The following is a 288,358-nucleotide window of genomic DNA, read 5'->3' on the forward strand; positions in this document are numbered from 1 at the left end:
GCATTTTGATGGTACATTATGATGTTGAATTAACTTATGAATATACATTTGTCTACATTGCTAGTATGATGCTATGTACTCTTAATAATATGATACATGAAGTTGGGCATTTCTTATGGTTTATGATAGGTATATTTGCTGAGTAAGGTTATGAGGATTTGCTTAGTAATTGCAGAAGTGGACATAATTAGGGTTCATGAGTAATTGTCTTACTTTTGTTATGTTGTGATGAACTCTTATTCATGCTTGTTGATGTTGTAACTTGAGGATAGAATTGTGTTGATTATTTGTTCAAGTATGTAGGCATGTATGACTGACTTGGATAGATTAAGTATTGTTTGTCTTTCTATGAACATGATCTTGACTTGATGATTATGCATTAATGAATTGTATTTGTTCTTGAATGTGCATAAGGCTTTCTAAATGTAAAATAGCATGTTGTAATAAAATGTCCCTTTATAACATGGTTTGAAATTATTTATGCATAGGGTCTCACACTTAGTACATGTGATGTGCTAACCGCATTTTCTCTGTTTCCCCCGCATTTTAGCTTCTGGTCGTTGAAGGTCTTTTGAACGACTTTGAAGGAAGAAAGAATTCTCACTCAACCAAGTTGGGGAGGTCCTCTCTTTTGTAGGGCAATGACACTATCAAGATAATGAATATTTTTCTAGTTAGAAGACTTCTAGTTCTTTACTTTTCATTTAAGTAATAAATATTTTATATAGCCTATATGTAGCTATATTACATTGATGTAAGCTAAGAGTCTAGTCTTAGTCTTCTACGTGGACGACGACACTGGTTATGTCTAAGGGGTGCTTCCGAGATAAGGCATGTGCATAGACATCATTTTACAACTTTGATTTACAGTCCGTCGTTCTAGGAATGGACCATCTTAGCACTACGTCATTTTGTTTAGAGAGTGCTCAAATGGAGACATTTCTCAATAATTCTAAGTGTATACTCATGAAGTCCATTTACGGGGTGTGACTCCATAGACGGGGCTTCGTTTGCACTCACCAAGTGCTTGCCATTTTTTCCATCTTTTGGGTCCTCCTTGAGGGCCTTTAGGATGGTTCTTTTTGGTGTCGTACCCAGATGTTTTGACCCTAAACATTCACTATGGTTTATTCTAAGCTTTTTTAAAACACTTAACCTTCATACAACTATTCAAACCTCTTCCATGACCTAAAGGCACACTAGTTCACTTTCATTACTGTATGAAAGTCATGGTCATTTCATGATCAAGTTAATTACATATTTTTAGGCCTGGAAAACCATTTTTAACATTATTAATTAGGTGAGGTTCTATCCTTGGTCTTTGGATTACTGAGTTATAAGAAATATCCCCCCTTGGGGAACATTAGTCCTCGAATTAAACATTAAGCATCGGAAAAAATGACTCAAGACTAGTATCCATACAAACACATCATACATAGGAATAATTCGATAATATAGTACAAAAAATTCACTACATTTTCGACACTACAAAGAGTAATTTATGAGATAGAAACTATGTAATCTACCAATTATGCACATATTTCATTATTTAACATTTTACAAGGTGGAATCTCCTTCTCCTTCTCATATAGCTCAACTTGTTCAACAATGAGAAATACATCATTTCATTACTTCAGGCTTGAACAATATCACAACAACTATCACACAACTAAACTATGCAAAGTAAGAAGAACATATAATAAAATATACATGTGAAAATGGATTTTCAGAAGAATATGCATTATAAAGGGAAATCATTGAAGTTCAAGCAAACTTATGACCCTTCATAAAGTTATACTAGAAGAAGTTAGTAAACTTAATCTTTACTACAAGAGGAGGAAAGAGATGAGGATATGGAGACATGATATCTGTCTCAGCCTCCTAAGTAGTATTTTCCATTAGATTATCCTTCTTAATAACTTTTACGGAAGCTACTTCCTTATTCCCTAACTTCTTCACTTGCCGGTCTAAAATCTCAACAGTGAACACTTTATAGGAAAGGTTAGAATCAACTTATAAATCTTCCAGAGAGAGTATAGAGACCGGATCGCCTAAGCACTTTTTGATCATTGACACATGCAACAGCGGATGTACTGGAGCGAACTCATTGCTTAATTTCAACTCCGAGGCTACACTCGAGATGCATTTCACAACCTCATATGGACCCAATACTAGGGACTAAGTTTCCAATTTTACCAAACCTCATCACCCGTTTTATGGGCGATATCTTCAAATACACTAAGTAACCTACCATAAACTCAATGTCCCTCTTTTTATTGTCGACATAAGATTTTTATCAACTTTGGGCCATCTTCAATCTATTCCTTATGAGTCATAATTTCTCCGTTATTACATAGATTGTTTTGGTACGTATTAGAGAGAACTTACCTGCCTCAAATAACTCAATCGGAGATCTACAACTCATCCCATAAAGGGACTCAATGGTTGCCATGAATATACTCGAATCATAACTCTTATTTTAGGAAATTCAATAAGTGGTAAATGGTCATCCCAATTACCCTTAAAGTCAATGACGCATGTCCTCCAAGGTTTGTATGGTTCGTTCACCCACACCATTAGTTTGTTGATGAAATTTATTTTCGAATGATTTTGAAAAGTGAGAAGTAAATTGAGTACCTCTATTCGTAATGATACACAAAGGAACTCCGTGCATTCTCGAAATCTCTTTGATATACAACTTCGCATATTACTGAGCCAAATAAGTTGTCTTGACGGGAAAAAATTGAGCTGACTCAGTCAACCTTTCAACAATAACCCCAATCGAATCATATTGCATTGCTGTACAAGGAAAACCACAACGATATCCATATTGACATGTTCCTATTTTAACGAAAGGATAACAACATCTTGAGTCAATTCTCCCTGTTTTTGATGTTTGACCTTGACTTGTTTACTATTGGGATATTTGGTCACAAAATCTGCTATATACTTCTTCAAACCATTCAACCAATAGATCTATTGTAGATTAACTAACATTATGGTTTCATGCAACAGATTGATTATCAGAGAACCATTAGCCTCATCAAAAATTTATCTTCTTAGGTAAGCCACATCTAGCACACACAACCTTCCTTGGTACCTAAGTACCCCATCCCCTCATGAGAGAATGATTAATTGGGATCCCTATGAACCAATTCCACCTACCCTATAAAAACATAATAAATATGTTGCTTAGATTTTACCTCAATAATCAAAGATTGTTCAGAGCTATGATGAAACATAAAGCCCCCTTTTGGAGGATATTTAAGTTGAACACCCTAACCGGCCCAATCTATGCACATCGCTCATTACCTCTTTCTTACCATTTGCAACATGGTCTACACTACCTGTAGACAATTGACTCAAAGCATCCGCAACTACTAAAGGATGCACATATCATAATCTTTTAAATCCTCAAACTATGTTCTTTGTTGATATTTAACTCTTTTTTACTCAACACATACTGGAGATTTTTATGATCGATAAACATATCTACATTCAATCCATATAGAAAGTGTCTCCATATAATCATTGTAAATACTATGACCATTGATTAAAAATCATGTGTTGGATAGTTCTTCTCATTTACCTTGAGTTGCTTAGAGAAATATGCTATCACATAATAATTTGAATGAGGACACAACCCAAACCTACTCGAGAAGCATCAAAATAAATCACAAACCCTTTTAACAAGCTTTAGTCCATTCAAACATGACTTTCTTCTGTGGTAAAGTAATTAATGAAGAAGTGATAAATGTAAATCCATCAAAAATCCTCCTATAATACCTGGCTAAACCCAATAAACTTCAAATATTTGTGGGAGCCAATGGTCTAGGCAAATTCTTAATCGCATCAATTTTTCAGATCCACTTTATATTCTCACTCGAAATAATGCGACCACGAAAATCTACCAAACTTAGCCAAACTTGCAATTACTATATGTAGAATATAGTTGATGTTCCTTGAGGACTTGCAATACTATCCGTAAATGACCCATTTGTTCATCCTTATTGTTTGAATATACCAATGTATCATCAAGAAGAAAAATTAAAAATTAGTATGGATAATTGATATACCATGGTTTCACAGTATTATTAATACTTATTCCTTAAGTTTAGTGTGTTCGAAAGCCTTTTTGTGCTAATTTTTATATAAATTTCTATTTGTTTTGCATGAAATCTGTCCAAAACTGAATGCGGAGATTTTGAGCGAAGAAATGCATAAGAGACCACGTACGGAGCTTATGACGGTCCGTCGTGCTTGTGACGGTCCGTAGGTGGTAGCATAGTGCAGCTGCTGAAGGAAGATGGGAAGTCTGACCAAGTGTGGGATTACGAAGCTTATGACGGTGTGTCATGTCTCTAACGGTCCGTCCTGCAAGTTCGTCGTGAAGTCCAGAGAAGTGATCCCAATACCTAGATTCCAAGATTTGAAGTGTTTTATAATGAAGACCCTCGACGGACCGTTGTGCCTATGACAGTCCGTCATACTTGCTGTCGAGGGGAATGAAGAGAGCAGCAGAAGAAAATGCACAAGTATGGGACGACAGAGTCCATGACGGTCCGTTGTGACCACGACGGTCCTTCGCGAGGTCCGTCAACCCAGCCGCGTTTTGGAAGTTTTCCAGCAATTAGAATCCTTGTTTAATTAGGTTTTTGTTTTTTTATAACTAGTTTGAAAAACCTCGTTTTTGAGGTTAGACACCAGATAGTTAGACATCGTATTATTAAACATCATGTATTAGTGTTAGTTTTTGAGATTCTTGCTAGTGATTTTTGGAGATGAATCAAGCAAACTTTGGATTTTATTCTTTCTCATTGGAATAAGTACTGAATTTGTATTTAATATATTTGAATATTGTGTTTATGGCTATGAGTAACGAAACTGCATAACTAGGTTTGTGGGAACCATAGGCAAATAATGAGATAAACCCTAATTAAAATAACAATTCTATATTAGTGTCTTGCATGAAATAATAATTCTTTCGCTTAAAAGTCTTTTTAACGGATGGACAACGTTAGAACTAGCCTTAATGCTACTTGCCGGACCAAGGAGGTAGATAATAGGAAAAGAATTATTAACATATATTTAGTGTATACTATCTAATATGCTAGTATTGATTGGTACGAGGTAATAAATTAGTCAAATATCGAATACGATGCTTAATATGAGGTAAGGATAAGGGTTAGGATTGTAACACACATAGCCGGACCAAGGTGGAGAGTGAGATTTTTTAGATGCCGGACCAAGGATTTAGAAATACATAACTTATCACTTTGCATTCAAGATACTAGGAAAGAATTGTTATAGTTAGAGTTATCAAGTTATGAACCTATAGGAAACACGTAAGCCCTAGTTACTTTGATTAATTGATTAAAACCCAACATTCTAAGCTTTTAAGTGTCTCTTTCAAGTTTGTTAATTATTTTCACTTATTTAGAGATACAAACCCCCCTTTTTACGTTTTTACTTCCCAAGAAAGTCATTAACCAAACAATAGTAATAATAGGTTGAAGTTAAGTCTGGACTTTTTTCCTCGTGGGAACGATCCCAACCTCACTAGTTGGGTTAGTTACTTTACACAACCGCTTTACTTCTTATTTGAGAAGTAAGTTTGAGCGAATCGAATTTTGGCGCCGTTGCCGAGGAATTTAGCTTTTAGATTCCCTTGAACTTATTACTATAGTTTAGTTGATATTTTCTTGATTTTACTTTGTTTTATTGTTTTTGATTTCTTTTAAGAACTATCCTCCTTGTATGCCAAATACACGGAGAGGAAGAGAACTCTTGTTTCCCTACGATCACGAGCTAGAGTGTACACTGCGCAATATGAATCAAAACGTGCGAATAAATGATGATGATCCGAACCAGAACATCCCAGCTTCGGTGGATGTTCATGGTAAGATTTTACCCGACGCTCCGGGTGAACATAAACAGAGGGGACAAAATCCCGTTCCACGGCCCCAAGCACACTATAGAGGGTACAATAACATAGCAGCCTCAGATGGGCTATTTGTCTTGCCCCCTCTACCCTCAGGCCACACTTTTGTGGTAACTAGTAGCATGATGCAAATGCTCACTGCTAGAGGTTTGTTTTCAGGGCTACCTTCTAAGGATCCACATGCTCATATAGCTAAGGTAAGGGCTGTGTGTAAAAGTTGTGTGGGGAGGGCGGATTTGGATCTAGATGTAATAGGTCTTAGAGTGTTTCCTCTCTCACTTACACGAGAGGCTGCTATATGGTTCACTTAGCTCCCATACAACTCAATCATCACTTCAAACCAATTAACAAATGTACTCTTAGCAAGCTAATATCCAGTCTCCAAGAAACTAAACCGCAAAGACAGAGTGAACAACTTTGTGGCACTACCAGGAGAGTCAGTTAGTAGTTCATAGGTTAGATTCACCTCATTCTTGAGAAGTGTTCAAAATAACCGTATACATGATAGGTAACTGAATGAATACTTCTATCGGGGACGGGATGATAACAACAAAGAGTTGTTGGACACTATAGCAAGTGGATCTTATGGAGAATGCCCTTATGCTCAGATTGCTAAAAAAATTAGAGAAAGTCTCCCGAAATAACAAAGCTTGGAGTACTAGGAAGTCTGATACAGGAAGAAACACCTTCGTAGTGAAAACCACTCACAACCCAGCCACAGATGAGATTCGTGAAGAAATAGCTCAGAGGAGAGCTGAGCATGGGTTGGTACTAAAAAATGTCACTAGGGTTCAGAAAAGATAAATGCAGTCAACTACTTGGCTAAACCACCACATCCAAACGATGAGTGTTATTATAAAGATGATTCCTATGCAGTAAATGAACAGATGGGGGGTTTCCGACCAAGTGCCCAAGGCTCTAATAAGGAGAATTGGCGCCAAGGTCAAGGGAACCAAGGTCAAAACTATGGTAACTACAATCGTGGGGGTCATTATGTCCGAGATGGAAACTATAATCGTGACACCAACTTCAACAGGGGTAGCTATGGTAATAGAAACGACACGAATGGACCCTATGTTCCTCCTCAAAATCGTGAATTTACTCCTAACAATGGTAGAGGTAATACGTCGCGAGTTTTGGATATGTTGCATAAAATGATGAGAAGGTTCGATGCTAGTGATGAGCACAATAAAAAGTTGAGGAATGATTTAGCGTGTAGTGGGCAAAAAGTTGATACACATGCAATATCGATTAAGCAACTTGAATTACAATTTGCCCAATTATCTGCAACTGTGAACACACGACAACCTGGCACTCTTCCTAGAAACATTGTCCAAAATCTGAAAAATGATGGTCATTGTATGGCAATTACTACTCGTGGTGGCAAGAAAACCATTGACCCACCTATGCAATCTAATGAGAAAAAGGTGACAAAGAGATACTGATAAAGTGGATGATGTTGATGCTGAATTAGAGGAGAACACTAAGAAAGATGTTGAACTGCCTAGAAAGGTAATTCCTATGCCTAGGCCACCACCCCCATTTCCTCAAAAATTATTGAAAAAAACTGAGGATGGAAAATAAAAGATCTTGTCACAAATAAAAGATCGTTCACTTTTGAGCATGATGATATAATCCAGCATTGTAGTGCTATTGCTACAAGATATTTGGTCCAAAAGAAAGAAGATCCGGGTGCATTCACTATTCCTTGTACAATTGGGCTATTACATTTTGCGAAAGCATTATGTTATAGGAGTCATCTATATTTCCAGCAGATTTTATTATTCTTGATTGCGAAGTCGATTTTGAAGTGCCCATTATTCTTGGGAGGCCATTCCTTGCTATGGGAAGAGACTTAGTAGACATGGAAAAGGGTCAGATGAAATTTTGGTTGAACAATGAAGAAGCGACCTTCAACATTTGTAGGACCATGAGGCAGAGTGGTGAGCTCCAACCGGTATCTGCCATATCCCACAAAGAAAAGATGAAGAATGAGACTGAATAGAAAAATGCAAAACAAGATTTTATGGTTGGGGATTTGGTTCTTGTAGACAGTTCTGGGGTGCCTTGTCTTCCGGGCAGCCTCAAGTCCTAATGGACTGGCCCTTACCTGATTACAAAGGTATTCCCTCATGGAGAAGTTGAGTTAAAAGACAAGGAGGGAATGCGGTTTCAGAGGAATAGAGATAGAATAAAACTCTATTTTAAGCATAAAGCATCGGGGAATGAAGTAATATATGCATACCATCTTGATGAAGTCTGAGAAATCAAGGGTCCCCAGTCGTGCCGCGACATTAAATAAGGCGCTTGTTGGGAGGCAACTTAATACTTATGATCTTTTTAGTAATGGTAGCATTATTCTACTAATTATATTTAAATTTGCAGCAATATCACCAGGAAATTCTGCAGAAAATTACTCTACAACAGTCACAGACGGACACATTGACGAACTATTGCGCGTGCAACGGACCGTCGTATGCATCTTTCATACCAAGTACGTTTTTCTGTTATTATGAAACTAGGGCACACGCGATGGAACAAATGACAGGTCGTCACAACTGCGATGGACCCTCGTCGGGGAACCATCATGTGATTAATGAGGTATACCCAACCCGAAAAAGCTGGACCCTTTTTCCAAATCAGAACATTTAAACTCCCCAACCCCTCATTTAACCCCCACTACTTCATTATTTCTCCTATTACTTTTCCCTTCTCAACTTCCACAATCTATTCCTCTATAAACCACCGATCATTACCCTCTCACAAATCTCCAAATGTCTAAAGTGTTATTTACTAGTGGAAACTGCTACTGTGAGTGTCTACCTTGCCACTGAGTACTTGTGCATTTGTTTTTCTCCATGTCTAGCGTATGTGTCTCTAAATTTATACTCATTTATCTTGCCTTTTTGTTTACTTGTTAGTATTATGCTTAGTTCCTCTTCGTATGTTGTTTACTTTAGATGATTCTCTCTAACCTAGGTTACAAATGTTCGAAATTGCCATGTGTACTACCCTAGACATAGGTGCTTTTGCATTGCTAGTTTCCTAGTTAGTTGGGTTAGTCACATGTAGATCCAAAACACTACAAGGTTGATGTGGGTTCATCGGGGATGCTTAGGGTACCCTTAGTTCTGTCACTGTCATTCAGAATGAGACCCCGATAACGGACCGTCATCCCCACGACGGATTGTCGTACGGTCCATTGCAAAAGCACTAGCACCCCTGTCCCAACAGACACATGTGACGGATCGGAGTACTCACGACGGTCCGTCCTGCACAACCGTCATGCTAGACAGAGACCCTGTTTCTAAGGGTCTCTCATTTTTTCCCCAAGTGTTCCCCAACGGACACATGTGACGGACCGTCGTCTTCACAACAGTCCGTCCTGCACAACCGTTCTGGTTGTCAAAGACCCTGTTTCTAAGGATCTCTAATTTTTTTTCCAATTGTCCTTCAATGGACACGTGAAGGACCGTCCTGGGTACGACGGTCCATCCGGCATGACCATCATGACGGTCAGAGACCCCTCTCCTAAGGGTCTCCATTTTTTTTCTCAAGTGTCCTACGACGGCCATCTACAATGGACTGTCGTACCTGTGACGGTCCGTTCTGCACATACCATCATGCTAGTCAGAGACTCTCCTTCATGGTTCTCTATATATACATTGTCTATGTAAAACACGACGGAACTCACGACGGCCATCATAGTCATGAAGAGCCGTCAACAGGCCCGTCGTGCGTCACTGCTTCTACAACAATGACCTACTATTTTTAATGTTTTATTTCGTATGGTTTCGCTTCTCTTGTTTGCCACTACTCGTACTAATATTGATCCTTTGCAGGTACTATCTACTATGGCCCCTAAGCAAGACCGAATCTACGCACGCGGGCGATCAAAGTCTGTCTCCCCGTCTGCACGCATCATCATTGGCTCTGATGATGAGCGGGACCCTGAGTATGTGCCCCCAGGCACTTCCGCACCTTCACGCGCTGCAGGTGCTCCCAGATCCACACCCAAAAAGGTGGCGTCCGGCGTAGTCACTGCCTCCTAGTATGATGAGCAGCGCACACTGACCGGCACACCCTCTAGGTCAGCCACAATTTAATATGGATAATTCGGGAACATCCTATTCATATGGTCCATAAAGCTGTCGGGGGATTACAAAGACCAATGGATATGACTTGGAACTCATAATGACCATATCCTGTCAGGAAAGCAATTTTCGGAATATCATCACCACTCACTCTAATTTGATGGTAACCCGATCTCATGTATATTTGTTGAAAAGTAACTCGCACCTTAGAGTTGATAAAAAAATTATCAATTGTAGGGATAGGAAAGATATTTTTTATAGTGACCTTCTTCGTTGTCTGCAGTCAATACACATCCTAAGAGACCTATCATTATTTTTAACAAACAATGCCGAAGCTCCCCATGGAGATATGTTTGGTTGTATAAATGACTTTAATAATTTCTATTGAGTCGGAGCCATCCGTTAAGGAGGAATTGATATGAGTTAAGTATCTACATCAAATTTATGCAAAAATCTATTTCCCATTTGGAAGGAATTTCGGGTAAATAATCTTAGAATACTTCTTGAAAGTCCTTTTCAATGGGGAATACTCTAAAAAGTATGCTCGGGTTAAAGGTCCTTGATCCTCACAATGTGATAGTTACATCCCTTTGAAATTATCTTAAAAGCTTTTAGACATGAAATAATTTGATCTCTAGGGATTGAGTTTCACAATTTATATTCTAAAAAGATTAGGAAATTGAAATAACTACCCTTGTTCTACACTCAATTTAAGCAAAACAAGCATGAAACTATCCCTAATATGACATCAAATTACAACATATTATGTTTTACCAAATGAACTAACTATCACGGACCGAGTGTACCCCCTAAAAGTGAGGGCATACTCGAATTGAAACACGGCGTACTCGAGCTCTCGAACGTCTTGTACAACTCTTTCGTACCATTCATTGCATACATGTATGAAAAGTAGGGCGGAATTATAACATTTGTCACAAATAATAACACTTAAAATATATCTTTTATAGGAAAATATAATGAAAGACTAATTATCAAAGTCACCATCTTAGGCATACGAATATATTGGGAGACAACCCATACTTCATAATATAGAAAGTACCTTAGTCTATTAAAATACATTCAAGATGTCCTCAAGTCTAGTGAGGACATACAAACTCTTTGCTTGAATTAAAACTAATCCAAGCTTCCGCTTCGAGACTCCTCTAAAATGTCACCTACACTTTTAGAGATAGGAAAAATATATGGAATTAGTACAAACACTTGTACAAAGTATGGCATAATGCATAAAATCATGATATATGGAATTTTTTTTTAAAAAATTGCTCTTTTCGATTAAATATGATAGTATGGGTATAAGAACAACATTTAACAACTTAGAAACAAATAAGAAATAACATAAACATTTTATCAAATGTTGAAGAATTTTACAATAAACTATGTCACTTTACAGTGAACTAAGTTCAACTTCACAGTGAACTCTTTTAACTTGCAACCCTCTAACCAAAAGTTATCCTTAGACTCACATAAATGAGACGAAGAGAGTTTGCCCATACACCTTCTCTAAGCATACATAAATGATCCTTAATACTAACTAAGATAACATCATTCTTACATTATTTGTTAAACTCCCTTCCTAGAGTTACTCTAAGACTCACCTAAGTAAGACATGGAGAGAACGCCTATACACCCTCTTCAAGCCTACCTAAGCAATCCTCAAAGCTACTCTTGATAAGTACTTTTTCATTAACATTCCTTTACAAAAGTCATTATGTTCATTATCGAATTTAGAAAACATTCATTTCTATTGGACATGCACATAATGGCCTTTAAGAAAACCTAGGGCACTCATACACTAAAAAATTCAAATCCCCATCGTGCAATGTGTAGATAGTATCCAATTTCACTACCTAAACATAATAGTACTTATGTAATACTAACATATATACCACATAATGAGAATCGGCAATAACCGACATAGACTATACTAGCTAGGCAAGGAATCAAGAGTCATAAACCTACTCTAATAGATGGTGTTCTACTTTCACAAGGTAGAACTAGGAAACATACAAAGTAGGCACATGGTTAAGGAATATAATGGTCTTTTATTTACTATAGTCTCCTTCTCAAGTAGAGATACATTTTACTCTAGTCTGCTTCTTAAGTAGAGCTATAACCCATAACATATTTCGTAGGTGCTAGCCTTTGTTCTCATAGACTAAGTTAAATGAAAAGGGGCATATGAAAATGTACCAATTCTTATACCAATTCTTAGTCATTACCTAGTCATAACTCATCTACCAAATATAAATCAACTAGGGCTGCCACTTAATGGTCCATAAGGATAGTTCATTCTTAACCTTCTTTCTATATAGAAGGTTCCATATATTAGTCATGCTTAGAAGGATACAATCTTAGCTCTATGGATCATATACTTTCATTTAACATTCATCTTCATATCACATACTCAATAGTATTCAAGTATCAAATAGGATAATCAAGTCAAACTATCATGATACAGTAGTAAAAAAACTAGAGACATCACCCTAATCTATCATGATAACATAGAGTCAATTAGGAGAGTTCAATCTATCACATACACATATATCCCATATTTCATTACATTGCTCATATTCAAGAATAATCCCCCCCCCCCCCCCACAAAAAAAAATCTCATTTATATGTAAGATGGTGTTGCTTATGAGAGTGTTAAGACTCTCACACGTTGTGGCTTATATGTTGTACTAGAAGTTTGTCATCATTGAATCATGCAACGTAGGATTATTCCATTTAAACGATTGTCCAACTTCGTACCATAACAATATAAACCTGAATAATCGTACATTGTTTGGTTCTTATCTATGTGTAAAATACCTACCCGTTTAGTACTTTCTAAGATCTCAAAATGATGACTCATTGCCTAGTTCTTTTTCTCATTTTCCCTTCATACTTCATAAAACAGGTCTCATACCAGAATCCAAACTTGGTACACTATAGGGTTCAACAAAGCGCTCTTCTATTTCCATGTTCACAATTTCATTCTTCCTTTTGTTACTTGATTATTCCTTCCCTTGCATCTTTTATACAATCACTCATTGTGCTCGAGCCTTCCCAATTTTTACTTCTAGGTTTGTTTATCCTTTGACACTTTTTTAAATTTTATTTGAAAAGAAAAAATATTATCTTTTGACTCAATTTTACTTTCTTCCTTATCTTTTGGATATTTATCTATATCAACATCAAGGATTTGTTCCTCCTCAATCAATGAATGTATCCCTTTTTCCCTATTTTCTATTTTTTAAGCGTTACGAGACATCATTGAATTACTTAACATTTTCTTTGTAGTACCCCTTGTTTGAAAGGGTTATGGCTTCACACACTTATAATCAGTTATATCCTTTTCTTTTCCTCTTAAAGTCACTAAATGTCTTCTTTGCATTCCCCAAACAAGAGGTTGATTATATTCATTCTCATACTCATTAAAAGGAATAGAATTCATGCAAATTCCAAGGTTTGGGGCAAATATTAGTGAAGATTCTTAAATAAGGGAGTGAAGGTACTAGGTTTCTTCTCTTACAAATGGAGTTCTTACATCGTCTTTTATCTCAATAAGGGTTTCCATAACCCTCTCTCTGTTGGCAGCAAAAATATTGGAGTTAGTGTTTTTGGTCTCTAGTAGATCCACATTAAAATTCGAAATAAAAAAGGTAGAAGGGAAAAAATTAAATAGGGACAGATAAATTTTAGGAGTCTTTCTCACCAATTGAACCTCAAAGTGTGTAGAACATTTAGAGGTAGCAGTTTCTGTAGAGTTTTTTTGTTTAACTATAACCTCAATGTCAGGAGTTCTCATTCAGTCAACCAAAGGTATTGTTTATATCAGAGTACAAAGAACTTCAATAAGAAGCATTTCTATTTCTTTAGTAGAAGGAGTGGTTGAAGTGAGGGTTGAAGGGGATGGATTATTAGTCTAATTAACATATAAAGATGGGTAGATTTCATCCAGAACATTCAATAGTTCCTCAGTTTGAAGAATAGGCTGAGCCACTTTGATTTTTTTAGAGAGGAAACCGAAGAGCGTTTTGAATTTTTTTGTTTGAAAGAAATTTTTAAAATTATGAGAGATTGCATGAAAGGTGGAGTATATAAAGTTATGAAGATTTGTATGATGTCCCATAAAAATAAAGTTCCTTAGTATTCAAATTATGAAAAAATGGTCTGACCATGGAAATTACAATGACTCTCACAAGTAATTATGATTTAGTGTTAAGAAAGCTTAATTTCAAGACATGACTTGGTCCATCTTTGCAGTTCCAATGTAAATTGGAACGATCTATTTTAACCTCTTATTCATTCGACACATCCACCATCTGTGTATTCCTACAAAAGGTAAAATACTGCATCTACCAAAAAATAAAGTACCAAAAACAAGGGTACATGCTCCCTAGGCATAGTCAATACATGGTAGATTGTTTCAGGTCAGCTCATTTAAGTTTCAACATCACTAATTTCAATATGTCCTCCTCTAGCATGCCCCTACTTTGAGACTTCATAAATATATGAATGATTTGATCTTAAGGGACTTTAAAAATTTCGTACTCATGCTACCTTTTTAAACATTATCCATTAAAAAGTATGCCTCATATCAATATGCTTAGTTTTTTTATGTTCAACTAGATTCATAGACATAATCGCACAAGCAGGGGATAATGACAGTAAATGCTCCTATGTCTTCAGGTTTTTTCTTAAACAACAATATTTAGGCACAAGAAGATACAACTGCGACATATTCTTCCCCGACTATTGAAATAGCAATACTGTATTGATTTTTGTTCCCGAGGAAATAAGAAATAATCCTATGAATGATCTTAACATGAGGTTTTATTTTTGTCAATTTGATACCCTACATAAGCTACGTCATCATATCCCACCAATCCAAAAGAATTTCCTAGTAGTCAAAATAGAACCATATCCTAGTGTTCATTAGGTATCTCAGAATACACTTAGAAACTTTCAAATGTGATTCCTTAGGAAATACATGAAATATTAAACATATTCCAACATGGAAAACAATGGCTGGACTTCAAGTAGTTAGATATAGGAGAGAGACAATAATCCCCTTAAGCATAGTCTCATTCATATCAGGCAAGGTAATCTATATCAAACATAGAGTTTGTTCCCATAAAAGTATCAATCAATTTGGCATACATATTTTGGAATTGTTTCAGAAACTCTTTGTTATATTTTTCTTGATATAATGAGGTACCTTTTGGAGTTCTCTTGATCTGCATCCCCAAAGATTAACATAATTCTCCAATCATTCTCATATAAAATTCACTTCCTATTAGTTCAGAAATTCTTCACACATAGACTCGGAAGTTGCTCCATAGATAATTTCATTAACATACAGTTAAATGATCAATAATTTTGTTCCTTTTAAATTTGAGAAAAGTGTGTTGTCGAATTTTCCTGATTTGATTTTTTTTTTGAAGAAGGAACTTGAAAATAATTTTTCATACAAAGCTCAATGAGACTCTTTCAATCCATAAAGAGATTTTTGTAATTTTATCACATGATTTGGATGATCAAAATTTTTAAAACCTATTGCTTGTTTAACTTATACTTCCTTCTTCAGATAACCATTTAGAAAATCACTCTTCACATCAATTGATAAAATTTGAAACGTAGGAAGGTTGCAAAATTAATACATATTCTAATGGACTCCATCGTTTTTGTAGGAGCTCATCATAGTCAATGCATCCTCTTGCGACATGTTCAACAAGCTCATACATGTATACCCATATAGTCTTTATGATAGTGTTATCCGCTAATCGTGGAACCAAGTGGCGTGCCTTGCCTCTTTCAAATTAATGTATCCCTTCTTGAAATAACATTCCCAAGTAAGAATGCTTCAAGGATTTCTTTATAATTCCGGGATCCATTTATGATATTTATTATGATAATGCAACTACATTTTTTGTTTTGGACTTAGTATGCAAGCAAAAATCCAAAGGGTAAATGAAACTATCTAGTGAGATGACATATGGTTCAATCATGGATTATTCACCAACTACTAATCTTGATTATCATTATTTTCAGACAGAGCAACATCATCTTCCTCCATATTGCCACGATCCAAAGTATATTGTACGTGTAACATGGTGTATAGACCACCGACAGTCCCTACACAATCCACATAGTATAGATCATTAAAAATAGTAGAAATAAGGAACTCAAAACGAATTTCTTTCATATTTCAACGAATTTTACAAAGAGGAAGTCTACCATAAATCTCAATAATACATATAATACATCATAAGGAAAGTTATTGGGATGTAATCCATACATCACACACAAAGTCTTAAAATGAAAATGACTTAAGCTATAAAAGTAGTGTAATACTCCGAAGTCTATGACACATTTTAGAGCCTAACATACGTGTTAAAAGTACTAGACACTTTTTAAGGCAAAAATTAATAAATATAATTCATTTAGGAAATTTAGGAATCAAAATGTGAAGGAATGTCCATGACGTCTGCAAACTAGTTCAATGATGTGCTAGCGTGCATTAGCCTATTTGACTATGTTTTACGGGTCAAAAATGATAAATTTGATTGAACGGTGTCTAACATGTGTTGGAAGTTGGATTTAACATATGTGATCATGTCTGATTAGAAATACATTATAATGATCTACTTGAAGAGATTAAGATCTAATGGTTTATAAAGCACAATAGACAAACATTAGCTTGAGGATGGGTATGATGGTAATATCATGGGTAGTAAACTTGGTGGCACAAAATCAACAGTATGGTAGCTTCAAATTCAAATCAGGTGATCGTTTGAGATATTAATATCTGAAGGGGATTTGGAGATTGTAAATCTTAAGCTATCTTAAGTTAAAATATTCATGGTATCTTGAGATTTTAATAACTCATGGAAGCTTGGGTTTGATTACTCATGGTAGCTTGAGTTGTTCAATTTTGTGATAGCTAGACTTGGTTTGGGCGAAACCATTTCCTTGTAGGTTTAGTAGAAAAGACTATACACTCCTAAAGGAAGCTTAATTAACATGTAACGTGTACTTCATGGAATATGTTTATATTATTTTCTCATGTTAGCTTAGTGTTGAGGATTCATGCACCACTATGGTTAGCTGGCATCTACATGATTGTTTGTATGGTGGTTAGGATGGTTGTAATCTTCCTCTAGTATCTTGGTTAGTATATTGAGATTTTTCCCACGGTAGTAGAATTATATGGTAGTATGTTGAACTTAATAGACAATGTTAAAAGAGAAGTTAGCTTCGATTTGGTTAGTCTAGAAAAATTATTTAATATGAATTGTAGTATTGAATTTAATTTATCCATTGCACAAGTCTGATTTTAAGGTACCTATAAATGACCCTTACATGATGTATGCTTATCTTTGATGGTGTCTATATTTGCATTCCATGACATGGTTGAGTTAATATGATTGTTTCTTGATAAGCTGAAGTAGGCCTAGTGAGACTCCTAGACAACGTGAAATAAGATAGGGTGACTTTATGATATGTTTAGTGTATGAAGTAGTATGGGATGCTTCACATGTATTGCATAAGTTTGTTTTGAAGTGGCCTAGGGGTATAGTTGTCATAAGTTATGATGAACTTAGGTCTTAATTATGATAGTGGATTATGATCAAGAATGAAAAAAGAGAGTTACTTAGCTTTGGTAGTATTATGGGATGCTAGCTTAGCCTTGTAAAAGTATACTTGGAAGGTGCTTCTGGTGTAGTTCACTTGAGTAATAGGACAAGTAAGTAAGTATGAACTATGACATGATTTGTGATGCTTTATTGTGTTACGATATTCATGTTATGCTTATGTGTTATCTCTTATGATTATATCTATTGTAGACTAACTTTTTGAGATAACTGAAGTTCGTGTGGTAGTTTCCATTCTTAGTACATATTGTACTAACACATATTGCCTATATGTTTTTCATGTAGGGTCATGAGAAGATTGAGTTGTTTGAAGGGTAGAGTTTCAAGGTTTCAAAAAAGAGAAGAAATAGTCAGTTCTCATAGCTTTGAGGATGATCCTTTATGTTTCTTTATGTTTTCGTTATGTTTTGATTTTGTGGGTTGCATCCCAGGATATTGGTAATCATGTTGTCATAAATGGTCTTTGAGACATATGTTAGACATTCTAAGAAAAACATTCGCTTTATGTTTTCAGGAAAAAGTTTTAAATTATGAGCTAATTTTTGTATATATGGAGTGAACGATGTTAATGACACTTGTACAGGACCTCCGAGAGGTCAAGTACACCATGTTGCGAGTCAAGAGTGCTCTAACTTTTAAGGTGTACTTGTGGGTAATGACAAAGATTCTATCCGTAGCAACCTCTCTTCTATTCCTCCCATAGGTTGCTCCGGATAATCTTATGGGAGGACTTAGTGCTACTAGACTAAGGGTGTTTTCGAGAATGAATCAACCATAGTTCTATGGATCCAATGTTAATGAAGATCTTAATGGGTTTATTGATGAGGTGTATAAGGTTCTTGCAATCATGGGAATGTCATCCACTGAAAAAGTGGAGATGGCTTTCTATTGTCATGACCCGCAAGTACACCCTCTAAGTTAGAGAATCCTTGTGTCCTAACGCGGCAACTTAGACTTAAAAAGTCTCATATAAGCCTCTCGTATTATTCAGTGCATAACAAACATACTAGATAGGTAAGAATATAAAACTTTCTACACACACGAAGAACTCTTTGATAAACATTAAACAAGCAGAAGACTTTTAATTTAAAAACTAAACCTCGACAACAATCTACTTGAACCGTATAAACTTTAAAGTATACAACACTTGGGACTAAGACCATACAAGAAATAAAATTAAAGACTTAAGACATAAAGAAACATGTGGATATTGTCCTCGGATAGATGAGGACTCACCAATACATCATCTTCAACCCTTAAGAAACTATCCATCATTCATGGAACATTAAAATTCCATTTCCCTACACTTTAGTCAAAAAGTGAAAGAATGGGTTATCTCATTAGATGTATTAAGCATGGAAGCCATGCAAAAACTATGAAAATGGGTCATTTAGTATAAAACATTTTTCCATAAATTTCGATTAAAAACATAATACTATAATCATAAGAACAACTTTTAACAACTTACAAATGACATAAGAAATCATTTAACAAAGAGTCACAGTTTTAACAAACATTACAGTGAAGTCACTTCACTGTACAGTGAACTCAATTCACTGTTATATTTAAGTTCCTTCACTTGACTTTAAACACCCTTTAGCATGAAATATTCTCACTCAAAGCTATCAAAAGATTCACTTAAGTCACAAAAAGAGAGACTGCCCATACAACCTCTATATATGTGATTAAACGACCCTCAAGATTACTTATAATGAGTAATATACACACTTGAGAGATATCAAGATAAGAACATGAGATTTTCCTCCTAAGGTGACTCTAAGGTTCACTTCAATGAGTTGTGAAGTGACATCCCATACAATACCTTAAACACACACTTAAGCGATCCTATAGACTCCCTAAGATACAATCATTCTCATTTAAACTTTATCATATGAGTGATATGACATTCTCATTCCAAAGGCTATCAAAAGACTTACATTAGTACATCAAGAATATAACATCCATATTGACCTCTTCAAGATTACCTAAATAATCCTAATGATTACCTAAGGCTTAGATCATGTCCACAAAATGAACAAACTTCCTTAACTAGAGTTATTCTTAAGACTTATCTAGGTCAAAAAAGAAGTGAACTTTCCTATGCCCTCTTAACACCTTAACTAGACAACCCTTAATTACTCTAGAAAAGTACTACATAATTGAAACATACTTCCTTAAATTAAGTCATTAAATCCACTAGTTCATTGAGAGACATTCAACAAATAAAGGATATTCAAGTAGTGGTCTTGAACAAGACCTAGGGGCTCTCACTAACACCTTCAAAGCCTACTGTGCAATGATAACATCCCATACCACCACCTAAACTTCATAGTACCTCTCTAATGATAGTATGTATCCCATATGATGAGAATACACAATAACCGACATAGACCATTGTAGCAACTCATGGAATCCTGAGTTCTAACCTACACCAATGAGGGTGTTCTACTTGCCAAGGGTAGAACTAGGACACATCCATGTAGGCACATGGTTAAGAAATATGAAGGGAATGCTTTGTAATCTAGTCGCATACTAAACTAGAACTACTTCCCCTTGCCATACTCACTCGGTGCTAGACTTCGTTCTCATAGTGTAATTCAGATTAAAGGTTCACATAAGAGGGTTCCATAACAAGTTCAGAAAATCACATTTACCCTATTAAAGAGGACCTCTTAGGTCTACCATCCAACGGCAATGAGAAGCTCATTATGACTTCCCTAAGGTTTGATATGATGTCGTTCCAGCCCATCAACCTTAAGTCCATCATTCCATTACTTGAAGGATACCATTACAACATTCTAGTTCAACATATATAACCTTACCACTAGGTTTAAGGTTTCATAAAAGACCCTATTAACATCATTTATGGTCATATGACACTCATATATTCAAGACTAAGAGACTTAAGCATCGTAAGTCAAGACATCACATACTCATCTATAAGCTTTAAGTCGACATCAATTCAAATAGCTTAGAATGCAATAGATATAATATTATTAATTACTTAATTTATCAAATTGAAAAAGCCTATACACCATACATACATAATCTATACATGAATCAAAAGCCTACAAATCTACACACAAATTCATTAATATCATAGTATAATCAATTCACCCATATTTTAGTGAAATTTAGAAATTTGAGAAGATCAAGGGTTCATGGATAATTTCATTGGAAAGTATCAATTTTACATAGAAGCAGATACCATAGTCTACATGATTTGCTAACATACATAGAAAGAACACGTACTTTCAAATTACTTCCCAAATATATATATATATATATATATATATATATATATATATATATATATATATATATATAAAAAAAATACTTCACATAAAACAACTATACTTAAAGTAGTGCCGACAAGGCCTTGATCATCCTATTGCATAAAGTATCGTCGACAAGGCTACATCAATTCACATAGCACCACCACCATCAGTGGACCATACAAATCACAATAGAATTTAAGTCTAATTTACATAAAGTAAATGAAATTAGGTCAGCATATCCCCACTCAATGTTACCACTTCGATTCCAAATCTAAATCATGAAATTCGATACCATAAGGCCCTTACCCATGGCCATGGACATCAATTCAATTCATAAACTGTAATACTCAATGAAATATATGTCACTTAAATATAGTTTTATTAATCTAAAAACAATTAGATATTAATTGAATACAATTCTTACATCATTAGAAAGCCCATAGAAATATAAAATAGAATCTATAAGCGTTAAGTCGATATAAATTCAATGAGCTTAACATTCAATACATATAAAGTTACTAATTACTCAAATAATAAAATTGAAACAGCCTATACACATACATAGATAATCTATACATGAATCAAAAGCCCATACGAATCTAAAGTTGAATTCATGAATAATAAAGCATAATCAATTCAACCATATTTTAGTGAAATTTAGAGATTTGAGAAGGTCAAGGGTTCATGGATAATTTAATTTGAGAGTATCAATTATACATCAATTTCAACATACATAAAGGTTTTGAAACCATTTATTCAAGAACCCAAGACTAAGAGTAGAAATGGACTTTTTCATGTTTTTTCATCTTAGAAAATCATCTTTGAAATTGTCTCTAAGGTCTTAGAAAGCCTTAGATGAATAAATTCCATACCTTTATTGTAGAATCCAAAGTTAATTGAAGAATAAAGTCCATTGAAGACCCATCTTCAAGTTCCATCTTCACTTTAAACTCACATGGAGGATTTAAAGAAACTTTAGGAGGGAAGGGGTTTTGATTTAGATGCTAGGATATAAATAATATTTTAACCACTTATTTAATCTTAAAATACCCCTAAACATCTAGAACAAACTTCCCCACGTTTCTTAAGACTTAGTGTGAATTTCCCAAAAAAACCAAGTCTTAACAGACAAACTGCGAAATTTTCAGCATCATTGACGTGACCATCGACAGACCGTTGGTCAGGACACGTCCCGTCAATGGGGTATCGTGGTTCACTTTAGAGGTTCCCCAACCTGCAGACTACATGTCCACACTGAAGATACCCATTGACGGGCCATCGCCTTGTCAAATTGTCGTCGACTGGTCCGTCATTAGGCCACTGCCTGACAGTGTTGGTCTCTATGTTGGGGTTCTCCCTTAGGGCCCCTTTAAGAATCCTATATGGAATCGTACCCGGATGTTTCCACCCAAAATATTTTATAAGGAGTTTAGGACCTACCACATAAGTTTCATTCAAAATGAACAAGTAAAACTCGATTACATTTATAGGCACAAAAGGTCGTCTCAAGGAAAACCTTCCGAACGTCGTGGACGTTCTGTGACGTTTCACCTCCAAACTTCACGAAACTATACACACTTACTTTAAACACAATATAAACTCATTTAAGAACAATCTAAGTTCATTCATCAAACATAAACACATAAAACCACATATGAGGCACTTAGTTGAGTCAGTCGTTGAACGTCTTGGAAGGCCCTTCATCTTTAACTTGTAATGCACCTAAACTATTAAAAACTACCTCTAACCAACATTATAAGCCAAACTAAAACAATAGACCATCATGAAAACCATGTTAGTCTCTAGCTTCACCAACGTCATTTTTGGGGTCATACACCTATTAATTGAAAGATGTTGTCCAACGTTTGTATGGGCGATGAAAAGATAGTTGACCAACAGGAGCGGGTTCAATCGAGTGGAAGACTATTCAGTGGGCTTTCATTGATAGGTTTTTTCCAAGGGAAGTGAGGGAGGCTAAGTTGGGAAAGTTGATAAACCACAAACTAGGTGATATTAGTGTAAAAGAGTACGCTTTGAAGGTCACTCTTTCTTCTAAGTATGCTCCAATATATCTAGCAAACCCTTGATATTTGATAAATAAGTTCACTACTAGGGTGTCCAAACTAGAAGAAGAAGAATTTCATATGACTATGCTTGTTTATGACATAGATATCTCCCGACTCATAGTGTTTGCTCAACAAATAGAAGATTCCAAAATTAAAAAGGAGAAAAAGAGAAGTAGGATGGAAAAGGATGGATCCGATGAACATGGTCATTCTAAGAATCGACAAAATTTTTCCAGCAAGGATTATTCTAGTTCTTCTAACAATAAGGATGAGAAGGTGTCTAACTCTATACATCAAGGGAGGAACAATGTATATTTTCCTACCTACTTTCCCTACATGTGGTAAGAACCATGAGGGTGGGTGTTTGGTCGGTAGGGATGGTTGATATGGGTATGGTGAGAGTGCCACACGATAAGGTATTTCCCTAAGGTAAAGGCTGATTTAAAAGAAGGCAAGCAAGTTGCTACTAATCAGGTTGTAGATGGTCCTCCTAAAAAGAATAGTTTATATGCTCTCCAATCCAAGGTGATAAAGAATGATCTCCTTCTTTCCATTTTCGGTATGCGTCACTTAGTGATTTATTTGCTGATTTTTGTGCTATTAATGATGATGAATTAATTAGTAGAAGACATGTTTAGCTTATTCCCAAGTGGGGGATAAGGAGTCCTTTTCATAAGGTCTCTACATAATGATGTGTAGTAACGTTGGGCTTGTAATTGAATTGTTTTCTTGATTTGGGTATGTGCATTTAAGAAGATGTATAGACGATAGGCAGCTAGTATAGATTTTTTCCTATAGAGAATTATTTACTGAAGTGTCATTTGAGGAGGAATTTCCCAAGTGGGGGAAAATTATTACACTATGAAAATGAACTAGGTTAAGCTACATACTAACATGTATGTCATGAGATTACAAGGTCATAAAATGACTAAAAATAGTGGTAAGAGTCAGTATATAATGTTTGGAAGTCAATCATCCAAGAACGTCTGGAAACTAGTCGAAGTAGAACTAGTGTGTCGTAGTGTTTTTTAATGGAGTTTGGGAGGACTGTTTGAGCGTGAAATTTAGTATCCATGATTTATATACGTAGATCAACATTTAAAGTGTCAGAAATTCTGATAATGACTTCCTAGGGGCAGCTTAAGGGACCCCGAGGAGGATACAAACATGGGCCACTGAAGCTGCCAAGCATCCAAGATTTTGGGGCTGCTACAGGACGCGATGCACTTGAAGGGCATAAGTCGTTACCTATGACACTGGTCCATCACGAACAATTATTTCAAGAAACTTTCCATAGCCAAGAATAAAAAATGTCTCCGCAACGCGCAGTAAATTCCCAATTATGGTTTAGTCGTTTTAAAGTAAAAATTGAGTTGGTAAAAATATCAACTAGTTGAAGCGGTCTTTTGGGAACTTGAAGGATTATTATTGGTGGTTATTTTTGTTATTTTAATAATATATAAGCAGTAAAATATCCATTTAAACCCTAGAAAGAAAATCAAAAATCTTTCTCTCCCAAAATTCTCCCAAAACCACCATTGAAAAAGAGGAAAAATTGGAGACTTTTTTAGGTCGAATAGATCATGTTTTAAACAAGTCTTTAAGTATCTAATATAAGTTATGTGTAGCTTATTAATTCGATGATTCTTCTATCCATGAAGTCCTCCTAGTTTCCCTTAGATTGTGAAACCAAAGAAGCCTATTCAAGAGTGGGTTGTGATTACATTTTGGGTAAGGCTTGATTGTGATCCCAATCTAGTGGTTAGGATTCAAATATGTTCATGTGATGATTATATGGTATTTTAATTATTGTCAATGTAGAATTATGTAATTAAACTTGAAGGTTATAATGGTGATTTTACGCCATTAGAGGCTAGATGAAGGTTTTATTTTGATCTTCTTAATTCAATTGCATTAAATACTATTGGATCATTATTGATTTTTTTATGCCCCAAAAGGAACTAAGGTAAACTAGAGTCTCATATTTCTTTCATGAGTTTATTTTAAATTATTAGTTACTTTAATGTTCTTTTGCAATGCATAAATTTTGGTTAATTTTTTAGGTCAAACGCCTAAAAACATCTATGACGTTCGGAGGGCACATCTTAGATTGTACTTGTGTGTCTTGACGTGTTTAAGTAAGTTTTATGTGTTCGTTTTCCTTGAAACTAAGTTGGGATGTTCCTAAGACCTATAATTAGCTTATATGTTAATGTCCGGGAACGACCCCACCTTCGAACCTAAAGAGGCCCTACATTAATGGACAAAGATTTGGAAAAAGCTGCCAAGGACAATGGCCAATCGACGGAACAGTCTACTGGGTGTATGTTCATCAACGCCCCATCAACAGAGGGGTCATCGTTCCATACTTTGTGGGAGTCTCATCCCCCTTGACCAGCCTATGAATGCATCGACGCCCAGCAGCACGGGCCATCGACTCTTCGACGTCTAGTAGGTTGGGTCGTCGACTAGCCACCTCCAAAAGCGGTGAAAGTTGATGCTATCTTGGGGTGTTTATGTATATTCACCCCATGTTTTTTAGGACCCTAGATTAATATATTTAGTTTTTTAGGTTATATTAAGTTAGTTTTAAATCCTAGACCTACACAAGACCCCTCACTTCAAATATTCAAACTCCCTCTTTCAAGAAAACACTCCCAAAGTCACCATTGCAGCTAAGACACAAGGAGGGCAAGAACAGCTGGTTGGGACATGAATCATCACAAAAAATTGTGTCTTTCCTTCTCTTTTAGTTACGGTATCCATCCTTGAAACCCCTTACAATCAAGGAGTCATTTTCAATAGATTTCAAAAAGGATTTTCTAACTCAAAATCTTCTATCTTTGATTTTAAGTATGGGTGTTATTGTAAGAGTGTTCTTATGTCCTAAATTTGTTTATTATTAATCAATTGTTTATTTTAATGTTAAAATACCTAATGAACTAATTTTTATGCATTTTCAACTTCTAGCTTGGGAAATAAATTATATGAGCATGTTTAGGTAAAGTATGAACTTTGGTTTTCTTCTGTTAATATGTTTATTTAGATACTGCCCTAAGAGCCTTATTTTGAAGAAATTTTTATTAATTATTTTAGGTTATTATGGCTTGGTTTAATGGCAATTTGCTTTCAATGTATAATTTTCATTATAATTGTTCTTGAGTTTTATGATACATCTTCTTGTTGGCAATGTTTATTTGATGATTATAATGTTATTTAGTATGTGTTGTGACTTGGTTTTGAAGGTCTAGTAGATGAAATGGATTAATAATAAAGATCAGTCTTGTCTTGTGTTTTGTGAAGTTGAATATCATGTTTGACTTATATCAGGCTTAAGTAAAGTATATTGAGTATGTGAAGCATGTAAGGTGAACCAATGGATGAGTGAAGTTCTAATGCATGTATAGAATTTAATTAGAATGAAATGGTGTTTATGTTCAAGGTGTGCTCACATTTACACACAAACACACTCACACTTAAGATATTTTATGATGCTAAATTTAAAAAAAAAAGGCCTTGGGGTGGACACTGTTCGTGAGTTGAGATAAAGTGTTCTAGTAGCAACCCCATTATTTCTAATTATATTTTTATGATAGGTTCGGGGATGAAAGCCCTTCATTATTTGAGATGTGGTGTTCATTAGTTATCCTTAACTTATAGGTTATAATGTTCAGATTCCGTGGGGATTTATGCCTAGCACCGAGAAGATATTAAGGAGAGGTGGATTAAATTTCGTGTGTTTATATTTTGTGCTTCCAAGTACCTGTTGAGATGAGCACTCCTTGTTAGTAGAGAATGATTTACATAGTAGCAATCTCCTTATCCCTTAATAATGTGTCCACATAGGTGTAGCTACTGGGAAAGCCATGTAAAATCTAAGAAGCATGACCGTACTCTAGGAATGTGAGGATCCTTCATCCGATAGGGCTTAATATTGGGATATTATTCCTAGATCTCATGGTCTATGTCGGTTAAGCTAACCCCCTACAAAAATTTGAACGAACTAAGCCTTCTGAAAGAACTTACTAGTTAGAGTAGGTGGTGGTATCTGACGCTATCTACTCATTACACTAGGCAGGACCTTCCAAAAGGGAAGACTTGGTGCCGAACCTTGTAAAAGTATATACAACTTAGTGTAGGTGGTGGTATGGGATGCTATCTACTCATTGCACTAAGTAGGCATTCCGAAAAAGGAAGACCTTGGTGGTTTGTTGGGTGACTTTTAAGGTTATTCCATTGATTGAGGTGCTTGTTTCTCCCGAGTTGAGTGAGCCGAAAGGGGTAGTATTGAGGATATCATTGGTGGGTAATGAAGGAGGCATATGCAAACTTCCGTTAAGTCTTACCTTAGTGAGTCTTTGGATAATCCCATCGTAGAGAAACTCATATAGAGAATGACTTCACTTTCATTTTCACTTGGTCATGGAAGTTCATTCATTTCGAATTACATTTTTCATCGTAATTATTCAAGTTGAATCCATTTTGAATACTTTGAATGATTCATTGTTAATTTTCAAAGTGATTTATTGTAAATACCTAAGGAATTCATTGTATATGTGAAGTTAGCTCACTGTAAGTTTTTGCAAGTTACTGTAAATGGTCGTTTTGGTTAAAAATTATGGAACTCTAACCTAAGTATTAAATGGTTGTTAGTATGATGTTTTGCCTTTGTATTCATGAATATTTACTTAAATTGCATTAAAAGCCATTTTGTTAAAATGTTTACATATTTTTGCATATGCCATACTTAGTACATTATTTGTAATAACCCCGTATATTTCTATACCTTATAACTATATATTGAAGACTTTTTGGAAGATTCGAAGGCGAATCTTGGGAAATTCACTGTCTAAATAATTGGTATGTCCTCATATATTTGAGGACATAGTCTATTGTTTCCTATTTTTATTGTAGGACTAATTATGTATTTGATTTCCATGTAAATTGTCATGTCCCTAAGATATTATATATCGTGTATTATGTTTGGCTTGTGACGATGAGATTTCCTAAGTCTTTATGGAAGATTTAATTTTTATTAATTTATTCGTGAAAAGTTTTTATTCCGCACTACTTTTCATGTCTGATGTAATGAATGATAGTTGAAGGGCTTGTACAAGACTCCAAAGGGTCATGTACGCCTGGTTACGAAACGAGAGGCCCTCCTTATTTATAGGTTGTACTTTTAGGTTGTGACAAAAATGCCTTGATAATAATTGAACTACGTTTAATTTATTTAGGATCGTTTTGACCTAGAAAGTTATAATTAAACCTATTTGATCATGTTTGATTAGAACTACCTTATAATGATCTAATCGAATCAATTAAGATGTAATTTAGTATGAATCATGATAGAATAAAATTATCTTGAAGATTTGTAGTAGACATGATTAGACAACACCAAGAGTATGGTAGCTTGAGATATAAATCTCATTATAGTTTGCGATATTAAGATCTCAAAGAGGATTGAGTTGAAATACTCATGGTAGCTTCAGATGTTGAAATCTCATGGAATCTTGGGTTTGAAAACTGATAGTAGCTAGACGTATTGAACTTCATGGTAGCTTTACTTGATTTGGACAAAACCATTTCATGTCAGCTTTAGGAGAAAGTCATATACTATCCTAATGGTACATTGATTTACATTTATAGTGTAGTTCATGGTATAGCTTGAGATAAGTTTCTCATGGTAGCTTAGGGTTTAGGATTAATGATCTCCTATGGTTATCTTGCATCTACTTGATTGGTTTCATGGTAGTTAGGATGGTTGTAACCATTTTCTAGTAGCTTGGTTAGTATTTTGAGATGCTTCCCATAGTACTAGGTCTATTAATTGTAGTATATTGAGCTTAATAGACAAGATTGAAAGATAAGATAGCTATGATTAGGTTAGTCTACAGGTGTACAATGTATGGATGGTAGTATTGGATGACATCAATACATTTCTCAAGTATGATTTGAAGCTACATATGACAATATCCGTACATAATATATGATTATATTTGAAGGGGACTATAGTTTCATCCCATGGCATGGTTGACTTAATATGATGGTTCCTTGATAAGATGAAGTAGGTCTACTAGAGACTCATAGATAAAGTAAAATAAGATAGGGTTTATTTAAGGCATTCTTAGTGTGTGATGTACTATGGGATGCTTCACATATATTGCACAAGTGTTTTTGGAGGTGTCCTAGGGATATAGTGCTCATACAATATGATGATCTTAGTTCTGAATTATTATAGTAGATTACAATCATAAATGACCAAAGAGAGGCATTTTTCAAGGGTAGTAGTATGGGAGTCTACCTTAGCCTTGCAAAAGTATACTTGGCGGAAGCTTGTGGTGTAGTTCACTTGATTAAGGAGACAATTAGGTAAGTAAGTACGAAATATTATATGATTTGTAATTCTTTATGACAAGTAAGTAAGTAAGTATGAAATATGTCTTATGATATATCTATTGTTGACTAATCTTTTGATATATCTAATGTTGGTGTAGTTGTTTTAATACATAATTCATACTGTACTAACTCATAGCATCCGAGGATACCACCACTATGTTGTCTTTTATGTTTCACATTATGTTGGACTTTTATGGGTTGTGGCCCTAGACTATTGTACTCATGATTTCATAGGTGGTTCTTGAGACAGATGCTAGATGTTTTATAAATTGATTCTGCATTATGTTTTGAAAGTAAATTTTAATTTCGTGCAACTTCTTATATATATGCAAGGAATTATGTCTAAGGGCTTCTACAAGACCTTCGACAGGTCAAGTACTTTGTGTTGCGACCCATGGGTAGCCCTATCTTCTAGGGTTTACATGCTGGTCGTTACACATAAGTAAGTGTTTTGTATAATGTGATGATATGAACTTTTGTACATACTTTGTTATTGTGACATTATCTTTTAGTTTCTTTGGGTATATGATCTTTTTATGTTACTATTCATGTTAATATGATTATATGTTGAAATTATTCATGTTGCCTTGACTTTATTGAGGATATTGGCCTTGTGTTGCATATGGAATTTTCTTGATGAATATGTGACCATTGGATTTTATTTGTTCTTATTTGTGCATTAAGGCTTTCAAAAGTGACTTAGCACGACTTGAAAAATAATGTCCTCCTTAACATGACATATGTTTTACGTGCATATATCCATACTTAGTACAAGTGGTTGTAATAACCCATATTCTTTATGTTTCTACAAATATATAGGTTCATAGCATTAGTTATCATGGTCAATTGAAAGAAGACTTGGACATTTCCCCACTTTTTTGTAGGTATTCTAGTTATGAGGATGGGCCACGTACATTACCTTAGTAAAATTTTTATAGTCTAAAGACATTCATTTCTCAACTATTATTTAAGATATTGTTGTAAGCCCTATGTGGCAATTATGAATTTTTATTGAGGGCTATGCCCAATTGTTCTACTTCATTTAAGATGGTTTAATGTGAGGCAATATTATAGACTAAATTCTTATAGGTTATGTATATTGTCTAAACGAGAAGCCTATTTAAGCTTCGTATGCAAGGATTCTAACTAAACTCCATATGCATATATGATTAGTAAGCGAGAGGTTTATGTGAACTTCAATATATAAGAAAAGTTTGAATCATTCTCCAATTTTTAACCTATGAAATGTAATGACGAATGCCAAGAGTCTAGTCTTTGTCCTCTCTGAGGATAATGATGGAGGTGATGGCTAGTGAGTGCTCCCCGGTCATGACAATATTTGTATGTAACGATCTGTTTAGTCGTTTTAAGCAACAAACTTTAATTCTGGAAAAACAGGCTGAGGCAATGGACCAAACGACGATCCGTCATGGGCACGACGGACCGTCGCAGGGTCTCGTTTCGAAACACTTAGAAAATCTGAAATTGGGTACTGAAAATCGACTCTCTGAACTTTGTAACGGAGTGGCAGGACGGACCGTCACAGGTGTGACGGACCGTCACAGGACATTCACCCAAAATCAAGTCTCTGAACTGTGTGATGGGCAGCAGGACGGACTGTCGCAGGTGCGACGGGCCGTCACAGACTGCGAAATCCCAGTATGGTCGGATTTCTAGTTAAGTTTTAAGGGACGTTTTTGACTATTCTTGCCTTAATTATAAAGTTCGTGGGTATGTATTAATAACTCAAATTCTTAGGGGTTAAAAGAGGTAACCCTAAGTTAATTAGTGGGGTATTATTGCCATCTTTTATTCTTAATTATACTCTAATTAGTGTAAAAGAAAGAGGGTTTGAATAAGAAAATAGAAAGAACAAGAAGGGAGAGAGAGAAACGATCGAGAAGAAGAGGAAAACACCAAGCTTTGGGAAAATTCTTGCTTGATTCAATTCTTCGGTGGATGTAGGTTATGATTTTCATGCTATTCGTAGTGAACTCTTAATAGTGAATGATATGTGTTAGTAGTATTGTAAACCCTTCTATATGCTTAATTGTATGCTTGCATGAATGATGTGATTATGTATTTATGAATAAATAAGCATGATGAAGCTATTGAATCCCAAATCTTGAAAAGAAACCCTAATCTACTTTGTTAATGATGATGCCTTGGTATAAAAGAAGGCTTGATGAATGAAAGTAGTGAGATAAGGGGATCGGGTGCCACGTTCCGGTACCAGGATAGAATATTGATCGGGTGTCACGTTCCAACACCAGGATAGAATATGGATTGGGTGCCACGTTCCGGTACCAGGATAGTATATGAGGATCGGAGTGTCACGTTCCGACACCAGGATAGAATATGGATCGGGTGCCACGTTCCGGTACCAGGATAGTATATGAGGATCGGAGTGTCACGTTCCGACACCAGGATAGAATATGGATCGGGTGCCACATTTCGGTACCAGGATAGAATGAGGATCGGAGTGTCACGTTCCGACACAAGGATAGTATATTGAGGAGCGGATTGTCACGTACCTACACGAGGGGAATAAAGATAATGAATCTTGAAATATGTTAATATATCCAATCTAATGAACTAAATTTCCAAATGAGTATGATGAGGAGGTGTGAGTCCTCATTGATGTGCTTGGTGTTGTAACCAAGGGTTATGGTAACTGTAAATGTTGCATGCTAAGGATATTAGTTGATTTTATGATATTGCTTAATACATACTGTTTTCTATTTTGAGTTGGCCGATGATATCTACTCAGTACCCGTGTTTTGTACTGACCCCTACTTTTATTGTTTTCTTCTTGTTTATTTGTGGAGTGCGCAAACGTGCCGTCATCTTCGACTCAACAGTAACTCAAGCCAGTCTTACTACATCTGAAATTCAGGGTGAGCTAATGCTTCTAGCTTGGACTGGATCTTCTTCTTCAAGTCTTGATGCCTTGAACTTCCGGCATGGACTAGCTTCTTATGTATTTTTAGCTTCTTAGAATACTCTTAGTTTAGTAATTTGATTATAGATGTTCTTGTGATGATGACTTCCAGATTTTAGGGATAATAATAGTTATTGATTTTATTAATGAGTTTTAAGTCTTCCACATTACTTTATGTTAATATTACCTTGAAATGTTAAGGTTTAGATTGGTTGGGTTCGCTCACATAAGAGGGTAAGTGTGGGTGCCAGTCGCGGCCCGGATTTGGGTCGTCACAAAACTTGGTATCATTGCATTAGGTTCGTTGGTCTTATCACACAAGAACATGTCTAGTAGAGTCTTAAGGAACGGTAAAGGGACGCCTTTACTTTTCCTTGAGAGGCTATAAGACTTTAGGAAAATTTCACTCTTTCATTCTTTCTTTCATGCTACTACTTGAGTCCAATTGGTATCTAGGCGATACGAATTGGTATCTGACCATCTTCACTCTCTTTCGCAGATGGTTTGAACTAGAGCAACGACTACGTCAACACCAACACCGGCCAGACAAGAAATAACTGAGTCAGCCACTGGGGCTGTGGCTCAAGGAAGAACAGCGGCGAGGGGCCGTGGAAGAGGTCGTGGGAGGACGTCCTCTAGGGGAAGAGGACGAACACCTAGCCCATCTGATACTAGGGCAGTGACTCCTCCACCGACTGAGGAAGTAATAAGAGAAGGGAAGGATGGGGAAACTGAACAAGTGCAAAATGAGGAAATGCCACCCCAACCTACTCCAGAGATGATCAATCATGTTCTGGCTTATCTTAGCGGGTTATCTGATCAAGGTCAAGCACCTCCAGTGTTTTCTGCGCCAACACCTCTGGTTTTAGAAGTACAACATGCGGCTACTATGTCTCCCCGCATGGATGTACCATTGGACATAGGCACATTTCCACGTCTGACTACTAGGCCTATAATGACAAATGATCAGCATGAACTTTTCAGTAAGTTCTTTAAATTGAAACCTCCGGTCTTCAAGGGTGCTGAATTGGAGGATGCTTATGATTTTCTGGTTGACTGTCACGAGCTACTACACAAGATGGGTATAGTAGAACGGTTTGGTGTGGAGTTTGTGACTTATCAGTTTCAAGGGAACGCCAAAATGTGGTGGCGGTCACATATCGAGTGTCAACCAATAGAGGCACTACCTATGACTTGGGCCTCATTCTCTAGTTTGTTTATGGAGAAGTATATCCCACGGACTTTGAGGAATAGGAAAAGGGATGAGTTCTTGAGCCTAGAGCAAGGTAGGATGTCGGTTAATGCTTATGAGGCTACGTTTCGTGCACTATCAAGATATGCCACTCAACTCTTTTTCAGTCCTCAAGAGCAGATTCGCCGGTTTGTAAAGGGGTTGAGGTCAGAATTGTGGATTTCGGCCTTACAGATAGCGGCAACGGAAAAATCCTTCCAAGAAGTGGTAGACTTTGTGATAGAAGTGGAAGGAGTGAAGCCAGACGACTTCACCACAACATCGACATCAAAAAGGTTTCGAAAGGGAGGTGAGTTTAATGGTTCTTACACTAAAGGACAGGGTTCGGGAAGTTACGCAGTTCGACCCATTCAGTCTTCACTACAGACTGTAGTTGGGGGTCCACCTCCGACCGGTCAACACTTCTCTGAGAGACCTATGCATGAACCCAGAGAGTGCTATGGATGTGGGAGGATTGGACATACTAAGAGATATAGACCAAAATAGAGTTACAGACCTCCAATTGTTAGAGGTACAGGTGGTCATGGCAGAGGCCGTTATTCTGGAGGACGTGGTGGTCGAGGAAATGGTGGTCACCAAAACGGCCGAGGTGATGGGCAAACTGGAGCCACTACATCACAACAAGGTAGGGGCAACAGACAGATGAACGATAGGGCCCATTGTTACGCTTTCCCTGGGCGGTCTGAAGCGGAGGCATCTGATGTTGTCATCACATGTATTCTTTTGGTTTGTGATTGCATGGCTTCTGTATTGTTTGATCCTGGATCCACATTTTCTTATGTATCTTCCTCATTTGCTAATGGTCTAAATTTACATTGTGAATTACTTGATATGCCTATTCGTGTCTCTACTCCGGTGGGTGAGTCTGTGGTAGTTGAAAAGGTATATAGGTCTTGTTTGGTAAACTTTGTGGGGAGCAACACTTATGTAGATTTGGTTATCTTAGAAATCGCTGATTTTGATGTGATTCTGCGTATGACTTGTCTTTCTCCGCAATTTGCAATCTTGGATTGTAATGCTAAAACGGTGACGTTAGCCAAGCCTGGGACAGACCCGTTAGTGTGGGAGGGTGACTACACTTCCAATCCGGTACGTATCATCTCCTTTCTTCGTGCTAAGAAAATGGTTAGTAAAGGGTGTTTAGCTTTCTTGGCACATCTCAAGGATGACACTACCCAAGTACCTTCGATTGAGTCAGTTTTAGTAGTTCGTGAGTTTCTGGATGTGTTCCCTGCAGATCTTCATGGTATGCCACCGGATAGGGATATTGACTTCTGTATTGATCTCGAACCGGGCACACGCCCCATTTCTATACCCCCTTATAGAATGGCTCCCGCGGAGTTAAGAGAGTTAAAGGCACAACTTCAAGAGTTATAGAACAAAGGCTTCATTAGACCAAGTGCATCTCCTTGGGGTGCTCCGGTTTTGTTTGTAAAGAAGAAGAATGGCAGTTTTCGAATGTGCATAGACTACAGAGAACTGAATAAGGTAACCATAAAGTACAAGTATCCTCTTCCTCGCATTGATGACTTGTTCGATCAGTTACAAGGTGCTTGTGTCTTCTCTAAGATTGACTTGAGATCCGGTTATCATCAATTAAAAATACGGGCAACGGATGTGCCAAAGACTGCTTTTCAAACGAGGTATGGGCATTAAGAATTTGTAGTGATGTCTTTTGTTCTTACAAATGCCCCTGCTGCGTTCATGAGCTTGATGAATGGGATTTTTAAGCCATATTTAGACCTCTTCGTGATCATATTTATTGATGATATATTGATATACTCAAAGTGCAAGAAGGAACATGAAGAGCATTTGAGAATGGTATTGGAAATGTTGAGGGAGAAAAAGCTTTATGCCAAGTTCTCTAAGTGTGAGTTTTGGCTAGATGCAGTGTCCTTCTTGGGACACGTGGTTTCTAAGGATGGAGTGATGGTGGATCCTTCTAAGATTGAGACAGTGAAGAATTGGGTAAGACCTACTAATGTGTCAGAAATAAGGAGCTTTGTTGGGTTAGCTAGCTACTACCGCCGATTCGTCAAGGGAATCTCTTCTATTGCTTCACAATTGACGAACTTGACTAAGCAGAATGTTCCATTTGTATGGTCGGACGAATGTGAGGAAAGCTTTCAGAAGCTCAAGACTTTGTTGACTACCGCACCTATCCTTACCTTGCCAGTAGAGGGTAAGAACTTCATTGTTTATTGTGATGCATCCTATTCTGGTTTGGGTGCAGTACTAATGCAAGAGAAGAGTGTGATTGCTTATGCTTCAAGACAATTAAAAGTGCATGAACGTAACTATCCCACTCATGATTTGGAATTGGCCGTGGTAGTGTTTGCATTAAAACAATGGAGACACTATATATATGGGGTTAAGTGTGAGATCTATACGAATCATCGTAGCCTTCAATATGTCATTACTCAGAAAGATTTGAACTTAAGACAGAATAGATGGATGGAGTTACTAAAGGACTACGATATCACTATCTTGTATCATCCGGGGAAGGCGAATGTTGTAGCGGATGCTTTAAGTAGGAAGGCCGGAAGCATGGGAAGTCTAGCTCACTTGCATGTTTCTAGACGCCCATTGGCTAGAGAGGTTCAAACTCTAGCTAATGACTTGATAACATTAGAAGTAAATGAGAGGAGAGGATTGTTGGCTTCTGTGGAGGCAAGATCTTTCTTCCTTGACAAGATTAAGGGAAGACAGTCTGATGATGAGAAACTGCGCAGAATTCAAGATAAGGTATTGCGAGGAGAGGCTAAGGAAGCACAAATCGATGAGGAAGGTGTTTTGAAGATCAAGGGAAGGGTATGTGTACCCCGCGTCGATGATTTGATCAACACTATTCTGACAGAGGCTCATAGTTCAAGGTATTCGATACATCCGGGTGCAACCAAGATGTACCGTGACCTAAAGCAACACTTTTGGTGGAGTAGAATGAAGCGTGACATTGTGGATTTTATTGCCAAATGTCAAAACTGTCAACAAGTAAAGTATGAACACCAGAGGCCGGGAGGAACACTTGAGAGAATGCCCATTCCTGAATGGAAATGGGAGAGAATTGCAATGGACTTTGCGGTTGGTCTTCCAAGGAAAATGGGTAAGTATGACTACATTTGGGTGATTGTTGATAGGTTAACTAAATCTGCTCATTTTATTCCGGTTAAGGTGACTTACAATGCCGAGAAATTAGCCAAGATCTATATCTCAGAAATCGTTTGATTGCATGGGGTTCCACTATCCATTAAATCAGATAGAGGTACGCAGTTTACTTCTATGTTTTGGAAAACATTGCATGCGGAATTGGGTACTAGGTTGGACCTTAGTACTGCGTTCCATCCTCAGACCGATGGTCAGTCTGAGAGAACGATTCAAGTGTTGGAGGATATGCTTCGTGCATGTGTGATAGAGTTTGGTGGTCATTGGGATTGCTTCCTACCCTTAGCGGAGTTTTCATACAATAATAGCTATCACTCAAGCATTGATATGGCTCCATTTGAAGCATTGTATGGTAGGAGATGAAGGTCTCCCATTGGTTGTTTTGATGCGTTTGAGGTTAGGCCTTGGGGTACTGACGTTTTGAGGGATTCGATAGAGAAAGTGAAGTCTATTCAAGAAAAGCTTCTAGCGTCGCAAAGTAGACAAAAAGAATATGCAGATCGAAAGGTTAGAGACTTAGAGTTCATGGAGGGTGAACAAGTCTTGTTGAAAGTTTCACCAATGAAAGGGGTGATGCGGTTTGGTAAAAGGGGTAAGCTAAGTCCAAGGTACATTGGACCATTTGAAGTACTTAAGCGAGTAGGATAGGTGGCTTATGAGTTAGCCTTGCCTCCAGGGCTGTCCGGAGTGCATCCGGTATTCCATGTGTCTATGTTGAAAAAATATCATGGGGATGGAAATTACATTATCCGTTGGGATTCAGTCTTGCTTGATGAGAACTTGTCTTATGAGGAGGAGCCTGTTGCTATCTTAGATAGAGAAGTACGCAAGTTGAGGTCAAGAGAGATTGCATCCATCAAGGTGCAATGGAAGAATCGACCGGTGAAGAAGCTACTTGGGAGAAGGAGGCGGATATGCAAGAAAGATACCCACATCTGTTTAAAGATTCAGGTACTCCTTCTCGCCCTTGTTTTCCCTCTTTTGATCGTTCGGGGACGAACGATGGGTAAATTGGTATCTATTGTAACGACCTGTTTAGTCGTTTTGAGCAACAAACTTCAATTCTTGAAAAATAGGCTGAGGCGGCGGACCAAACGACGATCCGTCATGGGCATGACGGACCGTCGCAGGGTCTCGTTTCAAAACACTTAGAAAATCTGAAATTGGGTACTGAAAATCGACTCTCTGAACTTTGTAACAGAGTGGCAGGACGGACCGTCACAGGCCATTCACCCAAAATCAAGTCTCTAAACTCTGTGACGGGCAGTAGGACGGACCGTCGCAGGCGCGACGGGCCGTCACAGACTGCGAAATCCCAGTCTGGTCGAATTTCTCGTTAAGTTTTAAGGGACGTTTTTGACTATTCTTGCCTTAATTATAAAGTTCGTGGGTTCATAATAATAACTCAAATTCTTGGGGGTTAAAAGAGGTAACCCTAAGTTAATTAGTGGTGTATTATTGCCATCTTTTATTCTTAATTATATACTAATTAGGGTCAAAGAAAGAGGGTTTGAATAAGAAAATAGAAAGAACAAGAAGGGAGAGAGAGAAACGATCGAGAAGAAGAGGAAAACACCAAGCTTTGGGAAAATTCTTGCTTGATTCAATTCTTCGGTGGAAGTAGGTTATGATTTTCATGCTATTCGTAGTAAACCCTTAATAGTGAATGATATGTGTTAGTAGTATTGTAAACCCTTCTATATGCTTAATTGTATGGTTGCATGAATGATGTGATTATGTAATTATGAATAAATAAGCATGATGAAGCTATTGAATCTCAAATCTTGAAAAGAAACTCTAATCTACTTTGTTAATGATGATGCCTTGGTATAAAAGAAGGCTTGAAGAATGAAAGTAGTGAGATTAGGAGATCGGGTGCCACGTTCCGGTACCAGGATAGAATATGGATCGGGTGTCACGTTCCGACACCAAGATAGAATATGGATCGGGTGCCACGTTCCGGTACCAGGAAAGTATATGAGGATCGGAGTGTCACGTTCCGACACCAGGATAGAATATGGATCGGGTGCCACGTTCCTGTACTAGGATAGTATATGAGGATCGGAGTGTCACGTTCCGACACTAGGATAGAATATGGATCGGGTGCCACGTTCCGGTACCAGGATAGAATGAGGATCGGAGTGTCACGTTCCGACACCAAGATAGTATATTGAGGAGCGGAGTGTCACGTACCGACACGAGGAGAATAAAGATAATGAATCTTGAAATATGTTAATATATCCAATCTAATGAACTAAATTCCCAAATGAGTATGATGAGGAGGTGTGAGTCCTCATTGATGTGCTTGGTGTTGTAACCAAGGGTTATGGTAACTGTAAATGCTGCATGCTAAGGATATTAGTTGATTTTATGATATTGCTTAATACATACTGTTTTCTATTTTGAGTTGGCCGATGATATCTACTCAGTACCCGTGTTTTGTACTGACCCCTACTTTTATTGTTTTCTTCTTGTTTATTTGTGGAGTGCAGCAAACGTGCCGTCATCTTCGACTCAACAGTAACTCAAGCCAGTCTAACTACATCAGAAATTCAGGGTGAGCTAATGCTTCTAGCTTGGACTGGATCTTCTTCTTCAAGTCTTGATGCCTTGAACTTCCGGCATGGACTAGCTTCTTATGTATTTTTAGCTTCTTAGAATACTCTTAGTTTAGTAATTTGATTATAGATGTTCTTGTGATGATGACTTCCAGATTTTGGGGATAATAATAGTTATTGATTTTATAAATGAGTTTAAGTCTTCCGCATTACTTTATTTTGATATTACCTTGAAATGTTAAGGTTTAGATTGGTTGGGTTTGCTCACATAGAAGGGTAAGTGTGGGTGCCAGTCGCGGCCCGGATTTGAGTCGTGACATTGTATCATAGCATGAGGTTGAAATAATCATTGGATCAATGTTTCAGCTGTCACGACCCAAACCGGGATGGGATTGGCACCCACACTTACCCTCCTATGTGAGCGGACCAACAAATCTAAACCTTAACATTCCAATATAATATCAACAGAAAGTAATGCGGAAGACTTAAACTCATTAATAAAATCAATAACTATTATTATTCAACAACTATTATTCCCAAAACCTGGAAGTCATCATCAGAAGAACATCTACTTTAAACTACTAATTCTAAGAGTTTCTAAGAAGCTAAAAATACATAAGAAGCTAGTCCATGCCGGTAGTTCAAGGCATCAAGACATGAAGGAGAAGATCCAGTCCAAGCTAGAAGCGTTAGCTCACCCTGAAGATCCGGTGTGACGAAGACTGGCTTGAGTTACTGTTGAGTCGAAGATGACGGCACGTTTGCTGCACTCCACAAATAACAGGAAGAAAAACATAAAAGTAGGGGTTAGTACAAAACACGGGTACTTAGTAGATATCATCGGCCAACTCAAAATAGGGAACAGTATATATCAAATATTATCGTAAATCAACTATAAAACTCAACATGTAGCAACAACAAGTACTATAATCATCAATAAGTACCATCAAGTTCATCCATGAGGGCTCAAGCCTCAATGTCATACTCATTTGGGAATTAAGTTTATTAAGTTGAGTATATTATCATCTTTCAAGATTCATTATCTTTCTTCCTCTTGTGTCGGTACGTGACAATCCGATCCCCTACTACTATTTGTCGGTACGTGACACTCCGATCCCCTAATTCTATTTGTCGAAACGTGACACTCTGATCCCCTACATGTGTCGGAACGTGACACTCCGATCCCCTACATGTGTCGGAACGTGACACTCCGATCCCCAACATGTGTCGAAACGTGACACTCTGATCCCCTACATGTGTCGGTACGTGACAATCCGATCCCCTAATTCTATGTGTCGGAACGTGACACTCCGATCCACTAATACTATGTGTCGGAACGTGACACTCCGATCCACTAATATCATTCTGTAAATCATCAAGCCTTCTCTATTCCAAGGCATCATCATTAATAATGTATATTAAAGTTTCTTTTCAAGATTTGGGATTCAATATTTTCATCATGCTTATCTTATCACAATCACATAATCATATTCATGCAAACATACCATTAAGCATATAGTAGGGTTTAAAATACTACCAATACATATCATTCACTATTAAGATTTTACTTATGAAGCATGAAAACCACAACCTACCTCCACCGAAGAATTGAAATCAAGCAAGTTAATCCTCAAAGCGTGGTGTTTTCCTCTTTTTCTCGATCGTTTCTCTCTCTCCCTTCTTGTTCTTTCTATTTTCTTATTCAAACCCTCTTTCTTTTACCCTAATTAGTATATAATTAAGAATAAAAGATGGAAATAATACCCCACTAATAAACTTAGGGTTACCTCTTTTAACCCCGAAGAATTTGAGTTATTAATATAAAACCACGAACATTATAATTAAGGCAAGAATAGTCAAAAACGTCCCTTAAAACTTAACAAGAAATCCGACTCCAACTGGGATTACGCAAGCTTTGACGGGCCGTCGCGCCTGCGACGGTCCGTCCTGATGTCCGTCGCATAGTTCAGAAACTGGATTTTGGGTGAATGGCCTGTGACGGTCCATCCTGCCACTCCGTTACGAAGTTCAGAGAGTCGATTTTCAGTACCCAATTTCAGATTTTCTAAGTGTTTTGAAACGAGACCCTGCGACGGTCCGTCGTGCCCAAGACGGTCCATCGTGGGGCCGTCGCTTCTGCCTGTTTTTCCAGAATTGGAGTATGTTGCTCCAAACGACTAAACAGGTCGTTACAATAGATACCAATTTACCCATCGTTCGTCCCCGAACGATCACAAGAAGGAAAACAAGGGAAAAAAGGAGTACCTGAATCTGTAAATAGATGTGGGTATCTTTCTTTCATGTCTGCCTCCTTCTCCCAAGTGGCTTCTTCAACCGGTCGATTCTTCCATTGCACCTTGATGGATGCAATCTCTCTTGACCTCAACTTGCGAACTTCTCTATCTAAGATAGCAATAGGCTCCTCCTCATAAGACAAGTTCTCATCAAGCAAGACTGAATACCAACGGATAATGTAATTTCCATCCCCATGATATCTTTTCAACATAGACACATGGAATACCGGATGCACTCCGGACAGCCCTGTAGGCAAGGCTAACTCATAAGCCACCTCTCCTACTCGCTCATGTACTTCAAATGGTCCAATGTACCTTGGACTTAGTTTACCCCTATTTCCAAACCGCATCACCCCTTTCATTGGTGAAATTTTCAACAAGACTTGTTTACCCTCCATGAACTCTAAGTCTCTAACCTTTCGATCTGCATATTCTTTTTGTCTACTTTGCGCCTCTAGAAGCTTTTCTTGTATAGACTTCACTTTTTCCATCGAATCCCTCAAGAGATCAGTGCCTCAAGGTCTAACCTCGAACGCATCAAACCAACCAATGGGAGACCTACATCTCCTACCATACAATGCTTCAAATAGAGCCATATCAATGCTTGAGTGATAGCTATTATTGTATGAAAACTCCTCTAAGGGTAAGAAGCTATCCCAATGACCACAAAACTCTATCACACATGCACGAAGCATATCCTCCAATACTTGAATCGTTCGCTCAGACTGACCATCGGTCTGAGGATGGAACGCAGTACTAAGGTCCAACCTAGTACCCAATTCCGCATGCAATGTTTTCCAAAACATAGAAGTAAACTGCGTACCTCTATCTGATATGATGGATAGTGGAACCCCATGCAATCGAACGATTTCCGAGATATAGATCTTGGCTAATTTCTCGGCATTGTAAGTCTCCTTAATCGGAATAAAATGAGCAGATTTAGTTAACCTATCAACAATCACCCAAATGGAGTCATACTTACCCATTGTCCTTGGAAGAGCAACCACAAAGTCCATTGCAATTCTCTCCCATTTCCATTCCGGAATGGGCATTCTCTGAAGTGTTCCTCCGGGCCTTTGGTGTTCGTACTTTACTTGTTGACAGTTTGGACACTTGGCAATAAAGTCAACAATATCACGCTTCATTCTACTCCACCAAAAGTGTTTCTTTAGGTCACGATACATCTTGGTTGCACCCGGATGTATAGAATACCTTGAACTATGAGCCTCTGTCAGAATAGTGTTGATCAAATCATCGAAGCGGGGTACACATACCCTTCCCTTGATTCTCAAAACACCTTCCTCATCGATTTGTTCTTCCTTAGCCTCTCCTCGCAATACCTTATCTTGGATTCTGCGCAGTTTCTCATCATCGAACTGTCTTCCCTTAATCTTGTCAAGAAAGGAAGATCTTGCCTCCACAGAAGCCAACAATACTCCCTTCTCATTTACTTCTAATCTCATCAAGTCATTAGCTAGAGTATGAAACTCTCTAGCCAATGGGCGTCTAGAAGCTTGCAAGTGAGCTAGACTTCCCATGCTTCCCACCTTCCTACTTAAAGCATCCGCTACAACATTTGCCTTTCCCGGATGATACAAGATAATGATATCGTAGTCCTTTAGTAACTCCATCCATCTCCTCTGTCTTAAGTTCAAATCTTTCTGAGTAAAGACATACTGTAGGCTACGATGATCCGTATAGATCTCACACTTAACCCCATATAAATAGTGTCTCCATTGCTTTAATGCATACACTACCGCGGCCAATTCCAAATCATGAGTGGGATAGTTACGTTCATGCACTTTTAATTGTCTTGAAACATAAGCAATCACACTCTTCTCTTGCATTAGTACTGCACCCAAACCAGAATAGGATGCATCACAATAAACAATGAAGTTCTTACCCTCTACTGGCAAGGTAAGGATAGGTGCGGTAGTCAACAAAGTCTTGAGCTTCTGAAAGCTTTCCTCACATTCGTCCGACCATACAAATGGAACATTCTGCTTAGTCAAGTTCGTCAATTGGGAAGCAATAGAAGAGAATCCCTTGACAAATCGGCGGTAGTAGCTAGCTAACCCAACAAAGCTCCTTATTTCTGACACATTAGTGGGTCTTACCCAATTCTTCACTGTTTCAATCTTAGAAGGATCCACCATTACTCCTTCCTTAGAAACCACGTGTCCCAAGAAGGACACTGCATCTAGCAAAAACTCACACTTAGAGAACTTGGCATAAAGCTTTTTCTCCCTCAACATTTCCAATACCATTCTCAAATGATCCTCATGTTCCTTCTTGCTCTTTGAGTATATCAGTATATCATTAATAAATACGATCACGAATAGGTCCAAATATGGCTTAAAAATCCCGTTCATCAAGCTCATGAACGCAGCAGGGGCATTCGTAAGACCAAAATACATCACTACAAATTCGTAATGCCCATACCTCGTTCGAAAAACAGTCTTTGGCACATCCGTTGCCCGTATTTTCAATTGATGATAACCGGATCTCAAGTCAATCTTAGAGAAGACACAAGCACCTTGTAATTGATCGAATAAGTCATCAATGCGAGGAAGAGGATACTTGTTCTTTATGGTTACCTTGTTTAGTTTTCTGTAGTCTATACACATTCGAAAACTCCCATCCTTCTTCTTCACAAACAAAACCGGAGCACCGCAAGGAGATGCACTTTGTCTAATAAAGCCTTTGTTTAACAACTCTTGAAGTTGGGCTTTTAACTCTCTTAACTCCGCGGTAGCCATTCTATAAGGGGGTATAGAAATGGGGCGAGTACCCGGTTCAAGGTCAATACAGAAATCAATATCCCTATTTTGTGGCATACCAGGAAGATCTACAGGGAACACATCCAGAAACTCACGGACCACCGAAACCGACTCAATCGAAAGTACTTGGGTAGTGTCATCCTTGAGATGTGCCAAGAAAGCTAATTACCCTTTACTAACCATTTTCTTAGCACGAAGAAAGGAGATGATACGCACCGGATTGGAAGTGTAGTCACCCTCCCACACTAACGGGTCTGTCCCAGGCTTGGCTAACGTCACCGTTTTAGCATTACAATCCAAGATTGCAAATTGCGGAGAAAGCCAAGTCATACCCAGAATCACATCAAAATCATCCATTTCTAAGATAACTAAATCTACATAAGTGTTGCTCCCCACAAAGTTCACCAAACAAGATCTATATACCTTTTCAACTACCACAGACTCACCCACCGGAGTAGAAACACGAATAGGCATATCAAGAAATTCACAATGTAAATTTAGACCATTAGCAAATGAGGAAGATACATAAGAAAATGTGGATCCAGGATCAAATAATACAGAAGCCATGCAATCACAAACCAAAAGATTACCTGTGATGACAGCATCAGATGCGTCCGCTTCAGACCGACCAGGGAAAGCGTAACAATGGGCCCTATCGTTCGTCTGTCCGTTGCCTCTACCATGTTGTGATGTAGTGTCCCTAGTTTTCCCATTACCTCTGCCGTTTTGGTGACCACCATTACCTCGACCACCACGTCCTCCAGAATAACGGCCTCTACCATGACCACCTCTACCTCTAGCTATTGGGGGTCTATAACTTTGTCTGGGACAATTTTTCCTAATATGTCGAATCTCCCCAAATCCATAACATTCTCTTGAGTCAAGCATAGGCCCCTCGGAGAATTGTTGACCGGTCTGAGGTGGTCCCCCAACTACAGTCTGTAGTGAAGACTGAATTGGTCGGACTGAGTAACTTCCCGAACCCTGTCCTCTAGTGTAAGAACCATTAAACTCACCTCCCTTTCGAAACCTTTTTGATGTCGATGTTGTGGTGAAGTCGTCTGGCTTCACTCCTTCCACTTCTATCACAAAGTCTACCACTTCTTGGAAGGATTTTGCCGTTGCCGCTATCTGTAAGGCCGAAATCCGCAATTCTGACCTCAACCCCTTCACAAACCGGCGAATCTGCTCTTGAGGACTGAAACAGATTTGAGTGGCATATCTGGATAGTGCACGGAACTTAGCCTCATAAGCATTAACCGACATCCTACCTTGCTCTAGGCTCAGGAACTCATCCCTTTTCCTATCCCTCAAAGTCCGGGGGATATATTTCTCCATAAACAAGCTAGAGAATAAGGCCCAAGTCATAGATGGTGCCTTTGTTGGTTGACACTTAATAATTGACCGCCACCACATTTTGGCGTTCCCTTGAAATTGATAACTCACAAACTGAACACCAAAACTTTCTTCTATACCCATCTTGTGTAGTAGCTCATGACAGTCAACCAGAAAATCGTAAGCATCCTCAGATTCAGCACCCTTGAAGGCTGGAGGTTTCAATTTCAAGAACTTACTGAAAAGTTCATGCTGATCATTTGTCATTATAGGCACAGTAGTCAGACGTGGAAACGTGCCTATTTCCAATGGAACATCCATGCGGGGAGCCATAGTAGCCGCATGTTGTACCTCCGGAGCCTGAGGTGCTGGTGCAGAAAACACTGGGGGTGTCTGGCTCTGATCAGATAACCCGCTAAGATAAGCCAGAACCTGATTGATCATCTCTGGGGTAGGTTGGGGTGGTATTTCCTCATTTTGCACTTGTTCATTCACCCCATCCTCCCCCTCTCTTATCACTTCCTCAGTCGGTGGAGGAGTCACCGCCCTAGTACCAGATGGACTAGGTGTTCGTCCTCTTCCCCTAGAGGACGTCCTCCCACGACCTCTACCACGGCCCCTTGCTGCTGTTCTTCCCGAGCCACAGCCCCAGTGGCTGGCTCTGTTGTTTCTTGTCTGGCCGGCGTTGGTGTTGGCTTAGTCGTTGCTCTAGTTCTAACCATCTGCGAAAGAGAGTGAAGATGGTCAGATACCAATTCGTATCGCCTAGATATTAATTGGACTCAAGTAGTAGCACGAAAGAAAGAATGAAAGAGTGAAATTTTCCTAAAGTCTTATAGCCTCTCAAGGAAAAGTTAAGGCGTCCCCCTACCGTTCCTTAAGACTCTACTAGACCTGTTCTTGTGTGATGAGACCAACGAACCTAATGCTCTGATACCAAGTTTATCACGACCCAAACCGGGTTGCGACTGACACCCACACTTACCCTCCTATGTGAGCGGACCAACCAATCTAAACCTTAACATTTCAATATAATATCAACAGAAAGTAATGCGGAAGACTTAAACTCATTAATAAAATAAATAACTATTATTATTCAACATCTATCATTCCCAAAACCTGGAAGTCATCATCACAAGAACATCTACTTTAAACTACTAATTCTAAGAGTTTCTAAGAAGCTAAAAATACATAAGAAGCCAGTCCATGCCGGAAGTTCAAGGCATCAAGACATGAAGGAGAAGATCCAGTCCAAGCTAGAAGCGTTAGCTCACCCTGAAGATCCGGTGTGACGAAGACTGGCTTGAGTTACTGTTGAGTCAAAGATGACGGCACGTTTGCTGCACTATACAAATAACAAGAAGAAAAACATAAAAGTAGGGGTCAGTACAAAACACGGGTACTGAGTAGATATCATCGGCCAACTCAAAATAGGGAACAGTATATATTAAATATTATCGTAAATCAACTATAAAACTCAACATCTAGCAACAACAAGTACTATAATCATCAATAAGTACCATCAAGTTCATCCATGAGGGCTCAAGCCTCAATGCGATACTCATTTGGGAATTAAGTTTATTAAGTTGAGTATATTATCATCTTTCAAGATTCATTATCTTTCTTCCTCTTGTGTCGGTACGTGACACTCCGATCCCCTACTACTATGTGTCGGTACGTGACACTCCAATCCCCTAATTCTATGTGTCGGAACGTGACACTCCGATCCCCTACATGTGTCGGAACGTGACACTCTGATCCCCTACATGTGTCGGAACGTGACACTCCGATCCCCTACATGTGTCGGTACGTGACACTCCGATCCCCTACATGTGTTGGAACGTGACACTCCGATCCCCTACATGTGTCGATACGTGACACTCCGATCCCCTAATTGTATGTGTCGGAACGTGACACTCCGATCCACTAATACTATGTGTCGGAACGTGACACTCCGATCCACTAATATCATTCTGTAAATCATCAAGCCTTCTCTATTCCAAGGCATCATTATTAATAATGTATATTAAAGTTTCTTTTCAAGATTTGGGATTCAATATTTTCATCATGCTTATCTTATCACAATCACATAATCATATTCATGCAAACATACCATTAAGCATATAGTAGGGTTTACAATACTACCAATACATATCATTCACTATTAAGAGTTTACTTATGAAGCATGAAAACCATAACCTACCTCCACCGAAGAATTGAAATCAAGCAAGTTAATCCTCAAAGCTTTGTGTTTTCCCCTTCTTCTCGATCGTTTCTCTCTCTCCCTTCTTGTTCTTTATATTTTCTTATTCAAAACCTCTTTCTTTTACCCCAATTAGTATATAATTAAGAATAAAAGATTGCAATAATACCCCACTAATTAACTTAGGGTTACCTCTTTTCACCCCCAAGAATTTGAGTTATTAATATAAACCCACGAACTTTATAATTAAGGCAAGAATAGTCAAAAACGTCCCTTAAAACTTAACTAGAAATCCAACTCCAACTGGGATTACGCAACTTGTGACGGGCCGTCGCGCCTGCGATGGTCCGTCCTGCTGTCCGTCGCATAGTTCAGAAACTGGATGTTGGGTGAATGGCCTGTGATGGTCCGTCACACCTGTGACGGTCCATCCTGCCACTCCGTTACGAAGTTCAGAGAGTCGATTTTCAGTACCCAATTTCATATTTTCTAAGTGTTTTGAAACGAGACCCTGCGACGTTCCGTCGTTCCCAAGACGGTCCGTCGTAGGGTCCGTCGCTTCTGCCAATTTTTCTAGAATTGGAGTCTGTTGCTCCAAACGGCTAAACAGGTCATTACATCAGCAAACCACGTCTACATAGAGTCTTGTTCATGGGTATGAACCGCACCAAACCTATGAATGAGAGGCAATGTGATGCTTAAGAATTCTCACTTATTGGTAATCTTTAAAGTCGTGCCTTAAGTGTTAAAACACTATGTATCTTTTTTTCTTCAAATAATTTTCATTTGTCTATAGAGATGAATACTATAAGGATGGTTGCAAGGAGAATGGAGGAAGATTTCTCTAATTTGGTAGTCCCCCCCCCCCATAAAGAACCAAGTCCCTCCAAGAGGAAACCAAGTGCCTCCACAAGAACAAACACTGGTAATTCATCCATGTATGTAGGATGGTGAGATATAGTCTACATTAGTGACTTTGGCTGAAGCCATTGCAACCAAATCTCAAGCCATGAGTTCCCAAGTGAATAAGGATGTTGGACCCCGTGTTCAACCAAATGCTAGTACCATGTCTCCCCCCTTGAGGGACTTTACTAGAGTGAATCCTCCTATGTTCTATGGGTCAAAATTTAATGACGTTCCCCAAGACATTATTGATGAGGTTTACAAGATTCTCTATTCTATAGGGTTTACTTTGACTGAAAAGGCAAAACTAGCTTCCTACCAAATCATGGACCTAACTCAAACATGGTACACCCAATGGAGAGATAATAGGACCTTGAGATCGGGTCCTATAACTTGGGAGGAGTTTAGAAGGGTTTTCTTTTATATATTTTTCCTAGGATAAAACGAGGCAAAAGTTGAGTAATTCATAAAAATTCTTCAATGAGGTATGAGTGTACAAGAGTACTCCTTGAAGTTCACTAAAATTTTCAAATATGCTCCATCCTTCGTATTCAATCCTAGGGATTAGATGAGTCGCTTTGTGATGGGAGTGTACGATTACTTAGTTGAAGAGTATCATTTAGAAATCTTAGATGACAATATGAATATCTCTCAGTTGATTGTTAATGCACAACAAGTTGAGGAGACTAGAATCAAGAGGAAAAATAGGGGGTTCAAAAAGGACAAGTCTTATGAAGGAGTTACTTGAAAGGGTAGTCTTGAGTTTCAAGACAAGACTAGGTTAAAAAAGAGGTTTTCCAAGAAAGATCCTTCCAATTTCAATAAGGCAAACAAGGATAGGTTGTCTTACCCGAAGACCCAAAAGGCAAGAAGTGGAAATTCACATGGCAAGAAACCTACTTGTGCCAAGTGTGTAAGAATCAATGGGGTGAGTGTCTAGTTATGATGAAAAATTAATTCGGGCGTGGAAATAATGACCATAAGATTAGTTATTGTCCTTATATGATGAGTCGAGAGAAGGTGAATGGTCAATCTCATGCAAAAGGTCGTAGTTCCGATGCTCCAAAGAGTAACTACTTTTTTTGCTCTGTGCTCTAGGGGTGAGAAAGAGGAATCTCTCGATGTGGTCACCAGCATGTTACATGTATTCTTTATTGATGTTTATGATTTACTTCATCCTGGGGATATATTATGATTTGTAATCTGTCACGACCCAAAAGCAACCAATGAAATTAGGGAAGTGCTTGGCTCAGAACAATTGCGTAGTTGACGTTTCAGAGATCGTTTACTAGCCTTTTTGCTAACATTCATTATATAAGACATGCCAAGTAGTGTGGAATTAAAATTTTTTGTGATTAACAATAATAAAGAAATATCTTTATAAATACTAAAGAGTAGTCTCATCGTCACAAGCCAATTTAAAGACACAACTTATATATTATAGGGACATGACCATTTAACATTTGAAACAAAATACATAATAGGTCTTATACAAGAAGTAAATAAATAAAGACTATTCCCTTAAATATATTAGGACATACTAAATCTTGAGAGAGTCGATTCCCAAGCATTCCCTTCTAGACTTTAATTTACCTCCAACTTATACTTATAGAATGTGGAATAGTATGGGGTTAGTACAAACATTATTCTAAGTATGCAATATTCTAAATCATGCAAAAGAGAGAATTTTAGTAGAAATAAGATTTAATTATAAATAAGTAAACCTTCATAAATATAGAAGCGAAGCAACATATAAATCATCATTTAGAATATAGAATAGAACTTCCATAATTTTAGCACAAAGAGGTACTTTACAGTAAAATGAAGAAGACCATACAATGAACTCATTTCATACAAACTCACAGCAAACTCATTTCCATTATAGGTTCCCTAATTAAGGTTATCCTAAGATTCATTAAGGTAACACATAAAGGAACCTCCCATACAATCCCTTTGATACACACCTAAGTGATCCTCAAGACTACCCTTTATAAGCTTAGTACATATGGGTTACAAGTACTCTTCTTATAACTATACATTAGAGAAACATACATGCATTTAAGAACATTACATAAGTTCCATTCTCCAAGTAGGCTTCAAGGATTAACAAAGTGGAATGTGAAAGTAGCATCCCATAATACTACTCCCACAATGATCTCCTTGATGATTCCAGTAGCTTAGGAACACCACATTCATCATTCATAGACTTCATCATACAAGACACAACTTTAACATGATTTATTAACATTCAACCTTAAGTAACATAACTTATTCATACATTTACATAAAAAGACACAACAAGACTTCCCTTTCAAGAACCTACTCGTGAAATGGATAGATAGCGTCCCATACCGCCACCATGTATAAGTAATGAACTCTTTAGGAGACTTAGTTCATTATATTCGTTTGTGGGGGATAGCTTTCACCAACATAGACCATGAGAGCTAGACATGGAATGCTGATATTAAACGCTATATAATGAGAGATCCCCACTCTCCTAGGGTTTAGTCATTATTTTAGCCATTACATGAAATCTCCAATGGTTATACCTATGCGGGAGCATAGTTAAGGTATAAGGAGATTTATTCTAAGTTACTCACTCTCTACTAACGAGGACTACTCATCTCAAGTGGTACGTTGGGTACAACATCTCAAATCTAATAGTGTAACCACCTCTTCTTCATATACTTTTTGTGCAAAACATAACTCATCTCGGTGCTAAATATAACTCCCCCATGGAGTCTTTATCATTGATTACTATAGGTTTAGTAATAACATATTCGGCACCACATCTCAACTCATGAAGGGTACCGATCCTTAAACTATATTAGAAAGCTCTTCGGAGATAGTGAGGTTGTTACTGAATACTACATATAAACTTTCAAAGAGTGTTAACCCAAAAATTCCCCTTCTTATCAATTTCATATTTTAGGAAAAGTAGGAAATCGTTCAGACACTTCATCTCTACTCACAGAGAGTGTCAACCCTACAATCCCCTATTAACATTCAATAGCTTAATTTATTCATTCAATGTGTGAGTGTGTGTGTACGTTTGACTGCACCTTTCACATAATCACAATTCATATCATTGACTTCTAAACATGCTTACATCTTCATCCATCATTTTACACACTTTAGCATGCTTCACTTATACACATACATTTTTAGACATAATCTATTCAAGTTACTCCATTCAATCTTCATAAAGCATATCATCATTATTACTTTACTTCATATATTATGCCTTCATGGCCATACTCACAATAACCATAAGAACACATATACATATGCTTCAAGTAAACACTGCCACCAAAGGTGGACCATACCACTCAAGAGCATTTCACAATAAGAACTAAACAATATAAACAACTTACTATTCATCCAATCTTTCACCACCTATTATTAATTAGTCCAATAGTTCATCATAAATATCCCATAGGACAGTATCTAAATAAAAATATAACCATAATGACAATATAGATCTAACAGTTTCTAATAATGTTCATCAAACCAATGCATAAGGCAAAAGTTAAAAAAACCATAAACGTAATTTCATTGGAATATTTAGATTAAAACCATAAAATATCACTAAAAATAATCATTTAAATCAGTAAGACATTTTGATGTAACGACCCATACTTAGAGTCAAAAAAAAATAATTTGCGTTTGAAACACTTTTCTTGAAATCTCTTCGAAGTGTCTCCTTGAATGAATAAGGTTAAAGGATGACTAACATACCTCAATGAGAATAACTCCACAAAAATTTAATGAAGAAAACTTCCACCACATCCACCTTTATACATTCCTTAAGTTCTAGCATAAGGTGTTTGGAAGGGTTCTTTCGCAAATTATGGTTATGTGATTTGTGAGATTTGAGGTAATAGATGAGATGTCTTTTTGTGTTATAATGCTTCATAGCTACATTTATGTAGTGAAGGTTGGATAGAAGTAATTGTGTAGGCTTACTCCCTAGGAGGGGGATAATGTTCCTACCTTGCAAGGTAATTGTGAGGTCATGTTTCGTTGATGATAGAACCCCTATAGTGAAATTATTGGTTCCCAAATGATCCTATTATTAGAAGTGGAATGGGAAAGATCCTATGTAATAAGTTTAGATTAGGTTGTATTTTAAAGTTTACTTTGAGGTTGCACGTACCACCTAGTTTAGATCGGGATTGATAGCCATATGGTTACGAGAGCTAAAATAAGGATACTCTTGTACAAAGATTTTGTGGTGAGTCATAGTGCGTCACTTGAGGACAAACAACAAGTTTAAGTTGAGGATGTTTATGTCCCGTGGTTTCATGGTACTTTAAATACTTTTTTCGTTAAGTTTACTTTCTGTCTAAGGCCTTTTTTTATTAGTTTCAATGTATGTTCTACACAATATAGAAAAGGTTAGGTCAACATTCCAACAATAAAATATCACAAACCTAATCCATAGACAATTAAACAAACTCAATATACAATGGCTCTTACCAATAGGCATATTCATCAATTCAATACAATAATCAAAATATACTAAAAATTATAGCATGATTATTCCATAATTCAATAGCCCTAATAAAACTATAGAAGAATTCGATAGTATGGAGATATAATCAAATCACCTCTAAAATAGTCAAAATTAGTGTTTGATTATTTTCATGGGTTCATAGAGTTTTATGTATAAAATAATAAAATTAAAATCTATTCAATCATAATATAATGATTCAAAACGTTTTATTGAAGAACCCATGCCTACATAACAATTTAGAAGTTCATCTTTTTTAAAATTCTTTGAAAAACACTTTGAAGATTGGATCCTAGAAGAAAAAAGTTCAAGGATTAAAGTCATACCTGAATTGATGCTAATTCACTAAAATTGAGAAGATTTCATGGAGAAATAACCCCAAGGTACAATCTCGTTGCAAGCTTCAATGATGGTCTAAAGAGTTCTTTATGGGTTTTCGATTTAGATTTTTAAATAATGAATTTATCTAACTGATTAAGAATTATAAAACCACTTAAAATACCCAGACTAGACTTAAAATGTTTTCCAACTAATTTTAGAGATGCTAGGTGAATGACCAAAATTTCCCTAGCCTTGCCTGAGACCCTATAGAAAATTTCCGGTCTCATCAACAACCACTTGCCTATGCCCCGTAGACTGACCAACCGACTGTCCTGCTTGTGTGTGGTTTGGTTCAAAGGCTGTCCAAATGGGAGCTCAAGCTCCTCATCCTAAGTGTTGACCTTTGCCCACCACCAACGAAGCATTGACCAGCCTACTGGGCGTGGAGTGCCTTACGTAGGTTTAGCTGGTTTTGACAACTTTTGCCTAGAAGTTGGGTAATCCTTAAGGACCCTTTGTGTAGTCCTTGGGGTGTTTTTTCCTGAAATTTCGAACTAAATTACACATTTAAAGAGGTTATGGACCTTTTACATTGAATTTAACAAAAAAAGACCACGTAAAATTTGATGAAAATTCTAAGGCACAAGGCACACAACGACATTTCAAGGCAAACCTTTCGAACATCATGGACTCTCTCTTGGATGTTTACCTCCAAACGTAACAAAACATTACACACTGCCTATAGACATCATCATTACCCTTTTTAGGAGTTTAGGACCTCATGACTCATATGTTAGGCTATAGTTTAACCTAAAACATTTTAGCGATGTTACACTAAACTGAGAGAATATAACATAAAAAGTTGCAAAACAACCATCATTTACTTTATTAGGAATTTAGGTGAATTTCCCAAAACACCCCCACCTTTGCCGATACACTTGCAGAATAATGCAGGTCTAAAACAATGGTTGACATCTACATGCCGTCGTTTGATCTGCGTGGCATCCTGATGGGCGTCATTTTGCACAGAGACTTTATATTTAGAGGTTAATCTCATAAACCTATGTGTGAACCAACGCCCCCAAACGATGGGGAGTCTATAGAGCCACTAGACGTGGTTTGGTCGCCGTCATAAGGGACTGTTTTGGCAGATTTTTGCCAATATTTAGGTCCTTCTCGAGGACCCTTATGAGAGTCGTACATAGACGTCTCGACTCTAAACATGATAATTTAGGTGTTAGAGTCCTCTCCTATTAATTTTCACACTAAGAAACACATAAACATGCAAAGATACAGTAGCACACACAAGATCTTTACTTAAGCCATGAATACTCAATCTCAAGCTATGACGGCTCAAGAAAAATGAGAAGTTGCACCCAAAATGAACAAAAATGTGAGTATCATCGCTCATATTTGAAGGATTTAACAAGGATGAATCTTCCCATATTCTTGAGGTCTAAGTGGAATGAAAATCTTCAACACATTCTAGATGATCTACATAAGATCTTGTATATTATGCATGTGAGATCAAATGAAAAGGTCAAGCTAGACTATTACTAACTCACGGATGTGGGTGAAACTTGGTACACTCAATGGAAGTAGAATAGGGCTTTCAGAGTGGGTCCCACAAGTTTAAATAATTTAGGAAGGAATCTCTTATTAGGTTATTTCTAAGGTAGAAAATAAAGGCAAAAGTGGCAAAGATCATTAACCTTCGAGAAAAAGGTATTAGTAATCATGAATATTTTTTTAAATTCATCAAGTTGTCCAATTATGCTTCGTCTTTGGTGTCTAATTCTAGAGATTAAATGAGTAATTTTGTTACGGATTATGTTCGGTGATTTTGTGGAAGACCTTCGAGTGGCAATGCTTTATGACAACATTGAGCTTTCCTATTTGATGGTGCATGCTCAACAAGCAGAGGAGACTATTCTTAAGAAGAATAATAAGGTTGCCAAGAGGGTGAGTCCCTTTGATAGGAAAATCTGAAGGGTAAGTTTAAAATCCAAGGCAAACAAAAGTTTAAGAAGAGAATCTCCATCCAAGTTCCTCGTAACGTCCCAAAGGTTAAAAAGAATAGGGTGTCTAACCATAAGCCTCAAGGGGTAAATGTTGGTCATTCATAAAGTGAAAGCCCTAATTGTTTCACACATGGCAAGAGGCATATGAGTAAATGTTTAATGGGTTCGAGTAACTTTTTTGGTTGTGGAAAGAGTGGCCACATAGTGAAACATTTTCCTATGGCCAAGACTCAAGAAATTGATATTACCCAAGGTTATGCAAGTTATCTTACTTCCGATGCTCCTTAGAAGAACAACTTTTATGCTCTCAAAACTAAGGGTGACTAAGATGGTTCTCCTGATGTTGTTAACGGTATGTTTCCAGTATTTTGCCATTAAGACTTATGCATTGCTAGATCTTGATGCCACTGTATCTTTTGTAACTCACTTGGTGGATATGAAGTTTGATGTGGCACGTGATGTCTTAATTGAACCTTTTTCGGTTTGTACCCTGGTGGGTGACTCCTTTGTTTCTAAAAGATTTTATATGAGTTGTCCTATATTATTGTCTGATAGATTTGCGTTGCTGTTACACCCTGAAGATGAGCTACATTGAGATAGATCCTAACACTTGGGTAATCATGTTTTAAATTCATATAATGGTGAATAATAGTGTTATTAGGCACTATATAAATATTGAAAGTGCTTGGAGGTCAAACGTCAAAGAAAGTCCAAGATGTTCGGAAACTAGCCGAAGTTGAAATAATAAGTTGTAGTCTTTTGTAGTGATGTTTTGGAGGATGGTTTGAAGGTAAAATTAAGTACTAACCTTATATGGAAAGGGTCTAGGTTACAACACCCTTTTAAACCCATAAAATAACCAATCAAAGTTGAACCCTCAACTGAAAACAAAACCTCTCCATGCTTCTCCAAAACCTCTATTGTTGAAACTTTGGAGCTCGAAAGAAGAATATAGATTTCTCAAGTTTTTATCCATCAATCTTGGGGGATTTTCATCACAATGAAGGTATGGTTTGTTCATGCTTTAAATCTCTTATTTCAAGGAGTCAATTCCAATGATTTTTCAAAGATAATCACAACATGAATTCTACAATTTTGTGATCTAGCCATGAGTTCTTGCATTAAAGGTTTTCAAACATTGTATTATGATTGAATTGATTTTAATATGATGATTTTAACATAAAAACTCTATGAATCCATGTAAACTATGCAATCCTAGTTTTGACTATTTTATGAGTAAAGTTAGCATGTCTGTACGCTTGTGAATTCTAGTATAGTTTTCTATGGGCTATACAATGATGTAAGATTTTTACTTGATCGATGCATATAATGTCTTAGATGAATAAATCTATATTGAATAGATCTAGATTAAATTAGTATTACAACTTTTGTAATTAAGTGATGATCATGTCCATGGGTACGGCCTTTTGGTATTGTATTGGTTGATTTATCTATGAATTGAAGTAGTGAGAATATATTGGTAGTACGCTTCCCTAATTATCTTTAACTTTTGTGATGTAGGCCTTCAATTTATGTTGTGATTGGTATGGTCAAATTATGGTGGCGGTGCTATATTCCTTACTTGTGAATTTTGTGACATCGTTAGCGTTACTTTATGTAGTATGATGAACATGGTCTTGTGATCATTAATTTATGAATTATATTAAACATGAACTTATCTGAATTACATTATGAATTTTATTGAATATTGTTTTTTCGGCATTATTTTATAAAAGGTCATATTATCATGTTAAGACTTGAATATGATCAATGTGATGGACTCTGTGATATATGTGTGTGAGAGCTATTGAACACTCTTAATTGACTATATTTTATTATGATAGACTAGGGCGATGTCTCTAGTTTTATTACTAGTGTATCTTGATAGGTTGAGTTTGTTATCCTATATAATACTGGAACACTATTAAGTATGTGATATGAAGATGAATATTTAATGAAAGTCTACGATCGGTAGACCAAATATGATTCCCTTCTAGTCATGACTAATATGTGGACCATTCTATATACAAAAAAGGTAAAGAACGAGCTATGTTATAGACCATTGAGTGGTAGCCCTAGTAGACACATTTTTTGTATGTCAGTTACGACTAGGTACTGACTATGATATTTTACATTTTAATATTCCCCGTTTCATTTAACATACTCTATGACAACAAAGGATAGCACCGAGTGAATATGTTATAGAATATAGATCTACTTAAGAAGGAGACTAGGGGAAAATTTTTCTTTACTTGTAATGGAGACTAGAGTGCATAAATGACCTTGATATTCCTTAACCATGTCCCTAAAAAGGATGTGTCGTAGTTCTACTCTAGGCATGTAGAACACCCTCCATCGGAGTATGTTTACGACTCCAGATTCCATTCCAAGAAATTTGGTTCCTTATCGGTTATTTCCAATTCTTTTCATGTGTGACACATGCTAGTGTTGGATAAGTATTATGATGTTTAGGTAGTTGAATGGGACGCTATCTACACATTGCACAATTAGGCTTTGAAGATGATAGTGTGTGAGTGCCCTAGGTCTTCTTAAACACCATTATGTAAAATTTCCATACGTGATGTATGTTTTCTAAATGGACTTACTTTAAATATTGATTTTAGTAAAGGAATTTTAATGAAAAACTACATACCTATAGTAGCTTTGAGGATTTCTTAGGTAGGCTTGAAAAGTGTGTATGGGCGGTCTCTTCATGTTTTACTTTGGTAAGTCTTAGAGTAACTCTATGAAGAGAGTTAAACGAATAATGTGAGAATGATGTTATCATAGGTAGTCTTAAGAATAATTTAGGTGAGCTTAGAGAGGGTGTATGAGCGGTCTCTCTTCGTCTCACTTATGTAAGTCTTTGGATTACCTTTGGTTAGAGGGTTGCAAGCTAAAAGATGTCATTGTGAAGTGGAATATAGTTCATTCTAAAAATACTTATGTGATATCTTATATGTTTCTAAGGTGTTAAACATTGTTCTTATGCTTATACTATGATATTTTAATTAAAAATAGCATGTTTTATACAAGAATTTGTTTATCATGATTTTATGCATTGTGCTATACTTAGTACAAGTGCTTTTAATAATTCCATATGTTTGATATATATCTAAAGGTGAAGGTGGAATTTGATAGGAGTCTCAAAGTGGAAGCTTTGATTAGTGATCATTCAAGCAAACAGTAGCTATGTTCTCACTACATTTGATAACAACTTGATGTTTGTATTGACTTATTGAAAGTATTGTAATAGACATAGTTATATTCTATTTGATGAAGTATGGGCAGTCCTAATATATTCATTTGTCTAACATTGCGACTTTGAGACTTAGTATCTCATTATGCTTTTCTATAAAAGAGATATTTGATGTATTATTATTTGTGTGAAAAGTTTTAATTCCACACTACTTTTTATTCATGTGTGCAATAAATGGTACAAAAGGGCTTGTACAAGACCTCCAAGAGGTTGAGTACGCCGTGTTTCGATCTAAGAATTCCCTAAAGTCTAAGGGGTACTCTCAGGTTTTGACAAAGCTTGGTATCTGAGCATAAGGTTATGAAGTATTACCTAGGAATCAAAAAGACTCAAAAATAGACGTCGAGTAGAGTCTTGTTCATTGATTTAAGTTGTGACACATCAATGAATGAGAGATTATAGAACTATAGAGTTTCCTCTCTTTTATACTCCTATGTCTTGTCGTAGCGTAAAAGTTAAGAGTGTCCTTTTCTTATGGTTTCCTTTTAATTATAGAATGATAAATACGAGAAGCACATCGACGAGGAGGTTGAGGAGAATGAACTGAATGATGGACTTTCTCCCCAAGGTGGACAAGTACCACAAGGTATTCAAGTTCCTAAAAGTGTTCAAGGTGCATAAGACGATCAGGTTTCTATTGTCGACGGAAGAAATGAGGTTCCGGTGGTTCCCCTAGAAATGGAAAATGGGGAGATTAGAGAGTCTTTCCTTACCCTATCCCGAGCTATGACAACTCAAGTGAATAGAGACATTGATTCTAGGGTGAATACTTTGGAGAGTATTATGACATCTATACTGAGGGACTTTGTAAGGATGAATCCTTCAATCATTTTTGGTTCTATGGTGGAAGAATATCTCCAATGTGTCTTGGGTTAGGTGTACAAGATAGAGCATGTTATGTAAGTGACTTTTTTTGGAGAAAGCAGAGTTATCTTCGTATCAATTGAAAGTTGTTGCTCAAGTATCGTTTACTGAACGGAAGGATAGTAGACCGGTTAAATCAGGTCCCTTAGAGTGGGAATAGTTTAAGGAATCATTCTTAGAAAGGTACTTTCCCTGTGAGAAGAGGGAGGTTAAGATTCACGAATTTAGAAACCTTAGGCTAGGTAGAATGAGTGTTGAAGAGCAATCCTTAAAGTTTATCCTATTGTCTAAGTATTCTCCATTATTGGATTCTAACCCTAGGGATAATATGAGTATGTTCTTGACTGGTGTTTGAGATATTGTGAAGGAAGAGTGTTGTAAAACCATGGTAGATTGTGACATCACTCTATCTAGGCTTATGGTGTATGCTTAATCCATTTAACAAATTAATATGGGAGGAGAAGTAGACATGCTAAGAGGGGATGAACCAATGAGCAAGTTCAACCTAAGTTTAGAAAGAGGGATACAAATCAAGATGGCTCTAATGCTATTTACTCTATTTATGAAAGAGCTGGCGGTACTCAAGTGGGTAGGCCTACTTGTGCTAATTGTGGGAATAAGCACTTTGGTAAGTGTCTAGACGGTACTAGTGGATGCATTTATTGTGGGAAGGATGATCACAAGGTGAGTTATTGTCCTACCAATGCGGCTAGAGGAAAAGGGAATAAGAAAGTTCCTCATAATGTTCTGCATTGTGGTACTCCAAAGAGGAATCGCTTAAATGCTCTTCGAGGAAAAGGAACAAACATGGTTGATGATGATGATGGGGGTAAGTTATTGTTTTCTCTCTTTAGTTATATGAGTTCCTTCCAAGTGGGAGAGTATTGCGTGTAGTTGGGTTGTATATTGTTTTGTCATTTCATTTATTCAATTTAAGCTTGAGAGACCTAATGTCATAGTAGCATGTTGCATGTTTCATTGTGTTTAGGAGTTTAGTTTAAATCGAATTTCATTGATTTCTTGCATTGTGAATTTTATAAAGTTATGATTATGTTTATACCGAGTTTATATGATTTTATCTCTCATATTGTCATGCTTCCATCATAAATTTCTTAAGAGTTGCATGTTTAAAAAATTGAGCATGTTTCATTGTAAAGAATTTGGTGGTCAGTGTAAAGATTTTGAAATAGTGATTGGATTGTTCTTTCATGAAAAATGTTTCTGATGTCTATTAAAATGTTTTATATGAGCATCATAATATGTAGATAAGGAGGTTCTTCGTATATAAAATGAAAATGTGAATCTTATTGCATTGTGAGTTGTAGATATAGTTCCTACCTTCTTGTTGTGTTTGAGTGTCTTAAAGTATGTGAAATTAATGTCTCTCCTACATGTGTTTATTGTGTATTGTGTGGTATTATGTTTTGCTAGACTTGAGTTTCTTATCTCTGGATAGTGTCTAAAAAGAATAGCAAGTGCCGTTCGAGGACCAGTGTTGTCCAAGTGGGGGACTATTGTTAAACACTCAAAATGAGCTAGGTTGAGATAGAGCCTAACAGTTGTGTCAGTATGTTTTAAAGTCATAAAATGATTTATAATAATGTGCTTAGGCAGTATATAAATTTTGAATGTGTTGGAAGTCAAATGTCCAAGAACTTCCTAGATGTACGAAAACTAGTCGAACTTGAACTAGTGCGTGGTAGTGTTTTTAGTGATGCTTTGAGGGATGGATTGAAAGTGAAATTCATTAGCAATGATTCCTACGTAGCCTGATATGAAAAGAATTATAACATCCAAGGATGACGCCCCATGGGCCAGCAAAAGGGTCCCCAAAGAGGACCCGATGTGGGCAAGGCAAGCTGCTGCGGAAGCCAGAATCTGGCATTGGCTGCAAGTCATGCAGTAAACTTCCAGATTATGTTGCATCGTTTTTAAGTAAAATTTCAGTTGGTTTAATTGTCCAATAAGTTCTTGGGTGTTTTGGATAATTTAGGGGTGACTTATTGACAGTTATTCGACCTTTTGAAACCCCTAAACTCACAAATCAAAGCTACACCCTAAACTCAAAATAAAACCTCTCCATTCTTCTCTTCAAAATCTCCATTGTTGATGCTTGAAAACTCCAAGGAAGAAGATAGATTTCTCAAATTTTTTACCATAAATCTTGTGGGAATTACATCACAATTAAGGTATGGTTTCTTCAACCTTGAAATATCTTTTTTTTAGGTTTCAATTCCAAAGATTTTTAAAAGATGATCAAAACATGAATTCCCTAATTTTTTGATCTAGCCATGTGTTCTTAGATTAATGTTTTTGAAACATTGAATTATAATTAAATTTATATTAATTTGATGGTTTTAAGCTTAAATCTCTATGAACCCTTTCAATCCTAGTGTTTACTATTTTATAGGTTTAATGATCATGTCGATATGCTTATGAATGCTAAAGTAGTTTCTTATGTGTTGTAGAATCATGTAAGAATTGTATTGGATTGATGAATAGGATGTCTTAGATTAATAAATCCACATTGAATTGACCTACATTTATTGAGTATTATGATTTTTGTATTTAATTGATGATCAAAGACACATGTTAGGGCCTTCTGATATTGTATTGGATGATTTAGCTATGGATTGAAGTTGTGAGAATGGATTGGTGGTACGCTGCCCAAATTATATTTATTTTACAAAAATTTAGGTCTTGAATTATGTTGTGATTTATGTGGTCCACTTATTGTGGCGGTGCTTTGTGCTTTAATTTTAAATAATGCAGCCTGGTCAGCGTTACTTTATGTAGTATGATGAACATGGCCTTGACGACATTACTTTCTGATTTGTATTGAACAAGGCCTTGTGGGAGTTATTTTATGAATAGTATTGAACATGTCCTAGTCAGCATTTTATTATGAATGGTGATATTATCATGTTATGAATTGAATATGAGCAATGTGATGGACTTTGTGATATGTGTGTGAGAGAGAGATTGAACTCTCCTAGTTGACTTTATTTGATCATAACAGACTAGGGTGATGTCTTTAGTTTTGTGACTAGTTTATCCTTGTAGGTCGACCTTGTTATCCTATATGATACTTGAAAACTATTAAGCATTTCATATGACGATTAATGTTTAATAAAAGTCTAGGATCGGTATACCTAAGATGGTGCCCTTCTAAGCATGACTAATATGCGGAACCTTCGATACAGAAAGAAGATTAAGAATTATCTATCCTTATAGATCATTAGTTGGCATCCTTAGTGGACCCATCTTTTGTTGGTGTGTTATGAATAGGTAAGACTAAGAGATGGTACCTTTTCAAATGCCCCTTTTCATAGAACTTACTCTATGAGAACAAAGGCTATAACCTAATGAATATGTTATGGGTTGTAGCTCTACTTCAGAAGGCTACTAGATTACAATGTATTTCTAGTTGAGAATGATACTATAGTACATAAAGTACCTTCATATTCCTTAACTATGTGCCTACATGGAATTTGTCCTAGTGCTACCTTTGGCAAGTAGAACACCCTTCATCGGTGTAGGTTCATGACTCCGGATCCATGCCTAGCTAGTATGGTCTATGTTGGTAATTGCCTTTTCTCATCATGTGGGATACATAGTGTTGGATAATAACAATGAAGTTATGTAGTGGAATGGGACCCTATCTAGACATTGTACGATTAGGCTTTAAAGATGTTTGTGTGTGAGGGCCCTAGGTATTATTAAAGACCATTATATAAATGTCCATAAGTGATGAATGTTTTCTAAATGAATTAGTGAACATAATGACATTAGTAAAGGAGTGTTAAAGAAAAAGTATTTAGCTAGAGTAGCTTTCAGTATTTATTAGGTAGGCTTGAAGAGGGTGTATGGCGGTCTCTTCATGTTTACTTATAAGAGTCTTAGAGTAACTCTAGGAAGGGAGTTTAACAAATAAAGTGATAATGATCTTATCTTAGGTAGTCTTAATAATAAATTAGGTGTGCTTAGAGAGGGTGTATGGACTATCTCTCTTTGTCTCATTTAAGTGAGTCTTAGGATAGTCTTTGGTGAGAGGGTAGCAAGCTAAAAGAGGTCACTATGAAGTTTAATTTAGTTCCCTATAAAGGTATATAGTTCACTTTAACATTCTTCAATATTTGATAAAATGCTTATGTGATATCTTATATGTTTCTAAGGTGTTTAATGTTGGTCTTATATTTAAACTATGATATTTTAATCAAAAATAGAATTTTTATACAAAAGTCCATTTATCATGATTTTATGCATTATATCATACTTTGTACAAGTGTTTGTACTAATTCCACACATTTTATCTCTCTTTAAAGATGTAGGTTGCATTTGAGAGGAGTCCCAAAGTGGAAGCTTGGATAAATGTTCATTCAAGCAAAGAGTTGGTATGTCATCACTAGATTCGAGGACATCTTGATGTTTGGATTTCATTCTTGAAAGAAATATAATAGAATTTGTTATTTTTTATATAATTAAGTTTGGGTCGTGTCCCAATATATATTCGTATGTCTAAAATGGATACTTTGAAATTTACTCTTTCATTATGATTTTCTATAAAATATATATTTTGAAGTATTATTACTTGTGTGAAAAGTGTTAATTCCATAATACTTTTCATACATGTGTGCAATTAATGGTACGAAAGGGCTTGTACAAGACCTCCGAAATGTCGAGTACGCCATGTTTCATTTTTTGAATTAACTAACTTCTAGGGGGTACTCTTGGGTATTTACAAATCTTGGCATAAGAGCATAAGGTTATGAAGTACTAGTAACAAATCCAAAAGTCTTAAAAAGCCATATCTACTAGAGTCTTATTCATTGGTGTTAGTCGCAATACATCCATGAAAGAAAGGCTACAGGACAATAGAGTTTCCCTTCTTTTATACTCCTATGTTTTGTCGTAGAGTAAAAGTTATGAGTGTCCCTTTCTCATTGTTTTCCTTGTTTTTATCAAAAAATGAATAAAAGGAGGAAACCATCTAGGAGGGTTGAGGTGAATAATGAGAACAAGGGACATCCTCCCCAAGGTGTACAAGTTCCTTAATCTGTTAAAGGAGCTTAATATGATCAGGTCCCTTTTGTGGAAAGAGATAATGATATTCTGGTGGTTACCCAAGAAATGGCTAATGGGAAAATTTGAGGAGCTCTCCGTACCGTAGCCCGAGCAATGACAATTCAACTGAATAGATACATTGATCCTAGGGTGAATGTAATGGACACTACTTTGACATCTATATTGATGGACTTTGTAAGGATGAATCCTTCTATATTCTTTATTTCTAAGGTGGGAGAATATCCCCAAGCTTACATGGATAAGGTGTATAAGATAGTGCATGCTATGTGAGTGACTTACAGGGTAAAAGCTGAGTTAGCTTCGTATCAAGTGAAAGATGTAGCTCAAGCATTGTTTACTCAATGGATGGATAGTAGACTAGTAGAATCGACTCACTTAGAGTGGGAAAAATTGAAGGAGGCTTTTTTAGAAAGGTACTTTCCCCGTGAGAAGAGGGAGGTTAAGATTGAGAAATTTATAAACCTTAGGCAAGGTAGCATGAGTGTTGAGGAGCTTTACTCGATGTTTATCCTATTGTCTAACTATGTTACATCCTTGGTGTCTTACACTAGGGATTAGATAAGTAGTTTCTTGAATGTTGTTTCAGATATTGTGAAGAAAGACTGTTGTACAACCATGTTCCGTGGTGAAATTAATATATCTAGGCTTATGGTGTATGCTCAATCCATTGAAGAGTCTAAACTTGGGAGAAGAAGTAGAGATGCCAAGACGGGAAGAACCGATGAGCAATTTCAACCTAATTTTAAGTAGAGGGATCCAAATAAATATTCTTCTTCTGCTCCTAAGGCTATTAATGAGAGAGGTGGTGGTTCCCAAGAGGTTAGGCATTATTGTGCTACTTGTGGTAAAAAACACTTCAGGAAGTGTCAAGCCGGTACTAGAGGGTGCTTTGGTTGTGTCATGATGTTTTAAATAGATAAAATGGTTAAAAATAGTGTTCTTAGGTTGTATATAAAGTTTGAAAGTTTTTGGAAGTCAAACATCCAAGAACGTCCAAGATGTTTTTAAACTAGTCGAAGTAGAACTAGTGTGTCATAGTGTTTTGTAGTGATTTTTTTGGGGGGTGATTTTAAGGTGGAATTCAGTAATCATGGTTCCTACGTGTATCCTGATATTAAAAAGGTCATAACGTCTTACAACGACACCTAGGGGGCCAGCCAAAGGGTCCACAATGCGGACCCAAAGTGGCTAGGCAAGATGCAGCGCTAGCCAGAATTTGGTAGTGGTTGCATGTCTCTCATCTTGCCCAAAAATGGGCAAAATATTTTCTCTACAATTCAGTGCTTTCACGAAACATTCTGTCTCAAAATTTTCCAAAAAAAAGATTTGAAAATGCCTCCGCGACATGCAGTAAACTTCAAGATTTCATTGTGTTATTTTTAATCCAAATTTTAGTTGGTTAAACTATCAAATATTTTCAGGTGTCCTTTGGGTAAGTTAGGGGTGACATATTGATGGTTATTATACCTTTTTATATCCCTAAGCTAACCAATCAAATCTAAACTCTTGACTCAAACCAAAACTCTCATTTGTACTCTCCAAAACCTCCATTGTTGGTGCTTGGGAGCTCAATGGAACAAGATAGATTTCTCAAGTTTTTATCCATAAATCTTGTGGGCATTTCATTAAAATTAAGGTAAGGTTTCTTTATACTTGAAATCTGTTTCATCAAGGAGTCAATTCCAATAATTTTTCAAAGATGATAAAAATATGAATTCTCCAAGTTTGTAATCAAACCATGGGCTCTTGCATTAAAGGTTTTGAAAATTATTATTATGATTTAATATATTTTAATTTAAAGATTTTAACGTAAAAATTATATGAACCCATGCAAACCATGCAATCCTACTTTTAACTATTTTATGTCTCCATGCTTATGAATTTTAGTGAAGTTTTCTATCGGCTATAGAATGATGTAAGAATTGTATTGGATTGATGCATAGGTTTTCTTAACCATTGAGTAATATATTATTTGTATTTAATGCATGATCATGGCCACGTGTGAGGGCCTTTTTGTATTGTATTGGATGATATAAATATTGATTGAAGTGGTGGGAATGTATTGGTGGTACGTTGCCCTAATTATCTTTTTAATGTAATGTTGGTCTTTAATTATGTGATTTGTATGGTCAACTTATAGTGGTGGTGCTATATAATTTACTTATGAATTATGTGGGCTCATCAGCGTTATTTATGTTGTATGATGAACATGGCCTTTTCCTCGTTACTTTATGAATTGTATTGAACATGCCCTTGTGGGCATTACTTTATGAATCATATTGAACATGGTTTTGTAGGCATTATTTATGAATTGTGATTTTATCACTGTAAAGCCAAGTATAGCAAGTGTTAATTTTTGTTGATACTAGTGACATTTCTTTGTCATAACATCTCTACTAAGGGTATTGAGGTATATCCAAAGAAACCCGAGGCAGCTAAGAACTGCCCTAGATGGTTTTCTCCAAAAAACATATGAAGTTTATTTGGTTTAGCTGGATACTATAGGAAGTTTGTGGATGGTTTTCATCCATTGCTTCTCTTTTGACCACCTTCACGCAAAAGAGTGAAATATTAGTGGCTGGAGGCATGTGAAAGACTATTTAAAATTTTGAAAGATAGGCTTACCTCCGCTGCACTGTTGACTTTACCGGAGTGTACAAAGGTTTTTGCGGTGTATTGTAATGCATCCCAAGTAGACATAGGTTGTGTTCTTATACAACATGAGAAAGTAGTAGCCTATACCTCTAGAAAACTCACGGTTTATGCGAAGAATTATCCATCTAGTGATCTTCAATTAGCGGCCATAGTTTTTGCTATGAAAATATAGAGGCATTACTTGTATGGTTTTCATGTGGATGTGTTTACCAACCATAAGAGTCTTCAATATGTGTTTACTCAAAAGGAGTTGAATCTCCGATAGACAAGGTGGTTATAATTATTGAAATATTAGGACATGATTGTTCTCTACCACCTCAACAAAGCCAATGTGCTTGCAGATACTTTATGTCTTATGACCATGGATAGTGTGTCTCATATAAAAGAAGGGTAGAAATACCTAGTGAAAGATGTTCATAGGTTGTATAGATTGGGTGATCGATTGTAATCTTCCCCGAATGGTGCTTTTATAGTTCATAACAACTACTAGTAATCATTAGTGGTTGCGGTGAATCTACGCAACATCTTGACAAAATATTGATGGAGTTGAAGAAATAAGTACGTTTGTTGTGTAGGCTTGGGGATTTCGGAATATTAATTTCATAGTCAATTATCATTGGGTTATTCTAATAAGGTATGGGAGTTCTTAATCTAAGGTTGGGTATAACCTTATACCCAATTTTAAAGATGATTTTCAAATATTTCAAAAAGATAAAAAAGTCCAAATTCTACTCTACTTCTTGGGTTCTTGCATGCAAGGTTTTCAAATGTTACAATATGATGTTATTTATGTTAAATTTATGTTTTCCAATTAAATTCTTCATGAACCCTTGACCTTCACAAATCTATTCATTTGACTAAAATATGGGTTATGTGATCATGCTTTGATATTGATGAATTCAAATGTAGATTGTTATGGGCTTTGGATTCATGTATATATTATGATTGATTGAATTATAGACTATTTCAATTTGATCAATTGAGTATTGAATATTCTGAGATCTATTTAATATTAGTCTTATATTGAATTGATATTTACTTAAGGCTTATAAATTATATTTTAGTTTTCTATGGGCTATTGATTGATGTGATTTTTGTTGTAAATTGATATCTAGGTTGTATTATATTAATTAGTATGAAATGAACTTACCTATTTTCATTGAATATTGATATAATTGTATTGAAATATTGGTTATGGCCATGGCTAAGGGCCTTATGATATTGAATTGGGTGGTTTAGCCTTTAAATCACAGTGGTAATATGGAGTTGGGGTACACTGCCCTAATTCAATTTAATTTATTTTAATTGGAATTTAATTATGTTTTGATTGGTATGGTCCAGTTATGGAGGCGGTGTTATGCGAATTAATGTGTCCATGTCGGTGTTGCAATATCAAATAAGACGACCATGGCCTTGTCGGCAGTTTTTCATGTATTATGATGATTTGTGTAGTTGAGTTATGTGAAGTATGAGCATATCTACCTATGTGTGAAGTAATGTTAAAGTATGTGTGCATCTATTGATGTTATCTTGGTGATCATATTAGACTAGGACTATGTGTTTGTGTACGTAGACTTAGAGTTGTTGCATGATTGCTCATACTTGACGATATGATTCTATAATGGTTATATTTATGATGATATGGAAGTGTATAGGATGACTTAAAGATATAATGGTCATTCATAAGTTACTTAAGAATGACATGTAATATGCGTTAAGGTGAAGTGTGTGGTGTATTGTCTTGGTTGACTTGTGTCTCTTACTTGATGAATATATGAATGTGAATATGTGATGTCTAGGCTTAAATTCTAAAGCCGCTTAGTATTTAATTGATTTATGATATGTGAGACCTTGGATGATTTTAAGGGGGTCCTTTATGTTAAACCATGAACCTAGTGGTAAGATTATGAATGTTGAACTCGAAAAGTTTTATTGGTATCCTTCAAGTAAAGGAATGATGGACTTAAGGTTGATTGACAGGAGAGGCATCATATCAAACCTTAGGAAAGTCATCATGAGCTTCTTCTCGCCATTGGAAGGTAGCCCTAGAGAACCCTTTAGGTACGGTTAATATGATTGAGTTATGAACATTATATGGAACTCCTTTTATATGAATCTTTAATGAAAATTACTCTATGAGAACAAAGGCTAGCATCGAGTGAGTATAGTATGGGAACTAGTTCTAGTCAAAGGATTTGACTAGAATTCAAAACACGCCCTTCATATTCCTTAACCATGTGCCTACATGGGATGTGTTAAAGTTATACCATTGGGAAGTATAACACCCTTATCAAAGTAGGTTAGACATCCAAATTCCATGCTTTTCTACATTGGTTTGTATTAGTTAGTACGTATTCTCATCATGCGGGATACCTACAATCATTAGATATATTCTATGAAGTCTAAGTGATGGTATGGGACGCTATCTAGACAATGAACCATAACCTTTGAGTATGTTAGTAAGGTTCCCTATGTCTTCTCCAAGACAATTGCTTGAATTTTTTTATGTGGTGAAAGACTATTAAAAAAACTATGGAATGCAATGAATTAAGTTAAGAATGTATGTTAAATAAAGTAGAACTTATCTAAAGTTGTAGAGGGTTTTCTAGTTAAGGTGTGAAGGGGGCATAGAAATGATCACTTCTTATCTTACCTAGATAATCTTAAGAATTACATCTATGGAAGATGGTTGATTATGTATATATGATCAAAACTTAAATATTCTTAAGGAATACTTAGGTAATCTTGGAGAGATCATTGTGGAAGTTATGTTCTTGATTTACTGAAGTAAGTGTTTTGATAACCTTTGTAGGGGAGAAAGTCATATTATATGTATGCTAACGTAGTAATGAGAATGCTTCTATATTAAGTAGTCTATTGGATCTATTAAGTGTGTGTGCAAGGGATTCTGTGGGCTGTCACTTCAAAACTCACTCAAGTGAACCTTCAAATCAACTTTGGTAGGAGGATCTCATGTTCATATGTATGATGTCTTGAAAATGTATGTTGATCTAATTATGGGTTGTCTTAAAAATCAATTAGATTTTCCTTGAGAGGGTGTTGAGTGGATTATCTTTGTCTTACTTAAGTGAGTCTTAGTATAGATTTTAGTAAGGGAATTATATGTTAAGAACTGTGCTAAGAGAAGCTTATAAACTTCACTATACAATTAAGTAAGTTTATCGTATTGCTTCTTAAAAATAGGATTTATTGTTTAAATGATTTATTATGTGTTTTTAAGTTGTTAAATGTTGTTCTTATGTTTATATTATGACGTTTTAATAATAAAATCATGAAAAGCATGTTATTTACTAAATGTCTTTTAATGGTTTTCCATAGTTTCCATACTTAGTACATCTAATGTGCTAAGAAAGGGGTTTTTCATAACCCCTTTTATTTTCCTTTTTGACTAAAGTTTATGGAATTGGAAGCCTTGATGTGCCATAGAGGATGGATAGGTTTCTAAGACTTGAAGATGAAGTAATGGTGAGTCCTCATTGATTCGAGGACAACATTCACACGTGTTCCCTTATGTCATTAGTCTTTATTTTATGTCCTGCACGAGCTTAGTCAAATGTGTTGTATACTCTAAAGTATAGATGGTTCAATGATATGTTGTAATGGTTTAATGTTTTAAAGGAAAGTCTTCCGCATGTATGATTATTGTGAAAAGAGTTCTTATTGTATGAATAAAGTTTTAAATTCATACTCATTTTAGTATGTTTATTATGCAATGAATGGTACAAGTAGCTTAGATGAGACTTCTTCAAGTCTCATTTGTTGTGTGGTGACAGAAGGACAGAATAAATTTTAGGGTGTACTTGTAGGTCGTGATAAGCTTGGTATCAGAGCATAAGGTGTAGGCAGTGTCTTAGTTGTCTCATGAACCACATCTAGTAGAGTCTTGTTTATTATGTGCAGTGTGCCACAGTAGGTGGCTATTGGGTGCTAAGAAAATCTTGACTTCTTGATTCATCTAATCATACCTATGAGATTTTTATGTGGTATCTTTCCCTTGTTTCCCTTATGTGTTTGTCCCTTGAGGGTGACTTTATGAAGTTTGGATTGAGGGAGAGAAAATATAAGAAGTGCATTGTTAGATGAGGTGTGATAGAGGGTGGTTTTGAACATAGGTAGGTTAAATTTACCTTTTGAAGGGTATTTAAGTAGAAATAAATAGTAAGGTATAGTGTGTGAAAGTGAAGGAGTGGTTGTTGAGGTTGTTTAAATGTATTTAAGATCAAATCATAGAAAGGAAGGTGATGACATTTGAAAGAGTAAAGAGGAGTCTCCTAGTAAGGGGGATGTACTGGTTACATGACGAGACCTGCGAGAGTCTCTAGATTCATGAGATAGATTTGGTGAGAAAGTAGTAATAAGGTTTAAGGTTCCTTAAGGGAGTCCATTGTTGTAGATATTATCTTGACCTTAGAATGGCTTTCTCATATATGGGGGAGTATGGTGAAGAGTATGGTTGTTGGGACTGAGGTGCCCTTTAACCTTTCTTTTTATGTTTATTCAAGCCTAAAAAAATGAGTTCTTGGTAACTAGAGTTATACAAGTTGCTGTTGGGACTGAGGTGCCCTTAACCTTTCTTTATATATACATATGTACATTTATCTATATATATATATGTGTATATATATAGATATGTATGTATACATATATATATATACACATATAAATGTATATGTATATATGTATATTTATATATGTATGTATATATGTATATGTATATAGGTATATATATATGTTTATATGTATATATAAACATATATATATATATATTGAGGAAATGAGTTTTTCATGCATGATATCTTCCTTATGATTAATTTGCATCTAGTGTAGGATGCTAATTGTTTCATATAGTTGAGTAGTGAGCAGGTGTAAATATTTATCAGAGTTCGATTTGTTGTGCACTTATATGGAATTTCATAAGTGTTGCATTGTTAAAATTGTGATGCATGTTCACTGTAGCTCACTGTGGGAATTTTGAAAAATTTACTAATTCATTCTTTGCTCGAAAAATGTTGTAGCATGGTTAGAATTTATGTATGAGTATGATTAATAATTTAAAATGAGTTTTTGTTATTTGGAATAACGCATGTGAGTTTTATAGCATAATGAGTTATAAAATACCTTTTAGTTTCTTTTTATGTTGTGAATTTCTTGACTATTTGAAATTGATGTTTTCTTCTTGATTATGTATTTTTTGGTATTGTCATGAGTTGTTGAGTTAAATCTCTATTCCTGGGAATGTTAGGAGAGTGGCAAGTGTCATTCAAGGACGATTGTTGACCAAGTGGGTGAGAATCTAAGAACCCAAAAAAGACATAGGTAAACTAGAGTCTAACATGTTTGTCATGATGGTCTAAGGTCCTAAAATGGTTTATAATGGATGTTTGAAGAAGTGTCTACCAATTTAGATGCTTTGAAAGTCAAACGTTCGGCGACAAACTCAATTATGTGCCTCATATGTGGTTTTATGTGTTTATAAGTGATTCATTAGGTTATAGGGTCCTTAAATCAGTTATGATGGTGTATATATGTCACATTTGGGTTTATCCCTTAGATGTAACGGCGTAGTCTCCCTTTTCAAGAACTAAGAATAGCCTCTTAGTTTCATATCATTACATTCATAGGTTGTAAAATACGGAAAATTTTAACACTTTCATTATCACTACATCGAGATTTACATAGACCTCTACATAAACATAATATATTAATATCGAGTAAAAATAGACACTTCGTATAGGAATCTTACATAACCATCTACTTTTGTTGAACATACATATATGTAAAATATATAAATAGTCTCAACGAGTGTCTCATCTCATACTATGTATATGAATATCACAATATAGGCATAGCCCTTACATGAATCCAACAGGACCATGTATAGGTCATACGAATGTACAATACTCTATTAAAAACTAAAGAAATAAACGAGTAATTAAGCTCATAACAAAATCCATAAGCTAAAGGATGGCATTACCCTAAAAAGTTGACATACCCTATTTGGATGAAAGAAAGAATCCAAGCCTTCAATGATATCGCCTTAAAAACTCTTCAACGATCGGAACCTAAAATGCTTGGGAAAAAGGGAGGAAAATGGGGTTAGTACTCCACATATAAAAAGTAAGAGGTCTTATGCACATACACAAGCAAAACATGCTAAAAGGAATTTTTATCAAATCATGCAAAATTACCCCTTTAGAGACTTAATGCAAAGTCAGGTAAGTCATATCAACAAACCTAACATGCTTACTATCTTAAATAGTAATACTTATCCCAACATACTTGAAAACAATGATTTACTATAACCGTAACATGAAGGAATAATATCAGAAGAATGAATAAGACTCAAACATATCTTAATAAGCAAGACAATTACTCACAAGTCCTTATGAAGTCAACAAGTGCAATTATAAATAAAAGCCCCATAACCTTACTCAAAAAAGTATCCTTAACAAGAAAACATGACCAATGTCCAAGTTTACATATCACGGAATTTAGGTTTACATTTCATCATATATTAACATTATAACCCAAGGGATATTCATGAAGAACTAATTAACATATAGTATCAACAATGTTTTATGGTAATCATATATACATCATATGTTAACAAAACATAAACATATATATGAACCTCCTCCTTAGACTCCCTACAAGGTTAACTATTGCAATGTTTGGGTAGAGTCCCATACCCCTACCTAGACCAAGCTAGACCTCTTTGGTTATCCAAATTAGAGTTCAAGTCCTTTAATTCGTTTTACTTTTTGGGAACGTCTTGCCCTAACTGACATAGACCACATGAGCTGGAGTGGAATCTGGTGTCATAGAACCATACACCGAAAGAAGGCGGACTACTTTTCAAGGTAGTACAAAAACATGAAACATAGCAACTATGTGGATCCACTAGAAAGCATTCCTATGGGGGAAACATAGTACAAGAACAAGGAGATATAGTTGGGTCACTCTTTATGCGCCATGCAATATTGTCTCAAATATCAAGAGTAATATGGTGTTTCTACCTTCCCTCTATGAGAGGGATACTCCTCAATCTTCTTCACTTGGAGCCAAGATAGATTCCCCTTTTGAAATGTCTTTATGCTTTTTATAATCAATTGTTGCTTATTTAGGCCATAGGGTCTACCCCTTGGATAATAGTCATCATCATTAGCTCAATAATAATTTTATTAGTATAAGTCCTTTCATCACATTTAATATAAGTGAGGTTAACACATTAGTATTTTATAGCATATTAAGGCACATTGATAGTTTTGACCATCTTTATATCACATTTACCATAATCAACCTCACAACATAGTCAAGATATTTCAATTCTACATCATACAACCATATAATCATAGTATGAGGCTTACTCCAATGTAATATCATGACTTAATTAATCACAATTTGAATTAGACATAGACATTCTAAGACTTACCAAATCTTCCTCATAGTCTATCGTCAAGGTCTTATCATAAACCCAATATGTGGGGTAACGTCATCACACAATGATAATCAATAAGATAACTTGTCCAGTTGCATCTCTTAACTCAATTCAACTCTAGATCACAACTTGAGACAAGATACATAGTCTAATTTCACATTATAATTCATATCCTAAAAAACATCTAAAGAACAATCATGATATGCCTATAATTCATATTAATTAAATATAATAAAACAATAGGATAGTAATCAAATGAACAACCAACTCAATTGAAAGACCACAATATAATATAGGTCAAGATCACTACCTACGGTTAAGGATGAAGGATCATATTCTTCAATTTAGACCAAACCATCAACGATTACCATACAAAAGTTTAAATACATGTTAATATACGCAATATAGACCAATCAAATATTTATCAACTGAATCCATAATTCAATTTCGTAATTGAATGAAACACATAAGACAACTCAACTTTTGAAATCTATTTTTGAAGGAACCACTTGAGGAAACAGTCTCGAAGGTGAATAGAACTCATACCTTAATGTTTGTCAATAATTTGATAGTGAATTAGTCCCCTTCAAGCTCCCAAACCCTTATCCTTGCTAGTCTTCAACAACGAGTTCATGTATTGAGAGAAATAAGAGAGAACGAAGAGAGTTTATTTGAGAGTTGTCTTTATATTAATAAGTGTTGGGCGTATTTATATTGGATCTTAAATCAATTTATTTAGACTCCCTTAACCCTTAATTAAAACGCCTAACCGCCTAACTAATTAAATGACACTGACTTAAGTAGGGCAGGAAATTCGACCCTTACAGATGAAACCCCTCTAGACTGGCCGTTTGTTAGTCAACGGACAGCACCACCTCCGTCCTGCACTCCGTCGTCTTGGTCAGAGTCTTTGTAGGCAAGGGCCTTCCTCAAATTGTCTAAGTGTTTGGTGACAATGTCATCGATGCCACTTTGATCCACACACGGACCATAGCCTCCACCTATGCACTCTAACGAATAGTTTAGAGGTTGTACGGGTGAATAAGCGTTCTCCACTAACCTAAGTATGGGATGAAGGTGGCATAAACAACCCATCGATCCACATTCATGCATTCTTCTATCACCATAATGCACACTGCCGGGCACTGTTACATCCAACTACAAGAGTCCTCCTCAAGGGCCCTTTGTTGGTCCTTAGGGAGTAGTACCACGGAACCACGCAAACACCTATTAGCTACCTCTCCACTAGTTTTCATACATTTCTGACTCCTAAAAGTTACTGAACTAGGCTAAATTACACTAACACTCCTTTGAACCAACTTCCTGGACGTCATGGATGTTATTGTATGTTTTGGTTCTTAAACCTCCTATATTTCCTATATTCATTTAAAATCTTCTTAGAAACAGTACTTAGGCGTGATGACACCTATGTTAGGCTTTACAATGTGTCTGCGATTTTCAAGGTGTTACATTATCCCCTACTTATGAACATTCGTCCCCGAATGACACTAAAATTCTTTTGAAGGAAGGAATAGAGTCAAGACTAGCATCCCAACCAATCAACAATATCATATCAACATATATCATGTCATTCCAATAAGGCAAATATATAAACTCATATTACCACAACACATAAGGCTCAAAACACTTCATCATGAGACGTTTCCTTGTCACAACACTTATCAGCTCAACATACATTACATGAGTCAATCAGCACAAAGTTCAACTTAACAACATGCTACCTAGCATTTCATAAAGACTCACCATATATAAATGTACAACATAAATCAAAAGAAGCAAAAATAAAAATTTCATATTTTTAAAAGAAATATTGCAGTAACTTCACTGTAAGTTTTTCTAAAATGCATAATGTTCAAAACTTCATCAAAAAATCAAGAAAAATCAATTTCTAATCATATTTATTTTATAAAAAAGAATGACTAACCTTAATTCTCAAAAATATGAGGGTAACGGGATTTCATGTCGGCCTCGGCCTTCCATGTTGCACCCTCTACTAGATGATTTTACCATTACACCTTTAATGAAACCACGTCTTTATTCCTCAAATTGTTGACTTGACTATCAATAATTTGAACCGAAACATCCTCATAAGAGAGTCATCCTTGACACCAAGACCCTCAATAGGAAGAATGGACTCGAGATCACCGATATAGTTTTTCAACGTAGAAACATGGAAAACCAAATGAACCGAAGCCAATTCGCAAGGATGTTTCAATTTGTCGGCAATCTTACCAACCCTTTGAATGTTTTCATAGGGACCCACATAAAGAGGAATCAATTTAACTTTTTTGCAAAATCTAACCACCCCTTTCATTGGTGAAATTGTCAAATACACCTTATCACCTTCTTCAAAATCCAAATTCCTTCTCCTTTCATCGGCATAAGACTTTTGTCAACAGTAGGCCATTTGCAACCGGTTCCTTATCATTTGAATTTTTTTTAAAGTATTATAAATCAACTCGGGATCAAGAAGCGATGGCTGAACCTCTTTGAACAATCAAATAGGAGACCTACACCTCCTACAATACAAGGCTTCGTAGGGAGCAATGGAAATGGATGAAAACTATTCTTGTAGGAAAATCCACCAAAGGTAAATATCTATCCAAACTTCCTTTAAAATCAAAGATGCACGCCCTAAGCATATCTTAAATGGTTGTATCATACGCTACACTTGACCATCAACTTGGGGATGAAAAGCGATGCATAACTTCACTATAGTACCTAACCTTTTTGAAACCTTCAAAATCCAGATGTAAATTATGCGCCCTGATCTGATATGATGGATAAGGAATTCCATGGCGGCACACAATCTCATCTAGGAAGTTCTTGCATAATCCTCCATCAAATATGTAGACTTGATGGGAAAAAAGAGAGTACAATTAATAATTCGATCAACAACCACCAATATCGAATTATAAGACTTTTGAGTCCGAGGTAAACATACTATAAAGTCTATATTGATGTCTTCGCACTTCTTAATAGGACTTTGGATCTCTGGTAGGAAGCCGCTCGACATTAGATGTTCCGCCTTTACTTTTTTGCAATTTTGAAACATAGAGACAAACTCCGCTCTGTCCCTTTTTAAACATTCCCTCTAATATATCTCTCTTAGGTCATGGTACATTGTTTTCAACCCCGAATGAATTGAGTAGTAGAACCCATGAGATTTTTCTAGGATCTAATCCCTCAACTCATGTACATCCGGAACACATAATCGCCCTTGGTACCTTAACATACCATCCCTCACTTAGAAGAATGATTCGTCAACTTGTCGATAATCGATTCTTTAGAATCCCTTAATGCTAATACAAGGTGTTGTTTTGACTTCACCTCAACCACTAAAGATGACTCTGAGTTATGATAAACTATAGCACCCCCATCCGGAGAAATCTCAAACCTCACCCCCAACCTATCCAACCTATGTACTTCCTTTGCTAGGTCCTTCTTTGCTTCATTAAGATGGGATACACTGCCCATAGTTATACAACTTAGGGAATCCGAAACTACATTAGCCTTCTCGGGGTGTTAAAGTATACTCAAATCGTAATCTTCAACAACTCAAGCCATATTATTTGTTTGAGATTCAAGTCCTTTTGGGTAAAAACATATTAGATACTCTTATGATGGATAAAAACATCAACATGAACCCCATACAGGTAATGCCTCAAAATTTTCGAAGTAAACACCACGACCGATAACTCAAGGTCATGAGTGCTGTAATTTCTCTCATGTATCATTAATTTCCTAGAAGCATAGGCTATCACCTTCCAGTGTTTCATAAGCACACACCCAAAACCCATTCGTGATTAGTCACAATACACCATAAAAAACCCTTTGTACCCTTTAGTAAGGTCAACACGGAGCGGAAGTAAGCCTATTTTTCAACAATTATAAATATTTCTCACATGCCTCCAACCACTCAAACTCCTTTCTATTTTGAGTCAAAGTAGTCAAAGGAATCGTAGTGGACGTGAAACTATCCATGAACCTCTGATAGTAACCTGCTAAACCCAATAGACTCCTTATTTAGTCAGAGTAAATGGTCTAGGCCAGTTTTTCACCGCTTCGGTTTTCCTTGGGTCTACCTCAACTCCCTTACTAGATATGATGTGTCCTAGAAAAGCCACCGACCTAAACAAAAATTCACACTTACTATATTTAGCATACCATTGATGTTCTTTAAGGGTATGTAATATTACCATCAAATAACCCATATGATCATCCTCATTCATCGAATATACCAAGATATCATCAATTTAAACAATAACAAATGAATATAAGTAATTTCAAAACACTCAATTCATTAAGTCCATAAAAGCCGCCGGAGCATTAGTGATACGGAAAGACATGACCATGAAAACATAGTTCCCATACCTACTCAAAAAGGACATCTTTGGTATGTCCTTACATCTCACCCTAAGTTGGTGATACCCCGATCTCAAGTCAATTTTTAAAAAATAAATTGCCCCTTGGAGTTGATCAAATAAGTTGTCAATCTGAGGGAGAGGTACTTATTCTTAATGGAACCTTGTTGATTTGGTGGGAATCAAACACATTATCAAGGATGCATATGTCTTCTTGGCAAACAAAACTGGAGCCTCCCACGGTGAAATACTAGGCCTTATAAAACCCTTATATAGTAAATCCTGGAGTTGGGCCTTTAACTCCTTCAACCCGGTCGGAGACATCTGATAAAGAGTTATTGATATGGGATTTCTATCCGCAAATCAATGCAAAAGTAAATTTCTCGTTCGGGATGAATACCATGAAGGTCATTAGGGAAAACCTGTTCAAACTCACTCACTATGAGTATCGACTCGATGGGAGGGACTTCGGAGTCTAGATCTTTGACTCTTACTATATTATATAGACAATCGTTTGAGATCATTTTGCATGCTTTTAGATTAGAAATAATATGACCTGTAGGAATAGAATTTACCCCCTTCCACTCAGCAACGGGTTCAATTGGGAAGTTAAACCTCACAACTCTTGTCATGCCTTCAATGGATGCAAAACATGCATGCAACCAATCCATGCTCAATATAATATTGAAATCAAGTATATTGAGTTCTAATAGGTCAACATAAGAAACTCTATTAGGGAACATAATAGGAAAATTTCTATACACCCTTTTTGCAAAAATTGACTCATACACCGGAGTAGACAATAAAATAGGTTCAATCAAAATATCGGGTAAAATATCAAACTTTTTCGCTACTAGAGGTGTAAACAAACGATAAAGTAGTGTCAGCATCTAGTAAGGCATATACATAAAGAGAGAAAACTTACAACATACCGGCCACCACATTGGGAGAGGTTTCTTGCTGACCCTAAGAGCGGAGAGCATATAAGCGGTTCGTCTTTTGAGCATCACTAGAACCACTTGATTGAGCTTGACGACTACCCTTGTACTTATCAAGTAAAAAGTGCAATGACCATAAAAATCCCCATAACCTTAATAAATTATGTATCCTCAACAAGAAAACATGAACAATGTCCAAATCTGCATATCATGGCATTTAGGTTTACATTTCATCATATGTTATATTATAACACAAGACAAAATATTAAATGAACTAATCAACATATAGTATCAACAATGTGCAATGCTCATCATATATACATCATATTTTATCATATTATACATATATATAAGAACCTCCTCCTAAGAATCCCCTGAAGGCTAACTAGGGCAACGTTTAGGTAGCGTCCTATAAACCTACATAGACAAAGCTAGACCTCTTAGGTTTTCCAGGTTCGAGTTGACGTTCTTTAATTCATTTTACCTTTTGGGAAAATATTTCCCTAACTTATATAGACCAAATGAAGGAGGACTACTTGCCAAGGTAGTACCAAAACATGACACATAGCAACTACGTGGATCCACTAGCTAGTATTCTTATGGAGGCAACATAGTTCAAGAACTAGGAGATATAGTTCGGACCCTCTTTATGCGCCATGCATTATCATCTCTAATCTAACGAGTAATATAGTGTTCCTACCTTCCTTATGTCGGAAGGGACACTCCTCAATCAAGTTCACCCGATGCTAAGCTAGATTCCCTTTTTGAAATATCTTTTAAACTTTAATTATCAATCATAACTTTATTTAGGCCATAGGTTCTACCCCTTTTATAATAATCATCATTAATAGCTCAATAAGAATTGTATGAGTATAAGTCCTTTCATCACAATACATATATGCGAGTTTAACAAATTAGCATTTCTTAGCATATTAAGGCACATTGATAGTTTTAACAAACCTTATATCATATATACCTTAATCAACCTCACAACAGAGTCAAGCCATTGCAATTCTACAGCATACCACCCTATAATCCGAGTATAAGGCATACTCCAATGTAATATCATGACTTAATAACAATTAATCATATTTGAAAATAAGGACAAAGATTCTAAGACATACCAAGTCTTCCTCATAGTCTATCACTAAAGTCTTACCGTCAACCCATAACTCAAACCAATTTGGGGAGTAACATCATCACACAATGTTAACCAATAAGATAACAAGACCAATTTCCTCTCTATAACACAAATCAACTATAGATCACAACTTCAGACAAGATACATAGGCTAATTTCACATTTTAATTCATAACCTAAATCACATCTCACGAACTAGCATGATAGGACTATAATTCATGTTAATGATATTATTATAAAAACATAGGATAGTAATGAAATAAACAATCAAGTCAATTGAATGATCACAATACAATATAGGTCAAGATCACTAAATAGGGTTAGGGATGGAGGATCATATTCTTCAATTTAAACAAAACCATCAATTATTTACATAAACAAGTTTAATTACATGTTTTTCTATCTAATATAACCCAATCAAATCATTATCAACTCAATCCATAATTTCAATTTTGTAATTGAATAAAACCCATAAGAAACTCAACTTTTGAAATGTATTTTTGAAGGAACCCCTTGAGGAAAGAGTCTGAAAGGTGAATAGCACCTATACCTTAACTTTTGTCAATAATTTTATGGTGATTTCGTCACATTCCTGCCCCCAAAACCTAATCCTTGCTAGACTTCAAGGGTGAGTTCATTTTGAGAGAGAAATAAGAGAGAACAAAGATAGTTTATTTCAGATTTGTATTTACATTAATGGGGATTGGGATTATTTATATTTGGTCTTAAATCAACATAATTAGACACACTTAACCCCTAATTAACATACCTAATCACCTAAATAATTAAATGCCACAGACTTAAATTAGGTAGAAAAGTCGACCCTCACAAACAAAACCCTGATCGACGGCCGTCTGTAAGTCGACGGAAAACACCCTCTCCATTCCGCACTCCGTCATCTTGGTCAGTGACTGTGCAGGCGAGGGGCTTCCTCCAATTGTCTATGTTTGGGACGATAGTGGCATAAACGCCCCGTCAATCCACACACGGACCGTAGTCTGCACCTCTGCACTTTGTCGATGAGTTCAAAGGTTGTGTGGGTGAAGGCATCTTCTCCACCATCCTAGTGTGGGACGACTGTGCCATCGATTTCCCATCGATCCACACACGTGCCGTCTTCTGTCCCTTTGATGCACACCATCAGGAATTGTTGCATCAAACTACAAGAGTCCTTCTCATGGGGCCTTGTTTGGTCCTTGCGGAGTCGACCCAAACTTTTCAATCAAGAAACCACCTAAACACTATTAGCTATCTTTCCACCATTTTTCATACATTTCTGACTCCTAAATGTTGGTCAAATAGGCTAAGGTACACTAACACCCCTTTTTACTAACTTCCCAGACGTTATAGACGTTCTTGGATGTTTTGGTTCTTAAAACTCCTAAATGCCCTATATTAATTTAAAATGCACTTAGAAATAGTACTTAGACATGATGAAACCTATGTTAGGCTTTACAATATGTCTTGGATTTTCAAGGTGTTATAATATATTCAGTGTGTCCGGTTTGGGGAAGTTTGGATGTAAATGTTCAAGAACGTCTATGACGTTTGAAAGGTTCGGCTTGAAATGACCTTGTTTGTGTATGCATGTTTGTTCTAGTTTTACGTGATTTATTTTGGAATAAACTGATATGATGGGTGCTAAACTTGTATGATCATATTTGGGTTGGAACCGTATGTGTACGACTCCATGTACGCGACAGGGCTAAACGACGACCCAAACGATGCCAGGCAGGGATAAACGACGACCCAAACGATGAAGCTTGAAAGATCATACGTTGAGAAGTAGCAGGATAAATCTACAAGACCCAATCAACGGGGTGTGGTCTCACCCTCGAGCTTGGGGGTTTTGGGAAATTAACCCCAAGTCTTATAAAGTGTGAGAACGGTTGCTTTGAGTGTTTATGGATATTTTAAGATTATATAAGTCATTAAAATTTCATTTAAACCCAAAAACTTAGATCAAAACACAACTCCTCAAAAAGTTTCTCCAACAACCTCCATGAAAGTTCAAGGTGAAGATAGAGCTTGAAGATTGTTCTTAAGTGGAGTTTGTTCATCAATTTTTATTGGGTTCTTCTAATAAGTTATGCTTGTTCATTATATAAGGTTTTCTATCACCTTAGAGATAATTTCAAAGATGATTTTCAAATATTTCAAAAAGATAGAAAAGTCTAATTTCTACTTTTAGTTATGGGTTCTTGCATAAAAGGTTTGCAAACGTTACATATGCAGTTATTGATGTTTAATTTATGTTTTCAAATTATATTATCCATTAACCCTTCATTCCAGTATATGTATATGATTTAATTGTTTATAGGGTGTTTCAATTTAATTAGTTGAGTATTGAATATTCTTTGATCTATAGAATATTAAGCTTATTGAATTGATATTGAATTAAGTCTTATGAATTCTAATATATTTTTGTATGGGCTACTGATTGATGTGATAATTGTAGAAAATATATATGTAGATTGTATTGGATTGATGATTATATAATTGATTGACCTAGTTTCATTGGTTATTGACATAATTGTATTGAATTATTGGTTATGGCAATGAGTAAGGGTTATGGCAATGAGTAAGGGCGTTATGATATCGAATTGGGTAATTTAGCTTTGAAATCGAAGTTGTAAGATAGAATGGGGTATTCTGACTTAATTCCTTTTATTTTATGTTAATTAAACTTTAATTATGTTGTAAATTATATGGTCCACTTATGGTGGCGGTGTTATTGGAATTGATGTGTCTTTGTCGGCATTACTCTATGCAATAAGAGTATCATAGCCTTTTCGGCACTACTTTATGTAATGTGATGATTTTTATAGTTCAATTATGTGAGATATAAACATATATACCTATATGTGAATTAATGTGAAAGTATCTTCTATTGATGTTACCTAGGTAATCATGTTAGACTACGACAATGTCTTTATGTGCGTAGTCTTAAAGTTGTTGCATGATTGTTCTTACTTGACTATATAAGTCTATAAGGGTTATGTAGATTATGATATGGAAGTTTAAATGATAACTTAAAAACATGATAATGGTTATTCCAATGTTACTCATGAATGACATCCAATATGTGTTAAGGTTTAGTATGTGGTGTCTTGTCATGGTTAACTTGTGTCTCTTACTTGATGCGTGTATAAATGTGAATATGTGATGTCTTGACTTACATTCTAAAAACTCTTATTCTTCAATGTATGAATGCTATGCAAGACCTTTAATAATGTTAAGAGGGTCCTTTATGTGAAACCTTTAACCTAGTGGTAAGTTTATGAATGTTGAAGTCGAAAGACGTAATGGTATCTTTCAAATAAAAAAATGATTGACTTAAGGTTGATTCGATGGAACGCCTTAATATGAAACCTCAGAAAAGTCATAATTAGCTTCTACTCACCATTGTAAGGTATACCTAGAGGACTTCTTTGGTAGGTTTAATGTGATTAGGTTACGAACTTTATATGAAACCCCTTATATGAAATTTTAATGAAAACTACTCTATTAGAACAAAGGCTAGCACCTAGTAAGTATGGTAGGGGAATTATTTCTAGTCAAAGGATGAGGGTAGAATATAAAGCACGCCCTTCACATTCCTTAAACATGTGCCTACATGGAATGCGTCCAAGTTCTACCATTGGCAAGTAGATCACCATCATCGGACTAGGTTAGAACTTTGGATTCCATGATTCACTATCATGGTCTATGTCGTTTATTGCCTATTATCATCATATGCGGGATACCTACTGGCATTACAAAAGTTCTGTGAAGTCTAGGTGGTGGTATCAGCTGCTATCTAGACATTGCACAATAGTATTTGAAGATGTTAATTAGAGTCCCTAGGTCTTCTCCAAGACCATTACTTGAATGTACTCTATGTGATGAATGTATCTGGAATGAACTATGAAATGTAATGACTTAAGTTAAGAAAGTACATTTAATTAAGTAGCACTTATGTAGAGTAGTTAAGTGTTATCTAGTAGGTTTTAAGAGGGCATAGGAATGATCACTTCTTATGTTACCTAGTTAAGTCTTAAGAATGACTCTATTTGGGGAAGCTAGTTGATCATGTAGATATGATCCAAACATAGGTATTCTTAAGGATTACATAATTAACCTTGGAGAGGTCATTATGGAGGTTATCTTCTTGGTTTACTTAAGTAAGTCTTTTGATCACCTTTGTAGGGGATAATGTCATATTATATGTATGCTAACGTAGTAATTAAGAATGATTCTATCTTAGGTAGTCTATAGGATCTCTTAAGTTTGTGTGTAAGGGATTGTATAGGAAGTTTCTTTACAACTCACTCAAGTGAACCTTAGAATCATCTTTGGTAGGAGGATCTCATGTTCATATATTTGATGTCTTGTAAATGTATGTTGATCTCATTGTGGGTGGTCTTAAGGATCATTTAGATGTGGCCAGAGAGGGTGTATGGGCGGTCTCTGTATGTCTTACTTTAGTGAGTCTTAGGACGGCATTTAGTGAGAGAATTTTATATGATGTGGTGTGCAAAGTGAAGCTAATAAACATCACTATAGAGTGATGTAAGTTTACTGTAATGCTTCTTAAAAACATGATTTTTGTAAAATTATTTCTTATGTGTTTCTAAGTTGTTAAATATTGTTTTTATATTTATAGTATGAATTTTAATCAAAATTCATGAAAAACATGTTATTTAATAAATTTCATTTTTAGTGGTTTTTTCATGACTTCCATACTTGGTACATCTAATGTTCTAACCCCTTCTTTTCCCTTTTTGACTAAACTGTAGGGAATTGGAAGTCTTGATGTGCCACGGAGGATGGATATATATCTAACGGTTAAAAATGATGTGTTAGTGAGTCCTCATCGATTCAAATACAATATCCACACGTGTTCCCATATGTCAATTGTATTTATTTTATTTCTTGCTTGGGCTTAGTCACAAGTGTTTTAAACTCTAATGTTTATACGGTTCAAGGAGATGCTGTAAAGGTTTAATGTTTTAAATGAAAGTCTTTAACCTGCGTAATGATTATTAAAAGAGTTCTTCATGTGTGAAGAAATAATTAAATTCATACAGATATTAGTATGTTTATTATTCAATGAATGGTACGAGTGGCCTAGATGAGACTTTTGAAGACTCCTTTTCCGTGTGTTGACAAAAGGACGCTCTAACTTCTAGGTTGTACTTGTGGGTCGCAACAAGATTGGCATCAGAGCATAAGCTTTAGGGAGTATCTTATTTGTATCCTGAACAACATCTAGCAGAGTCTTATTTAATAATGTGTAGCGTGCCATATTATAAATAGGAGTCTATTGGATGCTAGGAAAAGTTTCACTTCTTCATTCATCTAGTAAAAATACGATCTTTGTATATGGTATCTTTCCCTTGTTTCCCTTATGTGTTGGTCCCTTGAGAGTGACTTTATAAAGTTTGGATTTATAGAGAGAAAGCATGAGAAGTGACTTATTAGATGAGGTGTAATAAATGGTGATTTTAACCTTATCTTTGTTTAATTTACCTTATGAAGGGTAGTTAAGTTTGAAAGAATGGTAAGGTATAGTGTGAGAATGTGACAGATTCGTTGTTGAGGTGGTTTGAGTTTTTTTAAGACCCTACAATAGAAATGAAGGTGATGAGATTTGAATGAGTAAAGGTGAGTCTCCTAGTAAGGGGGTGTAGTGGTTAGATAATGAGACCTTTGAGAGTCTTTGGATTCATGATATAAACTTTGGTGAGAAAGTATTAGTATGGTTTAAGGTGCCTTAATGGAGTTCATTTTAGTGTATGGTATGTTGACCTTAGAATGGGTTTCTCCTATGTAGGAGAGTATGGTGAAGAGTATGGTCGTTGGAGTGAAGTTCCCTTAAGCCTTCATTATATGTTTATTCAAGCCTAAAACAAAGAGGTTTTGGTAACTTGAGTTTTGTAGGAGTCTTTTGTGGAAGGTGAGTTCCTAACATTCTCCTTATGATACACACACACACACACACACACACACATATATACATATATACGTTTCGGTTGAAGTGTTGTTGAATGAGATGATTTTTTGATGCATGATATCTTTATCATGTTTCATGTGCATCAATTGAAGGTTGCTAATTCTTGCGTATAGTCAAATAGTAAACATGTCTAAATCGTTATAAGAGATGGATTTGTTGTGAATTTATAAGGAATATCATAAGTGTTGCATTATTAACAATTTAAAGCATGTTCATTGTACGGACTGCCTACTCATTATGAGAAATTTGGAAAATTGACTAATTCATTATTTGTTTGAAAATTGTTTGTGGTGTGGTTAGAATTTTTGTATATGAGTATGATATCGAATATAAAATGATTTTTGTTATTTGAAATGAAGTAAGTGAGTTTTATAAAATAATAAGTTATAGATAAAGAATCATCATACTTCAACATATAGTAATACATATTACAACTTCACTATATCCTACTAGAGACAGATATCCTCAACTTCAAGAATTCATGCTTTGACTTCATATATACATATAAGTCATAAAGACCGTCAGAATAGCATAAAACAAAAGCACCGCAACCATAAAGTCAAAATTCTTAAAGTAATGCCGACAAGGTCACATTATTTCACAATTCGAGCCCACATTATTCACAAGTATAACACAAAAGCACCGTAACCATAAGTGGACCCTTCAAAACCTCATTATTATCTAATACCTATTTCAACTACAGAGGGAGTGTTTTTTGGGAAATTGGACCCGTCAACATGTATATCGTCGGTGCTTTGCACCTCAGGTTTGCTTCTCCTCTCACCCAATTTTATATACATTTATGCATTGGGGAAAATTGCATGTATTTTTTTCGGGGTTGGGTAAATATAAAATGAGTGCTAGGGTGAAGTTTGAGTAGCCCAACTCATGGTCCTCTCTTGGGGTTTTCTTTCCTTTGTTAGTTTTCCCCAAGAGACTAGTTAGTTTATTGTTGAACCAAAATGTTGGTATCTTTATACAAATGAAATCTAAAGCATGATGGCTATACAAAATGATATCCTCATTTAAAGAAAATGTCTCATGACTAGGCATAGTACGTAATTAATGTGTGGGTCTAAGCTAGATATAGAGATACACCACCACATGACCCTAAATCTAAAAATTCGTATTGGTTTTTTGATAATCTGCTAGAGTAATATGATGTAAAGTGAGTGTGAGGAAAATATGAATAGTCCACCATTGGTAAAGAGCTAGAACTTGCCTGGTTAGTCATGTTAAAAGTAATCTTTGATAGGCAATTAGTAAAGGATCATAGACCGTTGTTAAAGATAGCCAATCTTTAGCATAGATAACAGAAAACCGAATGAACTTAATCCCTTCTTGATCCAATTGATTTGGACTTAACATAGACCTTTCTTTTTCACCCCAACTGATCTTTTCTGGGAACAATGTGTTGGCCTAGGTCCCTTCTTGGAAATGTGCACCTCAGCTTATGCCAAAAGCATAAGTTGACGGCTGCTAATGTAGAAAACAATCTTTATGAGGAACCATCCGGAAAGTGGGGTTCAAAGAATAAAGATAGAGAAAGAACAGAAGAAAAGTGACTCAAGAAAAGTTGAAAGAAAAGTGAAAAATTTGAAAATTTGAAAATTCAAGTAAGAAAAGAGAAGAATCACTTACACAAAAGGAGAGAAAAGGGAGAATAAAAAGGTGAAGGAATACAAAAAAATTAATAAATAGGGCAGAAAAAAATAATGAAAAGGTAGGACACTTTGCCGTTACGTCAAGGAGGGATAATTCACTAAAATACATATACCTGACCCCGAGCCTAAGTTACAATCTGAAAAAGTCCTATCGTGATCCTAAGAGTCTATTATAAATAGAACATCATCGAAAAAAGTTTAAAATACATGTTATATTAGTCTTTGACATACTTTTGAGGAATCAGTGCACAACTATGGTTTGGGACTTTTTCAATTTCCTTAACAAGACTATTTTGAAGGGGATCCCCTAGTAACTATTTTGATCCCTTTACTAGGCACCCTACTTATCTAGACTTTAATTGCCTAAAATACCCATGATCACCTTCAAGTTCAATTATTATAATTCGCCATATAAACATCATCAAAACATCATATAATCGTCACATGACTAAAATTGAATGCTATTCACTATATTGGGATCATGATCAAGCCTAACCCACAATGCAATTACAACCCTCTCTTGAATGGGGTTCTTTCAATTCACAATTCAAGGGAAACAAAGGAGGCTTAATGGATGGATGAATCCATGAATGAACAAGATTTATATACCATATATTAGACATTTAAAACCAGCATAAACCTTGATCAATTAGTCATAAAATAACCTCCAATTTCTCTTCTTTTTCAGTGGTAGTTTTTGGAGAATGTTGGGATAGAAAGTCTTTGATTTGATGTCTAGGTACTAAATGTCTATTGTAATGATTATATATTCTTAAAATACCGAAAATAAACTCTAGTAATTATTCCCTAAATTTCACAAAAGACCCTAGGAACTATTAGACATTTTAACCAACTCAAATATGAATTAAAACTGAAATGACCAAATCTGGGAGTTTATTGCGCGTCGCGGAAGCATTTTTAATTCTTCGTTCTTGAGATTTTTGATACAGAATGGTTCATGACGAACCCTCATCGCATGGAAAGAATTTTTCTCTTCAAGTGCTGGCTGCACGTGGCGGAGAAACCTCCAAATCTTGGCTGCTATGAGCATCGATGTCCATGTTTGGGTCCTCCATCGGGACCCTTAGGTTGGTCCCCCAGGTGTCGTACTCATTTCTTTTGACCTTTAAAAATTTGATATATGTATAGTAATAATTATTCTCAATTTCACCCTTAAACCATCCTAAAATATTCCACTACAAAACACGACCACACAATAGTTCAACTTCAACTAGTTTGTAGACGTTCTTTAATGTTTGACTTCAAAAACCTTCCAAAATCTATATACTGACTCTTAACACCATTTTTATTAATTTTAAAACTTCATAAGCTCATGACACATATGTTAGGATCTAGCTTCACCAAGCTAATTTTGAGGGTGTAACATTAAAACCCCTTCCCAAGACCAAAAGTGCAATTCCTATATGATGTCCCATAACCCCACATGGTTCAGAAAAACAGGAAAGATCTCTTAGATAGTTTCAACCTTCATTTAACATAGTATCATGTGTAGTCATCATCGTATAAAAATATTCACTAGTAAAATGTTAACATGTTATACTAACATCACATTAGTTCATTAACATGTAGAGTCACATAAGAATATAATCATAATATAATAGCATAAGAAAAAACTCCAAGTACTATCCTCAAGGACAACTAGTTCAATGTATAGGTAGATTCCTATGCCCCTACCTATACTCAGAAGAACCCCTTACGTCATCCTAATCAGAATTGACTTTATTACATTCATTTTACTTTCAAGAAATGATATCCTTTACTAACATAGACCATGTAAGCTAAACATGGAATCCGGTTTGATGAAACCCTACACCGAAAGAAGGTAGACTACTTGTCAAGGTAGTACCAAAACATGAACATAACATTATAGGTGGATCCACTAGCTAGTATTACTATGGGGGAAATATAGTTCAAGAACTAGGATACATGTTTGAGACACTCTTTATGCACCATGGCTTTGTTATCTCTATCTCATGTGAACGATTGTGAACCTACATTTCATATTGGAAAGGGAAACCTCTCATAACTAGTTCACTCATTGATAAGATAGTGTCCCTTTTTGAAATGTCATTAAGCCTTTATTAATCAATTATAGCTTCATGTAGGTCATTGGATACTAACCCCTTGTATATCATAATCATTAGCTCATTAGGAATTGCATGAGAATGTTCTTTCATTGAAAATCTCCATTTGTGAGATTAGCACCATTATCATCATATCATAATGAGCCACATAAGTGATTCACAATCAACCTTATATGTTTATACCACAATCATATTCTCACAATTCACATAGTCAAGACATTTAAATTACATTCATCATTTCATAACCTACTAAATCTAATCACATGTTATACTCCAATTGAACATCATCATCAAGTACTTGAAACATCTCATATTCTAGAATAAACAAAGGTTAAACTAAGAAAAAACAGGAAGAATCAAAATTGGAAATATGCTAGGATATCTTATTATTTTGTAGATTTGGAAAGTGAGTTTTAGTAATTTTCAAACGGTCAAAACTTAAAGCTTAGGAATATATTGTGTTATTTATATATATGGATAGTAATATCGTCGTAATATCTTTCCAATGATGCCAAGTTTCCAAAATTCTAAGGTCATATGAAAAAGATATGACTTTCAGAAGTTGTGTTGTTGAGTAGAGGAAATTCCAAATTCGTATTTGTTAAGGGTGTTTTGATATTTTCCTAAATTAGTTATTATATTCGTTTTAAGGGTAATAAGTTGGGGTTTAAGATGATCCCAACCAGTTTTCATATTTAGAAAATAAGAGCTAGGGCTCTGAGATAAAGGAGAAAAGAGGAGAAGGGAGAAGAAGACGCAAGAATGCCAAGAATTCTTTCGTGTATTTCATCGGGTGTGATTATTAAAAAGTTATGCGATAAAATTCCGTAATGGATCCTTTCATCCACACCCAGATTTTTTTAGTTCATTCAAGTTTGAATTACTTAATGATGAACATGGAATTCTTGAGTTGTGAAATCTTATTGGTTGACTTTTAGTTAATCTCTAGTGGTTTAGGTTCTTATTCTGGACTATTTTCGGGTCTATGATATTAGGTAATGAGTTAATTAGGTACCCTAAGTCTTTAGGGTTGAATCCATGGGTGTTTGGGAAGGTTTACAGGTGGAAAGCAAAGAAGAAAGTCATCAACCCATCTAACAGGTAGTGGGGGCGCCGCAACTCTGAAGACCCTGAGGACAGAGTTTGTCGATCAAAATTTGGCGCGCCTTTCCTTCCATAACACCATAGGACAGCCTTTGTCTGTGAAGCTCTACAAAAAACCCTCCTCTAGGTGTGTCGGACCCCCTTAAGGACCCGTACTTTCCCTATCATTTCGTACTAGTTCCTACGTGATGTAACTTTCAATATTATTTGAATCCAAAAATCTAGGGTAAATCTAAACATCAAGAAAAATCAAACATAAACATGAGATTGTTATCCTTGAATCCATACTTCGACTAAAGGGAAGTTAGGATCAAAGTCAAGGAAATTCTGAGCCAAGTCTAGAAGTTAAGAAGTAATTCAAAGTAAAGTTATAAAGTTTCAAAGATCTTTCACAAGCGTTTTCACTGTCTTTTACAAAACTAAAAGTTCAAGTAAAGAAATAGTAAAGATTTGAGTTCATTTAAAAAAAGTTATAAGGGAACTAAGTATTCCCTAAAAGTTGTGTTTCAATAAGGAAATAATATCAAGTTGAGTTCACTTCTAAAGAGTTGTAAGGGAACTAAGTAATCCCTAAGAGTTTAAACAAAAACGTTTTTCAGAATTTTGAGAAGGAAGGGAAGCTAGACATCCAAAGAGACTGTGGATAGTTTTAATAGAATAAATAGGAAACTACGATTTTTAGGAAGTCTATTTTAAAGATTCTCTATATATATGTGTGTGTGTGTGTGTGTGTGTGTGTGTTTTTCTTATGTAAACCATGTTATTATTTCTTTTCACAATTTACTAGTGGATCCATAAGACAGTTCAGACACTATACTGTGGCAAAGTAAGGATTGTTGTACAACGTACCATTGTAATGTTTCATCATCACTGCAGCTCTTAGCTTATGGCTATAGGTTAGAGAATCTCCTGTAGAGTAATGTATTTTCATATATATCAAACATTGTATTTTCATATATATCAAACACTGTATTTTCATATACAACAATATTCTATTCTCATATACATAATATTATATTATATATTCATCTCAAACAATATTGTATACTTGTATATATATACTCAAAGATTAAAAATTGTTTTCAATAGTCATTTCTTTATATTTCATTTATTTAACTATGTATATTTAATTACACTTACTAGATCATGAGTTTAGTAGTGTCAGGGTAAGTATTCATTCTTACTCCTTTCAAGTCAAAGTTTTGTTTGCTCTCCAACTCGCAATATCGCACATTAAATGTATTGCTGCCACTTGGTCAACATAATTTTATGATGCTTACACAGGTAACTAGGATCAGAACGCGTTGTTGATCTAGATTGAGCTCCAGAGTTAGTGGAGTGCCTCTTTTCTTTACGGAGGACATCCATTTCATTTTATTTTATAAGTTTGGTTTTAGGTTGTTGTGGTATCTTTTCCAACATCCCTCTTCAGTCAATTTAGAGACTTCGTAGTCAATAGTATTTCAGTTAGGAGTTGTTGTGTATTTCTAACACTTCAGTGCAAGTTGGCAAGATTTGTGATATGAAGTACTTCCCTTTGAGCATATATTTTTTCTTTAAGTTTATTTAGTCTTCTGCTGAGTTAAGTAAGTCATGCCAAGGGTTCTGTTGAGGTCAAGCAATGGTCTTTGAGTGCCGGTTCCGCCTAGGGTGTAGGCTTGACAAACTTGGTACCAGAGCATAGAGTTCAAGAGTACTATTAGTTTGTGTCTATAGAGTCTTAGCCATCGGTGTGAAGCGTTCCACATGTTTCATTAAGAGTCTACAATATTTTTGAATGTTTGCCTGTTTTCATGTTCTTTTTGTGTGAAGAGTTTATCCCTATTAGTATCTCTCTTATTCGTGTTTACAAGTAAAATTTTAAGACCATCATGCCTCCTAGAAGAATATTCAGAGGTCGATCACGAAAAATTGTTTAGGAACAAGAGATTCCAAATGCACCAGAGGTGCAACCCAAAGAGAGGTTACCCATGCTGAATTCTGGGAAATTATTCGGATGATAAGTGAGGTTGTGACTGACCAAGATGGGATTAGAGAGAATCTCGACGTGAAGGGGATGACACCTCGATATTTCATGAGTTTTTGAGAGCGAACCTTCCTAGTTTCACCGGATCCAAAACTAATGAAGATTCAGAGAACTTCGTAGAAGAGTTGAAGAAGGTATTTAAGGTAATGCATGTGGGTGATGTGGAGAGGGTTAAATTATCTACATGTAAACTAAAGGGTGTGGCTAGAACCTAGTTTGATCAATGGAAAGAGGGAAAAGCTGAGGATTCAACACATCAATGTTGGGCTTGCTTCAAAGAAGCTTTCGTTGGGATGTTCTTTCCTCGAGAACAGAAGGAAGCGAAGGTGAGAGAGTTTGTTATTTTGAAACAGGAATCTATGACTTTTCACGAATATGGGTTGATGTCTAGTCAACTGTCTCGCTATGCTCGGGAGATGGTTAAGGGCATGAGGAGCAGAATGAGTTTGTTTGTTTTCGGGTTAGGAGTGCTTGAAGTAAAGAAGGTATGACTGTCATGTTAATAGGTGACATGTACATATCAGGGCTTATGGTCTATGTCCAACAAGTTTAAGAAGAGAATCTAAAGGACAAAGAACAGTACTGAAACAAGAAGGATTGGGAATGATTCTGGCCAACAGAAAGGTGGTTCAAGTGGACTATAACTTCAGAAATCAAAGAGGCCTCCACAATCATCTGCTAGTGCACCTTTACCCTGAAATAAATGTGAGTATAATGTCCATAACTCGCAGAACTGCAAGGCTAGGCTGGATCAATTTTTGTGAAGGCTCTTCATGTTTTTTCAGGTGCGGTCCGATCGGACATTTCACGAAAGAGTGTCCAAAGAGTAGGCAAAGCGGTTGCAAAGGGGGCAATAAGGCTTAGTCTTCATTAGTTGCTCCACCAGACAGGGTTGCATCTAGGGGAGCTACTTCTAATACAGGTAGAAGAAAAAACTGCTAGTATTCTCTTAACAATAGCCATGAACAAGATATTTTCTAGATGTTGTCAATGGTATGATAGACGTTATGAGTTATACATCATTAGACCCACGAGCTGGTTTCTCTTTTTTAATACCATATGTTGCTATGAAATTTGAAATTTCTACCGACGAACTTAGTAAACCATGCGAAGTGTCCACACCTCTTCATGAATTCATTCTAAAAGAAAATGTCAATCGTGATTGTTCTATTTTCATCATTTGCAAGAGTACCATGACTGATTTAGTAAAGTTAGACATGCTAGATATTGACGTCATTCTAGGTATGGACTGGCTCCATGCTTGTTATGCATCAATAGATTGTCGAACTCAATTTTTCAAGTTACAATTACAAATGGGCTAGTAGTTCTAGAATGCCTAAGCGTTTTTTTCATTTTGTACCTTTAAGCGAGGAAGTTAGCATCTAAGGGACGTACCTATTACTTAGTACGAGTTAATGAATCAAGTGTTCGGGTACCTTCCCTTCAGTCAGCTCTAATATTTAGTGAATTTACAGAAGTCTTTCTTGATGACCTACTTCAAGTCTCTCCCAAAAGAGAGATGGACTTTGGCATAAAAGTCATACCAGATACTTGTCGTATCTCCGTTCTGCAATATAGAATGGAACAAGTAATGTTAAAATATCAAAAGGAATAGTTGAAAGATTTGTTATATAAGGGTTTTACCTCACCAAGTCTCTCACCTTGGGTCGCTCAGGTCATGTTTGTAAGGAATAAGGATTGGTCCCTTAGGATGCTTATAGAGTTCCGTCAACTGAATAAGGTGACAATCAAGATTAGATATCCTCTTCCAAGGATGGATGATATTTTTGATCAACTTAAGGGTTCTTCCTTTTTTTCCAAGATTGACCTCAGATCAGACTATCATCAGTTCAAAATAAGGGAATGTAATATTCAAAATAAAACTTATGACGAAGGTATGGGCATTATGAAATTTTAGTTATATCCTTTAGTTTGAAGAATGCACCAGCAGCGTCCATCAATTTCATGAAACGAGTCTTCAAATCTAATTTAGATCGATTTGTCATTGTCTTCATTGATAACATACTAATTTATGAAATTACAAATGAGAAACTAGTTGCTAGGTCTACTAATGCATAAGTGGTAAAGTCAAACACTCGAATCATACCATTGACAACATCTAGCAAATTCTCTTGTTCATGGCAATTTAAGAGAACACAAGTGGTTTGTTTTTCCGCCTGTATGAGAAGTAGCTCCCCTAGGTGAAGCACTCTCTGATGGAGTATCTAATGAAGGCTGAGCCCTATTTTCCCCTTTGCCACCGCTTTGCCTACTCTTTGGACACGCTTTCATGAAATGTACCATCTAACAGCACTTGGAAAAACCAACTGAGCCTTCATGTTAAATGCCCGAGTGATTCCTACAACAATTGGCGCATGAATGAGGCTTAATACTTCTTTGTGACACACAACTGTAACAACTCTAAAAATGAAGATGCTATGTAATGTTTAGTGTGTCTAGAATTTTTATGATTAGACCGGGTTCACATGGATTGATGCGCATAGAACCAGACCTATGCACCCTTGCGACAACCAAGACAACTAACTTGGGGAGTTATATGAGGTACAAAAGGTTGGGTCCAACCATGTAGGGCTCCCGAATATTATGATTTACTCGCATAAGTCTTTACCGGACTTAAAGAGGAAATCTTAAGTTTTGATGGTCTAGGGGTAAAATAGTCTTTTTCCAGGCTAAGGGTTATATCGTAATTATACTAAATGTTTAATTAATTATTTAATTAATAAGCTAGAGGGGTAGTTTGGGTAGAAAGGGAAAAAATTGACCTTTGAGAAAAATCTTTCTTCACCAGGGTTCGAACCTTGGTGGGAGCAATGATTTAACATGATTACATAAATTTGTGAATTAATTTATTTAATTATTATTTAGATTCTAATTTAAGAAAAAAGAAAATAAGATTATTATTATTATTAATTAACTATTTAATTAATGGGGTTTAGGTCGGGTGGACCCGAAGGGACCCATTTTGCGATATAGAGGTAACGGGTTCAAACCTCGACGGTAGCAACATTTAATTGGATTTGATTGAGGTTTATAATTTGATTTTTCTAAGGCATAAATATGTTCATTTAACAAATAATTAAAAAAAATTATATATTTACATTTGAACAAACCTTATTTTGACTAAGTCACAATAGAATCATAATCCTAAGGAACTTCTCTTTTTTTCACGTTTCATCCACCCTCACGATCTGCCTCTCTCTCTCTTTATTTCACATTTTGTCTGCCTAAAAAAATATAAGAACATAAAAGCTACAAAAGTTCTTCACACTTGAAGAACCTACATGAAAAATATAAACAAACAAGCTTACCACAAACGTAAAACAAAGTTTCGTCGGGTTTGTGTTGGAGATTCGGGATTTGGACGTGAGTTTGGAGAAGGTTTTTGGGGTGCAAGTTGTGGGTTGAACAACATTGAAATCAGGTATGGTTTTCTCCCCAGAACTCCTTTCTCCAATAGAATTTTCTTTCCCATGAATTCAACAAATCTTTAAACTAAGGTTGTTCCCTTTCCTATTGAACTGTTTGTCCCTAGTATCCGTTTGATCTCAATGTGAAATAGGTTAGAGATCATGTTGTTGGTATGTTTGCTGGTAGTTTATGTATGAAGTGTGATTTTCGTGATAATGTGTTCATGATTATTTGTTTGGAGTTGTAAGCATGTTAAGTTATGTCGACTGAAAGTATGTGAAAAATGATATGTTTTTATTGTTGAATTTTATTGTCCAATGTTTGTGGTAATCATGAGGTTTAAAAGTGGTGTAATGTTGCTGTATGAAATTGTAATTCTTGGCTGAATATTATCATAAAGAGATTACACCTAAAGATGCACCAAACGATACACGAAATGCCTTAAGAATTAACATATGAATGATGATAAAAAGAAGCTGAAAATAGTGAACAAATTTCTATAATTTGGTAGGTTGGGTTTGGAAAAACAAAGTGGTCAAAATGCAATGAAAAATAAATGTAAAATATGTGAAACCACTAAGTATTCAATCCAATATATTATTACATGAAAGCTAAAAAAATCAACAAAATATTAAGACAAATGGATTGGAAGAGACTAAATTTCTAGCCTGCTGGAAATTGTAGTCTTGGCCAACTTTGAAAAAAATGAGTTTCGTTTAAAATTTTTATTTAAAATGTGAGGTCATAGGGGATTAAACCCATGAACTCACTAAACAAAAATTTCATAAAAATTTCGTGAGAAAAATGCAAGGAAAAATAAATGTGGTGAGTTGGTATTGAATCACAATCTCTTTAATGGACGAGAGAGTTAGGAAAAAAAGGAGAAAATAAATGTGGAGAGTGGGGATTTAACCCACAACCTCTTCTATAGGTGACAAAGTTAAGAGATAAATTAAAATAAAAATAATTAGCTAATGGGTGATTTAACCCACAACCTCCTTGAAATAGAGAAAAAGGATAGGAGAAAAAGAAACGAAATATTATTGGTTTTGTGGGGATTGAACTAGGGTCCCCCAAAACTGGAAAAAATGTAATTATCAAGTTTAACATAAAATTAATTGTTTCCCAAGTGGTGTTAAATCGGGTTCCCTTGCCCAATTCCGTATTAAAACATAAGTCATACGTAAGTAAATATTTTATGAATATTTCCTCTAATGATGGAAATAAAAATCTTGGCATATCTACGAGATACATAAGTCTTGCACCATAATCTAGAATAAGATGTATGTGATAAAATGACTAAACCTAGAAGGGTTAAGTAACAGTGTGAAACACACTAAATGGCCAACTGCATTAGCATATGATGAAATGAACATACACGTGAAGGGGTGAGTAATTATGAAAAGAAAATGTGTTAAAGTTAATGATTGAGGTAACAATATGATAAGAGGTTAATTTTAAAAATGAGAGCAATATCAAAGGATCCTAAGTACATATTACTAAAACGTACTCACCCGTGAGAGTGTAAAGCTAATGAAGAGACCAGTCCCCATGAACACTCTAATGAAGGTATGGAAGTTAATGCATACTTTATAATAATTATTAAATGAGAAATCATATAATGAGCTATGATGTCCTCATGCAAGAAGCCAGCTTTCATGATGTATGAGTTTAATGTAATGGAAATTTATACTGAGCACCGATAGGCTAGCTATGAGCGGTGATGCCTTCCTTTGGGGAAAGGAGGACGTTCACGTAACTCTCATGAGATGAGGCTATCTGGCATGCCGATTATGGGTCTCCTTATATATCCTAGTTTTTGAACCTATACTACAAATATTGGGATCTAGCAAGGTTCAATTGACTATATACGCTAGCATATTTTGGTTCGCTTTGGCTGGTGATTCAATCTCTTTTTGATGTGGGGATTACACATTGGATTTCATGATGCTCAGATGATCTATGTAGGTTAAGGTTAAAGTTCCCAAATAAAGAATGAAGCCATTCTCAACGAATGCACATAATGAAATGAATGACACCAAAGGTGTTAGGATAGGATAATCAAGTGTGAGCTAGACTTAAGTAATAACACTATGTAATTCTTCATCATTGCACGGCCAACCTGATGAGAGTCTTAAACTACATCTTAGGTATGACTGGTGGATGCACTAGTATACAAAAGAATGAAAATGAAGTACGTATGAAAGAATGAAGCAGATGTGTTTGTTAAAGAAGGCTCCCTAGTTGAGGTCCCATATGTTGATCCGTCATTTTTTGAAGTCCTAATGTCAAGTCCATGATTCCAAGGTATCATTGCATATGAAAGAATGATATGAACTATGTGATATGATATGTGTAATATGTTAGGTGTTTTTTTGCAAAATGATAAGTATGATGATTCATGTTAATCTCATGGCAAGACTTTCCTAATTCAAAATTTGCAAGTCAACTAACTTGACTTTCCATAATTCATATTGTTAGGATAGAGCTCTTCTTAATCATGCATGTCCTTGGTGTGTGCTTGAATATACTCATTCATAGTACAAGTGTGTACTAATCCCAGATAACTCTACATTTTTAAGTGAAAGCACAAGTGGATGTTAGAGCTTACATGACAACATTTAAGCTATCCGGACGTGGAGCATTCATCCGGATTCGTTAGGCCCTCAGGCTTTCGAGGACGCTTGCCCATTATTTTCTAGCTTAGATATAGGTTTTAGTTAGTGGAGTATGTTCCACTAGTGTTTCTTTCTAATCTTATTTTAGACATTTTATTGGTGCCAATTTGGCAAGTATACACTTAAGGCTCTATAGGACTATTTCTTTCATTTAATTATCTTAATATAAGATGCTTGATTGTGAACGTCTTTCAGTTTAAGGAAAATGGATTATAAGAATTTTTAATAAGAGGAAGTTCAAATTTTCTGGTAAAATTAAATTACATGAAGTAACCATGACATATGTAGTCTTGTCTGCGACCTTTAAGAGGTCAACGACGCCGGTCTCGTCTGGGGTCTAGACTCAAGTCGTGAAAAAGCTTCTATCAGAGCATTAGGTTAAATTGCAAGGATAATAAGTTCACATTAACCACATCGAGTAGTTTCGAAGTCAGGGTAGTGAAGTTCACCACTCTCAAATTTGAGACCACATAACTTACACGAAAAATTCCTTTTTACTGATTTTATCGGGCCTTGTCTACGGTCCTATTTGTTGACGTTAAGAGCGTATCTAACATCAACTCTTGAGGTTTCGTATGATTTTTTTATATAGATGAGAACTGTTTTCTAGCATATAATGTGCTATGAAATGTTTTAATTTTTCTGCTATTTATATTACGATTATGCAAAGAAAGATGTCTAAGAGCTTGTCTTAGACATCCGAGAGGTCGACGACACAGTGTGGCGATCTAAGAGTACTCTAACTTCTATGGGGTACTTTTGATTGTTACATTAGCTATTAACACATTGATATAGGAATAAATAGGTAAGGGGTTATTAACTATTATAACTAATCAATGGGCGCGCCTAAACCAACCCTAACATAATCATTCACATGCTCATAACATTAGCAATACAACCTAGATCATAACAAGGATAGGAAACTAGGACTAGGCTTTACATTGGGTGGTCATCACCACAAAACATTCATAATACAATTGCCTTTAAGTCCATGATCACATCACATCTAAATTAGAAATAAAGTAAACAGCACCACCATAAGTTGGCCATGACACACAATTCCATACAAGGCTTCATCAAATAACAATTCTATAGAAAAGTAGAGGGGAAGAGCCATTCAAACCAATTAATCACTCTTTGATCATCATTGATCAATACTCATATTTCATCAACAACACATAACTAGGTCAGTAGCTAAAAGTACACTAACATAATCAAAATCATGCATTAATCATAACAAGATAATGTTCATCTAACGTACACTACATAATTAATCTATAGAATATGGAGGAATTTGCATAATACATACCAAAACTCCCTTGATATTATCATCAATGATTTATACACACAATTCATCAATAATATCAATATAATTGAGTAGCTAAGAGTATCTTATCATGAATGAAATCCAAAAATGAGAGTTTGAAGGGGTCATGGGTTCATCATACAATTATATTAAATTTCACATTACAATCACCACATTAACATAAATTGATCATGATTAACACTTTCAAAAATATTGAGAAAAAACCCATTGCTAGATTGGAAGATAAGAGGTTTGATCATATTTTCTCTTTAAAAACATTGCGAAGAACTCTCGTGGTGAAATGTTACCTCGATAAGAAGGATCACCATACCTCATTGTAGAATAAAACTACTGAAAATTGATGAAGAAAGCTTTAGAATCCATCACCATGGTTGTTCTTGAGATTCATCTCCAATGGAGGTTTCTAGAGAAGATGTTCTTGCAGAGGGAAGTCTAATTTTAAATCAGGGATTGGGAATGGCATTGTCACATTTTAAGAAAAAACTTAATATACTCACAATATCCAAATAAACAAACTAGGGTAAGGTTAGGACGTGGGGTGAATTTTCCATTCACCCCTGAATGAAGGCAACGTGCATAGAAGTTGTTGCAGCCGCATCAACGGACCCATCGATGATACTGTAGGACGTCATTTGGGTATGGTTTTGTCAACAAACTTGAGACTCCACTAGTATAAGTTTCAATCGATTCCTCACCTTCGACGGGGTATAGGTGAACCTACTGGCCGTTGATTGAGTGTTGTTGGTAGACAGTACAAAGACTGTGTCTAGGCAGACTTTGGGGTCCTCCTTGGGGGCATTTTGCGGGTCCTTTGTGTTGTCGTATCAAGATGTTTCATACCTAAATATACTCCTTAACATGTAAAGGACATTCAACATCAGTTCTAACATCAACCAATAGTTGCAACACATGCAAACATGCTAGGCACACTGATGTCACACATGGACGACTCAAGGTTTAATTGTCGAATATCTTGGACGTTTGACTTCCAAATGAGTTAATACCAATCATTAGTAATTTCAACCACTTAATGAACATGTCAATAATCTTATAGGAACATGTGAGGCTCTCACCGTAACTTGTTTCCGGGGTATTACAGTTCTAGAATCATCAATAGGGGGCACCATGCATAGGTCTACCACCTGAAGACATAATCTAGAATACCTCGTTTAGTCATTCAAGGAAGGCCACCAAATTAGATCTATTGATTCTAGACTTTCGTTCTAACACTTATGGAATAACATTAAACTACCAAGTAGGTACATCTAGTTTACCAATACAAGACACCACATTAGTCTTTAAAGCTTTCGCTAGTCATTTATCATCATCTATTAACATCTAGAGAAGAATCACATTCAATAATATCATTATGATGCCATAATTCTCATAATAATGCTCACAAGGCCATGTTCATAACACCTATAATAACTAAACACCACCATCATAAGTGGACAATAGCAGACAATGACAATTCAATATCAATTCTATATTATACAAAAGAATTTGGTCAACTCACCAGCTTCCAATGGCCATAAGAACCATCCCTTAGCCTTTCTAATGCAATTTACATAACATGAGATATTTTCGATAGCAATATAAATAAGACTAATCCAATAATTCAACCATCATAATTATCGGTCAATACTAAAGATATATAATGCAACAATATAAGGAAGCCATGAAAAATTCTAACATTGATTAATACGTAATTCAATAGCCCAATATTATGTACACGTGAATTCAACACAATTACGCCATGATCAATTCATTCACACGAGAGACAAAAATAAGAATTTATGGAACTGACGGGTTAAAAGAGGTTTTCATCTTCAAACTTTCAATTAACATCAATTAGTTAAGGAAATATTGATTTAAACCTTTTTATGCAAGAGCCCATGCTTAGAATTAAATATACGATTTCAATGTTTATGAACATCTTCGTAATTTTGAATTGGCCGCTTTAATAGAAAAAGAATCAAAGATGAATCACCATGCCTTATTGAAGGATATACGTGAGACTTATGGATAAATCACCCAAAATCTTCGATCCTAGCTTCACCTTGACTTCTAGTTTAATGGAATTTTGAGAGAGGTTTTTTTGGGAGAGAGGTTTTGATTGTAAATAGTGAGGTCTAATTTAGGTTTTAAGTTTATAAACTAACATAAAATACATGAAAATAACCAAAATATACATCTAGGAATTAATTAAGATGGTAGGTGAATTTCCCAAACTACCCCCCACCTTGGACGATACACCTGCAGAAAGTTGCAGGTTTCAAACAATGGTTGCCATTTACTGGCCATCGGTTGATCGACGTGGCGTCCAGCTAGCGGTTTTTTTTGTCAAAGACATGTAATTTAGAGTATGGTATCCATCCACTAAGTGTGTATCCACGCCTTTAATCGGCGGGGTTTCATTCAAAACTAGGGACATCTTTCGTTGTCGTGGTTGGGACTTTTTTTGCAGCTTTTTAGCAAAGGTTTGGGTCCTCTTCAAGGACCCTTGCGGTGGTGCTTCGGGAGTCATGACCTTACATTTTTACCAGAAACATGTTTATCTAGTTTGTATATTCCTCTCCTATCATTTTAGGCACCAAACAATGCGTAGCACATGCAAAGGCACCTTAGCACACACATTGTCTAGTTTCCAAACATCTTGGTCGTCCTTTGCTGTTTTACTTCAAGCCTCTTCAATCTGACCTCTACTACTATAATTTATTATTTTACACCTTATTAAAAAATGACACACATGATAGTCTCTAGTTTATTCTAGTTCATTTTTAAGGTTGTTACATTCTCCTGCTCTTGGACAACAGTCATCCTCCAATCATAGCAAAATACTTTCATTACTTTCAAGAGATATGTACTCAATACTAGATGCTCATAACCATACCATATCATACACAATAATCATATTTAAAAGGAGATAAACTATGCATAATCAAAATACACAAAACACAACTAGAAGTTGGAACTACATATACGACTCAGCATGCAATATGACTCTTCAGTTCTCTTTTTACATAAGAGGAACTTCCTACTCCACATATCATCATAGTCATATAATAATTTCTAAGAAAATTATGCCAAAGTTTCACAAAACACATTTATGAAAAAATCTCAAAAGATTAATGCAAATCTTGTTTAATATTTCACCCATGAAACATTTTGTAGATTTTTACTGTTAATCATGCTTCTGAGTTACTCATAAAACAGAAATTCATCGTAGATGCATCAAAATGTGAAAGACAAAATTATTTGAACTCAATTAACCATATAAATATCATCATATGAAATTATGCACAATGTAAAGAGATCGATGAAATTGCTTTTTCAGTTAGACTCCTAAACACATGGAACATGCACTAGAAAGTTCTAACTTTCATTCTTCAATACAATAGAAGCGAAGAGATAAAATCTATTAGCCTAACTATACACCATACATCCCACTTAGGAAAAACCTAATAACACATAATATGAAAAACTATAACTTATGAGTACCTTCATCAAGATTTCCTGTAGGTTGGACGTGATAGAAACAAACCACGACTTGTAGGAATAGAAATCATACCTTCAGTAGGAGATTTCTTAGCCTCTCTCCCTTTAGCCGCAATAGTAGGACAATCTCTCACCTTGTGATCATGCTTTCTTAACCATAACACACACCGATAGAACAAGTAGGCTTAACACCTTGAGAATTACCACCTCCCTCATAGTTGGCTTTAGGAGCACCAGGAACATATTGATTTAGAGACCTCTTCTTCAACTTATGTAGATTTTTATCATCGGATCTACCCCCCTGAGAATTTCTTGTAATACCACTAAGCTTCAACTCTTCAATGGATTGTGCATACAACATATGTATATACTGGTTCATGTCACTATGGAGAATTATCAAACGACTCTCTAATCACAAGGTCGGCAATACCGGTCATAGACTACTCATATCATCTCTAGAGTTTGGAACCAAAGATGGAGCATAGTTAGATGATAGGGTAAATTTCAAAGAATACTACTCAACACTCATGTTACCTTGCCTAAGATTATAAACTCCACAACCGTTATTTCTCTCTTCTAAAGGGGAAATTACTTTCCGGAGAGGGCTTCTTTAAACTCTACCCATTCTATAGGAACCAATTCAACCGGCCTATTTTCTTTCCATTGAGTGTACCACATTTGTGCAACGTTCATCAGTTGGTATGAATCTAACTCCGCTTTTTCCCTAGTAGTCACCCCCCATAGCATTCAAAACCTTATAAACACCATATAGAAAATCTTAGGGATAATCTCCCGCCTTCGAGTCATGAAAGGAAGAGGATTCTTCCTCACAAAGTCCGTCAATCTAAAGGTCATGGTACTCTTTAGAAAATTCATACTAAGACCTACATATCGATTTGCTTGAGCCATAATGGCTTGATCTAGGCAAAGAAGAGATCCTGTAAATTTCTCATTCGTCATGTCCAGTAGAACCACAAAAATCTCATACCTCGATCGACTATAGGGACTTAATCACTTTGAGGAACTTGAACAACGTAGGTATCTTTTCCACCCTGGGGAGAAAATCCCTCATTCACCAATTCCTTATCAACTCTCTTTGCAGGTATCTTTCTTTTATTCATATCTTATAAACACAAGATAAAAGATTGTAATAGCCTCAACTCTTTGGCACGACACAAGAGGAATTAATTAAGGGAAACATTTATCATCCTATTGCCTCTCGCTCAAAGATAAATCATGACTCACCACCTATGAACATGTTTCTACAAAATGTGCCTTTTATAAGAGTTTGTATCCTAATGGCTATTTCATAACCTTCTGATAAGATACGAAGTTTGTTACGATTCAAGAAAATCCCCTAGAAGTGACATGGCGTAATCGACCTTTTGGAGGTCTTGTACTAGACCTTTGACATCTTTCATTACATATATATGAAAAGTAGTACCAAATTAAAACTTTTCAAAAGAATTGTCAAACTCTTTTATAAAATTATAAGAAATAAACTGACTCTCTTTCAAGACATCCTAGACTCATATAATATAATAGAGGCACAACCATTACATCAATTAAAAAGAAAACTATAGTCCATTACAAAATCATTGAAAAAGGAAAGTAAAACATAAACAATATTCTCGAACAAATAAGAATATACCAATCTTGAGAGAATGCTATTCTCAAGCTTTACCTCCTAAGAATATCCTCACTTGCCACCTACACTTGTAGACATATAAAAAACAAATGTATTTAGCACATTGAATGCACTAAATATGGTTTACATGCAATAAAACCATGCGAAAAGGGACATTTGCTTTAAAATATACTTTCCATGCTCGATTGATAGAAACCTCATAAAACAAGTATAGCAATCATCTTCAAGTCAATATTCACAAATAAGACATATTCAAGTACACATAAAATACAAATATAATAACATAGATATCATATAAACATTAAGATATCCTACCAAGTGTTAACCTAAGGCCTAGCTAAGTAAGATGTGAAGCAGCCGCTTATACAACCTCTTAACACCTACCTAGATGATCCTCAAGACTAACCAAAGGATGAATATTCTGTTTAATCATTTAGACTCTCCAGCTAAGGTTATTCTAATGCTCACCTAAGTAATACATGATGAACCCGTCCATACACCCTCTTCAAGCACCCTTAATGATGATCAAAGCTAATATAAATAAGAACCTTTCTATTCATCTTACCTTTACTAAGTGAACATTATTAATTAAATCTATTTTAGAGACAAGTATTGAATTCGAGTTCTTCACATAATGGTCTTGTAAGACCTAGGGAACTTATCCTAGAACCTTCAAAGAACCCTCATGCCATGTGTAGATAGTGTCCCATTCAACTACTTACATGTTGTAGAACTTCTTTAATACTAGAATACACATCCCATATTATGAGAATAGGTAATAACCGACACAGATCACACTATCTAGGTATGGAATCCAGTTTCATAAGACCCCACACACTGGAATGTGCTCCACTTACCAAAGATTGAACAAGTAATCATCGTATGTTCGCACATGGTTAAGGAATATCATGTGGTTCTCTACACTGCGGTATTTAATAAAATAGAGAGACTACCTTAAGCATATTAACTCGTTGATTTGCCTTGGTTTTCATAGAGTATATAATTCCCGATGCGTATTAGAGTACTCACCATTTTTACGTCCCACCGACTCATAAAACTTTTTCTTCCAAGGATAGGTCAAGTAGCGCTGCAAATCAAGTACTATTAGGATAGATTTTATGACTTTCTTACAGATGGTTTCATGCAATTGCAGCCAACCAACCCCTAAGTCCATCATGTCACTCAATACGGACAACATTTTTGTCTTTCACTTCAAGGCTTCTTATAAACCTTCTTTCATATTCAAGGTTTCACATTCTTGACCTTTTCTACTTATTCAAGGTTTTACATTCTAAAATTTGTTTACTTAATCGGGGTGTTTCTTTTACATAGGGTTATAGACATATCAAGAAGGAGCACCACTCTTAGTTCTACCGGTTCAAGATATCCTCTAGAATACCTCATTTAGTCATTCAAGGAATGCTACAAACATAGGTCTATTGATCGTAGGTTTTTTATTAATACACTCATGCGATAAGATTCATGTACCAAGTAAGGACATTTAATCTAGCAACACACGATACGACATTATTCTATAAATCTCTCTCTAGTCCATTAAAATTATCTATTAACATCTAGAGAAGAAGAAAATTTAATCATATCATGATCGTACCATGATTCTTATAATATGCTGACAAGGTCACGTTCATAAAAACAACAATAATTAAACATCATCATCGTAAGTGGACCATACCAAACAATGACAATTCAATATCAACTCTATAGTATGCAAAATAATTAGGTCAACTCACCACCTTCCAATATCCATAAGCACCATCCCTTATCTTTTCCAATAAAATTCACATAACAAGAGATGTTTACAATAACAATAGGCCTAAAATTAGGCGAACAATTCAACAATCACAACGATCAATCAATACTAAATATGGATAATCAACATTATAAAAAATTCATTAATAATTCTAACATCGATCAATACATAATTCCATATCCCAATACAATCTACACGTGAATTCATTAAAAATAAGTCGTGATCACTCAATCCACATAAGAGCAAAAAATAGGAATTGAAAATAGGATTTCAATGTTTTTAAAATCTTTGAAAAGCCTTCGGAATTAAATCTTTTAATGGAGGATTAATCAAGGATGAATCGTCATAATTTTATTGAAGTGTAGCCACGACATTGCTGGAGAAATTACTCAAAATCTTCAATCCTAGCTTCACTTAGAGTTCTAGTTTCAATGGTGTTATTAAATTTTTTTCTTAGGTGGTAGGTTTTAATTTTTAAAAGTAAGGTTTAATTTAGGTTTTATGTTTATAAACTAACATAAAATACCTAAATAACCATATAACACCTAATTAGGATTCTAGGTTAATTTCCTAAACTACCCCAACCTAGGCCGATACACCTACAGAAAGTTGCAGCCGTCAAACGATGGTTGCCACCCACTTGCCATTGCTTGATTGATGTGGCATCCTTATGGTCTTCATTCTTGTTAGAGACATGATTGTTTGTATCTACTCTCCCGCCATTAAGTGTGGATCCACTCCCCTAGTCGGTGGGGTGTCATTGAAACCAAGGGGCATCAGTTGGTGGTCGTGGCTGGGAATGTTTTTTTACTGATTTATTTCCAATTTTTTGGTCCTCTCCAAGGACCCTTAGGGTGGTCCTTGTGAAGTCGTGACCGTACATGTCGAATCTAAACATGTTAATCTAGGTGTTAGAGTCCTAACCTATCATTTTAGACAACAAACAATGCGTAAAACATGCAAAGGTAAACTAGCACACACAATATCTCGTTTCCAAAGGTCTTGGTCGTCCTTTGACGTTTCACTTTGACCTCTTCAAATTGAATTCTAATTCGATGATTCATCATTTTTTCACCCAATTAACTCATGAAACACAAGATAGACTCTAGTTTATTCTAGTTCATTTCAATATCGTTATATTCTCACCCACATGGACAACATTCATCTTCGAATGACACTAAAATACTTTCAACACTTTCAAGATATACAAACTCTATACTAGCAGCTCATAACCATACCACATCATAAACCATAAACATATTTAGGAGGACATCAACTCTTCATAATCGATAGACTCAATACACAAGAAGAATGTTGGGAAAACATCTAAGACTCGTTATACAATATGACTCTTCACTTCTTTTTTCACATAAGAGGAACTTCCTTCTCCACATATAATACTAATCATATCTTTATTTCTAAGCACCTTATCCCAAAATATCATAAAACAAAATTTTGCAACATTCTTAAAAGATCAATGTAAATCATGCTTAATAATTCACCCATAAAACATTTTCTATATTTTCACTAATAAGCATGCTTGTAAGTTACTCATAAAACATAAATTCATCATAGAGGCATAACAATGTATAAGACAACATCATTTGAACTCAATTTACCATTCAAACATTACCTTATTAAATATCACAATACAAGGACATCAACGAAATTCATTTTCACTTAGACTCCTAAACACATACAACATGCTAATAGAATAGAAGAGAAGAGACAAAATCTGTTAACCCAACTTTTCAGCATACTCCCCACTATGGAGAAAAACAATAACACATAAAATGGAAAAGTATTATTTACTGGTACTTTAATGAAGATTTTCTATAGGTTGGAGGTGATAAAAATGACCACGACTTCGAGGAATAGGAACCCTACCTTTACTAGGAGTTTTCTTGGCCTATCTTCCTTTAGCCTCAATAGTAGGAAAATCTCTCACCCTGTGATCATCCTTTCCACAACCATAGCACCCACCTCCCTCCGGCTAAACACTTCCCAAAGTGTTTCTTCCAAAAATTAGAACAAGTAGGCTTAAAACCTAGAAAACCACCACCTCTCTCATAGTTGGCCTTAATAGCACTACGAACATCTTAATTTACAAAACTCTTATTCAACTTAGGTTGAATTTTCTCATCCGATATACCCCTTTTAAAATTCTCGTAATACTACTAAGATAAATTTGGAATACACCATAATTATAGATAGGTTCTTGTAATCATGGAGCATTTTCGTACAACACTCTTCTTCACAAGGTCAGCAACACCGGTCAAAAAGATACTCATCTCCTCTCAAGGGTTAGACACCAAGGATGGAGCATACTTACACCATAGGATAAACTTCAAGGAATAATCCTCCACAATCATGTTACCTTTCGTAAGGTTTATATACTCCTCAACCTTCACTTCTCTTCCACACTCATGTTACCTTTCCAAAGGTTTACAAGATTCAACTTCACTTCTGTCTTCTCACGAGGAATGTACATTACTAAGAAGTCTTCCTTAAACTATTCCCATTAGATAGGAACTAAATCAAATGACCTACTGTCTTTCCATCCAGGGTACCACACTTGAGAAACATTCGTTAATTGGTATGATGCTAACTCTGCTTTCTCCCTAGTAGTCACCCACATAGCACTCTAAATCGTATAAACACCATCTAGAAACTCTTGGGTATTCTCTCCCGCCTTAGATCCAAGAAAAGTAAGGGGATTCATCGTCACAAAGTCCCTCAATCTAGAGGTAATGTTACTCTCTAGAACATTCATCCTACGACCCACATCTCGATTCAGTTGAGCCATCATGGCAAGAGCTAGGGTGAGAAGATCTCATCTAATTTCCTCTTTAGTCATGTCGGGGGGAACCACAAGAATATCATTCACTTGATCCACTATATGGACTTGTTCACCTTGAGGAACTTGAATACGTTGGGTAGCTAGTCCACCTTGGAGAGAAACACTCTCATTCACCACTTCATCATAAACTCTCCTTGCGGGCTTCCTTCTAGTTTTCATATCCTATAAACATAAGAGAAGGTATTAGAAAAGACATTGATAATTTCAACTCTGTGTGACGATAGAAGAGTAATTAATAAAGGGACACTTTTATCATCCTATTGCCTCTTGCTCGTAAATGAAACGCGACTCGCCATCTACTAGAAGTGGATTTTCTGAGACTTTGAATCTTAAACACTACTTCATAACCTTAAGCTTTGATACAAACTTTTTTGATATTGGGGAGAACACCCTAGAAGAGACATAGCGTAATCGACATCTCGGCGGTCTTGTACATGTCCTTAGAAATCATTTATAGTATATATTTGTAAAGTAGTGCCGGATAAAAACTTTTCAACATAATAGTCAAATTTTTTTATGAAATCATTAAAAAGAAACTACATCTCTTCATAAATGTCTTAGGCTCATATAATAACATAAGGTCACGACCCTTACATCAATTCAAAAGAAAAGTATAGTCTATTTTAACGTCTCCTAAAAAAGTAATGTAAACTATAAACCATGTCCTCCAACATATGAGGATTTTCAAATCTTGAGCGAATCTTAAACCCAAGATTTACCTCCTACGAATATCCTCACATTCCACCTACACTTGTAGACATATAAAACAAATGTTGATAGCACATTGAATGCACTAAGTATGGTTTACATGCAATGAAACAACGCAAAAACGGACATTTTCTATAAAAAATATATATAAGAATCATCTGTAGTCAACATTTGCATATAATACAGATTAAAGTAAGACACAACATACAACTATATTATTTTAGAATCGATATAAACATTGAGACCTCCTACCAAAGGTTATCCTAAGACCCACCTAAACTAAAAAGCGACCACTTATACAAGCCTTTCACATCCACCGATATGATCCTCATGACTACCCATAGTAAGAATATTTATATTAATCATTTAGATTCTCCACCTAAGGTTTCTCTAAGACTCTCCAAAGAAAACACAAGACGAGACTGCCCATACACCCTGTTCAAGCATACCAAAAAGAGATCCTCAAAGGAACTCTAGATAAGAACTTTTCTATTCATCTTACCTTTACTAAGTAAACGTTAATAATTGAAGCCATTCATGAAACAAGTAGTCAATTAGAGAACTTCACAAAATGGTCTTGGAGGACCTACGGAATTCATCCTAGGACCTCGAAAGACTAATTGTGCCATGTGTAGATAGCCTCTAATTTTACTACCTAGACGTTGTAGAACTTCTCCAATAAAGGAATGCACATTCCATATGATGATAATAGGCAATATCAAAATAGACCATACTATCTAAGTATGGAATCCGGTGCCTGGAGACCCCACACCGTAAAAGGTGTTCGATTTGTTAAAGGTAGAACTAGTAATCATCCCTTGTTTGCACATGGTCAAGGAATATCAACGACTTCTTTGTACAATAGTCTCATCTAAAGTACAACTACTACCTCAAGCTTATTCACTTTGTGTTGTTCCTTGGATATCATAGAGTTAATCATTTCCTTGGTGTATTAGAGAAGGTACCATTTCTAAGTCTTACCAACTCATCATAATTTTATCTGTAGGATGGGTAATCTACTACTGCCAACAAATGATTGTTCGGATAGATCTTATGACTTCCTGAGAGATAATTTCATTCCTTTCAAGCCAACCTACTCCTTAGTCCATTATTCAACATAAGAAGGATACTATTATGGTCTTTCACTTCAAGGCTTTTTATTAACCTACTTTCATATTCAAGGTTTGACATTCTTGACCTTGTTTACATATTCAAGGTCCTATAGAGAGATTTATATACAAATTTATCTGTATTAAAAAATATACTTACACAAACATATGCAGATTTATAATTTATTACATCTATTATACATATACGATTTAAAATCACAACAAAAAATGTATAATTATACAAGTTACAATTGTGTAGCACAAATACAATGAAATATACCCCAACGGATTTATATATATATATATATATATATATGAATATAATACACATATACGTACATGACTTAAAATCACAACACAAAAATATATATTTATACAACTTAAACCATGTAATTTTTTTAATTATGTAAGGGTTCCAATCTATACTCATACAATTGATTCTTATGTATAAGTATATAAAATATGTAAATTTATATTTAGAGCAAACAAAAATATTTGTTGTGGAGCAATATTTTTCAAACTATAACTATAACATTAAAATTTGTATCGATATACACACACGTATACATATACCCAAAATTGATATTCCTTAGTAGAAAGTCAATTAACTATTCAACATATTTGATAAAGTTTGGCGTATAACTAAGGTGCTTAGACCATGGGAGTGTTTAGTATGAAGTAAAAAATTGTTCCGTGAAAAACAATTTTCCTAAAAATGTTTTCTTGGAAAGCAAGTAGATTTCTCACTTATTTTCTCATGTTTGGTTAGGAACATAAAGTTTTTCTGAAAAATATCGTTTAATATTTTGTTGGTGAATGAAAAATATTTTTCATAAATATACTGTATTTTAGGCTTAAGACTAAAAATTACTCTTTAAAAATAATTTATGATCCAAAATTTATTCTTGATAGTTGATGTAGGACTTGACCCGAAACCTAAACTAAGAAAAGAATCTGATGACCGTTCAAAATTTCAACCCAGTGAACCAACCCCAAATATTTCTTTTCAAAAAAACATTATTTTCTTAGAAATATTGATGGGGTTGGGCCCTAGGGGGATTGGGGATGGCATGAAAAATGAACCTAACTCTTTTTGGAATTTAAATTTTTTATCAAAAATATATTTTATTTTTTTTGTGGGTGGCTTGGGAGGGTATTGGTATGATTATGGGATAGCGTAAAATTTGAAGAAAAAAAGAAATTAAACCTGAAATACATTTCATAAAATATTTTTAAAAAAAATTGAAATTAATGGGGATGATCTTGGTGGGGGGTAAGGGTGGCGGGGTGGAGGGATAGGGATTAGGGGTAGGGATACTGTAAAAAAATATTAAATTTTAAATAGATTTTTTTAAAAAAATTTTAAAAAAAATTAACCAGGTTTACATGGACGTGTGGGGTGGGTGGGTGGTACAAAACTAAAATTTTCAAAATTTGAAATATTTTACAAAAATAGATTTGTTAAAAGAAAAAAATCGATGAGGTTGCATGAGTGGGGGTGGTTTGCAGGTATGGATAAAATAAATTTGAATTTTTTTAAATTAAAAAGCTTTTAAAAAGACCAATGTTTTAAAAGGGGAGGTTCGGTTATGGGGTATGGATAGCGAAAGAAAAAAAAATCAAATGATGAAAAAAAGTTTTAAAAATGTTTTTCATAATTTTTGAATGCAAAGTTTTTTTTCTTTAATTTGATGCAAATTTGTTTATCTGTACAATATTCTTCAATCATCGAAAAATTGGAAAACATTTTTAAAATACACCATATGTAACAACATTTACTTAACAGAAAATAAGAGTTTTTTTTTTAAAAAAATTTTAATCAAGGGGAGCGTCATGTACGGGATATGTACAGGGAATGAAAACAATCAAATGATGAAATCGAGTTTAAAAAATGTTCTCCTTAACTTTTTAAGGGTAGTCTTTTTCCTTAGATTTGAGGAAAATGAGTTAATTTGGAAAATATTCTCCAAACATGAAAAAATTGGAAAATATTTGTCAAACAAACCATATATAACAACCTTTAGTTATGACAAAAAAGTTATTTTTAGGGCTCAGAGTGAGATTTTTGGGGTAATGATTAGCCGTACAACAATATCAATATTAGGACTTTATATAGTCATGCAAATTAATGATTTGATTAGACTAGAGTTAAAAAGTATAAAAATATGGATTTTTAGGAACTCATGCAGTTATGTAAATTACTTATTATATTATTTACATAAATATCATAGTGTAAGAGCTTAAATAACATTTTAAGCAAAATAAAAAAATCAATTTATAAAAATTCCTCAGAATTAATGCTATCCGGATACATAGCAAACAAGCCGAATACATTAAATTTGATACACTAAAGCAAATTCGGTTACACTTTTTAATGAAAGAGATCATAATATTGATTCTAAGTTTCCCAAATTTTGAAAATATAGTTTATTTGAATAAGTCTCATGCCGTAAAAGATTCAATTGAATAAAAATTTAAATTTCGGCAAGTATCATCTAGATTAACTATTCTTAAATTCAAAATTTAAATTTTCTTCTCTCAATTATATTCCAAATTCATCTAGCTTAAAGCAATTCAAATTGTCTTCTTTCAATTCTACCCAAATCACTATAGATTAATAAGCCAAAACTAATAGTTGATATATAATGATACATTCTACAATCTAGAAAAATTAGGGACGCTAAGAACGATTCATAAGTGATGGATTTTGAATTTCCTCACTCAATTCGTCGAAGATACTTTCAATTTCAATTAAAAATTGTTTTTAAAAATTTAGATTATAGAATATTTTGATTTTTTATAGATGACAAAAAGTCAGAAAAAAAAAAGATGTGACATTCAAGAATAAGGAAAAAAATATGAGGCTCGATTTGCAAGGTATAAAATAGATAAAAAATTTAATTTTATTAAAAAATAGATCTAAAAATCAGATGTATGGAATTGCATATATTGTATCATTAAAAATTAATAATTACAATACTCCTATTAATTAGATATATTAAATAAGTAATTTTTACATTTAAAGTGTTGGCTTAGAGATTAACATATTAATGTGAGATAGATGTTGTATTAATTCAAATAATTGTATCATGAACAAATATTTAACAAGATACATTAATATTTTTGTATTTTGTTATCTTTTAGAAATACTATACTTTATTGATGATATATTGTATATGTAATTTATTGTGAAAACATCAAAAAGTTCAAGAATAATAATATGAATCAAATTATAATTATATTTTGTACTTAATATTAAGTATAAGTTAGTTGTTTGATTGTTTGTGGTTGATTTGTAGAAATAACTATTTTATGATTTGTATCACTAATTTCATTAATATCAACAAATTGTTATACCATCTCAATATCTTTATGCAGTCTTTGATTTGGAAAAAAATACATTGTTTGCCTTGAAAGATAATTATGCAATTGTCGAAGATTTCATTTGTATCATTGTGTAGTTGATATAAATGTACTTGATATAATACGTTTGTGAAAAAAGGTGTTTTAAGCTAACGTTAAGTGTATAAATGTATCGTTTCGTTGTTTATAATAATGTATTTGATACAGTAAAATTATTAGTTTTTACCTTTTTATATATCAAGATACTTAATTTGATACATAGTGATTTATAAAAATAAACTAGATACATTGAAAATAAGTATTAGATGCATATAATTGAAGTAATAAATTATATTTGTTGAGAGTATACATGTCTCCAAGACACAATCACCGTATACATAAACATTCTACATGAAAGTTATTTTGGATTCACTTAAATAATACTAAAATTATTGTTACACGAATAAACTGATTCAATTAAGAGAATGTGTTACCATCTAATGTGGTGTAGGGTAGGTAAAATATAATTTAATATATTTTGATGGAATCGATGTTGGGGTTTTAATAGTTGGGTTGTAACATTAAGAGTTGAGCTTGAGAAAATGACAATGTTTAGACTTAAGTTAATTAAAATTAACAAAATATTTATATTCTATTTATGAATAATTTATAAAATTTCATGATTCAGTTTGGTTTTTTTTGCATTACTTTAGAAAACTAAAACCCAAATCAAACCATATAGTATGTTTTTTCAAAATTCGAAATCAAACCACACAAAATATTGTATATTTTAATCACTTTGGCTAATACCGGTTCGATTTGATTTTTTTAGCATAACCATAATATCCCTAATTGTGACTCAATTTCCATCTATTTGCAATAATATCTACTAATTTTATCACTAAATTTATGTTCATGAATGTTAGAGATGTTATTTTAACCCTATGTTCAGGGTAAAAAGATGAATTGATCTAGTTTTAGTCAACTTTCATTATTTAGCTTGCGGCTAAGATATAACAATGTTTTCATATTCCATGACATTTTATCATTTATTTCATGATTTAAAGCATTAATATTGGTTTCTAATTGGGGGGGGGGGTGTTTTTATAGTAGGAAAAATTGTATAAAATAGAAAACTATTATTTCAAATTGAATGCTAGCTATAACTACATTTTCATTTCTTCCTTATCCATAGCAAACACTTTGTCATTCACCTCTCTCCCCTGAAATCTCGCTCGCCACTCTCTCTCGTCTCTCTCATTTATACGACCACAAATGTATAAATTTAATTTGTGTTTATATTAAGTGAGAGGAAATCATACATACATACATACATACATACATATATATATGTATATATATGTATATATATATATATACCACTTATGAGTATGTTATACAAATAGTCCCCTACCCAGTTCTTTTTTGTCGTTCTCTCTTTATCATTTTATTCAAACACAAATTATACAAAATGCAATGTATAATTTGTGTTTTTATTTTGTTAGACCTCTAGATTACACATAATTTTCTAATTTATGACACACACATATATATGTAAGATTCGAGACAGTCTTAAAACAAATGTCTCATATGATAACCATCTATACAAAAGTATAACAATTTTGGCATAGCTCATACATCAACACAATAAAATTCACATAAAGGTTATACAATCATATTACTCCAATGAAAGAGAATGAATAAAGTGTCTTAAAGATTAATCAACATCCAATGCTAGAAAGTGGCATTGTTCTCGAAGTGGTGAGGACCTACCCAACACGGAGAATGAGGATCCAAGTCATCTTCAAAAATTGTCATGAACCCTCCAACGACTGGAAACAAAAAAATTGAGGGGAAAGGGTGACATGGATTAGCACATCACTTATACTAAGTATGGAATCATGTGCACATACAACATAAAAATTATGCTTAAAAGGGACCTTTATTAGAAGACATGCAAAGTCACTTTTGAAAGCCTTATGCACATTCAAGAACCAATACAAGTAAATAAGCACATGTACCTTAAGTCAAGACCATCTACCTCATAAGACCTACAGTACCAAGTCTAGTCAAATTATTATGCATATCAATCAAGACCATCTACCTCATAAAACCAACAGTACCATGTCTAGTCAAATCATCATGCATATCAACATAATTGAGAACATATTCATGACAACTCTACCACCAAGTTATAATATAACAAGCATGTATAAGAGTTCATACCATCATAACCAAATCTAAACCATTACTTATGAACCCTCAATCAATGTAACCTAACAAGGACCATAAGCAATGCCCAACTTCGTATATTATATTATTAAGAGTAAACATCATCATGCTTTCGCAGTAGAGACCATCCACATGTTCATACATGAAACCATTATCACATAGTGTCATTAACAGGTAAGGTAATCATAAACATATCATTTACATTTATAAGCACATAAGCACATAAGAATGCCCTTCTAAGACTTCCCTCAAGCCTAACTAGTGCAATGTATAGGTAGAGTCACATACCCCTACCTAGACTAAGTTAAACCCCTTGCTTCACCTAAATTAGAGTTAACTTCATTACATCATTTTACCTTTTTTGAACATATTCCCTTAATCGACACAGAGCACATGAGATAGTGTGTAATTCAGTGTCAATTGACCTTACCCCGAATGTAGGCGGACTACTTGTCAAGGTAGTACAAAAATATGAATATAGCATCTATATGGATCTACTAGCTAGTATTCCTATGAGAAAAATATAGTTTAAGAACTAAAAGCTTTAGTTGGGACCCTATTTATGCTACATGCATTGTAGTCTCCAATCTCAGAAGTACATTAGTGATCCTACATTCCCTATGTGGGAAGTAACACTCCTCACTATAGTGCACTTGGTGCTAAGCTAGAGTCCCTTTTTGAATGTCTTTAATGAACATAGCTAAATTTAGGTCATACTGTCTATCCCTTATATAGTCATCATAATAGATCAATAGGTATTGCATGAGTATTGTTCTTTAATTACAATTATCACATATGATATCAACACATTTACATAATCACATTATGATAAGGCACAAAGGTAAGTCATCGCCATCCTTATATCATTACATATTAGCAACAACTCGCAAGTCATAATTCAAGAAAATACAGTTCAACATCATACCAACCCTTATAAATCTTATCACAAGGTACACTTCAATATAACTTTATCACTAAACACAAGAAAACATAATTGAAGTAAAGGATTGAGATCGCAAGACTTACCATATACTTCTTCACAAACCATCATCATGATTTACCATAAACCATCAAATTAAATAAAAAAATGGCTGTGATATCATTACACAATAGTAATTTACACAATAATTAAGTCAATTGAATCACTACATAACAATTGATCACTTGTTCATAGCCTAGGGTTAGGGACTTAGGTCAAATTCATCATCTACTTCACACCCTAGGTCAATTAAGAATTATCAAAATCAAATAATAATATACTATAATCTATGTAAAATAAAAAAAAATAATTAACCAAGAAACTTAGAAGATCAACTTCGTTATATATGAAAACCCACTTGGAACTCATCTTTTTAATCAATTTTGAGGAACTCTTTGGGGAATGGAATCTCAAAGCTGAATGGAATCCCATACGTTGCTAATTGATAATGATTAATGGATAATATTAGTTTTATTGCTTGCCTAAAACCATTTTTTTCTTTGTCTTCTATGTAGTTTCATTGGGAGAGATAGAATGAAAAGAAAAGGAAGAACAATTGGGTTTTGTTAATTATGAAAGTTTGGTTAAATTTAATTAGGTTTGGGTTATTTATAGAAGTCATTAATTAACTTAATTAGACCTCCCTTAAAACCCAACTAATTAAAAAACTAATTAATTAATTTAATTAAGTATCCTGAAACGTGGCAGCAATCAGTGACCCTCAAATACATGACCCCGACCTACGAGCCTTAGGTTAGTCGACGAACCTAGGAACCAACCGTCATTAACATTCTTCATTTTGGTTAAAGAATTTTCAAAATGGAACATTAACCAAAATACATAAGTGACTATCGATTCGCATATCTATTGTCCTACGCCTCGTTGGTTGGCAACCGTCGGTGGCACTACTTTTTGACTACTTTAGAGAAACAAGAAAGGTCCTCCTCAAGGACCCTTTGGTTGGTCCTTGGGGAGTCGTACCATTATGTTTTGACTATAAACCAAATCTAATACATGTTAGACACTTTTTACCAAATTTTATTAAATTTCAACTCCTGAATCCTTGTCAAATGGGCTGAGGCACACTAGCACCTATTGAACTAGTTTTAGGACGTCATGGACGTTCCTTTACATTTTAATTCAAAAACTTCCTAGATGGATTTATATATATATATATATATATATATATATATATATATATATATATATATATATATATGTTATATTTGACCTTAAATAAGTGTTACCACTCTTAGACTCTCATGTTAGGCTCTAGAGTAAACATTAGTCGGAGCATTACATAATACTTCTTATAGTGTGATCATCATATTCGATATTCACAATTCATAAATTGCTTTCAAGGCCATTATAAACATATAAAAGGACAAACAAAAAAGTAAACAATGCCAGCATAACGGGACCGTACCACACAATGCCATACAAGGCCAATTAAACTAGCAATTCGATCGAGTGTAGAAGAAGTAGATTTATCTTACCAATTCACAAATCATTGATCATCATTCATAAATACTCATAATTCATCAATAATTCATGTATATGGCAGTAGCTAAAAGTACATTAATATAATTGGAATCATAACTCAACTATCATAAGATCAACATCACATTATGTACACTACATCATCAATTCTATATGAAGTAAAGGAATATAGATCCAACTTACCAAACCTCAAATCCTTGACCCTCAATGATCAATTATACACAATTCATTATCAATTAACATAGAAGACAGTATCTATAATCCATTTACCATAATTTAATCACATTGCAATCAATATAACATCAAGAACACAATAACAATAATATACTATAAATTTAGAAATTTGAAGGATCATGGGTTCATCATGAAATTATATTGAAAATCACATTCAAAACAGTAGCCAATCATCAATTCATTATAATGATTCTTTTGAAATCAATTATAGAAAGAGCCCATGTCTACATTGAAAGATAGAGAGTTTGATCATGAATTCTCTTTGAAAAGCTTTGATGGAGATATTTAGATGAGAGGTTATCTAACGATGAAATATTACCATACCTCATTATAGGAGAAAACCACGAAAACATGATGTAAAATCCATGGAAATGCCATCTATAAGCTGACCTTGAGCTTCATCTCCAATAGAGGTTTCTAGAGAGTTTTCTTTTGAGAGGGAAGATTGAAATTTGAAGAATGAAGTCTAATTGGTGTTATAATATTTTTAACAAACTTAATACACTCAAAAATTAATAATTTCCCAAGGTCAGGTTAGGACATGGGGAGAATTTTTCCTATTACCCCTTGTATGATAAAGTGCGTAGGCAGTGGAGTTGCAGGTTGCATTGATGCCCACTACCTACGCCTCGTAGACCCATCGACGAGTCATGCCGGAAACATTCGTTTGGGTTTGAGGCTCAACATTGGAATCTGTATCTCCTAGAATAAGTATGAGACTACGCCCCCTGCAATGAAAGGGCGTCAACAAGGCTACTGATGGTCAATGCTTTGACGTAGTTAGATACTATCAAGGCACTGTCAAGGTAGTGTTTGGGATCCTTCTTGAGGACCTTTTGTAGGGTCTTTATGGAACTTCCATATAAATTTCAATAAAAACGAACACCTAAAACATGCCAAGACACACTTGGACATCTCAAGGCTAACTTTAAAACGTCATTGGGCGTTTGACCTCCAAATGACTTCAAATCAAGTATGCATACTGTAATAACCTTATTTAACATATGTTAAACATTTTAAAGCAACAGTGAGGCTGTAAGAACCTTACTTCATTTTTTGAGACCTTACAATATCCCCCATTTGGTAACATTCATCATCGAATGACACTTGGGACAATTTTAAAATAATTTCAAGGACTCAATGAACAATAAGGAAGCTCACAACATTCAAAACATCATCAGATATAAGTCACTGCAGCAAAAATACAAGAAACACCAATTTTTATACCATTTATCACTCAATGTAACACAAGAAAGCAAAATATTTATTCACTCACTCCTTTTTAATGCATCAAATATATAGGTTTCTTGACATGTTGATAGGAAGAACATCGTTCTCCTAATCATAACATGGTATTTCAATTTAAATTCATTAAGAACTCATTATGCAACAACCACCTAACCATGGTTAGTTATGTTTAAGTAGGAATGTAGTTCTCCTCAACACACTTACATGTCTTCATGAGTTCATAGACAAACAATGCACAAAGGTCAATTCGTTTCAAAAAACAAATTCTCAACTTTTAACCAAATCATGCTCATATATTTTTACTAATGAATTTAACATGGTAAATCACACCACACACATTACAACAATAGGAAGCAATTTCACAAAATTTCAGTTTCTAGCATAACAATGGTTATCATAAGCATGCATCAAATTGGGAAAATCTTACAAATTGTAAGCACAAACAAGGACACTAATTAGAAATGCCTTTATTTTTAAATAGTGAGCCTACAATCAACATCCTAAGTTATTAATGTCACACATTTTTTAGAGACTCATCATTTCTCATTTTAAGGGGACTCTAAGATTCCATTAATGGCTTAAAACACCACACATTATAAGTGGCATCAAGCATGCTCCTTACCCTATCCCATTAAGTAAAATGCACAACTAACATATCAAGATGCATAATAAATCATGAGAAAACCTGAATTTTATCAAAAATCCATTTTCATGCAACTTAGAATCCTCAAAACATGCTTAAAATAGTGTCAATTAAGGCATACATACCATATAGACAACATACAACTCATGCTTATGTGCAAAACTCCTATAATGAACAAGATATTAGGGACTCTTTAGTTTCAAGATACAGTGAGAATAGTAGGATAAGATAGGATTATCAACAACCTTACTACTAATATGATTGTTCCCCACATGAGGTAAGCCCGTTTAGAGCAAATTAACTCATCCTTAAGAGAACCTTATCTTACAAACTGTAGAAACTAAACACATCATCCCACTATTGGGATCTAAGCTTAAGCAGACCTTTCATCAACAACACCTAAAAGTGATTATCAACATAAAAAAGTTCAGGGGAACTCCACTTAGGAACATCAAAGGAACTTAAAATCTCACCATGTAGGAACATTTTCCTCCACTTCGGGTAAGCCTAGTCATATCAAGCCCTTAAAGAGCAAGGTCAAGCTTTGTGGACACCATACTATATACTATTCAGAAAAGAAGTTTTGACATTCATGTAGGGCTCTCACTCATAATATTACATCAAGGATCGTACTAACTCAATCATCATCATTCCTCTAGGCCTAACACGCAAAGAAAAACCATAACATTAAAGTCAAGCCATACTACCCAACCACATAAGGTTTTAACTATACCATCAATACTAAGGGTCATGAAAACCTTAGGGGAAACAATAAAAGAGACTTAGCCATAAAGGCCTCTTTCTTTTCATTTTACACTATGATAAGGTAACTTCTAGGTCATTTTAACCCATATTATCACCTTTTGGAAGAAACTTCCGACCAAAAACACCTCGGTCAAATCTGAGCACTTCCTCAAATGGTCATACTCAATATCAACCTAAAAATGCAAGTAACAACTTTAAAGTAGATCATCATCAATTGTAAGTCAAACTTAGAGAAAAGCATAACTCCAACTTATGGAACACACTCTTTCTTTCCTTTTCCCTACTCTTAGAATAGGCTCATAAGGGAACTAATCAAACAATCATAAGGGTTCTCCCTTTGCTAGACTACTCCATAATAACCTCACCAATGAAATATTTACACATATAAAATTACCACGTTTGAATCATTAAACCTGTATAAAGGCACCATGGATTCTTTATCTATTTATAATCCTTCTTCAAAGCATTTCAAGACTAAATCATATCATAGGACTATCATAGTACACAATCATAAAACAACTTATCATCAAATAAAGAAACCTATCTTAAACATAAAACCTATTAAGTATATCACATCTGTGTTTACCCCCTAGACGTAACCAGTGTCATCATTCTGTGTAAGAACTAAGACTAGCCTTTTAGCTTAATTGATCATATTCATAGGTCAAAAATGCGAAAACATTAGAACATTTCATTACATATACTTGGAGGTTTACATAGACCTCTGCATACACATAATATATTCGTATCGAGTATACATAGACCCTTCATATAGGAAGGTTACATATACTTTTATTGCACATACATACATATATATATATATATAGGAAATAGTCTCGGAGATTATCTCATATCATACAATCTAAATGATCGTAGCAATTTTTGCATAGCCCTATGTCAATGTAAAGAAGACACATATAGTCTCATACAAACCGTACACAAATGAAAATACAATGATCATTAAAGTCTTAGAAAACAAAGCAACTCCATAAGCAAGATATTGGCATCTCCCTCGGAGAGTGAGAACCTACCCACTTGGATATTAGAGAATATCCAAGCCATCTTCAAGTCATCTTGATTGATCCTTCAATGACCGGAATGTAAAATATTTGGTAAAAAGAAGAAAATGGGGCTTCTACGCCATTTGTACTAAGTACGAGACCATATGCACATATAAGATCAAAACATGCTAAAAAGGGACATTTTGTTAAACTATGTTATTTTACCCCTTTAAGAGTCTTATACAGAATCAAACAAGTCATACCAAGTAACGAAGCATGCTAACTAACTCAAACAAGTAATATGAATATCAACATATTTGGACCCATAATCTACTCTAACCCTATGATCAGGGAATGACATCATACGCATGAATAAGAGTTAACCATATCCTAATATGTAAGGCAACTACTCATGAATACTTATCAAGTTAACAAGTGCAATGACCAAGAAAAGCCCCATAACCTTACTTAATCAAGCAAACCAACATGAATCATGACTAAAACCCTAGTTCACATAACATGACATTTAGATATACATTTCATCTTACTTTAATAATATAACCCAATACATGCTCATAGGTGAACTAATAAACATATAGTATCAGCAATGTGAAAGTTCATATATTATCATAAACATAAACATACATAAGAACATTCTCCTAAGTCTCCCCTCAAAGCTAACAACTTCAATGCTTAGGTAGAGTCCCATACCCCTACCTAGACAAACTAGACCTCTTAGGTTATCCTTGTTAGTGGTCATTCCTTTAATTCATTTTACCTTTTGGGACACCTTTCTCTAACCGACATAGAGCACATGAGGTAGTGTTGAATTCGATGTCATAAAACCCTACACCGAAAGAAGGCGGACTACTTGCCAAGGTAGTGCCAACACAAAAAACATAGAAACTACAAGGATTAAATATCTAGTATTCGTATGGGGAAACATAGTTCAAGAACCAGGAGATATAGTAGGGACCCTGTTAATACTCCATGCGTTGTAGTCTCCAATCTCAAGAATACTTTAGTGATCTTATCTTCCCTATGTGGGAACGGACACTCCTAAATCTAGTTCACTCAGTCCTAAGCTAGAGTCTATTTTTTAATTGACTTTAATCTTTAATTATCAATGACAATTTTGTTTAGGTCATAGGGTCTATACCTTCTATAATCATCATTATCAATAGATCAATAAGAATTATATGAGTATTATTCCATTCATTACAATTCATATAGGTCAGGTTAACACATTGAGTATCACTTCATAATAAGGCACATCAGGATACATCACCATCCATTTAACATTTACGTCTTAATCAACCTCAAAATCATAATAAAGACATTTCAATTCAACATAATGCCACCCTATGATTCCAAAATAAGGCATACTCTAACCCAAAATCATGAAATTATCACAATTAACCGTTGAAGTAAAGAATAAGGGTTACAAGATTGACAAAGTCTCCTTCATAATTCATCATCAAGGTCTTACGATATGCCCTTTATTCAGCACAATTACTTTACAACATAATCATATTTCAATAATCAACGTGATAACAAGGGTAGAAGATTCATTACACCATAATTCAATACTAAATCAAAGCTTAAGACAAGATACTTAGGTCAATTCCCATAACCTAGATCACCTCTCAAGAACTAGTATAAAAGACTAAAATTCATCTTAATTTTTTCATGATTAGTGTAAAAAAATCATTTAGTAGTGATTTAACCATTAATCAAGTCAATTGAATCAATCACAACCTAATGGAAATCAAGATCAAACCTAGGGTTAAAGGTTAAGGATCATGCTCTTCAATTTAGACCAACCAATCACAAATCATAATAATCAAGTTAAAATACATGTTAATATATTCATTATAACCTAAAGAAACCATAAAGAACTCAGTTCATAACATCAAACTCGTAATTGGATAAAATCCACTTGAAAACTCAACTTTTAGAAATACTTTTGAGGAGACCGTTGATGAAAGAAGTCACAAAGGTAAATTAGATCCCATTCCTTAACGTTTGATGAATATTTTATGTTACATAGTCCCTTTCCAGACCCCAACATCTCCATCTAGATTGTCTTCAATGGTCTTTTCCAATAGGGAGAGAAAGAAGAGAGAAGGAAGAGAGTTTATTTTGTGAGTTGTGTTTAGACTAATGAAGATTGGGGTCTTTATATGGGGGATTAATTAAAATAAGTATACTCCCTTAAACCACTAATTAAACACCTTACACATTAAGTAATTAAATGAAACCAACTAAAAAATGTGCCGGAAATTTGACATTAACAGACGAGACCCCGAACGAGGGGCTTTCTGTGAGTCAACGACTTGGTGCCACTCCGTCGTATACACTTTAAATTTTGTTCAGAGACTTGTGCAGGCGAGGATTCCCCATTTTGTCTAAGTGTGGTACGATGGATGGAATTGATAACCCGTCGATCCACACCTGAGTTGTTCCTGGCTTTCGTGATTGCACACTGCCCAGGCATTGTTGCCTCCTATGTGCATGGGACTTCCTCAAGGGACTTTGGTTTGTCCTTGGGCAGTCGTACCGTGAAATTTTTACGTACCGTGAAATTTTTACCGCTTATCACCTTAAAAAATGTTATACACCCTTTCATATATTTTCATAAATTTCCGACTCCTAAAAGCTAGTAAAATAGGCTAAAGCTCGTTTGTGTATCCTTGAACTAAATTTTCAAACGTGATGGACATTCTTAGACGTTTTAGTTTCTAATCCTAAAAGTCTAATATTCATTATAAGAGTCCTGAAAACAGTTTTTAGACCTCAGGACACCTTTATTAGTCCCTACAGCAAGTCTTGTATTTTCGAAATGTTACAAGCAATTCATAACCATATCATATAATATCTTCTCACATATAATATCATTTCACATAAATGACTTATATAGCCATAAATTACATCATATAAACACATGTCAAATGCACTTTCACCTATACACATCAAACCATAAAACCAAGATAAGTATTAAAACTCACCTTTTATCCCTCAAGAATAGAGATACCATCTCATCCAACAAATCACATGTAAAAGACCACCGGACAAGACACTTAAGAGAGAGATCATATATAGTTATGTTCTATGGAAAGAAATGAGAATAATGAGAAACTCTATCTTCTTATAGCCTCTCGCTCATAAATGTGTTTCTACTCAACACCGATGAACGAAACTCTACTAGACGTGGCAATATCATACTTTGGAAGCCAAAACCACTTTAATAACCTCATTGTATAACACCTCGTTGTCATGAACGGGGAGCACCCCCTATGATAAACATGGCGTAGTTGAACTCTTGGAGGTATTATACAAGCCTATATTACTCATTCATCGCATTATCATTGGTAAATTTAGGGGAAAATTTATAATATTTCATAGAAGATCATATGCGAAAACATCACTTTCATCATATATAATATCATAATACATAGTTAGACTCTAACTCTGCTTGCAATCTTAGACTCAAACATCATATAGTATAACAAGGACAAAAACCTTTAACGTCAGAACATAATATCAAAGCTATTACATAACACCAATAACACTTGAAATAAGAAATCCTTGAATCCTAAAGACCCTTTTACTTGAGCTTGGAAAACAAATATCAAGCACTTCACCTTAGAGATTATGCATCCATAACCTACACTTCGTGTAAAAAGGTGAAGAAGAATGGTATTAGTAGAAGAATACATTAAGTATGGGAACCATGAGAAGACATGCATTGAAAAGGGATATTTACTTTGAAATTATGCACCATGACTTTCTGTAAAATTAGCATCATACAATTCACATAATTTATTTAAGCATATACAATGGTCAAAACATTACATAATAACATACATTGCATTTAAGGCACATTTAGAATCATTTTACAGTAACTACGTCACCTTTATAGTAAGCACCTTTTCGTTCACTCTAACTTCTTTTTCTTCTTAACTTTTTAATTTTCCAAGTAACCCTCTATTTATTCTTGGTGCAATGTATAGATAAGGTCTCATTACACTATCAACACTCATGCATCACCTTAAAAACATAAGTTAATCATACATAGAACCTTCATTAACCATCAAAAATATATAAATATAGCTAGAGCTTTAGAATATCATGACAACAAAAGTTTGACATATAACTCAACATATTGGATGAACCTCACAAAAGATTTATTCGAAGATATGATGTAAGTAAACTCTACCAATAATAACTTAAAAGACATTATCTAACGTTAAATTCTTCGACTTGAGTTTACACGACATCATAAGACCTTACTCATAATCCCACTCTAACTCTACTAATGCAATGAACAAGTGAAGCCCCATAACCTCACACATACTAAGCAAACCTATAAAGAGACTACAAACATAATATACTCCATATATCATCAATTCAAGTATACACAACTTCATACATGTTAAGTAAGTCCTCATCACATAGTCTGCAAGACGAATATTATGCATCTAGTGTAAGACTTCATCATATAGTCACTACAAGACTTATGCAATGCATATTATCATTCAAGTAAGTCAATATAATAATGTAATGCATATAAGACATATGAAAATTCATATAAAAATATAACACCATCCTCGAACTCCCCTCCAAAGCTACTTGTGCAATGCATAGGTAAAGTCTCATACCCTCACCTACACTATGAAATTTCCCTTAGGTTATCCTAGTTAGGGTCCATTTTACTTTAGGGATATCCTAGCCTTAACCAATAATAAGAACATGTAAGCCAAATATTGAATTTGGTATCATGGAACCCCACACCAAAAGAGGTGCTCTACCTTGCCCAAGTTGAACATTAACATCATGGCAGCTTAATAGGTGATATCACTTGCAAGATCCTATGGGGAACACATGTTTTATGGAACATGGATATAAATATTGAAGCCCTCTTTATGCCAATTGTCATTGTGACTTCCATCTCACGAGGAACATAAGGTAAATCTACCTCAAGGGAAAGTCAACACCTCTTATCCGGACATTGGTAAACAAGAGTTCCTCAATAGGAAGGGCACCTCCCTCTCTTTTGTCAAGTTCACTCGGTGCTAAATTATGTTCCCTTTATTGAATGTCTTTATTAACTTCACTTCATACAAATGGCTTTAGGAGAATTAATCCCTCATATTCTTAGGTCAAAGGTTATAGATTAGAATGCCTTTCATCAACCTAATTCATTTGAGAAAACCTTTCACATGGACGTAGAAAATTCACGCACAATATAGTTTAGAGTACAATTGAGAATACCTTTCAAGAGAGCCTCACTTTACTAGATTTTCATACATGCTTCAATATATGCATTCATGTGTGTAATTTCATGAGAATACCTTTCACCTAAACACATTTAGACACCATACATATGCAAACTTCATCATATAATATACTTTCAAATTCATAACTTAGTCATGCATTCATATCATCTACATATAACATCAATCTACGAACTATCCTATCAAGGTATACATGTGCAATATGTAAACAAAGTCACATGTCCTTAACAAAAATAGTCACCTATAAATTCATACTATATAAGATACATTCATGCTTCATGGAGACATACTTTACATGAATAGTAGTTGACGTTAGTGCATCTGAGAATTAACTCTTCATTAGACACCATGAACCTATACTATTTATAAGCGTGCATAAGGCGTGAACGTGTGTACATTGGTAAGAATGATCACATAATTTCTATCAAAATCATATTGAGGCAGAAATGCTTTTAAGAACATAATGCACATTCAAGTGTAGGCCACACATAAAATACTAGCAGAGGAGACAATACGACTTCGACACTTGCATTCAACGCTCGTAACATTGGTTAATATTACACATTCATATAAGGTACCTATGTAGGGGTCATTAACCATTACTACTTCATATATGTCAGCATCTAATGAACCTAACATAGTCATCAACATGCTTATAACATTAGTAATACAACCTAGATCTTAACTAGAAAGGAGGCTAGGCATAATACTTCACATTATGTGATAATCATAACCACTATTCATAATACATAACATGATTTCAAGGCCATGATACACATTTATTAAGATTGACAAGAAATTAAACACGTCCACCATAAGTGGATCATACCATACAATGCCACAAGGCCAATTGAAATAGCAATTCTATCAAAAGTAGAAGAAGTAGAGCAATCTTAATGATTCACAAAGATTTGATCATAATATATTAATACTCATAATTCATCAATATCCATTTATAGGGAAGTAGGTAAAAGTTCATTAACCTTATCGAAATCATAACTCAACTTTCATATGATGAACATCACATTATGTATAGTACATCATGAATTCTATAGGAAGTAAAGGAATGTAGATCCAACATACCAAAACTCCAATCCTGTATCCTCATTTATCAATAATACACAATTCATCGTCAATTAGCATACATGATTGTACCTATAATCAATAAACCATAATTGAATCACACTAAAATAAATCAAACATTAAGATGACAATAACCACAATATATGCTACATTTAGATTTTGGAGGAACATGGGTTCATTAAAAAATTTAATTGAAAATCATATTAAAAACACTAGATCATCATAAAATCATTGGGATAATTCTTTTGAAATCATTTTTAGAAAGAAGCCATTGCTAGATCGAAAGATATAGAGTTTTTTTATCATGAATTCCCTTTAAAAAGCTTTGAAGGAGATCTTTAGATGACAGGCTATCTAAATATTAAGGATACAAACACCTCATTATAGAGGAGAACTACGAAAAGATGATGAAGAATCCATAGAAATCCAACTTACAAGCTGACCTTGATCTTTATCTCCATTAGAGGTTTCTACATAGGTTTCTTTTGAGAGGGAAGTGTGACATCTGAATAATGAAGTCTAATTGGGGTTTTGATATTTTTAATCAACCTAATACACCCAAAAATTCATAAAATGACTGCCTAGAGTCAGGTTCGTACGTGGGGTAAATTTCCCATTCATCCATTTAATGAAATAGTGTGCAGGATGTGGAGTTGTAGGTTCCATCGACTCCCACTATCTACGACTCATAGACCCATCGACTGGTCGTGCTGGTAACCCTCGTTTAGTTCTGAGGCTCAAAATTTGGGGCTTTAGCTAACAGATGTACTTAGTATGGAATCCATGCGAACACCATGAAAAAGGGACATTTAGTAAATAGCACGTTTTTCATAAATTTTGATTAAAAAACATTATACAATAATGATAAGAACAACATTTAATAATTTAGAAACACATAAGAAATCATTTAAGCAATAAGTCAAATTTTAGAAAATATTACATTGATCTTACTTCACTATAGAGCGAACTTCTTCATTGTTAGAGTGAATTTCATTAGCTTCACCTTGAAAACCTTTTAGAATATAATTCCATCACTAAAAGCTATCCTAATACTAACTCAATTAAGACAAAGAGAGACTGCACATTCACCTTCTCTAGGCACACCTAAATGATGCATAAGACCACTCATAATGATATAAACATAATTACAAATGCATCAATCACATGAACATAAGATCCTCCTACCAAAAGTGACTCTAAGGTTCACTTGAGTGAGTTGTGAAGTGATCACCCATACATTCCCTTACACGCAGACTTAAGAGATCCTATGGACTACCTAGCATAGAATAAGTCTCACTCAATACATTAGCATACATATAATATGACATTCTCACCTAAAAAGGGTATCAAAAGATTTACTCAAGTAAATCGAGAACAAATGTTCATGATTGACCTCTTCAAGATTACATATGTAATCTTTAAGACTAACCTAAGTTTGAATCATGTCTTCATAATTAAACATATTCCCTAACAATAGTCCTTCTTAAGACATACCTAGCTAAGATGAGAAGTGACATTCCTTTGCCCCCTTCATACCTTAACTAGATAACCCATAACTATTCTAGATAAGTACTTTTTTGTTTAACATACTTTCCTACCTTAAAAAGATAACATCGCTCTTAGTTCTTTTAGAGACACTCATAACATAAAAATATTCAAGTAATGGTCTTGGATAAGACCTAAGGACTCTAACTAACTTCTTTAAAGCCTATTGCGCAATGTCAAGATAGTGTTCCATACAACCACCTAAACCTCATAGAACTTATCTAATACTATTAGGTGTCCCACATGATGAGATTAGTCAATACTAACAAAGACCATAGTAGAAAGACATGGAATCTGGAGTTCTAACCTACTCAGATGAGGGTTTTCTACTCGCCAATGGTCGAACTTGGACACATCCCATCTAGGCACATGGTAAAGAAATATGAAGGGCATGCTTTGTACTCTAGTCTTATCCTTTGACTAGAACTACTTCCCTTACTATACTCACTTGGTGCTAGACTTTGTTCTCATACAATAATTTACACGTAACGTTCATATAAAAAGGTTCCATATAAAGTTCATAATCCAATCACATTAACCTACAAAAGAGTTCCTCTAGGGCTACCTTACATGGTGACAAAAATCTCATGATCACTTTTCTAAGGTTTGTTATGATGCCATTCAATCAAGTCAACCTTTAGGTCCCTCCTTCCTTTACTTGGAGGATACAACTATGACTTTCAACTTGAACATTCATAACCTCAATACTAGGTCCCAGGTTTCACATAAATGACCTTCTTAGCATCATTGAACTTTCACATATCATTCATACATTCAACACTATGAGTCTTTATCATCATAAGTCAGGACATATCATATTCACATGCATACATGCATCATGTAAGGGACACAAGTCAACTAAGACAAGACACAACATATTTCACCTTACCACATATTACATGTCATTCTAGAAATTGTAACGACCAGTTTAGTCGTTTTGAGCAGCAGATTTTATTTCTGAAAAAACAGGCTGAGGCGACGAACCCCACGACGGAACGTCATGGGCACGACGGAACGTCATGGGCACGATGGACCGTCGCAGTGTCTCGTTTCAAAACTCTTAGAAAATCTTAAATGGGGTACTGAAAATCGACTCAATGAACTTCGTAACGGAATGGCAGGACGGACCGTCACAGACTCTTCAGAGAAATTGAGTCTCTGAACTCTGTAACGGGCCGTCGCAGACTGCGAAATCGCAGTCTGGGTCGGATTTCTTTATACGTTTTAAGGGACGTTTTGGACTATTCCTACTTTAATTATAAAGTTAGAGGGTTAATGTTAATAAGTCTAATTACTTAGGGGTTAAAAGAGGTAACCTTAAGCTAATTAGTGGGTTATTATTGCCATCTTTTATTCTTAATTATATACTAATTAGGGTAAAAGATTGAGGGTTTGAATAAAGAAAATAGAAAGAATAGAAAGAGAGAGAAGGGAATCGATAGAGAGAGAGACGATCGAGAAGGGGAAAACACAAAGCTTTGGGAAAATTAGCTTGCTTGATCACAAATCTTCGGTGGAGGTAGGTTATGGTTTTCATGCTTTCATAGTAAACCCTTAATAGAGAATGATATGTATTGATAGTATTGTAAACCCTGCTATGTGCTTAATTGCATGCATGCATGAACTTGATTATATAATTGTGATTATATTAAGCATGATGAAGTTATTGAATCCCAAATCTTGATAAAAACCTAATCTCTTTGTTAATAATGAGGCATTGGTGTAAAACAACATGTGATAAACTAAAATAATGGGATTGATGATGCCTTGGTAAGAAAGAAGGCTTGATGAATTGATAGAAGGAGATTAGGGGATCGGGTGTCACGAACCGACTCGTAGAATTAGGGGATCGGGTGTCACGAACTGACACATAGATTTAGGGGATCGGGTGTCACGAACCGACATGTAGATTTAGGGGATCGGAGTGTCACGTACCGACACAAGAGGATTAATGAATATGAGGGAGCGGAGTGTCACGTACCAACACAAGAGAAATAAAGATAATAAATCTTGAATGATGTTAATATACTCAATCTAATGAACATGATTCCCAAATGAGTATGGTATTGAGGCTTGAGTCCTCATGTGTGATCTTGACGGTAATTGTTAATGATATAGTGCTTGTTGTTGCTACATGTTGAGTATCATAGTTGATTTTATGATATTACTTGATATATATTGATTTCTATTTTGAGTTGGCCGATCATATCTACTCAGTACCCGTGCTTTGTACTGACCCCTAATTTTATTGTTTTCTTCTTGTTTAATTGTGGAGTGCAGCAAACGTGCCGTCATGTTCGACTCAACAGTAACTCTAGCCAGTCTTCGTCACATCGGATCATTAGGGTGAGCTAATGCTTCTAGCTTGGACTGGATCTTCTTCTTCATGTCTTGATGCCTTGAACTTTCGACATGGACTAGCTTTTAATTGTTTTTGCTTTTTAGAATACTCTTAGTTTAGTACTTTGATCATAGATGTTCTTGTGGTGATGACTTCCAGGTTTTGGGGATAAGTGTGGGTGCCAGTCGCAGCCCGGTTTTGGGTCGTGACAAACTTGGTATCAGAGCATTAGGTTCGTTGGTCTCATCACACAAGAACGAGTCTAGTAGAGTCCTAAGGAACGGTAGGGGGACGCCTTTACTTTTCTTTGAGAGGCTATAAGACTTTAGAAAAATTCCATTCTTTAATTCTTTCTTTCGTGCTATTACTTGGGTCCAATTGGTATCTAGGTGATACAAATTGGTATCTGACCATCTTCACTCCCTTTCACAGATGGTTAGAACTAGAGCAACGACTACGCCAACACCAACACCAGCACCGGTGGGATAGGGTACGTCTGAGCCAGCCACTGGGGCTGTAGCTCGAGGAAGATCAGCGGCAAGAGGCCGTGGTAGAGGTTGTGGGAGGACGTCCTCTAGGGGAAGAGGATGAGCACCTAGCCCATCTGATACTAGGGCAGTGACTCCTCCACCGACTAAGGAAGTAATAAGGGAAGGGGAAGATGGGGAAAATGAACAAGTGCAGAATGAGGGATTCCCACCCCAACCTACCCCAGAGATGGGCCTATAATGATAAATGATCAGCATGAACTTTTCAGTAAGTTCATGAAATTGAAACCTCCAGTCTTCAAGGGTGCTGAATCTGTGGATGCTTACGATTTTCTTGTTGACTGTCATGAGCTACTACACAAGATGGGTAATGTAGAACGGTTTGGTGTTGAGTTCGTGAGTTATCAGTTTCAAGGGAATGCCAAAATGTGGTGGCGGTCACATAATAAGTGTAAACCAACAGAGGCACCACCTATGACTTGGGCGTCATTCTCTAGCTTTTTTATGGAGAAGTATATCCCTCGGACATTGAGGGATAGGAAAAGGGATGAGTTCTTGAGCCTAGAGCAAGGTAGGATGTAGGTCAATGCATATGAGGCTAAATTTTGTGCACTATCCAGATATGCCACCAAACATTGTTCCAGTTCACAAGAGCGGATTCGTCGTTTTGTGAAGGGGTTGAGGTCAGTGTTTCGGATTTCAGCCTTACAAGTAGCGGCTACGGCAAAATCTTCCAAGAAGTGGTAGATTTCGTGGTAGAGGTGGAAGGAGTGAAGCCAGATGAATTCACCATGGCAACGACATCAAAGAGGTTTCGAAAGGGAGGTGAGTTTAATGGTTCTTACTCTGAAGGACAGGGTTCCGGAGGTTACTCAGTTCGACCCATTCAGTCTTCACTACAGACTGTAGTTGGGGGTCCACCTCAGACCGGTCAACACTTCTCTGAGAGAACTATGATTTACTCTAGAGAGTGTTATGGATGTGGGGAGACTGGACATGTTAGGAGAAATTGTCCAAAACAGAGTTATAGACACCCAATGGCTAGAGGTAGTGGTTGTCATGGTAGAGGCCATTATTCTGGAGGACGTGGTGATCGAGCTAATGGTGGTAACCAAAATGGTCGAGGTGATGGGCAAACTGGAGCCACTAAATCACAACATGGTAGGGGCAATGGACAGACAAACGATAGGGCCCATTGTTACGCTTTCCCTGGGCGGTCTGAAGCGGAGGCATCTGATGCTGTCATCAAAGGTAATCTTCTGGTTTGTGATTGCATGGCTTCTGTATTGTTTGATCCTGGATCCACATTTTCTTATGTATCTTCCTCATTTGCTAATGGTCTAAATTTACATTGTGAATTACTTGATATACCTATTCGTGTTTCTACTCCGGTGGGTGAGTTTGTGGTAGTTGAAAAGGTATATAGGTCTTGTTTAGTGAACTTTGTGGGGAGCAACACTTATGTAGATTTGGTTATCTTAGAAATGGATGATTTTGATGTAATTCTTGGTATGACTTGGCTTTCTCCTCAATTTGCAATCTTGGATTGTAATGCTAAAACGGTGACGTTAGCCAAGCCTGGGACAGATCCGTTAGTGTGGGAGGGTGACTACACTTCCAATCCGGTGTGTATCATCTCCTTTCTTCGTGCTAAGAAAATGGTTAGTAAAGGGTGTTTAGCCTTCTTGGCACATCTCAAGGATTACACTACTCAAGTGCCTTCGATTGAGTTGGTTTCGGTGGTCCGTGAGTTTCGGGATGTGTTCCCTGCAGACCTTCCTGGCATGCCACCGGATAGAGATATTGATTTCTGTATTGACCTTGAACCGGTTACTCGCCCCATTTCTATACCCCCTTATAGAATGGCTCCCACGGAGTTAAGAGAGTTAAAAGCACAACTTCAAGAGTTGTTGAGCAAAGGCTTCATTAGGCCAAGTGCATCTCCTTGGGGTGCTCCAATTTTGTTTGTGAAGAAGAAGGATGGGAGTTTTCGGATGTACATACACTACCGCCAGTTGAACAAGGTAACCATATAGAACAAGTATCCTCTTCCTCGCATTGATGACTTGTTCGATTAGTTACAAGGTGCTTGTGTCTTCTCTAAGATTGACTTGAGATCCGGTTATCATCAATTGAAAATACGGGCAACGGATGTGCCAAAGACTGCTTTTAGAACCAGGTATGGGCATTACGAATTTGTAGTGATGTCTTTTGGTCTAACGAATGCCCCTGCTGCGTTCATGAGTTTGATGAATGGGATTCTTAAGCAATACTTGGACCTCTTCGTGATCGTATTTATTGATGATATACTGATATACTCTAAAAGTAAGGAGGAACATGAGGAGCATTTGAGAATGGTATTGGAAATGTTGAGGGAGAAAAAGCTTTATGCCAAGTTCTCTAAGTGTGAGTTTTGGCAAGATGCAGTGTCCTTCTTGGGGCACGTGGTTTCTAAGGATGGAGTGATGGTGGATCCTTCTAAGATTGAGACAGTGAAGAATTGAGTAAGACCTACTAATGTGTCAGAAATAAGGAGCTTTGTTGGGTTAGCTAGCTACTACCGCCGATTTGTCAAGGGATTCTCTTCTATTGCTTCCCAACTGACAAACTTGACTAAGCAAAATGTTCCATTTGTATGGTCGGATGAGTGTGAGGAAAGCTTTCAAAAGCTCAAGACTCTGTTGACTACTGCACCAATTCTCACCTTGCCAGTGGAAGGTAAGAATTTCATTGTATATTGTGACGCATCCTATTCGGGTTTGGGTGCAGTGCTAATGCAAGAGAAGAATGTGATTGCTTATGCTTCAAGACAATTAAAAGTGCATGAACGTAACTATCCAACTCATGATTTGGAATTGGCCGCGGTAGTGTTTGCATTAAAGCAATGGAGACACTATTTATATGGGGTTAAGTGTGAGGTCTATACGGAGCATCGTATCCTTCAGTATGTCTTTACTTAGAAGGATTTGAACTTGAGAGAGAGGAGATGGATGGAGCTACTAAAGGACTACGATATCACTATCTTGTATCATCCAGGAAAGGCTAATGTTGTGGCAGATGCCTTAAGTAGAAAGTTAGGGAGCATGGGAAGTCTAGCTCAATTGCATGTTTCTAGATGCCCATTGGCTAGAGAGGTTCAGACTCTAGCTAATGACTTGATGAGATTAGAAGTAAATGAGAAGGGAGGATTGTTGGCTTCTGTGGAGGCAAGATCTTCCTTTCTTGACAAGATTAAGGGAAGACAGTCGGATGATGAGAAACTGCACAGAATCCAAGATAAGGTATTGCGAGGATAGGCTAAGGAAGCACAAATCGATGAGGAAGGTGTTTTGAGGATCAAGGGAAGTGTATGTGTACCCTGCGTCGATGATTTGATCAACACTATTCTGACAGAGGCTCATAGTTCAAGGTATTCTATACATCCTGGTGCAACCAAAATGTACCGTGACCTAAAGAAACACTTTGGGTGGGGTAGAATGAAGCGGGATATTGTGGATTTTATTGCCAAATGTCCAAACTGTCAACAAGTAAAGTATGAACACCAAAGGCCCAGAGGAACACTTCAGAGGATGCCAATTCAAGAATGGAAATGGGAGAGAATCGCAATGGACTTCGTGGTTGGTCTTCCAAAGACGATGGGTAAGTACGACTCTATTTGGGTGATTGTTGATAGGTTAACTAAGTCTGCTCATTTTATTCCGGTTAAGGTAACTTACAATGCCGAGAAGTTAGCCAAGATCTATATCTCAGAAATCGTTCGGTTGCATGGGGTTCCACTATCCATCATATCAGATAGAGGTACGCAGTTTACTTCTAAATTTTGGAAGACATTGCATGAGGAATTGGGTACTAGGTTGGACCTTAGTACTGCGTTCCATCCTCAGACCGATGGTCAGTCTGAGAGAACGATTCAAGTGTTGGAGGATATGCTTCGCGCATGTGTGATAGAGTTTGGAGGCCATTGAAATAGCTTCTTACCCTTAGCGGAATTTTCATACAATAATAGCTATCAGTCAAGCATTGATATGGCTCCATTTGAAGCATTGTATGGTAGGAGATATAGGTCCCCCATTGGTTGGTTTGATGCGTTCGAGGTTAGACCTTGGGGTACTGATCTCTTGAGGGATTCGATGGAGAAGGTGAAATCTATTCAAGAAAAGCTTCTAGCGGCGCAAAGTAGACAAAAAGAATATGCATATCGAAAGGTTAGAGGCTTAGAGTTCATGGAAGGAGAACAAGTCTTGGTGAAGGTTTCGCCCATGAAAGGGGTGATGTGGTTTGGTAAAAGGGGTAAGCTAAGTCCAAGGTACATTGGTCCCTTTTAAGTACTTAAGCGAGTAGGGGAGGTTGCTTATGAGTTAGCCTTGCTTCCAGGGCTGTCTGGAGTACATCCGGTATTCCATGTGTCGATGTTGAAAAGATACCATGGGGATGGAAACTATATTATTCGTTGGGATTCAGTCTTGCTTGATGAAAATTTGACTTATGAGGAGGAGCCTGTTGCCATTCTAGATAGACAAATTCACAAGTTGAGATCAAGGGAGATTGCATCCATCAAAGTTCAATGGAAGAAGCGACCCGTTGAAGAAGACACTTGGGAGAAGGAGGCAGATATGCGAGAAAGATACCCACATCTGTTTACAGAGTCAGGTACTCCTTTTCGCCCTTGTTTTCCTTCTTGTGATCGTTCCAGGACGAACGATGGGTAAATTGGTATCTATTCTAACGACCTGTTTAGTCGTTTTGAGCAGCAGATTTTATTTCTGGAAAAACAGGCTGACGCGACCGACCCTACGACGGACCGTCATGGGCACGACAGACCGTCGCAGTGTCTCGTTTCAAAACACTTAGAAAATATGAAATTGGATACTGAAAATCGACTCTTTGAACTTCGTAACGGAATGGCAGGACGGACCGTCACAGGTGTGACGGACCGTCACAGGTGTGACGGACCGTCACAGGTGTGACGGACCGTCACAGACTCTTCAGAGAAATTGAGTCTCAGAACTCTGTGACGGGTAGCAGGACGGACCGTCGCAGGCGCGACGGGCCGTCACAGACTGCGAAATGCCAGTCTAGGTCGGATTTCTTTACACGTTTTAAGGGACATTTTGGACTATTCCTACTTTAATTATAAAGTTAGAGGGTTAATGTTAATAAGTCTAATTACTTAGGGGTTAAAAGAGGTAACCTTAAGCTAATTAGTGGGTTATTATTGCCATCTTTTATTCTTAATTATATACTAATTAGGGTAAAATAAGGAGGGTTTGAATAAAGAAAATACAAAGAAAAGAAAGAGAGAGAAGGGAATCGATAGAGAGAGAGACGATCAAGAAGTGGAAAAACACAAAGCTTTGGGAAAATTTGCTTGCTTGATCACGAATCTTCGGTGGAGGTAGGTTATGGTTTTCATGCTTTCATAGTAAACTCTTAATAGAGAATGATATGTATTGATAGTATTGTAAACCCTGCTATGTGCTTAATTGTATACATGCATAAACGTGATTATATAATTGTGATTATATTAAGCATGATGAAGTTATTGAATCCCAAATCTTGATAAAAACCTAATCTCTTTGTTAATAATGAGGCCTTGGTATAAAAGAAGGCGTGATGAACTAAAATAATGGGATTGATGATGCCTTGGTAAGAAAGAAGGCTTGATGAATTGATAGAAGGAGATTAGGGGATCGGGTGTCACGAACCGACACGTAGATTTAGGGGATCGGGTGTCACGAACCGACACGTAGATTTAGGGGATCGGAGTGTCACGTACCTACACAAGAGGATTAATGAATATGAGGGAGCGGAGTGTTACGTACCGACACAAGAGAAATAAAGATAATGAATCTTGAAAGATGTTAATATACTCAATCTAATAAACATGATTCCCAAATGAGTATGGTATTGAGGCTTGAGTCCTCATGTGTGAACTTGATAGTAATTGTTAATGGTATAGTGCTTGTTGTTGCTACATGTTGAGTATCATAGTTGATTTTATGATATTACTTGATATATATTGATTTCTATTTTGAGTTGGCCGATCATATCTACTCAGTACCCGTGCTTTGTACTGACCCCTACTTTTATTGTTTTCTTCTTGTTTAATTGTGGAGTGCAGCAAACGTCCCGTCATCTTCGACTCAACAGTAACTCTAGCCAGTCTTCGTCACATCGGATCTTCAGGGTGAGCTAATGCTTCTAGCTTGGACTGGATCTTCTCCTTCATATTTTGATGCCTTAAACTTCCGGCATGGACTAGCTTTTAATTGTTTTAGCTTTTTAGAATACTCATAGTTTAGTACTTTGATCATAGATGTTCTTGTGGTGATGACTTCCAGGTTTTGGGGATAATAATAGTTATTGATTTTATTAATGAGTTTAAGTCTTCCGCATTACTTTATGTTGATATTACATTGAAATGTTAAGGTTTAGATTGGATGGTTCGCTCACATAGGAGGGTAAGTGTGGGTGCCAGTCGCGGCCCGGTTTGGGGTCATGACAGAAACACATAGCTATAACGATTGTCATACTTAATTCATCCTATACACAACCATATAATCATCAATATAACGATTATAGACTCATATAGTAAAGTGGGAACAATCACATAACCACTCTATGACTACACACATAGGAACATAGTCATAGTCTAACATGACCACCAAGATAACATCAATAGAATCACACATACTTTCACATTAATTCAAATATAGGTAGATATCATCGTCCTTCACATAAACAACTACATGAATCATCATAATACTTCAAGTAGTGCCGTCCATGCCATGATCATCACAATACATAAAGTAACGTCGACAAGATCATCATATCAATTCACATAACACGGCAACAATAAGTGGACCATACCAGTCAACATTATAATACAAAAACTATACGTAAAAATTATTGGAATTCAGGCAGCCTACCACCCATTCAATCTCACCACTTCAATCTCAAGGTAAATCATTTAATTCAATACCATAAGGCCCTTCACATGACCATGACTATCAATTCAATATATAAACTACAATACTCAATGAATCTACGTCAATTCAATATTTAATTATCAATCTAAGAAAAATTAGACATCGATTGAATACAGTCCTTACATCATATAATACCCATAGAAAACTACACTATAATTCATGAACATTGAGTCAATATTAATTCAATAAGCTTAATATTCAATAGATCTAAGAATGTGCAATATTCAATTGATCAAAATGAAATAGGCCATAAATGAATTAATCATAATCTATACACGAATAAAAAGCCCATAACAACCTACACACAAATTAATTAACATCAAAGCATAATAAATTCATCCATATTTTCTTGAAATAGAGAGAATTGAGAAGGTCAAGGTTTCTTAGAGAATCTCATCTTAAAAGATCAATTATACATCAATAACATCGTATCTTAACGTTTGAAAATCTTTCATAAAAGAATCCAAGACTTAGAGTAGAAATCGGACTTTTTTTAAAACTTTGAAAATCATATTTCAAAATTACTTTAAGGTGATATAAAGCCTTAGATTAATAACTCAAATACCTTATTAGAAGAACCCAATTATAATTGAATAAGGAAATTCTATTGAAGAACCATATTCAAGATCATCTTCACCTTGAACTCTTATAGTGTTTTTGATGAAACTTTTGGAGGGAATGTGTTTTGATTTAGGTGTTAGGGTTCAAATGAGAGTTTAATGACTTATATATTCTTCAAAATACCCATAAACAATTAAAACAACCATCAAAATTCTTATTGGAGCGTGGGGTAAATTTACCAATTCATTCATTGAACTTATAGTGAGTGCGCAAAGACAAAATCAAACGATGGATGGACTATTGATGACCCATCTCTTGACCAACGGACCACCCTGTTTGTCCATGGTATGGTACTGAGTCTTGTCTTTGGTTCCCCCTCTCTCTTGGTAAGTTCCAAATGACGAGATCTCACCTACGGGGTGTTGACTGACCCACTGGGCGTCGATTGCCATCCGTAGGTGTGCTGTCTAGGACAGTCTTGGCCACCAAGCATGGGTCCTTCCTCAAGGACCCATGTATGATACTTGGGGATTTTATCCAAAAGATTTCCAACACAACCATGATCGTATATGGGTTTAGGACCTCTCACATGAATTTCATCCAAAACAAACACGTAAAGATCGTATATGATCGTGTTCGTTTTGGATAAAATTGATGTGAGAAGTACTTAACATGTGTACCACTATATTAGGAATGGAAATTTCTGGGAAATACTCCCCATTAACAAACCAATGGGTCCTTGAGGAGGACCCATTGTGTGAGATAAATGCTTTTAAAACCAGCCTCATGTACGGATGCAATTCGATGCCTAGTAGGTTGATCGACGCCCCCAAGGTTGAAACTAATAACGGGGAGCATGTTCTATCATTTAGACAACCTTTCAAAACACGGATGACCATGATAGCCCATTAGTTGGACTACGAGGCGGCGTTTGAGACGCCAATTATGGTTTGCCATTTCATGCAGCATCTCGGTGAACTCAAGGGCAAGTTAGGTATTTCACCTAGCCTTCAGAAAAATAGTTGGGCAACTTCTTAAGGGTATTTTTGGAGTTTTAAGTGGGTTTATAAGTCCTAAAAACTTAAATGAAATAATAATTTTACAATCAAAATCCAAAACCACTAAAGAACTCTCTAGAACACCATTGAAGTTTGAAGGAATAATGGAGCTTTCAAGGTTATTTCTCCATCAAATCTTCTCAATTATAGATGATAAGCATCAATCAAGGTATGAATTTCATAGTTTAATCTCTTTTTATGGAGGAACCAATCTTTAACGTGTTTTTGAAGACTTCCAATAAGATAAACTTGTAATTTGTAATCTAGCCATGGGTTCGTGCATAAAACGTTTTAAATAAATGTGTTATTTTTGAATTGAAGTTACTTTTATGATTTTAGACATAAATTTCTATGAATCGATGCAAACCATTACACCCTTGTTTTTACTATTTTATGGGTGATTTGACTATGTCGCTATACTGTTAAATTCATGTGTAGTTTTATTAGGGCTATTGAATTATTATAGAATCATTTTAAAATTTTTATTAGGTTGTCCTAATTTGATAAATTCATATTTTATTATCTCAGATTCATGGTATATTATGATTATTAGATTGAATTGTTTACTATGGGTATTGGTAAGAGCCATTGTATATTGAGTTGGTTTAATTGGCTATGGATGGGAGTATGAGATTGGAATGGTGGTATATTGACCTTAAATCCTCTATATTGTGTAGTAAATAGCTTATACTATGATGGTGTTTGGTATGCTCCACTTATGGTAGCGATACCTATGTGTTATACTTGTTAATAATGAGCCCTCATCGGCATTACTTTATGAATTGTGAAACAATGTGGACTCATAAACATTACTTTGTTAAGTATGGATTTATCATTTCATAACATGCATATGTTAATATTGTTAAGGTCTTGATTACTTATGTGTATATGTGGAGTCAATGAATGAGTTTTTCATGTTGATGATGTTTGTGTCTAATAGGTTATAGTGAAGCCATTATGTATATTACTTGATGTTTAATAATGATTATTCTTGATGGATTATGAGACTTGTGATAACATACATTAATGATACTATAGTAGTGAATAGGGTGACCTATGGATAACATTAGTTATTCCTATGCGCTTCTTGAAGGATATGCTATATGTGATATGGTGAAGTATGTTTTTTCTTGTTTCGCTAGACTTAGGTCCCTTACTTCATTTATCTGCAATGTGAATATGGACTATTGACTTAGTATAATAAATCTTGTTAGTATTATATGTGTGATTGACATGGGACACTGAACATACTTAAGAAGGTCCTTTGTGTAGAACCTTCAGCCTAGATGGAAGGTTATGATAACCTTAATGTTTAAAGTCGTAATGGTATCCTTCTTGTGTTAATGTTGGAAATATTGTTGGTTGGATGGAACAGCATAAAATCATCCCTAGAAATGTCATTGAGCTATCTTCTTTACCGTTTTAGGTAGACTTAGTGGACCCTCTTTTGTAAGGTATAATGTGACTTTGTTAGAACAAGTTATTGTACCTCTTCATATACTCATTTATTGAAATACTCTGTTATAACAAAGGATAGCACCGAGTGAGTATGCCTGAGAAGTCTCTATAACTAACCCTTGATATTCCTTAACCATCTGCCTACATGGGATGTGTCCTAGTTCTACCGTTGTCAAGTAGAATACCCTCCATTGAAGTATGTCCATGACTGCGAATTACATGCATATCTAGTATAGTTTATGTCGTTTATTTCCTATTTCCATCATATGGGATACAAACTAGTGTTGGAGAAGTTCTATAAAGTTTAGGTATTGATATGGGCCGTTATCTATATGTGGCACGATTAGGCTTTGAAGAAGTTAGTGTGAGACTCCCTAGGTCTTCTCCAAGACAATCATTAGAATGTCCTAAAGTGTTGAATGTCTCTTATTGCACTAATTAAGATAAGGACTTAAGTTTAAAAACATGTTAATGAATAACTATTTATATAGAGTAGCTTTAAGAATTGCCTAGTTATGTGTGGAGGGGGCATAAGAAGGGTCTCTTTATGTCTTACCTAGGGAAGTATTCAGAATAACTCTAGATTGGAATGTTTTTTAATGAAATGAGAATTATCTTATCTTAGGTAGTCTAAAGGATCTCTTTGTGTGTGAGAGGATTGTAGGGGAATCGCTTAATAACTAACTCAGGTGATCTTAGAATCATCTTTGGTAAAAGGGTGTCATGTTTATGTGTTTTTGATGTATTCTTGATGCTATCTTTTTAAATGTAAAGTTTGTGTTGTATGAAGGTTTTTACATTATGATATAAAGATTTCTATAAAACGTACTTTAAAATAGCATATTTAACTAAAATGTCCGTTTAACATGATTTTACGCATTATGACATACTTAGTACATGCATTGTACTAACTCCATTCCTTTTATTTATATCTATTATTCTAACTGCAAGGTGAGAGGCGTGTTGAAAAAAAGCATGGAATCTAGGACTCTTTCAACCAAAGTTTGGGTATGTCCTCACTTGATTTGAGGACATTACTATCTTTAGATTTATTTAATTTAAGTGTTGTAATAGAATAAGTGTTTCTATATTTCAATAGTATGGGTCATGTCCCAAGTATTCTTTAGTCTATGATAGACATATATTGATACGCCTAAATTTACATCTCGAAAAGAAGTAAAAGCGGTGGCATCAAGTAAAGAATACAACTAGTGAGGTTGGGATCGTTCCCACGAGGAAAATGCTTCAGCCTTAACTTTATTCTATTATTACTTCGTGTGTTTCTTTACTAAACAAATAACTAAAGGGGGTTTTTGATTAATGAAAGCAATTTGCTAAATTAAAGTAAACAACTGACAGGTTAAAGCATTCGAGTTTAATCATATAATGAGAGTAACTAGGGCGTAAGTGTTCCCGGCAGGCTCCTAACTCTATAATTCTAGATATAACTGTCCTTTCCTAGTATCTTACATGGAAACTTATAAGTTAGGTATTGCTAAATCCTTGGTCCGGCATCTAGAAATTTTCACTCTACACCTTGGTCCAGCTTCGTGTGTTTCTTTACTAAACCTTATCTTTACCTCATATTAAGCATCATATTCGATATTTGACTAAGTTGTTACTTTGTACCGACCGACACTAGCCTATTAGATAATATACACTAAATCAATATTGATAATTCTTTTCCTATTATCTACCTCTTTGGTCGGCAAGTAGGAATAAAGTGAGTTCTAATGTTGGCCATCCGTTAAAAAGACTTCTAAGAGAAAGAACTATCAATACATGCAAGACAATATTCTAGGATCGGTATTTTAGCTAGGTTTTACCCTTTTATTTACCCATTGTTACGAATCCCCAAGTTATGGAGTTTTTTGACCCATGATAATAATAACACAATGCATAGTAATTATGTAAGAATTCTTGCACTTACTCTAACGAGAATGAACAAAATCCAGAAATTTACTTGAAAAAATAACAAAACACCAATAATCAATTCCGAAAAAGTAATATAAAATCCCAAAATCAAAAGTTCAATAATAAGACAAAAAAACTTAAAATTATCCAAGACTCTAACCCCAAAAATGAGGTTTTTTTTGTAATATTTATAAGAAATAAAACCTAATAAAAGTGGAACATTTATTTAAGGAAAAGTCTACCGAAAACACGTCTGAGTCGACGACCATTCCGACGGACCGTCGTGGTCTTCCGTCACTTCAGACATAGCTTTTTTCTTCTGCATTTCTTCATCAATTGTTTGTTCCCGTCGACGGACAGGTTTGACGGCCGTTGCAACCACGATTGTTCATTGAGGGGCTTCGTTCCATGACACATAGAATCTTCTGAAGTTGGGTACTAAGACTACTCTCTATTAGCATTGACGAATTTGCAGGATGGACCGTTGTGTCTCTGAATGTCCATTGTGAGCTTTCGTAGTCCCACAGTTGTTGAGAATTCACCAACTTGGTTCAGCAGCCATTATTTTCTCACGACAGTTCACCTCTATGGACCGTCATAGTCACCACAGAACTTCATGGGGTCCGCAGGTGGTCACTTCTACAATTTTACCTCAAAATCTCCGCGTTCTCCTTTGGACAGATTTCCTAGTGTACTACATCAAAAATCAATACAAAAAGACTTTAGACACACACTAAACATAACGAAAAGGCATTGAAAGTACCGTGAAACCATGGTACATCATATGTTGAGACTTCGTATTTTCTATCCTTTTATATGAAAGATATTTTAAGATATTATATATATGAAATTTTTTAGTTATGCACTACTTTCCATACAAGTATGCAATGAATGATGTCTCAGGGCTTTTACAAGACCTTCGAGAGGTCGAGTGTGCATGTTAAAATTCGAGAATATCATATCATATAGGGTGTACTTTTGGGGTATGACAATATATCTTAGATAAATATGATTTACATATGTCATTTACTATACAATTAAAGCTCTCTGAGTCCTTTTTTCTACACCACTAGGTCTTCCCAATTCCAATCACGGGGTAAAAAGATATGCCTAAAATAGTGAAGGATTGTCCATTTGGTGTGTTTTTTTCTTTTAAAGAATGGAACCAAGGGCCATTGGGTGAGTCTCTAAGTTCCCTTGGTGAACAAGGTGTGTCAAAGGTGTGTCTACAATGTGGGAAAGCTATCTTTTATTTTTTAAGTTGGGTTCTTCAAGTAGTCTTTCTAAAACAGGAACCAATATTTTCCCATTCTATTCCTAATATACAGACTTTTAAAACCTAAATTTCTTTAATTAGGTAACTACAATTAGAATAAAAATAAAACCCATCTTTTCTCAAAATATCACTCTCTAAGCTCAAGAATAAGAAAAAACCATTGTAGTTGGGTTTTGTAGATTCTAGATGTTCTTCCACAAAATTTGTAAATTTGTTTAATTAAGGTATGTGAGATCTTTATTCACGGTTAGCCATCACCAAGAAAGAACTTCATCTATATTTTCAAATTCTCCATATTCTAGGTTTTCATCCAAAGCATGGGTAACCTTCTAAAAACGTTTCAGCTGATATATTATGATTGTTTATGATTGAATATGTTCAGTTATGAGTGAATTCACTGTATATTAATAGTTTTTAAACACATCTCCAAATACCGATGTTTTTCCACTTTTTTCCTCAATTGTAAGACATTTTGTGGATTGATTGATGTGTATAGGTTGATAGTCTAGAATCTCTATATAGATTAGGTGATTTTACTATGAAGTTACTCTATCGCTCATCCTCTATTTGTATAGGTTAGGGTTATGTATTTATGGATGACTTTAGAACATGATCACCTAGAATTGTAGTAATCATAAATAAAACCTAATGACATGAATTAACATTTTATGATAATATATGAAGGTTTGTAAATGAATTTAGGTAATGTCTATGGTTGTTATATAATTCCCCACAAGACTCGTTATTTCTCTTCTTCATCAAATCTAAACCCTAATATTTTTTAATTAATGAATAAAGGATGAGAATCTAGTATGTTTCTATATAATTCATTATTGTATTGTGTTGTCGGTTTATGATGTTTTTCTATCTAAAGTGCCTAATCTAAGATGATAGACTTTGTCTTTACTCTTGGCTTTGATGTGAAATCTTTGAAGGCATGATATGTTGAACTTTCTGTATATGAATTGTTTGATCCACTTACGGTCGAGGTGTTCAGTTTTGATGTATGTTTCATTTTACATAGTTTTATGTGGAAAGCCCCTTCCCACATAACCCCTATGTGAGTGTATGATTCTATATATTGCATGAAAGATCTACTTGAATGATGAATGTCTTCATGCGAATTGTAAGGAATATTATATGTCTTGACCTACATAGTCTAAGACCCTTAAATGAAATTGTCACGACCCCAAATCTGGGCCGCGACTGGCACCCACACTTACCCTCCTATGTGAGCGAACCAACCAATCTAAACCTTAACATTTCAATGTAATATCGACATAAAGTAATGCGGAAGACTTAAACTCATTAATAAAAACCAATTACTATTATTATCCCCAAAATCTGGAAGTCATCATCACAAGAACATCTATGATCAAATTACTAAACAAAGAGTATTCTAAAAAGGTAAAACAAGTAAAAGCGAGTCCATGCCGGAACTTCAAGGCATCAAGACATGAAGAGGAAGATCCAGTCCAAGCTAGAAGCATTATCTCACCCTGATATCCGGAGTAATGAAGACTTGGCTAGAGTTACTGTTGAGTCGAAGATGACGGCATGTTTGCGGCACTCCACAAATAAACAAGAAGAAAACATAAAAGTAGGGGTCAGTACAAAACACGGGTCCTGAGTAGATATCATCGGCCAACTCAAAATAGAAATCAATATATACCAAGTAATATCATAAAATAAACTATGATACTCAACATGTAGCAACAGCAAGTACTATATCGTTAACAATTACCGTCAAGTTCACACATGAGGACTCAAGCCTCAATACCATACTCATTTGGGATTTATGTTCATTCGATTGAGTATATTAACATCATCCAAGATTCATTATTTTTATTTCTCTTGTGTCGGTTCGTGACACTTCGCTCCCTCATATTCAATAATCCTCTTATGTCGGTACGTGACACTCCGATCCCCTAAATCTACGTGTGGGTTCGTGACACCCGATCCCCTAAATCTACGTGTCGGTTCGTGACACCCGATCCCCTAAATCTACGTGCCGGTTCGTGACACCCGATCCCCTAAATCTACCTGTCGGTTCGTGACACCCGATCCCCTGAATCTTTGTGTCGGTTCGTGACACCCGTCCGTTAAATCTATGTGTCGGTTTTTGACACCCGATCCCCTAAATCTACGTGTAGGTTCGTCACGCCCGATCCCCTAAATCTACGTGTTGGTTCGTGACACCCGATTCATCATCAATCTCATTACTTTGATTCATCAAGCATTCTTTTATACCAAGGCATCATCATTAACAAGAGATCAGGGTTTTGTAAGATTGAGATTCAATAACTTCATCATGCTTATATAATCACAACTATATAAATACATTCATGCAAGCATACAATTAAGCACATAGCAGGGTTTACAATATTATCAATACATATAATTCGCTATTAAGAGTTTACTACGAATATCGTAAGAGAAACCATAACCTACCTCCACCGAAGACTAGTGATCAAGCACGAATTTCCCAAAGCCTTGTGTTTTTCCTCTTCGTTTGTCTCTCTCTATCGATTCTCCTTCTCTCTCTTTCTATTCTTTCTATTTTCTTTATTCCAACCCTCTTTCTTTTACCCTAATTAGCATATAATTAAGAATAAAAGTTGGCAATAATAACCCACTAATTAACTTAAGGTAACCTCTTTTAACCCCCAAGTAATTAGACTTATTAACATTAACCCACTAACTTTATAATTAAAGCAGGAATAGTCAAAAACGTCCCTTAAAACGTATAAAGAAATCCGACCCAGACTAGGATTACGCAACCTGCGACGGCCCGTCGTGCCTGCGATGGTCCGTCCTGCAGGTCGTCGCAACTATCAGAGACTAGATTTCCACTGAAGACTCTGTGACGGTCCGTCACGCCTGTGACGGTCCGTCCTGCCATTCCATCACGAAGTTCAGAGAGTCAATTTTCAGTACCCAATTTCAGATTTTCTAAGTGTTTTGAAACGAGACCCTGCGACGGTCCGTCGTGGGGTCCGTCGTCTCGGCCTGTTCTTCCAGAAATAAAATCTGCTGTTCAAAATGATTAAACAGGTCTTTACAATAGATACCAATTTACCTGTCGTTCATCCCCGAACGATCACAAGAAGGAAAACAAGGGCGAAAGAAGTACTTGAATCTTTAAACAGATGTGGGTATCTTTCTCGCATATCTGCCTCCTTCTCCAAAGTGGCTTCTTCGACGGGTCGATTCTTCCATTGAACTTTGATGGATGCAATCTCCCTTGATCTCAACTTGCGAATTTCTCTATCTAGAATAGCAACAGGTTCCTCCTCATAAGACAAATTCTCATCAAGCAAAACTGAATCCCAACGGATAATGTAGTTTCCATCCCCATGGTATCTTTTCAACATCGACACATGGAATACCGGATGCACTCCGGGCAGCCCTGAAGGCAACGCTAACTCATAAGACACCTCCCCTACTCGCTTAAGTACTTCAAATGGACCAATATACCTTGGGATAAGTTTACCTCTTTTACCAAACCGCATCACCCCTTTCATTGGCGAATCTTTCAACAAGACTTGTTCACCCTCCATGAACTCTAAGTCTCTAACCTTTCGATCTGCATATTCTTTTTCCCTACTTTGCGCCGCTAGAAGCTTGTCTTGAATAGATTTCACTTTCTGCATCGAATCCCTCAAAAGATTAGTACCCCAAGGTCTAACCTCGAATGCATCAAACCAACCTATGGGGGACCTATATCTCCTACCATACAATGCTTCAAATGGAGCCATATCAATGCTTGAGTGATAGCTATTATTGTATGAAAACTCCGCTAAGGGTAAGAAGTTATCCCAATAGCCACCAAATTCTATCAGACACGCACGAAGCATATCTTCCAACACTTGAATCGTTCGCTCAAACTGACCATCGGTCTGAGGATGGAATGCAGTACTAAGGTCCAACCTAGTACCCAATTCCGCATGCATTCCAAAACATAGAAGTAAACTGTGTACCTCTATCTGATATGATGGATAGTGGAACCCCATGCAATCGCACCACTTCCGAGATGTAAAGTTTGGCAAACTTCTATGCATTGTAAGTCACCTTGACCGGAATGAAGTGAGCAGACTTAGTTAACCTATCAACAATTACACAAATGAAATCAAACTTTCCCAATGTCTTTGAAAGACCAACCACGAAATCCATTGCAATACTTTCCCACTTCCATTCAGGAATGGGCATTCTCTGAAGTGTTCCTCCGGGCCTTTAGTGTTCATACTTTACTTGTTGACAGTTTGGACATTTGGCAATAAAGTCCACAATATCACACTTCATTCTACTTCACCAAAAGTGTTGCTTTAGGTCACGGTACATCTTGGTTGCACCCGGATGTATCGAATACCTTGAACTATGAGCCTCTGTCAGAATAGTGTTGATCAAATCATCGACGCGGGGTACACATACCCTTCCCTTAATGCTCAAAAAACCTTCCTCATCGATTTTCGCTTCTTTGGCCTCTCCTTGCAACACTTTATCACGGATCCGGATCAATTTTTCATCATTAGACTGCTTTCCCTTAATCTTGTCAAGGAAGGAAGATCTTGCCTCCACACAAGCTAAAAATCCTCCCTTCTCATTTACTTCTAATCTCATAAGGTTGTTAGCCAGAATCTGAACTTCTCTAGCCAATGGGCGTCTAGAAGCTTGCAAGTGAGCTAGACTTCCCATGCTTCCCGCCTTTCTACTTAAAGCATCCGCTACAACATTCGCCTTCCCCGGATGATACAAAATAGTGATGTCATAGTCCTTCAGTATTTCCATCCATCTCCTCTGTCTCAAGTTCAAATCTTTCTGAGTAAAGACCTACTGTAGGCTACGATGATCCGTATAGACCTCACACTTAACCCCATATAAATAGTGTCTCCATTGCTTTAATGCAAACACTACCGCGGCCAATTCCAAATCATGAGTTGGATAGTTACGTTCATGCACTTTTAATTGTCTTGAGGCATAAGAAATCACATTCTTCTCTTGCATTAGCACTGCACCCAAACCCGAATAGGATGCATCACAATAGACAATGAAATTCTTACCTTCTACTGGCAAGGTAAGGATTGGTGCGGTAGTCAACAAGGTCTTGAGCTTTTGAAATCTTTCTTCACATTCATCCGACCATACAAATGGAACATTTTCCTTAGTCAAGTTCGTCAGTTGGGAAGAAATAGAAGAGAATCCCTTGACGAATCGGCGGTAGTAGCTAGCTAACCCAACAAAGCTCCTTATTTCTGACACATTAGTAGGTCTTACCCAATTCTTCACTGTCTCAATCTTAGAAGGATCCACCATCACTCCATCCTTGGAAACCACGTGCCCTAAGAAGGACACTGCATCTAGCAAAAACTCACACTTAGAGAACTTGGCATAAAGCTTTTTCTCCCTCAACATTTCCAATACCTTTCTCAAATGCTCCTCATGTTCCTCCCTTATTTTAGAGTATATCAGTATGTCATCAATAAATACAATTACAAAGAGATCCAAATATGGCTTAAAAATCCCGTTCATCAAACTCATGAACGTAACAGGGGCATTCGTAAGATCAAAAGACATCACTACAAATTTGTAATGCCCATACCTGGTTCTAAAAGCAGTCTTTGGCACATCCGTTGCCCGTATTTTCAATTGATGATAACCGGATCTCAAGTCAATCTTAGAGAAGACACAAGCACCTTGTAACTGATCTAACAAGTCATTAATGCGAGGAAGAGGATACTTGTTCTTTATAGTTACCTTGTTCAACTGCCGGTAGTCTATGCACATCCGAAAACTCCCATCCTTCTTCTTTACAAACAAAACCGGAGCACCCCAAGGAGATGCACTTGGTCTAATGAAGCCTTTGCTCAACAACTCTTGAAGTTGTGCTTTTAACTCTCTTAACTCCGCGGGAGCCATTCTATAAGGTGGTATAGAAATGGGGCGAGTAACCGGTTAAAGATCAATATAGAAGTCAATATCCCTATCTGGTGGCATACCAAGAAGATCTGCAGGGAACACATCCAGAAACTCACGGACCACTGAAACCGACTCAATCGGAGGCACTTGGGTAGTGTCATCCTTGAGATGTGCCAAGAAAGCTAAACACCCTTTACTAACCATTTTCCTAGCACAAAGAAAGGAGATGATACGCACCGGATTGGAAGTGTAGTCACCCTCCCACACTAACACCCGATCCCCTAAATCTACGTGTCGGTTCGTGACACCCGATCCCCTAATCTCCTTCTATCAATTCATCAAGCCTTCTTTCTTACCAAGGCATCATTAATCTCATTACTTTAGTTCATCAAGCCTTCTTTTATACCAATCCATCGTCAATCTCATTAATTTAATTCATCAAGCCTTCTTTTATACCAATGCATCATCGTTAACAAGAGATTAGGGTTTTTCACGATTTGGAATTCAATAACTTCATCATGCTTATATAATCACAATTATATAATTACATTCATGCAAGCATACAATTAAGCACATAGCAGGGTTTACAATATTGTCAATACATATCATTCGCTATTAAGAGTTTACTACGAATATCGTAAGAGAAACCATAACCTACCTCCACCGAAGACTAGTGATCAGCCAAGAATTTCCCAAAGCCTTGTGTTTTTCCTCTTCGTTCATCTCTCTCTATCGATTCTTCTTCTCTCTCTTTCTGTTCTTTCTATTTTCTTTATTCCAACCCTCTTTCTTTTATCCTAATTAGCATATAATTAAGAATAAAAAGTGGCAATAATAACCCACTAATTAACTTAAGGTTACCTATTTTAACCCACAAGTAATTAGACTTATTAACATTAACCCACTAACTTTATAATTAAAGCAGGAATAGTCAATCACGTCCCTTAAAATGTATAAAGAAATCCGACCCAGACTGGGATTACGCAACCTACGATGGCCCGTTGTGCCTGTGACGGTCCGTCCTGCAGGTCGTCGCAAGTATCAGAGACTGGATTTCCACTGATGACTCTGTGACGGTCCGTCACGCCTGTGACGGTCCGTCCTACCATTATGTCACGAAGTTCAGAGAGTCGATTTTCAGTATCCAATTTCAGATTTTCTAAGTGTTTTGCAACGAGACCCTGCGACGGTTCGTCGTGCCCATGACGGTCCGTCGTGGGGTCCGTCGCCTCAGCCTGTTTTTCCAGAAATAAAAGCTGCTGTTCAAAACGACTAAAAAGGTCGTTACAGAAATTTAAGTGAATTATTGATGAGTTGGAATAGTGTAACAACCCAAATAAATTTATATACTAAGTGACACTTAATGTGTCAATTATACCTATGATTAGACAAGGGTTCACACGGATTGATGTGTGTACAACCTGACTTCGGTGCAATTTCTACATCAAAGATAACTAATTTGGGGAGTTATTTGAGCTATTGAAGTTTGAGTCCATCCATGTAGGTCTCTCGAATACGAAGATTTGCTCGAAGGAGTCTTCACCGGATTTAAAAAGAGGAAATCTTAGGTTTGGAGGGTCTAGGGGTAAAATGGCCTTTTAAAGGCTAAGAATGATATCACAATTACCCTATATAAATAATTAATTATTTAATTAATAAGGTGGAGGAACAATTTAGGGGGAGAGAGCCGAAATTGAGCTCTTGATGTGAGTTCTCGCTTCACTCGGGTTCAAACGTAGGTGGAAGCAATGAATTAATGTGATTTTAATTTATGATATTAAATTAGAATTATTATTTAATAATAATTATTCATTATCTGATTAAAATAAAATAAAAATAAGATTTTTTAATAATTAAGAAAATCTTATTTGACTATGTCCTCAACTAGACTCCTGAGCTTAATATAACTCCTACTCTATCAAGTCTATCTCTCCACTATCACACTCAATCTCTCTTATTATTTCTCACATTTTTTCTCTACCAAAATAAGTTACAAAAGACGAAAAATAAACCAAGTTCTTTACCCTTGAAGAACTTACACGAAATCACAAGAAAACAAACGTTAATCGCACAGTAGGCTAAGGGAGGTTGTCATTCTAGTGGACTTGATATTGAGAATTCTTGATGTATTCTTGGGTGATGTTTTTGTGACGCAAGTAAAGATTCTAATGACAAAATCGTATGGGTTCTTCTATCTTTGTCTATTTCACAAGAGACCCCTTATGGTTCAGAATATTCATTCCCATAACTAGGATTCTTCCCCGTTGCATGTGCCTGTCACTAGATCCCATGGAATCATAGTTTGGTTATGTTTGCTGGGAGAAAACAAGGATTTAAATGTGTTTTGTGATGATTATGTGTTTATATGTATGTTTTGAATTATGTGACTTATGTTAATATCTCCGAAAATGTAACTACGTGTGTATGTGTGTGTTGTCGTGTCTATTGTACATTGATTAGGTCTTGAAATGGCATGATAGTTCTTTATACACATGTTGATGTAAATTTTATGTTTATATTAGTTGAAATTTGGCTTTTTTTAGGTATAATCTCTTGTCTAAACAAATTCATGAAAATGCAACTAAAATGTTTTAAATGCACTACGAAATTGCCCTAAGAACTAAAAAAATCCTGAAAAAAAAATTCCATCTTCTAGTGTTGAATGTCGGTCAGAGAAAAGGGTTCAACTTGTTAAAAAAAGGAATTAAAACAAGTGAGGCCATGAAGGATTGAACCGGTGACCTCACCATGTTAAAAACCATGACAATAAAGAAATAAACCGAATGTGGTGAAGGGGATTCGAAAAATGGTATTGGCTAGAAAATGTAATTTAAAACAAAAAAAAAAGTAAGAAATGAGAGGATTGTGATTCGAACCCACCACCTCCAAATCATATTTAAGGAGGGGAATAAAAGAAATATAAAGTGGGAGGCGTGTGGGAATGGAACCCACGACCTCCTAGAATGATTTAAGGAGAAAAATTCAAAAAGAAATTAAAGAGGGGCTGTGGCGGTTAGAAACCACAACCCTTGTGCCAAAGGAGAGAAATTTAAAAACGTTGAAAATAAAAAGTAAATGAGGTTGTGGGGGTTCGATCCCACATCCTCTTAGTTCCATAAGCGAAAAATGAAGACAGAAATTAGGGTGAAAATAAGATGAATGCATTGAAGCTCGAACATGGATCCCCAAGCAGTATGGATCAATTAAAAATGAAAAAAAAGGAAGTGTTGTTAAAGAGATCTGACAACCGGGTTCCCTTGCCCAAATTCCCTATAGATGCATAAGTCATACCTAAGTTAAATCTTAAAGAATAATGCTGCCCACTTAGGTCAAAATTGATATCTTTGCATACATACAAGATGAATAAGTCTAGAAATACATAATCTTAGGAAGATATGAATCACTTAAACGAACTATGAATGAAGCCTCATGGCTTGTATGTATAGATCCATAAGTCAAGCATACGTTTAAAATTAAGTGAACCTAAGATGTATGTATTGAAATGATGTAACCCTAGAATGGTTAAGAACGAGTTTTAAACATACTTAATAGCCAAGTGCATTGACATACGATGAAATAATTATTATTTAATTAAATGATGAAACCCTAGAAGAGTTAAGTAAGAGTGTGAAACACACAAATGGACGAGTGCATTGACATATGATGAAATGAACATCGACGTAAAAATGAGTGATTAATTATGAATAGCAAATGTGCTAATGTTGATGAATGTGGTGACAATATGATATGAGGCTAATGTAAAAGATGAAAGCAATCTCAAATGAGCTAAAGTCAATGTTACCAAAACGCACTCACCTATGAGAGTGTAAGGTTAATGAAGAGACTAGTCTCTATGAATACTCTAATGAAAGTATTGAGATTAACACACTTAATACTAATGATGTGATGAGAAGTTTTCTATTGAGCAATGATGTCCTCATACTAGATTCAAGCTTCCATGACGTATGCGTAGAATATAATAGAACTTTAAACTGAGCACCGATAGACTAGCTAAAAGCGGTGATGCCTTTTTTCGGGAAGGGCGGAGGTTGACGTAACTCTTATGAGATTAGGCTGTTCGTCATGCCGGATATGTATCTCCTTAAATCTTCTAGTCTTCAAACCTATACTGTCAATATAGGGATCTGGTAGGGTTCAATTCCCCTGTACGCTAGCATGTTTGTGGTCACTTTGACAGGTGATTCCACCTCTTTTTAGTGTGGGGTTTCATGACACTGGATTTCATGATGCTCTCATGATCTATATCAGTTAAAGTTAAAGTTCCCAAATTAATGAATAAGGCTTGCCTCAAATGATGCACTTAATGAAATGAATGATACCAAAGGTGTTACGATTGGATAATCAAGAGGTGATCTAGACTTAAGTAATGACTCTAGGTCATTCTTGATCATTGCACATCGAGCCTGATGAATGTCTTACACTACATCCTAGGTGTAACTGGTGTTTACAATAGCCTATGAATGAAATGAACTAAAGTACGTATGAATGAATGAAGCCAATTCTATGTTTGCTTAACAAGGCTCCCTAGTTGAGGTCCCATATGCTGAGCCCTCTTTTTTTGGATGTCCTTATGTCAAGTCCATGATTCCAAGGTCGTATGGCATATCAACGAATGATACGCAAAATGATATGTGCTATATGTAATATGTTATGTGCTATGTGAACGATTTTGTATGTTCTGTCCAATATGATAAGTATGATGATGCATGTTAATCTCATGGCATGAATTTCCTAATCAAAATTTTGAATGTTCACTCCCTTTCCGAATAAAAATTTGGAAACCTCAGTAACTTTTCCACTCACAATTTGGCAAGTCCAATGACTTGAATTTCCACAATCATGTTGTTAGGAAAGAGCTATTCTTACTCATGCATGTCCTTGGTGTGTGGTTGCATATACCCATAATATGTACAAGTTTGTACTAACCCTATACAAGTCTAATCTTTTTAGGTTCAGGCATAGGTGGACGCTAGAGCTATAGGATCAACATTGCAGTTATGCAGACGTCGAGATTCATCCGGACATGGTAGGATCTCATGCTTTCGAGGATGCTTGCCCATTTATATTCTACCTTAGTTTTATTAGTGAGATAGTGGAGTATATTCCACTAGTGTTTCTTTCCTATTTTTGTTCAGGCAATGTATTGATGCAATTTTTGTAATTACATCGTTATTGTTACAATAAACTCTTTCTTTCATTTGATGATTTTAATATTAGATGGTTGATGGTGAACAATTACGTATGTAGTAGAACTTTCAGTAAACATGTCATTAACAAAAAGTTTCAAATTTTTGGATAAAATTAATCTAGATGAAGTAAGAATGATGTATGTAGACTTTTTTGCGACCTTTGAGAGGTCAATGACTCCAGTCTTGTCAGTGGTCTAGATTCCAGTCATGACAGATATGTTGTACATGTTATAAACTCTATAGAAAGGAAGTGTCTATATTATAATGTTGTTGTTGTGCCTTTTTAAGGACTATTATGCGCACACGCAATTCATGCATAAATATGAATATGATGTGTGGATGGTGTCAGTTTAAAGGCTAGTAATCATATGCATCTTTGCATACTATTATGCGTGAAATGTAAATGAACATGAACATATGAATATGATATGAACATGAATGCTGTCAGATGATGATTAATGTGTTGTTATGATAAAGTAAAGGTAAATCTCATGAACACAATATGATTATATTATAAAATATAAATGATCACCTGATGTTGGTTTTATGATGAATGCTAATTTTCATCTTAGAAACCCTTGAGCTATATTATATAGAAGGAATTAAGTCCCTAATGTGGTCTTTATGAGATACTGTTAAGTGAAGTCTTAAAAATACTTTTATAATACAATTTTTTTAGAAGTGAGGAACATCAAAATTAGATGGAGGAGCTTACGACTAGATTGTTCGACCTCCCACATGAGCACCTTTTCCGTTATCAAGTCTAGGTTCCCAATATATGTGTGGTCTCATGGGATTGAAACCTTCTACATTAAAAAGTATTCATTTATAGTAGTAATTCCTTGTTCCATAACTACATGCCCCCGCATGTCTTAGCTAGTGTATCTACATAAAAGCTATTATTTATGTATGACCGTGCCATAGCAAGTAGGACACTCTCTTTTAGGTGTGGGAGGTAGAAAACGGATTATGTATAGCTCACATGGTCAATATCGATTATGACAGAGTTTCTCGAGTGCTTAAAATAGGAATGAATATAAGAACAAGAATCCTAACAAGGTAGCTTGAGGGATACTACTTAGTGTAGGTGATGGTATCGGATGTTACCTATGCATTCCACAAGTAGGTCTTAAGAGGGGTTCTAATGTGAGTTATTCATGATGGTTACTTATGAATGGTGTTATGATTGGCTTACTTATTATAATTATTGATGAAGTAAGTGACTCTGCTTATGACTTCTTGATGGTTTGCTTGGTGTTTGTGGGATTTTGGGACATTATATATACATTATATGAGTGAACTATTGATGGGATTATGGGGATGTTTTACTTACGATATGAGGTATATTAAATATGACTAAGGTTTATAATATGAATATGTTGCAAGAACTATGAATAATGACTCCTCTAGGATATATTCTTAGAATGAGGGTTATTATCTGATGAATTATCAGTAATGCATGCTTTCATTAGCATTGTGATTGACTTTCTTTAATATGAGTTAGTGATTATGAATATCTCTTTATTATGTGTATGAACTATGAATGAGACTAATGTATGATATGTATGAGCATGTTGATCCTAAGGTGGTACATAGTGTAGATAGGGTTATGAGACTGTCTACATATGGCACATGTGCAACCTAGGGTTACTAATGTGACTACTCTGTTATGATGTAATGATCTAAATAATGGACTACGTAACAATATTATATCTTTTTATGTTTGATATTTCATTAAGACTATGTTAAGAGACTTTTCTTAAGATGATGTTATTATCCTTTCCTTAAGATGATGTTATTATCCTTTCTCCTTTAATGAACTATATTTGAGTTGTTTATCTCTTGTGATTTTCCAATTCATTCAAAATGGTGTAAAAAAGTGAATAAAGAATTTTTTAAACTAAATGTCCCCGTTCAAGCATTTTGAAAATGTTTTTATGAATGGTGTCCATTGTCACGACCTACAAGTAAATGCTAGAAGTTAGGGCAATCCTTTGTTCGCAACACGGAATAGTCGACCTAACGGAGGTCTTATACAAGCTACTTGACTTTAATATATAACATCATGACTAAATGGAGGGAATTTAAAAATTTTCTAAAAACATAAACCAAAAGGTCTTTCATAAAAGACGAAGCATCTCTAATAACATTATCTCAAAAACCATCTAACTTTTACATGAATGAAACATTTTGGGATGCATCCCACATAAAGTCTAAAATATAAAGAAAGACATAAAGGAATATAAAGGTTTGCCCTAGAAGCTGTGAGTACCAACCACTTCATCTATTCTTAGAAACCTCGGAACTCTACCCTTCAAGAAACTCAATTTTCTCAAGACCTTACATGGACAACATATAGAAAATATGCGTTAGTAAACTATGTACTAATCATGGAAACTATTAGACCAAACATAAGATATCTCAAAAGGTTAATAAAAAATAGACATAATTATAAGAGAGAAAAAACAAAAACATAACATGATTATCGTAAACATAATAAAGTATCATAACTCATATAAGAGTTAATACTTACATACTTACTTGTCGTTATTACTCAAGTAAAGTAGACCACAAGCTATCTCAAATTATAGTTGTGCAAGGCTAAGGTAGCATCCCATACTACTACCAAAGGTAAGTACCTCTATTTAGTTATTCTTGATCATATTCCACTATCGTAATTAAGACCTATGTTTTTCATACTAAAGGGTTCTATACATATGTGGTCATCTCAAAACATTCTTGTGTAAGGTACATAAGGTAGCCCATATTACCCTATACACTAAGCCTATCTTTAAAATCATCCTTAATATCTTCAACCTATATAGCTTCATCAATACATAACTTCATATATGAAGATTCTCTATCTTTAGTCTACTATAGTAGAAAAGGAATCTCTAGTCCAATCATATCGTGAATATCTTCCTTTATTATGACCCTAAGTTATACCTTTTGCAATGAACTAATGATGCCCCATGACACTATTCATACAAGGTACTATTTATGGATCCTTTCTTTATTACTTATTACTTTCGAGCTTAGCCCCTGTCTTTATCTTATGACCACTATGATATTTACTTCATTAAGTATGTCTAAGTTCCTTAATCATATGGATCCGACAAGATAGTCTTTAAGGAATGTCTTGATCCCTTGATCATGAACACTAAGAGATACCCCTTAGGCATGTTTAAGTCCATTCATACATTATGAAAAATATGTTCTACCCCTTGGGCATGTGTAAGTTAATTCTTTGCTTATGAATACTACGAGATACCGCTTGGGCATGTCTATTTTCATTCATTTCTTATGAACACGGCGAGATGCTTCTCAAGAATGTCTATGTTTATACGATATGGATATCTCTACTAACATACCATGAATCTACTACATGAAGGACTCCCGCCTCTTGAGACCTAATGGATTAGTCATCACAATTACTAGTTGTGGATCTCCTTTTTACTTGGCGTCGTACACTTGTTACATTATTCATCTCACATTTCATATCCACTTGGAGTCAAAAATATACTCCAAGGTTTACTTGTAAATATTTGCTCAACCTTCTCTCATGGAGGGATGTCTTAGACAATCTGTAAATGCTCAAGGGAATTCGAACACTTTCAATAAATAAACATAAATCTACAGCAAAAACAACCATATTAATGTTCATTTTTTATTTATTTATTATATCTTCAATCATAATTAGATTATAGAGCCTTTTAGCCTTAGCTTTATTCTCACATTCTTTAATACTAGGTGAATATATCCATATTAATACTTTAGGATTCAATTCAATAAATACCGATCCCAATTAATCAACCTAGTCCAATTCACTCTTAGATGATTCAATCATGTTCAATTAATATAGAATAAAATCAAGTTAAGAAGAATAAGCACAATTCCTTCATCTAGTCTCTAGAGGACTAAGATCATCATGATCACCTTCAAATTCAATTACTATAATTACACATGAAAAATCCATAAAAACAGTATAAAATAATTATATAAAAATCATTGAATGGTAAGCACTAGATTGGGTTCATAATCAAGCCTTACCCACAATGCAATCACAACCCTCTTTTGAATAGTGTTTATCCGGTTCATAATTGAAGTAAAACAAGGGGGATTAATGGATGGAAGAATGAATGAATGAATAAGATTCACATAACTTAGATAAGGACCTTAAAATGATCTTGAAACCTTAATCAATTCGTCCTAAAACTGCTACAATTTATCTTCTTCTTCAATAGTGGTTCTGGGAGAACTTTGGGAGAGAAAGGTTTTCATTTCTTTTTTCTTATTGGTTATAGGGGTTTTGACTTTGGAAAGGGATTATAAAGGACCTAAAACCGTTTTTAACCTACATATGAAGTACCAAAACTACCCCTATATCAATTGGACACTTTTAGACAAGTCTAACTTAGCATCAATTTTTGGAATTTTTGACAAGAAACAAGTCCACTACGTGGAGCTGCTCCCGCGTGATTTTAAAAAATAAATTCTAGGAATGTGTAGTTTAACTTGTGCCGACAATAAGAAGGCTGAGTTTGGCCTTGAGATGAACAATTTCGCGACATGGACATATTCCTTTAATGTATAAATTCTGCTGTCTTGGAAAACATTATCGGCCCATATTTGGGTCCACCTGAAGGACCCTTTGACTAGTACTCGGGGCATATTTCTTAGATTTTTATACCCTTAACATGTAAGGATTTTGATAGGAACCGTCGATACTCTATTTAACGTACAAATAATACCCCAAAACTCTACTACAAAACACTACAATACAATATCTCAATTTTGACTAGTTTTCGGACGTCTTGGATGTTTTACCTCTAAAATTATTCAAACTTCAGACATTTTAGGAATTAATTAACTCATAATAAATAGGTTGAGCCTTAATTAAACCTAGCTCAATTTGACGGTGTACTATCCAAACATAGTAACTTTTATCCTAACAACTTCTTCTACATTTTCTACAAAGTGTAAAGTTTTGAGAGGGGTTGTCATATACCTGGAAGGTAGGTTTCTATGGATCTTGGGAATGATGACTTGGGTATTCCTCATAGTTTTGAGGATGAACCTACTTTTTTCACTTATGTCTTTACCTTATGTTCTTAGACTTATGTAAGGTTGTGTCCCTAAGTATGTATTAAAAGAATTGTATTGTACTGTACCTACCTTTTTAACTTATGTCTTTACTTTATGTTCTTAGACTTTTGTATGGTTGTTTCCCTAAGTATGTATTAAAAGAATTTTTGTTTAATGTTATAGATTGTTTGAGACATAGTGTCATGGAATCTTTCTTATTTTATAATGACTTCGATTGTATAAAAAGTTTTAAAGTTTTCCGCAATTTTTATATGCTTGAATGTGCATGATAGGATAAGGGGTTTGATTGATGTACCGTGGTTGGAAGATACTTTCAATGCTTTTTCCTTATGTTTAGTGTGTGTCTAAGGACTTTTTGTAGTAGTTTTGATGTATTTTATCTTTGTGTTTAGGAAAATTACACAGAATAAAAAAGCAAAAGAACTTTGCTAATATTGAAGAAGTGATGACCTACAGAGACATCGACAGTCCGTCGACCCCTCGACGGTCTGTAGGTGGCAACCATTATCTGAAGAAAAATACTAGTAAAGGAAGATTGGGAAATTATGAACAAGAGTTGTGCTATGGAAGCTATCAACAGAGCGTGATGTCCTCGACAGAAAGTCCTGCATATCTGTCATTGCTAACAGAGAGTATCCCTAGTACCCGTCTTGAAAAGATTCTAAGTGTGGGAAATGGAAGCCATCAATGGACCGTCGTGCAGTCAACGGAACGTCATCCTAGTCTGTCGATAGTAACAGTGAGTTGGAGAAGAAAGCACTTGAAAAATTTTGTAAGTGTCAAACGAAGGAAGGCCGCGATGGTCCGTTGTGGCCTTGACGGTCCATTAGTCCGGTCGTCGACTCAGACGTGTTTTTGGGCAGATTTTCCTTAAATAGATTACTTCTTATTTTAGGACTTCTTTCTTATAAATACTGGTGAAAACCTCTTTTTTGAGGGTAGAATCTTGTTTATTTTTTTATGTAAAATTTGTTGTTGAATATTGGGTTTTGGAAAATACTTCATTTTTCTGCAATCGTTTATTGCATTATTTTATCGAATTTAAGTAATTTTCTGGATTTTCTTCAATCTCATCAAAGTAAGTACATGAATTCTTGTTTAATCAATATATATTATATAATTATGAACATGGGTAACTAAATCCATAACTAGGGTTGTGGGAACCATCAGTAAATAACAAGATAAAAACGAGCTAAAATAACAATTCTAGAATAGTGTTTTGCATGTATTGATAATTCTTTCATTTAGAAGTCTTTTAAACCAGTGCACACGTTAGAACTCGCCTTGTTCCTACTTGCGGGACCAAGGATGTAGATAATAAGTAAAGAATTATCAATGTTCGTTTAGTATGCACCATCTAATAGGCTAGTATCGATTGGTGTGAGTAACAACTAAGTCATACATTGAATATGATACTTAATATGAGGTAAAGGTAAGGTATAGTAAAGGATACATACGTAGACACACCAAGGTGCGGAGTGAAATTCCTTAGTTGCCAGACCAATGAATTCGGGATACATAACTTACCACTTTGCATGCAATATAGTAGGAAAGGATTGTTATAGCTAGAATTACCGCGTTATGAACGTGTGTGGAACACTTATTCCCTAATTACTGTAATCACTTGTTAAATATCAAATATTCATACTTGCTACTAGTTTACTTAGAATTTTTTTTGTTAATTAAAACCCCACTTTTATTACCGATTTTCAAAAAGGAAATAATTAAATAGAAGTAATTGTAGGTTAAGGTTAATTCTAAGTTATTTTCCTCGTGGGATCGACTCCAACCTCATAGTTGTGTTATTTTATTGATATGACCGTGTATACTTTTTTTCGAGAAGTAAATTTGAGCATATAAAATTTTGGCCCCGCTGCCATGGAAAGTGTCGTTTAGATTACCTTTCAGCACATCACCGACCTTTAGTCAACTATTTCCTAATTTTACATTTTCTCTTTCTTTTTATCTATCGCGGGTCTAGCTTTTGTGTATGTCAAGTACACTAACTCGAGGAAAACCAATACTTCCACTTGATCCAAAATTAAACAACACACATCATAGAATGAATATTCAAAAAAATCCTGCTTATGTCGATAAAGAGATCAACCGTCAATTTCCCCCTCCAAATGATGCTCATAACCGAGTGGTATCTGATAACCCTACCGAAAATAATCTGAGGAGGCAACCTCCCACCCCGCGCCCTCAGGATTACTATAGGATAAATTTTAACATTACTGACACTGATGGGCCACTTGCACTACATCCTTCACCACCGGGTCATACTTTAGTTATTGTTAGTAGGCTGATGTGAATGCTTACGCTAGAGGTTGTTTTCGGACTATCTTCTGAGGACCCACACGGTCACATTGCCAGAGTGAGGTCGGTGTGTAAGAGTTGTGTGGGGAGGCCTTATTTGAACATGAACATCATTGTGTGAAGAGTGTTCCCTCTCTCAATAACAGGAGAGTCTATTATAGGGTTTATCGAGCTCCCCATAAATCAATCTATACTTGAAATCATTCGTGGGATGTGTTCTTATAACGTTACTACCTAGTGTCTAAGAAGTTAAACAACAAAGATAGGGTGTACAACTTTGTGGAACTACTGGCAGAATCAGTCAGTAGTTCTTGGGATAGGTTTAGCTCGTTCTTTAGAAGTATGCCCAATCACCGCATCGATGATGAGTCATTGAAAAACTACTTTTATCGAGGACAAAATGATAATAATAAAGTTAATATTGATATGATAGCGGGTGGTTCTTATGCGGAGTTTCAATATGCTGAGATCGCAGAAAAGTTAGAGAAAATCTCTCAAAATAATAAATCTTGGAGCATTGGGAAGTCATATACTGGGAGAAACACTTTTGCAGTGCAATCCACACACTATCCATCCACAAATGAGATTCGAGAAGAAATGTCTCAAATGAGAATTGAGTTTGGGTTTGTATTGAAACATGTCACTAGGCTGCAGAAAAAGATAAATGCGGTGACTACTTCTCTAAACAATGACTACCGACTGATGAGTATTACTATAAGGGGGACTCTGTTGCGGTAAATGAGTAGATGGGGGGTTTTTAACAAATGCTCAAGCCTCCAATCAGGAGAATTTGCGCCAAGGTCAGGAAAATCAAGATCTAAACTATGGTAATTACAAATGAGAGGTTCATTATGTCCGAAAGGGGAATTACAACCGCGAAAAAAACTTCAACAAGGGTAGCTATGTTAACAGAAATGGTAGGAGTGTGCCCTATGTTCCACCTCAAAATCGGGATGGTGCTCCTAGGGATGGTGGAAGTAGTATGGAAAGACTTGAGGATATGTTGCATAAAATATGAGGATGTTTTATGTTAGTGATGAGCACAAAAATTTGATGCAAAATATCTCAAAGAGTAGAAATGCACTATTTTAGCTTTACTTGAAAAGTTGGGTGTTTCTAGTACTCGATCAACTGGCGGAATTGAACTTTTGGAATATCTTCAAGACATTTCGCTAGAATATCCTTAACAATACTATTTTTATCAAAATATCTCTTTTTAATCACATGTTTTTATTTCCTAAGCATCACGAAGAGCAGTCATCACCCAATTCGTTTCATCTATTGAGTTTATGAATTTAGACTATGCAAATAAAAAATATATTTAGCTTCAATAGAAAAATAAAAAATAAAATTTTAATCTCAAAATTAATTTTTCTTACATTGATATATTACCACATGCGCTTTAAATATCTCTAGGTACCGCATGTCAAATAATGTACATCAAGTTCATGAATCTAGGACTCCTTGCAATTGTTCAAATAAAATTGGTTAATAGGAACACTATCTTACTAGTTGGACCAATAGCTTGTCCTTTATCAAATGTCACCTCCTCCCTTTCCTCCAAATTTCTTGCATGAATATTCTTATATGTTGTTTGTCCCCGAACATCTTCGATAAATCTAGATTCATGTAACAACCATGAGATAAGAAACTTCTTTGATAATAAGTAATAAATATTATATGATTTAAAACATACCTTTTGCACTACAGTCAATGTCGTCTTTCTCATCTATAGCCTAATCATCCTTACCGATTTCTTCTTGATACTCTAGATCATGAAATCTTTTATTATGTTCATGAATAGAATAAGGAGTACGCATACACTCGAGATCTGCTTATGTGTGGTTAACATGTTTGCTTTAATCACCTATGAATATCCCTTATTGTTTTAAAAACTTATCAATACGAGTAGCTTGAAGGACAAACTTCGTATTTAGTTGTTTTCTGTTAGTTATATCATGATAAACATCATCTTGTCTATGTTGTTCTTTCGGAATTGATCAAATGTAGTGGCCGGTAGGACCAACTTCCACTTCACCTAATTGTAGCTTAGTAGATCCTTAGTATCATGTTGTTTCAATTCAGTACCTAGTATAGTTCCAGTGACATGTAATAAAGGAGCAACACCTTCCTTGGACAACGCTGGAAACAAAAATTTCTCCATAGGAAGTTCAATTTCCTTCTCTTGAATGGACTTTCCAGACATAAATAACCTCAGTTTATTATGCCCTCACCCTACAATCATATGTGTAGTACTAAATTTGTCCCTAAAAAATGATTGAATTAGTAATTTGTTAAGGTAAAAATTATTATTTCCTTGTGGTTTAATGAAATCCTCAAAATTCTTTCTTTTATACACAATTGGTGTATGCTCTTTTTTAACTTTGTTATTGTGTTTGTTTGCAACATGTTCTCTCTTAATGTTAAATGTGTTGACTAATTCAACACTTAATCCGTATTGTATATCCACATTCTTGAATGGACATTGAGCTTTGTTTGGATTGAAACCCGTATTCTTTAATATTGCTGATTGATTCATTCTTTTCATTTTGATTTAAGCACTTTGATTTCTTACCCTGGATTAAGTAAACCTACAAAATAATAAGGTTCTTTAAGTTAAAAAAGTAGCAGCAATATAATTTTGTTATAAGGTTAATAGATGACTATAGGAAAAAACGCTTGGAATTCTATTGATGATGTAAAAAGATGTTAAAACGCAGTGATACAAGAACTTTACAACATATACATTGATACCAAAACTTTACTACACATACTTATTTATAGCAACTGTTTAGAATAGTCATTAGTTATCTTTGATGAAAGAAAACACTCTGTAAATTATTGCATGAAAAGTTCCCATATTTTAACGCACTAAAAATTTACTTCCCTCCACTTAATCTTACTCCTTTCCTACAACTTCCTTATGTTATAAAATTTTACCATGACAACTATGTCTTAAATAATTCTATATCTTAGGTTTCTTCCTCATATCAAGCAACAAAGCTTAATCCTTGTATCGGATTAAATTGTACAGTGATACAATTTGATTCTCTTTCTCCAGAAAAAAAGTTTCCCTTGATTTTTTGTGCTTCACTATATTAAAGCATATACTAGATATCATAAACTATGTTAGTTACATCACTTCACTTTCAATGTCTCCAAATCTTATCATATGAAGAAGTGAAGTGCAGAAGTTCACCCTTTACTTCAAGTGCTCCTAGATATTGCATAGTTACTTATTGCAAATACTATTAGACATATTATATGTATTTTAACTATTAATTACATTTTTTTTCCTTCCTATTCTAGATCATATTACAACATATTACTGACCAGTATTTTTCACAATTTCAAATTAAACAATGTTCGAACTGCTACTGACATACATTTATCCTCTTTCTAGGAAATATGGAAACTTGATTGGTCAATTTTAGATGGATAAACCAATTTTAGTTGCTTAAGGAATATCAGATAAGTATCTCCCACAATCAATTGCACATTACATCCAATAACAAAAAAGTGCAAAAAAATTGTAAAAATTAAATTACCCGAAAAAAATAACAAACTAAATACATTGATTTGGTATGCACACTAAATCATCTGGATTTTGTTATTCCTTCCATATTCTTCAATTCCAGTAAAAAAGGTTCCATGTTACCTTATCTATATAAATCTAACGCATTCATCTTAGAAAAATTAGAAGGAGAATAAATTAGAGTTATGATAACAGATCAATTAATATAAACTATGAAATTGATACAAATTAGAAGCTCACTTTTTCAGTCACAACAACACATAACACTCATGGTCTTATAAACAATGAAAAATTATAGGTAAAGAGATGTACCTCTCTCGGAGCAAGAAACTAGGCACAGAGACAAAACCATGAGCGACCTCAAACTGTAGACTTTAGTGTTCTTCTTCTAATGCTCACTTCCTGAAATTAAAAAAAGACAAATAAGAATTTAAATAAGAAACATCCAAAAGAAAACAATATCCAGCTAGGCGTACATTTTCCTTCGTAAATTGTTAATCAGACAAGGACCCAACATAAATTACTTGACCAAACAACAATTAAGCGCATGATAAAAGGCAACAGAATAGTTAAACATTGTAGCGATCTAATATTCAATTCAACATATTAGATATCATTAAGTGTTTGTACCTAAAAAACAATTAAATAACAGAAAAAGTAAGCGACCACTATATGGTCATCACAAAAAGAATGAAACTCATGGTGCATCATCTTCAAACTCTTCTACAGATTCATCTTCCAGCTCATCTTCATACTCATCTTCGTACTCATTTTGATACTCGTCTTCAAACTCATCTTCAAATTCATCTACATACTCATCTTCAAACTCCCCTTCATACTAGACTTCAAGTTGTTGAGTAAAAAATTCTTTTGAAGTCACATCAGTCTTGTATATCAGTCCTTGTTAACAGTACTTCACCATTATCTTTTTGTATAGATGGTCCCATCAAATGTTCAGATGGCTCGTTGTCATAACATTGTGGGAGATTATATTCAACTACATCACCCATGTTAAACATGTCTCTTGGAATAGTTTTCATATCATAATGTTTATCTTGATCATATGGATCTTTCACATAAAAGCATTATGTACTTGAGATCAAGCACAAAAGGATCTTATGGAGAGCATCACTTGTTAAAATAGACTTATGTGAGAACATTGGCATCATTTTTAACCTCATACCAATCACACTTAAATAGAATAACCTTAAAATAACCACAATAGTCTAATTCAAGAATATCAACTATTCTTCCATACTAAGTCAAATCTGCAACAATCAGATTTTTATCCTTTTAGCTTGCAAAGCTTGGAGTTGAGGCAACTATTGTAACACCACTATTTATTGTTTTACACCTTGCATCACTCCGCCTAACATGGAACCTATATCCATTGATTATATACCAAGAATATAATTTTGCAACAGAATTTGTTCCTTCAGTCAATTGTTTTAGCAAATAAGGCATATCCTCTTTCAAAACATGTGTTTCAAATAATTAACAATAGTTTTTACAATTACACTTGGCCTTGTTCAATTTAGATGTTTGTGGCTCATTATTGACCTCTTGCTCATTCTCTCTAAACAAAATATTATTTTTTGTTAAAATTATAACAAAAATAAGTTAAAAACTAATTAAAATAAAAGAATACAATATTAAAATTAAGGTACCTTATATATTCTTGAACCTTGTGACAATTTCCCAATAACTATGAATGTGCCTGACTTAGTGACTTTTCATCTAAAATGATTGGATCAATTTTGTTTTCTCATAAAGGAACACCTTTTTTACGAAACAAACCTAATGTTTCTTTATCACTTGCGTCACATTAATCATAATTTCGGTCACTTTTGTTAAATCTGGTATGCGCACCCCCTATTTAGATATTTGGAGAATAATTTTATACAAACTATTACCACTCGTGTTTCTACTATGAAACCTTGTGGATAACGTTTATTATGAATGTATAATTTGAATTTACTCTTTTCACTTTCGGCAGAATACATCCATCAATTTTAAACTGGACCCCTGATCTCACTTCATTTACCAAAAAAATAGGCAAATGAATCATTATTTCAAAAAAAGAAGGAGGAAAAATTCGCTCGAACTTATTTATTGTTTCTATAATCTCTATTTCTAAACAATCCAATTCTTCAAATGTCATTACTTTTTTACTCAAATAGCGGAAAAAGGAACTAAGACGAATTTAAGGAGTAGCCACATGATCAGGAAGAATGCTTTCGATTGGTATTAAAAGAAAGCAATGTAACATGAAATAAGCATAATGGTTTTTTTAATTAGAAAATTTTCTTTCATCCATGTGCACGCATCAAGATATATTGGATGAACTACCAGGTAGCTTGGCTATCTTTAAAACTCCATAAAAAATTAATTTTTCTCCATTTGTCACTGAGAAGGATGCTTTTGAAAACTATGTTCTTTTACTATCTTCAATATCTTTTGGGTAAAGGTTCTTATTGATTCCAATATCTTTCAAATTATATAAGGAATTTGCATTATCCTTTGTTTTTCCAGAAATATTTAAAGAGTTCCAAGTATGCTATTAATTATGTTCTTCTCTATCTCCATTATATCAAGGTTATGACGTCACAAATTGTGCCTACAATAAGGTAATTAAAGAAATTGACCTTTTTTTCCATGGGCAATCATTTAATCTCTTTCTCTTCTTTCCAAACAAATTTTCAAAATATTGTAAGCTATTAAGCACATAAGTTTACTTTAAAAAGGGTGGAGGAGTCCTGAATTAAGTTTTACCATTGAAAGAACTTTAGTTTGATCTCCATGGATGATCCATGTGTAAAAAGACATATTGATCCATATAACACATTTTCTGACTATATTTAAGATTGTGAGAATTAGTGTTGTAGTTACAAAAAAGGGAGGCAAACTTTCGTTTTGTACTCCAACCAAATAACATAGAATATGCAAGAAAGTCACAAATATTCCATATAAGACTTGATCGCATATGAATAGTTTGATTTCTCGAAGAATCATATGTTTTAACCCCAAAATACCACTATAATTTTAACTCATCTATCAATGGTTCTAAGTAAATATCAGTGTAATTTCCAGGTGCTGGCGGCCCAGGTATATGTAAAGAAAGTATAGAAAATTCAGATTTCATGCACATCCAAAGCAGCAAATTATTCAACATCAAAATAATTGGCGATGTTCTTTGTGATATACTCATGGTTCGAAATTGATTGAACCCATCAATAAACAAAGCAAGTCTCACATTGCGATAATCTAATGTAAAATCTGGATGAAACCTATCAAAATCTCTCAATGCTGGACCATCAGTAGGATGCCTTAACTTTCTATCTTTAGAACGCTCCTCCTCATGCCCACTCAAAGAATCTGCCATCTTTAAGCATAGAAATAGCCTTTTGAGTCTAGTTTTTAATGGAAAGTATCTCAAAGTCTTTGCTGAAAGTCGATGTTGTTTTTTAAAAGGCTCAAGTAAACTATAAACTTCATGAGATTTAATATATCGTGAAGCTCCACAAGTATGGAAAAATTCATCATTCTTATGATCATGCTGGAACAACATTCGATCATTAGGACATACATAAATTTTATTGTAATCAAGAGCAAGATTCTTAATCATAGACTTGGTTTTATTTTAAGACAAAGGAATATTCAACTCGGGAATAGTCTATTTTAATAACTCTAAAAGAAAAGTGAATGTTTCATTTCCCCACCCATGTAGAGACATAAACAAATATAAATGAAGTGTGAATGATATTTTAGAGAATCCTGAAGTACAATTATGATATGATTCTTGGGATTCCTCTTCAATTAAGTTATAGAATTTCTTGGCATCTTCATTTGGATTTCATAAATACATTTATCATGTGCAACATCTCTAAATTGATCATTCAACAACTCATCAATATCATCACGCGACCAATCTATATGATCGTCAATATTAAAATTGATATCCCATTCCCCGTGATTTATCCATATAATATAGCCTTTAAAAAAATCCATAGCCTATTTGATGATCATACACTACATTCCTTCGAGTTCAACGAATATTACAACATTTTACACATAGACACTAAATTTCCTCCCCTTGAGGATCTCCAAAAGAGTAACAAAAATCTAAAAATGATTCAACACCAGCAATATAAACTTTGCTATATCATGCTACCTTCATCCAATCCTTCGATGGAATATCTGAATTCCTAGAAGAAGATCAATCTTTAGTATTTCAGTAAGTATCAGTTATTAAATCATTTACTACATCACAAATAAATTTTAAAATTCATGAGTGAGTTATAAAAATCAGGAATTATTACATGATATGACATTCTTTCCTAGTCATGAGACTTATGCTAATCAAAATCAACCCTTGAATCCTCCACAAATATTTTTGAATGTTGATTACACTACCAAGGCAAAATAATAATATTTAATAGGATAGAAAAAAACTAAAGGAAATTAACTTAATAGGGTAGACTCAATTGAATGAACGAATCAAGATAAAAAGTTCTATAAAGAAGCATGTTTATGTTTTATTAACTGCTCCTCTAACAATCTATTCTTTATATTTTTAAGTAAATATGTTTGAAGTACATATTTCTATGTACCATAGATTAAATGGAGAGAACTAGCCCAGAGAATTATGTAATCGATGTTTACTAGATTTACAACAGATAACTAGCAACAAGATATATACTTGCTCTAAGTAAGGAAATAAAGAGCGGAACATTACAGTGGCAATAACATCTATGCTTCATACCTCTCATATATTGAAGAGGAGTTCTAATATCCGTACTATTTTCCAAAAAATCATTAAAATATACAAATATGTCTGCACCAATACAATGTGAAATTTGTGGCAGTGGCAAAATCTAATGCCTATGCAGTTTCAAAATCATTGGACAAAGACCTTAAACCTAAAGCTGACGACTCCATAGGTTTGTGGTTCAAATCATGATCCATTACAATAGAATCGATAAAATTATCTTCAATCAACAACAAAAAAAGTATAACCTCTACAACCAATATAATTAGTTGTGGCAGCCTGTTCAAATAGAACATTAAGATCCTGTCATGGATTTCCTAATTCTTGGTGATGAGTTGTTGTGACAACTAAATTTTTTAAAGTAACTTATATAGTGTGTAAAGTTTAGTTACTTTAATGCGACAAAATAGTTTCTGAGTATATTATCTCACTTACTCACATTATATAGTCCATACAAATTTTTCTAAAACAAATTCGAAGAAAATCAGGACCTAGACAAACTATGTTTGATCAAATTGAACATTAAAACTTGAAGTCTAATAGAAACAAATAGTATCTAACAATAATTAGATGGAGATATACAATGACTAAGTTAAAAGATGATGAATAGATATCTGAGCCACACTTCCAGAAAAAAGTAAACAACAAGATTTTACACACTTATTTCGAGAACCCGAAACATATAGCAGGCACACTTAAAATTGTGACTGAAAGAACTAGAAATCATATTGAACAAACTAGATTAAGACTAAGTTAACTTTAAGAAAACAAATCAAATGATATTAACTAATAAACTGATACAAAATAGCAGCTCAATATTTCAGTCACAACAACACATAAAACATTTTTTTCAAACAAAAAAGGATAAATTCACCGTAAGGAGATGTACCTCTCTTAAAGCGATAAACTCGGGAGATAGACAAAACCAAGAGCATCTTCAAGCTACATAGCTTATTATTGTGCCAATAATACCCACTGCCTAATAATAAAAGGAAACAAATAAGCATATGAATAAAAAATAGTCAAATAAAATAATATTAATGGATTTGTATGTGTTGATATTTGAATCTTGAAAATGTGGTTCTTATGGACTAAATGTTAATGTCTATCTTTGAAAATATTAAATTTTATATGAGAGTGCTTCTCCTATCATTGTTTATCATATAAAAGTGTATCTTTATATTGGCATCTATATTTTGAAAAACTACATATTGTTTTATATTGAATATTTTGCGCCTGAATAATCATTAGGTCTTATTTAACGGGGAGACACACTTTGAAGTCCATTCCACTGGGTCAAACTAGCCTTCACCTTGAAAATTAAGCCATGTGATAAGTATATTTTTATGAAATCAACAGGAAAACAAGATCAAATGATTATTCATACTATATAGATGGTAATAAAAAAGATGTAGAAAAGTATGATAAATCAATAATTGAAGGCAGTTATGATATTTGCATGAACATTCATTTTTTCACACTTACCAAAAACCACACGTCTGCCTCTTTGTTTTTGTTTAATCATTCATATAAGTATGACATTCAGGTAAATAGTTGTTACTCCAAAAGTAATTAGATTTAACATAAAAATCTTACTTCAATCAACTAAAAAAACAGAAGTAAAATAGAACCAATAAATCATTTAAAGGGAAGGGATCTTAAGATACTAATCGACTCAAAGTATTTCGAGTGGTGATTCCCTGTTTCTCGTCTGTTGAATATGCCTAGGGCTCACTTTGTTGTTCAGATTTTTAAAACTTACTTCTCCTTCTCTTGAATTTAAGCTTTAAAAAACCCAAATTAATCTATTCCTTCTAAACACAAAACAATAATCAAATCAATTGACAAGAAAATTGTTTTTAGTTCATTCATAATAACGAAAAAGGGAATATCGACTGCTTAATCTTACAATTGTTTAAATCAATACTTGCGCTTGAAAATAACGATGTAGGCGGAATCTTAAATTCAACAGTTCAATTCTTCAGCTTCCACTTGTCATTTTTTTAGATTCAACTCTTCATCTTCAGCTAAGTTTGACTTTCTTCAGTTCTTCCCTTCAACTCAGTTCTTCAGCTTCAGCTCAGTATCAAAGAAACCTCTAGCTTAGTTCGTCGATATCAATTCTTCACCTTCAAGTTCTTCATCTACATTTCGTCAATAATATTTGGAGAAATATTAATACTAGAGAAATTTGGAGAAAGAATAAAGTAAAAATCTTTTTTTGAGAAACAGTAAAGTTGGATGAAGAGGAAAGATTATGTTTTTATTATTTTTTGTCAATAAAAATGAGGGGGAGATTTAAAAATGTTGGAGGGAATATAAAATTTTAGTGAAAATTTTAAGTTCACACTTATAATGAGTTGTTATTACAACTTTAAAAGAGTTGCCATATATAAAATAATTGTTTCCATTTATTTCATAGTATAATAATGCATATAAAGTGTACCAATTAGTATTAAAAATTACGCTTTGGAAGTGTTGCCAATATTATCGTTGCCAAAAGTTAAAAACTTTGGCTACACTTTCAAAGTGTATCTAAGAATATTTTAGGCAACACTTTAAAAGTGTTGTAAAGTAAAGTGATGTAAAGATTTAGTGTGGCCGTAATCCTAAAAATATGTAGTTTTTGGGCAGTAGATAAATCACAATATAACCAAAAAGAAATCATAACTTTAACATTCCCTAATCATGCGCACTAAACTCATTTCATAAGCTAAAAGTTGATAAAAACATAAACATGTTTCAATGAAGTTTTATAATTAAATCATCAACTAACATTAGAAACAACATATTTGAATCTTTTAAAATATTTTAATTCAAGATCCATACTTAGAGTCAAAAATAGAAGAAGTTACGGTTTGAAAATCCTTTTTGAAATCTCTTTAAAGTGGATCCTTCAATGAGAGAGAGTTCAACAATTAATACTATACAAAAATAAGAATAAAACCCACGAAACATGATTAATAAAATGTCCACAACCAACTCTCCTAGATCTTCCTTGAATTCAAGCTTCTTGGGGTTTAAGGAGAGTTCTTGTCACGACCCAAATCCGGGCCGCGACTGGCACCCACACTTACCCTCCTATGTGAGCGAACCAACCAATCTAAACCTTAACTTTTCAAGGTAATATCAACATAAAGTAATGCGGAAGACTTAAACTCATTAATAAAATCAATAACTATTATTATCCCCAAAATCTGGAAGTCATCATCACAAGAACATCTATAATCAAATTACTAAACTAAGAGTATTCTAAGAAGCTAAAAATACATAAGAAGCTAGTCCATGCAGGAAGTTCAAGGCATCAAGACTTGAAGAAGAAGATCCAGTCCAAGCTAGAAGCATTAGCTCACCCTGAATTTCCAATGTAGTAAGACTGGCTTGAGTTACTGTTGAGTCGAAGATGACGCCACGTTTGCTGCACTCCACAAATAAACAAGAAGAAAACAATAAAAGTAGGGGTCAGTACAAAACACGGGTACTGAGTAGATATCATCGGCCAACTCAAAATAGAAAACAGTATGTATTAAGCAATATCATAAAATCAAATAATATCCTTAGCATGCAGCATTTACAGTTACCATAACCCTTGGTTACAACACCAAGCACATCAATGAGGACTCACACCTCCTCATCATACTCATTTGGGAATTTAGTTCATTAGATTGGATATATTAACATATTTCAAGATTCATTATCTTTATTCCCCTCGTGTCGGTACGTGACACTCTGCTCCTCAATATACTATCCTGGTGTCGGAACGTGACACTCCGATCCTCATTCTATCCTGGTACCGGAACGTGGCACCCGATCCATATTCTATCCTGGTGTCGGAACGTGACACTCAGATCCTCATATACTATCCTGGTACCGGAACGTGGCACCCGATCCATATTCTATCCTGGTGTCGGAACGTGACACTCCGATCGTCATATACTATCCTGGTACCGGAACGTGGCACCCGATCCATATTCTATCCTGGTGTCGGAACGTGACACCCGATCCGTATTCTATCCTTGTACCGGAACGTGGCACCCGATCCCCTAATCTCACTACTTTCATTCATCAAGCCTTCTTTTATACCAAGGCATCATCATTAACAAAGTAGATTAGGGTTTCTTTTCAAGATTTGGGATTGAATAGCTTCATCATGCTTATTTATTCATAATTACATAATCACATCATTCATGCAAGCATACAATTAAGCATATAGAAGGGTTTACAATACTACTAACACATATCATTCACTATTAAGAGTTTACTACGAATACCATCAAAACCATAACCTACCTCCACCGAAGAATTGAATCAAGCAAGAATTTTCCCAGAGCTTGGTGTTTTCCTCTTCTTCTCGATCGTTTCTCTCTCTCCCTTCTTGTTCTTTCTATTTTCTTATTCAAACCCTCTTTCTTTTACCCTAATTAGTATATAATTAAGAATAAAAGATGGCAATAATACCCCACTAATTAACTTAGGGTTACCTGTTTTAACCCCCAAGAATTTGAGTTATTAATATAAACCCACAAACTTTATAATTAAGGCAAGAATAGTCAAAAACGTCCCTTAAAACTTAACCAGAAATCCAACCAGACTTGGATTTCGCAGTCTGTGACGGCCCGTCGCGCCTGCGACGGTCCGTCCTGCTGCCCGTCACAGAGTTCAGAGACTTCATTTCGGGTGAATGGCCTGTGACGGTCCGTCACACCTGTGACGGTCCGTCCTGCCACTCCGTTACAAAGTTCAGAGAGTCGATTTTCAGTACCCAATTTCAGATTTTCTAAGTGTTTTAAAACGAGACCCTGCGACGGTCCGTCGTGCCCATGACGGATCATCGTTTGGTCCATCGCCTCAGCCTGTTTTTCCAGAATTGAAGTTTGTTGCTCAAAACGACTAAACATGTCGTTACAATAGATACCAATTTATCCATAGTTCGTCCCCGAACGATCAAAAGAGGGAAAACAAGGGCGAGAAGGAGTACCTGAATCTTTAAACAGATGTGGGTATCTTTCTTGCATATCTGCCTCCTTCTCCCAAGTGGCTTCTTCAACCGGTCGATTCTTCCGTTGCACCTTGATGGATGCAATCTCTCTTGACCTCAACTTGCGAACTTCTCTATCTAAGATAGCAACAGGCTCCTCCTCATAAGACAAGTTCTCATCACACAAGACTGAATCCCAACGGATAATGTAATTTCCATCCCCATGATATTTTTTCAACATAGACACATGGAATACCGGATGCACTCCGGACAGCCCTGGAGGCAAGGCTAACTCATAAGCCACCTCTCCTACTCACTTAAGTACTTCAAATGGTCCATTGTACCTTGGACTTAGCTTACCCCTTTTACCAAACCGCATCACCCCTTTCATTGGTGAAACATTCAACAACACTTGTTCACCCTCCATGAACTCAAAGTCTCTAACTTTCGATCTGCATATTCTTTTTGTCTACTTTGCGCTGCTAGAAGCTTTTCTTGAATAGACTTCACTTTCTCTATCGAATCCCTCAAACGGTCAGTATCCCAAGGCCTAACCTCAAACGCATCAAACCAACCAATGGGAGACCTACATCTCCTACCATACAATGCTTCAAATGGAGCCATATCAATGCTTGAGTGATAGCTATTATTGTATGAAAACTCCGCTAAGGGTAGGAAGCTATCCCAATGACCACCAAACTCTATCACACATGCACGAAGCATATCATCCAACACTTGAATCGTTCTCTCAGACTAACCATCGGTCTGAGGATGGAACACAGTACTAAGGTCCAACCTAGTACCCAATTCCGCATGCAATGTTTTCCAAAACTTAGAAGTAAACTGCGTACCTCTATCTGATATGATGGATAGTGGAACCCCATGCAATCGAACGATTTCTGAGATATAGATCTTGGCTAATTTCTCGGCATTGGAAGTCACCTTAACCGGAATAAAATGAGCAGATTTAGTTAACCTATCAACAATCACCCAAATGGAGTCATACTTACCCATTGTCCTTGGAAGACCAACCACAAAGTCCATTGCAATTCTCTCCCATTTCCATTCAGGAATGGGCATTCTCTGAAGTGTTCCTCCGGGCCTCTGGTGTTCATACTTTACTTGTTGACAGTTTTGACATTTGGCAATAAAATCCACAATGTCACGCTTCATTATACTCCACCAAAAGTGTTGCTTTAGGTCACGGTACATCTTGGTTGCACCCGGATGTATCGAATACCTTGAACTATGAGGCTCTGTCAGAATAGTGTTGATCAAATCATCGACGCGGGGTACACATACCCTTCCCTTGATTCTCAAAACACCTTCCTCATCGATTTATGCTTCCTTAGCCTCTCCTCGCAATACCTTATCTTGAATTCTGCGCAGTTTCTCATCATCAGACTGTCTTCCCTTAATCTTGTCAAGGAAGAAAGATCTTGCCTCCACAGAAGCCAACAATCCTCCCCTCTTATTTACTTCTAATCTCATCAAGTCATTAGCTAGAGTTGGAACCTCTCTAGCCAATGGGCGTCTAGAAGCTTGCAAGTGAGCTAGACTTCCCATGCTTCCCGCCTTCCTACTTAAAGCATCCGCTACAACATTCGCCTTCCCCGGATGATATAAGATAGTCATATCGTAGTCCTTTAGTAACTCCATCCATCTCCTTTGTCTTAAGTTCAAATCTTTCTGAGTAAAGACATACTGAAGGCTACGATGATCCGTATAGATCTCACACTTAACCCCATATAAATAGTGTCTCCATTGTTTTAATGCAAACACTACCGCGGCCAATTCCAAATCATGAGTGGGATAGTTACGTTCATGCACTTTTAATTGTCTTGAAGCATAAGCAATCACACTCTTCTCTTGCATTAGTACTGCACCCAAACCAGAATAGGATGCATCACAATAAACAATGAAGTTCTTACCTTCTACTGGCAAGGTAAGGATAGGTGCGGTAGTTAACAAAGTCTTGAGCTTCTGAAATCTTTCCTCATATTCGTCCGACCATACAAATGGAACATTCTGCTTAGTCAAGTTCGTCAATTGGGAAGCAATAGAAGAGAATCCCTTGACGAATCGGCGGTAGTAGCTAGCTAACCCAACAAAGCTCCTTATTTCTGACACATTAGTAGGTCTTACCCAATTCTTCACTATCTCAATCTTAGAAGGATCCACCATCACTCCATCCTTAGAAACCACGTGTCCCAAGAAGGACACTGCATCTAGCAAAAACTCACACTTAGAGAACTTGGCATAAAACTTTTTCTCCCTCAACATTTCCAATACCATTCTCAAATGCTCTTCATGTTCCTTCTTGATCTTTGAGTATACCAATATATCATCAATAAATACGATCACGAAGAGGTCCAAATATGGCTTAAAAATCCCGTTCATCAAGCTCATGAACGCAGGAGGGGCATTTGTAAGACCAAAAGACATCACTACAAATTTGTAATGCCCATACCTCGTTCGAAAAGCAGTCTTTGGAACATCCGTTGCCCGTATTTTCAATTGATGATAACCGGATCTCAAGTCAATCTTAGAGAAGACACAAGCACCTTGTAACTGATCGAATAAGTCATCAATGCGAGGAAGAGAATACTTGTTCTTTATGGTTACCTTATTCAGTTGTCTGTAGTCTATGCACATTCGAAAACTGTCATCCTTCTTCTTTACAAACAAAACTGGAGCACCCCAAGGAGATGCACTTGGTCTAATGAAGCCTTTGTTCAATAACTCTTGAAGTTGTGCCTTTAACTCTCTTAACTCCGCGGGAGCCATTCTATAAGGGGGTATAGAAATGGGGCGTGTGCCCGGTTCGAGATCAATACAGAAGTCAATATCCCTATCCGGTGGCATACCAGGAAGATCTGCAGGTAAAACATCCAGAAACTCACGAACTACTGAAACTGACTCAATCGAAGGTACTTGGGTAGTGTCATCCTTGAGATGTGCCAAGAAAGCTAAACACCCTTTACTAACCATTTCCTTAGCACGAAGAAAGGAGATGATACGTACCGGATTGGAAGTGTAGTCACCCTCCCACACTAACGGGTCTGTCCCAGGCTTGGCTAACGTCACCGTTTTAGCATTACAATCCAAGATTGTAAATTGCTGGGAAAGCCAAGTCATACCCAGAATCGCATCAAAATCATCCATTTCTAAGATAACCAAATCTACATAAGTGTTGCTCCCCACAAAGTTTACCAAACAAGACCTATATACCTTTTCAACTACCACAGACTCACCTACCGGAGTAGAGACACGAATAGGCATATCAAGTAATTCACAATGTAAATTTAGACCATTAGCAAATGAGATAGATACATAAGAAAATGTGGATCCAGGATCAAACAATACAGAAGCCATGCAATCACAAACAAAAAGATTACCTGTGATGACAGCATCAGATGCCTCCGCTTCAGACCGCCAGGGAAAGCGTAACAATGGGCCCTATCGTTCATCTGTCCGTTGCCCCTACCTTGTTGTGATGTAGTAGCTCAAGTTTTCCCATCACCTCGGCCGTTTTGGTGACCACCATTTCCTCGACCACCACGTCCTCCAGAATAACGGCCTCTGCCATGACCACCTCTACCTCTAACATTTGGAGGTCTATAACTCTGTTTTGGATATCTCTTAATATGTCCAATCTCCCCACATCCATAGCACTCTCTGGGTTCATGCATAGGTCTCTCAGAGAAGTGTTGACCGGTTGGAGGTGGACCCCCAACTACAGTCTGTAGTGAAGACTGAATGGGTCGAACTGCGTAACTTCCCGAACCCTGTCCTTTAGTGTAAGAACCATTAAACTCACCTCCCTTTCGAAACCTTTTTGATGTCGATGTTGTGGTGAAGTCGTCTGGCTTCACTCCTTCCACTTCTATCACAAAGTCTACCACTTCTTGGAAGGATTTTGCCGCTGCCGCTATCTGTAAGGCTGAAATCTGCAATTCTGACCTCAACCCCTTCATAAACCGGCGAATCCGCTCTTGAGGACTAAAACAGAGTTGAGTGGCATATCTGGATAGTGCACGAAACTTAGCCTCAAAAGCATTAACCGACATCCTACCTTGCTCTAGGCTCAATAACTCATCCCTTTTCCAATCCCTCAAAGTCCGGGGGATATACTTTTCCATAAACAAACTAGAGAATCAGGCCCAAGTCATAGGTGGTGCCTCTATTGGTTGACACTCGATATGTGACCGCCACCACATTTTGGCATTCCCTTGAAACTGATAAGTCACAAACTCCACACCCAACCGTTCTACTATACCCATCTTGTGTAGTAGCTCACGACAGTCAACCAGAAAATCATAAGCATCCTCCGATTCAGCACCCTTGAAGACCGGAGGTTTCAATTTCAAGAACATACTGAAAAGTTCATGCTGATCATTTGTCATTATAGGCCAAGTAATCAGACGTGGAAATGTGCCTATGTCCAATGGAACATCCATGCGGGGAGCCATAGCAGCCGCATGTTGTACTTCTAAAACCGGAGGTGTTGGCGCAGAAAACACTGGAGGTGCCTGACCTTGATCAGATAACCCGCTAAGATAAGCCAAAACCTGATTGATCATCTCTGGGGTAGGTTGGGGTGGCATTTCCTCATTTTGCACTTGTTCAGTTTCCCCATCCTCCCCTTCTCTTATTACTTCCTCAGTTGGTGGAGGAGTCACTGCCCTAGTATCAGATGGGCTAGGTGTTCGTCCTCTTCCCCTAGAGGATGTCCTCTCACGACCTCTTCCACGGCCCCTCGCCGTTGTTCTTCCTCGAGCCACAGCCCCAGTGGCTGGCTCAGTTGTTTTTTGTCTAGCCTGTGTTGGTGTTGACGTAGTCGTTGCTTTAGTTCTAACCATCTGCGAAAGAGAGTGAAGATGGTCACATACCAATTCGTATCGCCTAGATACCAATTGGACTCAAGTAGTAGCACGAAAGAAAGAATGAAAGAGTGAAATTTTCCTAATGTCTTATAGCCTCTCAAGGAAAAGTAATGGCGTCCCCCTACCGTTCCTTAAGACTCTACTAGACCTGTTCTTGTGTGATGAGACCAACGAACCTAATGCTCTGATAAAAAGTTTTGTCACGACCCAAATCCTGGCCGCGACTGGCACCCACACTTACCCTCCTATGTGAGCGAACCAACCAATCTAAACCTTAACATTTCAACGAAATATCAACATAAAGTAATGCGGAAGACTTAAACTCATTAATAAAATCAATAACTATTATTATCCCCAAAATCTGGAAGTCATCATCACAAGAACATCTATAATCAAATTACTAAACTAAGAGTATTCTAAGAAGCTAAAAATACATAAGAAGCTAGTCCATGTCGGAAGTTCAAGGCATCAAGACTTGAAGAAGAAGATCCAGTCCAAGTTAGAAGCATTAGCTCACCCTGAATTTCCGATGTAGTAAGACTAGCTTGAGTTACTGTTGAGTCGAAGATGACGGCACGTTTGCTGCACTCCACAAATAAACAAGAAAAAAACAATAAATGTAGGGGTCAGTACAAAACACGGGTACTGAGTAGATATCATCCGCCAACTCAAAATAGAAAACAGTATGTATTAAGCAATATCATAAAATCAACTAATATCCTTAGCATGCAGCATTTACAGTTACCATAACCCTTTGTTACAACACCAAGCAAATCAATGAGGACTCACATCTCCTCATCATACTCATTTGGGAATTTAGTTCATTAGATTGGATATATTAACATATTTCAAGATTCATTATCTTTATTCCCCTCGTGTCGGTACGTGACACTCCGCTCCTCAATATACTATCCTGGTGTCGGAACGTGACACTCCGATCCTCATTCTATCCTGGTACCGGAACGTGGCACCCGATCCATATTCTATCCTGGTGTCGGAACGTGACACTTCGATCCTCATATACTATCCTGGTACCAGAACGTGGCACCCGATCCATATTCTATCCTGGTGTCGGAACGTGACACCTGATCCATATTCTATCATGGTACCGGAACGTGGCACCCGATCCCCTAATCTCACTACTTTCATTCATCAAGCCTTCTTTTATACCAAGGCATCATCATTAACAAAGTAGATTAGTGTTTCTTTTCAAGATTTTGGATTCAATAGCTTCATCATGCTTATTTATTCATAATTACATAATCACATCATTCATGCAAGCATACAATTAAGCATATAGAAGGGTTTACAATACTACTAACACATATCATTCACTATTAAGAGTTTACTACGAATACCATCAAAACCATAAACTACCTCCACCGAAGAATTGAATCAAGCAAGAATTTTCCCAAAGCTTGGTGTTTTCCTCTTCTTCTCGATCGTTTCTCTCTCTCCCTTCTTGTTCTTTCTATTTTCTTATTCAAACCCTCTTTCTTTTACCCTAATTAGTATATAATTAAGAATAAAAGATGGCAATAATACCCCACTAATTAAGTTAGGGTTACCTCTTTTAACCCCCAAGAATTTGACTTATTAATATAAACCCACGAACTTTATAATTAAGGCAAGAATAGTCAAAAACGTCTCTTAAAACTTAACCAGAAATCCGACAAGACTGGGATTTCGCTGTCTGTGACGGCCTGTCGCTCCTGCGATGGTCCGTCCTGCTGCCCGTCACAGAGTTCAGAGACTTGATTTTAGGTGAATGGCCTGTGACGGTCCGTCACACCTGTGACGGTCCGTCCTGCCACTCCGTTACAAAGTTCAGAGAGTCAATTTTCAGTACCCAATTTCAAATTTTCTAAGTGTTTTGAAACGAGACCCTGCGACGGTCCGTCGTGCCCATGATGGATCGTCGTTTGGTCTGTCGCCTCAACCTGTTTTTCCAGAATTGAAGTTTGTTGCTCAAAACGACTAAACAGGTCGTTACAGTTCTTTCTTGTGAGAGGATTTTGAATATTTTAAATGAGGTGTCTGGTCTAGGTATAGGACATAAACATAACGTGATATAATTTAAAAACCCTAAGATGATCATCCTACATTCATAAAAGACTTGGTGTGATTTTACAAAACATCCCAAGCCTTGGAAGAAAACGTGGCAACTTTACAATGACCCAACGAAGGGAACTATACACGGGGGCGTCTATTAGGACTGAGGATGGCCACAAAAGAGTTAATATACCACAACTATGTGTTGAGATACCCCCCCAATGAAGTCCCGTAAACAAGACTATGGTCCGTTGATGCTACGGCAACGTTTGGGCATGTCTTGGCAGCTTTGACTTTAAGTCTTGTGTCTACTCCTAGGACCCCTTGTGGGTTCTAGGTGTAGTCATACCCGGACATTAAACCCATGAACGTAGTCACCTAGGTATTAGGATCATCCCACATCAATTTCAACTGAAAAACGAACACGTAAAACTTTCTAAAACACATAAGGAGACACACTCATAGTCAAAGGAACATCTTCCAAACGTCTTGGATGTTCTTGGATGTTTTACTTCCAAATTAAATCAAAACATACACAATACCTCAAAAAATATTTATTATTGATTTTAACATAAAATTAACTCATGAAAGCATATGAAGCTCTAGTTCAAACTACTTTTTTTAGAGGTGTTACATTAACCCCCACTTCGAACAACATTTGTCCTCGAATGATACTAAACAATTTTTAAGGAATTCAAGGACTGAACTAGAAGCATAAAAAATTTCATAACATGGTCAAAAGATTCATAGTTAATGCATTAACTCAACAAGGTACACAACTACACAATAAAGAGAAATATGAGAATAGATTCAAATTTTGAAACCATTTTCGCTATTCAAAACACACCCTGATTTCTTCATTTATGGAGGAATTACCTTCTCTAACATTAAACATGATCATACACCTTATTTTTAAATACATTGAAACTAGAAATAATTAAAATACAACTAAGTCAAATTTGTAAACATCTTTACAATGACTACAAAAAATTAACTGTGAAGCATGCTTAGAACAGAATAATTTACCTTTAAAGAAATTTTAGCAAGAAAACATGATCATATGAGAAACAATATCATACAAACTCACTCCAACTAAAACTAAACAACCATAAAAAATTAAAGCTTCAAGGGGCTCTCATATCAGATTAGCTCCTTACTTAGTCCCGAGTAAAAAAGGATGGTTCTTCCTTGGAGAATTAGGATCCAGACAACTAGGGGCTTGGTCGACCTCCTTCCCTTTTTCGTTGAGAATAGGGAAACCCCTCATCTTTTTATTCTTATTCCAACTCCCAAACAAACCATCTGTTACGTGAAGACAGTTTCCCAAACGTTGCTTTCCACAAGTAGCACACCTAGACCTCTAAAAGTATGGCGACTTCCTTGGAAATTTTTGTTTGGAGCCCTGTCCTCGTTCCCTATTTAAGAGTCTTGGTGATAGACCCTCTTCTTTGGTTTTGGTTAACTTTATCCATCCGACCTAGGCCTCTTACCCTCTTGCCTTATCTCCCTAATCTTAAACTCCTCAATTTGTTTAGCATGCACCATGAGCTAAGAGATATCTGTATCAAGAAGGAGAATTGTCGAACGACACTCTTTCTCCACCAAGTTAAACACTACAATCACAATATTTTTTATCCTAGCCCTAGGATTTGCTACTATTGTTGGGGCATACTTAGAAAGATTGGTGAATTTGAGAGAGTACACCTTCACACTCATTCCCCCTTTACGACGATTCATTAACTCCACCATCTTTTTCTCCCTTGACACTTAAGGGAAAAAATCTTTCAAGAAAAGCCTCTTTAAACAGTCCCCAATCTAACGGACCATCACTTAAGGATATCTCATCCCTCCATTGCTCTAACATCACCTGAGACAGATCTTTGAGTTGTTAAGCAGCTAGCTCCGCTCTCTCCCTTTGGTTTACACCCATAGCCTCAACCATATTCAAAACCTCCTATATGAAGACTTGCGGATCCTAATCCACTTTAGTGCTATATTCAAAAACATGCGATAAAGGACATTTAAGAAGAAATAACCATTAATGCAAAATAAGTAAATGATTCATCAATATAGAACAAAATTCAAATATAGATCATCATTCAACTCATAAAATCAGACTTCAAAAATTTTAGCACAAAAGACCAGTTTATAGTGACCTGCTAAAACAATACAATGAACTCAACTTTATAGTGAACTTGTATTACTTCAATTCAAAGTGCACTCATTTCCCTAGTAGTCTCCCTAAAAACGTTATTCTAATATTCACTAAGGTAAGACATGAATGAATCATGCATACAATCCCTTCAATACAAACCTAAGTGACCTTCAAAACCACCTATTACAGGCTTAATTCGCACAGGTATCAAGTCCATATTTCACAATAACACACTAGAGAAACATACTTTCACTTAAGAACTTCACATAAGTGCCCTTTTCAAGTAGACTTGCAAGTTACACAAAGTGAATGTGAGAATAGCATCCCATACTACTACTCCCACAATGTTCTCCTTGAGGATTCCATAATATTAGCACATTCTAAATTCATAAGCTTCATTTTATCAGACATTTCTTTAACATAATTTCTTAATATTAGTCATTAAATAACATAGCTTAATTTCTATTTAATAATAACACATCATACATTACATATAAAGACACACTAAGACTCGCATTTCAAGTACCTATTTGTGCAATGGACAAATAGTGTCTCATACCACCCACCACCTACCTTTAGTTGTACATTATTTATAAGACATAGTTCATTACGTTCTGTTGAGGGTAATGTTCTTTAACAAACATAGACAATTAGAGCTAGAAATGCAATCCCGACATTAACACCTATCAGATGAGGGATCCTCACTTGCCTAGAGTAAGGTAATTCTCTTAGCCTTTACATGGATTGTCCAATAGCTACACCTATCCGGGCGCATAGTTAAGGGATAAGGAGATTGCTCCTAAGTAAATCATTTTCTTACAAACAAGGAGTAGTCATCTCAACTTGTACATTAGATACAACATCTCAACTCACGAAGTGTTACCACCCCTTCTTCAAATCCTCTAAGTGCAAAGCATAACTCCCATCGGAGTCTTAAACATTATATAATAAAAGTTTAAGGAATAACTAATGAACACCACATCTCAACTCACAAAGAGTATCTATCCCTTAATCAACATTAGAAAGTTCTATGTAAATAATGATGTTGCTAATAAACACTGCATTTCAACTCATGAATTGTGTTCACCCCAAAACTCCCCCATTCTCATTCATTAACTTCACTCATTCATTTATTCAGAGTGTATGTGTGTAGATGTAATCCCAAAAAATAATAAATTTACCATTTTCATATCATTGAATCCTAAGAATATTCATGACGTCATTTATCACATTCTACATACTAGCATGCTGAATCATAATCACATTCTTCAGTTAGACGTAATACCATCAAGATGGACTTTAAATCGTCTAAGACGCATTATACATAAACGCCATAATTATCATTTCACATAAAAGTCTATTAATTCAAGGCCACATTCCCATTACACACATTTATACAATATAATCGTGAACATCAAGTAAACAACGCCAAAAAAGGTTGACCATACCACTAAAGAGCATTTTTTAATAAGAGCTAAACTATAATACAAACTTACCATTCATCCAAGATATTAAAACCTATAATAAATTCTTCAATAAATTGTCACAAAATAGCCATTAGGGTAGTTGCTGAATCATAATATAACGATTAGAAACAATAAATTTAACATTCGCTAATCATGGTCATTTGACCCATTTCATAAGCTTAAAGTTGATAAAACCATAAACATGGTTCCTTTTAAGTTTTAGCATTAAAATCACCAACTAATATTAGAAATAATATATTTGAATCCATTGATATATTTTCATGCAAGACACATACTTTTGAAAAACTTTTTTGAAATATCATAGAAGTGGCTTCTTCAATGAAAGATAGTTCAAGGATGACAATAATACTTCAATGATAAGAAAACCCACGAAATTTGATGCAGAAAACTTCGACAATCAGTCCTCCTAGATCTTTTTTATGGTAATGCTTCTACGGGGTTTTGGGAGAGTTCTTTCTTGAGAGAGGGTTTTGAATATTTGAAATGAGGGTTCTTGTCTAAGTCTAGAACATAAAACTAAAAAATTAAATTTTAAAACCCTAATATAATTATGCTAGGTTCATAGGAGAATTGGGATGAATTGACAAAACAACCCTAGCCTTGCAAAAAAATGTGACAGCGTTATACTGACCCATCGACGCCTACTAACAAATTGGCGGCGTCTGGTCGATGAACCGTCCATATAGGGCGTTGATTAGGATTGAGGCTGGTCAAAAAGGGATTAAGATCCCACCACCAAGGTTGTATCTTCTCCTCCAACAACTTCCCGTCAACAAAAGTTGAATCCGTTGATGCTGGTGCGTCGTTTGGGCCTGTCTTCGCAGCTTTGATGCCAAGGCTTGGGTCCTATCTTATGACCCCTTGTGGGTACTATACTTGGACCACTTGTGGATCCTAGGTGGAGTATAACCTTGACATTGAGCCCGTAAACATATTCATATTGTTCTTATGATAATTCCACATCATTTTCAACTCAAAAAGAACACGTAAAACTTGGTAAAACGCATAAGGACATACAAGCACATTCCAAGGCATATCTACAAAACACCATGCACGTTCGAGGATGTTTTACCTCCAAACTCAACCAAAACATAAAAAGGGAATCAATACATCATTATTAACTATTTTATTTCAAAACAATCTTATTATACGAATGTGAAGCTCTGGTTCATCATAGTTAGTTTTAGAGACAAAACATTCTCCCCCACATAGAACAACATTCGTACTCGAATGACACTGTGCACTTTTGCTAACATCAAGAACTCAACTAGAAGCATATAACACTTTATATTATTGTGAACACATTAATAATTATTTCCCAAACTTCTCAAGGAACACAACTTCACATTGACAAGAAATTTGACAACACAACCAATTGTTGCAACATTTTTCGCTATTCAAAACACACCCTCATTTCTTTATTTATGGAGGAACGACATTCTCAAACATTAAACATGCTTATATACATCTGTTTTACTCAAACATAAAAAACAAATCATTAAAATACAATTAATTATTTTTTTAAACTTCATTACAAAGACTACAAAATCATAAATGTGATTGCATGCTTAAAACTCAACAATTCACCTTTCAAGCAATTTTACAAGAAGACATGACAATATGAGAAACAAGATCATCTAAACTCATTCCAAGTAAAACCAAACAACCATAAGGTATTAAAACTTATGGGGACTCTAATTTTTGATTAGCTACTTTCGTAGTCCCGGTTACAAAGAAATGATTCTTCCTTGAAGAATTAGGATCCGGAAAACTAGGTGTTTGATCGTAATCCTTCCCTTTTTCCTTAAGATTAGGGTAATCCCTCATCTTGTGACCCTTATTACCACACCCAAACCAACCATCCGTTGCGGAAAAATACTTACCCAAATGATGATTTGCACAATTAGCACACATAGACTTCTCAACAGTACGGCCACCTCCTTTGAAATTTTTGTAGGGAGACCTATCCTTGTTTCCTATTAAAGATTATTGGTGATAGAACCTCTTTTTATGTATTGGTTGACCTTGTTCATCAAACATAGGCCTCTTACTCTCTTGCCTTGTCTCTCTAATATTGGACTACTCAATTTGTTGATCATACATCATGAGCCTAGATATATCCATATAATCTAGGATCATCACCGTAAGACACTCTTTCTCCACCAAGATAGACACTCCCATAAAAAAAATTCATCCTGGCCCGAAGGTTGGCTACTATTGTTGGGACAAACTCAGAGAGTTGCCTTAATTTGAGAGAGTACTCCTTCACACCCATTCCCCCTTAACGAAGGTTCATGAACTCCACCATCTTCTTCTCCTTACAATCAAACGATATAACTTATGAAGAAAAGACTCAACAAACCTGCCCAATCTAGCGGACCATCCCTTAGGTCTCGTTATTACCTCCATTGCTAAAATCACACTTGAGCCACATCTTTGAGTTCGTAAGCAGCTATTTTCGCTCCATCCCTAGGGGTAACGCCCATATAATCCACAACCTTGAACACCTCATCTATAATTCTTCGTGAATCTTCATCTACCTACTTCTTTGAAAAGTAGGATGGTCATCCTCATGAAATCCTAAATTCGAGAAGCGGGAGTATTTAAATTATGGTCCACATCCTTGGTTAGGTTGGGAAGCCAAATGATTAATTAAAACATGAGCTTGGGTCGTTGTGAGTCAGTTCAAATCCATAAGGGTATCCCTTCTGCATAAGTCATAAACCCTTAAAAAAGGGAGCTAGAGGAACTTGGGCATATGGGGCATTTGGGGCACTTGAGGTCCATGAGGTTCCGGAGGGGGAACCACCTCATTCACATCGTCTTAGTAAACTAAATGGACTTACTCCTCACCGGTAGGGATCCTCTCATTAGCTATTACTTCCTCCTCCGTTCAAGCGTTAGTCTTCCTTGAATTCATATCCTATAAAAATAAGAGAAGAGGTTGAGAAAGAAATCTTATCAAACTCAACTGTAAGGCACGACATTAGAGTAATGAAGAAAGTGAATATTCTATCACCTTATAGACTCTCACTCATTAACATGACCAACGTTAGGACAAAACATAATTATCTTAGGGACACGACCATTTAAATAGAATGAAAATACATAATGATTCTTAATAGTAGAAGCTAAAGAAATTAAGATTATGCCCTCGGATATATGACAACATACTTAGTTTTGACAGAGTTGAATCCCATGTTGCCTCCTAGTCTTCAACTTACCCCAAACCTATACTTATAGAGTATAGAAAAGTAAAGGGTTAGTTAATATATTGGACCAAGTATGACATATGCAAAAACATGGGAAAAGAGATATTTTTGTAGAAATACGCTTTCATTCCAAGTAAGTGAACCTTCATCAATATAGAAGTAAAATCACATATAGATAATCATATAACACATTGAATAAGACTAGAAAATTTTAGCACAAAAGACCACTTTACAGTGAACGCCACAAACAACATAGTTACCTCAATTTTACAGTGAACTTGCATTACTTCAATTCAAAGTGAATTCGTTTTCCTAGAGGTTTACCTAACCGAGGTTATCTGAAGATTCTCTAAGGTAAGACATGAAGGAATCATGCATACAATCATTTAAATTCACACCTAAGTGACCCTCAAGAAAACCCTTTATAGTCTTACTGCGCATGGGTAACAAGTCCACTCTTCACAACAAACACTAGAGAAACATACTTGCATTTAAGAACATCACAGAAGTGTTCTTCTCATGTGTACTTACAAGTTACTCAATGTGCAATGTGATAATAGAATCCCATACCACTACTTTGACGATGTGCTCTTTGAAGATTCCATGAGATTAAGTACGCCACATTCATAAGCTTCATTATATAAAACCTTACTTTGACACTCTTTCTTAACATTAGTCATTAAATCAGATAGCTTCATTTTCATTTCGTAATAACACATCATACATTTCATATAAACACACACCAAGACTCCCCTTTAAAGTTCCTACTTGTGCAATAGATATATAGCGCCAAATTCAAACACCTACCCTTAGTAGAAAACTCTTTAGAATACTTATTTTATTAAATTCTTTTGAATTAAGTAATGTCATTCTCTTAGCCTTTACATGGGTTATTCAATATCTACACTTATCTGGGCGCATAGTCAAGGGATAAGGAGATTGATTCTAAATAACTTATTATCTTACAAACAAGGAGTACTCATCTCAAGAGGTATATTTGATAAAACATATGAACTAACAAAGTGTAATTAACCATTGTTCAAATCCTATTGGTGCTAAGGGTAACTCCCCCACAGAGTCTTATACATTCATCATTTAAAGTCAAGGAATAACTATTGGACACAATCTCTATACTCACGAAGAGTATCCATCCCCGAATCTACATTAAAAAAAACTCTGGATAAATAGTGAGGTTTCTACTAAACACTTCATCTAAACTCAAGAAGAGGTCTTACCCTAAAAATCCCCCATTCTCATTCATTAATTTCAATCGTTCATTCATTGAAGTGTGTGTACACACGTGATCAAACCCTTCAGAAAGTTACAATTTTCACTAAAGATATTCATGACTTCATTTATCAAATTTCATACACTAGAATGATTAATCATAATCATATTCTTTACTTAGATATAATATCATCAAGATGCACATTTAAATATTTTACGACAGATCGTACATAAACTTCATAATCATTAATTAAGTTCACATTCTATTCCTTCAAGGCCACTTTAACTTTAAACATATTTATCCAATATAATCAAAAAATTCAAGTAAACAGTGCCGCGAAAGGTGTACCAAACGACTGAATAGCATTTTGTAATAAGAGTTAAGTCATATAACCAACATACCATTCAACAAGGATTTCACCGCCTATAATCCATTCCTCAATAATTCATCAGCACATACCCCTCAGGGAAGTAGCCAAATTACAATATAGCCATAAGCAACCATAACTTTAACATTCCCTAATAATGCTCTCTAAACTCATTTCATATGCTAAAAGATGATAAAAAACATAAAAATTGTTTTGGTGAAGTTTTATCATTAAAATCAATAACTAACATTAGAAAAAAAATATTTGAATCCATTAAAATATTTTCATGCAAGACCCATACTTCGAGTCAAAGATAGAAGAAGTTAGTGTTTAAAAATCCTTATTGAAATCTCATAGCAGTGGATCCTTGAATGAAAGTGTGTTCAACAATGACTAACATACCTCAATGAAAAGAAAACCCATTAAATTTTATTAAGAAAACGTTCACAACAAACCCTCTTAGCTCTTCCTTGAGTTAAACCTTCTATAGGGTTTCGGGAGAGTTCTTTCTTGAGAGAGGGTTTTGAATATTTTTAAATGAGGGGTCTTGTCTAGGTATAGGACATAAAACTAACTTAATATACATTGAATCCCCTAAAATAATTCTCCTATGTTTAAAAAAGACTTGGGTTGAATTTACAAAATACCCCAAACCTTGGAAGAAAAATGTGAAAACCTTACTGCGACACATAAAAGGCCACTAGCTACGGGGCGTCGTCTGGTCAATGGCCCATCCTTCCAGGGCATCAATTGGGACTGAGGCTGGAACCAAGAGGTTTAATCTTCCACAATTAAGGGTTGATGTACACCGTCAAAGACATCCTATAAACATGACTACAGTTCGATGATGCTAGGGCGTCATTTGGGTATGTCTTGGCAGCTTTGATGTCAAGTGCTTATTCTTCTCATAGGACCCCTTGTGGGTCCTAAATCGAGTCGTACCCGGATTTTAAACCCATGAAAATAGTCATATAGGTTTCAGGATCATCCTATATCAATTTCAACTCAAAAGAAAATGTAAAACTGGCTAAAACACTAAAATAAAAATATGCTCATACAATTATTTATAATGTCATTCCGAATGTCATTGACGTTCTTCGACTATTTGGACTAAGTCCTCATCGGTAAGGATCCTGTCATTAGCTATTACTTCCTCCTCCGTTCAAGCGTTAGTCTTCCTTGAATTCATATCCTATAAAATTAATAGAAGAGGTTGAGAAAGAAATCTTATAGAACTCAACTATAAAGCACAACATTAGAGTAATGAAGAAAGTGAATGTTCTATCACCTTATAGCCTCTCACTCATTAACATGACCAACTTTAGGACACAAAATAATTATCTAAGGGACACGACCATTTAAATTGAATGAAAATACATAATGAGTCTTAATAGTAGAAGCTAAAGAAATTAAGATTATGCCCTCGGATATATGACGACATACTTAGTTTTGACAGAGTTGAATCCCATGTTGCCTCCTAGTCTTCAACTTACCCCAAACCTATACTTATAGATAATAGAAAAGTAAGGGGTTAGTAAACATATTGGGCCATGTATGACATATGCAAAAACATGTGAAAAGAGAATTTTAGTAGAAATATGCTTTCATTCCAAATAAGTGAACCTTCATCAATATACAAGTAAAATCACATATATATCATCATATAACACATAGAATAAGACTAGAAAATTTTAGCACAAAAGACCACTTCACAGTGAACGCCACAAAAAACATAGTTAACTCAACTTTACAGTGAACTTGCATTACTTCAGTTCAAAGTGAATTCATTTCCCTAGAGGTTTACCTAACCGAGTATATCCGAAGATTCTCTAAGGTAAGACATGAAGGAATCATGCATACAATCCATGAAACCTATAATGCTCATTCAAAATGTCACTGACGTTCTTCGACGTTTGACCTCCAAACTTAACAAAAACTTACACAATGCCTCAAAACATCTTTATTAACACCTTTTAAAAAATTAACTCATTATACGAATGCAAAGATCTAGTTCAACGTAGTTTGTTTTAAGGGTGTTATATTCTCCTTAACATTGAACAAAATTTGTCCTCGAATGACACCAAACACCTTTAAGGACATCAAGTACTTAACTAGAAGAATATAAAACTTCATATCATGGTCAAAAGATTCATAGTTCATGCATATACTTATTAACAAACACAACTACTCGTTGACATGAAATATGTTAACACACGGAAATTTTGCAACCATTTTTGCTATTCAAAACACACCCTCATTTATTCATTTTATGGAGGAACTACCTTCTCTAACATTAAATATGCTCATACAATTATTTATAAATACATTAAAAATATGAATCATTAAAACAAAATAAAGTCAAATTTTTGAACTGCTTTACACTGACTGCAAAAAGATAACTGTGAAGCATATGTAAAACTAAATAATTCACCTTTCAAGTATTTTTAACAAGAAGACATGGCAATATGAGATACAAGATCATACAAAGTCATTCAAAGTAAAACTAAAGAACCAAAAGTACTTAAAACTTACGGCTGCTCTCATATCGTATTAGCTACTTACTTAGTGCAGAGTAAAATAAAAAGATTCTTCCTTGGAGCATTAGGATCTAAACCACTAGGTGCTTGGCCGACCTCCTTCCCTTTTGCGTTGAGATTATGTCTTTCCCTCATCTTTTAATCCATATTTTCAATCCCAAAGAAACCATCCATTACATAAATACACTTACCCAAACATTGTTTTTCACGAGTAGCATATCTAGACCTCTCAAAAGTGTGGCCACTTCTTTTGGAATTTTGGTCAAGAGGCCTATCCTTGTTCCCTATTTGGGACTCTTGGTGATAGAACTCTTTTGTTTTGGTTGACATTGTCCATTCGACCTTGTCCTCTTATTTTCTTGCCTTATCTGCCTAATCTTATACTCATCAATTTGTTGAGCATACACCATAAGCTAACAGATATCCATGTCATTAAGGATCATTGTCTAAGAACACTCTTTCTCCACCAATCTAGACACTCCCATCACAAATTTGTTCATCCTAGCCCTAGGGTTGGATACTATGGTACTATGAGGGTTGGGTGAATTTGAGAGAGTACACTATCACACTTATTTCCCCTTTATGAAGATTCGTGAACTCCACCATGTTCTTCTCCCTCAAGTCTATGGAAAACAATATATCATAAAAAGCCTCTTTTAATACTTCCCAATCTACCGGACCATCACATAAGGGTCTTGAATCCCTCCATTTCACAATGACCATTTCAGCCACATCTAGGAGTTGGTAAGCGACTAGATTTTGTCTCTCCCTATGGGTCATACCCATAGCATCCACCATCTTAAACACCTCATATATGAAGCTTTGTGGATCCTCATCCATCTAAGTGCCATGAAAATTAGGAGGGTTCATCCACATTAATTGGTTTGAGGTCCACTTTTTTTGTTAGCTTGGGAAACCAGATGATTAGTGATGACTTGTGCTTAGGTCGTTCTGAATTGGGTCAAATCCTTAAGGGCTGCCCTTAAATCTGCATTTTTCATATCCCCTTCATAAAAGGGAGCTTGAGGAGCTTTAGGAGCTTGAGTTAACGTAGGGGAAACAGCCTCATTCACTTCTTTTTGTCCAACTATAGTGACTTGCTCACCACGAGGAGGGATCCTCTCATTAGCTACTCCTTCCTCCTCTCTTAGAGTGATTGTCCTCCTTGTCATCATGTCCTATAAACATAAGAGAAGAGGTTGAGAAAAAAATCTTATATAACTCAACTAAAAAGCACGACATTAAAATAATTAAGAATGAGAAATTTCTATCACCTTAAAACCTCTGCGACTCACACCGATAACCAGATTCTACTAGACGTGAATTGTGAGAATTTCCACCCTAAACTATTTACAATAACTTATGCTCTGATACAAACCTTTTCACAACACTAAAGTACCCCATAGAAGAAGGGAGAGACCCTTAGGCCGTAACAATTGTGTAATTTAACTTTTGGAGGTCTTGTACTAGCCTTAACTATCAGTCATTCAATAATACATGAAAAATAGTGCTGAATTAAAACTTTTAACGATTAGAATAATAAGGAAAACATCTTTCATTAAAACTAAGAGTAGTAAAATCATCACAAGCAAACATAAAGACACTACATAATTATATTAGGGACATGACCCTTTACTTTAAATGAAAATACATAATAAGTCTTAATAGTAGAAGCTAAAGCCATAAGGACTACGCCCTCGGTTATATGAGAAAAAACATAGTATTGAGAGACTCGATCGCAAGCTTGCTTGTTAGTCTTCAACTTGTCTCCAACCTATACAGATTCAGTATAGGAAAGTATGGGGTTAGTACAAATATTGGACAAAGTATGGCATATGCAAAAACATACAAATTAAAATCATTTATGAATAGAAAACTAAAATCACATACAGAGTATCATTTAATTCATAGAATAAGACTTCAACACTTTATAGTGAATTCCAAAAACAACACAGTGAACTCAACTTTATAGTGAACTTACATTACTTCAATTCAAAGTGAACTCATTTCCCCAGAAGTCTCCCTAACAAATGTTAATCTATGATTCACTATGGTAACACATGAAGTAATCATGCATACAATCCCTTCAATATACCTAAGTGACCCTCAAGACCATCTATTATAGTCTTACTTTGCAAGGGTATCAAGTCCACACTTCACAACAAAACACTAGAGAAACACACTTGCATAAAAATTTACGTAATCTCCCTTCTCAAGTGGAACTGAAAGTTACACAATGTGAAATGTATAGAATAACATCCAATACTACTACTGACCCTATGTATTACACTCTTTATAAGAATTAGTTCATTACTTTCTTTTGAGGGGAATTAGATTTAATCGACATAGACAATTAAAGCTAGACATGCAATCCCAACATTAACCCCTATTGATGAGGGATCGTCAGTTTTCTAGAGTACGGTCATTCTCATAAAATCTACATGGATTCTCCAATCGCTACACCTATCAGGGCACATAGTTAAGGGATAAGGAGATTGCTTCTTACTAAACAATTATCTTACTAACAAGGAGTACTAATCTCAAGTGGTACATTGGATACATGATCTCAACTCAGGAAGTGTAACCACCCCTTCTTCAAATCCTCTTGGTGCTAAGCATAACTCCCACACAGAGTCTTAAACATTCATTACTAGAAGTTACGAAATATAATGGACACCACATATGAAATCACAAAGAGTATCCATTCACCAACCTACATTAGAAAGCTTTATGAAGGTAGTGAGGTTGCTACAAACGCTTCATCTAAACTCACGAATTGTGTTCACCCCAAAACTACACCATTCTCATTCATTAACTTCACTCATCTTTTATTCAAGTGTATGTATGTACATGTGAGCACACCCATCATAAACTTACAATTTTCATAACATTGACTCCTAAATATATTTATGACTTCATTTATCACATTTCACACACTAGAGTGCTCAATCATAATTATATGCTTCAGTTAGACATAATACCATAAAGATGCACATTTAAATATTCTAAAACATATTATACATAAACATCATAATCATCATTTCACATCACATTCTACGACTTCAAGGACACATTCACATTGCACACATGTATTCAATATAATCATGAACTCAAGTAAATACCACCACCAAAGGTTGGCCGTACAACTCAAGAGCATTTCGTAACAGTTAAACTATATAACCAACTTATCATTCATCCAAGATTTACCAACTTACCATTCAATAACTCATCACAAAATAGCCATTAGGGTAGTAGCTGAATCACAATATAACAATAAGAAACCATTACTTTAACATTCCCTAGCCATGCTAGCTCAACCCATTTCATAAGCTAAAAGTTAATAAAAACATAGACATGATTTTATTGAAGTTTTAGAATTAATATAACCAACTAACATTAGAAACAAAATATCTGAGTCCTTTTAAATATTTTTATGCAACAACTATACTAAGAGTAAAAGATAGAAGAAGTTAGGGTTTGAAATATTTTTTTGAAATCTGTTAGAAGTTGCTCCTTAAATGAAAGAGAATTCAAGGATGACAACCATACCTCGATATTAAGAAAAACCTCTAAATTCAATGAAGAAAACATCCACACCAAGTCCACCTAGTTCTTCCTTAAGGTCAAGCTTCTATGGGGTTTTAGGGTAGCTCTTTCTTGAGAAAGGGTTTTGAATATTTGAAATAAGGGGTCTTGTCTAAGTCTAGGAAATAAAACTAACAAATCATACTTTTAAAAACTTAAAATAATCATCCTAAGTTAATATAAGACTTGGGGTGAGTTTGAAAAATACCCCAAGCATTGGAAGAAAATTAGACAACTTTACAGTGACCCATCGACACACACTAACTACGGGGCGTAGTCTGGTGGACGACCAGTCCTTCTAGGGTGTTGATTGGGACTGAAGCTGCCAACAAGGAGATTAATCTGCCACCACTAAGGGTGGATCTACGCCTCCAACAACTGCCCGTCAACTTCACAACAGTCAGTTGATGCTAGGGCATCGTTTGGTCCAGTCTAGAGAGCTTTGATGTCAAGGGTTGGGTCATATTCTAGGAACCCTTGTGGGTCCTAGGTGGAGTGTTACATGGATGTTGTACCCCTAAACATAGTCATCAAGGTCTTAGGCTAATCCAACGTCAATTTCAACTCAAAAAAACACGTAAAACATGCTAAAACACAAAAGCACACACCAGCACATTCCAAAGTACATCTTTCGAGCGTCATTGACGTTCTAGGATGTTTGTCCTTCAAACCTAGTCAAAACATACACAGGCCTCAAAAAATCATTATTAATCATTTTAATACAAAATTAAATCATGAGAAGCATTCAAAGCTCTAGTTCAGCCTACTTAGGATTAGGCGAATTACATTTTCACCCAATTAGAACAACATTCATCCTCGAATCATGCTAAAAACTTTTAAGGACATCAAGGACTCATATAGCACAGTATAACACTTCATATCATTGTGTAAAAAATTCATAATTAATGCACTAACTTCTTAATGAATACAACTACACATTTCCAAGAAATTTTACAACACAGGCAACTTTTGCTACCATTTTCGCAATTCAAAACACACCCTAATTTCTTAATTTATGGAGGAACTACATTCTACACCATTAAACATTCTCATACACATTAGTTTTACCCACATTTAAACTACAAATCATTAAAATACAAATAAGTAAAATTTTTAAACTTCTTTATAGTGACTACAAAAACATAACTAAGAAGCATTCTTAAAACTAAATAATTCATATTTAAAGTAATTTTAATAAGAATACATGACAATATTATAAACAAGATCAAATGAACTCATTCCAAGTAAAACCAAACAACCACAATGAATAAAGACATACCAGGACTCTCATTTCGTATTAGGTTCTTCCTTAGTCCAAAGTAAGAAGAAATGATTCTTCCTTGGAGCATTAGGATCAGGACCACTAAGGGCTTAATCGTACTCCTTCACCTTTTGCCTTGAGATTAGGTCAATCCCTCATGTTGTGAACCTTATTACAATACACAAAGAAAAAATCCATTCCGGCGACACACTTACCCAAATATTTCTTTCCAAAAGTAACAGATCTACACCTCTCAAAAGTGTGGCAACCTCCTATGAAATGTTTTTTGGCAGCCCTATCCTTGTTCCATATTGAAGTGTCTTGGTGATAGAACGTCTTCTTAGGTTTTGGTTGACCTTATTCATCCAACTTAGGTGTCTTACTCTATTGCCTTATCTCCCTAATATTGGACTCCTTTATTTGTTGAGCTTACACCATGATCCTAGAGGTATTCATATCAATTAGGAGCATCGACGTACGATACTATTTCTCAACAAACCTAGACACTGTCAACAAGAAAAAGTTCATCCTAGCCCTAGGGTTGACTACTATTGTTGCCATATACTTAGAGAGTTGCGTCAATTTAAGAGAGTACTCCTTCACATTCATTCCCCCTTGATGAAGATTCATGAAATCCACTATCTTGTTCTCTCTCCACTCTAAGGAAATAACTTATCAACAAAGGCCTCTTCGAACCTTCCCAATCTACTGGACCATCCCTAAAAGTTCTCTCATCCCTCAATTATTAAAACCACACTTGATCCATATTTTTGAGTTGATAAGCGTCTAGCTCCGCTTTCTTCCTAGGGTTCACACCCATAGAATCCACAACCTTGAACATCTCAATTATGAAGCTTTGTGGATATTTATCCACCTTAGTGACATGAAAACTAGGAGGGTTAATCCTCATGAAATCCCAAATTCAGAAGCTAAAGTATTTGCATTAGGATAAGGTCCACATCCTTGGTTAGGTTTGGACATTAAATGATTAGTGAAAACTTGATCTTGGGTCTTTGTGAGTCATGTCAAATCAATATGTACAGACCTTAACTCTTCATTAGTCATAAATCCTTTAAAAAGGGAGCTAGAGGACCTTTGGGAATACGTGAAATTTTGGGCACTTGTGGTCCTTGAGGTTTCGGAGGGGGAACCACCTCTTTTCAAATTCTTTTGGCCCACTATAGAGACGTGCTCACCAGCGGGAGGGATCCTCTCGTTAGCTATTACTTCCTCCTCCCTTCTAGCGTTGTCCTCCTTGCATTTATATCCTATAAAAACAAGAGAAGATATTGAGAAAGAAATGTTATAGAACTCAAATGTAAGGCACGACATTAGAATAAAGAATAAAGTGAAACTTCTATAACCTTATGGCCTATCACTCAAGGATATGTTGCAATCAACACCGATGAACAACACTCTATTTTACGTGGCTTGTTAGACTTTGGACCCTAAACTTTTTGAAAAAGCTTATGTTATTATATAAAGATTGTCACGACCCAAAATTACCCCCTAGAAGAAGGGAGTAACCCTAAGGTCGGAACAATTTCATACTTGACCTTTTGAGAGTCTTCTAGTAGTCTTAACTATCATTAATTGCACAAGACGTGAAAACTAGTCCGGATTTAAAACTTTTTACGATAATATTAAGGAATTTTTTTCATAAATAGTAAGAGTAGTCTCACATCAAAAGAAAACTTTACGACACGACATAATTATACTAGGACACCACCATTTAAATAAAATGAAAATACCTAAAGAGTCTTCATAATAAAAGCTAAAGAAATAAAGACTATGCCCACGGATTTATGAGGACATACTTATTCTTGAGAGATTTGAATCCTATGTTGCCTCCTAGTCTTTAAGTTGCTTCCAACCTATACTTATAGAGTATAGAAATGTATGGGGTTAGTACAAAGATTATACAAAGTATGGCGTATGCATAACATGGAAAAAGGGACATTCTAGTAGAAATGAGCGTTCATTCTAAATAATTAAAATATTCATGAATATAGAAGTAAAATAACACATAGTTCATCAGTTAACACATAGAATAAGACTAAAAAAATTTAAGCACAAAAGACCACTTTCCAGTGAAGTCCAAATACAACACAATGAACTTGCATTGATTTAATTCAAAATGAACTCATTTACCTAGAGCTTTCCCTAACCGAGGTTATCCGAAGATTAACTAAAGTAGGAAATGAAGGAATCATGTAAACAATCCTTTAAATACACATCTAAGTGACCCTCAAGACCACCCATTATAGTCTTATTTCTCACAGGTAACAAGTCCACACTTTAAAACAAAACACCTGAGAAACATACTTGTAATTAAGAACGTCAAATAAGTGACCTTCTCAAATGGGTTTGTAAGTTACCCAAAGTACAATGTGAGAATAACATCCCATACTACTACTCCAACAATGTGCTCCTTAAAGATTCCATGAGATTAGGTAAGCAACATTTCTAAGCTTCATTATACAAAACCTTACTTTCACATGTTTTCTTAACATCAGTTATTAAATCACATAGCTTCATTTCCATTTCATAATAACACATCATACATTTCATATACGGACACACCAAAACTCCTCTTTCAAGTACCTACTTGTGCAATAGACAAATAGCATCAAATACGACAACCTACCCTGAGTAGTACATCTTCAGAAGACTTAATTAATTACGTTCTTTTGAGGGGAATTAGCTTTAACCTACATACACCATGAGACCTAGATATGGAATCTCGACATTAACCCCTATCGGATGAGGGATCTTCACTTTCCTAGAGTATGGTCATTTACTTAGCCTTTTCATGGATTCTCCAATAGCTACTCCTATCCTGGCAAATTGTTAAGGGATAAGGAGGTTGATCTATTGTCTTACTAACGAGGAGTACTCATCTCAAGAGGTACATTGTATACAACATCTCAAATCACGAAGTGTAACCACCCCTTCTTCAAATCCTATCGGTGCTAAGCATAACTCCTCCACGATGTTTTAAACATTCATCATTAAAAGTTACGTAATAAATAATGGACACCACATCTCAACTCATGAATAGTATCCACCCCCCAAAAGATCTTGTAAAATAGTTAGGTTGCTACTAATCACTTCATCTAAACTCACGAAGAGTGTTTACCCCAAAACTCCCCCATTCTCATTCATTCATTCATTCAAGTGTGCGTGTACATGTGAGCACACCCTTTATTAAGTTACCATTTTTATAACATTGACTTCTAAAAATATCCATGACTTCATTTATCACATTTCATACACTAGCATGCTTAATCATAATCATATTCTTCACATAGACATAATACCATCAAGTTGCACATATAAATCTTCTAAGACATATTTTACATAAAAATCATGATCCACATTTCACTTCAAATTCTATGCCTTCAAGGTAATATTCATAATACACATATCTATTCAATATAATCATGAGTTTAAGGTAAACACCGCCACAAAAGGTGGACCACACCACTCAAGAGATGTTCGTAATAAGAGCTATACTCAATATATAAATAATTCTAAGCTTGGGAGGAGAGTTCGAGATGCTAAGAGGGAAAGAACTAATGCCCAAGGCCAACCTAGGTTTAAGAAGAGGGCTCCAAATCAAGATAATACTAATGTTCCTATGGCCAACTATGAGAGGGGTGGTGGTTCTCAAATTGATAAAACTACTTGCTGAGATTGTGGGAAGCAACATTTTGGAAAGTATATAGTTGGAGCTAATGGGTTCTTTGATTGTGATAAGTATGATTAAATGTGAGAGATTGTCGTACTACTTCTTCTAAAGGGAGAGCGGCCACAAAATCTCCTAGTGAATGTACGATTACTATGCCTCCAAGTCATGGTCATTTATATTACCTCCAAGCAATAACAAAATCCGAATGAAGGTACCAGTAGGTTATAGTATTCTTTTTTTGTTGTCATGGGTTACTTCTATGTGGGAAAATGTATGTTGAATAGTTGAGTTGATTAATCTTATCAATTCTATTCTATTCTATCCAAGCTTGAGAGTTAGAACTCTCTAGTAACATTTTCTATTTGTTTAAGAGTAAGTGAAAACGAATTTCATTCATCTCCTTGTATTGTGAATATTTTAATAAAGATATGTTTATATTTTAAAATGAGATTAATTAATTTTATCTCTCATATAGTTATATATCTATAATTAATTTCTTAAATATTGCATGAGTGAACTAGTAAGTGTAACATCTCTAAAATGAATTAGGTGAAACTAGGGCCTAACATATGTGTCATGAAAGTATCGAATTACTTAATTGGTTTAAATTTATGTTTAGAGATAGTCACTAAAGATTTAGTCATGTTTAAAGTAAAACGTCAAGAAACAACAAAGACTTTTGATGACTAGTCACCTATATAATGTATGTGTTTTCATGTGATTATGTGTGTGAAGTTTATGACATTCTTATATTTTTGATAATAGCTTTTAAAGTCAGTATGTTATGTTTGGTATGTTTGAATGTTAAACGTCCAACATCGCTAGATGTTAGAAAGATAGCCTTTGGACATCCCTGTGAGTTTGGATATGTTTTAACTTTTTTGTGGCCTGTTTGATGTTGAACTTGATTAGTGATGTTCCTAAGACCTAGATGTGCCTATTAAGGGTTTAACGTTTGGGTACGACTCTACTCAGGACCCACTAGGGGCCCTAGTCCAGGACCCCAACTCAAGACTTGAAGTTGCATGACAACTTGTATGCAGTGCAAAACGACGACCAACTAATGGCCTGAAGATCGAACGACGGCTAGTCGACGGAGCCTGAATGTCTGCATGTTTTTGAACTCTAAAACAAACCACGAGACCCCCATTACTGGGGTGTGGTCCTAATATATTAATATCGAGTAAAAATAGACACTTCGTATAGGAATCTTACATAACCATCTACTTTTGTTGAACATACATATATGTAAAATATATAAATAGTCTCAACGAGTGTCTCATCTCATACTATGTATATGAATATCACAATATAGGCATAGCCCTTACATGAATCCAACAGGACCATGTATAGGTCATACGAATGTACAATACTCTATTAAAAACTAAAGAAATAAACGAGTAATTAAGCTCATAACAAAATCCATAAGCTAAAGGATGGCATTACCCTAAAAAGTTGACATACCCTATTTGGATGAAAGAAAGAATCCAAGCCTTCAATGATATCGCCTTAAAAACTCTTCAACGATCGGAACCTAAAATGCTTGGGAAAAAGGGAGGAAAATGGGGTTAGTACTCCACATATAAAAAGTAAGAGGTCTTATGCACATACACAAGCAAAACATGCTAAAAGGAATTTTTATCAAATCATGCAAAATTACCCCTTTAGAGACTTAATGCAAAGTCAGGTAAGTCATATCAACAAACCTAACATGCTTACTATCTTAAATAGTAATACTTATCCCAACATACTTGAAAACAATGATTTACTATAACCGTAACATGAAGGAATAATATCAGAAGAATGAATAAGACTCAAACATATCTTAATAAGCAAGACAATTACTCACAAGTCCTTATGAAGTCAACAAGTGCAATTATAAATAAAAGCCCCATAACCTTACTCAAAAAAGTATCCTTAACAAGAAAACATGACCAATGTCCAAGTTTACATATCACGGAATTTAGGTTTACATTTCATCATATATTAACATTATAACCCAAGGGATATTCATGAAGAACTAATTAACATATAGTATCAACAATGTTTTATGGTAATCATATATACATCATATGTTAACAAAACATAAACATATATATGAACCTCCTCCTTAGACTCCCTACAAGGTTAACTATTGCAATGTTTGGGTAGAGTCCCATACCCCTACCTAGACCAAGCTAGACCTCTTTGGTTATCCAAATTAGAGTTCAAGTCCTTTAATTCGTTTTACTTTTTGGGAACGTCTTGCCCTAACTGACATAGACCACATGAGCTGGAGTGGAATCTGGTGTCATAGAACCATACACCGAAAGAAGGCGGACTACTTTTCAAGGTAGTACAAAAACATGAAACATAGCAACTATGTGGATCCACTAGAAAGCATTCCTATGGGGGAAACATAGTACAAGAACAAGGAGATATAGTTGGGTCACTCTTTATGCGCCATGCAATATTGTCTCAAATATCAAGAGTAATATGGTGTTTCTACCTTCCCTCTATGAGAGGGATACTCCTCAATCTTCTTCACTTGGAGCCAAGATAGATTCCCCTTTTGAAATGTCTTTATGCTTTTTATAATCAATTGTTGCTTATTTAGGCCATAGGGTCTACCCCTTGGATAATAGTCATCATCATTAGCTCAATAATAATTTTATTAGTATAAGTCCTTTCATCACATTTAATATAAGTGAGGTTAACACATTAGTATTTTATAGCATATTAAGGCACATTGATAGTTTTGACCATCTTTATATCACATTTACCATAATCAACCTCACAACATAGTCAAGATATTTCAATTCTACATCATACAACCATATAATCATAGTATGAGGCTTACTCCAATGTAATATCATGACTTAATTAATCACAATTTGAATTAGACATAGACATTCTAAGACTTACCAAATCTTCCTCATAGTCTATCGTCAAGGTCTTATCATAAACCCAATATGTGGGGTAACGTCATCACACAATGATAATCAATAAGATAACTTGTCCAGTTGCATCTCTTAACTCAATTCAACTCTAGATCACAACTTGAGACAAGATACATAGTCTAATTTCACATTATAATTCATATCCTAAAAAACATCTAAAGAACAATCATGATATGCCTATAATTCATATTAATTAAATATAATAAAACAATAGGATAGTAATCAAATGAACAACCAACTCAATTGAAAGACCACAATATAATATAGGTCAAGATCACTACCTACGGTTAAGGATGAAGGATCATATTCTTCAATTTAGACCAAACCATCAACGATTACCATACAAAAGTTTAAATACATGTTAATATACGCAATATAGACCAATCAAATATTTATCAACTGAATCCATAATTCAATTTCGTAATTGAATGAAACACATAAGACAACTCAACTTTTGAAATCTATTTTTGAAGGAACCACTTGAGGAAACAGTCTCGAAGGTGAATAGAACTCATACCTTAATGTTTGTCAATAATTTGATAGTGAATTAGTCCCCTTCAAGCTCCCAAACCCTTATCCTTGCTAGTCTTCAACAACGAGTTCATGTATTGAGAGAAATAAGAGAGAACGAAGAGAGTTTATTTGAGAGTTGTCTTTATATTAATAAGTGTTGGGCGTATTTATATTGGATCTTAAATCAATTTATTTAGACTCCCTTAACCCTTAATTAAAACGCCTAACCGCCTAACTAATTAAATGACACTGACTTAAGTAGGGCAGGAAATTCGACCCTTACAGATGAAACCTCTCTAGACTGGCCGTTTGTTAGTCAACGGACAGCACCACCTCCGTCCTGCACTCCGTCGTCTTGGTCAGAGTCTTTGTAGGCAAGGGCCTTCCTCAAATTGTCTAAGTGTTTGGTGACAATGTCATCGATGCCACTTTGATCCACACACGGACCATAGCCTCCACCTATGCACTCTAACGAATAGTTTAGAGGTTGTACGGGTGAATAAGCGTTCTCCACTAACCTAAGTATGGGATGAAGGTGGCATAAACAACCCATCGATCCACATTCATGCATTCTTCTATCACCATAATGCACACTGCCGGGCACTGTTACATCCAACTACAAGAGTCCTCCTCAAGGGCCCTTTGTTGGTCCTTAGGGAGTAGTACCACGGAACCACGCAAACACCTATTAGCTACCTCTCCACTAGTTTTCATACATTTCTGACTCCTAAAAGTTACTGAAATAGGCTAAATTACACTAACACTCCTTTGAACCAACTTCCTGGACGTCATGGATGTTATTGTATGTTTTGGTTCTTAAACCTCCTATATTTCCTATATTCATTTAAAATCTTCTTAGAAACAGTACTTAGGCGTGATGACACCTATGTTAGGCTTTACAATGTGTCTGCGATTTTCAAGGTGTTACATTATCCCCTACTTATGAACATTCGTCCCCGAATGACACTAAAATTCTTTTGAAGGAAGGAATAGAGTCAAGACTAGCATCCCAACCAATCAACAATATCATATCAACATATATCATGTCATTCCAATAAGGCAAATATATAAACTCATATTACCACAACACATAAGGCTCAAAACACTTCATCATGAGACGTTTCCTTGTCACAACACTTATCAGCTCAACATACATTACATGAGTCAATCAGCACAAAGTTCAACTTAACAACATGCTACCTAGCATTTCATAAAGACTCACCATATATAAATGTACAACATAAATCAAAAGAAGCAAAAATAAAAATTTCATATTTTTAAAAGAAATATTGCAGTAACTTCACTGTAAGTTTTTCTAAAATGCATAATGTTCAAAACTTCATCAAAAAATCAAGAAAAATCAATTTCTAATCATATTTATTTTATAAAAAAGAATGACTAACCTTAATTCTCAAAAATATGAGGGTAACGGGATTTCATGTCGGCCTCGGCCTTCCATGTTGCACCCTCTACTAGATGATTTTACCATTACACCTTTAATGAAACCACGTCTTTATTCCTCAAATTGTTGACTTGACTATCAATAATTTGAACCGAAACATCCTCATAAGAGAGTCATCCTTGACACCAAGACCCTCAATAGGAAGAATGGACTCGAGATCACCGATATAGTTTTTCAACGTAGAAACATGGAAAACCAAATGAACCGAAGCCAATTCGCAAGGATGTTTCAATTTGTCGGCAATCTTACCAACCCTTTGAATGTTTTCATAGGGACCCACATAAAGAGGAATCAATTTAACTTTTTTGCAAAATCTAACCACCCCTTTCATTGGTGAAATTGTCAAATACACCTTATCACCTTCTTCAAAATCCAAATTCCTTCTCCTTTCATCGGCATAAGACTTTTGTCAACAGTAGGCCATTTGCAACCGGTTCCTTATCATTTGAATTTTTTTTAAAGTATTATAAATCAACTCGGGATCAAGAAGCGATGGCTGAACCTCTTTGAACAATCAAATAGGAGACCTACACCTCCTACAATACAAGGCTTCGTAGGGAGCAATGGAAATGGATGAAAACTATTCTTGTAGGAAAATCCACCAAAGGTAAATATCTATCCAAACTTCCTTTAAAATCAAAGATGCACGCCCTAAGCATATCTTAAATGGTTGTATCATACGCTACACTTGACCATCAACTTGGGGATGAAAAGCGATGCATAACTTCACTATAGTACCTAACCTTTTTGAAACCTTCAAAATCCAGATGTAAATTATGCGCCCTGATCTGATATGATGGATAAGGAATTCCATGGCGGCACACAATCTCATCTAGGAAGTTCTTGCATAATCCTCCATCAAATATGTAGACTTGATGGGAAAAAAGAGAGTACAATTAATAATTCGATCAACAACCACCAATATCGAATTATAAGACTTTTGAGTCCGAGGTAAACATACTATAAAGTCTATATTGATGTCTTCGCACTTCTTAATAGGACTTTGGATCTCTGGTAGGAAGCCGCTCGACATTAGATGTTCCGCCTTTACTTTTTTGCAATTTTGAAACATAGAGACAAACTCCGCTCTGTCCCTTTTTAAACATTCCCTCTAATATATCTCTCTTAGGTCATGGTACATTGTTTTCAACCCCGAATGAATTGAGTAGTAGAACCCATGAGATTTTTCTAGGATCTAATCCCTCAACTCATGTACATCCGGAACACATAATCGCCCTTGGTACCTTAACATACCATCCCTCACTTAGAAGAATGATTCGTCAACTTGTCGATAATCGATTCTTTAGAATCCCTTAATGCTAATACAAGGTGTTGTTTTGACTTCACCTCAACCACTAAAGATGACTCTGAGTTATGATAAACTATAGCACCCCCATCCGGAGAAATCTCAAACCTCACCCCCAACCTATCCAACCTATGTACTTCCTTTGCTAGGTCCTTCTTTGCTTCATTAAGATGGGATACACTGCCCATAGTTATACAACTTAGGGAATCCGAAACTACATTAGCCTTCTCGGGGTGTTAAAGTATACTCAAATCGTAATCTTCAACAACTCAAGCCATATTATTTGTTTGAGATTCAAGTCCTTTTGGGTAAAAACATATTAGATACTCTTATGATGGATAAAAACATCAACATGAACCCCATACAGGTAATGCCTCAAAATTTTCGAAGTAAACACCACGACCGATAACTCAAGGTCATGAGTGCTGTAATTTCTCTCATGTATCATTAATTTCCTAGAAGCATAGGCTATCACCTTCCAGTGTTTCATAAGCACACACCCAAAACCCATTCGTGATTAGTCACAATACACCATAAAAAACCCTTTGTACCCTTTAGTAAGGTCAACACGGAGCGGAAGTAAGCCTATTTTTCAACAATTATAAATATTTCTCACATGCCTCCAACCACTCAAACTCCTTTCTATTTTGAGTCAAAGTAGTCAAAGGAATCGTAGTGGACGTGAAACTATCCATGAACCTCTGATAGTAACCTGCTAAACCCAATAGACTCCTTATTTAGTCAGAGTAAATGGTCTAGGCCAGTTTTTCACCGCTTCGGTTTTCCTTGGGTCTACCTCAACTCCCTTACTAGATATGATGTGTCCTAGAAAAGCCACCGACCTAAACAAAAATTCACACTTACTATATTTAGCATACCATTGATGTTCTTTAAGGGTATGTAATATTACCATCAAATAACCCATATGATCATCCTCATTCATCGAATATACCAAGATATCATCAATTTAAACAATAACAAATGAATATAAGTAATTTCAAAACACTCAATTCATTAAGTCCATAAAAGCCGCCGGAGCATTAGTGATACGGAAAGACATGACCATGAAAACATAGTTCCCATACCTACTCAAAAAGGACATCTTTGGTATGTCCTTACATCTCACCCTAAGTTGGTGATACCCCGATCTCAAGTCAATTTTTAAAAAATAAATTGCCCCTTGGAGTTGATCAAATAAGTTGTCAATCTGAGGGAGAGGTACTTATTCTTAATGGAACCTTGTTGATTTGGTGGGAATCAAACACATTATCAAGGATGCATATGTCTTCTTGGCAAACAAAACTGGAGCCTCCCACGGTGAAATACTAGGCCTTATAAAACCCTTATATAGTAAATCCTGGAGTTGGGCCTTTAACTCCTTCAACCCGGTCGGAGACATCTGATAAAGAGTTATTGATATGGGATTTCTATCCGCAAATCAATGCAAAAGTAAATTTCTCGTTCGGGATGAATACCATGAAGGTCATTAGGGAAAACCTGTTCAAACTCACTCACTATGAGTATCGACTCGATGGGAGGGACTTCGGAGTCTAGATCTTTGACTCTTACTATATTATATAGACAATCGTTTGAGATCATTTTGCATGCTTTTAGATTAGAAATAATATGACCTGTAGGAATAGAATTTACCCCCTTCCACTCAGCAACGGGTTCAATTGGGAAGTTAAACCTCACAACTCTTGTCATGCCTTCAATGGATGCAAAACATGCATGCAACCAATCCATGCTCAATATAATATTGAAATCAAGTATATTGAGTTCTAATAGGTCAACATAAGAAACTCTATTAGGGAACATAATAGGAAAATTTCTATACACCCTTTTTGCAAAAATTGACTCATACACCGGAGTAGACAATAAAATAGGTTCAATCAAAATATCGGGTAAAATATCAAACTTTTTCGCTACTAGAGGTGTAAACAAACGATAAAGTAGTGTCAGCATCTAGTAAGGCATATACATAAAGAGAGAAAACTTACAACATACCGGCCACCACATTGGGAGAGGTTTCTTGCTGACCCTAAGAGCGGAGAGCATATAAGCGGTTCGTCTTTTGAGCATCACTAGAACCACTTGATTGAGCTTGACGACTACCCTTGTACTTATCAAGTAAAAAGTGCAATGACCATAAAAATCCCCATAACCTTAATAAATTATGTATCCTCAACAAGAAAACATGAACAATGTCCAAATCTGCATATCATGGCATTTAGGTTTACATTTCATCATATGTTATATTATAACACAAGACAAAATATTAAATGAACTAATCAACATATAGTATCAACAATGTGCAATGCTCATCATATATACATCATATTTTATCATATTATACATATATATAAGAACCTCCTCCTAAGAATCCCCTGAAGGCTAACTAGGGCAACGTTTAGGTAGCGTCCTATAAACCTACATAGACAAAGCTAGACCTCTTAGGTTTTCCAGGTTCGAGTTGACGTTCTTTAATTCATTTTACCTTTTGGGAAAATATTTCCCTAACTTATATAGACCAAATGAAGGAGGACTACTTGCCAAGGTAGTACCAAAACATGACACATAGCAACTACGTGGATCCACTAGCTAGTATTCTTATGGAGGCAACATAGTTCAAGAACTAGGAGATATAGTTCGGACCCTCTTTATGCGCCATGCATTATCATCTCTAATCTAACGAGTAATATAGTGTTCCTACCTTCCTTATGTCGGAAGGGACACTCCTCAATCAAGTTCACCCGATGCTAAGCTAGATTCCCTTTTTGAAATATCTTTTAAACTTTAATTATCAATCATAACTTTATTTAGGCCATAGGTTCTACCCCTTTTATAATAATCATCATTAATAGCTCAATAAGAATTGTATGAGTATAAGTCCTTTCATCACAATACATATATGCGAGTTTAACAAATTAGCATTTCTTAGCATATTAAGGCACATTGATAGTTTTAACAAACCTTATATCATATATACCTTAATCAACCTCACAACAGAGTCAAGCCATTGCAATTCTACAGCATACCACCCTATAATCCGAGTATAAGGCATACTCCAATGTAATATCATGACTTAATAACAATTAATCATATTTGAAAATAAGGACAAAGATTCTAAGACATACCAAGTCTTCCTCATAGTCTATCACTAAAGTCTTACCGTCAACCCATAACTCAAACCAATTTGGGGAGTAACATCATCACACAATGTTAACCAATAAGATAACAAGACCAATTTCCTCTCTATAACACAAATCAACTATAGATCACAACTTCAGACAAGATACATAGGCTAATTTCACATTTTAATTCATAACCTAAATCACATCTCACGAACTAGCATGATAGGACTATAATTCATGTTAATGATATTATTATAAAAACATAGGATAGTAATGAAATAAACAATCAAGTCAATTGAATGATCACAATACAATATAGGTCAAGATCACTAAATAGGGTTAGGGATGGAGGATCATATTCTTCAATTTAAACAAAACCATCAATTATTTACATAAACAAGTTTAATTACATGTTTTTCTATCTAATATAACCCAATCAAATCATTATCAACTCAATCCATAATTTCAATTTTGTAATTGAATAAAACCCATAAGAAACTCAACTTTTGAAATGTATTTTTGAAGGAACCCCTTGAGGAAAGAGTCTGAAAGGTGAATAGCACCTATACCTTAACTTTTGTCAATAATTTTATGGTGATTTCGTCACATTCCTGCCCCCAAAACCTAATCCTTGCTAGACTTCAAGGGTGAGTTCATTTTGAGAGAGAAATAAGAGAGAACAAAGATAGTTTATTTCAGATTTGTATTTACATTAATGGGGATTGGGATTATTTATATTTGGTCTTAAATCAACATAATTAGACACACTTAACCCCTAATTAACATACCTAATCACCTAAATAATTAAATGCCACAGACTTAAATTAGGTAGAAAAGTCGACCCTCACAAACAAAACCCTGATCGACGGCCGTCTGTAAGTCGACGGAAAACACCCTCTCCATTCCGCACTCCGTCATCTTGGTCAGTGACTGTGCAGGCGAGGGGCTTCCTCCAATTGTCTATGTTTGGGACGATAGTGGCATAAACGCCCCGTCAATCCACACACGGACCGTAGTCTGCACCTCTGCACTTTGTCGATGAGTTCAAAGGTTGTGTGGGTGAAGGCATCTTCTCCACCATCCTAGTGTGGGACGACTGTGCCATCGATTTCCCATCGATCCACACACGTGCCGTCTTCTGTCCCTTTGATGCACACCATCAGGAATTGTTGCATCAAACTACAAGAGTCCTTCTCATGGGGCCTTGTTTGGTCCTTGCGGAGTCGACCCAAACTTTTCAATCAAGAAACCACCTAAACACTATTAGCTATCTTTCCACCATTTTTCATACATTTCTGACTCCTAAATGTTGGTCAAATAGGCTAAGGTACACTAACACCCCTTTTTACTAACTTCCCAGACGTTATAGACGTTCTTGGATGTTTTGGTTCTTAAAACTCCTAAATGCCCTATATTAATTTAAAATGCACTTAGAAATAGTACTTAGACATGATGAAACCTATGTTAGGCTTTACAATATGTCTTGGATTTTCAAGGTGTTATAATATATTCAGTGTGTCCGGTTTGGGGAAGTTTGGATGTAAATGTTCAAGAACGTCTATGACGTTTGAAAGGTTCGGCTTGAAATGACCTTGTTTGTGTATGCATGTTTGTTCTAGTTTTACGTGATTTATTTTGGAATAAACTGATATGATGGGTGCTAAACTTGTATGATCATATTTGGGTTGGAACCGTATGTGTACGACTCCATGTACGCGACAGGGCTAAACGACGACCCAAACGATGCCAGGCAGGGATAAACGACGACCCAAACGATGAAGCTTGAAAGATCATACGTTGAGAAGTAGCAGGATAAATCTACAAGACCCAATCAACGGGGTGTGGTCTCACCCTCGAGCTTGGGGGTTTTGGGAAATTAACCCCAAGTCTTATAAAGTGTGAGAACGGTTGCTTTGAGTGTTTATGGATATTTTAAGATTATATAAGTCATTAAAATTTCATTTAAACCCAAAAACTTAGATCAAAACACAACTCCTCAAAAAGTTTCTCCAACAACCTCCATGAAAGTTCAAGGTGAAGATAGAGCTTGAAGATTGTTCTTAAGTGGAGTTTGTTCATCAATTTTTATTGGGTTCTTCTAATAAGTTATGCTTGTTCATTATATAAGGTTTTCTATCACCTTAGAGATAATTTCAAAGATGATTTTCAAATATTTCAAAAAGATAGAAAAGTCTAATTTCTACTTTTAGTTATGGGTTCTTGCATAAAAGGTTTGCAAACGTTACATATGCAGTTATTGATGTTTAATTTATGTTTTCAAATTATATTATCCATTAACCCTTCATTCCAGTATATGTATATGATTTAATTGTTTATAGGGTGTTTCAATTTAATTAGTTGAGTATTGAATATTCTTTGATCTATAGAATATTAAGCTTATTGAATTGATATTGAATTAAGTCTTATGAATTCTAATATATTTTTGTATGGGCTACTGATTGATGTGATAATTGTAGAAAATATATATGTAGATTGTATTGGATTGATGATTATATAATTGATTGACCTAGTTTCATTGGTTATTGACATAATTGTATTGAATTATTGGTTATGGCAATGAGTAAGGGTTATGGCAATGAGTAAGGGCGTTATGATATCGAATTGGGTAATTTAGCTTTGAAATCGAAGTTGTAAGATAGAATGGGGTATTCTGACTTAATTCCTTTTATTTTATGTTAATTAAACTTTAATTATGTTGTAAATTATATGGTCCACTTATGGTGGCGGTGTTATTGGAATTGATGTGTCTTTGTCGGCATTACTCTATGCAATAAGAGTATCATAGCCTTTTCGGCACTACTTTATGTAATGTGATGATTTTTATAGTTCAATTATGTGAGATATAAACATATATACCTATATGTGAATTAATGTGAAAGTATCTTCTATTGATGTTACCTAGGTAATCATGTTAGACTACGACAATGTCTTTATGTGCGTAGTCTTAAAGTTGTTGCATGATTGTTCTTACTTGACTATATAAGTCTATAAGGGTTATGTAGATTATGATATGGAAGTTTAAATGATAACTTAAAAACATGATAATGGTTATTCCAATGTTACTCATGAATGACATCCAATATGTGTTAAGGTTTAGTATGTGGTGTCTTGTCATGGTTAACTTGTGTCTCTTACTTGATGCGTGTATAAATGTGAATATGTGATGTCTTGACTTACATTCTAAAAACTCTTATTCTTCAATGTATGAATGCTATGCAAGACCTTTAATAATGTTAAGAGGGTCCTTTATGTGAAACCTTTAACCTAGTGGTAAGTTTATGAATGTTGAAGTCGAAAGACGTAATGGTATCTTTCAAATAAAAAAATGATTGACTTAAGGTTGATTCGATGGAACGCCTTAATATGAAACCTCAGAAAAGTCATAATTAGCTTCTACTCACCATTGTAAGGTATACCTAGAGGACTTCTTTGGTAGGTTTAATGTGATTAGGTTACGAACTTTATATGAAACCCCTTATATGAAATTTTAATGAAAACTACTCTATTAGAACAAAGGCTAGCACCTAGTAAGTATGGTAGGGGAATTATTTCTAGTCAAAGGATGAGGGTAGAATATAAAGCACGCCCTTCACATTCCTTAAACATGTGCCTACATGGAATGCGTCCAAGTTCTACCATTGGCAAGTAGATCACCATCATCGGACTAGGTTAGAACTTTGGATTCCATGATTCACTATCATGGTCTATGTCGTTTATTGCCTATTATCATCATATGCGGGATACCTACTGGCATTACAAAAGTTCTGTGAAGTCTAGGTGGTGGTATCAGCTGCTATCTAGACATTGCACAATAGTATTTGAAGATGTTAATTAGAGTCCCTAGGTCTTCTCCAAGACCATTACTTGAATGTACTCTATGTGATGAATGTATCTGGAATGAACTATGAAATGTAATGACTTAAGTTAAGAAAGTACATTTAATTAAGTAGCACTTATGTAGAGTAGTTAAGTGTTATCTAGTAGGTTTTAAGAGGGCATAGGAATGATCACTTCTTATGTTACCTAGTTAAGTCTTAAGAATGACTCTATTTGGGGAAGCTAGTTGATCATGTAGATATGATCCAAACATAGGTATTCTTAAGGATTACATAATTAACCTTGGAGAGGTCATTATGGAGGTTATCTTCTTGGTTTACTTAAGTAAGTCTTTTGATCACCTTTGTAGGGGATAATGTCATATTATATGTATGCTAACGTAGTAATTAAGAATGATTCTATCTTAGGTAGTCTATAGGATCTCTTAAGTTTGTGTGTAAGGGATTGTATAGGAAGTTTCTTTACAACTCACTCAAGTGAACCTTAGAATCATCTTTGGTAGGAGGATCTCATGTTCATATATTTGATGTCTTGTAAATGTATGTTGATCTCATTGTGGGTGGTCTTAAGGATCATTTAGATGTGGCCAGAGAGGGTGTATGGGCGGTCTCTGTATGTCTTACTTTAGTGAGTCTTAGGACGGCATTTAGTGAGAGAATTTTATATGATGTGGTGTGCAAAGTGAAGCTAATAAACATCACTATAGAGTGATGTAAGTTTACTGTAATGCTTCTTAAAAACATGATTTTTTTAAAATTATTTCTTATGTGTTTCTAAGTTGTTAAATATTGTTTTTATATTTATAGTATGAATTTTAATCAAAATTCATGAAAAACATGTTATTTAATAAATTTCATTTTTAGTGGTTTTTTCATGACTTCCATACTTGGTGCATCTAATGTTCTAACCCCTTCTTTTCCCTTTTTGACTAAACTGTAGGGAATTGGAAGTCTTGATGTGCCACGGAGGATGGATATATATCTAACGGTTAAAAATGATGTGTTAGTGAGTCCTCATCGATTCAAATACAATATCCACACGTGTTCCCATATGTCAATTGTATTTATTTTATTTCTTGCTTGGGCTTAGTCACAAGTGTTTTAAACTCTAATGTTTATACGGTTCAAGGAGATGCTGTAAAGGTTTAATGTTTTAAATGAAAGTCTTTAACCTGCGTAATGATTATTAAAAGAGTTCTTCATGTGTGAAGAAATAATTAAATTCATACAGATATTAGTATGTTTATTATTCAATGAATGGTACGAGTGGCCTAGATGAGACTTTTGAAGACTCCTTTTCCGTGTGTTGACAAAAGGACGCTCTAACTTCTAGGTTGTACTTGTGGGTCGCAACAAGATTGGCATCAGAGCATAAGCTTTAGGGAGTATCTTATTTGTATCCTGAACAACATCTAGCAGAGTCTTATTTAATAATGTGTAGCGTGCCATATTATAAATAGGAGTCTATTGGATGCTAGGAAAAGTTTCACTTCTTCATTCATCTAGTAAAAATACGATCTTTGTATATGGTATCTTTCCCTTGTTTCCCTTATGTGTTGGTCCCTTGAGAGTGACTTTATAAAGTTTGGATTTATAGAGAGAAAGCATGAGAAGTGACTTATTAGATGAGGTGTAATAAATGGTGATTTTAACCTTATCTTTGTTTAATTTACCTTATGAAGGGTAGTTAAGTTTGAAAGAATGGTAAGGTATAGTGTGAGAATGTGACAGATTCGTTGTTGAGGTGGTTTGAGTTTTTTTAAGACCCTACAATAGAAATGAAGGTGATGAGATTTGAATGAGTAAAGGTGAGTCTCCTAGTAAGGGGGTGTAGTGGTTAGATAATGAGACCTTTGAGAGTCTTTGGATTCATGATATAAACTTTGGTGAGAAAGTATTAGTATGGTTTAAGGTGCCTTAATGGAGTTCATTTTAGTGTATGGTATGTTGACCTTAGAATGGGTTTCTCCTATGTAGGAGAGTATGGTGAAGAGTATGGTCGTTGGAGTGAAGTTCCCTTAAGCCTTCATTATATGTTTATTCAAGCCTAAAACAAAGAGGTTTTGGTAACTTGAGTTTTGTAGGAGTCTTTTGTGGAAGGTGAGTTCCTAACATTCTCCTTATGATACACACACACACACACACACACACACATATATACATATATACGTTTCGGTTGAAGTGTTGTTGAATGAGATGATTTTTTGATGCATGATATCTTTATCATGTTTCATGTGCATCAATTGAAGGTTGCTAATTCTTGCGTATAGTCAAATAGTAAACATGTCTAAATCGTTATAAGAGATGGATTTGTTGTGAATTTATAAGGAATATCATAAGTGTTGCATTATTAACAATTTAAAGCATGTTCATTGTACGGACTGCCTACTCATTATGAGAAATTTGGAAAATTGACTAATTCATTATTTGTTTGAAAATTGTTTGTGGTGTGGTTAGAATTTGTGTATATGAGTATGATATCGAATATAAAATGATTTTTGTTATTTGAAATGAAGTAAGTGAGTTTTATAAAATAATAAGTTATAGATAAAGAATCATCATACTTCAACATATAGTAATACATATTACAACTTCACTATATCCTACTAGAGACAGATATCCTCAACTTCAAGAATTCATGCTTTGACTTCATATATACATATAAGTCATAAAGACCGTCAGAATAGCATAAAACAAAAGCACCGCAACCATAAAGTCAAAATTCTTAAAGTAATGCCGACAAGGTCACATTATTTCACAATTCGAGCCCACATTATTCACAAGTATAACACAAAAGCACCGTAACCATAAGTGGACCCTTCAAAACCTCATTATTATCTAATACCTATTTCAACTACAGAGGGAGTGTTTTTTGGGAAATTGGACCCGTCAACATGTATATCGTCGGTGCTTTGCACCTCAGGTTTGCTTCTCCTCTCACCCAATTTTATATACATTTATGCATTGGGGAAAATTGCATGTATTTTTTTCGGGGTTGGGTAAATATAAAATGAGTGCTAGGGTGAAGTTTGAGTAGCCCAACTCATGGTCCTCTCTTGGGGTTTTCTTTCCTTTGTTAGTTTTCCCCAAGAGACTAGTTAGTTTATTGTTGAACCAAAATGTTGGTATCTTTATACAAATGAAATCTAAAGCATGATGGCTATACAAAATGATATCCTCATTTAAAGAAAATGTCTCATGACTAGGCATAGTACGTAATTAATGTGTGGGTCTAAGCTAGATATAGAGATACACCACCACATGACCCTAAATCTAAAAATTCGTATTGGTTTTTTGATAATCTGCTAGAGTAATATGATGTAAAGTGAGTGTGAGGAAAATATGAATAGTCCACCATTGGTAAAGAGCTAGAACTTGCCTGGTTAGTCATGTTAAAAGTAATCTTTGATAGGCAATTAGTAAAGGATCATAGACCGTTGTTAAAGATAGCCAATCTTTAGCATAGATAACAGAAAACCGAATGAACTTAATCCCTTCTTGATCCAATTGATTTGGACTTAACATAGACCTTTCTTTTTCACCCCAACTGATCTTTTCTGGGAACAATGTGTTGGCCTAGGTCCCTTCTTGGAAATGTGCACCTCAGCTTATGCCAAAAGCATAAGTTGACGGCTGCTAATGTAGAAAACAATCTTTATGAGGAACCATCCGGAAAGTGGGGTTCAAAGAATAAAGATAGAGAAAGAACAGAAGAAAAGTGACTCAAGAAAAGTTGAAAGAAAAGTGAAAAATTTGAAAATTTGAAAATTCAAGTAAGAAAAGAGAAGAATCACTTACACAAAAGGAGAGAAAAGGGAGAATAAAAAGGTGAAGGAATACAAAAAAATTAATAAATAGGGCAGAAAAAAATAATGAAAAGGTAGGACACTTTGCCGTTACGTCAAGGAGGGATAATTCACTAAAATACATATACCTGACCCCGAGCCTAAGTTACAATCTGAAAAAGTCCTATCGTGATCCTAAGAGTCTATTATAAATAGAACATCATCGAAAAAAGTTTAAAATACATGTTATATTAGTCTTTGACATACTTTTGAGGAATCAGTGCACAACTATGGTTTGGGACTTTTTCAATTTCCTTAACAAGACTATTTTGAAGGGGATCCCCTAGTAACTATTTTGATCCCTTTACTAGGCACCCTACTTATCTAGACTTTAATTGCCTAAAATACCCATGATCACCTTCAAGTTCAATTATTATAATTCGCCATATAAACATCATCAAAACATCATATAATCGTCACATGACTAAAATTGAATGCTATTCACTATATTGGGATCATGATCAAGCCTAACCCACAATGCAATTACAACCCTCTCTTGAATGGGGTTCTTTCAATTCACAATTCAAGGGAAACAAAGGAGGCTTAATGGATGGATGAATCCATGAATGAACAAGATTTATATACCATATATTAGACATTTAAAACCAGCATAAACCTTGATCAATTAGTCATAAAATAACCTCCAATTTCTCTTCTTTTTCAGTGGTAGTTTTTGGAGAATGTTGGGATAGAAAGTCTTTGATTTGATGTCTAGGTACTAAATGTCTATTGTAATGATTATATATTCTTAAAATACCGAAAATAAACTCTAGTAATTATTCCCTAAATTTCACAAAAGACCCTAGGAACTATTAGACATTTTAACCAACTCAAATATGAATTAAAACTGAAATGACCAAATCTGGGAGTTTATTGCGCGTCGCGGAAGCATTTTTAATTCTTCGTTCTTGAGATTTTTGATACAGAATGGTTCATGACGAACCCTCATCGCATGGAAAGAATTTTTCTCTTCAAGTGCTGGCTGCACGTGGCGGAGAAACCTCCAAATCTTGGCTGCTATGAGCATCGATGTCCATGTTTGGGTCCTCCATCGGGACCCTTAGGTTGGTCCCCCAGGTGTCGTACTCATTTCTTTTGACCTTTAAAAATTTGATATATGTATAGTAATAATTATTCTCAATTTCACCCTTAAACCATCCTAAAATATTCCACTACAAAACACGACCACACAATAGTTCAACTTCAACTAGTTTGTAGACGTTCTTTAATGTTTGACTTCAAAAACCTTCCAAAATCTATATACTGACTCTTAACACCATTTTTATTAATTTTAAAACTTCATAAGCTCATGACACATATGTTAGGATCTAGCTTCACCAAGCTAATTTTGAGGGTGTAACATTAAAACCCCTTCCCAAGACCAAAAGTGCAATTCCTATATGATGTCCCATAACCCCACATGGTTCAGAAAAACAGGAAAGATATCTTAGATAGTTTCAACCTTCATTTAACATAGTATCATGTGTAGTCATCATCGTATAAAAATATTCACTAGTAAAATGTTAACATGTTATACTAACATCACATTAGTTCATTAACATGTAGAGTCACATAAGAATATAATCATAATATAATAGCATAAGAAAAAACTCCAAGTACTATCCTCAAGGACAACTAGTTCAATGTATAGGTAGATTCCTATGCCCCTACCTATACTCAGAAGAACCCCTTACGTCATCCTAATCAGAATTGACTTTATTACATTCATTTTACTTTCAAGAAATGATATCCTTTACTAACATAGACCATGTAAGCTAAACATGGAATCCGGTTTGATGAAACCCTACACCGAAAGAAGGTAGACTACTTGTCAAGGTAGTACCAAAACATGAACATAACATTATAGGTGGATCCACTAGCTAGTATTACTATGGGGGAAATATAGTTCAAGAACTAGGATACATGTTTGAGACACTCTTTATGCACCATGGCTTTGTTATCTCTATCTCATGTGAACGATTGTGAACCTACATTTCATATTGGAAAGGGAAACCTCTCATAACTAGTTCACTCATTGATAAGATAGTGTCCCTTTTTGAAATGTCATTAAGCCTTTATTAATCAATTATAGCTTCATGTAGGTCATTGGATACTAACCCCTTGTATATCATAATCATTAGCTCATTAGGAATTGCATGAGAATGTTCTTTCATTGAAAATCTCCATTTGTGAGATTAGCACCATTATCATCATATCATAATGAGCCACATAAGTGATTCACAATCAACCTTATATGTTTATACCACAATCATATTCTCACAATTCACATAGTCAAGACATTTAAATTACATTCATCATTTCATAACCTACTAAATCTAATCACATGTTATACTCCAATTGAACATCATCATCAAGTACTTGAAACATCTCATATTCTAGAATAAACAAAGGTTAAACTAAGAAAAAACAGGAAGAATCAAAATTGGAAATATGCTAGGATATCTTATTATTTTGTAGATTTGGAAAGTGAGTTTTAGTAATTTTCAAACGGTCAAAACTTAAAGCTTAGGAATATATTGTGTTATTTATATATATGGATAGTAATATCGTCGTAATATCTTTCCAATGATGCCAAGTTTCCAAAATTCTAAGGTCATATGAAAAAGATATGACTTTCAGAAGTTGTGTTGTTGAGTAGAGGAAATTCCAAATTCGTATTTGTTAAGGGTGTTTTGATATTTTCCTAAATTAGTTATTATATTCGTTTTAAGGGTAATAAGTTGGGGTTTAAGATGATCCCAACCAGTTTTCATATTTAGAAAATAAGCTAGGGCTCTGAGATAAAGGAGAAAAGAGGAGAAGGGAGAAGAAGACGCAAGAATGCCAAGAATTCTTTCGTGTATTTCATCGGGTGTGATTATTAAAAAGTTATGCGATAAAATTCCGTAATGGATCCTTTCATCCACACCCAGATTTTTTTAGTTCATTCAAGTTTGAATTACTTAATGATGAACATGGAATTCTTGAGTTGTGAAATCTTATTGGTTGACTTTTAGTTAATCTCTAGTGGTTTAGGTTCTTATTCTGGACTATTTTCGGGTCTATGATATTAGGTAATGAGTTAATTAGGTACCCTAAGTCTTTAGGGTTGAATCCATGGGTGTTTGGGAAGGTTTACAGGTGGAAAGCAAAGAAGAAAGTCATCAACCCATCTAACAGGTAGTGGGGGCGCCGCAACTCTGAAGACCCTGAGGACAGAGTTTGTCGATCAAAATTTGGCGCGCCTTTCCTTCCATAACACCATAGGACAGCCTTTGTCTGTGAAGCTCTACAAAAAACCCTCCTCTAGGTGTGTCGGACCCCCTTAAGGACCCGTACTTTCCCTATCATTTCGTACTAGTTCCTACGTGATGTAACTTTCAATATTATTTGAATCCAAAAATCTAGGGTAAATCTAAACATCAAGAAAAATCAAACATAAACATGAGATTGTTATCCTTGAATCCATACTTCGACTAAAGGGAAGTTAGGATCAAAGTCAAGGAAATTCTGAGCCAAGTCTAGAAGTTAAGAAGTAATTCAAAGTAAAGTTATAAAGTTTCAAAGATCTTTCACAAGCGTTTTCACTGTCTTTTACAAAACTAAAAGTTCAAGTAAAGAAATAGTAAAGATTTGAGTTCATTTAAAAAAAGTTATAAGGGAACTAAGTATTCCCTAAAAGTTGTGTTTCAATAAGGAAATAATATCAAGTTGAGTTCACTTCTAAAGAGTTGTAAGGGAACTAAGTAATCCCTAAGAGTTTAAACAAAAACGTTTTTCAGAATTTTGAGAAGGAAGGGAAGCTAGACATCCAAAGAGACTGTGGATAGTTTTAATAGAATAAATAGGAAACTACGATTTTTAGGAAGTCTATTTTAAAGATTCTCTATATATATATGTGTGTGTGTGTGTGTGTGTGTGTGTTTTTCTTATGTAAACCATGTTATTATTTCTTTTCACAATTTACTAGTGGATCCATAAGACAGTTCAGACACTATACTGTGGCAAAGTAAGGATTGTTGTACAACGTACCATTGTAATGTTTCATCATCACTGCAGCTCTTAGCTTATGGCTATAGGTTAGAGAATCTCCTGTAGAGTAATGTATTTTCATATATATCAAACATTGTATTTTCATATATATCAAACACTGTATTTTCATATACAACAATATTCTATTCTCATATACATAATATTATATTATATATTCATCTCAAACAATATTGTATACTTGTATATATATACTCAAAGATTAAAAATTGTTTTCAATAGTCATTTCTTTATATTTCATTTATTTAACTATGTATATTTAATTACACTTACTAGATCATGAGTTTAGTAGTGTCAGGGTAAGTATTCATTCTTACTCCTTTCAAGTCAAAGTTTTGTTTGCTCTCCAACTCGCAATATCGCACATTAAATGTATTGCTGCCACTTGGTCAACATAATTTTATGATGCTTACACAGGTAACTAGGATCAGAACGCGTTGTTGATCTAGATTGAGCTCCAGAGTTAGTGGAGTGCCTCTTTTCTTTACGGAGGACATCCATTTCATTTTATTTTATAAGTTTGGTTTTAGGTTGTTGTGGTATCTTTTCCAACATCCCTCTTCAGTCAATTTAGAGACTTCGTAGTCAATAGTATTTCAGTTAGGAGTTGTTGTGTATTTCTAACACTTCAGTGCAAGTTGGCAAGATTTGTGATATGAAGTACTTCCCTTTGAGCATATATTTTTTCTTTAAGTTTATTTAGTCTTCTGCTGAGTTAAGTAAGTCATGCCAAGGGTTCTGTTGAGGTCAAGCAATGGTCTTTGAGTGCCGGTTCCGCCTAGGGTGTAGGCTTGACAAACTTGGTACCAGAGCATAGAGTTCAAGAGTACTATTAGTTTGTGTCTATAGAGTCTTAGCCATCGGTGTGAAGCGTTCCACATGTTTCATTAAGAGTCTACAATATTTTTGAATGTTTGCCTGTTTTCATGTTCTTTTTGTGTGAAGAGTTTATCCCTATTAGTATCTCTCTTATTCGTGTTTACAAGTAAAATTTTAAGACCATCATGCCTCCTAGAAGAATATTCAGAGGTCGATCACGAAAAATTGTTTAGGAACAAGAGATTCCAAATGCACCAGAGGTGCAACCCAAAGAGAGGTTACCCATGCTGAATTCTGGGAAATTATTCGGATGATAAGTGAGGTTGTGACTGACCAAGATGGGATTAGAGAGAATCTCGACGTGAAGGGGATGACACCTCGATATTTCATGAGTTTTTGAGAGCGAACCTTCCTAGTTTCACCGGATCCAAAACTAATGAAGATTCAGAGAACTTCGTAGAAGAGTTGAAGAAGGTATTTAAGGTAATGCATGTGGGTGATGTGGAGAGGGTTAAATTATCTACATGTAAACTAAAGGGTGTGGCTAGAACCTAGTTTGATCAATGGAAAGAGGGAAAAGCTGAGGATTCAACACATCAATGTTGGGCTTGCTTCAAAGAAGCTTTCGTTGGGATGTTCTTTCCTCGAGAACAGAAGGAAGCGAAGGTGAGAGAGTTTGTTATTTTGAAACAGGAATCTATGACTTTTCACGAATATGGGTTGATGTCTAGTCAACTGTCTCGCTATGCTCGGGAGATGGTTAAGGGCATGAGGAGCAGAATGAGTTTGTTTGTTTTCGGGTTAGGAGTGCTTGAAGTAAAGAAGGTATGACTGTCATGTTAATAGGTGACATGTACATATCAGGGCTTATGGTCTATGTCCAACAAGTTTAAGAAGAGAATCTAAAGGACAAAGAACAGTACTGAAACAAGAAGGATTGGGAATGATTCTGGCCAACAGAAAGGTGGTTCAAGTGGACTATAACTTCAGAAATCAAAGAGGCCTCCACAATCATCTGCTAGTGCACCTTTACCCTGAAATAAATGTGAGTATAATGTCCATAACTCGCAGAACTGCAAGGCTAGGCTGGATCAATTTTTGTGAAGGCTCTTCATGTTTTTTCAGGTGCGGTCCGATCGGACATTTCACGAAAGAGTGTCCAAAGAGTAGGCAAAGCGGTTGCAAAGGGGGCAATAAGGCTTAGTCTTCATTAGTTGCTCCACCAGACAGGGTTGCATCTAGGGGAGCTACTTCTAATACAGGTAGAAGAAAAAACTGCTAGTATTCTCTTAACAATAGCCATGAACAAGATATTTTCTAGATGTTGTCAATGGTATGATAGACGTTATGAGTTATACATCATTAGACCCACGAGCTGGTTTCTCTTTTTTAATACCATATGTTGCTATGAAATTTGAAATTTCTACCGACGAACTTAGTAAACCATGCGAAGTGTCCACACCTCTTCATGAATTCATTCTAAAAGAAAATGTCAATCGTGATTGTTCTATTTTCATCATTTGCAAGAGTACCATGACTGATTTAGTAAAGTTAGACATGCTAGATATTGACGTCATTCTAGGTATGGACTGGCTCCATGCTTGTTATGCATCAATAGATTGTCGAACTCAATTTTTCAAGTTACAATTACAAATGGGCTAGTAGTTCTAGAATGCCTAAGCGTTTTTTTCATTTTGTACCTTTAAGCGAGGAAGTTAGCATCTAAGGGACGTACCTATTACTTAGTACGAGTTAATGAATCAAGTGTTCGGGTACCTTCCCTTCAGTCAGCTCTAATATTTAGTGAATTTACAGAAGTCTTTCTTGATGACCTACTTCAAGTCTCTCCCAAAAGAGAGATGGACTTTGGCATAAAAGTCATACCAGATACTTGTCGTATCTCCGTTCTGCAATATAGAATGGAACAAGTAATGTTAAAATATCAAAAGGAATAGTTGAAAGATTTGTTATATAAGGGTTTTACCTCACCAAGTCTCTCACCTTGGGTCGCTCAGGTCATGTTTGTAAGGAATAAGGATTGGTCCCTTAGGATGCTTATAGAGTTCCGTCAACTGAATAAGGTGACAATCAAGATTAGATATCCTCTTCCAAGGATGGATGATATTTTTGATCAACTTAAGGGTTCTTCCTTTTTTTCCAAGATTGACCTCAGATCAGACTATCATCAGTTCAAAATAAGGGAATGTAATATTCAAAATAAAACTTATGACGAAGGTATGGGCATTATGAAATTTTAGTTATATCCTTTAGTTTGAAGAATGCACCAGCAGCGTCCATCAATTTCATGAAACGAGTCTTCAAATCTAATTTAGATCGATTTGTCATTGTCTTCATTGATAACATACTAATTTATGAAATTACAAATGAGAAACTAGTTGCTAGGTCTACTAATGCATAAGTGGTAAAGTCAAACACTCGAATCATACCATTGACAACATCTAGCAAATTCTCTTGTTCATGGCAATTTAAGAGAACACAAGTGGTTTGTTTTTCCGCCTGTATGAGAAGTAGCTCCCCTAGGTGAAGCACTCTCTGATGGAGTATCTAATGAAGGCTGAGCCCTATTTTCCCCTTTGCCACCGCTTTGCCTACTCTTTGGACACGCTTTCATGAAATGTACCATCTAACAGCACTTGGAAAAACCAACTGAGCCTTCATGTTAAATGCCCGAGTGATTCCTACAACAATTGGCGCATGAATGAGGCTTAATACTTCTTTGTGACACACAACTGTAACAACTCTAAAAATGAAGATGCTATGTAATGTTTAGTGTGTCTAGAATTTTTATGATTAGACCGGGTTCACATGGATTGATGCGCATAGAACCAGACCTATGCACCCTTGCGACAACCAAGACAACTAACTTGGGGAGTTATATGAGGTACAAAAGGTTGGGTCCAACCATGTAGGGCTCCCGAATATGATGATTTACTCGCATAAGTCTTTACCGGACTTAAAGAGGAAATCTTAAGTTTTGATGGTCTAGGGGTAAAATAGTCTTTTTCCAGGCTAAGGGTTATATCGTAATTATACTAAATGTTTAATTAATTATTTAATTAATAAGCTAGAGGGGTAGTTTGGGTAGAAAGGGAAAAAATTGACCTTTGAGAAAAATCTTTCTTCACCAGGGTTCGAACCTTGGTGGGAGCAATGATTTAACATGATTACATAAATTTGTGAATTAATTTATTTAATTATTATTTAGATTCTAATTTAAGAAAAAAGAAAATAAGATTATTATTATTATTAATTAACTATTTAATTAATGGGGTTTAGGTCGGGTGGACCCGAAGGGACCCATTTTGCGATATAGAGGTAACGGGTTCAAACCTCGACGGTAGCAACATTTAATTGGATTTGATTGAGGTTTATAATTTGATTTTTCTAAGGCATAAATATGTTCATTTAACAAATAATTAAAAAAAATTATATATTTACATTTGAACAAACCTTATTTTGACTAAGTCACAATAGAATCATAATCCTAAGGAACTTCTCTTTTTTTCACGTTTCATCCACCCTCACGATCTGCCTCTCTCTCTCTTTATTTCACATTTTGTCTGCCTAAAAAAATATAAGAACATAAAAGCTACAAAAGTTCTTCACACTTGAAGAACCTACATGAAAAATATAAACAAACAAGCTTACCACAAACGTAAAACAAAGTTTCGTCGGGTTTGTGTTGGAGATTCGGGATTTGGACGTGAGTTTGGAGAAGGTTTTTGGGGTGCAAGTTGTGGGTTGAACAACATTGAAATCAGGTATGGTTTTCTCCCCAGAACTCCTTTCTCCAATAGAATTTTCTTTCCCATGAATTCAACAAATCTTTAAACTAAGGTTGTTCCCTTTCCTATTGAACTGTTTGTCCCTAGTATCCGTTTGATCTCAATGTGAAATAGGTTAGAGATCATGTTGTTGGTATGTTTGCTGGTAGTTTATGTATGAAGTGTGATTTTCGTGATAATGTGTTCATGATTATTTGTTTGGAGTTGTAAGCATGTTAAGTTATGTCGACTGAAAGTATGTGAAAAATGATATGTTTTTATTGTTGAATTTTATTGTCCAATGTTTGTGGTAATCATGAGGTTTAAAAGTGGTGTAATGTTGCTGTATGAAATTGTAATTCTTGGCTGAATATTATCATAAAGAGATTACACCTAAAGATGCACCAAACGATACACGAAATGCCTTAAGAATTAACATATGAATGATGATAAAAAGAAGCTGAAAATAGTGAACAAATTTCTATAATTTGGTAGGTTGGGTTTGGAAAAACAAAGTGGTCAAAATGCAATGAAAAATAAATGTAAAATATGTGAAACCACTAAGTATTCAATCCAATATATTATTACATGAAAGCTAAAAAAATCAACAAAATATTAAGACAAATGGATTGGAAGAGACTAAATTTCTAGCCTGCTGGAAATTGTAGTCTTGGCCAACTTTGAAAAAAATGAGTTTCGTTTAAAATTTTTATTTAAAATGTGAGGTCATAGGGGATTAAACCCATGAACTCACTAAACAAAAATTTCATAAAAATTTCGTGAGAAAAATGCAAGGAAAAATAAATGTGGTGAGTTGGTATTGAATCACAATCTCTTTAATGGACGAGAGAGTTAGGAAAAAAAGGAGAAAATAAATGTGGAGAGTGGGGATTTAACCCACAACCTCTTCTATAGGTGACAAAGTTAAGAGATAAATTAAAATAAAAATAATTAGCTAATGGGTGATTTAACCCACAACCTCCTTGAAATAGAGAAAAAGGATAGGAGAAAAAGAAACGAAATATTATTGGTTTTGTGGGGATTGAACTAGGGTCCCCCAAAACTGGAAAAAATGTAATTATCAAGTTTAACATAAAATTAATTGTTTCCCAAGTGGTGTTAAATCGGGTTCCCTTGCCCAATTCCGTATTAAAACATAAGTCATACGTAAGTAAATATTTTATGAATATTTCCTCTAATGATGGAAATAAAAATCTTGGCATATCTACGAGATACATAAGTCTTGCACCATAATCTAGAATAAGATGTATGTGATAAAATGACTAAACCTAGAAGGGTTAAGTAACAGTGTGAAACACACTAAATGGCCAACTGCATTAGCATATGATGAAATGAACATACACGTGAAGGGGTGAGTAATTATGAAAAGAAAATGTGTTAAAGTTAATGATTGAGGTAACAATATGATAAGAGGTTAATTTTAAAAATGAGAGCAATATCAAAGGATCCTAAGTACATATTACTAAAACGTACTCACCCGTGAGAGTGTAAAGCTAATGAAGAGACCAGTCCCCATGAACACTCTAATGAAGGTATGGAAGTTAATGCATACTTTATAATAATTATTAAATGAGAAATCATATAATGAGCTATGATGTCCTCATGCAAGAAGCCAGCTTTCATGATGTATGAGTTTAATGTAATGGAAATTTATACTGAGCACCGATAGGCTAGCTATGAGCGGTGATGCCTTCCTTTGGGGAAAGGAGGACGTTCACGTAACTCTCATGAGATGAGGCTATCTGGCATGCCGATTATGGGTCTCCTTATATATCCTAGTTTTTGAACCTATACTACAAATATTGGGATCTAGCAAGGTTCAATTGACTATATACGCTAGCATATTTTGGTTCGCTTTGGCTGGTGATTCAATCTCTTTTTGATGTGGGGATTACACATTGGATTTCATGATGCTCAGATGATCTATGTAGGTTAAGGTTAAAGTTCCCAAATAAAGAATGAAGCCATTCTCAACGAATGCACATAATGAAATGAATGACACCAAAGGTGTTAGGATAGGATAATCAAGTGTGAGCTAGACTTAAGTAATAACACTATGTAATTCTTCATCATTGCACGGCCAACCTGATGAGAGTCTTAAACTACATCTTAGGTATGACTGGTGGATGCACTAGTATACAAAAGAATGAAAATGAAGTACGTATGAAAGAATGAAGCAGATGTGTTTGTTAAAGAAGGCTCCCTAGTTGAGGTCCCATATGTTGATCCGTCATTTTTTGAAGTCCTAATGTCAAGTCCATGATTCCAAGGTATCATTGCATATGAAAGAATGATATGAACTATGTGATATGATATGTGTAATATGTTAGGTGTTTTTTTGCAAAATGATAAGTATGATGATTCATGTTAATCTCATGGCAAGACTTTCCTAATTCAAAATTTGCAAGTCAACTAACTTGACTTTCCATAATTCATATTGTTAGGATAGAGCTCTTCTTAATCATGCATGTCCTTGGTGTGTGCTTGAATATACTCATTCATAGTACAAGTGTGTACTAATCCCAGATAACTCTACATTTTTAAGTGAAAGCACAAGTGGATGTTAGAGCTTACATGACAACATTTAAGCTATCCGGACGTGGAGCATTCATCCGGATTCGTTAGGCCCTCAGGCTTTCGAGGACGCTTGCCCATTATTTTCTAGCTTAGATATAGGTTTTAGTTAGTGGAGTATGTTCCACTAGTGTTTCTTTCTAATCTTATTTTAGACATTTTATTGGTGCCAATTTGGCAAGTATACACTTAAGGCTCTATAGGACTATTTCTTTCATTTAATTATCTTAATATAAGATGCTTGATTGTGAACGTCTTTCAGTTTAAGGAAAATGGATTATAAGAATTTTTAATAAGAGGAAGTTCAAATTTTCTGGTAAAATTAAATTACATGAAGTAACCATGACATATGTAGTCTTGTCTGCGACCTTTAAGAGGTCAACGACGCCGGTCTCGTCTGGGGTCTAGACTCAAGTCGTGAAAAAGCTTCTATCAGAGCATTAGGTTAAATTGCAAGGATAATAAGTTCACATTAACCACATCGAGTAGTTTCGAAGTCAGGGTAGTGAAGTTCACCACTCTCAAATTTGAGACCACATAACTTACACGAAAAATTCCTTTTTACTGATTTTATCGGGCCTTGTCTACGGTCCTATTTGTTGACGTTAAGAGCGTATCTAACATCAACTCTTGAGGTTTCGTATGATTTTTTTATATAGATGAGAACTGTTTTCTAGCATATAATGTGCTATGAAATGTTTTAATTTTTCTGCTATTTATATTACGATTATGCAAAGAAAGATGTCTAAGAGCTTGTCTTAGACATCCGAGAGGTCGACGACACAGTGTGGCGATCTAAGAGTACTCTAACTTCTATGGGGTACTTTTGATTGTTACATTAGCTATTAACACATTGATATAGGAATAAATAGGTAAGGGGTTATTAACTATTATAACTAATCAATGGGCGCGCCTAAACCAACCCTAACATAATCATTCACATGCTCATAACATTAGCAATACAACCTAGATCATAACAAGGATAGGAAACTAGGACTAGGCTTTACATTGGGTGGTCATCACCACAAAACATTCATAATACAATTGCCTTTAAGTCCATGATCACATCACATCTAAATTAGAAATAAAGTAAACAGCACCACCATAAGTTGGCCATGACACACAATTCCATACAAGGCTTCATCAAATAACAATTCTATAGAAAAGTAGAGGGGAAGAGCCATTCAAACCAATTAATCACTCTTTGATCATCATTGATCAATACTCATATTTCATCAACAACACATAACTAGGTCAGTAGCTAAAAGTACACTAACATAATCAAAATCATGCATTAATCATAACAAGATAATGTTCATCTAACGTACACTACATAATTAATCTATAGAATATGGAGGAATTTGCATAATACATACCAAAACTCCCTTGATATTATCATCAATGATTTATACACACAATTCATCAATAATATCAATATAATTGAGTAGCTAAGAGTATCTTATCATGAATGAAATCCAAAAATGAGAGTTTGAAGGGGTCATGGGTTCATCATACAATTATATTAAATTTCACATTACAATCACCACATTAACATAAATTGATCATGATTAACACTTTCAAAAATATTGAGAAAAAACCCATTGCTAGATTGGAAGATAAGAGGTTTGATCATATTTTCTCTTTAAAAACATTGCGAAGAACTCTCGTGGTGAAATGTTACCTCGATAAGAAGGATCACCATACCTCATTGTAGAATAAAACTACTGAAAATTGATGAAGAAAGCTTTAGAATCCATCACCATGGTTGTTCTTGAGATTCATCTCCAATGGAGGTTTCTAGAGAAGATGTTCTTGCAGAGGGAAGTCTAATTTTAAATCAGGGATTGGGAATGGCATTGTCACATTTTAAGAAAAAACTTAATATACTCACAATATCCAAATAAACAAACTAGGGTAAGGTTAGGACGTGGGGTGAATTTTCCATTCACCCCTGAATGAAGGCAACGTGCATAGAAGTTGTTGCAGCCGCATCAACGGACCCATCGATGATACTGTAGGACGTCATTTGGGTATGGTTTTGTCAACAAACTTGAGACTCCACTAGTATAAGTTTCAATCGATTCCTCACCTTCGACGGGGTATAGGTGAACCTACTGGCCGTTGATTGAGTGTTGTTGGTAGACAGTACAAAGACTGTGTCTAGGCAGACTTTGGGGTCCTCCTTGGGGGCATTTTGCGGGTCCTTTGTGTTGTCGTATCAAGATGTTTCATACCTAAATATACTCCTTAACATGTAAAGGACATTCAACATCAGTTCTAACATCAACCAATAGTTGCAACACATGCAAACATGCTAGGCACACTGATGTCACACATGGACGACTCAAGGTTTAATTGTCGAATATCTTGGACGTTTGACTTCCAAATGAGTTAATACCAATCATTAGTAATTTCAACCACTTAATGAACATGTCAATAATCTTATAGGAACATGTGAGGCTCTCACCGTAACTTGTTTCCGGGGTATTACAGTTCTAGAATCATCAATAGGGGGCACCATGCATAGGTCTACCACCTGAAGACATAATCTAGAATACCTCGTTTAGTCATTCAAGGAAGGCCACCAAATTAGATCTATTGATTCTAGACTTTCGTTCTAACACTTATGGAATAACATTAAACTACCAAGTAGGTACATCTAGTTTACCAATACAAGACACCACATTAGTCTTTAAAGCTTTCGCTAGTCATTTATCATCATCTATTAACATCTAGAGAAGAATCACATTCAATAATATCATTATGATGCCATAATTCTCATAATAATGCTCACAAGGCCATGTTCATAACACCTATAATAACTAAACACCACCATCATAAGTGGACAATAGCAGACAATGACAATTCAATATCAATTCTATATTATACAAAAGAATTTGGTCAACTCACCAGCTTCCAATGGCCATAAGAACCATCCCTTAGCCTTTCTAATGCAATTTACATAACATGAGATATTTTCGATAGCAATATAAATAAGACTAATCCAATAATTCAACCATCATAATTATCGGTCAATACTAAAGATATATAATGCAACAATATAAGGAAGCCATGAAAAATTCTAACATTGATTAATACGTAATTCAATAGCCCAATATTATGTACACGTGAATTCAACACAATTACGCCATGATCAATTCATTCACACGAGAGACAAAAATAAGAATTTATGGAACTGACGGGTTAAAAGAGGTTTTCATCTTCAAACTTTCAATTAACATCAATTAGTTAAGGAAATATTGATTTAAACCTTTTTATGCAAGAGCCCATGCTTAGAATTAAATATACGATTTCAATGTTTATGAACATCTTCGTAATTTTGAATTGGCCGCTTTAATAGAAAAAGAATCAAAGATGAATCACCATGCCTTATTGAAGGATATACGTGAGACTTATGGATAAATCACCCAAAATCTTCGATCCTAGCTTCACCTTGACTTCTAGTTTAATGGAATTTTGAGAGAGGTTTTTTTGGGAGAGAGGTTTTGATTGTAAATAGTGAGGTCTAATTTAGGTTTTAAGTTTATAAACTAACATAAAATACATGAAAATAACCAAAATATACATCTAGGAATTAATTAAGATGGTAGGTGAATTTCCCAAACTACCCCCCACCTTGGACGATACACCTGCAGAAAGTTGCAGGTTTCAAACAATGGTTGCCATTTACTGGCCATCGGTTGATCGACGTGGCGTCCAGCTAGCGGTTTTTTTTGTCAAAGACATGTAATTTAGAGTATGGTATCCATCCACTAAGTGTGTATCCACGCCTTTAATCGGCGGGGTTTCATTCAAAACTAGGGACATCTTTCGTTGTCGTGGTTGGGACTTTTTTTGCAGCTTTTTAGCAAAGGTTTGGGTCCTCTTCAAGGACCCTTGCGGTGGTGCTTCGGGAGTCATGACCTTACATTTTTACCAGAAACATGTTTATCTAGTTTGTATATTCCTCTCCTATCATTTTAGGCACCAAACAATGCGTAGCACATGCAAAGGCACCTTAGCACACACATTGTCTAGTTTCCAAACATCTTGGTCGTCCTTTGCTGTTTTACTTCAAGCCTCTTCAATCTGACCTCTACTACTATAATTTATTATTTTACACCTTATTAAAAAATGACACACATGATAGTCTCTAGTTTATTCTAGTTCATTTTTAAGGTTGTTACATTCTCCTGCTCTTGGACAACAGTCATCCTCCAATCATAGCAAAATACTTTCATTACTTTCAAGAGATATGTACTCAATACTAGATGCTCATAACCATACCATATCATACACAATAATCATATTTAAAAGGAGATAAACTATGCATAATCAAAATACACAAAACACAACTAGAAGTTGGAACTACATATACGACTCAGCATGCAATATGACTCTTCAGTTCTCTTTTTACATAAGAGGAACTTCCTACTCCACATATCATCATAGTCATATAATAATTTCTAAGAAAATTATGCCAAAGTTTCACAAAACACATTTATGAAAAAATCTCAAAAGATTAATGCAAATCTTGTTTAATATTTCACCCATGAAACATTTTGTAGATTTTTACTGTTAATCATGCTTCTGAGTTACTCATAAAACAGAAATTCATCGTAGATGCATCAAAATGTGAAAGACAAAATTATTTGAACTCAATTAACCATATAAATATCATCATATGAAATTATGCACAATGTAAAGAGATCGATGAAATTGCTTTTTCAGTTAGACTCCTAAACACATGGAACATGCACTAGAAAGTTCTAACTTTCATTCTTCAATACAATAGAAGCGAAGAGATAAAATCTATTAGCCTAACTATACACCATACATCCCACTTAGGAAAAACCTAATAACACATAATATGAAAAACTATAACTTATGAGTACCTTCATCAAGATTTCCTGTAGGTTGGACGTGATAGAAACAAACCACGACTTGTAGGAATAGAAATCATACCTTCAGTAGGAGATTTCTTAGCCTCTCTCCCTTTAGCCGCAATAGTAGGACAATCTCTCACCTTGTGATCATGCTTTCTTAACCATAACACACACCGATAGAACAAGTAGGCTTAACACCTTGAGAATTACCACCTCCCTCATAGTTGGCTTTAGGAGCACCAGGAACATATTGATTTAGAGACCTCTTCTTCAACTTATGTAGATTTTTATCATCGGATCTACCCCCCTGAGAATTTCTTGTAATACCACTAAGCTTCAACTCTTCAATGGATTGTGCATACAACATATGTATATACTGGTTCATGTCACTATGGAGAATTATCAAACGACTCTCTAATCACAAGGTCGGCAATACCGGTCATAGACTACTCATATCATCTCTAGAGTTTGGAACCAAAGATGGAGCATAGTTAGATGATAGGGTAAATTTCAAAGAATACTACTCAACACTCATGTTACCTTGCCTAAGATTATAAACTCCACAACCGTTATTTCTCTCTTCTAAAGGGGAAATTACTTTCCGGAGAGGGCTTCTTTAAACTCTACCCATTCTGTAGGAACCAATTCAACCGGCCTATTTTCTTTCCATTGAGTGTACCACATTTGTGCAACGTTCATCAGTTGGTATGAATCTAACTCCGCTTTTTCCCTAGTAGTCACCCCCCATAGCATTCAAAACCTTATAAACACCATATAGAAAATCTTAGGGATAATCTCCCGCCTTCGAGTCATGAAAGGAAGAGGATTCTTCCTCACAAAGTCCGTCAATCTAAAGGTCATGGTACTCTTTAGAAAATTCATACTAAGACCTACATATCGATTTGCTTGAGCCATAATGGCTTGATCTAGGCAAAGAAGAGATCCTGTAAATTTCTCATTCGTCATGTCCAGTAGAACCACAAAAATCTCATACCTCGATCGACTATAGGGACTTAATCACTTTGAGGAACTTGAACAACGTAGGTATCTTTTCCACCCTGGGGAGAAAATCCCTCATTCACCAATTCCTTATCAACTCTCTTTGCAGGTATCTTTCTTTTATTCATATCTTATAAACACAAGATAAAAGATTGTAATAGCCTCAACTCTTTGGCACGACACAAGAGGAATTAATTAAGGGAAACATTTATCATCCTATTGCCTCTCGCTCAAAGATAAATCATGACTCACCACCTATGAACATGTTTCTACAAAATGTGCCTTTTATAAGAGTTTGTATCCTAATGGCTATTTCATAACCTTCTGATAAGATACGAAGTTTGTTACGATTCAAGAAAATCCCCTAGAAGTGACATGGCGTAATCGACCTTTTGGAGGTCTTGTACTAGACCTTTGACATCTTTCATTACATATATATGAAAAGTAGTACCAAATTAAAACTTTTCAAAAGAATTGTCAAACTCTTTTATAAAATTATAAGAAATAAACTGACTCTCTTTCAAGACATCCTAGACTCATATAATATAATAGAGGCACAACCATTACATCAATTAAAAAGAAAACTATAGTCCATTACAAAATCATTGAAAAAGGAAAGTAAAACATAAACAATATTCTCGAACAAATAAGAATATACCAATCTTGAGAGAATGCTATTCTCAAGCTTTACCTCCTAAGAATATCCTCACTTGCCACCTACACTTGTAGACATATAAAAAACAAATGTATTTAGCACATTGAATGCACTAAATATGGTTTACATGCAATAAAACCATGCGAAAAGGGACATTTGCTTTAAAATATACTTTCCATGCTCGATTGATAGAAACCTCATAAAACAAGTATAGCAATCATCTTCAAGTCAATATTCACAAATAAGACATATTCAAGTACACATAAAATACAAATATAATAACATAGATATCATATAAACATTAAGATATCCTACCAAGTGTTAACCTAAGGCCTAGCTAAGTAAGATGTGAAGCAGCCGCTTATACAACCTCTTAACACCTACCTAGATGATCCTCAAGACTAACCAAAGGATGAATATTCTGTTTAATCATTTAGACTCTCCAGCTAAGGTTATTCTAATGCTCACCTAAGTAATACATGATGAACCCGTCCATACACCCTCTTCAAGCACCCTTAATGATGATCAAAGCTAATATAAATAAGAACCTTTCTATTCATCTTACCTTTACTAAGTGAACATTATTAATTAAATCTATTTTAGAGACAAGTATTGAATTCGAGTTCTTCACATAATGGTCTTGTAAGACCTAGGGAACTTATCCTAGAACCTTCAAAGAACCCTCATGCCATGTGTAGATAGTGTCCCATTCAACTACTTACATGTTGTAGAACTTCTTTAATACTAGAATACACATCCCATATTATGAGAATAGGTAATAACCGACACAGATCACACTATCTAGGTATGGAATCCAGTTTCATAAGACCCCACACACTGGAATGTGCTCCACTTACCAAAGATTGAACAAGTAATCATCGTATGTTCGCACATGGTTAAGGAATATCATGTGGTTCTCTACACTGCGGTATTTAATAAAATAGAGAGACTACCTTAAGCATATTAACTCGTTGATTTGCCTTGGTTTTCATAGAGTATATAATTCCCGATGCGTATTAGAGTACTCACCATTTTTACGTCCCACCGACTCATAAAACTTTTTCTTCCAAGGATAGGTCAAGTAGCGCTGCAAATCAAGTACTATTAGGATAGATTTTATGACTTTCTTACAGATGGTTTCATGCAATTGCAGCCAACCAACCCCTAAGTCCATCATGTCACTCAATACGGACAACATTTTTGTCTTTCACTTCAAGGCTTCTTATAAACCTTCTTTCATATTCAAGGTTTCACATTCTTGACCTTTTCTACTTATTCAAGGTTTTACATTCTAAAATTTGTTTACTTAATCGGGGTGTTTCTTTTACATAGGGTTATAGACATATCAAGAAGGAGCACCACTCTTAGTTCTACCGGTTCAAGATATCCTCTAGAATACCTCATTTAGTCATTCAAGGAATGCTACAAACATAGGTCTATTGATCGTAGGTTTTTTATTAATACACTCATGCGATAAGATTCATGTACCAAGTAAGGACATTTAATCTAGCAACACACGATACGACATTATTCTATAAATCTCTCTCTAGTCCATTAAAATTATCTATTAACATCTAGAGAAGAAGAAAATTTAATCATATCATGATCGTACCATGATTCTTATAATATGCTGACAAGGTCACGTTCATAAAAACAACAATAATTAAACATCATCATCGTAAGTGGACCATACCAAACAATGACAATTCAATATCAACTCTATAGTATGCAAAATAATTAGGTCAACTCACCACCTTCCAATATCCATAAGCACCATCCCTTATCTTTTCCAATAAAATTCACATAACAAGAGATGTTTACAATAACAATAGGCCTAAAATTAGGCGAACAATTCAACAATCACAACGATCAATCAATACTAAATATGGATAATCAACATTATAAAAAATTCATTAATAATTCTAACATCGATCAATACATAATTCCATATCCCAATACAATCTACACGTGAATTCATTAAAAATAAGTCGTGATCACTCAATCCACATAAGAGCAAAAAATAGGAATTGAAAATAGGATTTCAATGTTTTTAAAATCTTTGAAAAGCCTTCGGAATTAAATCTTTTAATGGAGGATTAATCAAGGATGAATCGTCATAATTTTATTGAAGTGTAGCCACGACATTGCTGGAGAAATTACTCAAAATCTTCAATCCTAGCTTCACTTAGAGTTCTAGTTTCAATGGTGTTATTAAATTTTTTTCTTAGGTGGTAGGTTTTAATTTTTAAAAGTAAGGTTTAATTTAGGTTTTATGTTTATAAACTAACATAAAATACCTAAATAACCATATAACACCTAATTAGGATTCTAGGTTAATTTCCTAAACTACCCCAACCTAGGCCGATACACCTACAGAAAGTTGCAGCCGTCAAACGATGGTTGCCACCCACTTGCCATTGCTTGATTGATGTGGCATCCTTATGGTCTTCATTCTTGTTAGAGACATGATTGTTTGTATCTACTCTCCCGCCATTAAGTGTGGATCCACTCCCCTAGTCGGTGGGGTGTCATTGAAACCAAGGGGCATCAGTTGGTGGTCGTGGCTGGGAATGTTTTTTTACTGATTTATTTCCAATTTTTTGGTCCTCTCCAAGGACCCTTAGGGTGGTCCTTGTGAAGTCGTGACCGTACATGTCGAATCTAAACATGTTAATCTAGGTGTTAGAGTCCTAACCTATCATTTTAGACAACAAACAATGCGTAAAACATGCAAAGGTAAACTAGCACACACAATATCTCGTTTCCAAAGGTCTTGGTCGTCCTTTGACGTTTCACTTTGACCTCTTCAAATTGAATTCTAATTCGATGATTCATCATTTTTTCACCCAATTAACTCATGAAACACAAGATAGACTCTAGTTTATTCTAGTTCATTTCAATATCGTTATATTCTCACCCACATGGACAACATTCATCTTCGAATGACACTAAAATACTTTCAACACTTTCAAGATATACAAACTCTATACTAGCAGCTCATAACCATACCACATCATAAACCATAAACATATTTAGGAGGACATCAACTCTTCATAATCGATAGACTCAATACACAAGAAGAATGTTGGGAAAACATCTAAGACTCGTTATACAATATGACTCTTCACTTCTTTTTTCACATAAGAGGAACTTCCTTCTCCACATATAATACTAATCATATCTTTATTTCTAAGCACCTTATCCCAAAATATCATAAAACAAAATTTTGCAACATTCTTAAAAGATCAATGTAAATCATGCTTAATAATTCACCCATAAAACATTTTCTATATTTTCACTAATAAGCATGCTTGTAAGTTACTCATAAAACATAAATTCATCATAGAGGCATAACAATGTATAAGACAACATCATTTGAACTCAATTTACCATTCAAACATTACCTTATTAAATATCACAATACAAGGACATCAACGAAATTCATTTTCACTTAGACTCCTAAACACATACAACATGCTAATAGAATAGAAGAGAAGAGACAAAATCTGTTAACCCAACTTTTCAGCATACTCCCCACTATGGAGAAAAACAATAACACATAAAATGGAAAAGTATTATTTACTGGTACTTTAATGAAGATTTTCTATAGGTTGGAGGTGATAAAAATGACCACGACTTCGAGGAATAGGAACCCTACCTTTACTAGGAGTTTTCTTGGCCTATCTTCCTTTAGCCTCAATAGTAGGAAAATCTCTCACCCTGTGATCATCCTTTCCACAACCATAGCACCCACCTCCCTCCGGCTAAACACTTCCCAAAGTGTTTCTTCCAAAAATTAGAACAAGTAGGCTTAAAACCTAGAAAACCACCACCTCTCTCATAGTTGGCCTTAATAGCACTACGAACATCTTAATTTACAAAACTCTTATTCAACTTAGGTTGAATTTTCTCATCCGATATACCCCTTTTAAAATTCTCGTAATACTACTAAGATAAATTTGGAATACACCATAATTATAGATAGGTTCTTGTAATCATGGAGCATTTTCGTACAACACTCTTCTTCACAAGGTCAGCAACACCGGTCAAAAAGATACTCATCTCCTCTCAAGGGTTAGACACCAAGGATGGAGCATACTTACACCATAGGATAAACTTCAAGGAATAATCCTCCACAATCATGTTACCTTTCGTAAGGTTTATATACTCCTCAACCTTCACTTCTCTTCCACACTCATGTTACCTTTCCAAAGGTTTACAAGATTCAACTTCACTTCTGTCTTCTCACGAGGAATGTACATTACTAAGAAGTCTTCCTTAAACTATTCCCATTAGATAGGAACTAAATCAAATGACCTACTGTCTTTCCATCCAGGGTACCACACTTGAGAAACATTCGTTAATTGGTATGATGCTAACTCTGCTTTCTCCCTAGTAGTCACCCACATAGCACTCTAAATCGTATAAACACCATCTAGAAACTCTTGGGTATTCTCTCCCGCCTTAGATCCAAGAAAAGTAAGGGGATTCATCGTCACAAAGTCCCTCAATCTAGAGGTAATGTTACTCTCTAGAACATTCATCCTACGACCCACATCTCGATTCAGTTGAGCCATCATGGCAAGAGCTAGGGTGAGAAGATCTCATCTAATTTCCTCTTTAGTCATGTCGGGGGGAACCACAAGAATATCATTCACTTGATCCACTATATGGACTTGTTCACCTTGAGGAACTTGAATACGTTGGGTAGCTAGTCCACCTTGGAGAGAAACACTCTCATTCACCACTTCATCATAAACTCTCCTTGCGGGCTTCCTTCTAGTTTTCATATCCTATAAACATAAGAGAAGGTATTAGAAAAGACATTGATAATTTCAACTCTGTGTGACGATAGAAGAGTAATTAATAAAGGGACACTTTTATCATCCTATTGCCTCTTGCTCGTAAATGAAACGCGACTCGCCATCTACTAGAAGTGGATTTTCTGAGACTTTGAATCTTAAACACTACTTCATAACCTTAAGCTTTGATACAAACTTTTTTGATATTGGGGAGAACACCCTAGAAGAGACATAGCGTAATCGACATCTCGGCGGTCTTGTACATGTCCTTAGAAATCATTTATAGTATATATTTGTAAAGTAGTGCCGGATAAAAACTTTTCAACATAATAGTCAAATTTTTTTATGAAATCATTAAAAAGAAACTACATCTCTTCATAAATGTCTTAGGCTCATATAATAACATAAGGTCACGACCCTTACATCAATTCAAAAGAAAAGTATAGTCTATTTTAACGTCTCCTAAAAAAGTAATGTAAACTATAAACCATGTCCTCCAACATATGAGGATTTTCAAATCTTGAGCGAATCTTAAACCCAAGATTTACCTCCTACGAATATCCTCACATTCCACCTACACTTGTAGACATATAAAACAAATGTTGATAGCACATTGAATGCACTAAGTATGGTTTACATGCAATGAAACAACGCAAAAACGGACATTTTCTATAAAAAATATATATAAGAATCATCTGTAGTCAACATTTGCATATAATACAGATTAAAGTAAGACACAACATACAACTATATTATTTTAGAATCGATATAAACATTGAGACCTCCTACCAAAGGTTATCCTAAGACCCACCTAAACTAAAAAGCGACCACTTATACAAGCCTTTCACATCCACCGATATGATCCTCATGACTACCCATAGTAAGAATATTTATATTAATCATTTAGATTCTCCACCTAAGGTTTCTCTAAGACTCTCCAAAGAAAACACAAGACGAGACTGCCCATACACCCTGTTCAAGCATACCAAAAAGAGATCCTCAAAGGAACTCTAGATAAGAACTTTTCTATTCATCTTACCTTTACTAAGTAAACGTTAATAATTGAAGCCATTCATGAAACAAGTAGTCAATTAGAGAACTTCACAAAATGGTCTTGGAGGACCTACGGAATTCATCCTAGGACCTCGAAAGACTAATTGTGCCATGTGTAGATAGCCTCTAATTTTACTACCTAGACGTTGTAGAACTTCTCCAATAAAGGAATGCACATTCCATATGATGATAATAGGCAATATCAAAATAGACCATACTATCTAAGTATGGAATCCGGTGCCTGGAGACCCCACACCGTAAAAGGTGTTCGATTTGTTAAAGGTAGAACTAGTAATCATCCCTTGTTTGCACATGGTCAAGGAATATCAACGACTTCTTTGTACAATAGTCTCATCTAAAGTACAACTACTACCTCAAGCTTATTCACTTTGTGTTGTTCCTTGGATATCATAGAGTTAATCATTTCCTTGGTGTATTAGAGAAGGTACCATTTCTAAGTCTTACCAACTCATCATAATTTTATCTGTAGGATGGGTAATCTACTACTGCCAACAAATGATTGTTCGGATAGATCTTATGACTTCCTGAGAGATAATTTCATTCCTTTCAAGCCAACCTACTCCTTAGTCCATTATTCAACATAAGAAGGATACTATTATGGTCTTTCACTTCAAGGCTTTTTATTAACCTACTTTCATATTCAAGGTTTGACATTCTTGACCTTGTTTACATATTCAAGGTCCTATAGAGAGATTTATATACAAATTTATCTGTATTAAAAAATATACTTACACAAACATATGCAGATTTATAATTTATTACATCTATTATACATATACGATTTAAAATCACAACAAAAAATGTATAATTATACAAGTTACAATTGTGTAGCACAAATACAATGAAATATACCCCAACGGATTTATATATATATATATATATATATGAATATAATACACATATACGTACATGACTTAAAATCACAACACAAAAATATATATTTATACAACTTAAACCATGTAATTTTTTTAATTATGTAAGGGTTCCAATCTATACTCATACAATTGATTCTTATGTATAAGTATATAAAATATGTAAATTTATATTTAGAGCAAACAAAAATATTTGTTGTGGAGCAATATTTTTCAAACTATAACTATAACATTAAAATTTGTATCGATATACACACACGTATACATATACCCAAAATTGATATTCCTTAGTAGAAAGTCAATTAACTATTCAACATATTTGATAAAGTTTGGCGTATAACTAAGGTGCTTAGACCATGGGAGTGTTTAGTATGAAGTAAAAAATTGTTCCGTGAAAAACAATTTTCCTAAAAATGTTTTCTTGGAAAGCAAGTAGATTTCTCACTTATTTTCTCATGTTTGGTTAGGAACATAAAGTTTTTCTGAAAAATATCGTTTAATATTTTGTTGGTGAATGAAAAATATTTTTCATAAATATACTGTATTTTAGGCTTAAGACTAAAAATTACTCTTTAAAAATAATTTATGATCCAAAATTTATTCTTGATAGTTGATGTAGGACTTGACCCGAAACCTAAACTAAGAAAAGAATCTGATGACCGTTCAAAATTTCAACCCAGTGAACCAACCCCAAATATTTCTTTTCAAAAAAACATTATTTTCTTAGAAATATTGATGGGGTTGGGCCCTAGGGGGATTGGGGATGGCATGAAAAATGAACCTAACTCTTTTTGGAATTTAAATTTTTTATCAAAAATATATTTTATTTTTTTTGTGGGTGGCTTGGGAGGGTATTGGTATGATTATGGGATAGCGTAAAATTTGAAGAAAAAAAGAAATTAAACCTGAAATACATTTCATAAAATATTTTTAAAAAAAATTGAAATTAATGGGGATGATCTTGGTGGGGGGTAAGGGTGGCGGGGTGGAGGGATAGGGATTAGGGGTAGGGATACTGTAAAAAAATATTAAATTTTAAATAGATTTTTTTAAAAAAATTTTAAAAAAAATTAACCAGGTTTACATGGACGTGTGGGGTGGGTGGGTGGTACAAAACTAAAATTTTCAAAATTTGAAATATTTTACAAAAATAGATTTGTTAAAAGAAAAAAATCGATGAGGTTGCATGAGTGGGGGTGGTTTGCAGGTATGGATAAAATAAATTTGAATTTTTTTAAATTAAAAAGCTTTTAAAAAGACCAATGTTTTAAAAGGGGAGGTTCGGTTATGGGGTATGGATAGCGAAAGAAAAAAAAATCAAATGATGAAAAAAAGTTTTAAAAATGTTTTTCATAATTTTTGAATGCAAAGTTTTTTTTCTTTAATTTGATGCAAATTTGTTTATCTGTACAATATTCTTCAATCATCGAAAAATTGGAAAACATTTTTAAAATACACCATATGTAACAACATTTACTTAACAGAAAATAAGAGTTTTTTTTTTAAAAAAATTTTAATCAAGGGGAGCGTCATGTACGGGATATGTACAGGGAATGAAAACAATCAAATGATGAAATCGAGTTTAAAAAATGTTCTCCTTAACTTTTTAAGGGTAGTCTTTTTCCTTAGATTTGAGGAAAATGAGTTAATTTGGAAAATATTCTCCAAACATGAAAAAATTGGAAAATATTTGTCAAACAAACCATATATAACAACCTTTAGTTATGACAAAAAAGTTATTTTTAGGGCTCAGAGTGAGATTTTTGGGGTAATGATTAGCCGTACAACAATATCAATATTAGGACTTTATATAGTCATGCAAATTAATGATTTGATTAGACTAGAGTTAAAAAGTATAAAAATATGGATTTTTAGGAACTCATGCAGTTATGTAAATTACTTATTATATTATTTACATAAATATCATAGTGTAAGAGCTTAAATAACATTTTAAGCAAAATAAAAAAATCAATTTATAAAAATTCCTCAGAATTAATGCTATCCGGATACATAGCAAACAAGCCGAATACATTAAATTTGATACACTAAAGCAAATTCGGTTACACTTTTTAATGAAAGAGATCATAATATTGATTCTAAGTTTCCCAAATTTTGAAAATATAGTTTATTTGAATAAGTCTCATGCCGTAAAAGATTCAATTGAATAAAAATTTAAATTTCGGCAAGTATCATCTAGATTAACTATTCTTAAATTCAAAATTTAAATTTTCTTCTCTCAATTATATTCCAAATTCATCTAGCTTAAAGCAATTCAAATTGTCTTCTTTCAATTCTACCCAAATCACTATAGATTAATAAGCCAAAACTAATAGTTGATATATAATGATACATTCTACAATCTAGAAAAATTAGGGACGCTAAGAACGATTCATAAGTGATGGATTTTGAATTTCCTCACTCAATTCGTCGAAGATACTTTCAATTTCAATTAAAAATTGTTTTTAAAAATTTAGATTATAGAATATTTTGATTTTTTATAGATGACAAAAAGTCAGAAAAAAAAAGATGTGACATTCAAGAATAAGGAAAAAAATATGAGGCTCGATTTGCAAGGTATAAAATAGATAAAAAATTTAATTTTATTAAAAAATAGATCTAAAAATCAGATGTATGGAATTGCATATATTGTATCATTAAAAATTAATAATTACAATACTCCTATTAATTAGATATATTAAATAAGTAATTTTTACATTTAAAGTGTTGGCTTAGAGATTAACATATTAATGTGAGATAGATGTTGTATTAATTCAAATAATTGTATCATGAACAAATATTTAACAAGATACATTAATATTTTTGTATTTTGTTATCTTTTAGAAATACTATACTTTATTGATGATATATTGTATATGTAATTTATTGTGAAAACATCAAAAAGTTCAAGAATAATAATATGAATCAAATTATAATTATATTTTGTACTTAATATTAAGTATAAGTTAGTTGTTTGATTGTTTGTGGTTGATTTGTAGAAATAACTATTTTATGATTTGTATCACTAATTTCATTAATATCAACAAATTGTTATACCATCTCAATATCTTTATGCAGTCTTTGATTTGGAAAAAAATACATTGTTTGCCTTGAAAGATAATTATGCAATTGTCGAAGATTTCATTTGTATCATTGTGTAGTTGATATAAATGTACTTGATATAATACGTTTGTGAAAAAAGGTGTTTTAAGCTAACGTTAAGTGTATAAATGTATCGTTTCGTTGTTTATAATAATGTATTTGATACAGTAAAATTATTAGTTTTTACCTTTTTATATATCAAGATACTTAATTTGATACATAGTGATTTATAAAAATAAACTAGATACATTGAAAATAAGTATTAGATGCATATAATTGAAGTAATAAATTATATTTGTTGAGAGTATACATGTCTCCAAGACACAATCACCGTATACATAAACATTCTACATGAAAGTTATTTTGGATTCACTTAAATAATACTAAAATTATTGTTACACGAATAAACTGATTCAATTAAGAGAATGTGTTACCATCTAATGTGGTGTAGGGTAGGTAAAATATAATTTAATATATTTTGATGGAATCGATGTTGGGGTTTTAATAGTTGGGTTGTAACATTAAGAGTTGAGCTTGAGAAAATGACAATGTTTAGACTTAAGTTAATTAAAATTAACAAAATATTTATATTCTATTTATGAATAATTTATAAAATTTCATGATTCAGTTTGGTTTTTTTTGCATTACTTTAGAAAACTAAAACCCAAATCAAACCATATAGTATGTTTTTTCAAAATTCGAAATCAAACCACACAAAATATTGTATATTTTAATCACTTTGGCTAATACCGGTTCGATTTGATTTTTTTAGCATAACCATAATATCCCTAATTGTGACTCAATTTCCATCTATTTGCAATAATATCTACTAATTTTATCACTAAATTTATGTTCATGAATGTTAGAGATGTTATTTTAACCCTATGTTCAGGGTAAAAAGATGAATTGATCTAGTTTTAGTCAACTTTCATTATTTAGCTTGCGGCTAAGATATAACAATGTTTTCATATTCCATGACATTTTATCATTTATTTCATGATTTAAAGCATTAATATTGGTTTCTAATTGGGGGGGGGGGGGGTGTTTTTATAGTAGGAAAAATTGTATAAAATAGAAAACTATTATTTCAAATTGAATGCTAGCTATAACTACATTTTCATTTCTTCCTTATCCATAGCAAACACTTTGTCATTCACCTCTCTCCCCTGAAATCTCGCTCGCCACTCTCTCTCGTCTCTCTCATTTATACGACCACAAATGTATAAATTTAATTTGTGTTTATATTAAGTGAGAGGAAATCATACATACATACATACATACATACATATATATATGTATATATATGTATATATATATATATACCACTTATGAGTATGTTATACAAATAGTCCCCTACCCAGTTCTTTTTTGTCGTTCTCTCTTTATCATTTTATTCAAACACAAATTATACAAAATGCAATGTATAATTTGTGTTTTTATTTTGTTAGACCTCTAGATTACACATAATTTTCTAATTTATGACACACACATATATATGTAAGATTCGAGACAGTCTTAAAACAAATGTCTCATATGATAACCATCTATACAAAAGTATAACAATTTTGGCATAGCTCATACATCAACACAATAAAATTCACATAAAGGTTATACAATCATATTACTCCAATGAAAGAGAATGAATAAAGTGTCTTAAAGATTAATCAACATCCAATGCTAGAAAGTGGCATTGTTCTCGAAGTGGTGAGGACCTACCCAACACGGAGAATGAGGATCCAAGTCATCTTCAAAAATTGTCATGAACCCTCCAACGACTGGAAACAAAAAAATTGAGGGGAAAGGGTGACATGGATTAGCACATCACTTATACTAAGTATGGAATCATGTGCACATACAACATAAAAATTATGCTTAAAAGGGACCTTTATTAGAAGACATGCAAAGTCACTTTTGAAAGCCTTATGCACATTCAAGAACCAATACAAGTAAATAAGCACATGTACCTTAAGTCAAGACCATCTACCTCATAAGACCTACAGTACCAAGTCTAGTCAAATTATTATGCATATCAATCAAGACCATCTACCTCATAAAACCAACAGTACCATGTCTAGTCAAATCATCATGCATATCAACATAATTGAGAACATATTCATGACAACTCTACCACCAAGTTATAATATAACAAGCATGTATAAGAGTTCATACCATCATAACCAAATCTAAACCATTACTTATGAACCCTCAATCAATGTAACCTAACAAGGACCATAAGCAATGCCCAACTTCGTATATTATATTATTAAGAGTAAACATCATCATGCTTTCGCAGTAGAGACCATCCACATGTTCATACATGAAACCATTATCACATAGTGTCATTAACAGGTAAGGTAATCATAAACATATCATTTACATTTATAAGCACATAAGCACATAAGAATGCCCTTCTAAGACTTCCCTCAAGCCTAACTAGTGCAATGTATAGGTAGAGTCACATACCCCTACCTAGACTAAGTTAAACCCCTTGCTTCACCTAAATTAGAGTTAACTTCATTACATCATTTTACCTTTTTTGAACATATTCCCTTAATCGACACAGAGCACATGAGATAGTGTGTAATTCAGTGTCAATTGACCTTACCCCGAATGTAGGCGGACTACTTGTCAAGGTAGTACAAAAATATGAATATAGCATCTATATGGATCTACTAGCTAGTATTCCTATGAGAAAAATATAGTTTAAGAACTAAAAGCTTTAGTTGGGACCCTATTTATGCTACATGCATTGTAGTCTCCAATCTCAGAAGTACATTAGTGATCCTACATTCCCTATGTGGGAAGTAACACTCCTCACTATAGTGCACTTGGTGCTAAGCTAGAGTCCCTTTTTGAATGTCTTTAATGAACATAGCTAAATTTAGGTCATACTGTCTATCCCTTATATAGTCATCATAATAGATCAATAGGTATTGCATGAGTATTGTTCTTTAATTACAATTATCACATATGATATCAACACATTTACATAATCACATTATGATAAGGCACAAAGGTAAGTCATCGCCATCCTTATATCATTACATATTAGCAACAACTCGCAAGTCATAATTCAAGAAAATACAGTTCAACATCATACCAACCCTTATAAATCTTATCACAAGGTACACTTCAATATAACTTTATCACTAAACACAAGAAAACATAATTGAAGTAAAGGATTGAGATCGCAAGACTTACCATATACTTCTTCACAAACCATCATCATGATTTACCATAAACCATCAAATTAAATAAAAAAATGGCTGTGATATCATTACACAATAGTAATTTACACAATAATTAAGTCAATTGAATCACTACATAACAATTGATCACTTGTTCATAGCCTAGGGTTAGGGACTTAGGTCAAATTCATCATCTACTTCACACCCTAGGTCAATTAAGAATTATCAAAATCAAATAATAATATACTATAATCTATGTAAAATAAAAAAAAATAATTAACCAAGAAACTTAGAAGATCAACTTCGTTATATATGAAAACCCACTTGGAACTCATCTTTTTAATCAATTTTGAGGAACTCTTTGGGGAATGGAATCTCAAAGCTGAATGGAATCCCATACGTTGCTAATTGATAATGATTAATGGATAATATTAGTTTTATTGCTTGCCTAAAACCATTTTTTTCTTTGTCTTCTATGTAGTTTCATTGGGAGAGATAGAATGAAAAGAAAAGGAAGAACAATTGGGTTTTGTTAATTATGAAAGTTTGGTTAAATTTAATTAGGTTTGGGTTATTTATAGAAGTCATTAATTAACTTAATTAGACCTCCCTTAAAACCCAACTAATTAAAAAACTAATTAATTAATTTAATTAAGTATCCTGAAACGTGGCAGCAATCAGTGACCCTCAAATACATGACCCCGACCTACGAGCCTTAGGTTAGTCGACGAACCTAGGAACCAACCGTCATTAACATTCTTCATTTTGGTTAAAGAATTTTCAAAATGGAACATTAACCAAAATACATAAGTGACTATCGATTCGCATATCTATTGTCCTACGCCTCGTTGGTTGGCAACCGTCGGTGGCACTACTTTTTGACTACTTTAGAGAAACAAGAAAGGTCCTCCTCAAGGACCCTTTGGTTGGTCCTTGGGGAGTCGTACCATTATGTTTTGACTATAAACCAAATCTAATACATGTTAGACACTTTTTACCAAATTTTATTAAATTTCAACTCCTGAATCCTTGTCAAATGGGCTGAGGCACACTAGCACCTATTGAACTAGTTTTAGGACGTCATGGACGTTCCTTTACATTTTAATTCAAAAACTTCCTAGATGGATTTATATATATATATATATATATATATATATATATATGTTATATTTGACCTTAAATAAGTGTTACCACTCTTAGACTCTCATGTTAGGCTCTAGAGTAAACATTAGTCGGAGCATTACATAATACTTCTTATAGTGTGATCATCATATTCGATATTCACAATTCATAAATTGCTTTCAAGGCCATTATAAACATATAAAAGGACAAACAAAAAAGTAAACAATGCCAGCATAACGGGACCGTACCACACAATGCCATACAAGGCCAATTAAACTAGCAATTCGATCGAGTGTAGAAGAAGTAGATTTATCTTACCAATTCACAAATCATTGATCATCATTCATAAATACTCATAATTCATCAATAATTCATGTATATGGCAGTAGCTAAAAGTACATTAATATAATTGGAATCATAACTCAACTATCATAAGATCAACATCACATTATGTACACTACATCATCAATTCTATATGAAGTAAAGGAATATAGATCCAACTTACCAAACCTCAAATCCTTGACCCTCAATGATCAATTATACACAATTCATTATCAATTAACATAGAAGACAGTATCTATAATCCATTTACCATAATTTAATCACATTGCAATCAATATAACATCAAGAACACAATAACAATAATATACTATAAATTTAGAAATTTGAAGGATCATGGGTTCATCATGAAATTATATTGAAAATCACATTCAAAACAGTAGCCAATCATCAATTCATTATAATGATTCTTTTGAAATCAATTATAGAAAGAGCCCATGTCTACATTGAAAGATAGAGAGTTTGATCATGAATTCTCTTTGAAAAGCTTTGATGGAGCTATTTAGATGAGAGGTTATCTAACGATGAAATATTACCATACCTCATTATAGGAGAAAACCACGAAAACATGATGTAAAATCCATGGAAATGCCATCTATAAGCTGACCTTGAGCTTCATCTCCAATAGAGGTTTCTAGAGAGTTTTCTTTTGAGAGGGAAGATTGAAATTTGAAGAATGAAGTCTAATTGGTGTTATAATATTTTTAACAAACTTAATACACTCAAAAATTAATAATTTCCCAAGGTCAGGTTAGGACATGGGGAGAATTTTTCCTATTACCCCTTGTATGATAAAGTGCGTAGGCAGTGGAGTTGCAGGTTGCATTGATGCCCACTACCTACGCCTCGTAGACCCATCGACGAGTCATGCCGGAAACATTCGTTTGGGTTTGAGGCTCAACATTGGAATCTGTATCTCCTAGAATAAGTATGAGACTACGCCCCCTGCAATGAAAGGGCGTCAACAAGGCTACTGATGGTCAATGCTTTGACGTAGTTAGATACTATCAAGGCACTGTCAAGGTAGTGTTTGGGATCCTTCTTGAGGACCTTTTGTAGGGTCTTTATGGAACTTCCATATAAATTTCAATAAAAACGAACACCTAAAACATGCCAAGACACACTTGGACATCTCAAGGCTAACTTTAAAACGTCATTGGGCGTTTGACCTCCAAATGACTTCAAATCAAGTATGCATACTGTAATAACCTTATTTAACATATGTTAAACATTTTAAAGCAACAGTGAGGCTGTAAGAACCTTACTTCATTTTTTGAGACCTTACAATATCCCCCATTTGGTAACATTCATCATCGAATGACACTTGGGACAATTTTAAAATAATTTCAAGGACTCAATGAACAATAAGGAAGCTCACAACATTCAAAACATCATCAGATATAAGTCACTGCAGCAAAAATACAAGAAACACCAATTTTTATACCATTTATCACTCAATGTAACACAAGAAAGCAAAATATTTATTCACTCACTCCTTTTTAATGCATCAAATATATAGGTTTCTTGACATGTTGATAGGAAGAACATCGTTCTCCTAATCATAACATGGTATTTCAATTTAAATTCATTAAGAACTCATTATGCAACAACCACCTAACCATGGTTAGTTATGTTTAAGTAGGAATGTAGTTCTCCTCAACACACTTACATGTCTTCATGAGTTCATAGACAAACAATGCACAAAGGTCAATTCGTTTCAAAAAACAAATTCTCAACTTTTAACCAAATCATGCTCATATATTTTTACTAATGAATTTAACATGGTAAATCACACCACACACATTACAACAATAGGAAGCAATTTCACAAAATTTCAGTTTCTAGCATAACAATGGTTATCATAAGCATGCATCAAATTGGGAAAATCTTACAAATTGTAAGCACAAACAAGGACACTAATTAGAAATGCCTTTATTTTTAAATAGTGAGCCTACAATCAACATCCTAAGTTATTAATGTCACACATTTTTTAGAGACTCATCATTTCTCATTTTAAGGGGACTCTAAGATTCCATTAATGGCTTAAAACACCACACATTATAAGTGGCATCAAGCATGCTCCTTACCCTATCCCATTAAGTAAAATGCACAACTAACATATCAAGATGCATAATAAATCATGAGAAAACCTGAATTTTATCAAAAATCCATTTTCATGCAACTTAGAATCCTCAAAACATGCTTAAAATAGTGTCAATTAAGGCATACATACCATATAGACAACATACAACTCATGCTTATGTGCAAAACTCCTATAATGAACAAGATATTAGGGACTCTTTAGTTTCAAGATACAGTGAGAATAGTAGGATAAGATAGGAATATCAACAACCTTACTACTAATATGATTGTTCCCCACATGAGGTAAGCCCGTTTAGAGCAAATTAACTCATCCTTAAGAGAACCTTATCTTACAAACTGTAGAAACTAAACACATCATCCCACTATTGGGATCTAAGCTTAAGCAGACCTTTCATCAACAACACCTAAAAGTGATTATCAACATAAAAAAGTTCAGGGGAACTCCACTTAGGAACATCAAAGGAACTTAAAATCTCACCATGTAGGAACATTTTCCTCCACTTCGGGTAAGCCTAGTCATATCAAGCCCTTAAAGAGCAAGGTCAAGCTTTGTGGACACCATACTATATACTATTCAGAAAAGAAGTTTTGACATTCATGTAGGGCTCTCACTCATAATATTACATCAAGGATCGTACTAACTCAATCATCATCATTCCTCTAGGCCTAACACGCAAAGAAAAACCATAACATTAAAGTCAAGCCATACTACCCAACCACATAAGGTTTTAACTATACCATCAATACTAAGGGTCATGAAAACCTTAGGGGAAACAATAAAAGAGACTTAGCCATAAAGGCCTCTTTCTTTTCATTTTACACTATGATAAGGTAACTTCTAGGTCATTTTAACCCATATTATCACCTTTTGGAAGAAACTTCCGACCAAAAACACCTCGGTCAAATCTGAGCACTTCCTCAAATGGTCATACTCAATATCAACCTAAAAATGCAAGTAACAACTTTAAAGTAGATCATCATCAATTGTAAGTCAAACATAGAGAAAAGCATAACTCCAACTTATGGAACACACTCTTTCTTTCCTTTTCCCTACTCTTAGAATAGGCTCATAAGGGAACTAATCAAACAATCATAAGGGTTCTCCCTTTGCTAGACTACTCCATAATAACCTCACCAATGAAATATTTACACATATAAAATTACCACGTTTGAATCATTAAACCTGTATAAAGGCACCATGGATTCTTTATCTATTTATAATCCTTCTTCAAAGCATTTCAAGACTAAATCATATCATAGGACTATCATAGTACACAATCATAAAACAACTTATCATCAAATAAAGAAACCTATCTTAAACATAAAACCTATTAAGTATATCACATCTGTGTTTACCCCCTAGACGTAACCAGTGTCATCATTCTGTGTAAGAACTAAGACTAGCCTTTTAGCTTAATTGATCATATTCATAGGTCAAAAATGCGAAAACATTAGAACATTTCATTACATATACTTGGAGGTTTACATAGACCTCTGCATACACATAATATATTCGTATCGAGTATACATAGACCCTTCATATAGGAAGGTTACATATACTTTTATTGCACATACATACATATATATATATATATAGGAAATAGTCTCGGAGATTATCTCATATCATACAATCTAAATGATCGTAGCAATTTTTGCATAGCCCTATGTCAATGTAAAGAAGACACATATAGTCTCATACAAACCGTACACAAATGAAAATACAATGATCATTAAAGTCTTAGAAAACAAAGCAACTCCATAAGCAAGATATTGGCATCTCCCTCGGAGAGTGAGAACCTACCCACTTGGATATTAGAGAATATCCAAGCCATCTTCAAGTCATCTTGATTGATCCTTCAATGACCGGAATGTAAAATATTTGGTAAAAAGAAGAAAATGGGGCTTCTACGCCATTTGTACTAAGTACGAGACCATATGCACATATAAGATCAAAACATGCTAAAAAGGGACATTTTGTTAAACTATGTTATTTTACCCCTTTAAGAGTCTTATACAGAATCAAACAAGTCATACCAAGTAACGAAGCATGCTAACTAACTCAAACAAGTAATATGAATATCAACATATTTGGACCCATAATCTACTCTAACCCTATGATCAGGGAATGACATCATACGCATGAATAAGAGTTAACCATATCCTAATATGTAAGGCAACTACTCATGAATACTTATCAAGTTAACAAGTGCAATGACCAAGAAAAGCCCCATAACCTTACTTAATCAAGCAAACCAACATGAATCATGACTAAAACCCTAGTTCACATAACATGACATTTAGATATACATTTCATCTTACTTTAATAATATAACCCAATACATGCTCATAGGTGAACTAATAAACATATAGTATCAGCAATGTGAAAGTTCATATATTATCATAAACATAAACATACATAAGAACATTCTCCTAAGTCTCCCCTCAAAGCTAACAACTTCAATGCTTAGGTAGAGTCCCATACCCCTACCTAGACAAACTAGACCTCTTAGGTTATCCTTGTTAGTGGTCATTCCTTTAATTCATTTTACCTTTTGGGACACCTTTCTCTAACCGACATAGAGCACATGAGGTAGTGTTGAATTCGATGTCATAAAACCCTACACCGAAAGAAGGCGGACTACTTGCCAAGGTAGTGCCAACACAAAAAAACATAGAAACTACAAGGATTAAATATCTAGTATTCGTATGGGGAAACATAGTTCAAGAACCAGGAGATATAGTAGGGACCCTGTTAATACTCCATGCGTTGTAGTCTCCAATCTCAAGAATACTTTAGTGATCTTATCTTCCCTATGTGGGAACGGACACTCCTAAATCTAGTTCACTCAGTCCTAAGCTAGAGTCTATTTTTTAATTGACTTTAATCTTTAATTATCAATGACAATTTTGTTTAGGTCATAGGGTCTATACCTTCTATAATCATCATTATCAATAGATCAATAAGAATTATATGAGTATTATTCCATTCATTACAATTCATATAGGTCAGGTTAACACATTGAGTATCACTTCATAATAAGGCACATCAGGATACATCACCATCCATTTAACATTTACGTCTTAATCAACCTCAAAATCATAATAAAGACATTTCAATTCAACATAATGCCACCCTATGATTCCAAAATAAGGCATACTCTAACCCAAAATCATGAAATTATCACAATTAACCGTTGAAGTAAAGAATAAGGGTTACAAGATTGACAAAGTCTCCTTCATAATTCATCATCAAGGTCTTACGATATGCCCTTTATTCAGCACAATTACTTTACAACATAATCATATTTCAATAATCAACGTGATAACAAGGGTAGAAGATTCATTACACCATAATTCAATACTAAATCAAAGCTTAAGACAAGATACTTAGGTCAATTCCCATAACCTAGATCACCTCTCAAGAACTAGTATAAAAGACTAAAATTCATCTTAATTTTTTCATGATTAGTGTAAAAAAATCATTTAGTAGTGATTTAACCATTAATCAAGTCAATTGAATCAATCACAACCTAATGGAAATCAAGATCAAACCTAGGGTTAAAGGTTAAGGATCATGCTCTTCAATTTAGACCAACCAATCACAAATCATAATAATCAAGTTAAAATACATGTTAATATATTCATTATAACCTAAAGAAACCATAAAGAACTCAGTTCATAACATCAAACTCGTAATTGGATAAAATCCACTTGAAAACTCAACTTTTAGAAATACTTTTGAGGAGACCGTTGATGAAAGAAGTCACAAAGGTAAATTAGATCCCATACCTTAACGTTTGATGAATATTTTATGTTACATAGTCCCTTTCCAGACCCCAACATCTCCATCTAGATTGTCTTCAATGGTCTTTTCCAATAGGGAGAGAAAGAAGAGAGAAGGAAGAGAGTTTATTTTGTGAGTTGTGTTTAGACTAATGAAGATTGGGGTCTTTATATGGGGGATTAATTAAAATAAGTATACTCCCTTAAACCACTAATTAAACACCTTACACATTAAGTAATTAAATGAAACCAACTAAAAAATGTGCCGGAAATTTGACATTAACAGACGAGACCCCGAACGAGGGGCTTTCTGTGAGTCAACGACTTGGTGCCACTCCGTCGTATACACTTTAAATTTTGTTCAGAGACTTGTGCAGGCGAGGATTCCCCATTTTGTCTAAGTGTGGTACGATGGATGGAATTGATAACCCGTCGATCCACACCTGAGTTGTTCCTGGCTTTCGTGATTGCACACTGCCCAGGCATTGTTGCCTCCTATGTGCATGGGACTTCCTCAAGGGACTTTGGTTTGTCCTTGGGCAGTCGTACCGTGAAATTTTTACGTACCGTGAAATTTTTACCGCTTATCACCTTAAAAAATGTTATACACCCTTTCATATATTTTCATAAATTTCCGACTCCTAAAAGCTAGTAAAATAGGCTAAAGCTCGTTTGTGTATCCTTGAACTAAATTTTCAAACGTGATGGACATTCTTAGACGTTTTAGTTTCTAATCCTAAAAGTCTAATATTCATTATAAGAGTCCTGAAAACAGTTTTTAGACCTCAGGACACCTTTATTAGTCCCTACAGCAAGTCTTGTATTTTCGAAATGTTACAAGCAATTCATAACCATATCATATAATATCTTCTCACATATAATATCATTTCACATAAATGACTTATATAGCCATAAATTACATCATATAAACACATGTCAAATGCACTTTCACCTATACACATCAAACCATAAAACCAAGATAAGTATTAAAACTCACCTTTTATCCCTCAAGAATAGAGATACCATCTCATCCAACAAATCACATGTAAAAGACCACCGGACAAGACACTTAAGAGAGAGATCATATATAGTTATGTTCTATGGAAAGAAATGAGAATAATGAGAAACTCTATCTTCTTATAGCCTCTCGCTCATAAATGTGTTTCTACTCAACACCGATGAACGAAACTCTACTAGACGTGGCAATATCATACTTTGGAAGCCAAAACCACTTTAATAACCTCATTGTATAACACCTCGTTGTCATGAACGGGGAGCACCCCCTATGATAAACATGGCGTAGTTGAACTCTTGGAGGTATTATACAAGCCTATATTACTCATTCATCGCATTATCATTGGTAAATTTAGGGGAAAATTTATAATATTTCATAGAAGATCATATGCGAAAACATCACTTTCATCATATATAATATCATAATACATAGTTAGACTCTAACTCTGCTTGCAATCTTAGACTCAAACATCATATAGTATAACAAGGACAAAAACCTTTAACGTCAGAACATAATATCAAAGCTATTACATAACACCAATAACACTTGAAATAAGAAATCCTTGAATCCTAAAGACCCTTTTACTTGAGCTTGGAAAACAAATATCAAGCACTTCACCTTAGAGATTATGCATCCATAACCTACACTTCGTGTAAAAAGGTGAAGAAGAATGGTATTAGTAGAAGAATACATTAAGTATGGGAACCATGAGAAGACATGCATTGAAAAGGGATATTTACTTTGAAATTATGCACCATGACTTTCTGTAAAATTAGCATCATACAATTCACATAATTTATTTAAGCATATACAATGGTCAAAACATTACATAATAACATACATTGCATTTAAGGCACATTTAGAATCATTTTACAGTAACTACGTCACCTTTATAGTAAGCACCTTTTCGTTCACTCTAACTTCTTTTTCTTCTTAACTTTTTAATTTTCCAAGTAACCCTCTATTTATTCTTGGTGCAATGTATAGATAAGGTCTCATTACACTATCAACACTCATGCATCACCTTAAAAACATAAGTTAATCATACATAGAACCTTCATTAACCATCAAAAATATATAAATATAGCTAGAGCTTTAGAATATCATGACAACAAAAGTTTGACATATAACTCAACATATTGGATGAACCTCACAAAAGATTTATTCGAAGATATGATGTAAGTAAACTCTACCAATAATAACTTAAAAGACATTATCTAACGTTAAATTCTTCGACTTGAGTTTACACGACATCATAAGACCTTACTCATAATCCCACTCTAACTCTACTAATGCAATGAACAAGTGAAGCCCCATAACCTCACACATACTAAGCAAACCTATAAAGAGACTACAAACATAATATACTCCATATATCATCAATTCAAGTATACACAACTTCATACATGTTAAGTAAGTCCTCATCACATAGTCTGCAAGACGAATATTATGCATCTAGTGTAAGACTTCATCATATAGTCACTACAAGACTTATGCAATGCATATTATCATTCAAGTAAGTCAATATAATAATGTAATGCATATAAGACATATGAAAATTCATATAAAAATATAACACCATCCTCGAACTCCCCTCCAAAGCTACTTGTGCAATGCATAGGTAAAGTCTCATACCCTCACCTACACTATGAAATTTCCCTTAGGTTATCCTAGTTAGGGTCCATTTTACTTTAGGGATATCCTAGCCTTAACCAATAATAAGAACATGTAAGCCAAATATTGAATTTGGTATCATGGAACCCCACACCAAAAGAGGTGCTCTACCTTGCCCAAGTTGAACATTAACATCATGGCAGCTTAATAGGTGATATCACTTGCAAGATCCTATGGGGAACACATGTTTTATGGAACATGGATATAAATATTGAAGCCCTCTTTATGCCAATTGTCATTGTGACTTCCATCTCACGAGGAACATAAGGTAAATCTACCTCAAGGGAAAGTCAACACCTCTTATCCGGACATTGGTAAACAAGAGTTCCTCAATAGGAAGGGCACCTCCCTCTCTTTTGTCAAGTTCACTCGGTGCTAAATTATGTTCCCTTTATTGAATGTCTTTATTAACTTCACTTCATACAAATGGCTTTAGGAGAATTAATCCCTCATATTCTTAGGTCAAAGGTTATAGATTAGAATGCCTTTCATCAACCTAATTCATTTGAGAAAACCTTTCACATGGACGTAGAAAATTCACGCACAATATAGTTTAGAGTACAATTGAGAATACCTTTCAAGAGAGCCTCACTTTACTAGATTTTCATACATGCTTCAATATATGCATTCATGTGTGTAATTTCATGAGAATACCTTTCACCTAAACACATTTAGACACCATACATATGCAAACTTCATCATATAATATACTTTCAAATTCATAACTTAGTCATGCATTCATATCATCTACATATAACATCAATCTACGAACTATCCTATCAAGGTATACATGTGCAATATGTAAACAAAGTCACATGTCCTTAACAAAAATAGTCACCTATAAATTCATACTATATAAGATACATTCATGCTTCATGGAGACATACTTTACATGAATAGTAGTTGACGTTAGTGCATCTGAGAATTAACTCTTCATTAGACACCATGAACCTATACTATTTATAAGCGTGCATAAGGCGTGAACGTGTGTACATTGGTAAGAATGATCACATAATTTCTATCAAAATCATATTGAGGCAGAAATGCTTTTAAGAACATAATGCACATTCAAGTGTAGGCCACACATAAAATACTAGCAGAGGAGACAATACGACTTCGACACTTGCATTCAACGCTCGTAACATTGGTTAATATTACACATTCATATAAGGTACCTATGTAGGGGTCATTAACCATTACTACTTCATATATGTCAGCATCTAATGAACCTAACATAGTCATCAACATGCTTATAACATTAGTAATACAACCTAGATCTTAACTAGAAAGGAGGCTAGGCATAATACTTCACATTATGTGATAATCATAACCACTATTCATAATACATAACATGATTTCAAGGCCATGATACACATTTATTAAGATTGACAAGAAATTAAACACGTCCACCATAAGTGGATCATACCATACAATGCCACAAGGCCAATTGAAATAGCAATTCTATCAAAAGTAGAAGAAGTAGAGCAATCTTAATGATTCACAAAGATTTGATCATAATATATTAATACTCATAATTCATCAATATCCATTTATAGGGAAGTAGGTAAAAGTTCATTAACCTTATCGAAATCATAACTCAACTTTCATATGATGAACATCACATTATGTATAGTACATCATGAATTCTATAGGAAGTAAAGGAATGTAGATCCAACATACCAAAACTCCAATCCTGTATCCTCATTTATCAATAATACACAATTCATCGTCAATTAGCATACATGATTGTACCTATAATCAATAAACCATAATTGAATCACACTAAAATAAATCAAACATTAAGATGACAATAACCACAATATATGCTACATTTAGATTTTGGAGGAACATGGGTTCATTAAAAAATTTAATTGAAAATCATATTAAAAACACTAGATCATCATAAAATCATTGGGATAATTCTTTTGAAATCATTTTTAGAAAGAAGCCATTGCTAGATCGAAAGATATAGAGTTTTTTTATCATGAATTCCCTTTAAAAAGCTTTGAAGGAGATCTTTAGATGACAGGCTATCTAAATATTAAGGATACAAACACCTCATTATAGAGGAGAACTACGAAAAGATGATGAAGAATCCATAGAAATCCAACTTACAAGCTGACCTTGATCTTTATCTCCATTAGAGGTTTCTACATAGGTTTCTTTTGAGAGGGAAGTGTGACATCTGAATAATGAAGTCTAATTGGGGTTTTGATATTTTTAATCAACCTAATACACCCAAAAATTCATAAAATGACTGCCTAGAGTCAGGTTCGTACGTGGGGTAAATTTCCCATTCATCCATTTAATGAAATAGTGTGCAGGATGTGGAGTTGTAGGTTCCATCGACTCCCACTATCTACGACTCATAGACCCATCGACTGGTCGTGCTGGTAACCCTCGTTTAGTTCTGAGGCTCAAAATTTGGGGCTTTAGCTAACAGATGTACTTAGTATGGAATCCATGCGAACACCATGAAAAAGGGACATTTAGTAAATAGCACGTTTTTCATAAATTTTGATTAAAAAACATTATACAATAATGATAAGAACAACATTTAATAATTTAGAAACACATAAGAAATCATTTAAGCAATAAGTCAAATTTTAGAAAATATTACATTGATCTTACTTCACTATAGAGCGAACTTCTTCATTGTTAGAGTGAATTTCATTAGCTTCACCTTGAAAACCTTTTAGAATATAATTCCATCACTAAAAGCTATCCTAATACTAACTCAATTAAGACAAAGAGAGACTGCACATTCACCTTCTCTAGGCACACCTAAATGATGCATAAGACCACTCATAATGATATAAACATAATTACAAATGCATCAATCACATGAACATAAGATCCTCCTACCAAAAGTGACTCTAAGGTTCACTTGAGTGAGTTGTGAAGCGATCACCCATACATTCCCTTACACGCAGACTTAAGAGATCCTATGGACTACCTAGCATAGAATAAGTCTCACTCAATACATTAGCATACATATAATATGACATTCTCACCTAAAAAGGGTATCAAAAGATTTACTCAAGTAAATCGAGAACAAATGTTCATGATTGACCTCTTCAAGATTACATATGTAATCTTTAAGACTAACCTAAGTTTGAATCATGTCTTCATAATTAAACATATTCCCTAACAATAGTCCTTCTTAAGACATACCTAGCTAAGATGAGAAGTGACATTCCTTTGCCCCCTTCATACCTTAACTAGATAACCCATAACTATTCTAGATAAGTACTTTTTTGTTTAACATACTTTCCTACCTTAAAAAGATAACATCGCTCTTAGTTCTTTTAGAGACACTCATAACATAAAAATATTCAAGTAATGGTCTTGGATAAGACCTAAGGACTCTAACTAACTTCTTTAAAGCCTATTGCGCAATGTCAAGATAGTGTTCCATACAACCACCTAAACCTCATAGAACTTATCTAATACTATTAGGTGTCCCACATGATGAGATTAGTCAATACTAACAAAGACCATAGTAGAAAGACATGGAATCTGGAGTTCTAACCTACTCAGATGAGGGTTTTCTACTCGCCAATGGTCGAACTTGGACACATCCCATCTAGGCACATGGTAAAGAAATATGAAGGGCATGCTTTGTACTCTAGTCTTATCCTTTGACTAGAACTACTTCCCTTACTATACTCACTTGGTGCTAGACTTTGTTCTCATACAATAATTTACACGTAACGTTCATATAAAAAGGTTCCATATAAAGTTCATAATCCAATCACATTAACCTACAAAAGAGTTCCTCTAGGGCTACCTTACATGGTGACAAAAATCTCATGATCACTTTTCTAAGGTTTGTTATGATGCCATTCAATCAAGTCAACCTTTAGGTCCCTCCTTCCTTTACTTGGAGGATACAACTATGACTTTCAACTTGAACATTCATAACCTCAATACTAGGTCCCAGGTTTCACATAAATGACCTTCTTAGCATCATTGAACTTTCACATATCATTCATACATTCAACACTATGAGTCTTTATCATCATAAGTCAGGACATATCATATTCACATGCATACATGCATCATGTAAGGGACACAAGTCAACTAAGACAAGACACAACATATTTCACCTTACCACATATTACATGTCATTCTAGAAATTGTAACGACCAGTTTAGTCGTTTTGAGCAGCAGATTTTATTTCTGAAAAAACAGGCTGAGGCGACGAACCCCACGACGGAACGTCATGGGCACGACGGAACGTCATGGGCACGACGGACCGTCGCAGTGTCTCGTTTCAAAACTCTTAGAAAATCTTAAATGGGGTACTGAAAATCGACTCAATGAACTTCGTAACGGAATGGCAGGACGGACCGTCACAGACTCTTCAGAGAAATTGAGTCTCTGAACTCTGTAACGGGCCGTCGCAGACTGCGAAATCGCAGTCTGGGTCGGATTTCTTTATACGTTTTAAGGGACGTTTTGGACTATTCCTACTTTAATTATAAAGTTAGAGGGTTAATGTTAATAAGTCTAATTACTTAGGGGTTAAAAGAGGTAACCTTAAGCTAATTAGTGGGTTATTATTGCCATCTTTTATTCTTAATTATATACTAATTAGGGTAAAAGATTGAGGGTTTGAATAAAGAAAATAGAAAGAATAGAAAGAGAGAGAAGGGAATCGATAGAGAGAGAGACGATCGAGAAGGGGAAAACACAAAGCTTTGGGAAAATTAGCTTGCTTGATCACAAATCTTCGGTGGAGGTAGGTTATGGTTTTCATGCTTTCATAGTAAACCCTTAATAGAGAATGATATGTATTGATAGTATTGTAAACCCTGCTATGTGCTTAATTGCATGCATGCATGAACTTGATTATATAATTGTGATTATATTAAGCATGATGAAGTTATTGAATCCCAAATCTTGATAAAAACCTAATCTCTTTGTTAATAATGAGGCATTGGTGTAAAACAACATGTGATAAACTAAAATAATGGGATTGATGATGCCTTGGTAAGAAAGAAGGCTTGATGAATTGATAGAAGGAGATTAGGGGATCGGGTGTCACGAACCGACTCGTAGAATTAGGGGATCGGGTGTCACGAACTGACACATAGATTTAGGGGATCGGGTGTCACGAACCGACATGTAGATTTAGGGGATCGGAGTGTCACGTACCGACACAAGAGGATTAATGAATATGAGGGAGCGGAGTGTCACGTACCAACACAAGAGAAATAAAGATAATAAATCTTGAATGATGTTAATATACTCAATCTAATGAACATGATTCCCAAATGAGTATGGTATTGAGGCTTGAGTCCTCATGTGTGATCTTGACGGTAATTGTTAATGATATAGTGCTTGTTGTTGCTACATGTTGAGTATCATAGTTGATTTTATGATATTACTTGATATATATTGATTTCTATTTTGAGTTGGCCGATCATATCTACTCAGTACCCGTGCTTTGTACTGACCCCTAATTTTATTGTTTTCTTCTTGTTTAATTGTGGAGTACAGCAAACGTGCCGTCATGTTCGACTCAACAGTAACTCTAGCCAGTCTTCGTCACATCGGATCATTAGGGTGAGCTAATGCTTCTAGCTTGGACTGGATCTTCTTCTTCATGTCTTGATGCCTTGAACTTTCGACATGGACTAGCTTTTAATTGTTTTTGCTTTTTAGAATACTCTTAGTTTAGTACTTTGATCATAGATGTTCTTGTGGTGATGACTTCCAGGTTTTGGGGATAAGTGTGGGTGCCAGTCGCAGCCCGGTTTTGGGTCGTGACAAACTTGGTATCAGAGCATTAGGTTCGTTGGTCTCATCACACAAGAACGAGTCTAGTAGAGTCCTAAGGAACGGTAGGGGGACGCCTTTACTTTTCTTTGAGAGGCTATAAGACTTTAGAAAAATTCCATTCTTTAATTCTTTCTTTCGTGCTATTACTTGGGTCCAATTGGTATCTAGGTGATACAAATTGGTATCTGACCATCTTCACTCCCTTTCACAGATGGTTAGAACTAGAGCAACGACTACGCCAACACCAACACCAGCACCGGTGGGATAGGGTACGTCTGAGCCAGCCACTGGGGCTGTAGCTCGAGGAAGATCAGCGGCAAGAGGCCGTGGTAGAGGTTGTGGGAGGACGTCCTCTAGGGGAAGAGGATGAGCACCTAGCCCATCTGATACTAGGGCAGTGACTCCTCCACCGACTAAGGAAGTAATAAGGGAAGGGGAAGATGGGGAAAATGAACAAGTGCAGAATGAGGGATTCCCACCCCAACCTACCCCAGAGATGGGCCTATAATGATAAATGATCAGCATGAACTTTTCAGTAAGTTCATGAAATTGAAACCTCCAGTCTTCAAGGGTGCTGAATCTGTGGATGCTTACGATTTTCTTGTTGACTGTCATGAGCTACTACACAAGATGGGTAATGTAGAACGGTTTGGTGTTGAGTTCGTGAGTTATCAGTTTCAAGGGAATGCCAAAATGTGGTGGCGGTCACATAATAAGTGTAAACCAACAGAGGCACCACCTATGACTTGGGCGTCATTCTCTAGCTTTTTTATGGAGAAGTATATCCCTCGGACATTGAGGGATAGGAAAAGGGATGAGTTCTTGAGCCTAGAGCAAGGTAGGATGTAGGTCAATGCATATGAGGCTAAATTTTGTGCACTATCCAGATATGCCACCAAACATTGTTCCAGTTCACAAGAGCGGATTCGTCGTTTTGTGAAGGGGTTGAGGTCAGTGTTTCGGATTTCAGCCTTACAAGTAGCGGCTACGGCAAAATCTTCCAAGAAGTGGTAGATTTCGTGGTAGAGGTGGAAGGAGTGAAGCCAGATGAATTCACCATGGCAACGACATCAAAGAGGTTTCGAAAGGGAGGTGAGTTTAATGGTTCTTACTCTGAAGGACAGGGTTCCGGAGGTTACTCAGTTCGACCCATTCAGTCTTCACTACAGACTGTAGTTGGGGGTCCACCTCAGACCGGTCAACACTTCTCTGAGAGAACTATGATTTACTCTAGAGAGTGTTATGGATGTGGGGAGACTGGACATGTTAGGAGAAATTGTCCAAAACAGAGTTATAGACACCCAATGGCTAGAGGTAGTGGTTGTCATGGTAGAGGCCATTATTCTGGAGGACGTGGTGATCGAGCTAATGGTGGTAACCAAAATGGTCGAGGTGATGGGCAAACTGGAGCCACTAAATCACAACATGGTAGGGGCAATGGACAGACAAACGATAGGGCCCATTGTTACGCTTTCCCTGGGCGGTCTGAAGCGGAGGCATCTGATGCTGTCATCAAAGGTAATCTTCTGGTTTGTGATTGCATGGCTTCTGTATTGTTTGATCCTGGATCCACATTTTCTTATGTATCTTCCTCATTTGCTAATGGTCTAAATTTACATTGTGAATTACTTGATATACCTATTCGTGTTTCTACTCCGGTGGGTGAGTTTGTGGTAGTTGAAAAGGTATATAGGTCTTGTTTAGTGAACTTTGTGGGGAGCAACACTTATGTAGATTTGGTTATCTTAGAAATGGATGATTTTGATGTAATTCTTGGTATGACTTGGCTTTCTCCTCAATTTGCAATCTTGGATTGTAATGCTAAAACGGTGACGTTAGCCAAGCCTGGGACAGATCCGTTAGTGTGGGAGGGTGACTACACTTCCAATCCGGTGTGTATCATCTCCTTTCTTCGTGCTAAGAAAATGGTTAGTAAAGGGTGTTTAGCCTTCTTGGCACATCTCAAGGATTACACTACTCAAGTGCCTTCGATTGAGTTGGTTTCGGTGGTCCGTGAGTTTCGGGATGTGTTCCCTGCAGACCTTCCTGGCATGCCACCGGATAGAGATATTGATTTCTGTATTGACCTTGAACCGGTTACTCGCCCCATTTCTATACCCCCTTATAGAATGGCTCCCACGGAGTTAAGAGAGTTAAAAGCACAACTTCAAGAGTTGTTGAGCAAAGGCTTCATTAGGCCAAGTGCATCTCCTTGGGGTGCTCCAATTTTGTTTGTGAAGAAGAAGGATGGGAGTTTTCGGATGTACATACACTACCGCCAGTTGAACAAGGTAACCATATAGAACAAGTATCCTCTTCCTCGCATTGATGACTTGTTCGATTAGTTACAAGGTGCTTGTGTCTTCTCTAAGATTGACTTGAGATCCGGTTATCATCAATTGAAAATACGGGCAACGGATGTGCCAAAGACTGCTTTTAGAACCAGGTATGGGCATTACGAATTTGTAGTGATGTCTTTTGGTCTAACGAATGCCCCTGCTGCGTTCATGAGTTTGATGAATGGGATTCTTAAGCAATACTTGGACCTCTTCGTGATCGTATTTATTGATGATATACTGATATACTCTAAAAGTAAGGAGGAACATGAGGAGCATTTGAGAATGGTATTGGAAATGTTGAGGGAGAAAAAGCTTTATGCCAAGTTCTCTAAGTGTGAGTTTTGGCAAGATGCAGTGTCCTTCTTGGGGCACGTGGTTTCTAAGGATGGAGTGATGGTGGATCCTTCTAAGATTGAGACAGTGAAGAATTGAGTAAGACCTACTAATGTGTCAGAAATAAGGAGCTTTGTTGGGTTAGCTAGCTACTACCGCCGATTTGTCAAGGGATTCTCTTCTATTGCTTCCCAACTGACAAACTTGACTAAGCAAAATGTTCCATTTGTATGGTCGGATGAGTGTGAGGAAAGCTTTCAAAAGCTCAAGACTCTGTTGACTACTGCACCAATTCTCACCTTGCCAGTGGAAGGTAAGAATTTCATTGTATATTGTGACGCATCCTATTCGGGTTTGGGTGCAGTGCTAATGCAAGAGAAGAATGTGATTGCTTATGCTTCAAGACAATTAAAAGTGCATGAACGTAACTATCCAACTCATGATTTGGAATTGGCCGCGGTAGTGTTTGCATTAAAGCAATGGAGACACTATTTATATGGGGTTAAGTGTGAGGTCTATACGGAGCATCGTATCCTTCAGTATGTCTTTACTTAGAAGGATTTGAACTTGAGAGAGAGGAGATGGATGGAGCTACTAAAGGACTACGATATCACTATCTTGTATCATCCAGGAAAGGCTAATGTTGTGGCAGATGCCTTAAGTAGAAAGTCAGGGAGCATGGGAAGTCTAGCTCAATTGCATGTTTCTAGATGCCCATTGGCTAGAGAGGTTCAGACTCTAGCTAATGACTTGATGAGATTAGAAGTAAATGAGAAGGGAGGATTGTTGGCTTCTGTGGAGGCAAGATCTTCCTTTCTTGACAAGATTAAGGGAAGACAGTCGGATGATGAGAAACTGCACAGAATCCAAGATAAGGTATTGCGAGGATAGGCTAAGGAAGCACAAATCGATGAGGAAGGTGTTTTGAGGATCAAGGGAAGTGTATGTGTACCCTGCGTCGATGATTTGATCAACACTATTCTGACAGAGGCTCATAGTTCAAGGTATTCTATACATCCTGGTGCAACCAAAATGTACCGTGACCTAAAGAAACACTTTGGGTGGGGTAGAATGAAGCGGGATATTGTGGATTTTATTGCCAAATGTCCAAACTGTCAACAAGTAAAGTATGAACACCAAAGGCCCAGAGGAACACTTCAGAGGATGCCAATTCAAGAATGGAAATGGGAGAGAATCGCAATGGACTTCGTGGTTGGTCTTCCAAAGACGATGGGTAAGTACGACTCTATTTGGGTGATTGTTGATAGGTTAACTAAGTCTGCTCATTTTATTCCGGTTAAGGTAACTTACAATGCCGAGAAGTTAGCCAAGATCTATATCTCAGAAATCGTTCGGTTGCATGGGGTTCCACTATCCATCATATCAGATAGAGGTACGCAGTTTACTTCTAAATTTTGGAAGACATTGCATGAGGAATTGGGTACTAGGTTAGACCTTAGTACTGCGTTCCATCCTCAGACCGATGGTCAGTCTGAGAGAACGATTCAAGTGTTGGAGGATATGCTTCGCGCATGTGTGATAGAGTTTGGAGGCCATTGAAATAGCTTCTTACCCTTAGCGGAATTTTCATACAATAATAGCTATCAGTCAAGCATTGATATGGCTCCATTTGAAGCATTGTATGGTAGGAGATATAGGTCCCCCATTGGTTGGTTTGATGCGTTCGAGGTTAGACCTTGGGGTACTGATCTCTTGAGGGATTCGATGGAGAAGGTGAAATCTATTCAAGAAAAGCTTCTAGCGGCGCAAAGTAGACAAAAAGAATATGCATATCGAAAGGTTAGAGGCTTAGAGTTCATGGAAGGAGAACAAGTCTTGGTGAAGGTTTCGCCCATGAAAGGGGTGATGTGGTTTGGTAAAAGGGGTAAGCTAAGTCCAAGGTACATTGGTCCCTTTTAAGTACTTAAGCGAGTAGGGGAGGTTGCTTATGAGTTAGCCTTGCTTCCAGGGCTGTCTGGAGTACATCCGGTATTCCATGTGTCGATGTTGAAAAGATACCATGGGGATGGAAACTATATTATTCGTTGGGATTCAGTCTTGCTTGATGAAAATTTGACTTATGAGGAGGAGCCTGTTGCCATTCTAGATAGACAAATTCACAAGTTGAGATCAAGGGAGATTGCATCCATCAAAGTTCAATGGAAGAAGCGACCCGTTGAAGAAGACACTTGGGAGAAGGAGGCAGATATGCGAGAAAGATACCCACATCTGTTTACAGAGTCAGGTACTCCTTTTCGCCCTTGTTTTCCTTCTTGTGATCGTTCCAGGACGAACGATGGGTAAATTGGTATCTATTCTAACGACCTGTTTAGTCGTTTTGAGCAGCAGATTTTATTTCTGGAAAAACAGGCTGACGCGACCGACCCTACGACGGACCGTCATGGGCACGACAGACCGTCGCAGTGTCTCGTTTCAAAACACTTAGAAAATATGAAATTGGATACTGAAAATCGACTCTTTGAACTTCGTAACGGAATGGCAGGACGGACCGTCACAGGTGTGACGGACCGTCACAGGTGTGACGGACCGTCACAGACTCTTCAGAGAAATTGAGTCTCAGAACTCTGTGACGGGTAGCAGGACGGACCGTCGCAGGCGCGACGGGCCGTCACAGACTGCGAAATGCCAGTCTAGGTCGGATTTCTTTACACGTTTTAAGGGACATTTTGGACTATTCCTACTTTAATTATAAAGTTAGAGGGTTAATGTTAATAAGTCTAATTACTTAGGGGTTAAAAGAGGTAACCTTAAGCTAATTAGTGGGTTATTATTGCCATCTTTTATTCTTAATTATATACTAATTAGGGTAAAATAAGGAGGGTTTGAATAAAGAAAATACAAAGAAAAGAAAGAGAGAGAAGGGAATCGATAGAGAGAGAGACGATCAAGAAGTGGAAAAACACAAAGCTTTGGGAAAATTTGCTTGCTTGATCACGAATCTTCGGTGGAGGTAGGTTATGGTTTTCATGCTTTCATAGTAAACTCTTAATAGAGAATGATATGTATTGATAGTATTGTAAACCCTGCTATGTGCTTAATTGTATACATGCATAAACGTGATTATATAATTGTGATTATATTAAGCATGATGAAGTTATTGAATCCCAAATCTTGATAAAAACCTAATCTCTTTGTTAATAATGAGGCCTTGGTATAAAAGAAGGCGTGATGAACTAAAATAATGGGATTGATGATGCCTTGGTAAGAAAGAAGGCTTGATGAATTGATAGAAGGAGATTAGGGGATCGGGTGTCACGAACCGACACGTAGATTTAGGGGATCGGGTGTCACGAACCGACACGTAGATTTAGGGGATCGGAGTGTCACGTACCTACACAAGAGGATTAATGAATATGAGGGAGCGGAGTGTTACGTACCGACACAAGAGAAATAAAGATAATGAATCTTGAAAGATGTTAATATACTCAATCTAATAAACATGATTCCCAAATGAGTATGGTATTGAGGCTTGAGTCCTCATGTGTGAACTTGATAGTAATTGTTAATGGTATAGTGCTTGTTGTTGCTACATGTTGAGTATCATAGTTGATTTTATGATATTACTTGATATATATTGATTTCTATTTTGAGTTGGCCGATCATATCTACTCAGTACCCGTGCTTTGTACTGACCCCTACTTTTATTGTTTTCTTCTTGTTTAATTGTGGAGTGCAGCAAACGTCCCGTCATCTTCGACTCAACAGTAACTCTAGCCAGTCTTCGTCACATCGGATCTTCAGGGTGAGCTAATGCTTCTAGCTTGGACTGGATCTTCTCCTTCATATTTTGATGCCTTAAACTTCCGGCATGGACTAGCTTTTAATTGTTTTAGCTTTTTAGAATACTCATAGTTTAGTACTTTGATCATAGATGTTCTTGTGGTGATGACTTCCAGGTTTTGGGGATAATAATAGTTATTGATTTTATTAATGAGTTTAAGTCTTCCGCATTACTTTATGTTGATATTACATTGAAATGTTAAGGTTTAGATTGGATGGTTCGCTCACATAGGAGGGTAAGTGTGGGTGCCAGTCGCGGCCCGGTTTGGGGTCATGACAGAAACACATAGCTATAACGATTGTCATACTTAATTCATCCTATACACAACCATATAATCATCAATATAACGATTATAGACTCATATAGTAAAGTGGGAACAATCACATAACCACTCTATGACTACACACATAGGAACATAGTCATAGTCTAACATGACCACCAAGATAACATCAATAGAATCACACATACTTTCACATTAATTCAAATATAGGTAGATATCATCGTCCTTCACATAAACAACTACATGAATCATCATAATACTTCAAGTAGTGCCGTCCATGCCATGATCATCACAATACATAAAGTAACGTCGACAAGATCATATCAATTCACATAACACGGCAACAATAAGTGGACCATACCAGTCAACATTATAATACAAAAACTATACGTAAAATTATTGGAATTCAGGCAGCCTACCACCCATTCAATCTCACCACTTCAATCTCAAGGTAAATCATTTAATTCAATACCATAAGGCCCTTCACATGACCATGACTATCAATTCAATATATAAACTACAATACTCAATGAATCTACGTCAATTCAATATTTAATTATCAATCTAAGAAAAATTAGACATCGATTGAATACAGTCCTTACATCATATAATACCCATAGAAAACTACACTATAATTCATGAACATTGAGTCAATATTAATTCAATAAGCTTAATATTCAATAGATCTAAGAATGTGCAATATTCAATTGATCAAAATGAAATAGGCCATAAATGAATTAATCATAATCTATACACGAATAAAAAGCCCATAACAACCTACACACAAATTAATTAACATCAAAGCATAATAAATTCATCCATATTTTCTTGAAATAGAGAGAATTGAGAAGGTCAGGGTTTCTTAGAGAATCTCATCTTAAAAGATCAATTATACATCAATAACATCGTATCTTAACGTTTGAAAATCTTTCATAAAAGAATCCAAGACTTAGAGTAGAAATCGGACTTTTTTTAAAACTTTGAAAATCATATTTCAAAATTACTTTAAGGTGATATAAAGCCTTAGATTAATAACTCAAATACCTTATTAGAAGAACCCAATTATAATTGAATAAGGAAATTCTATTGAAGAACCATATTCAAGATCATCTTCACCTTGAACTCTTATAGTGTTTTTGATGAAACTTTTGGAGGGAATGTGTTTTGATTTAGGTGTTAGGGTTCAAATGAGAGTTTAATGACTTATATATTCTTCAAAATACCCATAAACAATTAAAACAACCATCAAAATTCTTATTGGAGCGTGGGGTAAATTTACCAATTCATTCATTGAACTTATAGTGAGTGCGCAAAGACAAAATCAAACGATGGATGGACTATTGATGACCCATCTCTTGACCAACGGACCACCCTGTTTGTCCATGGTATGGTACTGAGTCTTGTCTTTGGTTCCCCCTCTCTCTTGGTAAGTTCCAAATGACGAGATCTCACCTACGGGGTGTTGACTGACCCACTGGGCGTCGATTGCCATCCGTAGGTGTGCTGTCTAGGACAGTCTTGGCCACCAAGCATGGGTCCTTCCTCAAGGACCCATGTATGATACTTGGGGATTTTATCCAAAAGATTTCCAACACAACCATGATCGTATATGGGTTTAGGACCTCTCACATGAATTTCATCCAAAACAAACACGTAAAGATCGTATATGATCGTGTTCGTTTTGGATAAAATTGATGTGAGAAGTACTTAACATGTGTACCACTATATTAGGAATGGAAATTTCTGGGAAATACTCCCCATTAACAAACCAATGGGTCCTTGAGGAGGACCCATTGTGTGAGATAAATGCTTTTAAAACCAGCCTCATGTACGGATGCAATTCGATGCCTAGTAGGTTGATCGACGCCCCCAAGGTTGAAACTAATAACGGGGAGCATGTTCTATCATTTAGACAACCTTTCAAAACACGGATGACCATGATAGCCCATTAGTTGGACTACGAGGCGGCGTTTGAGACGCCAATTATGGTTTGCCATTTCATGCAGCATCTCGGTGAACTCAAGGGCAAGTTAGGTATTTCACCTAGCCTTCAGAAAAATAGTTGGGCAACTTCTTAAGGGTATTTTTGGAGTTTTAAGTGGGTTTATAAGTCCTAAAAACTTAAATGAAATAATAATTTTACAATCAAAATCCAAAACCACTAAAGAACTCTCTAGAACACCATTGAAGTTTGAAGGAATAATGGAGCTTTCAAGGTTATTTCTCCATCAAATCTTCTCAATTATAGATGATAAGCATCAATCAAGGTATGAATTTCATAGTTTAATCTCTTTTTATGGAGGAACCAATCTTTAACGTGTTTTTGAAGACTTCCAATAAGATAAACTTGTAATTTGTAATCTAGCCATGGGTTCGTGCATAAAACGTTTTAAATAAATGTGTTATTTTTGAATTGAAGTTACTTTTATGATTTTAGACATAAATTTCTATGAATCGATGCAAACCATTACACCCTTGTTTTTACTATTTTATGGGTGATTTGACTATGTCGCTATACTGTTAAATTCATGTGTAGTTTTATTAGGGCTATTGAATTATTATAGAATCATTTTAAAATTTTTATTAGGTTGTCCTAATTTGATAAATTCATATTTTATTATCTCAGATTCATGGTATATTATGATTATTAGATTGAATTGATTACTATGGGTATTGGTAAGAGCCATTGTATATTGAGTTGGTTTAATTGGCTATGGATGGGAGTATGAGATTGGAATGGTGGTATATTGACCTTAAATCCTCTATATTGTGTAGTAAATAGCTTATACTATGATGGTGTTTGGTATGCTCCACTTATGGTAGCGATACCTATGTGTTATACTTGTTAATAATGAGCCCTCATCGGCATTACTTTATGAATTGTGAAACAATGTGGACTCATAAACATTACTTTGTTAAGTATGGATTTATCATTTCATAACATGCATATGTTAATATTGTTAAGGTCTTGATTACTTATGTGTATATGTGGAGTCAATGAATGAGTTTTTCATGTTGATGATGTTTGTGTCTAATAGGTTATAGTGAAGCCATTATGTATATTACTTGATGTTTAATAATGATTATTCTTGATGGATTATGAGACTTGTGATAACATACATTAATGATACTATAGTAGTGAATAGGGTGACCTATGGATAACATTAGTTATTCCTATGCGCTTCTTGAAGGATATGCTATATGTGATATGGTGAAGTATGTTTTTTCTTGTTTCGCTAGACTTAGGTCCCTTACTTCATTTATCTGCAATGTGAATATGGACTATTGACTTAGTATAATAAATCTTGTTAGTATTATATGTGTGATTGACATGGGACACTGAACATACTTAAGAAGGTCCTTTGTGTAGAACCTTCAGCCTAGATGGAAGGTTATGATAACCTTAATGTTTAAAGTCGTAATGGTATCCTTCTTGTGTTAATGTTGGAAATATTGTTGGTTGGATGGAACAGCATAAAATCATCCCTAGAAATGTCATTGAGCTATCTTCTTTACCGTTTTAGGTAGACTTAGTGGACCCTCTTTTGTAAGGTATAATGTGACTTTGTTAGAACAAGTTATTGTACCTCTTCATATACTCATTTATTGAAATACTCTGTTATAACAAAGGATAGCACCGAGTGAGTATGCCTGAGAAGTCTCTATAACTAACCCTTGATATTCCTTAACCATCTGCCTACATGGGATGTGTCCTAGTTCTACCGTTGTCAAGTAGAATACCCTCCATTGAAGTATGTCCATGACTGCGAATTACATGCATATCTAGTATAGTTTATGTCGTTTATTTCCTATTTCCATCATATGGGATACAAACTAGTGTTGGAGAAGTTCTATAAAGTTTAGGTATTGATATGGGCCGTTATCTATATGTGGCACGATTAGGCTTTGAAGAAGTTAGTGTGAGACTCCCTAGGTCTTCTCCAAGACAATCATTAGAATGTCCTAAAGTGTTGAATGTCTCTTATTGCACTAATTAAGATAAGGACTTAAGTTTAAAAACATGTTAATGAATAACTATTTATATAGAGTAGCTTTAAGAATTGCCTAGTTATGTGTGGAGGGGGCATAAGAAGGGTCTCTTTATGTCTTACCTAGGGAAGTATTCAGAATAACTCTAGATTGGAATGTTTTTTAATGAAATGAGAATTATCTTATCTTAGGTAGTCTAAAGGATCTCTTTGTGTGTGAGAGGATTGTAGGGGAATCGCTTAATAACTAACTCAGGTGATCTTAGAATCATCTTTGGTAAAAGGGTGTCATGTTTATGTGTTTTTGATGTATTCTTGATGCTATCTTTTTAAATGTAAAGTTTGTGTTGTATGAAGGTTTTTACATTATGATATAAAGATTTCTATAAAACGTACTTTAAAATAGCATATTTAACTAAAATGTCCGTTTAACATGATTTTACGCATTATGACATACTTAGTACATGCATTGTACTAACTCCATTCCTTTTATTTATATCTATTATTCTAACTGCAAGGTGAGAGGCGTGTTGAAAAAAAGCATGGAATCTAGGACTCTTTCAACCAAAGTTTGGGTATGTCCTCACTTGATTTGAGGACATTACTATCTTTAGATTTATTTAATTTAAGTGTTGTAATAGAATAAGTGTTTCTATATTTCAATAGTATGGGTCATGTCCCAAGTATTCTTTAGTCTATGATAGACATATATTGATACGCCTAAATTTACATCTCGAAAAGAAGTAAAAGCGGTGGCATCAAGTAAAGAATACAACTAGTGAGGTTGGGATCGTTCCCACGAGGAAAATGCTTCAGCCTTAACTTTATTCTATTATTACTTCGTGTGTTTCTTTACTAAACAAATAACTAAAGGGGGTTTTTGATTAATGAAAGCAATTTGCTAAATTAAAGTAAACAACTGACAGGTTAAAGCATTCGAGTTTAATCATATAATGAGAGTAACTAGGGCGTAAGTGTTCCCGGCAGGCTCCTAACTCTATAATTCTAGATATAACTGTCCTTTCCTAGTATCTTACATGGAAACTTATAAGTTAGGTATTGCTAAATCCTTGGTCCGGCATCTAGAAATTTTCACTCTACACCTTGGTCCAGCTTCGTGTGTTTCTTTACTAAACCTTATCTTTACCTCATATTAAGCATCATATTCGATATTTGACTAAGTTGTTACTTTGTACCGACCGACACTAGCCTATTAGATAATATACACTAAATCAATATTGATAATTCTTTTCCTATTATCTACCTCTTTGGTCGGCAAGTAGGAATAAAGTGAGTTCTAATGTTGGCCATCCGTTAAAAAGACTTCTAAGAGAAAGAACTATCAATACATGCAAGACAATATTCTAGGATCGGTATTTTAGCTAGGTTTTACCCTTTTATTTACCCATTGTTACGAATCCCCAAGTTATGGAGTTTTTTGACCCATGATAATAATCACACAATGCATAGTAATTATGTAAGAATTCTTGCACTTACTCTAACGAGAATGAACAAAATCCAGAAATTTACTTGAAAAAATAACAAAACACCAATAATCAATTCCGAAAAAGTAATATAAAATCCCAAAATCAAAAGTTCAATAATAAGACAAAAAAACTTAAAATTATCCAAGACTCTAACCCCAAAAATGAGGTTTTTTTTGTAATATTTATAAGAAATAAAACCTAATAAAAGTGGAACATTTATTTAAGGAAAAGTCTACCGAAAACACGTCTGAGTCGACGACCATTCCGACGGACCGTCGTGGTCTTCCGTCACTTCAGACATAGCTTTTTTTCTTCTGCATTTCTTCATCAATTGTTTGTTCCCGTCGACGGACAGGTTTGACGGCCGTTGCAACCACGATTGTTCATTGAGGGGCTTCGTTCCATGACACATAGAATCTTCTGAAGTTGGGTACTAAGACTACTCTCTATTAGCATTGACGAATTTGCAGGATGGACCATTGTGTCTCTGAATGTCCATTGTGAGCTTTCGTAGTCCCACAGTTGTTGAGAATTCACCAACTTGGTTCAGCAGCCATTATTTTCTCACGACAGTTCACCTCTATGGACCGTCATAGTCACCACAGAACTTCATGGGGTCCGCAGGTGGTCACTTCTACAATTTTACCTCAAAATCTCCGCGTTCTCCTTTGGACAGATTTCCTAGTGTACTACATCAAAAATCAATACAAAAAGACTTTAGACACACACTAAACATAACGAAAAGGCATTGAAAGTACCGTGAAACCATGGTACATCATATGTTGAGACTTCGTATTTTCTATCCTTTTATATGAAAGATATTTTAAGATATTATATATATGAAATTTTTTAGTTATGCACTACTTTCCATACAAGTATGCAATGAATGATGTCTCAGGGCTTTTACAAGACCTTCGAGAGGTCGAGTGTGCATGTTAAAATTCGAGAATATCATATCATATAGGGTGTACTTTTGGGGTATGACAATATATCTTAGATAAATATGATTTACATATGTCATTTACTATACAATTAAAGCTCTCTGAGTCCTTTTTTCTACACCACTAGGTCTTCCCAATTCCAATCACGGGGTAAAAAGATATGCCTAAAATAGTGAAGGATTGTCCATTTGGTGTGTTTTTTTCTTTTAAAGAATGGAACCAAGGGCCATTGGGTGAGTCTCTAAGTTCCCTTGGTGAACAAGGTGTGTCAAAGGTGTGTCTACAATGTGGGAAAGCTATCTTTTATTTTTTAAGTTGGGTTCTTCAAGTAGTCTTTCTAAAACAGGAACCAATATTTTCCCATTCTATTCCTAATATACAGACTTTTAAAACCTAAATTTCTTTAATTAGGTAACTACAATTAGAATAAAAATAAAACCCATCTTTTCTCAAAATATCACTCTCTAAGCTCAAGAATAAGAAAAAACCATTGTAGTTGGGTTTTGTAGATTCTAGATGTTCTTCCACAAAATTTGTAAATTTGTTTAATTAAGGTATGTGAGATCTTTATTCACGGTTAGCCATCACCAAGAAAGAACTTCATCTATATTTTCAAATTCTCCATATTCTAGGTTTTCATCCAAAGCATGGGTAACCTTCTAAAAACGTTTCAGCTGATATATTATGATTGTTTATGATTGAATATGTTCAGTTATGAGTGAATTCACTGTATATTAATAGTTTTTAAACACATCTCCAAATACCGATGTTTTTCCACTTTTTTCCTCAATTGTAAGACATTTTGTGGATTGATTGATGTGTATAGGTTGATAGTCTAGAATCTCTATATAGATTAGGTGATTTTACTATGAAGTTACTCTATCGCTCATCCTCTATTTGTATAGGTTAGGGTTATGTATTTATGGATGACTTTAGAACATGATCACCTAGAATTGTAGTAATCATAAATAAAACCTAATGACATGAATTAACATTTTATGATAATATATGAAGGTTTGTAAATGAATTTAGGTAATGTCTATGGTTGTTATATAATTCCCCACAAGACTCGTTATTTCTCTTCTTCATCAAATCTAAACCCTAATATTTTTTAATTAATGAATAAAGGATGAGAATCTAGTATGTTTCTATATAATTCATTATTGTATTGTGTTGTCGGTTTATGATGTTTTTCTATCTAAAGTGCCTAATCTAAGATGATAGACTTTGTCTTTACTCTTGGCTTTGATGTGAAATCTTTGAAGGCATGATATGTTGAACTTTCTGTATATGAATTGTTTGATCCACTTACGGTCGAGGTGTTCAGTTTTGATGTATGTTTCATTTTACATAGTTTTATGTGGAAAGCCCCTTCCCACATAACCCCTATGTGAGTGTATGATTCTATATATTGCATGAAAGATCTACTTGAATGATGAATGTCTTCATGCGAATTGTAAGGAATATTATATGTCTTGACCTACATAGTCTAAGACCCTTAAATGAAATTGTCACGACCCCAAATCTGGGCCGCGACTGGCACCCACACTTACCCTCCTATGTGAGCGAACCAACCAATCTAAACCTTAACATTTCAATGTAATATCGACATAAAGTAATGCGGAAGACTTAAACTCATTAATAAAAACCAATTACTATTATTATCCCCAAAATCTGGAAGTCATCATCACAAGAACATCTATGATCAAATTACTAAACAAAGAGTATTCTAAAAAGGTAAAACAAGTAAAAGCGAGTCCATGCCGGAACTTCAAGGCATCAAGACATGAAGAGGAAGATCCAGTCCAAGCTAGAAGCATTATCTCACCCTGATATCCGGAGTAATGAAGACTTGGCTAGAGTTACTGTTGAGTCGAAGATGACGGCATGTTTGCGGCACTCCACAAATAAACAAGAAGAAAACATAAAAGTAGGGGTCAGTACAAAACACGGGTCCTGAGTAGATATCATCGGCCAACTCAAAATAGAAATCAATATATACCAAGTAATATCATAAAATAAACTATGATACTCAACATGTAGCAACAGCAAGTACTATATCGTTAACAATTACCGTCAAGTTCACACATGAGGACTCAAGCCTCAATACCATACTCATTTGGGATTTATGTTCATTCGATTGAGTATATTAACATCATCCAAGATTCATTATTTTTATTTCTCTTGTGTCGGTTCGTGACACTTCGCTCCCTCATATTCAATAATCCTCTTATGTCGGTACGTGACACTCCGATCCCCTAAATCTACGTGTGGGTTCGTGACACCCGATCCCCTAAATCTACGTGTCGGTTCGTGACACCCGATCCCCTAAATCTACGTGCCGGTTCGTGACACCCGATCCCCTAAATCTACCTGTCGGTTCGTGACACCCGATCCCCTGAATCTTTGTGTCGGTTCGTGACACCCGTCCGTTAAATCTATGTGTCGGTTTTTGACACCCGATCCCCTAAATCTACGTGTAGGTTCGTCACGCCCGATCCCCTAAATCTACGTGTTGGTTCGTGACACCCGATTCATCATCAATCTCATTACTTTGATTCATCAAGCATTCTTTTATACCAAGGCATCATCATTAACAAGAGATCAGGGTTTTGTAAGATTGAGATTCAATAACTTCATCATGCTTATATAATCACAACTATATAAATACATTCATGCAAGCATACAATTAAGCACATAGCAGGGTTTACAATATTATCAATACATATAATTCGCTATTAAGAGTTTACTACGAATATCGTAAGAGAAACCATAACCTACCTCCACCGAAGACTAGTGATCAAGCACGAATTTCCCAAAGCCTTGTGTTTTTCCTCTTCGTTTGTCTCTCTCTATCGATTCTCCTTCTCTCTCTTTCTATTCTTTCTATTTTCTTTATTCCAACCCTCTTTCTTTTACCCTAATTAGCATATAATTAAGAATAAAAGTTGGCAATAATAACCCACTAATTAACTTAAGGTAACCTCTTTTAACCCCCAAGTAATTAGACTTATTAACATTAACCCACTAACTTTATAATTAAAGCAGGAATAGTCAAAAACGTCCCTTAAAACGTATAAAGAAATCCGACCCAGACTAGGATTACGCAACCTGCGACGGCCCGTCGTGCCTGCGATGGTCCGTCCTGCAGGTCGTCGCAACTATCAGAGACTAGATTTCCACTGAAGACTCTGTGACGGTCCGTCACGCCTGTGACGGTCCGTCCTGCCATTCCATCACGAAGTTCAGAGAGTCAATTTTCAGTACCCAATTTCAGATTTTCTAAGTGTTTTGAAACGAGACCCTGCGACGGTCCGTCGTGGGGTCCGTCGTCTCGGCCTGTTCTTCCAGAAATAAAATCTGCTGTTCAAAATGATTAAACAGGTCTTTACAATAGATACCAATTTACCTGTCGTTCATCCCCGAACGATCACAAGAAGGAAAACAAGGGCGAAAGAAGTACTTGAATCTTTAAACAGATGTGGGTATCTTTCTCGCATATCTGCCTCCTTCTCCAAAGTGGCTTCTTCGACGGGTCGATTCTTCCATTGAACTTTGATGGATGCAATCTCCCTTGATCTCAACTTGCGAATTTCTCTATCTAGAATAGCAACAGGTTCCTCCTCATAAGACAAATTCTCATCAAGCAAAACTGAATCCCAACGGATAATGTAGTTTCCATCCCCATGGTATCTTTTCAACATCGACACATGGAATACCGGATGCACTCCGGGCAGCCCTGAAGGCAACGCTAACTCATAAGACACCTCCCCTACTCGCTTAAGTACTTCAAATGGACCAATATACCTTG

This window comes from Solanum lycopersicum, chromosome 8 (genome assembly GCF_036512215.1).
Source record: "Solanum lycopersicum chromosome 8, SLM_r2.1".
Taxonomy (NCBI): Eukaryota; Viridiplantae; Streptophyta; class Magnoliopsida; order Solanales; family Solanaceae; genus Solanum; species Solanum lycopersicum.